The 237,794-nt window shown below is 38.2% G+C and overlaps 3 protein-coding genes across 4 annotated transcripts; 1 reads left to right on the plus strand and 2 right to left on the minus strand.

Annotated features, from left to right (window-relative positions):
• Positions 1-19,523: 19,523 nt before the first annotated feature.
• On the plus strand, positions 19,524-44,896 carry LOC145988325 (uncharacterized). Of its 2 annotated transcripts, XM_083123188.1 has the most exons (7): positions 19,524-19,901; positions 30,452-30,605; positions 34,909-35,052; positions 36,024-36,215; positions 38,663-38,847; positions 40,640-40,798; positions 44,545-44,896. In XM_083123188.1, exons 1-7 carry the CDS (start codon positions 19,588-19,590, stop codon positions 44,723-44,725), a joined length of 1,329 nt encoding a protein of 442 aa, XP_082979314.1. In that variant the 5' UTR covers positions 19,524-19,587; the 3' UTR covers positions 44,726-44,896. The 2 variants fall into 2 exon arrangements, with proteins under 2 accessions (XP_082979314.1, XP_082979315.1); XM_083123189.1 differs by lacking the exons at positions 19,524-19,901; positions 30,452-30,605 and adding an exon at positions 31,477-31,640.
• Positions 44,897-57,611: 12,715 nt separating this feature from the next.
• Positions 57,612-162,199, minus strand: Plc21C (Phospholipase C at 21C). The gene is made up of 25 exons (XM_083122433.1): positions 161,887-162,199; positions 154,314-154,391; positions 152,980-153,048; positions 149,726-149,857; positions 148,733-148,869; positions 145,738-145,822; positions 143,947-144,047; positions 142,697-142,866; positions 142,196-142,342; positions 139,406-139,557; positions 127,293-127,457; positions 124,529-124,724; positions 117,840-118,010; positions 114,470-114,679; positions 112,973-113,127; positions 108,090-108,254; positions 95,814-96,119; positions 92,793-92,988; positions 84,021-84,142; positions 83,503-83,621; positions 82,915-83,044; positions 76,597-76,769; positions 73,489-73,633; positions 67,119-67,350; positions 57,612-66,369 (listed from the first exon to the last, which is right to left on the minus strand). The coding sequence occupies exons 1-24, from the start codon at positions 161,983-161,985 to the stop codon at positions 67,150-67,152; spliced, it is 3,624 nt and encodes a 1,207-aa protein (XP_082978559.1). The 5' UTR covers positions 161,986-162,199; the 3' UTR covers positions 57,612-66,369; positions 67,119-67,149.
• A 16,295-nt stretch (positions 162,200-178,494) lies between these two features.
• LOC145987985 (lipase member H-A-like) lies at positions 178,495-194,069 on the minus strand. Its single transcript, XM_083122825.1, has 7 exons — positions 194,012-194,069; positions 192,952-193,096; positions 190,928-191,079; positions 189,335-189,586; positions 185,691-185,882; positions 179,658-179,817; positions 178,495-178,588 (listed from the first exon to the last, which is right to left on the minus strand). Exons 1-7 carry the CDS (start codon positions 194,067-194,069, stop codon positions 178,495-178,497), a joined length of 1,053 nt encoding a protein of 350 aa, XP_082978951.1.
• Positions 194,070-237,794: the final 43,725 nt, after the last annotated feature.

Raw genomic sequence — 237,794 nt, forward strand, 5'->3', positions numbered from 1 at the left:
TGATACAACGTTGTGTCAACATTTAAGGGGCATTTATTTCAACGTTGTGGCAACATATACTGAACTTTATGTAGCAACGTTAGGTATGTAAGGGGTTAACGTTGCCACAACAATTTTGCAACATTACCTTGCTGCCTGTGTAATTTACAAATATAACAACAATGCATATTTAAAATATGGTTATATCTTGCCAAGGCATTTTTGTATATAATACATATGCATAACAGGAAAAACTCATTGTTTTTAACGTCACAGTTTCTCTTTACATATTATAAAAACTTTTCCTGCTCCCCCAAAATAGGCAATTGTTAGTCTGGAGAGTTTGATGAATTAACCAATCTCTAACTACACCTAGTAATTTTTTTTTTTTTCAGTTTTTTTTTTTTTTTTTTTTTTTTTTTTTTTTTTTTTTTGTCCTCGTTTTCCATTTAGAAGGCTACACCTTCTCTTTGGTAAGTGAATTGTTTTCATAAATGTTTTCCCTTGCAAGGTGATGGTCTAAGTGTGTTTTCAGTATTGAAGTGGTACAGATTTACTTATTCTGGGGGTAGTTCACTTAGATGGTATTTATTCAGTAGTGGGAAAATTACTTGTTAGGAAAGTAATAATTTGCTATGGTGCGGCATGTGTTGGATATATCACGTGCCGTAGTTCCGGAGGATGATGGATTATATACAGATGATAATCAGGATGCTGTGGATCTATCAGGAAGGTATGCATGGTTATTTTTTGCAGGTTTTTTTTTTTTTTTTTTGCTAGTGTTAACCCGTTGAGAGGGTTATGCCCTCACTTCGGTAAGTGATTTCATTGTAAGTTATGTGTCTTTCATCATTTTGGATGGTCTAAGTGCTTTTGTATATTGCGGAATCTTTTTCTTATCAAGATTGGTGATTCGTATGTGTTAACTTACTTTTGGGCGTGGTTGAGAAGATTGTAAATATGGATTTCGATATTTGGAGTCGGAGTATTGTTGGTACTGTTTAGGCTGTAGTGGTGGGATAAATATGGCGTGATAACTGCGATGGATGATATATATCGTATTCGTGTTTCTGTGGGTCTAGATCATCTAGATAACATGAATACATGGTGAGCAGGTGTTGTAATGGCGTATAAATATGTGTAGGTGCTGCATCATGCCGGATATCAAGATGAATGGTATTCCAGAATACTGGGTTTTCGGATATCATGGCTTTGGTTATGTATCGTTGGCGAAGGCTCTCGACGTGATACAAAATGGTCGGGAAGGAAATTCTGTCATACAGTAGTGCTGTGGGATAAGGTAATTTAATCCGGAAAGCCAATCTAAATGCGTGCCGTTCAAAGATTTCCAGTTGGTCGTAGAAGGAGGCAGAAGCGTCAATCCAAGCAATATGCCCGTGAGTGATGGCTGGGCGCAAGAACATTTTGTAGGTGGTTAGGACTGTTGTCGGGTGTAATCCCCAAGATGTACCCACCAGTTTCCATAATAGGTTTAGGCGGTTCTTTACCTTCTTCTTTATCCTTTCTAAGTGTGGACGCCAGGTCAGTTTTTCATCTATGGTAACCCCAAGGTATGTTACGTGATTTGAAGGTAAGATGCGTCTCCCCTCTATTTTAATCTCCAAGAGTTTGGGGTTTCGGTGTACTTTGGAGCGACAGTGGGGAGGTAGGAAAACTACTGCCTGAGTTTTTGAAGAGTTTATTGATAGTTTCCATTGGTTGCACCAGCGAATAAAGGAGTCTACGGCCTTTTGGAGTGTTTTATTAATGGATTGAACTGTTTTCCCAAGAGTTAGGAAAGCAGTGTCGTCTGCAAATTGGAATACGTGTGTGCTGGTATCCATGGTCGGCATATCTGTTACATACATTAAATATAACAGCGGTGACAAAACAGACCCCTGCGGGACTCCTGTGTGCAAGAAGATGGGATAGGATGTTGCCGAGTTCAGAGAGATGTATGCCATGCGGCCTGCCAGGAACGAATGGATAAGGCGAATGTAGCATTGAGGAAGTTGGAATTTGTGGAGTTTATATATTAATCCCGAATGCCATACTTTGTCAAACGCCTTTTCGAGATCGAATAAAAGAAGACACGATGGCAAGGACTTGTTATAGTGGTTTGTTATAGTTGTTATCAATCTCAGAAGTTGGTCGTTGAGGCTGATGGATGGTCGGAAGCCTGCTTGATGTGCAGGTAGGAGCTTCTTGGATGAAAGGTGTTGGTGCAATCTGCGTACAAGTACTTTTTCAAAGATTTTGCTGAGGGTCGATGTGAGCTGTATTGGTCTGTAAGAGGATACTTCGCGAACAGGTTTCCCGGGTTTGGCGAACAGCAGCATTTTGGAAACTTTCCATTCTGTCGGGAAGTAGCCTGTTCGTAGTATATAGGTATATATGGTGGCTAGGATTAGCAGAAAGGTTCGTGGAGCCTCTTTGACGAGTCGGTAGGTTACCGAGTCGAAGCCTGGAGCAGTGTTTCTTTTCCGAGATATGGCGCATGCGATGTCTTCTGGTGTTATAGGTGAGGTTAGAGGTTCGTTTTCATCCATACTATGGTCATTGTTAGGTTTGAGAGCTCGGTTATGTGGGTTTGAGACACGTTGTACTGTACGTGATTGGGTTGTTTTGTGTAATGGTTCAGTTTGTGGTGTGAAGATACCTTGGAAGTGGTGCGCAAAGGCGTTTGCTTTCTCTTGGTCGTCGTCTACGGATTTCCCATCGACTATAATGGGATATGTAGTTCTTGGCCTTTTTCCTGTGAGTTTGTTAAATTGCTGCCAGTATTTTGATGGGTGGGATGTATCAGCCAGTGTATTGCACGTTTTTATCCAATTCCTTCTTTTATATGCAATGATATAGTTTTGTACCGTGCGGAGGAGTTGTCTATGATGCCGTAACGCTTCAGGATTTCTTGTTACAACATACTCTCGGAAGGCACGCCTGGAGGCTGAAATCAGTTTTAGATAGTTCGGCGATAATTTTGGTTTATATAGATTGATGGTTTAAAGTGGGATGGTACTTTTAGCAGCTTCAGTTAAGGCAGAAGTGAGTAATGGGACTACATCATCCAGATCCCTATCGTTTGTTGGCATATCTGCGTTTTGCACGGAGTTTTCGATTGCATTACGATATTTTTCCCAGTCTGCTTGATCGTAGGAGTACCTTGTTATGAGAAAGGGTTTATGATGAGTTGGTGCAGGTGCATCAACTGTAAAGATTATAGGTGCGTGATCGCTACCAATGGGTTCAAGTATATCCACGTTGCTATTTGTAAGGAGGGAAGTCGATGATGTAAGTACAACATCTGGAGAAGTACTGCTGATTGGTCTAGATGGTTTCGGAAGTTGGTGGAAATGACAATTTTGGCAGTTGACTATAGTTTGGTGAAATTGTCGCTTTTCGGCTTGTGGTCGACTATGGAGATTTATGTCGGCCATGATTATGTAATGCTTGTAGCTGTTTTCAATGTAATTGATAAAGTTGTATGGTATAGGATGTCCAGGCCGAACATAGATGGTTGCTAGGGTAATGCTTCTGTGTCTCAGATATATTGTTGCTATGCTGTATTCCGGCAGGTTGAAATGCGGTGGTAATGTGTGTTCTCTGTGCGGATATGATTTTCGAAACCCAATTGCAGTTCCTCCATTTGCACGTTGAGCTTCCGTTGGCCCATCATGTCGAATCATATTATATCCGCTGATCTTGGGTTTGAATTTTGGCGTTAGGAATGTTTCGTTGAGGGCAAAAGCTGATATATTCTTTTCCTGCAAGGCAGTCTCAAATAAGCTTTTGTGTTTTGTTAAAGAGCGAATATTTAAGAAGAGAAAAGAATAACCCATGATTGTTATGAAGAGTCTGAAAACTGTTTTAGGATGTACTTGTGTTTTCAAGAGGGTTGATATTGAAATGGACATGTGGACCCGTATACGTAGCGTGTAACTGCAGTTTGAAAAGTGTTTTTGCAGCGAGTATGACTTGGTCCAGAATATGTGTGCGTAGGAATGGCTGGATGTTTTGAGTTGTAATAGTAAAGAATCGTAGCAGATCTTCCACAGTGATTGGGTCCATTAGTGAATTTGCCGGTTTGGTTGAGCTATCTATAGTTCGGATGGGAACAACAAGCTCAGGGTGATTTGGTTCTGGGTTAGGTCTGGCTTGGCATTTATAGCTGTAAGTAGGATGTCCTTCAGAGCATGTGTTGCATTTAGGCGGGTTCTGGATGTTTGTACAAGTGTTGGTAGAATGTGGCCCAGAACAGTATCCACAGATGGCTGAATTTGGACAGTTGGTTGTAGTGTGCTGATTGTATGTTTGACAACGTTCACAACGCACTGGCAGTGGTGTTGACGTCCTGGAAGGTTCGACTCTGTGCTTTCGACAATATATATAGGCTCCATTGTGCAATAGTTCGTCCACGGTATCTTTATCTACTGTCAGTATTCGAACCATATAGGTTGGTCCGTTGTCATTTCGGATTCTCATGCACTTGTGGATGGTGTGACCTTCTGCCTGAATTTCTTCAGCGATTTCTGTGTCGGTGTATTCAGGGGGAACACCCCGAATCACCACTGATAGCATTGGTGCTCGTTTAGGCGGAGGAGGTTGCTTTGGACGTGTAGAGGTTAGTGGCTTCATATTGACATTTGTACCAAAAATTTGGTAGGAGGCCTTGTCTCTGATAATGGTGGAGAAATGTGGGTCAGTAGATTTTATAAGTATTCCGTTCCTGGTGAAGACTATTTCATTAACTGAAGCTCTTGGCACATATTTTAGGATTTGATTTAGGATATGTTTTGGCGTCTTGTATTTGGTGTCGTAGTTCGAAAGAAGGAAATTGTACAGCTCTGGTGTCTGTGTGTTTACTCCGGTCTTGTTCTGTCTGGAGTCTGTTCTCTCTGGAAGTTTCTGCTTTTTGTTGGCAAGTGGTGACCTAGATCGATCTCGGGAATCCATGGAAGAGCTTCGGGAATTTGGGTTTTCTAGCTTGTTCCGGCCTCTGGCTCTGACATCTCTAGGGACAGTACCCCCAACTTGTTGGGGGAGCCCTTTATGCATCGCTTCCCTTGCACTACTTTGCAATCGGCGAGTGAGTGTGGAAGCTGCACTTTGCACGTGATGGAGAGAGTCAGAGTCAAAGTCTCGGAACAGACACTTACCAAACAAGATTTTAGAACCAAACAGCCAATGAGAAACGAGGACAGAAACCAGAGCCAACGAAAGAAAGAAAGAAAGGACTGGTACTGTGACCAGAGCTCCAACGGTGAATGTTTGGGGCTACAACCTAGTTGCGGCCACCTGAAAAGTGTCGTTCGAGCTAGATATCCCTTCGCAGCAAGGCGTTCAACAAAGTACCTCGGGAACACCAAACCACTGTGTAGACTGCAATTACCTCCAGTCGTCCGTTCCAAACGTACTGAAATTACAGTCACAGCGAATGTTCCAAGGGGGTTTTCTCTCGACGCACTGACGTGTTTTTTTTGCAGTACTTAGCTCCTGATTATATAGTCTGGGATAAAAATATTTATCATGGGAGTTTCACTTGTATTCACCACATTTCATTTTCTGATCTTCCTTACAACTTGAATATTCATACATCTTTTGAAGGATAATAAAACACATTTTTTCACTAATTACAATCGAAGTTATCCTTATTTGTGTGAGTCGCACTGCCATCTAGTGTACGCTGTAGGAAATATAAGGTTTGGTTACAGCGCCTTGAATAACGTAGTGTGGAAAACGACCCAAGAAACTGGTTCCCCGAGACGATGACAAGTAGATGGCAGTGCGATTGACCCAGGTGCTAATTTTGTTATGAAAGTAATGAGGCTTAGTTAGTTTTTGGAATATATTGTGTAGATTTGTTTCTCTAGAAAGGCGGTAAGTGAATTGATGGAAAAAGTTATATTTGTGGAGTGATTTGTAGTCACGAAATGGCATTAATTTGGAAAGAAAAGTAAAATAAAATGAATAAATAAATAGCATGCGTAACACAAGAAGAAACATCGCAATGTGATTCCGGACGTCAGGTCTTGGACTGTGTATTAGAGTTTATTTTTCTATGTTATTAGAATATAAATAGTATCCTGAGAGATATTTCATACCGAGGCGACAAACCACAAATGTCGCTTGAAAGCGAGCTGTCGGAAATCAATGCAGCCTTTCGAACCGTAGGGACAAAAGCTCTGACTGCACCGTTTCCTCAAGGAGATTTTACACCAAAGCGACACGCGACAAACGATACGATTATTTCATACCAAAGCGACACGGGTCATTCGGTCCAAGGTAACTTTCATACCGAAGTGACACATGTTGCTTGGAAAGGAGCCAATCAAGAGCAACATTTCACATCATAGCGGCATGACGGGAAGCACAGGCCAGCGTTTGGTTGGTGAAATCCTCAAGCGATAAGTGTCGCGTGCCGCTTGTCGCTTTGGTGCGCAATCTCACTAAAGCAAGACACTCATTGCATCGCGTATGCGCGAACAACAAACCACGGCAACATGTTGCAAGCTATTGAGGAAATGGCCCAGTTTGAGCGACGCAGAAGCGACAAAGCGACACGTGTGGCTTATCGTGTCGCCTAGATCTGTTGTTGTAATGTGCGGTTTATCGTGTCGCCTATCTGTTCTTCGCAAGCAACGCTTGCTAATAGACTGAAGGCACCATGTCGCTTGTCACTTAGTTGGGAACTCCCCCTGTATCGCGTCGCTTCGGTCTCAGCACTCTTCCTTTAAGGAGCTTTCCGACCGAAGTAACAAGTAGCACGCGAATACGCCATATGAACGTGTTGTTTGCTGTTTGGACCCTCATGTGCAATGAATGCTATTTTACAGTCTGGAAGTGTGTGTCACTCGTGTGACAGTGTGAACATCCCGTGTCGCTTGTCCCAGTGATTTATCCACACCCCCCTAACACCCCCCAACACCCTCCCAAATTTTGACCAACACCCCCCCAAGCAGAAAAGTGGACACCCCCTGTAGGGGGGTGTAAGTATGGATTTTTATATCAACAATAGAATAACAATACTTCAACATAAAGGAACCATTTGTAGCTCTACAAGAAGCGTAGTCCAATGGACCTTTCGATCAACTACAACCAAAGTGTCAAAGATGGAGGGTGGAATTTTCAGCATGGTTATTTCCTGGAAACACCAGCTTCCTTGACAAGGCTTTGGAAGGAACGCTGCCATCTGGAAAATGTCAAACTGACCTCTCGCTCTCCTTCCAGGGAGCACAGTGTTGACAGTTCAGCGTTTGAATACCTAAATAAATATTTCTTAAATACGTTACAGATTTGTAAATTGAACCCCTGAGTCAATGAAATTTATATTGCGTTGCATTTTCCTTTCGATTCTTTCATGTGAAAAATGTACGATAAAAGTACGGGAAGATATTCAAAGATACAGGTTTGACTTCTTAGAGTGAATTGTGTTACTATGGTTAGCAACAATATTTTCTGTAACTAGGACGAGATAGATGATTTTGGAGTGGTAGAGAAGAGAATGGTCAAATGCCTTAGGCCTTAGGTCAGAATCTTAGTGTAGCATCTCAGTTCGTGTGTTGTCGTTCTGCTTAGTGTAACAATGTCTGAAACTTTACTGCAAAAGCAGTGGCGGTCCCTCCATGGAACAGAGGGAACAGGCTGTTCCCTTCTACTTATCGCCCTTTTTAGCTATTTAAATTATCTATAATAACATACAGTGACGTGCACTGAGGAGTAGCTAGTCTAGCAGAGATAGATCAATCAATCTCACATCTCGAATTATATTCAAATCACAATATTTATTGTCTTGTTAAAGCCACCACAGCTCATACGCAACACTGTCTTTTCCACGCGCTTCTCGTCCATCGGTGTTCTCCGCGGGCAAAGCTGGCTGGATACCCTAGCTCGCTCTTCTTCAGCCAGGTCAGTTTCCAGGTAGAAACGGCCGGCCCAAGGAAAAGGAATATTTCTACCTCTACCTCCCTTGCCTCATCGCTCCCCGCTGCAATGGTTGAAAGCCCGGGCTTTCAGGTCCCCCAGTCTATCTCCTATAGGACCGATAGGGGATTGGTTTCTCATTTTTTTTTTGTAAATCCTCTAAAGAACACAGGGTAAAATTTTCTGCAGTACTTATGTTCTCTGTATTTACACAATCTTTTACACGTTGTACAATATGTGCGTATGTATAATATGGGGTGTAGTTTTATTATTTATGAAATGGGAACGTGTTATGTGCAGACAATAATGTTATGCTTTCTTTCTTTTTTCTTTTTCAAATATGGAATATATAATGATTAAATTACAAATATGTGCTCAGGCTCTCTCTGACTCTCGTTTTAGTAGTGTTTTATTTAAATATACTACTCTTGGTCTCTAACAGTCATAAATACGGATGTATTTATTTGGGCAAGAGAACGGGCGTTCATATTGTTGTTGGTTTGGTTTATTTTACTTCGCTTTTCTGCCACATTTGGTTATCGCGAAAATGAGGATTGAGTCATGATATGATGAAATTGGTGAAGGGACCTCATATGAACAATCCAGGCCAGGATTCGAACCCGTGATGAGTGCGCATTCTTGTCCTATGTGTTGCAGTGAATAATGAAATAATTTGGAATGAAAAATGTATCTCAGAACTCAAAAAGTCAAATGAATATCATTGAAGAAACTACAAAAAAGTGTGCTGTGGTTTGTTACTTGTCACCAAATCAACCAAGCGTGGGGGAGTGGTTATCACAGCGCGCTACGACACCAGGAGTTCCGGGTTCGAACCCCGACCCGGGCATGGGCGTACCCTTTCCTCGTCCCTTCATCAATTTCAGCGTATCATCTTCGCAATTAACCAAATGTGACAAAAAAGCGACGCTAAGTAACAAAAATGAAATCAAATCATTGATTAATTGCTCAATTTGGTTTATTTTACTTCGCTTTTCCGCCACCTTTGGTACGACAAAACTGATGAAGGGACACACACAAAGAACACAAATGGCCAATCCGAGATTCGAACCCAGGATCTCTGGCTTAGAGTCAAATCAAATAGTTTTTTTTATTTTCGAATGTGGGTGGGGTTACGTGTACTTTTCTCTAGTACTCATTCATAATTTTGCAATCTTTTCCTATTATTGACATTCTTCTTTTTTTGTAGGAATACTGGCCCTAAAGGGAGGAGGGGTGTGACCCACACTAACCCCCCCCCCCCCCTTGAGCACGCCACTGACTGCTACCCCAAGTGTCGACGTCACCGCACGTCACTGATAACATAATAAGAACAATTCTTTCTTCCGTAATCAACACGCCGAAGAAAAACTTTCACCCTGACTGGAAGTTTGTTTACTTCACTACATTCTAGGCGCTGTAACTTCACCTACCCTCGTCGTCCCACCTTGTCTGACGCCGAGTATTTCCGACTACGCGCGAAGTTAAACGATCCTCATGGAGCCACTTCCCACCGCGGAAGCTGAACTCTCAAGCTGTTCCCTACGAGAGACATAGCGAATTCGTTTTCCTTCGAGTTTTTGCTATGTGCTAAAGCTTAATGGCGTCGTAGTGATAGTTTGGAGTGTAATAAGTCTATAGTTTCCTAATCTCATTGCAAAATTGCGTCTGCCAGTCATAACGAACTGGAAAAATCTTCTAGAGTCTAAGCGTCTGCTAAATGCCTTGGCTAAACGCTGCGAAATAGCTTCCGAGGGAACAGCTCGCATCCACCTGTTCCACCAGCAAGACAAGCGCAGCGCAGGACAAGCAAGCGAATGTTGTATGATCGACCGGCTGAAGACGAAAGCTTTTAGTACATTTAGGGTGACCAGACACATACATTCAAAAAAGAGGACAGAGCATGGCTAAAAAGGAGGACAAAACCCAAAAAAAGAGGACACCTACCCTTAACCTTAGCTTATCAAAAAGGGGGGGGGGGCTGTCTACTTAGATTTTTCAACTGAATATTTTTAGAAAAAAAAAATAAAAATAAATTACAATGTTCCCTAGAGTGTTCAAAATATTTCGGTATTACATTTGTTCATAAAGACATAAAATGCAACGTAAAGGGAAAATTCACTTGGTTGGGCTATCAGGCAACTCCCCTTTTATTGGATGCATGTTATTCGTGCCATTGATAATGGCAGTGCACAAATGATTAGTAACAATGGTATTTTATAGTAATAATTATTTATAAATAACAGCAACTACATAAACACGAAAAAGAACTTTGATGGATAAATAATATTGTTTTTGTGAGGTTCAGTGTATAAAATGTGTGTGTGACAATCAAATAGTGGTTATTTTTCTCATTTATGATGTTAATTTTTGTAATTATTAAAATTATTAAATAACTGTACTTATCTTGATTGATTTTGGTTGATTTTCTTTATTTACTTCGCTTTTTGTGCCACTTTTGGCTAATTTGCGAAGATGGAGATGAGTGACGAATGGATGCGCGTAGCGTGATTTGTTAACCACTCCGCCGGCATCTGTATTTATATAAACAACAAGACAAGCAGTGATGGTTTCTTGAATTTTAGTGATAAATCAAAGTATGGGCTTTTGAGCCCCCTCAGGTAAGTAAGTTTTTCGTTCCGCAGGGGTACGAGATCTGACTTTCTCCAACAATTTGTTGATATTTGTGAGAAAATTCTCTCAACATTTGTATTAAGTTGTCGCGGCACAGAAAATAAATATTTTGCTATATTTTGAGTAGTTCTGAATAACATTCGGCAGACTTACTTGAATGGAAATATTTAGTCTATTTCTCATTTACATTTTCTAATTCAGAATTACCACCAACAAACTGCTTTAAGATGAAAAATTGGTAAAAACTTTAACATCATCAATATAAATTCCTTGAATTTAAACCATAGATTTCCATACATTTTTAACATCACTGTATTTCCGATTTGTTTTATTCCTTCACTTAAATCATTCAAATTCATAAACAAGACTCACAAGCAACATATATTGTTCTACCTCTTTAACAAATCCATCTTTTTCAGCACTTTCAATAATTTCCTCTTACCTTTAAACACAGAAAGCAATCTTCTAATAAATGCTCTAACAATCATAACTAAGAGTATCTATAATTTTAAGCACACAAATGTGTTCCTTTTCAAATCCTTTGGATTTTGGAATGAAATATCCCCATATGTGAATGCAAATGAAACAAGTAAGTTTCGCTTAACCTATTTCCGAAAGAAACTGAATTAAAATTTTAGGTAGTTTAGTTTTGAACAAGAAACATTTTAATGATGCGAACATTTCTGGCACTCTTTCATCAACAGGGAAATGTGACAGCTGCTGACACAGATGGGGAGGGGCTGATGGAGCTGCAGCCCCTCCACAAATATTGAGAAGATCAAAGTTTTCAAATGAAAACAGCAATGGACTTGTGAAAAACCAAAGACGTAAATGCAAACACCTTTGAAAATGAGCCCCGATTACAAATTTTGCATTTGCACAACTTTTAAAACGAAAGTTAAAAACTGCAATTATGATATATATTGTATACTGTATACCGTTCCGTCCCACCAGAACATAATTGCAGCCCTGCGTACGCCTACTTGACACTCTGCCTCATGTTTGATTCTTCCATCCTTAAAACGTTAATATTTTCATGCTTTTATTGTTGAATTTACACTTTAGTAAAAGTAACTATTACTCAATAATCAAAATTCTCACTATGCATTTCTGTATTGCGTATGTGTGACTCGAAACAGAACTGCAGAGACTGTATGCGTTCCCGCAGGCAATCTGGGGCTCCCTCAGAAGTAGAAGCAACAAGTTAGAAATATAATGATGATGACACGTTCAGAAAAACTTGATCATGCGCCCCATGTAAAATAGCAAATTATGATCGTCGGTATTGATACATTGCCTGTGCAGCACATTCGATATAGTCGATGCTGCACTCTTTCCGAAAAAGGGGCCTCTCCGATGAGGCAGTGGTAGCGTCGTCGCATTGTAATCAAGGGGCCCTGGGTTCTATACCTGGTGGAGACGGATAGTGGTTCGGATCCAACTTTAAACTGTAGGTCCAGTCCCAATTAGCCTTACTGTGCATAAGTGGACTTAAAACACCAACGAAAAAGGAGGACATTTACCGATTTCTAAAAAATCTGCCCGGACGCCGGACAGACACCTAAAAAGGAGGACATGCCCGGATAAAAGAGGACGTCTGGTCACCCTAAGTACATTGAACTTTACAGAAAAGACAGCAGACATACACCTATCCTAACCTAATTAGAAACTAAAACGAAATCGTACACAAGGCATTTTTCAAACAAGTTACTACAACTCTGTAAAATGATTAACTGGATACTCTTCCAGTGGCAAATTTTTGTTGTCCTTGTTTGTTCCCGAGAGGGAGTTTGGAACAGTTCGGATTTTGTCACAATTTCTACAAATCTAGCGGACGTCATGAAAAAACTCGGCCATCTGATTGCCATTATTGCATTACGGACGTTTGAATTACAATGCTCAACTCTAGGGGAAAAAATGTCAACTTAATCTACAAATGGAGAGATGAAACCGGTTTCGACAAAACATTTTTTTTTCTGATCAATCATAAATTGCTTTTATTAATTTTTCCTTTGTTGCGCATCAACAATTTTGTTTTTAATGTTTTCTTTACATTATATCATATTTGCTTTAACATTAGTATTTTCATAATTTTAACGTGCTTCATGTATGTCACTTCTGAAAATTTTTAACATATGTTTCGTATGTTTATTTGGTTCATTTCAACAAGGTTGAATTTTACTTGGTTTACTGTATTATATTATGACAGGTATGGGAGGGGAGGGGCAAGTGCAGGTCACCTGTTCCCCTGCCTGATTTAGCACCGCACGCCACTGTGCAAAAGTGGTTAAAGAAGATACGGGATTTTGAAAAAGAGAATGGAATCAGACAGAAAGAAACTGAAAGGGGTGAGTAGAGAAGCAGTGACACTATATGTAGGTATAATTTTTCCCAACGGATTCATAAAGTACCAATATAAAATTTACTGACAGAGTATTCGCTATAAAACTGCAAGTAATTCATGAAGAACCGAAGTGATTCATTTACGTCTATACTTGATGTATGTGACCATTTTTGTGGCTCTAAGATTTTTTACCTTTGTAAATGAAATTATATATTAGAAAGAGAGTTGTAAAAAAAGGGGGGTTCGCACGAGGTGGTTGCCTTGGAGCTAAGGACAAATGGGGTGTCGAATAAGCAAGAAGGATAAAAATAGAAAAGCGTTAATGTCGTGGTGTCCTGTGAAATTACTGGCATCCTATTAAATTAAAGTTATGTCAGTTTGCAAAGATATAGATTTAGTAAAAATTGTCTTCCTCTTTTTATGTAGTCGGTTCCCTGACATAATGACATATTTAATATTTTGCAAATTTTAAGAATAAGCAAAGAAAGAATGAGGAATTAAACATAAAAATAAATTTAATTTACATTAAGTCCCAAATTTATATCTGACCATAGGCGCACCAGTGGGGGCACGACGGCGCTTGCCACTCACTGCCTGCTGGAAAACGTGGAGATAAAAATTTTGTTTGGTTCATTGTGTTCCTTGTGCTGGAAAGTGAAATAAATGCTATTCAATTTTTAAATAATTGAAAATAAAACATTACCTCAATTTAGAAGTGAAAATTCCTTGCCTTCCCTTTGCAGCTAACATGCCATATGTTTATTTGCACATGTTTTTTTCATTATCTTTTAAGGCAAAGATACACATGACTCCTAATTCCATAGTGTCTCTCGTCCAGTATTTGAAAGATAAACTCGGAACAGCGTGAATAGTATTTTCCAAAGTTTTGTAAGGGTATAGGACTTCAATATGAAATTGCTTGACCGATTTCGTTCAGAAGCAATACCAGGCAGGCATCTATCAACTTGCATCCCAACTTCCCACTAATTTTAAAGTCTTCATAACCATGTTCTAAATATATAGTTTCATTACTTTATTTTAGTTTGTGAATCATTGTTTAAATAGAGATTTGAAAACAACAGCAGTATTTGTAACTCACTCGCAACATAGAACTATTAAAATTATGCATATTTTCCAACTGAAGCTAGAACAGGAGGGAGCAGGGTGCATGTGCTTAGGTAAAGAGGACACCGAACGAGCAAAGCAAGATTGTAAAGAGTAAACATCATGGGATACTGTGAAATAAAAGTATTGTCGCTATGTTTAATTAATAATATGCATTATCAGTTTGCAAAGAAATGGTTGTAAAAATTTTCTTGCTCGCTTCGCTCGCAGTGTCTTTATTTATTTAGGTCATATTATATCTGTATTCAAACATGCAAGCGCGCGCACACCCATGCAATGCATTCTCACTGATATTTCATCAATGAATTGGCTACCCTCTAAGATGAACTCCGACTTACACATATGACAAGAACCATACAAATACAGTTTGAGAATATTGCGCAGTTAATCTCTGGAAACATCTATGAACAATTTGAATTAGAAACGGTCCAAAATATTCACTTAACATCTCCAAACTTACACCCCCCAAAAGTTTCCAACACCCCCCCCCCCCAAGAGAAAAATCCTGGATAAACCCCTGGCTTGTCCCATTGGTTTGAAAGTTGCCTTACACTCATGTCGATGGCACTAAGAAAGTTTTGTGGGGTTCCCCTTGTCGTTTCATGCAATCATCATTATCATCATCGCCGCGATTAGTTTAATGCGGAAGAAAAGAGACAGTAAATATCAAAAATACAAATGCTTCAGTGTGTATATCTTTAAAAGAAATGATGATGATGATAATAATAATGAACCTAATTCATACACAAAAATTTAGTTGCCAAGAACATTCCACGCGTATTTTTTCTCCCGTATTATTAACGAAAGTATGACGATAACAGGACGTGGAGAATGAAACAAAGAGAAAGACGATAGAGACACGGACACAAAGATAGAGTGAAAGAAAAAGGCAAATAAAAAGAGAAGAGAGTGTCCACACTACGTTATTCTAGGCGCTGTAGTTTGGTGGTCAGTGCAACAAAACACTCCGATCTAATGCTTGTCGCGCTCATGGTGGTGACCATCGAAACTAAAGCATATTCAGTGGAATGTTTGATTTAATTAAACGGGTTATGGGTGGATACAAAGAAACACTCCACAGACCAGGGCCCGAGCCCAGATCCTTCAGTAACGAGATCGTGAGATGAAGAAATTAGGGAAATCAAGCAATGCAAAATTTTTGAAAAATCGTTAATCATATACAAAGATTGTGTTTCAGAAATTAAAAATTACCACTGAAGATAAATGCAGTTTGCTTTATCGATACCCACGCACCCGAATAGTTAGAGCTTTCCACTCATCTTTGTTGTCGGCCGACCTCCGTGGGGGAGTGCAAGTGGTACCGCGTCGGTACCCGGTGGAGGCACATAGTGGTTCGGATCCCACTTTAAACTGTAGGCCCAGTCCCGATTAGCTTTTCTGTGCATAAAGTGGACTTAAAACACCAAATCAACCAGCCGTAGAGGAGTGGTTATCACTGCGCGCTACGACACCAGGAGTTCCGGGTTCCAATCCCGACCTGGACATGGTGTTCTTTTTGTTTGCCCCTTCATTAATTTTATCGTATCATCTTCGCGATTAACCAAATGTGACAAAAAGCCGACGCTAAGTAACAAAACTCTAATCAAATCATTGATTGATTGTTTGATTTGGTTTATTTTACTTTGCTTTTCGGCCACTTTTGGTTAATCGCAAAGATGATACAATAAAATTGATGAAGGGACACACCCAAAGAACAACTATTCGAACCCGGGATCTTTGGCCTAGTAGTAAAATCAAATCGTTCTTGATTTTGGAAAAGGGGTGGGAGTTACATGTACTTTTCTAGTAGTCATTTCTCATTTTGCAATATTTTCCTGTCTTTGACTTTTTTTTTAGGAATACTGGGCCCTAAAGGGGGAGGGGGGAGGGGTTATGACCATTACCTTCTCAATATGAAAGCCTGATGGGTTGCTCCGGTCACGTGACTAAACGTCATCAACTGGAGGCGAGATAGCTGCCATGTTTGATTTGCTTCTTCGGAATCAATGTTGGACCTTTTTAGTGAATATGGAATTGTAATGCAAATTTAAGAACTGTAATCGAGTTTACATGACGTGTAAATATGCTTAAATGTGGAAGAGGTATGGTGTATAAGTCTTGTGTACTCAATTGCAGAGGCAATTACAATGAAAAAGGTAAGAGTAATATTCACATTTCTTCAAGATGTTGTTAAAAATGAGAAATTTTTAGGGCAATTCCATGCGATTCAGTCACTACGAAAATATACAAGTAACAAATGTATTATACTAAAAAATAAATAATAGTAATAGTTCATGATGTAAACATTTCATGTGTCCGAAATAGGCATCAAATATGCTCGTAAATGTGGACAACATGTCGACATTTTTTTTAGAATTATCAAATAATTTACCCTGAATTACAAACGTTGGTTAATATTACGTCTACCAAAGCAATTTGTTAGTGTAAATTTTATGCAAGCATTCGATAAATTATTCATATTATTTACACAAATTTTCAGTTTCAAAATGTGCTTAATGAAAGAAAGCTATACAACGGGGCAAAGTTGATGCATGTGTACATTTATTCTTATTTTATCCCGCTTTATGCTTCTTTATGCTAATCGGAGGCTAATGGAAGATATGTTGTACATTTAAATACAAAGGTGCGATGTGTAACAAGAACGTCGATGAAATATTCGTGTGTAAAACTATCCAAGAATATATATATTACTTATCTTTCAAATACAAATGTTTTCACACAGAAAGCATTTTGTTACCTAGCTATGTTAATATGAACTACTAATGTATTAATTTTTTAAAACTGTTTCATATGAACTGCTTTTTATTTTTTGTCTCTGTGAAGCTTCAATGTTCGTAACTTTGATTATTAAATCAGTGATAATGTTTATTGTTTCATAATTTATTAACATTTTTCACGATTTTTCTAACGGAATGTAAAAAACAGTGTAAGGAAATATTCCAAATGTTTATTTCCCAAGTGAACGTTAAAATGGAAATATTAATCTGCTTTTTTTCTCAATGAAACTCTTAAGTTATTGTCACAAATCTTACTAACGACAATGAAAAGATTCATTTTGTTTATTATCTTTCGTTTAATAAATAAAGTCAATAGGATCGAAATTACAATGTGACAAATTATTTACGTTTAGTCTTTATACACAGAAATGTAACATTGCTCTTGTACCAATTTCTTTCGCTTTTGCTGCAAGAATATAGAAATTAAGGTTTTGTATTGAGATTGTATAGCTACACAGAATATCTGCATTATCTGGTTGATTAATTTTGGGTAAACTTAAAGACAATTTAATTGATTAGGTAACTTGGAAAGTTTACGATCAACCTAACATGTTTTTTATTTAATCAATTGATTTTACATACAAAAGTTCATACAAAAGCTGTTACGAGTTTTACTGTAGCTGACCAATATTCCCGATAATATTTTTCAAAGATATACAATGTTTAAATATTTCCGACAGGACGTTTCTAACGGTTTTCAACTCTTTCTTTGTGCTATCTTAGGAATTTTTGTGGTGGCCATAGTGACTTCCTGAAAGAAAATATTGGTGTAAATATTCAATATTATACATTTCTCTTCTAACTATATTCGTCGGGAGAGTAAATGTCAAAATTTAACTTCATAAGAGAAATAAATATACCTTAATTATCAACGGTAAAATTACGTCAAGGAGTTTACAGCATTAAGACGATCGCCTCCAGATGATGACGTCTTGACTGAGCGCTGTGGCCTGAACCTCTAGATGGTCTTGTTATGACCCACACCAACTGATTACTACCCCAAGTGTTGACGTCACGGCACGTCACTGCCAGAATTTATTTCAAGGAGCATCTTCATAGAAAATATGAGAATATTCTACAAGTGGACCATCACACTAACATGGTAGCAGAATTCATTATATAGAATCAAAATTGTTTAACTAGGCTGAAAAATTGATTTCTTTTGTAACAAATTCCATGAACACAGGTTGGAGTTTGTGTACATATCATATTTTTTTGTTTAAAACTAAAAATAAAATACTTGAAATTTATTACTGTTGTTTCTGTAGTATTAGGAAAGGAAACAATGACTATTTTAAAGAATGCGTACAGTCATGGACACTTCTGGGTTATAACGATTCTATTGAAAGTCAATGGGATTATTACAACCCAGATGTTGATTAATTGATGGATTAAGTTGGTGTTTTAAGTCCATTTTATGCACAGTAAGGCTAATCGGGACTGGACCTACAGTTTAAAGTGGGATCCGAACCACTATGTGACTCCACCGGGTATCGAACCCGGGACCGCTTGATTACAAGGCGACGACGGAAACCCAGATGTGTCCGTGACTGTACAATGCACATCATCGCCAATATTTGAATTGAGAAAATAAAAAGTTTGTCATCAACTTATTTAATTTTCACTCAGGAATATCGGAAAATTTGATATATTGGATTGGATGCTTGAGTAGATTACCGATAAAATCAGGCCTACTCTCTGTTGCAAAAATTACCGGCATAGTCAATTTCGAATATCAGATATTACAGATTATTAGGAGTGAAGTTGGTTCATTAATTCTTTATTTGGATCTTAATGCATAGACGGATCTAGATTTTTCCTGGGAAGGACACAAAATATACTCTAAGCATGCAAGACATAACATTGAAATATAACGTGTAGATTATTACAGATATTAAAAACAGCCTCGAAAATATAATATGTTCAGTGCATCCCCGATTGAAACCCTTCGCCATGTATACAAGTGTCTCGGATTCGATACGTAGGTAGTGAAAACACAGTGATTCGGATCCCACTTTAAACTACAGGTCCAATCCCGATGGCCCTGTCTGTGCATAACGTGTATTTAAAAACTCTACAATATTCACATCAAACAATTAAAAGGGTTCGTTTCTGGTCTAGTTTGTGGTCACATCGGAACTGGACCTTCAAAGTTGAATCCGATTCATTGCGCAATAATAGATCTATACCACCACCAGGTAACGAACCCAAGGATCCTTTGATCATTAAATGATAGCATTATAGTACATTTTTTGTGAAATAGAAGTAGTTAACAATGATTACAAGAAGAAAGGGATAAGCTTGATAATTTATTTCCTTAGGAGAAACAGTCACAAACATCGCAAATATTTGACCTAGAATACTCTTGCTATGTGTCATCAATTAATCAGTTAACGTTATTGCCTTGTAACCAACAAGTCTCGGATTCGATTTATTTAAGTGTCTAGTCCCTATTTATGTATTGGTGTTAAACTGTTTTAGGTATTATTTTAATGAAAAACAGGATTGCTTACATTTATTGTCCGTTGTTATATGCCATCTATACTTTTTACACATAGTCATCCCTTTTGTGAAGGGTATGTGCCCCGTGGACCCTCCCGCTAAATCCGCCAATGCTCAAAGCTTATGGGCTACTGCATTCCGGCATCCATTAAAAAAAAAATAAGACTGCGAATGAATCTGGTGTGATCAATCAAAACAATTATTGTTACCTAGACAACAATTTCGTCACGGATAAACTGAGTGCCCACAGTGATTTTTTTATTATGATTATAATTTTCGAGCGACACCATGTCCATTATTTGCACAGATAAAGAACCGGTTCCATCATTAATTCCTTTTGGGTGTGGAGATAATGCATTCAGGAAATCTTCACCCATTAAACATCCTAAAATCTTAAGTGTTGTAAAACCGCAAAGTCCGTTACTGCATCGCCGGATTCTGTTTACTTCGCCAAATGTGTATCTAAAAAGGACAAGGAGCGATACAGTGAAGTCTTCATTTTTGTGTGAAAGGTTTTCAGGGATTGGAAATAGTCCACGAACTATTCATGGGTCTCTGGAAAATCTATGCATGAAGTATGAAGAGGAAGGAGACAAAGTTCAGTAAGTTTGTTACAGTACATTTGATCCCTTATGAGCCCCTGATAAGATAATAAAATGTGACATGTCAGAACGTTTCATCCACGATTGTAATATTTGTAAATAATTTCAATTTACGAACTTACATATCACTTACAAAGTTAATCTGAATTTTCCCCTTATGTCTGTGAATGTATACTAACAATAGTTAGATGTACGTAGTACAGTCACGATTGGAATGCTACCTAACCTATAGGAGTTTAAATTTTGCACAAAAAAGTAAGAAAATTATCAAATATGTAAGTCATGAAATTTGAGCAAATATCCAGTGGTGAAGTGAAACATACTTTCTTCTCTGACAACAGCTAATCCGAACTGGACTCCGAACAATGATTTGAGTTATCGCGTGAACAATTGCCTACATCTACGTATAGACAAATGTGAACAAGATGGCAAGCGTAGGCTTATCATCGGGCGATGTAGAAGTAAAATATAATTATCCTGTGTTTCAATTGTTGTAGTGTGAGAAGAACCTTGCACTCTTCTCTACAAGTAGCTTACGAGAAACTCAGTGGAGTAGCGCAGTTTTCTGTGACCCCTCCTCGCGAATACAATATTGGGGACCTTAAGTTTTATAATATATATATATATATATATATATATATATATATATATATATATATATCAAAAATATTATAACGTATTGATGATGCCAGAGGGGTGGAAGGACGTACAATAATTAGTCAGTTCCCACTTCCCCATAGTTGTACAAGAAATTAACTTTTATCCAAAATACCCTACCTCTTCACTTTTTGGTATCGGCAGGGTAGCTTCTGGAAACTAAGCGCGGATGATACGAATCTCTGATTTAAAAAAACTGGAAGAAAAAATAAGAAATATTTTCTTTTACTTCAACGTAATGGTGCAGCCAAGATTCTTTCTTGGAGGAAGGGGAGGCGTCATATGGCCCAAATAGTTAGTGCATGATTTTTTGTAATTTTTGTATGATACAGTTTAAAGATACAAGGGTTGGATAAAAAGTAATGGCAACACTGGTATAATTGGTACTTGACTGTATTGGCAGAGGAGCACGTAATACATTCCTTCAAAGTAATCGCCCCTCATCTCTACGACCTTCTGTCACACGTATGGAAGGCGTCGTACACCGTCAGCGCGTCCATCTCTATCGATGTCCCGCAGTGACCGCCCTATAGCACGGATGGCTTCGCGCGTGTCGTAGTGCTTCCCGCCCAGTGGTTCCTTCATTTTGACAAAACGGTCGTAATCACACGGTCTCATACCGGTGAATACGGCGGATGTTCCAGTACCTCCCACTACCAGTTATGCAGGAGCGGCGTCATATTGTTCGCAGTGTGACACCTTGCATTGTCAAACAGGATGATGGGACATCGTGCCGTCGCTTCCTTCTTAATGCGAGACGAAGGTGGTGTTGCAAGAAGGTGCAGAAGTAGGCTGCGTTGACCGTCTGCCTGAGAGACGTTGTTCTTCTTGCCTAAACATATTGTTAGGGCGCTTGCACTCTCGTCCTCTGCTTCAGAGCACTGCTGTTTTTGACAGAATAACATATAATCGCTCCCACTCACTATACTTCCTCGTCTGACATTCCCTTATCAGCCACGAAACGCTTGTGGCGGTGTGACTCACCCCTTTCACGGGACAGCAGTGTTGCCATTACTTTTTATCCAACCCTTGTAGAATTAGGTTAGGCTTACGTATATACAGACATTCAATAAATACGGTTTGCGTTTTTTTAAAAATAAGTTCACTTTATGCACAAATAGGAAAATTGGGACTGGACTTACATTTTAAGCTGCAATCCAAAACTATATGTGCCTCCATCGGGTATCGAACAAAGGACAATGAAAAGCCGATTGGAAGGACTTGACACCAGGGCCAGATTAGGGTGGGTGCTATTGATGCTGCAGCATTAGGCCCATTCCTGAAATAGGCCCAGATGAAAACAGACGAGAATTTTCCGAAAGCTGAACAGTTTTCTTTTGCTATATTAACCTGAAAATAAATCTTAGAATGAAATTTGCAGCCCCAATTTTGGACGCCTAGAAACAGGTAGTAAAATCTTCACCTTGAAAGTTAGTTGTACAGAAAAATTCGACGGTACGCAGCATCAGGCCGAATTTCGTCTTAATCCGGCTCTGACCCTCAAAACGTTTTCACACCGGCACAGCATTTACTTTTAATGTTAGTGGACCTCGATATTATATTAATCATAATTTTAACGATGCCAGTTCATTTCAATATACCACTGAGCATACACCTCCTAGGCTTGTTTGTGAAACAACACGTGTTTTTTGTTTACATGGATGATAATGAAACCACTTTTAACCACACATATCCAGTGGCGCAACAACCCGCGAGGGTCAGGTCCTACCTACCTACTGCTGGCCTCATTCCCACCTGCCGAGGTGGGAGACGATCCAACCAGTTATGGGGTGACATGTGGTCAGAACGACCAACACCCAATCGTTGTTGTAGGTTTCCATGACCGGATTACACAACTCATTCGTAGCTCCCCAATATCCTCACGCTGGTGGGTGGCCACCCCTCCCATAGACAGGCCGAAATCTCAGGAGATAAGTTGTTACACTTTCCCTAGGAGACTCGAACCTGAGCGCGTCCCGTAGCCGGAGCCCCAAGCATATCACCTGAGAAATGTCTATAATTCAATATGGAAAAAAAATGAACTTTACAAAATCCCCCCAAATCCCAAATAATAGTAACATTTAACTCAATTTCAATTTTATTACTCCATGTAAACCATATACATTGGTATTTGGAGGGTTCAGTACAGTTCATATAAAAAATATATATAATTACAAAATTTCTATAATTTACAATCTAGATATTCACTAACGCTATAATATTCCTTATTAACTAATAGTTTCTTTAATTTATTTTTGAAACTTGTCATATACGGTACCCTGTGCGATAAAAGAGTGATTTATTGATTTGTTGTTTTGCTTCGCCTTTGTGCCACTTTTGGCTAATCGCGAAGATGGGGATTAGTGATGATATGACTGATGAATGGACAATAACAAACACCCATGCCCAGGATGGGATTCGAACCCAGGACCCCTGGCGTAGTAGCGCGAAGTGCTAACCACTCTGTCGGCAGAAGAGTAATTTCGAATACACCACTGTTATTATCAGTGATACTGGCCCTTATAGTGAGGGGACACTTGCCTTCTGTGCCCCACGACCTACTTATTTTTTGGGTTCCTTTGAAGTGTTTAACAGGTAGAAGAAAAATCAACTACAGCTTGATCAAAATAAGAATGCCGCTGTGGCGCTGTAGTCGAAAGGCTCACAGGCACCGGAGAAGGGGAAGCAAGAAGAGAAAAGAAATGACCGTGCGCTTTAGTTCGAGAGTTTGCCGGGGCATTATTACCGAATTTCCTCGAATTAAAGACACCATCGAATGTAACAGGCGCACTTTTATTATTGCTTCAACTTTCGAGAAAATAATTTACTTCCAATTTAAGGCGCAAGGATGTACGTAATACCGACAGATTATTGTTATATTTACCGTCCATGCCAGTAGCATTTACACTTACCATTTGAACAAACAGAACATTACAGTATAAATTACATTAATATGGTATATTTATACATACGATATACTCGAATCCAAGACGACATCGAATCGAATCCAAGGTGCACCTAAATTTTCAACATCCAAAACCCGAATAAAGATTCGAAGATGCGGGATCTTGGTTAAGCTGTACGTTGTCTGTCATAGTATAGCGAAAAGCGCGAATAAGACAGTGTGCTATATGTTGTTCGCCTCCTAGCTCAAGGTCGACCTAAGGCCACACACTGTATCACCCCCTCAACTCCTTCTTGGTTTCGGCCTCTCTGAGTTTCAATCTCCGAGCTCAAGGTCGACTCCGGCCTTAGAGTATCAGCCTCAAAACTCCATTCTGGCCTCTGCCTCTGAGTTTATGGTCGTCCTCTGGCCTCACACAGTATGAGCCGCCGAACTCCATCTTGGCCTCAGCCCACACGGACTCAGCCGCCTGAACACTGGCCACACAGAGTATTAGCCGCTGAACTCCATCTTAGCCTCATCTTCAGCCTCCAAACTCAAGGTCGACCTCCGGCCTCACGCAGTATCAGCCTCTGAACTCCAACTTGGCTTCGGCCTCACTGGTCTCAGTCTCCGAGGTCAAGGTCGACCTCCGGCAACACATATTATGAGTCTACGAATTTCATCTGGCCTTGGCCTCCAAGCTCAAGGTTGATCTCCTGCCTCACACAGTATCAGCCTCTGAACTCCATCTTGGCCTCGACCTCATTGGGTCTCAAGTCTCCGAGCTCAAGGTCGACCTCCGGCCTCACGCAGTATCAGCCTCTGAACTCCATTTTGTCCCCGGCCTCACTGGGTCTCAGTCTCCGAGCTCAAGGTCGACCTCTGGTCTCACACAGCATCAGCCTCTGAACTCCTTGGCCTCAACCTCCAAGCTCAAGGTCGACCTCGGGCTTCACACAGTATCAGCCTCTGAACTCCATCTTGGCCTCGACCTCACTGGGTCTCAAGTCCCCGAGCTCAAGGTAGACCTCTGGCCTCACACAGTATCAGCCTCTGAACTCCATTTTGTCCCCGGCCTCACTGGGTCTCAGTCTCCGAGCTCAAGGTCGACCTCTGGTCTCACACAGCATCAGCCTCTAAACTCCATCTTTGCCTCGGCCTCACTGGGTCTCAATCTCCGAGCTCAAGGTCGACCTCCGGCCTCACAGAGTATCAGGCTCAAAACTCCATCCTTGCCTCTGCCTCTGATTTTATGGGCGTCCTCTGGTCTCACACAGTATGACCCGCCGAACTCCATCTTGGCCTCAGCCTCACACAGTCTCAACCTCCTAGCACAAGGTTGAACTCTGGCCCCACACAGTATTAGCCTCTGAACTCCATCTCGACCTCAGCTTCAGCCTCCAAGCCCATGGTTGACTTCCCGCCTCACACTGTTCCAGCCTCTGAACTCCATCTGGCCTTGGCCTCAGAGTTTAGGGTCGACCTCCAGCCACACACAGTATCAGCTTCTGATCTCCATCTTGGCCTCAGCCTCACTAAGTTTCAGTCTCCGAGCTCAAGGTTGACCTCCAGCCTCACACAGTATCAGCCTCTGAACTCCATCTTGGCTTCGGCCTCAATGGGTCTCAATCTCCGAGCTCAAGGTCGACCTCTGGCATCACAGAGTATCAGCCTCAAAACTCCATCCTGGCCTCTGAGTTTATGGTCGTTCTCTAGCCTCACACAATATGAGCTGCTGAACTCCATCTTGGCCTCAGCCTCACACAGTATCAGCCTCCTTGCTCAAGGTTGAACTCTGGCCATACACAGTATTAGCCTCTGAACTCCATCTCAGCCTCAGCTTCAGCCTCCAAGCTAAAAGTCGACCTCTGGGCACACACAGTATCAGTCTCTGAACTCAAACTTGGCCTCGGCCTCACTGAGTCTTAGTCTCTAAGCTCAAGGTCGACCTCCGGCAACACATATTATGAGTCTACAAACTCCATCTGGCTTCAGCCTCCTAGCTCAAGTTTGAACTCCAGCCACAGACAATATCAGCCTCTGAACTCCATCTTAGCCTCAGCCTCACTGGGTCTCAGATTCCGAGCTCAAGGTTGACCTCTAGCCTCACACAGTATCATCCTCTGAAATCCATCTTGGCCTTGGCCTCACTGGTTCTCAGTCTCCGTGCTCAAGATCAACCTCTGGCCTCACACATTATCAGCCTCTGAACTCCTTCTTGGCTTTGACCTCACTGGGTCTCAGTCTCCGAGCTCAAGGTCGACCTCCAGCCTCAAAACTCCATCCTTGCCTCTGTCTCTGATTTTATGGTCGTCCTCTGGCCTCACACAGTATGTGCAGCCAAACTCCTTCTTGGCATCAGCCTCACACGGTCTCGGTCTCCTAGCTCAAGGTTGAACTCTGGCCACACATAGTATCAGCCAGTGAATTCCATCTTGGTTTCGGCCGCACTAGGTCTCAGTCACCGAGCTCAAGGTTGACTTCCGACGTCACACTTTATCAGCCTCTGAACTCCATCTTCGCTTCAGCTACACATGATCTCAGCTCAAGGTTGAACTCTAGTCACACACAGTATCAGCATCCGAACTCCATCTCGGCCTTAGTCTCACCTCCGAGCTCAAGGTGCACCTCCAGCTTCACACAGCATCTGCTTCTGAACTTCATCTCGGTCTTGGCCTCACACAGTATCAGCTTCCAAACTCCAGTTCTATCTCTGCTTCATATGGTCTCAGCCTCCGACCTCATACAGCATCAGCATCTGACTAATGCAGTCTCAGCCTCCAAGCTGAAGGTCGCCCTCTGGTTTCACACAGTATCAGACTCTGAACTCCATTTTCACCTCAATCTCACGTGAGCATCTGATAACTTTAAGGTGGTGTGGTGGGAGGCTGAGTGAGACACTTTGGTTTGTCTATCCAACTACCAGAAGCTGAAAACTTTGCATGCATAAGCAAATGGTGTTGGACTTGAGTTAAAGGAAAAATACATGTAAGAGTCATAGTGATCTAGTCGGTATGGCATCTGACTGCCACATTGGAGGCCTGGGTTTGATTACTGGCATCAGACATCTCAGGCTAAATTACCATTCATACCCAGCCTCTAAGCAATGGGTACTTTAGGGAAAATGGTGCAAAGGTGGTTGGAGTGCTGGTCACATTATTTCCAGTATGGTCTATATTTGTGGGCCTCTTCTTTCATACTCGCCTGTGAAGCTTCATGGCATGGTACAATACAGAGCGTTACCTTGAGAAGTTATCATTCTTAACAAACATAAAAGCTATGAAAGAACAATACTTTCGGAGAGCAGCACAGACAAACCGTGCATGATTTTTCTGTATTTCATCAGCTTTACATTTATTTTACAACTGTCAACCATAATCAGAGCTAGGAATTTTAGGTGCTGCACCTTAAATTTTTTTGTGTGAAAATGGGTAAAAAAGTTACTCATCCCCAAAATAAGCACGTATTGAACTCTACTCATGGTGTTTCGGTTGCACCTTTTACACAATCTCAGAACCTTTTCCACCTTTTTCACAATCTCAGAACATTTTGCACCTTTTTGCCCTTTTTGAATCTTTATCATATTTTTTTTAATACAAATCGCACACTGTTTAACCCCACCCACATTCGAGGCACGGCTTCTTGGCATGCGATTCTTGTATACCACACAACAATGAATCGGCTTTCTTCAGTTCTTGGACGTTAATGTAGTAAGCACGCCAAGTGCCAACAATGATGCATTACAATTCCTAGAAGTTGTGCTGTTTTTGTCCTATGCTATATTGTTTACGAATTGTTGTAGGAAAGCTGTTTTGTTTCTGTTTCCTTCTCCCGTCTCAGCAAGCAAGGTAACTGCACTCTGTGATTGACTGATCGATGCATCGGATTTGCTTATTCACCATGCCAAAACATAAAGTAAATGTTGGGAAACTGCAGGACATTGTTAAACAGTTTAGCGGTGACGGCATTCAGAGTGATGGATCTGTTCTGAGGTGTGATGTCTGTGATATTTCTATTGCTGTTGATGACAAACACCAACGCACTCGGGTTGTGCAGCATCTACAAAGTGGGAAGCACGTCAGGAATAAAGAACTACGAGATGGTAAAGCTGGGAAGCGACAGCAATTCATTGGTGAGGCGCTTGCATCTTCGAGTTTCAGACAGCAAGGACATTTATAGCGTGTGGAATACCTCTTTCGAAACTTAACAATCCTGCCATGAAATCATATTTGCAAAAATATACTGAGAAGTCAGTTCCAGATGAGAGCACCTTAAGAAAATCTTACCTTCAACCTCTTTATGAAGCTAAAATCTCGCAGATCAGGCAAGTAGTAGCTGACCATCCAGTCTATTTCATACAAGATGAAACCACAGATAGGCAAAACAGGTACGTTTTGAACATTTTAGTAGCACCTCTCAATGGACATCAAGTGACACCCATGCTTTTAAAAACTTATTTTCTTGGCAAAACAGATAATGCAAGTGTAATGCAAAGTTTCAATGATGCATGTTTTGTATTGTGGCCGGAGGGCGTAAAATATGATAGAGTGTGGTTAATTCTTACATGTTAGCTGCATTTTCTAATCTGAAGAATATGTATCCTAACTTAAAACATGTGACCTGCATTGTTCATTCTTTGCATCGAGTTTGTGAAGCTCTTAAAGATGAATATACATATGTGAACGAATTTGTTTCTAGCATTAAGAAAATACTGAAAAAGGCTCCTTCTAGAATACAGAAGTACGTAGAAATTACGAAACTTCCACTACCACCCTCTCCCATCCTCATTAGATGGACAATATTGAATTTTTTTAGATGCTTTGCCTAGTGATTCCTCAGCTGTAGAAAAAGCCAAAAAAACTTGCACTTAAACAGGAATTGCAAGATGATCTCTATATTGTACATGGCTTATCTTTCCTTACTACTGCAATCACAAAACTGGAGGAGCAGTGTCCTGAAAAGGAAGCAGCACAGTGGGCTGTTTTGATGGATGTGCAACGAGAGCTGCAAGGGGTCGGGAAAGAGAAGTTAGAACAAAGTTTAGCCAAAAACTCAGATATTCAAGAAGTCTGAACCAACAAGGATGTGGATTACCAGTTGAAAACAAAATACGCACCACTTGTGTCTCTTGACATTGAATGTTATTTTTCAACTTACAAGTATCTGCTCAGTGACCTCACTCAGAAGAACATAGACAATTTGAATGTAATCTATTTTAACAGTTTTCTAGATGACTAATTTGAAGCAAGTAAGAAGAAGCATGTTTCCCTTTATGTCGCTTTCTAATGTATCAGAGAATTTTCTTTGCTTAGTTATATTAAAATTTAAAACCAGAGAATACTCTATGTGTTTATCCAGACATGTTGAATCATATATGTATGCACTGCTCACAATAAATTTTTAGCACCTATTTTAGCACCTTTTTTGTACAAAAATTGGCACCTTTTTTGCACCTTTATTGGCAAATTTTTGCACCTAAAATTCCTAGCTCTAACCATAATATACGTTCTATTATTGGACTTTAACTGGAAAGTAATTAAGATGTTTCTAATTTGAAATCAAATGTATGTACAAACAGGCTATCAGGATGGATATACAATTTAGACTGGCATATAAACTACAGAAATGAATGTCATTAAGAATCGAACAGAATCTTTGAAAATACCACAAGCCAGCAGCATTAAAACACCTAGGAAGTCAGCGGTACATCAAAACAGTAAGCAAACATGCTATTATCTTTCATTCTAAAATGGTTTAAGAATATACAGGGTCCGGCAGAGGAGTTAGATGGTTTTGAAATGTGAATAACACACTTAATTTTCAAAGGTACAGAAATGTATTACTACAGAAATACAGGTTATTGTATGCCATTTTTATTTACCACGACAGTTCGTGTAAAAAAAATGATGCCTTCAATTTATTTCTATACACATTCGAAGGCCTTTTTCCTTTCCTTTTAAATGACCTACGTAAGATCTTGAGTCAGCGCTGTCCGTTTGAACAATTGAAATACATTCAAATCAATAATCGGCGATCCGGTGAGAAGTTAGTGGCCTGTTGTCAGCCCAGTAAGCATGGAGACCTGGAATGTGCAACATCGAGCGTTTGGTGTCATCGGCCCCGTATTTCTTCGAAGATGAAGATGGGGATTGTGTGACGGTGAACTCCGAACCGGTTTGGTGACATACCCTGGCCTCCTTGGTCACCAGACCTTACAATCTGTGATTTCTTTTCTGTGGGGATTCCTCAAATCCAAAGTGTATGTGAATAAACCTCGCACATTAGACGACCTGAATTAGAGATGAAATTGCAAACATTGATGGTGAAATATTGCAACGTGCCATCCGCAACTTCTGGGAGAGGCTTCGAATGTGTGTACACGTAAATGGAAGTCACTTGGACATCATTTTTAAGTCATAAAGAATTGCCATGGCAATTGGCATACAATAACTTAAAATGGCATACCATAATTTGTATTTCTGTAGTAATACATTTCTGTACCTTTGAAAATTAGGTGTTATTCACATTTCAAAACCGTCTAACTCCTCGGCCGGGCCCTGTACATCCTCTTGTAATACCTTTTAAAAACATTATGAATATATTTTTATGACCTAAATAAAATTACTGAAATCAAAATCAAAATTATGGAAATAATTCTATGGAGTGACTCCAATACTCCAACATGAAAATAATTTAGTGTGGAGATGAATGGTTGAACACGTTGAACAACAGGGAGGAGTGAACAAAAAGTTTGCAGTCATGGGTAAATATGCAAGAGATAAATTAACTATCATTATATTGTTCATTGCAAGGACACTGACAAGGGTTAGGTGGCACTGTAGAATCAGACTGAATCTTACCCACTAAGACTTTAATCCATACCAAAATTTTTTTTTTTACAAATGCATATTAAATGTCATAGACTCCACACCAAAGCTAGAGCCTGACGACATTCAAAATTGTTATTTGCAGTAAATACACCTTCATTCTTTCATTTTTCTTTTAGGAAGAAGAAGGGGACTGATATAATGAAAAAACTGCTGCTCCCAGAGGAGGTCGCTGGGCGAAAAATATGCCATGCATTGTTACTTAATGCATTTCGGAAGCGACGAGAAGAAAATTTACTTCTTCATAATAATATTGAATTTCTTGGTTCGCAGGTTAGTTTCTTTCAATCCTAATGCATTGAGTAAAGTAGCACAATCAGTACACATTTTTGAGATATTAACTGTGTTGCCTTCAGCCAAGAGAAGCCAACATGACTTCTCATTATTGGTGATCACCAGTTAATAGTACAGTGTGGGGTTTATGGAAACAGTGTTGCCATATGATGCACAGAAGAAGAACGTTTCACCTCTACTACTACCAGCAGAAACAAAAGTTAGTAAGCAAGTGCTACTGTTTAATACAAGAGTGAAAATTCCACGACAAATCAACAGTGCTAAGAAAAATTAATTCTAAAAGCAATTAAGAGGAACTAGTAAAGTAATGATAAAGACTTCATACTTAGAATATTACTACATCCTCGTTCCAAAGAATACAAAACCATCCATTGCGTCGTTTCAGCTTCAGGAACTACTTAAAAAACAAGAAAGCATTCACAGACATAATAAACAACCCACGGAAGCCTATTGACGAATCTTTGCTTGGACATTCCCTGTCTCCCATTCCCTCTTCCCAAGATGTGGAAACGCCAGCAGGCTGTTATTTTGAGCTACTTTTGCTACTTGTGAAAGCACTCATGTGACAACTGGCAAGGTCTCCAAACAGATGACGGACCACTCAGTGCCGAGATTTGCACTGAGATAAACCTACAATTGCAGAACAGGCATGTGAATCTGTTGTTACTATAATATATTTTTCTTACTTATGGCCAGTAAAAATAACCTCAATGTCCAACAATATTAAAATCATGCTATCTTGTTACCTAGCAGCTGCAAGATTCTATCATTCTTAACAATGGAACTTTATTGTTAATTCCCTTAAATTTAGTAGCTATGTAAAAGGTATCAAAATGAAAATTAAAGAAAAAAACATCCTATTAATATTATTAAGTTACATATTGCAACTTTTACTATACACAATATAAATGGCAATAGTCAACAAGATTATAACTCGTATATCTACACTTACTAGCAGATGTATCTTGCGACAGATCATTTGGATCCACCATGGTGTATCAGCCTGAAGATTCTGTTAGTTAAAAACTTGAATAAGTTATCCATGTAATGTAGTTAATTTCTTTGTTCCTTGTTGCAGTATTAGTATTCTACACTCTTGGATAAATCACGATGATGGTGACAAATGATGAAATGGATAAGGGGACAATACACCCATACCTTATCCAGAGGTTCAAACCTGCCTTTTGTAGTGCATTACGCTCACCAATCCATGATGTACGAAAACTACAAAAAGACACTCCTTTCTATGTATGTACCGGTAATTAACCAAGCAGCCATATCCTTCTTGGAGACATCTAAATGTAACAAATAAAAAATGCACTTAAGAGTAAGAAAGATACATTCACTTTTATCACACAAAATTATATGAATATGAATACCCTCCTCCCTATTTGCAATATATAAAACTATCAATAAATCATAAGTGAACTTAGTGAACAACAACTAGTAAATAGTGCAACTATATTGTCCCACAGAATAGTAGTAAAAGAAGCATGCTTAACGAGGACTTCAAACTTAGGCCATGAACATATTGTTTCCTTGTTTGAGATATCAAGTGAGCCCTGGCTTAACTTGTATTTTCAAGATCAGGATCTGGCCATCCTTACTCTGTGCCTTAACCCAAGAACACTACCTTATGTAAAATTTACATATGTTTCGTGCTCAATTCTCTTCCCTACCTCCCACATCACACCCACCTATCCCTCCGCCTATGGTATTCCTCAGGCATTCTGTCAGGCACGTGGCAGCACTGTGGTAAGGAGGACGGAAGCAGTGAATGTCTTTAGTTTGTGCGTTATGTGGGACTCTGTACGTCAATAATACGTAGCGATAGTAACAGAAGAAAAATCTTGCATGTAACTTTGATGTGCATACAGTAATAATGCCATTTGCATTCACGTAAGATTTGCATGCCGGTAGTAATATGCGTAGTGAAAATGTCTGAAAAACGTCTGACAACTGATAAAATTTGCGAACTTTTGGTAAGTTGTGAAGAAGAAGAGGTGCTGGAAGAGAATGAAGAAGATATTTTGGAAGTTGAGGACTATGATATCAGTGATTATGATTGCGACAACGACCCAGAATATGTTCCGGAACTAAATACATGATCAATGCAATACCATATGTAGGGCAGGGTTCCGTGCCTAAGGGCATCCCAGCTGGAGATCATTACGTGGAAAAATTGGTTGAAACTGTTGCTGGAAGAAACAGGAACATAACTTGTGACAATTGGTTTACAAGTGTTCCACTTGCTGAAAAACTTTTCAAAGAAAAAAAACTAACAATGGTCGGAACAATAAAGAAAAATAAACTAGAACTGCCACCAGAGTTCAAAGATTTAGATTTTCAAGAGAGAAAGACTGGATCAAGTCTCTTCCTGTTTCACAACGATGTAACTGCCAAACAAAACAAAATTGTGGCTTTCATTTCAATGATGTACAAAGATGCAACAATCAAACAGTGAAAGTAAGAAACTCGAAATCATTTTGACCTACAATTCTACAAAGGGTGGAGCAGACGCTTTTGATCAAATGTGCCAAGGAATGAATGCTGGAAGAAAAATTAAGCAATGGCCCCTCTCATTTTTCTATAATATGATGAACATCGCAGCGATCAATGGATACATTATTCACACTCACAACTGCTACAACAATCAGGGCAACTCAGAAAAGATACCATTCTCATGAATTCAGTTCATGCTTCACCTCCATGAGAACTTGACCAAAATCTGGCAGGAGCAAAGGCTAATAAATCCAGGACTGTCACAGGAGTTAAGAAAGTCAATTTTGAAGGTACTGGGGAAGGAAGAGACAAGTACAGTAACAGCCATGTGACAAGGGAACAGAAAGTATTGCAGTTTCTGAAACTACAAGAAAAGGAGAATGACAACTATTTACTGCTCCTGTGGGAAGCCAATTTGTGGTGAGCATCAAAAGAAAAAGTGCCCCGACTGTGGATAATTCCAGAAATGCACTATTTTTTTTTCTAAGGTGTCTTTTTATTCCTTTTTAACAATGTTATAATTATTTGCAAAATGTGTTTTCATTGTGTATTTTTTTAATTAATTCTTAATGTACATACAAGTTTGTCAACTAATACATAATTTTCATATATTCCATATTTAATAAAGCCATGCTCATATATTTTATAAAGAATAGAAACTACAAAATGTAGAAAACAAACAAAATAATATTAAAAAATATTTGTCACTTTGATTTTATAAACTAAGGTTTAATTCAATGCATGTACGTAGTGGTAGTTATACAGTAATATGTATGGGCATCTGGAAGGGGGGCAAGGAAGGGGGCCGTGCCCCCTCCCTGGAAAATGAAAGTCAACCAAAAATTATATAGTGGCCATGGTGGCTCAGTCGGTAACGTGTCTGACTACCATGCTAAAGGTCCCGGGTTCGATCCCCGGCTGGTTCAAATCCGGGAACTTTTCTAACGTTGGAAGCAGCCCCGGCACCCACCCAGCATCGAATGACATGGGTACCTGGGGGAAACCCTGGGGGGGGGGGGTAAAGGCAGTCAGGGGTGTGATGCTGATCACATCACCCTCACTCACGACCAGATCAAGAAAGTGTGGCGTTACCCCCACACCACCTATATGCCTTCAAGGCATGGTGCTATGCACAGGGGTGCACTTTTACCAAAAAGTTTATATTTCATACATATAATTTCATTTCAGCCACAATAATATGTGTTAATTATTGCATGAGTATGATAAGTTCAAATTTAAGCAATGTTTTTTGAGGGAACAACACTATTATTGGAAAAAATATGCCATGTTTGCCCCCCCTTGGAAAAATATTCCTTCCTTGCCCCTCCCTGGAAAAAATCCTGCAGACGTCCATGGATGGGAACACGGTAGTGTTCTAGGGTTAAAGTGTAATGCATCAGACTTTAGATTTTGATTTTTGTCATTTAGTATTGCTTTTCTGCAACTTTTGACTAATCCCAAGAGGATGATTGATATGATGAAATTGATGAAGGGACACACACAAAAAACACCAATGCCCACACCAGGCATTGTAGCATGCTGTACGAACCACTGTGCCACAGAGGTCAGCACACCACACTTTAGCCTGTGAAAGTCCCTACATTACAACCACCATATCTTCAAAAAAACCACAAGAATAAGGAATTTTCCGAGATTTTCTGAAGGTATGAAACATTGCCCAGTTGAATCAATGACATGGCACCATTGGTCAACATCTTATTGGTTGAATCTCACTTATAAAATTGCATAATGAAAATACTGATGCAAATTTGTCTGATAGATTGAACAGCTGCAACTTCAAATAATGGTGCTGCGAAGATTGCTGGATACAGAGAAAGGTCGTGTTACAGATGCTATGATGAACTTCCATAAGATGAAAACTAAGATTGAGGAAATATTGCAAGAAAAGGAAGAAATGAAGAAGGTAAATAATATATCTTTTGTGCATAAAGTGGAATGCAATTTTCCACCATATTTTCTGAATCAAGGGGTTGGGGCTAAAGACTAAAGAAACTGAATTGCAACTAAATTCCATAGTTAAATAGCTAGTCCTTTGAGGTCTTATGTCTGGTTTTGTTTAGGTGATGTATGGTCAGCACATCACTGACAGTATAGATCCACCACAGCATTTGAAACCCTGGCATGTTAACAGTGGAGTTAGTATCGCTGGGCTAAGTTATGGAAAAGCCTGTAGTTCGCATATTTTCTGAGACTTCAGAAAGCTTAGCGCTACTATATAGTGAAAAAATCAATGTAATTTTCCCTTTCAGGCACATATGTCCATAAAACCACACTGTGTCTAGTCGAGTCAAGATTAGAAATTCAGAAATGATCTCTTTCTACAGGGTTGTCTGCCTCATCTTGTTAGACATTCTGAAACTATTATTTCTTCTATTTTTGGCCATTCCACTCCTCTCGCCACGTCCACCCCTCCCACCATATCTGCGCATTTTCTTGTTTTTGAAGCACATTAATTTAGTAGAAAGTTTCTTTTCAGACCAAGTGAGATGAGGCAGGCTGTTTTTTTGTGCCCAACCCTGCATAACTTTCCATGTGGTATGATGGTCATCCATTCAAAATAAGACATTAACCTACTCAATTAGGCAATCGTGTACTTATATTTGTTACCTCTGTATTCTATATTATTTTCTGTTGCTTTTATTATATTGATTCACTGTAAAATTTCCATTGTATTCTGTACTTGGAACTGTCTCAATAAATAAATGAAAAATAAGAACATTAACTATTTGGCTCAATGGATATAAACACAACCAGTTAGGTTTCTACTTACATGTACTATAGACATATTCAAATTGTGTGTGAAATCCATCGTTTTTGATTACAGAAATTCATTATTAACTAACTCTCTCTATGTCTGTTAAACAACGTTTTCAGGTGAAAATGCATGTGGATAAAGAACTGCAGAAAAGCAAAGACAAACTTTCTGAGGCCCGGATAAATTGTGAAAACTTGAAGAATGAAATAGGACTGATAAAAGGAGATCGAGATGCACTTGAAAAGCAGTTAGGTAAAGAACGACAGAAGCTGACCAAAGTCCGGGAAGACAAGAAGTTTCTTCTTGACAAGGTAATGCATTCTCCTTCATGTCTCAGCTATTTGGAAAAGTAAAATGCAGACAATAAAGAAACATTTGGCAATTACGAGCCAAAAGCATTTTATCAGTCATGTTTAGTACTTAATGTACTTCTCACACTTTAATGCATTCATAATTCTGGATAATTCTATTTTACTTTCAGGATGCCCATTGTTAAGCTCACACTCACTGCAGACTATTACGAAAAACAACATGGTTACCCGTGTCCGGCCAAGCAGTGTCTGTTGGACACTGCATTGTTTTAAATGGATCTTGCCCTTCTAATGCGAGATTTTTATGTTTCATCACTGTGGAAACAATCGAGTAATATTATATTTTACCTAATCATCATTGTTATGTCCATAATTCTTCTTCTTCATCATCATCATCATCGTAATTGCATGTTGTTGTAATTTTTGCAGAATAGTATATGCAACATATTAGGCCGGAAGGTAGTGTGAGGAAATTGTTTTATTTTCTCATATATTTTTCATTTTTTTCTATTTTAGCGTTAACTATATTTTTATATAAGACGTAAACGAGTTACTAAATGTTCTATTAATTTCGGTGGCTTCTGCCACCATCCACTTGGGAACTCGATGCTTCACTGCTAGGTTGACTTCCATCAAGTTCCCAAGAGGATGGTGGCAGAGGCAACCGAAATAAATAGAACATTTACAAGTAAGTTTCGTGGATATATCTTTAGTAACTCGTTTACGTCTTATATTATCAACCGCGTTGTTTATTCCCCTCAACATGAATATTTTTATGTGATGTCTTATTAAATACTTTATTTTTTATAAACATTTGTTAATACATATTCAAGTAGACTTCTTTACATATCAATTGCACACTGTGTCCGACAGACATTGCTTGCCCGTTTACGTAAATGAAATGGAAAATATTTTTTACACAACTTTCTTTATCAAACTCAAATATTGTAAAATGTGAAAAAAGAGAGAAACAAACAAAATTAAAAAATATCATGTTCGCAGGAAGTATCGTTTGTAGTATGTGACAAAAAAATATAAGCAACAGTGTCTGATAGACACTGGTTGCCCGGTTAAGGGTTCTGATTGGATGTTACCAATATTCAGTGTACAGGTTAACAGCAAAACAGTACAAATTGTAGCTAACCAAAGTAGTTGGGAAGTGCACATTTCTTCTACTTTGAAGGGCATTAGGGGGTGAGATTTAAGAAGGTGTTCAAGAGTACATAGTACAATCGGAGGCAAAGGTAATGGTGGGCAAATTGCACATCCATAATTTTGCCCTCTACATCCTACATTTTTCAACGAATAAAATTGCACTGGTACTAGAGTAGATGCTGCTAGTTGGCTCTTTTGTTTCTATATTCAGCCTCACATTGCAGGAAACAGGGTGACTGAACATGACAATGGACACTTAGCCCACTATTAGCTTAGCCACTGTACACATTGAAGATGTCAATCTTTCAAGCAAAGAAGGCTCTGGCACCTGAACTCGCAGCCAGGATTTGTTTTGTCCTTGTGTGTTCTTTCTGCATTATGCAGCACTTGTCATTAGTATGAAGTTATTATTCCTGAAATATATTTTACTTTCCTATTCGTAAGAGTTCATCCCTTTTATTTTACTGAAGACTTTCACTTTGCAAGACCTATTATATTTCACTGTACAAATAGCTTATATGCAGATGCACAAAGAATTTTCACTTCATAAAATCAGTTTCTACTCTACCACCAACTTCAGCAAATAGTAAGGGTATTCTACCAGAAAATCTAATTCTCTGTGCAACAGGCTTCAGTTAGCTAACATTGGTTTTTCTAACATACATTCAAGTTACAGTACTTGATTCGATACTGGACTACCTGAAACCATGAACTTTGAACACTTGCAGTGGTGAGCAGGAGGGTAAAAAAAGGTAAAGTGTTCCCCTGTGCTTAGCACCACGCCATGAAGGCGTATAGGGGGTGTGGGGGTAATGCCCCACACTTTCTTGATCCGGTCGTGAGTGGGGGTGATGTGATCAGCATCACGCCCCTGACCGCTTTTACCCCCCAGGGTTTCCCCCAGGTACCCATGTTATTCGACGCTGGGTAGGCACCGGGGCCGCTTCCACCGTTAGAAAAGTTCCCGGATTTGAACCGGCCGGGGATCGAACCCGGGAGGGAGGGGAACTATAAGCAGAAAAAGAAAACTTCTGCATGCCTTTCCTTCAGAAGTCACGCTACTTACCCAACTGGTCAGTGTAAAAAGCATATGGAGGAGTTCCTCTTAGGTTGTCTGGTCACACTGAAGGATGTTAATAGCATGTGGGAAAAAGAGTGTCACACATTAACTGTGACTTTGACAGGACAATAAATATTGTAGTTTAAACCTTATAAAAGCTGCAAGACTGATTTACCACTTCTAGACTCACTTTCCTTCAGTGCACCAAACTGACTACCATCATATTTTTCAGGTTGAAGTGATGGAAGAAACTGTCACAATGAAAACAGCAGCACTGGAGGAGCTGGAAACATTGTCTAAGGAACTGGAGAAGAAAATAGAAGGCCTGGAGGTAGAGAAGAGTGAAAATGCCCAGGCACTCATGAAACTGCAAGATGAACATGGGATCGTACTCACTGAGCAAGAAAAGATTGAGAAGTAAGAATGCTATTGCATTTATTTTAAAACAGAAGTATTTTGACACTATATGTAACCTTGTGGTGCACATCAATTACTAGGTTTTAATTGAATTCATTCTGCAGAAAAAAAAAATTGTGTTTGTGAAGTATATAAATGATGTGATTTAATCCATTCTCCAATATGCACACAGAGTTTCTTTATATACGTATATTTTAAAAATTAAATAACGTTTCATTCTATATAATATATTATACCGATTGCACTGCAGTGAAGATACTTATGTTCATCCAATAACGAATGTCTAATGGTTTTACCTATATTTTTTCTAACACCATGCTTTGAGAGAGCATCTCTTTTCTCTTCAGCAGGTGAACAAATTTATTTACAAATTTATGCACACCAGTGAATATATCCAACATAAATTGCCCACTCTGAAAAAAATAGTTGCCCATCCTCCTCTAGAATGCTGACTATGGCACTGGCCTGCATGCTCTAACTGGATGAGTTCATTGACAAATTAGGGTGACAGTTACAAGTTGAATGTGGATGGAGAGAGAGATTTCACTTTGTTCGACACCAAATGGGTTTATTAAAAATTGTAACAGTTATTCCAAACATACAAAACGGTAGCAATAATATGCATACCAGTGAATTACAGATCTTAAATCTACAGCATTGTTTCATGCATATTTCTATTTGCATGCATTCTGATTTGTCCACTGGACAGTCTTCCAGAGTCGAACAGTATGATCAAAGACAACAACAGGAACAAAGATGCTAACATTAGTACCAAGTGTTGTAATAGGGTTTACACTAGAACAGCAGGAGGAGTCAAAATGGTCCCTACCTTCACGGTTTCTTTAACAACTAACTGTTTTTTCTTATTTTTCCCTCGAAATTTTGTGACTTTTCATAATTATATGCCCTTTGTAAGATGGTATATTGAAATCTACAAAATATATTTTTTTCTGTGAATTTCATGTTATACCCCTAGAACAGCAGGAGGGGTAAATTTGGCCCATGTAAATTTTCATTTATGCATGCAGCAATATCAGTGTTACATTGCGGTTCCTGTGTCATCCTGTCTTTAGCATGTTCCAACTTGTCACAATTTACACGTCGTCTTGTAGGTAGTCTTCTTGGACTGGGATGGAACATGTGGCATGAAGTAGCAGTTTCTCATGGTGAAATGTTGCATATTCTGGAGTGTACAGTTGCTGACTATTATATATGTATATTTTTGTAATCAAAATGTATCACAAATCACCTAAATACTTTGATTATAATACACAAAGCACAGAAAATAATATAAATTAAAAATATGTTCCCATTCTAAAATAATTAGAATTTTTAAATGCATTTCTTACAAGGGGTCAAAATTACCCCTTTCCGCTGTTCTAGGGGGTATCAAATCCTTCGCTGTTCTAGTGTTAAGGGCAGGAGGAACAGTTTGTGTCGAGCCAGATGCAAGGACCCTAAACTGCTCCTCCCAATCGACTTTTCCCCATGGCGAGATGGGGAAAGAGAGATCTGTGTGCTGGATGGTTGTAGGAGGGTGAGAAAACTTAGCATTACGCTTATGGGAGTATTATTTTACTTCTTCTCTTGGGAATAACCAACTTCCAATGGCATAGAAAAAGATATGACCAGAAAGAGGACATGTTGAAGATTTGATCTATCGTAGGAAAAAGTCGAAAACTCCCATGTACACCTGGTGTAAAACTGCCACTCTTCGCCTTACAGAGACTTATTTTATCAGTAACTTATAACTGTAACACACACATATTTTACATTCTTCTTCTTCTACTAGGAAAGTGAAAATCATGCTGGAAGAGAAGAATAAACTAATGAAGGAAGTGGCATGCGAAGAGGAAAATTGCCTTGAGGATAAAATTCAGAAAATGCATGTGGAACTCAAGAACAGCAGAGTTCAGAATAAACAGCTAGAGAAGAGCCTTCAAGACAGCCTGTAAGTAGTATTAAGTGAAACATCTTTCATCAGAAGCACCTTAAAACTGACTTCATCAGTTGATATTATGTTGATGGGAGGTTCCATTAACGCATCCAAGCTCTTAAATCTAGAATCACTCTCCTCTAAAAGCTCTAAAAGCGCATGGTGGACCACACAGTTTGATTTCTAAAAACAATTATCTTTGTTCTTCCCCAGTTCCGTTGAGAATTAAAATTAAGTAGTCACCTTCTGCAATGTCTAAAACTAACAAGAAGTTGTCAATTAACTCTTGCCTTTCACATCTACGAGGTTCCTTTTTTTAAAAGATGTTATTTCTCACCAATATTTCCACTGCTTGTCACTGGTAGCAAAAAATAATAGTGGATTCAGAAAATGACTTTCTTTCCACCTCTACATGTAACATGTCTAGTTCCACAGATTGATATGTGGTGGCAGCACTGCACTGACAGTAGCCATGTTGAGTGGTGCGTTCTAAACAATATTCTCAAGAAAAGAACAAATTGCGTTCGTCATAATTCAAGTTGCACATGAAAGAAATGTGTTAGGTGCCACAGAGAACTTGTGCAAGCTTGTGATGATGATACACTTCAATATCCAACAGTAGTTCAGTGCTTTGCCATACTGATTTGCCAGGACCGACCTAGCACCCAGCAACATTAAAGTTTCCTTTTTGTAACAAAAGGAGTTACCTTGACAGTAACTTCCTGGAGAATTACCTTCAGCCAGCTATTCGGTGGAAAAAACACTTCTGGCCAGACATCGAATTGTGCTGCATCACAACTCGCCATTTTGCAAATTCAGTGGAGCAACTGCTTGAACAGTGGAATTGGAAAGTGCTAAAGAAACCCCCCCCCCTCCCTCCAATAGACTAGACATGAATTCTTGCGATTATGACTTGTTTCGGAAGCTAGAAGATACTCTACAAGGATGTCGCTTCCAGACCATCAATGACATAGTGCAGTTCTTTGAGGGTCCTTCAGTGATATACAGAAAAACAATTCTCTTGACAGGGTGAGAAATTGTCAGAAATTTGGCAACATGTGCTACACTTGATCAGAGACTATTGTAAAGGAATACAGCAACCTCGTCCTCCACAATTATATAAGTAGACAGTTACGTGCACGTAATCACTTTTTTTTTTAAATGATCGTCGTTTGTAAATGGTTAATCTTCCCTCGAGAGCCCAAATTATAGACAACCCTCCTCCAACAAGATATACAAAAATAACAATAAATAGTAAATTAGTGAGTAAAAGCCAATTTAAATCAAATGCTTACTCCAGTTTGATACAATCTAGAAAGTAACCACAGCATAAGCACTCTGTGGCCTTTCAGTCACCTGAACACTGCTGCCAATGCATTTGGGTTGCGTGCATCACTGCAGAAACAAGCAAGAAAGTTCTGGAATACAAACAGGGGTAAAAAAGCGCACCATAACATGCAGAAACCATTGACCCTCTCAACAGCAATGCACAGCCTTTTGTAAAGGTGATATTGATTTACCGATGTGGTTATTTTCCTAAGACACATCCCCATACTGTCACCTGTGGTGGGAAGGAAATAGTTACATCCCTACCCACAATGAGTCGGAGGTAACCTGCTTCCATGAGAGAAGGTTGTTACCCTGTCTCTACTTGGAACCCACCTAATTGATAACCCAAGATAATCTTATTTATACTGGTCACTTGTTGATTTTTTACACTGATAAAAAATAACTTTTTCTCAATGGAATAAGTAGTGATGGTGGGAACTAGTTGGTACCAACAGTGATGAATTTCCAAGGAAGACAACGCACAAATGATTTTCACAATATAAATTGAAAGCCCAACAGAGCTGAAGTGTCTACATGCTAAATTTCAATACATGAAAGAGGAAAAAAAAAACATTGACCAAGCAATGGCTTTCCCTCCAAAGCACCATGCCCTGGTGATTACTTGATTTTTTGACACATGTGGACATTTTATTAAAGATTTATATTAGTATTTAACTTTTACACTGAAACTACATCATGTCAATCTATTACAGCATTACTTAAATTATCCATAGATTCACTTTACGCAAATATGTATATCAAAATAACCTGCCTGTCGTTTATTGCTAAATTTCAGTCTTGTAACAAATTTTTCTTGCAGAATAAAAATTCTGAGGATTCTAGTATAATTTCAGATTGATTTTAAGTCCACTTTATGCACAGAAAGACTAATTATGACTGGACCTACAGATCAAAATGGGATCCAAATCACCATGTGCCTCCACCAGGTACTGAACCTGGGACCCGTTGATTACAAGGCAACAGTGCTACTGTTACACCATTCGGATTGCCATAGGTTAATTTCTAGGTTACCTGGAGTTCGCGAAAGTATTGCCAGTACTAGTGATTGAACTGTAACCCATCCTGTTGAATATTGTTACCATGATATTCTCAACACCTAAAGCTCTGGTTCATGTCTCAGCTTAGACATGGGTGTTTATTCCTACCTCTCATGCCTAGGCTGAGATATGAAACCTGTGAATATCCCTTCATCAATTTCATCTATTGATCATTCATCTTTGTTGTGATTAGACAAAAGTAACAGGAAACCAATATAAAATAAGAAAACAAAGTTTGTTTCAATTCCATTTTATCTTCAGATCTTCTAGGCTAATCAGAATTGGATCTATAGTTCAACGTGGAACTTGAACCCACTGTGCAATATGCCTCCACCAAGGATGTATTTAGGGGGAGGGGGTCCAGACCCCCACCCCCCGAAAGACTTATCAAGTACTAAAATTAAATAATGAAAATATATTCATTTAGGCTTTGTTGTATAACTTCCTCTGAACTTATTGGAAGACAAGGAATATATTAGGATCACATGCCTTTGAAGGATAGGAAGGACGTATTTAGGGGAGGGGTCCAGCCTCATCAAAGACTTACCAAGTACTAAAATTAAGTAATGAAAATATTAGCATTTGTTGCATAATCAATGGTTATTAATTTTCTCTGAACTTTTTAGAAGGCAAGGATTATATTGGGATTATACGGCTTCTTTGAATGACATTACAAAGAAGTTTTATGTGCACTACTACTGAAAATAATATGCATAAAATATTAATCAGAAACTTACTTTTCTCCAACTACATGTAACATCATTTTTGTTATTCGATAAATATTAAATTATTCATCTATTTGACATTAATTTAATTGCCAGGGCACTTGCTTTTATGTAAATTATTCCGATCTTAACTACAGGTAAGTTACGTAATGAATATGCGCTGTTATATCTCTATTCTTATAGTCTTTTTACTTATTTGTGTAATAATAATATAACATTAATTTATGGATTTTAATTAGTATTAATTTAATATAATTATTTTAATTTAAACATTATTATTATTATTATTCCTGAGACACTTGGTTTGGACTCCCCCTGAACATATTTCTAGATACGTGCCTGGCCTCCACCATTCTGACACCATCAAGGTGACAGTGTTAGCCACTACACTATCGAGGAGGTTCAAAATAAGAAAATACAATTGAATGATATCAGTCACTACTGATACATTGGTATTGGCTGAACCCAAAGTATTTCTGTTTACTTCACATTGCTTTCTTTTTACTTTTCTGATGCTATGGTGATCAAAGTGAATGGTGGTTCGGTGAAAACACAGACCCCCTCAGGCCATGCCAAACATTCAATGCTTGGCCATCAATGTATATTGTTGATATGAACCAGTTATCTGTGCAAATCATTCTTGTTCTAGGGTGGAGAACTTGAATCTTCAAAGCCGACTGAACTACTTGGAGATGGTAAACAGAAATGGCGAAGCCTCGTTCATAAGCCAACTCATTCACTTGATTCTGGGCTTTATTCGCATTCCTATTGCTATTTTGCAGAGCATGTTGTTTTTGCTGCTACCTTCCAACCCTCGCACATCTCAGTGAACAGATTTCCAAGCCATCAGTACCTGCAAACTCTGAACAGAATTTAGACACTCCTTTTTATTTGATTAGAAGAATAAAAAAATATTTTTTTGAAATCAAGATTTTCTACATAGAATACTTTACTGAAATTTTGAGTGTACCTTTATGTACAGAATAAATAAAGATATAGTTGCTTTACATCTGTGGCCTAATATTTGCAATTTAAGAAGTTACCAAAGTGTAATCACTAACACAAGAAATGTTTTCAAAAATTGATAAAGAGGACTGAATACCAATTCTAATATTCTTGTAAATTACCAGTGGCATTCACACTTGAACACTAACTATTTAAATTCATGATGCAGTTTAAGAATAACTTACATGAAATATGGTATTTCCGTGTTGCACAATTTAATGGTTATTTCTGATTAATTTTGAAGAGAGACTGTCTTCATTCACTAAGGGTACGGCATCTGGAGCGGAGATGATACCACGTCACTGCTTTGTTATTTCCCAGGTGGCGGTAGTTGTATTTTCTCCCATTTGGCAGCGCTGGCGTGTGTTTCCTGGCTTGCGTCATCTGCTGTGCTTCTGCTTTCTGTTGTCAGGTGGCGTTGGCGGGGCTGGGCTGTCTGCTGCTCGGAGTGGTGCAGTTCCTGTATCTCGCATGGCTGGAGGGGGGTCGAGTAGGTGCACTGCATCTTTTCTTTTTGTGGTCTGGGATCTTTTGGAGGACAGGGTGCCAGGTCAAGTGTACCTGTCCATTTTCCAGGTTCAACACTGGTTTCTGTTGGATGATAGCATAGGTTTCTTTGACGGTGTTACCATTAAATCACAAAATCCATTTTTACAATTCTTGTCAAATTAATGAAAATTACAAATTTTGATTTCCAGATAATTTAGACTCCATGAAAAACTGAAGTAGTGTGGGCAATTAAATTCAAAACTGACCCTTTACAAATCCTAGTTATATTTTTTATGGTGTAAGCCAGTGGTTTCCAAAGTGTGCACCGTGGTGCCCTGGCCAGCATACAGGGGCACCGTGAAATGTTCCAATATTTTCACTGAAATTACACTTACCTGTTAGTCTACACATGGTTTAATATACGATTGTTCCAAATATGCGCTTATTTTGTACTTTTTACATGGAAAATGTTTATGAATTTGAAATATGTGTTTATTTTTTAACTTAATGCAGGCAACCTAACCACATTAACTGAGTGTGTGTTAGATAGGCCTACATTCTAATGGGCGCAGTGGAAAAATCTTGAAACTCTAAGGGCACTGTGAAACGAAAAAGTTTGGGAACCACTGCTGTAAGCTATTTAAGTTTGAATTATTTTTTGACTTTTATTTAAAGTTTAAAGTGGGATCCTCCACCAGGTATTGAATCTGGGACCCCTTGATTACAAGGCAATGATATTACCACTACACCATGGGGGAGGCCCTCAGTTGAATTTGTGCCTTCAATTGCATAGAGATAGCACTAATGTTCACATGTTCAAAGGTAGCCAACAGCAACATGAAGATGCAGTGTAGTTGGAACGGCCATACAACTTTGGGAAGTAAAACATACAACTACAATGGTGAAGCATTGGATACTAATGCCAAGAAAAGAGGTTAACTTTCTGGTTGTGTCATAATTTTCATTACACAGGTTCAGAATGGAAGCTTTACTACCATGTACACTCACAAGGAATTGAACTCTGCAACCCTTGATCACAGAAATTCATAAAAATTCAAGAAAAAGAAACAACTCTTTTGGTTGATAATATCATATATTTTCACAGAGGAATTTTTCAGTACAATTCAATATCTTCCTACCTGTTTCCAATGGACATTAAGTATGCTAATCAGATCCCAAAAAAACTGAAAATCTCTATCATAAACAGCTCAATGAATGTGCACTTAAGGTAAAACATTGGTAGCACAATTTTTGTTTCAAAGTACACGAACATCAGACGATTTTGAAACAATGAACTATCTGTACCTAACTTACTTCTCAAAGTTTCACATATTTATTGTACAACATAGCACACATACTGATATGACATTATTTCCGTATAAGCTACTCAAAGTATTTTTCTTTGCATGGAAAGACAGGAGTATCCTACTATTTACAACAATGACAACCATACTTTTACTGCTACAGCATTTTTTTAAAGAACAGCAAACTTATGCTACAATGCAGCGACATGTTTTCTTAATAAAAAAACAAACTGCAAAAATGACAGCTGCAACTGGGTTATAAAAATTCTGTAAGAAAATACACAGGAGTTATTAACTTCTTCATAACATTTTTTTTAATAACCTTCAAGGTAACACAAATCTCTTTGTGTGAACATTGAAGCTGCTTTATGAAAGATATACAGCTTTCTGAAAAATATTACTTTTAGAAGACAGACATAGAGAAGAAGAAGGATTTTTTGCTTCTGCTTATAGCTTTCAAAATACTCTTAGTTCATTGGCAGTTTTTCCAGTCTACGATTGAGCCCAGCTCTCGCGACGTATTTACAAGATTGTCCTCAGTAGGAAGGTTGCTCAGTACCTCTTGAAAAATTGACACAAAGCAAACATATTGACTAAAAACATCAGCTACTGAAAGCACTACTGAATACATCAAAACATAGGAGATGGAAGCCACAAAAATATCATGTCTTATCTTTCGAAATACAATTTTGGATATATCTTGAGTGTTCTTTTTTTGTATGTTAAAGAGAACTCATAGCAGAAAAAGACAGAATTTACACATACACACAGTCCAGATTATGAGACTCAATACATTTTGGGCAATGCAGTATACGGAAATTCAAATTAAGGTATTTTAATATACTTTTGACTTTAATCTTTTTATGACCAAATAGAATTGTATAACTGCACGTAAGACATTAGAGGACAATGAAAGAAAATACTATTTTTGTGGCTTTCACATAATGGATACAATGATATATAGAACACAATTAGGCCTTGTCCAACCAGCATCAGTTCAACATTGAGAAAAATGTCTGCTGGTCATACTGTTACATGATTGCTTCTCCGGCATTAAGATTCCTTCAAATACAATAACACACTTTACATTCTCAATTAAAATATATTTTTAAAAATCAGGCAAAAGTTTGAACAGATCACAAATTCCACAAAACAGAAAAAAAGTTTCACTTGATTAACACAATGCTGTCAGGCAAAATACATGAATTTCAGGCATTATTTTTGCACAAATAGCAAAGTGTACGTCAGGTTCCTTAATACATTAAATAGATATAATGTTCTCTATTTAGTTGATTCCATTGATAAACAAAATGCCCTTGCATCTATTATGACTGACCACTCGAAAATATAGAGAAAATCCAATATTCGATCAGTCATTCATATATTATTTTAAAATGATTTTTTCAAAGTAAAAAAGAAGTTGTGATTTGAAGTATTTGTGCTGTTACAATTTTTACTACGATAAATACAACAAATTGCTAATGGTATACTCCATTTCAAAATCAACTCAGATCTACAAGCATAAGTGACAAGATGTTAAAAACACTCAGGTTAAAGAAACATAACCACTGAAATGATTGTTCATAAAATAATTTCCATTTACAAACAGGGAATCTAGAAATAACATGCATGTTTGCTTCTTCGCTAGAAATTGTGTTCATAAAATGAGTGCGTGTGAAAGCTGAACTGCCATGTTGGGACAATGGAATATAATCCAGTGAAAACAAGATTACCCACAGTATAATTTGATCTTTAACCACACTGTCTGAACATTAACTTGAACTAACACTAAATAAAGGAAGACTGTAGCATGAAGTCTATTAAATAAGTGGAAGATGGTGGCATTAAAATCAGAACAGACTTGAATTTGCTGTGGGTTTGCACACATAAAAAAGCTTTCTATCTTCATCTTTTGTGCCTTAAGGAAGGCCATTTTGACTGCAGCTGAAGAAACAAACATGAATCTTATAATTCAGGCTCCTGCTTGTAAACATGAAGTGAATTTGCAATTGTAACACAGCATTTATGGAAAATAAGAATAATGATAATGCATTAAATGTCACGCAAAACTTCCAAACTGTCGACAAAACTCCATGTGAGATATTTCTGAAGGACTAAAAAAAATAGTATCACACCGTTATGCTTTAGCAAGCATATTGAGCATAAACAACACCTGTCTGAGAGAAGGCTATTATTTTTTTAAAAAACTTTTACTACTATAGATTATACATGGGAGATTAGTGTGGGCTCAAACCCTGGACTGTTCATCCTGCATGTTCCTTCAGACAAATGCTTGGGTGTCTTCTAACGAAGAATTCTTTTTCTCGTTCTCTATCCACTTCGCCAGAAATACAGTCGTGATACCTTTCAATGAATTAACTGTGGACACCGACATTGCCATTTATTATTTGAACCCTCACAACAAGAAGCCAAAATCTTCCTGGAAAGGTTGAGAAACTTGAGAAAGCAGTAGAGGAACAGTAGACTAGGAAGGATAATGTGCTGTGTTCTTACAATGACTATCAAAGTTACATTCTGATTGAAATAATGTAACACCAAGCTTACAACAGTAGGATTTCAATGCTTGAAACACTACTCCAAGGCTCTAAACTCATTTCAGTATAAAATATCAAGATATATATATATATAAATGGATCAATTGGAGACTGCGATAAGATGTAATATGGATTTAGAGGAAGTCATTCAAGGAAAGAAAAAACTTTACATGCATAAATGCACAATGATTGCAATAGTTTAGGTATGTAGATAGCATGGAAGAGTACATGACCCCTGAAAGAATATTACGAGAGCTATATCAAAGCAGAGAAGGAAGACTAAGATGGAGGCTGAGGATTTATTAATAGGAAACTGGAGGCTGATACACTATTGGTTATTAGCCAAATAAATTCCAACAGCATGCATTTCAATACCTTCCAAAGAAAGATAAAATATTAGCAATTTTGAAGCATGGATATGAAGATTAATCAGTTCTCGACTGATATAGTCATATCAGTAAAACTGATGATAAATTTACCCATCCAAATATTTCTATAAAGAGCTTGCAATTTAGTGTAAAATTCTTCCATTAGGTTGATGAATGCAAAGGTATAATTCACATACCCTGATTTTATAAGCAAACATGTAAATAAGTAGAAAACCCATTCCACTCCCTTGCTTATGTACATTAGTTATAGAAGTGAATGGATCATTTGCAATATTATATAGGATCAGTAGATTTTCAGTTAGCAGTATCAATAAATTTTATATTGGTACTTCATATCCATCCCTATTATAAGGATGAGGGCTAGTTAATTTTTTTTTTGCCTAAAACACCTTCATAAATTGAGAAAAAAAAATATATAACACTGTAACTGTAACTTAAAAATACACATACGCCTTCTAATTTTAGAATATTCGAAAGAACTTTATTATCTGAATTTTCAGGAATGTGTCCATCATGATTGTGATTTAAGTGGAAATAAACTTCTAGGAATTTTGTACACAAAACACAAGGTCATTAGTTGTTGGTGGAATACAGCTAGTACCAACGTCCCAAATATACAGTTATACAGGAATTGAGCTGGTTTAGAGACAGATTAGAAAAAAATCAACTTAGAGGTATGAACAGCATCAAAATTTGCTGGAACTGGCATGCACAGGATATTTTCAACAGGTAGCCAGGTAAATTAATGAAATTCAAGCCATTATCTACAAAGCAGTCAATGCTCAAGCATAGTCTGGACAAACTTGAAGAAAGCCAGACTTCATTTTCCTCAAAACCATAATGAGGCACCTCTTGTCAAGATTGTGATAAAGTCAAAGTTTCTCAAGTTTTTCTGGAACTATACTTCACTGAGAAACAGGAAATATAAAGTTTCCATTAATAAAAAGATCAAGTTCTGCACACTGATGCAAACAACACTGCCAATGACATGATATTTTACTGAAGAGACAAATAATTGTTCACTTCTACCAGAAAATAATGTAAGTCAGAACACCAATGATATTAAAATTTAGGGGTGGGACCGATTAATCGGTACTCTATCGGTATCGGCCGATATAGGCATATCGGTGTATCGGTAAAATTACCGATTATTTTACCGATCCGATACATTGATAAATATCTGATAATTTAGTGCAAAATTCTGCCATTTTGTTGTAATTTTTATGGATAATCGCTATGCCCTACTTTCTAAAAAATTAAATGTCTAAATATGCAACTTCTATTGCACTGCAGTCGCCTTGAAACACACATTTATTAAGGAGGGCAATGAACCTTTGAGGTTCTTCAAGGACCATTTCTAATTTTATATCGGATCGGTAGGATATCGGTTATCGGTATCGGTAAATTTTATATCGGTACTTTATCGGTATCGGCCAAAATTTCATATCGGCCCATCCCTATTAAAATTATATTGAAAAAGCTTTAGAAAGATATGAACTTACAATACTGAAAAAATGGAAGACTTAACCAAACTTGTAATATTGCGTAGACAGCACCTTCATTTTTAATTGCATAAGAAATTTACGTACATTATTACAGTAATGTGATTGTTTTCTTACATAAGCGTTCCTTCTCGTCTCTCGCACACGTCTCTCTGCTAAGAATGTACCGGTATTAAAATTTGCACACATGATTCAAATCACAAATCATACTAATTCACAATGTGAATGTGATTTTGCATATTTTCTCATTGTTATTGGGAAATTTGCTCTGGGGTTAAATCATGGAGTTGTTAGTAAATTGGGGCGACCATCCCCTTGTTTAACAATGGTGCAAGGGAGAAATATCACAGTGAGAGTGTGGGTATCATGTTTATGTCATTGACCTTATGGGAGTAGCGATTTCAGTAATAAACTAGTAAAGATGAAGACTCCATATAACATATGTGCAAACATAATGGAAGTCCTTGCATTCAAGAGACAAAAATCTGACTTCAAGAATACTGACTTTTTGTTGAAGCTGTATGTTTAGCAATGGGACAGTTCAATCAGTGCTTTATCAATAAATCTGTTAATGATATTTCTATAAATAGCCTGTACATTACTGCCAAATTCTGCCATCTTTTTCTCTCTTATAGGTATAAAGATAACTTGGTATTGTAAAGTACATTCCAGATAAATTCTCACTGCAGTCACGCAACTATATGCACATTAATGTAATGTAAATGAAACATCAATTATCTTCAAAGCTCACTTAACACTACACATTTGATGCAGTGGTATTCTCTGGATTTTCGGAAAAGGTGGGGGGGGGGGTATTACCGTGAGGGTCAGTTACATCTTCTTTAGTAGAGCCATATATTTTGCACCTTTACCTGTATTTGAAATTATTATCTATAGAAATGAAGAGACCAAAGAGGAGATGAGGTTACGACTCAGCCCCACCCCTTAAAAAAAATTGTACTGGTTAATCCTAGCATATTTTTTTAAGTGACATGGAGAGGAAAGCAAAGGACAAGACAATATGGCTTACGTCTCTCTCATGCATATGCATGCCAACCTACATCAAAGAGTGAGTGAATGACTGACTCAGAGAGCGAGTGAGTGTGTGTGTGTGTGTGCGAGTGTGTGTGTATGTGGGGGGGGGCAGGAGCCAGAAGACTTCAAAAAGATGTAAGAAACATAATTACATCCCTTCTATTAAGAAATTTCCAGGCACAGATCTGGACAGAAAAAAAAGACACTTTGCCTTATCTATCTCGCAACCTTGTTGTAGTGAACTGACACGTCCCCCACTTGAGTCACTTGTCGATCCTTATAAGATGGACTCCCATGAAGTTTCCTTTTGTTCTACTGTTTTCTGCAATAATTTATGGCACTGTGGCATAAACATGTGTCAAAAACAACCCCAAGATGATAACAAAAAACTATTCACGTAGCATGAAGGAACAACGTAAATAGAGATACATAATTAGAATTAGCAGCTTAGAAATCGCTAGATGATTTTCTTGAAAAAATGTGGCAATTGGATATTATTAATGTATAGTACCTCTTGAATGTAGTTCTTTCACATATTAATCTTTCACAAGTAGAGATGGAAGATCAACACATACAGGTTGAATCTTAGGTCATACTTAGTATTAATTTTTTTGGAAAATATTTCTCATTTAAAAATACTATACTGATATTCAAAATTCCAAAAAATTGGATGGCATGGAATCACTCAGAGCACTGAGGAAACTCCAGTGCTATGCACTAAAGGGTAGCAAGTAGCAGTTACAGATCACTCAATTCTTCAGTTTTAAAAGAAAAATTATACACGTTGTCTCAAAAGAAGTTGCAGTTCATATGATGCACTTTTTTCATGCCGTCTTTCACCCCTCAGTGTAACCATACAGAAACATTACTGAAAAAAATTCCACTTAAAATAATCTACCCTGGGAATTGAACCCAGGTTTTCTGCATTGCAGTCACACACCCTACCAACTGGACCACCACAGCTCTCTCCAATTTCAATTCCTTCAAGAAAGGATTTTTTTTTTTTTAAAAAATATATATATATTTTGTTCAAGTCCACTTATGCACAGATGGGCAAATTGGGACTGTACCTACAGTTTAAAGTGGGATCCAAACCACTATGTGCCTCAATCGGGATTTGAACCTGCAACCAAGGATGTGATCGTTATTGCGAGAAAGAAATTAAAATTGTGCAACAAGGATATTAAGAGCAGACTTCATTCAGGTAATGCATATCACTGTTTTATTCATAAACTGTTATCTATTTGTCTATCATATTATCAAAAGGGTAAAATGTACAAAAAAAGTAATCTTGAATATATGGATCATGGTCAGCTGACACAAAAAAAAAACATAATTAAGGGGTTTGAAAATAAAATCCTTATAAAAAAAAGTTTGATGTGTTGGGGTCTGTGCTGCTTCTTGCAATCTGGGATCGTCTGGACTAGAGGGTGCTGGGTGGGCTACACACCGAGCTCTATGAAACAGTCCAGAACTCTACATCCCCTAATGTCCCCTGATGGTGGAAACTAGAACTCCTGTCATTTCCATCCCAAATGCCTTAATTTACATTATTGAAGCACGTTGACCTTGAAATTAATCAGTTGCAGGAACTAAAGAGGAACTTTCTCCATACTAGTTAGGAAATGTAGCAGAAGCAAGAGAAGAAAAGTTTACAGGATGTTACAGGTAGGTATGAGACCTGCACAAACAAGACACAGATGGATCTGATGGGTGATTGGATTGAATTTTCTCAGGATGGGGACAAATGGAGGATTTGTGCTGTTGTTGCAATAAACCTAAGGTTTGGGAACGCCAGAGTTAGTTGAGAAAGGTCGATGGCCTAGTGGTGCTTTAATACCATTCAGTACAACATCCCTTTCCGTTAAAAAAAGGAAGAAAAGTCGCACACCGGCTCAAGTTATTCAGTCTCGGATCATACATAAACAGAAGTCAACTTCCAATTTACCCAGTGTTCCCTTTGAAGGCAGCAGAATATGAAATACAGCAACAGTCTCAAAAAGTGTCAGGTGCAAGATGAGCCAATCAATGCCATCAAACCATGTAACTACGCAGCACAAGAACAACACTGAGATAAAGTAACCGTTTCTTCCACCCCAACGTGAAAAGAAAATATTCACCACATATGCGACAACACATTGGATCTGAAGGACAAAAACCTGGATCAGGGAAAACAGAGGAACGTGACTTTCCAAACAATTATCTCACTTAGGGACACAAGACAATGCAACAAATCGCCTGACATATCATAATGCTACATTTCATTTCAATTGAAAATCACAGTGACAAATAGGTCAAGACTTCAAAAGTCAATGAATTTGCTACAAAAAACTGCTTTCTAGGTATGTCCATGGGAAAATGCTGGACAGCAAATGTTCATAACAACAATCTCCTTCTCCACAAAGAGAAAAAAGTATTTTGAAACCAGTGTGAGCAAAAAACAACTTGCATTTATCTCCTTAAGCTACTCAGGGCAAAAAAAAAGGCCACATTCAGTCACACACAACTAGAACATTCTTCTCGAAACATTTACATATATATATATTTATATATATAGATGTGATTTCATGTTTAAACACGAATAATATTTACACAAACATACAATAACCACTCACGTATGAGTCAATATGAATTAAACATTTGCAATTACGAAGGGTCAAAGCACAAGCTATCAGCTCTCAGTCCATGCTTGCAACTGCAAAACTTTCGAGTGAACAAAAAAAGACAAAATCAGCACAAAACTTGAAGACCCTGAAATAGCCACTCAATGAACAATCTTCAGAGGAGATTTCCCTTCTTTTGGCATTTTCGTATTTGTGCATAAGTAAAAGAAGTTTAAACATTTGATTGTCGTTAATATAAAAATGCCACAAAGAGAGAGTATTCTGTAAGAATGCCCACCATGAAATTGTATAGGGTGCTTCAAGTAAATGCCAACATTTTCAAAATTCACTCAGTTTTGCACTTTTTTTTTTGTTTTTACAATGCAACTTTGATTCTTGTGCTTGTATTGTCTTTTGCAAGATAATTACAATTTGCTCTATACAAAAAATGTACCTAAATATGTTTTCACATCCCTTATTTTGTTGTAGGCTATCAATTATAGGAAGGAAACATGTGTGGACTTAAATTTAGGTTTCTCCATTTGCAATAACTACTACAATATTTGCATTCTTAGACCCACAGTTCAAGACATACATACGTAACTCTTTCTCTGCACATACATATAGTGTAACTGTCCGTTTTTTACCTACTAACTTTATAACATGGGAGACAAAAGAATTTCTGCAATCTGTAATCTGATTAGTTTTAACTTTACACACTGCATTTTTATCATTTACAAAAGTCAATGAATTGGCAATGACTCAATTTTCTCTAACATTTTGAAGATACATATTTGAAAATTTCACCATATGCAATATCAACCTTGAAATTCACACACATACATGTTAACATCAAACATCTCGATTCCAAAAGAAAGGGGTGGGAAAGACAAAACAACCATGAAATGAAATGGAAGCTACACTACTACTTAAAAATTGTGCACAAAACAGCCTTGTACTTCCATAATATTTGTTTGTTTAATACATTCTTAGAAATTTTGCATCCTGCATATATGCACATTTTAACAAGAACCTTTCTTTTTCAAGTCACAACATTTTCAATTACATTCTTTTCCATACCTACATATTAACAAGGAACATATTCCGTGGAATGAGACAGCATAAAACAAACATAAATGTATTAATAATTAGCATATTGTTAATGCATCCCTTTACATATATCCTGATACACGGCCCTCACTTAATCACCAAGCAATACATTGAACTCTGTTACATGCACTTCAAGATGTTCCTATTGTAGAAATTGAGCAAAAACTATAGCCTTGCCCAGGACTCGAACCTGGATTCCTGTTCTATCACTGATACCCTGACCTTTTTTTCTCTACCGCACCATGTTTTTGCGTGTGATATTGTACCATAATTTTAATATACACCCCTGTTCAGACAATAGGGTTAAAAAGTACCAATTTATCTGAACAGGGTGTACAATGCATACGTAATAAAACAATAACTTCCAACTTTAATGCTTGGGATAAGAACAAGATCAGCAAAACTTTACGACAGGCTCAGCCATTACATCATATGAAGATGAAAAAAGCAACTTCTGATTTGCTTACTTTTTCATGCACCAGATTTATCAGACCGTGATTCAACCAAGTAACAAATAGCGCAAGTAAATATGTTGTGTGTATTTGGATAATTTCAGCCGTACTCACAAATCACCTACACAGGTCAACAATGTTTCTTACTACCAATTCATACTGGAAAGGATTACCTGACTGCATAATGAATAAAACTGCAATGGTTAATGAAAATAACAGAGAAATGGCAGGCGGAAGATGACATAAAATTTATTTATGTTGCATATACATATACGGAAAACCTTAGTCAAGAAGGAACTTGAAGAGATTCGCTTCAGCCATTTTAACGAGGAACAACCAGCACACAGCAGTTAACACAATGTCCAGTTTAAGCCATGATGTAATGAACTTGGAGAATATAAATGGATTTACATCTCAAGTAAATTGCTATTGTTGGGAATTTATCTAAAAACACCCTGAAATTCCCACAACTTTCACCCATACTGAAAAAAAAATCTTGTGTATTGCTTCTGTCAAACGGGAATTTTAGGGCATGCTTTAATGATTCCATAATAACAACTTTATCCGGACTGCCCCTATTTTGTTAAACGACCTTAACATTTTAATAGCATGTACCATCAGTATTGAAAGAGATGAAATTAAAGAATTTCAAATAGGAGTAAGGTAATATAATTAAGCCTTGTTTCAATATTAAAAACACTAAGTTGCTGACCAAGGTAGATTTATTAAGAAATAAAAACACTTAACAAGTAACATTTCAACCCTGTATCACGGTCTACCTCAGACGAAGAACTAAACTAAAATGAGAAAATACAGTATCAGAAGACCCTGATACAGGGTTGAAACTTTACTTGTTAAGTGTTTTTATTTCTTAATAAATCTGCCTTGGTCAGCAACTTAGTGTTTTTAGGAGTAAGGTGATTAAAGAGTTTTGAAAAGTTGAAAAAATGGGAAAGAAAGACATTGTTACATTTAAGAGATGGCACCCATGTCAAGTGTTACGAACTTCACGGATTTCAAATTCTGTAGTGCAAAAAATCACTCTGAATAAAAAAGGCTGAAATGCTTTTCACATGTTTCAATGAGTAGCCTCTGAAATTTTCCCTTGTATTAGTAGTAGAGTGTTTGTTACATGGTAATTATCCAATGAACATAAGGTCATCTTACTAGATCTTTTTTTTAAAAAAATGTGCAAACTAATGGAAATATGGAAAGAGACTTGGTAGGTTCCAAAAAATATAAAAAATTTCACTTATAAAAATTGATTTAAAAAAAACAACAAAAAACTAAGGTCATATTATTTTAAAACCAACCATATAGAATATGAAATTAGTCAAAATTGGTGATGTTCTCTAAGACGTGCATTTGATATAACAACTGTTAAATATACTTATCAAGGGAGAAATATATTTTCCAAAATATATTCCTACGAAGGGATCAGTGGTAGATGATGGGCTAACTGAACAAAGCAGATTAGTAGCACTTAGTGATAGAACCAAGCAATGCACACAATTATGAGGAAAAGCTGATTAGATTTGTAGATAAGTAAGTATGTACTTATTTTGGATATAATAATAAATAAATGTAAAGGGAACAGTGACTGAGTCAATACTCTTAACGATTCAAACTGATAGCTGAAAATTGTAGCGATTCAAAGTACGTATAAATTTGAATACATAAGTCTTCCACTGGAACTATACATATCAATCTAACCACATTTTATTTAAAAATATTCATAATTCCCTAGATTTTCATTTAATAAAAAAATCTATTTCTCCCTACAAAGTCGTTGCAAAAATAATGAAAATTCTGCATTTTGCATAATTTCAGGATATTTAGACTCCACAAAAGGGTTGTGTGGCAATGTTGCCAGATTCCGCAGGTTAAATTCTGACACTTTCTAATGCCAATCCCCCTGGTATCAGCCGATATTGATTCTTTGGCATTAATACTGGCTTGGGCACAATTATGATTCACGCTATGCAAAAACTACCTGTTATTTATAGTTTTGGAGCAGGAATCTGACTTTTCATGTGGCTAATCCTCCATATAAATGGTTCAAAACAACTTAACCTACCCAATCATAAAAGAATCACATGTAACGGAGCAATTGCCATGCAATAAAAATGATAACTCAGAAACTGCAGCTCAACGATATACAGAGGATGAAAATTGTGATTGTACTTATACAAGTCTCGGTTGTCAACAAGTGCTCACCACCTGCTCACAGCCATGTTGCATAATAATTTTCCTTTATTTGCCTTGAAGAGAGAACACACATCTCATACTAGGAAACAAAAAAGGCACTATGGTTGCTAAAAGCATTGAGCCAAGGTTAGCTGAAAGCAAAGACTGTTACATGTTTTAATTATAAAGCATGCAATACTTAAAAAAAAAAAATTCATTTATTACGAAATAATCTTTCATTTTTGACGAAGCATTGATAAGAAAATTGCATGAAAAAATTGAGTAAGAGATAAAAAAAACCTTTTCTACATATTCTACAGCGAAATTTAAGTTTGATGCTGCATAAATATTTTATGTTTTTCTGACATTTTAATCACTTTTGTTATTATCTTGTGCAAAACAAATGTATTCCTGCTAAAAGATATATATCAAGAACATATCTACAGTGGTCCAGTTGGTACTGCATCTGGTGGTAATTTTACCAACAAAGTTTGTGTGTAAAGCAGCTCTGAGGCTCCCCCAGCTTCTAATGAGTGGGAAACTGGAGGCAACTTGGTGGAGTGAAGGCAATCAAAGTTTGGTGCTGAGCTGATCACATCGCCCCTATTATGCTGAGATCAAGAATGTGTAGGGTCCTACAAAGCCAGATAACAATGGCAATGGGGCTCATTGTGCTCCCGTGTCCTCAAACGAACAAAAAATGCCTGCCCTCAGATAATTTTTTTAAGTTCAGCAAAGAACACAATCTCAGGAACACATGTTTAAAACTAGTTCTTCAATAGAATTGAAGTGTTGGAGATGGTAGAACAAGCTATGCTGGTGCTCCAGAAGTTTGACCAATGGACAAAATCAACCCTGTTTTAGTACACTTTGGTGCATAAATGCACACAGCAATTTTCTTCTATACTTCATCTCATGCTCATAATAAAGTGTAGCACTACCATTACTAGTAATATGCAGCATGCTGATATGGAAGAAGCAGAGATATACTAACAGCAATAATTACCACTTTGATATTCCAGGTCCACGATAGAATTCTATCTTAAGCTTGTAACTTTGAATATGAACTAAATATTGTACTTCAAATATATCACATGCAAAATTCAGATAACTGTATACAAATATAACATAAAACTTTCTTTTGCACTATAAACGGACTATAGAGGGTTGCAAACAAACATCATAAACCAGTAACAATTGTCAGCTGATGCTAAACTCTCGCATTACAAAGTAGCACTGACAAAAAATACATTTATCGGTTTGATATGCAGCCTGAAAACCTCTGTAATTTGTACATTATTATGCCTATTTCCAATAAGTTTGCATGTTAAACTAATTCAATATTTTTTCCACATAATTATTCCCCGTACAATGCACAAACCAAGTTGGAATTTTATTTTTGGCTCTTGCACAGAAGAGCGAGGAGAAACATATGAACAAGTCAGGTTGGTTGTGGTGACAAGAAACACTTGTGGTTTACTGCATTGACAAACTTATGCCTCGGAGCAACAGTTCAGGGTCCACTGCACAGCTAAACCTAACAGTCATCACTGGTTAGCAAATGAATGGGTCTTCCATTCTGTGCCTCTCCAGAGGCAAGCCAAGGGTGCATGTTGACATATGAGTGGGCAAAAATCAGGCATGTGGCACCACTGTTTTTTGCACTTGAAAAAGTATAGTTTGGTTCTCTCACCATGCGGGGTGTACTGTATTTTTTATTTTATTGTATTTTAATCTCTTGTACTATTGCATTGTATTTACTTTGCAGGCAGTTTACAGCGTAAAGAATAAACAAATTACTATAAAACAAGTGAAGCATGTTCAAACCAGTTTTCCTAATTATCCTCAAGTTTAAGAACAATAAGAACTAGAGCATTCAAGATAATTTTCATGTATTTGTTGTTGTTGTTTAGTTACTTTTGTAATAGTTTATCAAATCAGTTTCTATTTTAGCACAAAATAATCTAGGTATTATCACCAGCAATCAACACAAGTATTTTATTGAATACCCTATGAGTAGAGACATGCATATTTACTATTTGACGAAAACACAAAATATGTTTTTCTACCATGTTTTGTCACAAAATAGTACAAAATGAACAGCAAAATACGAAATTAACTTAAACATGAAATTTAGTTTATTTACCAACACGATACTTTCTGAAGTCTCAAATATCCTGTGAATTAGACAAAACTATGCAAAATTGGTTAATTCTGTTGTAAGAATGTGAGAAGAAAAATACTGGGCTCCTTCCTTATGAATAAATTAATGCTCTGATATTGTTAGAAAGGAAATGTTTATTTTATGCCACAAGTATAGTCTTTAAATGAAACCGAGAACATATTCACCATCTTAACACCGAAATGTACTTTTATATACTGTTTTTGATCCTGAAATGTGCCCAAGTTTTGTACAGAATCTTGATCTTTCATTCACCATAAATATATGGCCCTATATATGAGGAATTATTCAAAATTTAGAATGTCAATGCGGATATGCAAAATGGAACATATTTCTTGCGGAAAAAAGAAAAAAACAGGTGCTTGAGTCAAAATGTGTGGAAGCACCTTAATATATGAACTTGACAATGATGAAAAAAAAAATTGAAAGTGTTTCAAGTACAGTCTGCTCCTTACAGTGTGCACTGCCTGGAAAGCAAGGTCATGTATATTATGGCACATACATTACACTCTCTTTCAGCATGTATTACAAATTCTGCTTATCTGCTTTACCATCAGGTACAATATCAAATGCTTTACATAAATCTCCAAAGCAAAATAGTACAGTTAAACTTAAGAATAGCTTTTTTACTTACACTGAACATGTGCTGACAGATTTGCAAAGGCTAACAGTGCTGTATGCTTGTTTTTAACTGCTTCTGATGTACGTACAGAAATGTGACATAGTAAATAAAAGTTTTCACTCGCATGAAATTTGCAAGTATGAAAGCAGTATAAAACATTACAGTAACAAACTAAAGCATGGGAAAAGATTGAAATTTTTAAACTGAAATTATATTTTTGAAATATCTGCAACAATTAATTTACTTGCATTTTACTTTCAATTAAATTAACATTCTTTGTTTTACGATCATAAAACTGAACTATGCAACCTTAAAATAGGACTTACTAAATAAAAATTGCAGTTGTAGCTAAATTTAAAATTTCCATGCTCTTATTTTTTCTTCTGGAAAACAAATTACCTTTACATCAGTTTTTTTTATGCAAAATTTACAAGATAATGCTGTTATTCTTTCTATTGTATAACTTTGTTTCAAGATTTTCCTACTGAATATTTTCTATGATACTTTCTTTTCAAAAATAATGTATTTGATTGTAAGGAATTTGTAATTATCTGGTAATTACAAATTTTGCACATCCTACTCTGTTTTTACCCACCCACGCACTCACACACAGGTCCAATTATTATTGCAAAATTATCCAACTGCTACTTTCCATCAATACATAACAACAGTAACAAAGAGCATTGTTACATTAAATTGCAAATGCACTATTATAATAAAAGCCAATAAAACAACACTTAATAATATCTAATTCTATAGGCAAAAAAACGTTTTGTCATTTCCATGGTAAACAAATACGGGAGATAAAATTAATATCCAAATAATGTATTCATTTCACATAGAATTTATAAAAGTGGTAAACAGGTATACATAAACTCAGATCATATGGGCATCACCGATTCTAACATGAGACGTACCCTTGCTAAAACACTTGGATTGCTGTCAAATATAGGTTCATCATAACTGGAATGTTTGCCTATAGAACCACTCCCTCCGATATAAGCATTAGCATGCAGCGTTGGGTTATGAAATAAAGCATGGCAACTGCATAAAGAGGCTTGGGTATCTCACTTGCACTTGTGAATGTGAATTGTTGTTTTAAGTCCACTTTATGCACAGAAAGGCTAATCGGGACTGGACCTACAGTTTAAAGTGGGATCCGAACCACTGTATGTGCCTCCACTGGGTCTCAAACCCAGGACCCCTTGATTACATGGCGACGACGTTGCCACTATGCCATTGGGGAGGTCCTCACTTGCACTTGTAAAGGCCAGCAAGCATTCCATGTAGTGTACGTTTCTTGCCTACAAAGCCAGGAAACAGCAAACAAGGCGTCGTGGAGCTGATTGTATTGGGAGGTGAAAAATATTGCAGTGGAATGCACCATCCTTTCCAGAGAACAATCTCCTGTTTCTTCATCCATGATTACAACACCACACTGCCTTGCTCACTCCCTCCTATCTGTTACTCTTATAATTCTACGGCACCGCTGTTCATTCTAGTCCATACGTGCATATAGAGCTCTTCCACAAGTATGGTGAGTTGACCATGCCTGCCCTACACGAGTACTCTTCGGTATGGCAACAGGTAAAAATGTGATACATATAGGGAGTAAGCTGATGGTTGAATACTGTACCAAAAAGTCATTAAGAACATTTGATTCAATGTTTTCCATTGCAATTTATTGAAGCTTTGCATTAAAATATTCAAAGAATTACACCAGAACATAGAATGGCACCATTAATTGAAAATCCAATGCGAATTGCATGATGTCTGGGACATTTACTCTTTCAAAAGTGTCACGTTGCATTTTTTGCAGAGCCTGTGAGACACCAAACCTTAACAAAAAATATTGGTCACTATTGGCGAATATATTCCAACTGACACATTCTGAAACCAATAAATTGACATTATATCAGCTAAGCCCCCGAAAAGAAAAAAAAACTACGAGTATTTGCTGTACATCTGAATCAGCTTTAAAGTGAGGGTAGGGCTCCAGGATAGGAGATCAATGGATTTTGTGATTAAATTATTATCCCACGCGAAATTCTATTTTACTGTATTTCTTCAAATCAAAGATGCCATCGAATGTATAGTGCACCTTAATTAATGGTTCAACTTTTGAGAAGAAAAATAAATACTTCCAATTAAAGATGCACAGCAATACCAGTACTTTAAAAGAACAATACTGTAGTAAATAACTGCTGCTGTTGATGTCGCCAATGACGAATGGACACTTCACTCAGTAAATCGTTGACGTTTAAATTCTGCATCATATGAGTGAAGCTTTTGTCTCTCTATGTTTAATGTCCATTTAATGTGCACTTTACAAAAGCTGATTCACTGACCACCTCTTTACTGCCAAGAGTATAAGAACAAACCTTCCTTTGTTTCCCCTTCATACTTCGCTGTTGTGAAATGTTTGAATTGAACTGAGATTGAATTTTTGATTTTCAAGTCCTCTCTCTGCACAGTTAGGCTAATCGAGAGCGGGCCTACTGCTTAAACCACTATGTTCCTCCACCAGGTATTGAACCAGGGATCCCTTAATTACAAGGCGACATTACAATTATGCCACTAGTGAGGCCCAAAATATTGGGAAGAAAATTTTAATAAGAGCAGATTTTATCAATACCGGTATTTTTGCAACATCCAAAACCCACAAAAATGTGCAGCTTGATTTCAAACAAATACAATTAAAGGAAAACTCTGGTAGACTAATATGCTATAGTTCCAATGGAAAACTTATAGATTACAACTTATAAACACAATGAACTACTTTGAACTGTTACAATTTTCGAGTATCAGTGTCAGAGGAAATCAGTATGGGTAATGGCACTGGTATTGGTATCAATTTAGCCCTAATATATATATATATATATATATATCAGAGGATTTTGTCTATAAGCACACATATTCTTATGGTGCATATTTATTGTGTTTCCACAATGGAAAATCAAAACCTATAAATTGACTATCCATTGCCCAATCATATAAAGATGGCAATAAATACGTACAATCAATATATAATGAAAAATGCAATCAAATATGATCAAGAGGTGAAGAACATTCTCAAATTACATTATGCAATCCAAATGCTAAAGCCAGGGAACAGTCTATTCAGAGTCTTGACTCGCAACAAACATTTCATACAGTGTAAGCGTAAATCAGAACACATTTTGGTGTTTAAAATAATCCACTACAATAACATAGTACATAAAAAGAAACTGGTGCAAATTTGCATTCCCTTCTAAACCACATTCTGTTCCTTCAGTTCATATCTTATCAATAATTACCTTAATATTAATTTCCTCTCTTTTCAAGGGAAGTAAGAGAGGTCTTAAACAGTAACACCATAATGTTTATATCACACAAAGAACTACCATCCACTCATTTCATATATACCTAAAAAAAACATATTCTGCTCTAAAAAAAAAGAACAAATATAAATTTGGGAAAAATACACTGATGCAACACTGAAATTCTACCATAATATAAAAGTAAGGACATACACAGCATGCAACACCTAAAGTGAAAATTTACAGGATACAACAATTAAATACATTTATTTAGAATTATTTTCCGTAGTCCTATTTGACACATCAGAAACAACAAAGAACAACACATACCATTTTGTGTTTATAAACAACATTATTTGCAGATAACAACTAGAAACTTCATTTATGGAGACAACGAGAGAGGATAGACTTATGTACTTACCTTACTCATCGCGAACATTTAAAAATGAAATTACATGTTGAGGAAAAAAGTACCTATACAATAATCGAGTTTATTAAAAAATATACTTTGAATGTGCTTTCTCTGGGCAAACTAGGCCAACATAGTTAACTCAGAAAAAATAGGTCAATTCAGACCAAACCACTAAAATCTGTCATTCCTTAAACCAGACATACAGCATGTACCACATGGTGTCAAATAAATCTGTTCTGATTTTTTTGTTTCATTTTTTATACATGCGTGAAAACATATCACAGCTGTGTCACAAACCCCAGCTTTTCTTGAGCAGACTACATAAGCTAACCTCGGCAGCTGATTGCACATGCTGCATTTTCCACAAAAACAAAAGTTGTCTTTTTCTTTCTTATTTGTTTCCAAATATAATGTTATTAAAGAACTGAAAACAACATCGGAAGTCATATACATTTAAATAAAAACATTCACCCACATAACAGACAAGAATAACTCGTGGGAAATTTCACACTCAACATTCAAAAGGAAAATATTGATCAAAGGGAGAAACATTGGAAGAAAATATTTTTCATCACAGCCTATCATTCCATCTTCTCATTTGCAGTGCAGAGAAATAAATTTCACTTAAACAGTGCACTTGTGTGCACCAAGCATAACATAATTTATACATACTGATATGTACTAACTGTGCAATAAAAAGAAACTAACATTGGTGCTAGAATAAATAATAGTCAGTCTCAAAAAAAAATCCACTATTTATATGACTTATTACCTTATTCAAGTAACAAAAACATGTCCAGTAAAATAGAGGAGTTCATGGCACGTTTCTACATGTCGGACAGAAGAGTTGTCAATGCAAATTTTTTTAAAAATATAATTAAAAATAACATAAATATGTGTGCAAATTGGCAATGCAAGTCAAATCGCTCATTATAGCTAATTTCTGTACCTGTATTTTGCACAAATTAACCCTATCCATTTCTCCCTCCTCCCTCTCTCTTGCTTCAAAGAGAAACAAATTCCTTTCTCAAAAAATAAGCAAAGCAATACAGCTACACTGCATGGAAGACTTGCCAAACTGAGAAACACGCAGGGCAACGTAAATTCCTAGATGCTTACAAACAAAAACATTTGTTATCACATCCAGAGTATAAAATCAGTGCCGATAAGAAACTGCTACGTTTCAAAGATGTTGCTTTCATCTTCTGACATGACTCTGTAGAATTAATACTGATCACATGACAGACTTGTTCAACAACACATTTTCCACCAAATGCTAGAATCTTCCTTTTCCTCCTCTTCCTCAATCTCGTCAACAGCACCATCATCTGCAAGAGATATAAACAAGAAGCAAGGCTCATTCTCAGAAATACGGTGGAATCTGTAAGATATATGATCATTACTGGATCCTCTCTTTTTGGTTATGGTTCCACTTTTATGTTTATTAATTACATAAGTTTATTAATTCTTTTGGCCACCTCAGTGGGTGAATGTATTAAGTGGTGGACTTTTTCACGTTCAAGTCCCAACCTGGACGTGTATGTTCTTTGTGACCTAAATCAACGAACTCTTATAATTGTCTTGATGTGAATAACATATGTATGTGTGCTATTTATAATATGTCGTAAAATCTGCGCATTATATTTCCAGCATTACTGGTGTTTTTCTGCAGTCTAATAATGCCATTCCATACGTACAGTTTAAAACATTGAATTTTTATGTACAACTCTTACGTCATTACGAATTCTTGTAGGGAAGTTAGAATGCATTTTGAGACCGTGTTTGGTAGGGTCCCACACATTCTCGATCTCAGCCTGTGTAAGTAAATAAAATACAGCCAATACTTTCTGATACTGTGCCAATCACAGGCATTGGTGTATATATGGCACTATCATATTATTGTTATTTCCGTACTCATTAACTTGTAATTTCTAATATGTGCATTATTATGGATATAAATCCTTCGTTTGGTTACAACATTACGTTTTTGCATGAAAATATGGAGTGAATAAAGAAGTTCTAACCATAAATGGTATAGGCAAACTACAAGGATAGCTAAAGAAAAGAAAAAAAATACCTCGATCGTCTCGCTGATCGTCCTGCAGATGTCACTGAACAGCACTGTCACCTGCTGCATTTGGTGATGATGGTGATTGAGGATCGTCTGTCGCTGGACTTGACACAGATGGCACCTGACTGTCCTCAGCTGTGCCACTTGAAGTAGACGGCATCTGGGAATCATCTACTGCAGTGTTTGACGAAGGTAACTGCTTCCCTTGCTCGTATTCTTTGGTAATAAGCTCATAAGACTAAAAATAATAACAACACAAATTAAATTTGTTAGTTTTTCAAAGTGTACAATTATCACACACACACACAAAATATATATACACAGTGGAACCTCAATTTTGAGTTCCCAGATTTTCTTTACACCTTGATCACCTGAAAATCATAAAATCAACATTCAACTGTAGTGAGGATAAAGTACACTTAATATGCTTGCTAACTAGGTGCAAAGGTTCTTATGAAAGTGATTCGACATAGAAGTGAATGATAATCAACACACATGTTTGTGGCAAAAAAAATTGATAAAATTTATGACCGACTTACAATTACCAGCTCGGTCTTCCCAGAGATTTTTTCTTGCTCTCTGAAAACAACACAACTGTCTCTATCCGGCAAACTACTTTCCCACGAAACCAGGCTTACATTTAACCAATGAACCCACTCTCTGATATGGGGAACAGTATGGTCCCGCAATAAACTGTGATCGCCCTTCATATTCATTTGAACCAGTCACCATAAAATTTCGTGCTCTGCAGAGGGTGGAAGGTTAAGAATTTAGAGGAGGACCATTAATCCACCGAGCTCCAGAAGCGTAATTTATATATATCCAACCAAATCCTGCTGGAACACGACTCTCAACTTTATCGTAAACTTTGAGGACAAGGAGTGCTCTGTTCCCTTAAAGCTGAATGTCTCCGAGGCGTTGAGAGTCCTACTTACAGACTCGTAAAGACAATGACTACCTCTGTTCCAGTGATAAGAACCAACCCTCCCGGAGCAAGCAGACCTAAACAGAACTGGCATCTCAGCACATATCACGAGCTGAGAAGAAGACATAATTTCCACAAGCCCGCTAGCCAGTCTGGCCCCTTGACAGTAAGGTGACAACAGAAAAAGTGCTGGATGATGAACCCCGACCTCGCTCGAGAAAATTTCTTTCCGCAACTGGAATTAAGACTGCCACAAGGCACATAAGTTAATCGTGTGTCAAAGTGAAGTGCTCGCAGTGAACTTGTGAATGACTTAATTTAATTAGAGCCAGATACTTCTTTATTCTCCAGATCAGCCCTCGAACAAGGCTCCGTTGTGTATCCATGCAAGGCTATCATCCCTTCTCTCATCAATCCCCAGTGCCAACAAGTGGGCGGGGCTTAATCACACTGACCAATAAGATGGAAAGATTCCCCCCCCCCCCATCGAGTGTGACGAGATGGAGAAAGCTCAGGAGAAAAACCGTGTAAAAAGGACAGTTTGAGGTACATCGCAGGGAGACACTTCAAAAACAGTTTCCGTGCATAGCTTAGAGCCACAAGATGCTTCAAGAGAACACTCTCTCATCAGCATTTTTACATATTGGAGGGAAAAAGACTTTCTCCTCACTTGAACAAGTTTGGATACTGTACTTAAAGTTTCATTTTATGTGCTGTGCTTGATAGTTTAGTTCATTGTTTTGTGCACAACGCTCACCATCAGCAGCCTGCGTTAGTCTGCTGTCTTTACCCAGTGCACTATGGGTAAGTGATTCACTTATCAACAGCACAAGTGGTGAAGGTGAGCGGTGATGTGCTGTGAGGCATTGTAAATATGAAAGACCTCTATTAAATATTTCCTTCCAACATTTCACGTATCCTGATTTTCTTATGTACAACAACAAATATAATTAACAGCTGGCTTGAAACTCAAGACCGAACACCACAGAACTTAATCGTCTATGATTTTCGGCCAGATCTGAATCGTATGGGTATGACCTCCTCATATTTGATCTGGTACACATGTAAGGTGTCTTTCAGGGTTCTTTTTAGATGTTGTCATATTAATTACTGAACACCCATGCCTGGTAAACAATTTATTGATTCGAAACACCCCTTCTCGTTTATAAATTTTTGGTGCAAAATAGAATGAATTTTGGGTTCAAATGTGGTATATACAAGGAGTGTCACAATTATTGATCATAATTCTCGATTAAATTACCATCTGAGTGCTAGTATCCCTTCCAATATGGCTGCTGTATGTAGAATAGATCCGTTGCTTGAATAGATCCGTTGCTTATGTTCACTCGTTCAGTTAGTAGTAGATAGTACTAACATGTGGTCATGGCTATTATGGAAGAAACTAGGGATGTGACGAAGCTGAAAATTTACCGATGCTGATGTACTCACCGATAATTTTTGGAACCGATGCCGATATTTAACAGATTCCGATACATAAGATTATTAAACAGAAATGGGATATTATTTTTTGCATGACAAAAATAAATTTGGTATGTACATTTCTATTGCATATCATATGTATATACATATATATTCTCAAGAGATGCGAATGTACATTTGCATCTACAAAAGGTTATGTGAATCTAGATATTTAACATTAGCACACAAGCAGTTCTTTGATATGCAAAATGAATTCCTGTTCGGCAAGATTCAACTTCAGAAATATGAGATTTGGAAGCACTTCAGGAAGTAACCTACTTTTTCTCTTATCGCAAATCTGTTCAGCAACACTGAACACTCAATCACTGAATACTGATGCAGCAGGTATGCCCAAGTATTTTCTCAGGACTTGGTTCAGGTTTGAATATTCATTTTTGAATTTCCAATACAACAGCAGATCCTGGTTCAGCAATGTACTGTTTTATTTCCGATTTATTGTTAGGTTGATCCTCTGAATGAGAGTTTGCAATAATTTTATTACAAAAACTCTACAATAATGACGAATCATAACCAAATTTTCAATAAATCTTACAAGACTAGAATATAAAACTTATTAGAAGATAAAACTCTAGTATAATCTGTACCGGTTTAAATATCAGATTTTTGCCGATTGCGATACTGATGCCGATGTGTCAATTTCGGCCGATTTTCATACATCTGTAATCGGCTTCGGCACATCCCTAGAAGAAACGTTGAAGTTACGTGATATTTTTAAATATTGAGAATACGATGTGAATACCAGGAACTATAACAAAGGTGGAACTGTGCTGATAATGAAGCATTTATGATAGGCAAAAATAACACAGAAAATGCAGACGAAAGTAATATTATATATATTTATATATATATGCAGTGGTCCTTCAAAGCAGTGCTGTATCATCTGCACCTCATGTGGCAACTGAAGCTCTCGGAAATGATTTGAAAATAAAGCAATTGACCTGTACTCAAAAAGCACAGGGGAAGGGGGGGGGGTGTCCTGGGTTCAAATCCCAGCCTGGGCATGGGTGTTCTTTGTAACTGTCCTTTCATTCATTTCATCATATCATCACTCATCTTCATCTTCGCAATTAGCCAAAAGTGGCAGAAAAGCAAAATAAAATATGCCAAATCAATCAATCACTCATTGAAAAGTTGGGCAGGAGAAAATTGTGAACATATTGTTGCAGTTCTTCTTCCAAATAGGCAGGCTGGTTTAATAATAATAGAATTCACAATTTCATGACCAGGCTATCTTCACTGAAAAAGGACATAGTACTAAATAAAATAGCAATATTAGGATGTCAATTTTCTTATTCTGGTTGCATTTCAAACATTAATTCAATGTCAAACTATTCATTTTCGCACTTAGACTTGCGCCTGATCCAAATTTCATACATAATACATTGTTTATCTGGATGCATTTGGCAAGACACTTCATGACTTTTCGAAAAAAAAAAGTTTTATTTATGAAGTACAAATTGAAATTTTACTTTCATGGTAATATATTATCATCTTTCAAAAAATAAAGTGAGCAGACTCATGCATTCTTTGTTGCTACATTTCAACGTTATCCCCTATCTAGTCTCCTGTTAATCAATTCTGTTTTCTCTGATTAATTTACAAATTTCATTTTGTTGATTCCACGAGATGGAAACACATGAAAACTTTTCACTTGATCTGACCCATAAAATGATTTAGAGCCAAAAAAACTCAACAGTAGTCCTTTCTTGCATCTTCCCCATGCTTTGAACAACTTCAATACAACATAGTGTCCTACATACAGTATTTCCTCAAATCTCACCAGATTCTTAATGAAACCTACCTTACTGTCATTCGAAGTAGTCCCCTCCCATTGCTATGCACTGTTGAGAACAGCTGTTCATGTCCTGGAAACTTTTAGAAAAGTCTTCTTTCGGGATGATGTTCAAGACCCTGTGGCTGTGTGAGGGCGAGCATTGTCATGTACGAGAAACCATGAACCTTGTTGTGAGTACTGAGGTCGTACCCGTTTCATGAAATGCCCCAGAATTTCAACATACCTAGTAGCATTCATTGTTGTTCCCTCCGGTAGGAATTCCTTGTGGATCATGCAATCACTGTCAAAGAAAGTGATGAGCATTGTCTTGATGCGTGATTTTTCCGCTTTGACAACCACTATCGTCCGACAGTTTCTGGCTAAGAAGGGGGTGGTGCAAATTGACCATCCACCATACTTGCCACATATGAATCCTCCAGATTTCTTTCTCTTCCCATGCCTCAAAATCGCTTTGAAAGGTCAGAGATTTGAGGATATTCCGGACATCCAACGGAACATGACGAAAGAAGACTTTCCTAAAAGTTTTCAGGACATGTACAGCCATTCTCAACGGTGCATAGCCATGGGAGGGGACTACTTCGAAGGACAGTAAGGTAGGTTTTATTAATAATTTGTCTACTTTTGATATTCAGGATCATTCACAGAACTTTATTGTCAGAGGTTGTAGAACTTCTTTTGTAATTCCATTTGTACCAGCTCTATCCACCAAACTCTGATGCATCCTAGAAATGGGGTTGGGAGATAAATGCATATCTGCCATATTCATCTGCAATTTTTGTGTTTCAGAAGCTTTTGAACGGTAAAAGATTACGAAGCATGGAATGCACTTAATTTTATTATCAAAAATAATTCAAGGTTACAAGATGTTGTTTTCTCTATTTCAACCTTACGTATTACCGGCCTTCACCATCTACACCCCCCCCCCCCCCAACACACACACAGAATATTAACAATGTAAAGGTTTGTGCAATTCAATGTATCCAAAAATTCAAATTCAATTCAATTGAACAGTATATATATTTAATTTAAGGTGCTTAGCTTACATTTGCCATTTTGCATACTGAAGACTAGAAATGTATCTACAAACACAAGTCACAAATGTTACGTGATTTAGTAATCTACAATAAATTGTTAATTGTATAAGAATTTCAAATTTACCTAATCAACTTCAAGATATCTTATCTTGCAATAATCTTCCGCTTGACAGATATATTGTTCAGCAAAGGTCAATAACAAAGTAAACATTTTGAGAAAATTCAGTTTTATTTTTCACACAGCTATCTTTTCCTCCTTGATAAAAGTAAAAGCTAAACTGTAAAAAACTTGTTTCAGGGCATTAATAAATATGTATAAATTGAATGGGATTTGGATTAATAAAAGTTGCACTTTTTCACGTCTACGGAGAAAAATTCAAGCAGAATCCACACATAATTCCTGGAGCTAATAATTCATGCATAATTCCTGGAATTTCAGGAATTCCTGGTGAGTAGCCACCTTGTATTTACACAAACGGAATTTAACTGAAATAATCTGTAATTTTTCATGTTGAATTTCTGAAAAAAATAAAAATAAAGAAAGAACATGTATGTATTAAAAAAAGAAATAAAAATAACAAATATTGCAGCAAATTAATAAAAAAAATGGGTTCCAGCTACTGGTATACAATAAAAACCACAGCAAAGCAGGTAACTGCCATATACACATTTAGCAGTAAGCATTCAATTGAAGGTGCATAATTTATTCAGCCTAACTCATAACTAAGAAATGCTGAAGGCTCTTACAGTGAGAAACAGTATGTTGTACGACTATAATCGATATACTCAGTGCTTTTATTCCTGTTGGCATTGCAACAATATATCACACTGGCACTTTTGTTCATAGGTGAGAAATAAGGAATGCAGATAAATATTGTATGTACAATCGTACCTACATGGTCCCGGGTTCGAATCCCGACCCAGGCATATGGGTGTTCTTTATGAGTGTCCCTTCATCAATTTAATCGCATCATCACTCATCCTCATCATCGCAATTAGCCAAAACATCCCTTGTGTCAACTTAGCAAAATGAATTCTGAAGGGTATCAGAACCTCTTACCCCAGAAGAAAATAACTGGTTACACCAATATAAAAACATATGAAGCTACAAAAACACTTTACCTTCATCTTTTCTTCCTCCAACTGCAACCTTATCTCATCATACTGACCCACCAACTCTTCTTTTTTCTTCTCGTACAGCTTACGCAGTTGCAGTCTTTCTTTCACTCCTTTTTCAATCATGCTGGTGTTCACTTCACGTTTAATTCTAAAGAGAACGGAGATTACGTGTATAATAATACTTTAGCCCCATAGGAACATGTTGCTTAATTTGAACAGTGAACATACTATCTGTATGAATTAGGACTGAGCCAATACTGATACCAATGAATTAGTATCACCCTATACTTTTTTGGAGTCTAGAAATCTCAGTGGGGTTCACAAAAATGACTCGCAACACTTTTATGCAGTCTAAATATCTCAGGAATTAAACAATGCAAAATTTTCTTTATTATTCTGCAACAACATTGTGGTGAGAAATGGATTTTGTGATTACTTTTTTTTTTAAATCATTACTTTATGTGAAATTATGAATATATAGCATATTGGTTACGTGCGTATTACTATTTATAAACAAAAATACATTAGAGTATTAAATTTCGTCTACTTACGTCAGTGAGTATATATTCGTTGCAAACTATGTTTCGGAAGCTTTACTGCTTCCTTCTTCAGGTGGTTGTATTTTAGGCTCGGAACATCAAGACACGTCGGAGAAGTGTCATGCGACGATACTAGGTAAAAGGTTGGGGTTAAAAACACTTCATGGTGTTCGACACATACAGATTTAAAACTACCTTTGTTAAAAACCCTTAAAACTCATGAAAAACAAATTAAAAGTGACCGTTGGAAGCCCTAGCTCCTTGCCAAGGTGAAGCGAGCGGGTAGCTGGCACCGCGCTATGGGGTTGTGAGGTACTTCCTCTCCCACGAGTGGTCCCTCCCCTTTTTTCTTCCATCACCAATCCAAGGAGAATTCACGTTCCACTTTGGTTGCTTTCTTTACCTCAGAGGTGACATGGAATCCTATCAGGGCATTTTCGTTATTCATATTGTCCCATTTTTTAAAAAAGCTAATTCATACATCATCCAAATTGCAGTCGTCTCGGTGCAGTTTATTTGTTTCCTGCACAAATAAGTGCCGTTTTGTATACGTTCCTATCCAATTTACTGTTACTTCTTTTGATAACCTCCCTTTTCATGATTCTATGAAACATGCGTGTTAGATGGGGAGAACATGATAAGAATATCAAGGAAAGGGATCCGAAAATGGGGCTTGCAGAGCACGTAATAAATAGTGGGCATAGGGCATAATTTTATTTCAGCCACATAAATCTGTATGTATCAAACACCATGAAGTGTTTTAACCCCAACCTTTTACCTAGTATCCTCGCATGACACTTCTTCGACGTGGCTTGATGTTCCGAGCCTAAAATACGACCACCTGAAGAAGGAAGCAGTAAAGCTTCCGAAACGTAGTTTGCAACGAATATATACTCACTCACGTAAGTAGACGAAATTTAATACTCTTAACGTATTTTTGTTTAGAAATTATGAATATTTTAAAGCAAAACTCATAAGTTTCTATGGTATATTTTCAATAAAAAACTTATACATTAAAATTTATATATTCTGGACATCTTTGAATTGTTACAAATTTCAAGTATTGGCATCAATAAGAGTATCAGCATTGGTATCAGTATTGATTCAAAGTGGAATCAACTCAGCCCTAGTATGAATACATTTAAAGTTTAATCCTTAAGGAAGTTTTTTTTATATATTTTACTTCACATAAAGCTTGGATGAGATCGGAGATGAAAAGTGGCCTAAATTTTATTTCTGTTGCAAAAATTCTACATCAGACAAGGCAAAATAAAAGGGGGGGAGAGGGGGATAAAGTTGTCCCCATTCTACTATCCCATGAAGGTAGTGGAAGTAGGACTCCACATATTTTTGATCTTGACTACAGTGAAGTGGTATGAATGTGGTTACTTTTACCTTCAGATAACCACTAAAATGTGGCTAACCATACGTACGTAATTATAGGAAAAAAATCTGATATTAGTAATGGTATGAGAAATATTCAACATTTCACATGCAATTATATTTTCACATACAGCTACCATTCTACTTCTTTTTTTTTTTGGCTTGCTCAATGATTTTCAGTCACTCTTGTCTTCTGCAACCATGGGCATCTGGAAAAGGGGGGAGGGGAAGGGCAGGCCATGGCCTGCCCCTGGAAAATGAAAGTCAACAAAAATTTATATATTTCACACATATAATTTCATTTCAGCCACAATAATATGTGTTAATTATTGCACGAACATCGTAAATTCAAATTTAAGCAATGTTTTTTTGAGGGAACAACACTATTATTGGGGAAAATGTGCATTGTTTGCCCCCCTGGAAAAAAATACCTTCCTTGCTCCCTCCTGGAAAAAATCCTGCGGACGTCCATGTCTGCAACCCCTTTTCCAATTCTGTATCTTCATTGTTCTCAGATCTTTAAAAACATAATCTCCCAATTTAATTTTTGGCTTTCCTTTTGGTCTTGTTTAGATTGGGTTTCATAAGGTTATTTTCTTTGTTATGTTCATTGCTGCTACCATTAAAGAAGTGATACAGTGGGACCCCAATTTTACATTCCCATATTTTACATTTTCCTGCAAAAACATAAAATCGAGGTTTTACTGTATTTCATGCTACAAAAATTCACAACTAGAGTTCAGCCAATACCGATGTATCAGTTTTGGACGATTCTTTTTGGGTGTGAAACATAGTGCTAGAATAGTTTAAAGCACTACACAATGGATAATGTTCAATTGGGGAATTTATGCAAAATTCGAAGTTTACATTTATTGTGCACCAGTATTGTGTGAAAAACTGGATTTTGTGATTACAATATACTGATGTAATTCTTGAAGCAAAACTTTAGTAAATTGATGTATATAATAAGAGTGGATACAAATTAATCAATATTTTGAACAATTTTCAAGTATTGGTACAAGTATTGGGGAATTAGTCAGAGTATCATCGTCAGTATGCATACCAGTTGAGCCCTAGTCACAACAAACATGTAAGGGCACCAGGAAAGTGCACTTTTCGGTAAAACATGTTGAAATTTTCTTTCTTATTTGTTGGTGATGAGAAAAATAGCAATGATCTCCTGACTTACCTGACCATTTCATCCTTATCCTTATGAATCTTTGACAGTGCTTTTATCTCATTGTGGCGTATCACTTGCAACTTGTCCATTACTTCAGACGTCTTGTGTTCAAATTCATCCTTCAACACTTTCAAGTTTGTATCCTGTGCACTATTGATGCTTTTTGAAGCTGCGTTGAACACCTGAAACATTTGTAGATGTATTGATTATCAGAATGTACTAAATTCAAGGGAAAAATATTAAAAATACTAGAAAGACAAATGGATCATTTATTCAGAGTTTTGTAATTTTATGCCATTACTCTACTTGTAATTTTTTAATTCACAACCATAACTTACAAAATAATACAATAAATGTTACTTTTAAAGTAGAGCTGAGCTGATACTTGTGTATTGATATTGGCCATTACAAGTGGTATCGATATCAGAAAGTATTTGTTGGAATTTAATTGCTGATATCAACTGATACTTTCAGGAGTCTAAATACCCTGCAAATTATGCACAATTCAAAATTTTCTTTATTTTTGCAACAATATTATGAAAAATATTTATATTCTGAAAATGCAATAAAAATATCAAATAAAAGGTCACTACTTACGATAATGTGTCTCCTCCTTTGAAACTGCTATGTTTCAGAGGTACAACCGACTTTTATACTCAGAGAAGTGTTTCTCGATGTTCCACAGGAGGAGGCAGTTGTACCTCCAAAACGTAGCAGTTTCAAAGAAGGAGACTCACAATATTATAGGTAGTAACCTTTTATTTGATATCTTTACTGTGTTTTCATAATAGAAATATTTTTTTAATATTTGTCAACTGTGAGTAATTCGCACAAAACCAATTATGAATATGCAACAATATTACAGGGAAAAATGAATCTGATGATTAAATTGTTATCTAATGTAAAATTATGAATATTTTAAAGCAAAACTTTGGCAGATTGCTGTGGTGTAATTCTAACAGAAAGCATCAGTATTAAAGTTATGTACATTCTGGATTGTTTTCAGTTATTACAATTTTCAAGTATCCGTATCAGCGATAATTAGTACAAATATCAGCCTTGGTAGTATTGGTATTAGTGTCAGTTTCAAGTGGCATCAGATCTGTCCTATTTTAAAGTGTGTTTTCATGTACAGCCAACGGCAAAGATAATAGTAGGCAAATTGTCCATCCCTATTTTAATTCTTTTTTGCTCTACAACCTGTGCTCCTTGAAGGAACGGAATTCCTCTGATTCAAAGCAGAAATCATCCTCAACTTATTGTCACTTATATTTAAACTCGTTATTATCACAATGTTGAAAACAGACTGAAAATGGTCATGGACAATTCACCTACCATTTACTCTATGTGATCAAAAGTATCCGGACACACCGCAAAACATGTGTTTATCATAGAGGGCGACACAGTACTGCCATCTACTGCGTGGAACACATAGTCAGCGAACTCAGTAGTCTGCAGACAGTGTGAGACAGCAGTATGGGATGGTCTGAGGAACTCACAGACTTTCAACGTGGTCAGTTGGTTGGGTGCCACTTGTGTAGGAAGTCTGTGTGTGAGATTTCCACCCTCTTAAACATTACTCTGTCCACTGTTTCCGATGTTATAGAGAAGGGATGTGTACAACCCAAAAGCGTGCAGGCCAACCTCCCATGTTGACCTCCAGAGACCATCGAGTGTTGAAAAGGGTCATACAGCATTATCGTCAATCATCCATCACCACCAACACACAGGAATTCCGAACTGCATCAGGATCTACTCCAAGCACCATTACTGTTTGATGCAAGGTGCGGCAACTTGGTTTCCATGGCCGAGCAGCTACCCATAAGTCAAACATCACACAGACAAATGCCAAACGCCGCCTCGTGTGGTGCAAGGAGCGTCAAGACTGGACCACAGAACAGTGGAAAACCGTTGTGTGGAGTGATGAATCACAATACACAATGTGGTGATCCAATGGTAGGGTGTGGGTGTGGCGAATGCCTGGTGAACGACATCTGCCAGCCTGTATAGTGCCGACAGTGAAATTCGGAGGTGGTGGGGTAACAGTGTGATCATGTTTCTCCTGGAGGGGGTTTGGCCCCCTTGTTGCTTTACATGGCAATGTCACGGCACAAGCTTACGTTGACATTTTAACAGCTTTCATGCTGCCTACCGTCCAAGACCAGTTCGGGGATGACCATTGTGTCTTTCAATACGACCGATCACCCGTCCATACTGCAGGGCTTGTGGGGGAGTGGTTTGACGACAACAACGTCCAACTAATGGACTGCCCTGCGCAGAGTCCTGATTTGAATCCCATAGAACATCTCTGGGATGTTTTGGAATGCCGACTTCGTTCTAGACCACACCGATTCACATCAATACCTCTTCTCAGTTTGGCGCTCTGCGAGGAATGGGTGCCATTCCTCAGGAAACCTTCCGGCACGTGATTGAAAGTATGCCTGTGAGAGTGAACGCTGTCATCAAGGCTAAGGGTGGGCCAACACCGTATTTACTGCCAGTGTTCCCGATGGAGGGTTGCCCAAACTTGTACTTTATTTTCAGGTGGGTGTCCGGATACTTCTGATCACATAGAGTATTTTGCCGTTGGGTGTACAGTGTGTGTGTGTCTTGGTGGTATAAGCTTGAAAAAACTCTGGGTAACCACAACAAAAAAATCATACAAGAGAAAAAAAACAACTTTAAAAGTAACACTGATTGTAATATATAACAGTGGTTGTGCAAACTTTAAACCTTAGGTGTTGGGGCCAATTTCCCAGCCTAAACACCAGGAGCATTTTCAAACAGGAAAGTTGAAATCCCCAAGATTTGAATAATATTTTTTATCTTGGAAACTATGATGCTAGAGTTACAAATGATACCTCGTTTTGTTCAATGAAGATTAGGCTATAACCCTATAGTCAAAAAACTATTTTTTTTTTTTTTACAAAATTTGATTTTTGTCAGGGCTCCACGTAAGCTATGCCAGGACAAGAGGGTTCAAAACCATACCTACGTATTGCTCGATATGTGTTCTATTCTCGTGACAAGAATTGCGCACTTGCTGCTGATACTTTCGGAAAAAAAAATCTATTATAAAAGCTGTACTTTTCTTCTTTGGCAGGAAATTTAAAATTCCATATTTATTTTAATATCTTGGATACTATGAATGCTAGGGTTAAAAATTATATCTTGTTTTCTTTAGTACAAACTAGGCTACAAGCCTTTGCTCGAAGAAACCTATTTTTCATTTATCAAGTAGATGTAAGTATTTCTTTTTTAATGTTTTTTATGCAATTTGAACCAAACCAAGTCAGACGTGATTGTTCAAAATGGTACCTGCATATTATCTGATATATGTTTCACTCTCGTGGCAAAAATTGTGCACTTGCTGCTGATACTTTTGCAGAAAAAAAATCTAATATACAGGTCTTGATTTTCTTTTCGGTCAGAAATTACCTACACCTCCCCCAAATAGAGTCAAAATGAAATTAAACTTTAGTAACTGCTAATGACTAGAGCCACATATTTATGGTGAATACTAGATGAATATTTCAGTATAAAAACTATTTCGGGATCAAAATAATATATAAAATGGCATTTCGGTGTTACAATCGTGAATAAAAACCTAAATTTGATTTAAAAACTACATGTATTACACAAAATTAGCATTTCACTTCTAATAGCACATTTATATAGTTATCAGAGTATAAAGATTATTCCTGTGTAAAGGAGTCCATTTTTGCTTCTCAAATATTTACAGCAGAATTAACCTTTTGGATCCCAAGCGTCTCGATCGAGATACCCAAATGTAAGCCTCACAGTCCCAAGCATCTCGATCAAGATGCTGTGTCAAGGTCGTAGTTTTTACGTTATAACTTTTCTATTTTTGGCTAGAATTTCGATTTTTTTTATATTGTTCCTAACACATGTATTTAACAGAAATGGTTTTTTGCATTTTTTTTGTCTTCATGAAAATGGGGGAAAAGGTACTTCTCTTTTGCATCTCTTTTCAAGGTCAAATTTTTGCAGACAAAGGAAGACCGGCTTTGTTGTTCTAAACCCGTGCGTGCGTTTTCTTTCTTTCATAACAATCCCTAAGATTGTATGTTTATTTTATTAAGTCTCTCTGAATGCTTCATGTTGACCAGGGCATTCACTTGTTTTTCTCAGCTGTCTCAAGCCTCTTAGGCATGTTTACAATGCATTGTGTTGTGCCATGCAAACCTCCTGAGCATTCAGGAACAGGTAATACTTCTGGTTATGGTGTCAGCGGTTTGCATGGTAGCAATTATGATAATCACATGATTCGGCGATTCGGCATCGAGGAAGAGCTCGATGGCCAGGGAATATAGAGGTGAGACAAGCTGGGAGGTGACTGACTTTGGAGATTGAGTGGAGAGAGAGAAGGTGGTCAGCAAGTCAGTAGGTGAGGAGCTTGCTTGCTTGCTTGCTTTCTTTCTTTCTTTCTTTCTTTCTTTCTTTTTTTTTTTTTCCACTCCCGCCTATGAACTAACTGCATTCGAAGGTAGCTTGTTTATCAGTATCCGATGTCAAAATGAAAGTTTTCCGTGAGGGTGCAAGCAGGGGGAGGGGGAAGACTGGTTGTTGAATCTGCCTTGTGAGAATGGAATTTCGAAGCGCGCTGAAGGAAACCTTTGTTTTTTTAGCACAAGTGTTCACAAGTTGCGACAGGGGTTACCCTGAATTGTCTAAAAATAGAATTTCAAGCAGCTGCAAGAATCGGTGCTCATTTTTCACTGCATTCTAGCTTTTCGTCCGTGAATGTTGTGCGTAGGTGTCGTTTTGTGCCCAAGTGCGAGGACATTTTTTGGGTGAAGTGACATTTTTTTAAAATAATTTTTGGGGGTTTTCTCCCTTCCCCCTCCATATATACGCCAAATTTGCATAAATTTTGCATTTTGACATTTTTTTTCGGGGGGAACACCATTTTTTTAAAGAAAAGTATTTTTGAGGGGATTTCCCCCCTTTCCCCCTCCATATGTACGCCGAATGTGCATAAATTATATATCTTCTGAATCTGTGATTCATTCTGCGTACAACGGTATATCTTTCATATCTCTAGGGCATTTAGTTTCTGAGCTATAGTCATTTCAAGGTACCGCTGCATTTTGAAGCTTGAATCAGTGGCGTGCCGACCATTCCTTTTGGGGATACAACTCAAGTTACATTGGTCATACGACAATGATGCAAATATTTTTCTGTTTCTTACATGCCAGCGATAATTTCTATGTGCATTTTGAACTTTTCATATACTTTTTTTCGGGAAGGCGGGGGGGGGGGGGGGCAAAACCCCATTTTAAAAAAAAGTATTTTCAGGGGATTTCCCCCTTTCCCCCTCCATATATATACGCCGAATGTGCATAAATTATATATAGTCTGAATCTGTGATTCATTCTGCGTACAACGGTATATCTTTCATATCTCTAGAGCATTTAGTTTCCGAGCTATAGTCATTTCAAGGTACCGCTGCATTTTGAAGCTTGATTCAGTGGCGTGCCGACCATTCCTTTTGGGGGTACAACTCAAGTTGATAATAATGCAAATATTTTTGTGTTCCTTACATGTCAGCGATCATTTCCATGTGCATGTGCACACTGTCATGTACTTTTTTCTTGGAGGGAGGGTGGGGAACCTAATTTTTTTTTTAGAAATTTTGGAATTTTGAGAGTTAGCCCCTTCCCCCCTGCCACATATACGCCGAATTTGCATAAATTTCATATAGTCTGAATCTCTGGTTCATTCCACGTACAACGGTATATCACTCATCTCCCTAGGGCAATTAGTCTCCGATCTAAACTCATTTAATTGAAACTCTGCATTTTGCTCAAAATCGGCTCGGGACCGAGAGGCTTACTTGTGAAAATGGCCTTGGGACTCAAAAGGTTAATCAATTTTCTGGGTTTTACATAACTCATGGGATAATTCAGACCTCGGAAGGTGTCGTTCCAGTAAATAAACTCTAAATTTCGTGTTCAAGAGTTTATTTCGCATTTTGCAGTTCATTTCGCATCATTTTGTGACAAAACATGGTAGCAAAATGCACCTCACATCTTCCAAAAACATGAAAAATTAACACTACAATGTGTTATTTCATATTTCGTGTTTTTCTCAAGAACAAAATATGCATGCACCTACTAAGGACATGTGTCACTTCTCATATAACATTCGAAAAATGTGTGTCACAGTTGGCATTAGCGACCATACCTGTGAGGGATATGGGTGTCCCAGTCAGCATTTAAGGATTAAAGAGCCATGATAACTGTTTTATTAATGTTATAAGTTAAACACCTATTGTGTTTAAAATTTCTCACTAATTTTACTTACAACTTCATGGTACTTCAATCTCAGATCTTTCTCTTCCTGGGCTTGCTGCCCCATCATATCATCAGAAGGGCTACGAGTAACACATGAAAGACGCCTGCCAACATTCCCAGAACTCCCTGGTAATTCATGCCTGAAACACAAAAACAAACTAATGTCACAACTGGAAAAGGAGCAGAATGGGAGAACATGTTATTACTGGGACAATACAATTTCAAACTGATTGTAATAACCATAAAATAAAGGTTTTCAAGTTTTGGCCTCACTACAAGAGGCCATCATAAGGAGCTAGGTAAAAAATGGTACACTTACATTAAAACAGGTAAAAAAGAATTAAAGCCAGTAGAATTAAGGTTGAGATTACATTGCAGGTGCTAGCTCCTGATCAAGACTGCTTTAAGGTCAAAATGAAGAAATATTCAATATTATGATGCATAAACAATTTTAAAATCAACGACACTAGTATTACATAATAACTTGATGCATCAATTGATCAGGATATTACAACATGGAAAAATCACATGCTACTTCAACAAATATCAAGTATAAACTTTCAAAAATCTTAAAAGAGGGCAAAAAAAAGATACTTACATATTTTTACTTGATGACATTTTGACTAGCTTATGCCCCACACTAAATTTTAAAGACTTAATTTTATCTGCTTCCTGAGATGATTTGGGAACCTTGACTTTGCAAAAATTATTCTTTTCCTGAAAGGAAGAAAAGAGATGCTGTAACTCTAATTGTGACAGAAGTTCATGTTGGATGGGAAAGATCAATCTGGCATTAAGGTACAAACTTGGTATTAACAAATCCAATTCTGATATCAGATTCAGAATTTGGGTTTTCAATGTCAGATTCAGACTTAGAGATCCAATATTGATCCAGAATTAGAGATTCTGTCATCAGATCCAGGATGGAGAAAATAAGTGATTCTGTAATTTTAGATTTAGATTTGTATTTCAATGCCCATCCATAATAAAAAAAAACTGAGTGAGCTGAAATTCTCGCTAACTTTTCAATGAAATCTGCAATTTTTTTTATGCACTACTGAACCTCCAATTTGTTGTCAACCACATGCAGATACTACAATACTTCACGAGGCCTACCTTTTCATGCTTTTTCCTCAAGTTTTCCAGCTTCTTCTGCAAATCCATCTTCTTGTCTTTTACCTCCTTGCACTCCAGAAATGTGTCCAGGGGCTCTGCTTGTATATCCTGATATGCTGTTTCTGGAAAATAATGGGTTATGCATAAAAAGAAAATACAAATTAAATGCTACAAACTTTGCTGAGGTCCATTTTATGCTCACATAGGCTAATCGGAATTTGGTTTTCAATCTAAAGTGGGTTCTAAACTACTATGCAATGTGCTTCCCCTAGAGATCGAATCTAGCATTACCACTAAACATTTGCATGGAACAATATGTTTTTAAATACGGAAAAACTAGTACTTACTTTATCCGTGAAACTGTTCTTTCGTCTTTGTTCTATTAATTTCAGTGGCCACTGCCACCATGCTCGTTGGAACTTGTTGTACTGTTGAGTACTAGTTTCTCCATATTTATCTACTACCGCATCTCTCTTCTCTTAATTATGAATATGTTTTTTTTTGGTAGGTAAACAGCCTAAATAGCTAAGCTGAGGATTCCATATTAAGTAAGGCAATTACTTTAAATTGGAGACAAATACTACCAAAATTAAATAAGATTAAAGATAATGTTGAAATATTTTATATTATTTAAAAAATGGATTCTACTTATTAAACAAAATAACAAAAATATAATAAACAATTTTGATTAGCTCACTGTTATAACTAATATATAAGTGGGATACGTGAAGTAGGTACAGTGGCACTTCACTACATTTTAATGTGCAAAATATTTTTATTAAATTATTCATATCACATATACTATTAGGGTCATTCCACATCAATTCATCCAGGCCATGTCACCCACCATTCCCGATTTTGATGAAATTCGGTATGCTTATAGAACTTTTGATGCTAATTACAAAAATGACAACTTTTTTTAAATTGGTAAAGGGGTTCAGAAGTTACTCGCTTTTTAAGATCTCCGTGTACGCTGCATGCGGCTCCACTTTGAATGACATGCATTAGGTTATAAACGATCGTATCTTCCCTCGGGTTTGCCGTAGAAACTTCAAGTTTGTTTTCTTTTGTTCAGAATAGTATAAGCTTTCATTTAAATAACGTTTCAGATGAATGATCAGTAAACATGTATTTTTATATATAGTTTTATGTATTTTTTTTAGAAAAATAAATGACTAATTTCAAGAGCGAATTTCATGCAATGCCCCCCCTTCAATTTTCCCCCAATTTTATATGTAGGTAGCTCAGAGTGTGTACTAATGCCTGATGAAAAAATTGGGATGGGCGGTTCAGAGACAGGGTGATAAAAAAATCATTTGCATAAAATGATATTAACAGTGAATCTTATTAAAAATGCTTATGTATTTAGCACAAAGTCTGAAGTACAATATGTTTCAAGTTACAATATTCAAAATTTATGTTCACTATGTGTGAATGTAAGCATAGGCATAACCTGGCGTGGGCAAAGGGAAGCTCTTGCCCTCTCCCAAATTTATAGATTAATTTAAAATTTGCAAGTAATAATTACAGTGGAACCCCAATTTAAGTTCCTCGATTTTATATTTTCCTTCATTTTGCTTTCAATCTTGATGGTCTGGTTAGAAATTTTCCAAGATTTTATATTTTCCCGCGTATTAAGATTTTTTAGCTTATTCGCCTGGATAACGTAAAATTGAGGTTCCACTGTATCTGAGTTAGTTTCAACAGTCTTCCTTTTTTAAAATTTTATATTATATAATTATATATATAATTATTATTAACATTCCCAAGTTTAGCAAATTTATCTTCGAGAACATTCTTTTTGTGCATTTTATCTCAATACGGAAATTCTTTTTTGGCTACTCTTCATGGGGATACGTAATATGAAGTAAGAATTAATACTACACATTTGAGCTGATTGAAGTTTTTTCAAATGGAACTTTTTCGACACATACCACAGAAAATATCCTTCTGACTGGATGGTTGGAGCAGTAAAAATACTTGTAAAGACTTCTATAGTATAAAGCAACAAGTACGGCAATTATGTAGAAATAGTATTCAAGGCATAAATTTCTTAGCAATCATCTAGGGTGAAATGACAACAACCCACAGTACAATGTGTCAGAGATTGCAAAGTACTACAACAGTACCAGGAAGTATGCACTATTTTGAACTTACAGGTTCCGTAAGTTACTTTTTACAAGTAACTGAGTTACAGTCAATCATTAAAAAAGTTACTCAGTTATTGTTACTGGTACTTTGAAAGTAACTGAGTTTCTTTTACAGTTACTGTAACAGTAACGTACTGTTAATGATCATTGATTTGTGTAAAGTTACACAAAATCAAAGATCATGAAGACTTCCGTGTTTTACTTATGTTTCTAGTACATAATATGTATTCATATATTTACATTATTACTGCTAATAAATGATGGAAAACACAGTCAGCTTTGCTTGAACGATTATAATTAAAAATCATTTGTATGCTGACCACGGTATATTGAATATGGTGTCATTGATTCCACTTGCACCTATTTCATTCTCCTCCATTCCAAGTTCAACAATATCCAAAGATCCACTCCCTCGACAATGACTTTTTCCTAGCTGGACAACAACATTCGAAATGAACGCAGCAGTCTACCAAAAATAATGGAGTTTTTACAAACAATTAGAAATGAATTACAGTAAAGTGTGGATGTTCTAAATTTAGCATGCAACAAAGTATAGCTTCCTTGCCAGCAATTCCAAGAAAATCCTTTCACGTAGCATCCGGAGAAGGTACATATTCTATTTTTATAGTCTGGAACAGAATTGTCCAGTTTAGCTATTTCCCTACTGCAAAAAGTAGCTCTGTTACCGTTGTTAACGTTACAGGTACTTACTTTTAAAAGTAGCTAGTTACAGTTAGAATTCCTAAATAAAAAGTAACTGTACTTGTAACTTTGTAACTATTTACTTCGAAACACTAGTTGTTTAACAGTCAGAGCAAAAATAATAAGTGCTCATGAAATATGTTTTGTATAACTGTATGGTTTGACTTTTGTGAATAAGTGGCTTTCCGAATTCCAACAGTAAACAGTTATGTAGTAGCATGTGTGTGCATCACTCAAACTTTTTTGTAGGATTGCTTCAAAAGTCCACGTGAAAATGGAGATGCAGCTATTAAATTCTTGCATCCACTTGGTCCAACTTCCCAACTGGCCAAAACGTATGGTGTGTCCAGTGGACATTAACAACACAAATGGATGGACATATGTACTTAGTGATAAGTCAAATACTTTAGTGTGTTTGAAATGGTCAAAATATCCATCTAAAATGTGAACGGCACAATTTATAGTACATGAAATTTTGGCAATGCATAGAGTACAATTTTTAGGTACTATCTTAATGGGTCACTTGGAAACTACACTATGTGGAAGAAAGTCATTGGACACCCCGGTTTCAACTCTGAAATGAACTCCTCATGGAAAAGAGAGTACAGACGGGTATATATACGGCAGCAGGAGGCTTCTCAGATCATTCGCTGATAAAATGACGGACAGGAAAGAGCTGAGCATGTTTGAAAGAGGGATCATAGTAGGCTGCTCCATAGGAGGCATGAGTATACGAAGCATAGCTGATACCCGACAGGTCCCTAAATCAACTGTAGCCTTTGTCATCAAGAAGTGGAAGGAAAAGGAACACTGCAGCAATGTGCCACGAAGTGGAAGACCCACGAAATTGGACGAACGGGACAGCAGAGTGCTGAAGAGGGAGATTCGGAGAAACAGGACCCGTCCAATGCATTCGATTGCAGAAGAGTTGCAAAGTGCGACCAATTTGACTGTTTCGACCAAGAAACTTCGCAAGGAGGCCCATGCGCTCGGTTATCATGGTCGAGCCGCTGCCCACAAACTCCAGATAACAAAAAAACAATAAACGGCAGAGACTACGCTGCTGTAAAGAGCGGAGAAACTGGACGGTGGAGCAATGGCGGAAGGTCCTACGGAGCGACGAATCACGCTTTACACTGTTTCGATCAGATGGGAGAGTGTGAGTATGACGATTACCCGGAGAACATCTGTTACCCGAGTGTGTAGTGCCCACAGTGAAATATGGTGGTGGGGGCATCATGTTCTGGGGTTGTTTCAGTTGGCATGGCGTGAGTCCACTGGTACCGGTGTATGGCCACATGGCGTCTGCGTCCTACCGATATATTCTCGACAACTCCATGCTCCCCACGTTGTGGCGTTTCCATGGAAATGAAGAATGTGTGTTCCAGGACGATAATTCGACTTGTCATGTTTCCAGGGCTACAACGGAGTGGTATGCAGAAAGTAATGCCACCCGACTGGATTGGCCTGCTTATAGCCCTGACCTCAACCCTATCGAACATCTATGGGACGAACTGGAGCTCCAGTTGAGGTCGCGATCGCCTCGCCCTTCTACACTTCCAGGATTGGTGACTGTACTTCAGGAGGAATGGCGGAATATCCCACTCGGTGTACTACACAAACCTTGTAGCCAGTTTACCACGACGTGTAGCTGCTGTTATCGCTGCCAAAGGCGGACCGACCTCCTATTGATTGCAAGAAAACTGATGGTATCCGCTGACATGTGGTGTCCAATGACTTTCTTCCACATAGTGTATCTTCGGGTTGAGATAATCACAAAGTTTTCCATCGCATAAAAATAGTGTCCAGGATTATTTGATAAATACATTTGAAAAATCACAATTATTACTCTTTATTCGTTTGTTCCTCAAGTGCCAGGAGGATCACAAAATATATTTAAATTATAAATTTTGGAGGGGGCAAGTGCTTCCCTTTGCCCCCGCCAGGTTATGCCTATGCTTACATTCACACATAGTGAACATAAATTTTGAATATTGTAACTTGAAACATATTGTACTTCAGACTTTGTGCTAAATACATAAGCATTTTTAATAAGATTCACTTTTAATGTCATTTTATGCAAATGATTTCTTTATCACCCTGTCTGAACTGCCCATCCCAATTTTTTCATCAGGCATTAGTACACACTCTGCGCTACCTACATATAAAATTGGGGGAAAATTGAAGGGGGGGCATTGCATGAAATTCGCTCTTGAAATTAGTCATTTATTTTTCTAAAAAAAATACATAAAACTATATATAAAAATACATGTTTACTGATGCATTCATCTGAAACGTTATTTAAATGAAAGCTTATACTATTCTGAACAAAAGAAAACAAACGTGAAGTTTCTACGGCAAACCCGAGGGAAGATACGATTGTTTATAACCTAATGCGTGTCATTCAAAGTGGAGCCGCATGCAGCGTACACGGAGATCTTAAAAAGCGCGTAACTTCTGAACCCCTTTACCAATTTAAAAAAAGTTGTCATTTTTGTAATTAGCATCAAAAGTTCTATAAGCATACCGAATTTCATCAAAATCGGGAATGGTGGGTGACATTTTCACAAAATTCTGGATGATTTGACATGGAATGACCCATTATCAAAAGAAACATATTTGTGCATTGTAGTCTGTTCTGTGGTGCTCGCCCTTGGCAACAGCTTTTGCTGCACCGATCCATCGCCAATTGCAGAACTAAGCGACATCTATGCACACAGAGTTGCCATGACAACCATGACATCACTGCTTGGGCTGCAAGTTTTGCCATTACGAGACTGAAGAGCTGTGGCCAGAGAAAGCAAGCTCTGCACTTGGCTTTGACGAGTTGAACTGAGTGCATATTGTTACCTGCACTGATAACTCCATAATTAAAAATACAAATTTGTGATAAATGTAACATTTCATAAATACGGAGAAACTAGTAATCACTTTACTTTATCCGTGAAACTGTTTTTTCTTCTTCGTTCTATTAATTTCAGTGGCTGCTGCCACCATCCTCGTTGGGACTTGCTGTACTATTGCTTGGCGTGGTAGTTCTCCAGCTGCCGCTGTTAACCGTGCGTCTGGGTCTGTGTCGTCTGCTATTTCTGGGCGATAACTTTGTAGTAGGGAAATCCAAGTGTGGTGCGATTGTCTGCTATCCATGTTTAGATCGTGTGGGAAGCAAATTATGGCATCAGTTTCCTTGATTTTGTGTCTACGAGCATGTGGGCAGTGTGTTTGACTTGAACCTTTTGAATTTTATGGCTATTGTATTTGATATGTTTAGCAAGACCAGTAATTCGTTGGGCTTTTTTCGCATCTGTTAGGTGTTGTTGGATTCTTTCATTGACAGATCTGATGGACCTGCCGATGTAATGTGCCTTGCATTCACACTCGGTATCCTATACACCTTTGTTATCGAGGGGGGAGAGGAAGTAGAGTACAACACACATATTGTTGCCGTTGCGTAGATACCAATTTTCGTTTCTTCTCACTCTCTCTTAGCATCACGTGTTCTACCATGCTCGCCAACCTTCGCTATTGTTTGCCATATTGTCATTCCATTCCAGGACACACTCGCGCAAACATCATTGAAAACAACTGAATAGCGCTCCAGCTCACAGTTCACACCGTTCGACAGAGACAGTAATGTGGCAATATAGCACAGCGTAGTGGTTGCTTCTTTTATGCAGTGCATGTTCATTGGCTAGCTAGCAACTAGTGTTGCCAACTGTAATAATGAAGCACTATTTCTGTCACGGAAGGGGAAAGGCAGGTAAAGTGACGGTGAGTTTTGTTGGATTGGAAGCACCATATATTTTTATTTTATACTAAGTATTTGACCGGTTTGACGTTGTGTGCGAGTGCTTCTGAACTGTAGACAATTTACCGAACCCATAGCTGTGTTCAATGTTATCTACTGGTTATAATCAGGGCTAGGATTTATAGGTAAATACATACTTTTAGTTTGACGAAATATCACTGAAATTTTGTGATATCTTTGCGAATAGTAATGTTTGTAGTGATTTAAGGTACATTTTATTGTCAATTTCCATATTTCTAACTTTAATAAATACTTAGTTTTACATATTTAAGGAAAATATACTTAATTCTACATATTTCAACAGGTTTAATTCACAAATTGTTCATATTTCATAATATTGGAATTGTTCAAAATAAATAAATTATGTGGCTAAAACAGCATTTCAACTCTTGGCTCCGGCACGTGTTCTTGTAGAAATGGCATAGAGGAGGCTGTCATTTTTGCTGCTTAATGCGATGCATATTGTTTTCTATGTTAAAATTGCCATGCTTTGATGGGTGACCAAGTTCATAGCAGGGCAGGCGGAAGGGGAGGGCGAACCGTGCCACCCCCCCTCCAGAGCGACAAATTTTCAGGGCGGCAAAATTTGAAGAGAAGAAAAAAATAAGTCTATTCAAAACTGTGGTCGAGCGAGATATTCTTTTGCGCTTAATAGTATTGAAATAGCATAAGAAATCTCATTATTTATTTTATATTTTGACGTTTTACTTAGGAACATATTGATTTTCAATTTCCCGTTCCTGCGTAATGACAGGGGGGGTAGGGGTTCGAAATGGAGCGGCATCTGCCGCCACCACCCAGGGAGGCAAAATGACTAGCGTCGGCCCTGGTTCATAGCAAAAGAAAAAGCCGTTATCGTCTAGTGGCAGTATATGTTGTTATTGTTTTGGAAGCCAGCATCGTTTGTAAATGTACAACAAAGGCAACAGACTGTTGCCGATCACAGAGAGGAAATAATAATACTGCTTGAGGCAGAGTGTTGTGGTCCAATTGTCGCGGTTTAACACATTGGCATGTTATTATCTGCCGTTGCAGTTCCGTACCAGTGTATACGGGTTTTAGGAGTGAACAGTTAGAACGCCACCAGTGCAATAATGCAATGGAAAATAATAATATTTTTATTTTGTTTGAAGTCACTCAAATAAGGAATCGTATGAAGAAGTCTTCTTTGCAGCATTTTTGGTATTTTTACGTATGTGTTAGTTCATATTTTGCGAATTTTTAGTCCATATGTATGTAGCTACATACAAAGCCACTTGTTAGTACATATTAATCCTAGTCCTGGTATAATGCATGACGTTTAAAACTCAATGTTAGATAGACCTGAATTCTCTAATTTTCTTGTTGTACGTAACAGCTGTGCATCGGCGCACTACAGCGATTTTTCTATCTGCTCCATTAGCAACACTGCTTTTTGAGTTGTGTCACACATCGCACGGCAGAAATATCTGTGCTGGACTCTACCGTTTGTGTTTGTTCAGTTTATCAGCTGTTTTGGAATTGGGTTTGTGCACTACTTTGATGCCATACGGGAGAAGGAATTTGGATATGCGCTTGGAAGTGGTGGGATGGTAGGGGAAGGCAAACCATCTATATTGGCCGCTGGAGGTTGATTGTGGCTGGGTTGCTTGCAGATGGGTTGATTGTGGTTGGTTAGGGTGTCTGACCTGAATTTCCGCTTTACTGCACCGAGTGGAAAGTTGTGCTTCTGAGTAGCCATGTTTCAGGGCTATTTCAGTGATGGTGGCTATCTCCTCTCGTAGTTTAGCGGATAAAGTGAGTACTAGTTTCTCCATATTTATATACTACCGCATCTCTCTATTCCCAATTATGAATAACATTTCAGTTTTAAGATTTGAATATGAGCCCTGCTGTTTACGATTTAGTGTGTTTTGTTAGAAATCCCATTTTTTCATTGGAAAGCCGAAAGTAAAGAAGGATATTTTACAGCATGTTTTACATTACCCCATTTTTTTCGTACTAGCCCTTCACGTAACTCCAGAGCCAGCAGCCACTGCTGCACGAGATAATAACCTCCCTTGAAACAAAGTGTATTTTTTTAAAGGTGTATTAACAAAATTAAAGTACAAAAACACTTTCTAATATACTAACCTATGAGGCTTGATCGAGCAGGTACAGATGATGATCTTGAAGTCAATGATGGTTCTTGTGTGGCATTGCTTGGTTCCACTGTGACAGGAGCAGCTTCTTTTTTGTCATCCACCACAGAAGGCCCAACGGGTTCAGGGCTCGTCGGCTTCTTCATAAATTGCTCCTCAACAGCACTGTCCTTCTCCCTGGGATCATCCTGAAAGTAACAAGGATAATTGGTAAAAAATTGCAAACCCTGCATTTAAATTCACAGCAGAAATACCGTTAAAATTCACTTCTTGTAAATAAATACCAAGTCAATGAAATGAAAAAAATATAACTTTTCGTCAAATATTGATTTTGGTGACTCGATGCCACCACTCACAAATCTATGTTTCTTGCCGCTGGAATGCCACTTGACTTTACTTAACTCTTTCGCTGCGGTCGTCGCTTTTATGCACAGCACGCCAGGTGCCTTGCTCCGCGGAAGTCGCATTATTGTGAGTTCATACTTTCACTCGCTGCGGGTGTCGCATTTCCGAAGTAAGTCGCTTTTAGTAGCCTTCTGACATCTGTTGATAGTATTTTGAACTATTTGAACTTGTAGTTTTGTTTTTATCCGTAATTACGCCTCCCTTTAGAATTCTTTGATATACGAGCGTTGAGTGCTCTGACATGTCAGTTTCAAATGCATGTTCGAATGTAAACAACATGGCTTCGTCAAGTCGTCAACACTTGTCTGATAATGATGTTACTCAACTGTTATTTGCCGACTCAGAATCAGAAGGTGAATTAAGTTTGTGACAATAATAGCGACAGTTTTTATGAGACTTCAAGTGGTGACAGTGATTGTGTAGTGTCTGATGAAGAATTTGTACCACCGTCCATAACATCATGGAGCAGAGTGCAAAACAACATTGATCTAGGTGAAGGAATTTCAAAATTTTTCAAAATATCATACCACCAGGGACTACAGAATGGTTTGCCAGTGCAAGGAATGACTTTTGCAAGTTCTTTATAACATATTTTGCAATATAATTTTGTAAAATTATTCTTTCTAAAAAAAAAAAAATTTTTTTTTTTTTCAAAATTTCAAAGTTTTTTAAAATCATACCACCAGGGACTACAGAATGGTTTTCCAGTACAAGGAATGACTTTTGTAAGTTCTCTATAACATATTTTGCAATTTAATTGTGTAAAATTATTGTTTCTAAAAAAATGTGTTTTTTTCTTCAAAATTTCAAAATTTTTCAAAATATCATACCACCAGGGACTACAGAATGGTTTTCCAGTGCAAGGAATGACTTTTGTAAGTTCTCTATCATATATAATGCAATGTAATTGTGAAAACTATTTTTTTATAAAAAAAATATTTTTTCAAATTTAATTACACAGCCAAGGGATATTGTGTGCCAGAGAATTCCGCAGCGAAAGAGTTAATCACACTAGGAATTGGACAAATTTATTATATTCTGTCAATATCAGCTAACATATGCACAATATTGTATTGGTAAAATTACCAATGTATCAATGTAGTGCATAATCCTAGCATCATCTTATTAGTTCTATGAATGTAAACATGTAACTCATATGTTCTAGATTTGTAAAATAAAACTGTCTAAATGCAGTTTATTTTTTTATTTTTACAAAAAAACATTGCAGTCACCTGGTTCCTTTCTCTTACCGTATTTTAATCTACACACTCAGAAAGAAGAATCTACATATCCAAGAAGTTAAAGGTTCAAATTTCCTTTTTTTTTAAAAAAAATATACTTTTAATGTTAGCTTAACCACAGTGTCCACTAAAAGAGCATATAAAGTTGTGCTGTTAACTGTCAAAGTGACACTTTTCCTATTTTACCCTTTGGTATATATTTTACCTTCTTAACCTAATTGATTCAAGTATGTTTAATGTTTTTCACTACCTGGAATAAACTCCGGAGATGAAAACGGACCTTAAGAAGGTTTAGAACAAAAACAATAGGTACATTACGCTTGAACTTTATATTTTTTCTAGATGTTTTATACTGATGCAACTATGTTGTGTGAATTCTATGATTACTGTTCTTATGGAAATAAAAGTAAAATTCATATACTCATGCTTTACAAAGAAGCTTCTTATTTGGAATCAAAACATATTGCAGTCTTGAAACTTGAAATGTTGTTTTAAGTATAATTTATGCACAGATAGGCTAATTGAGTCTGGACCTACAGTTTAAAGTGGGATCCAAACCACTGTGCAATGTGCTTCCACTAGGTATGGAACCTGGGATCCCTTGATTACAAGGCAACAACAATACCACTACACCAGGGAGGCCTATATTGCAGCCAGCTGGTTACATACATTAATAATGAAGGTCACTGAACTATTCAAGTCCTTTGTCATTGAAAATTTTGTTATTTTATACTGGATCGTTAGAGTATCCTTTATTGATGTAAGTCACTTTTATATTAATACTTTAGGAATATTGCTTAAATTTTTAAATTGGACCATCTCTACTTTATATTTCCTTATTTTCCACAGAATGAATACAAATTAACATTTCATTGATTTTAAATTGAAATATAAACATTATTGATTGATTTGTCTTTGCTTTTCTGCCACATTTGACTAATGTGAAGATGAGGATGAAAGCTGATAAGATGAAATTGATGAAACACACATGGGCAGGAGAAAACCCAGGACTATACTGGCTGTGGATCCAGATGCCAGAGCCATGCTAGTCTACAAAATACAGTCCAGGGTGTACTATGTGGAAGAGAGTTGACATTTTGGTGTCTTCAGAAATGGTCACCCCTTAGTCTCTGTAAGGATTACATAGAAATAACCCATACATGAAAATTGTAAGTGAAAACAGTAGAACCCCAATTTTTCATTTTCCCCTTGGTCCCCACACATAAAATCGAGATTCCACTGTATGTGTAATTCTCTAAACACCATCATAACACTTAACTTGCAAAGATATTGATATGCCATCAGTATTGAAATGTTACAATAATTGAACTTTAATTCTACAACAAATACAGCCATATCTTACTTACATTTGTATCACAAACTTCATCAGTCAGCATCTTCAACTGTGCATGCCTTTTATCAAGTTCATTCTGGAATTTTATTGGATTTACTAACGCTTCTGCAATTTCACTAAAATCCTTTGGAACATAATCTTTGACTTCAATGCTTAGAAACAATGTAGCCATTGCCAACGGCTGGCCTATTTCATTCCTCAAAGTGATGTGGCGATATCCAGGACACAAGCCGACAACAGGCAACACACGATGACCTATGAACCTCCCGCTTTCTTCGTATGCAGTGAAGCGAAGACATGCAAGTTCTGGCAAAACCACCTGGAAAGAGCAAAGATGTCAACTGCATCAGTTAATGAGATAGTATTATTACACAATTGAATAAGTGTGTGCTAAATTTTTATCTCAGTTATGCTACATGCTAAAGTTCGCATTAAAAAAAATGTTGAAAATCTACAAAAAAAAAAGTATGCTGCATTTTGATTTGATTTCAGCATTCACTCCCATAGTTTGTCATATTTTTCTGCATGGGATGTTATTCTTGAGGAAAGTTGGGCTGTAAGGAGAAGGGCCAGGGATATGAGTCACCCTCAGACACAAGTCACGGATCCTAGTTGTGGGGTTACACATGAAAAGATACTTTTATATGACTGAGAAACATAGGTTGCTATGCAGGTCATATCAGATTGCAATGAACAACGTTTCAGGGTCCTACTGCCCCCTTCATCAGGTTCGTAAATATTTTCCTAAGCACTGAACATAAGTGCTGCGTTAAAAAGTGTTAAAAGAGGATTAGGTTGAGGGTAGGGTTGAAAACACTTAACACAATCCCTGACACATTCCTAATTAAAAAACTCCACATATTAAAAATCCCGTAAAGACAAACCACATATTTCGATTAAAATCACTTAAAAACGGGAACTTTTGAATCGATAAAAACCCACATTAGTTGCAAGGCCAGCACTGGTGAACAACACCAATCTGATAGAAGGTGAAAGCTACTTCCCCTCCTATTACGTCACCATTCCAACATAAATTCTCATTCCTCACTGGCTGCTCGGATGACCTCCGGAGTAACATGAAAGCCAAATTTAGTTTCTGTTTTCATTGTCTTATCCCTTTTTTTGAAAAGTATAACCCACCCTCTTCCAAATTGCCATCATCCCTATTAAATTTAGTACTCCTCCCTATGCAAATATTCGCAGCTTCATAAACATTTCTACCTAATTTATTTTCCTATTTCCTGATGATCTCTCTCTTTATGATTTTGTGCCCACTTTTTATAATATGTTCCGGTAGCCCTCTTATGGGGACTCCCTCTCTGATGTCATCATCGTGCTCCCCCATCTCACGTGCATGCTTCTTCTCGTCTGCCCGATATACTCCCTGCCATATTCGCATTCTATCCTGTAAACTCCTATTTTGTCCATCTGGGTTTTCTTTCCCCCTTTTTATATTCTGTGAAGTGTTTTTCTATATTCCGGGATAGCTTCATCCCACATCTAACCCCGTATTCCAATACAGTCTTTTCTATTTTTTCAGATACCCCTTTATAATATGTAATTCCAACACAACTAACTTTCTCTGTTTCTTTTCCCTCTTCCTCTTCTTTTCTTGTTTTTCCATTAATGTCATTGCTATTGTCCCTTTCCACGATCTTCTGCGCTTTCCTGGCTATTTTATTCATTTCTTGGTTTGTGTACCAATTTTTCTCCCCCCACCTCCATTATCCATTCTACTTCCTTTTCTTTTTCTTTCCCTTCATTGCATAATTGTTATCAGATTTCAGCATGGTCAGGAAGATCATGTAAGAGGGGTCAATCTGCCTAGAATGCCATGCTGCCAAATGTTGTATGAATGGGTTTCTGGACAAAATCATCTTGTTGCATGGCAACATAGTCATATTTCCATGCTGAAAGCTGTTACATATAATACAGTGATTATAGCAAATATCAATGGTTTAGTTGGACCCAGCCCAGTTTTCTCCATATGGGTTTTGTCGAAAAAAAAAACCATCAGCAACCCAAGTCAAAAAGTAGGTTTTTTAGAAAATTTGGTTAATTATTGCTCTAAATGCTTGTGAATGTCAAGTTAATGGCCTATGATGGCTTATAACTAGGGGCATGCATATTTCGTTTTTGACGAAAAAACGAAATTTGAAAAAACACATTGTAGCGTTAATTTCTCATGTTTTTGAAAGGTGTGAGATGCATTTTGTGACCATGTTTTGTCACGAAATAATGCGAAATGAACTGCAAAAAGCGAAATTAACTCTTAAACACGAAATTTAGGGTTTATTCACTGATGCGGCACCTTCTGAGGTCTGAATTATCCTGAGTTATGCAATTCCCGGAAAATTGATTAATTCTGCTGTTAATGTTGGAGAAACAAAAATTGACTCCTTTACACAGAAATAAACTTAATACTCGGATAACTACATAAATGGGCTATTAGAAGTGAAATGTTAATTCTGTGGAATAAGTGTAGTTTTTAAATCAAATTTAGGATTATATTCACAATTTTAAAACCAAAATGTATTTTTATATACCACTTTTGATCCAATTTTTCACCGCTATAACACCGATATTTTATTTTATTTACCGCTTTTGAACCCGAAATTGATTCAGTTTTTATACCGAAATTTTGCTTTTTTATTTACCAAAAATATGTGCCTCTACTTATAACAAAATTCAATAAATGAGAAAAAATTGTTTTTGTAGCTGTAGTAGAATTAGTTTCAACATGGGCTCAACACTGCATTCTCAGAATTATATGATGTATAATTTAAAATACACAATAAAACAAGTGAATTTTTACTAAAAATGTGCTACATCTTGGAAAAACAATAGACTTTCTCTTAACACAAGTATACTTCTAAAAATGTCAGGTTTCCTGGTGAAGTGGAGAAAAATGATCAAAACCAAGTTGTACCTGTTTTTTTCTGGGAAAATAATAATAATAATATATAAATAAATAAAAACCACACAGAAAAACCTAGGCAAAATGGACAGCCTCAAATCTAATGGGCACAACAGTTGTGCAACTGCTACAGCTTTGTGCTTTGTGCTACTCAACTCTTTCAACTGCCTACTTTACTTCACCCACTTACTTTTCTGTAATTCTTGTTGACAAACTGAGCAATTGATTTCACTTCCCTTACGTATGACACATATCAAAAAATGGCTTCTAAATTGATTGCCACACTACATGCACAATGACTGGCAAAAATGTGATCTTCTAAAATGTTCAATGCCATTTCCACCAATTTTGCTGATAGCAATTCACGTTAATCATATTAATTATTAAATATTCACCACCATTCCCTAACTTATTCTGCATGATATTGGCAGTATTTATCCCATTACAATGCAGTTGAAAACTATCAGGTTGATAAAAAAATAATGGCCGAATTGTTTCGCTTTGTGCTTGGCAAATAATTTTTCCTAATACATCTCACTGATTATATTGCATGTTATATATCATTTTAAATCTTATTTATTGCTTAATCTATCTGCCTTAAAATAATTTCCCTATTGCTTGATTTACCTAGATTCCAGGCTAGTTGCCATGAAACTGTGAAAGCAAGAAATTTGCATCGTTTTGCTTCACGAGTTCAAACTTGGTGGCATACATGCGGAAGCAACTCAAAATGTCAACAAAGCGTGAAGTGGGGGAAGTGTACAGGTGGTTCAAAAAATTCCCTACCCGCCATATGGGTCATTCCATGCCAAACCATCCCAGTTCCGAACCCGACCATCTCATATTTTGTAGGATGGTAGACAACATGAAGTAACTTAACTAACTAACTAACTCTCTAGCCTTCTTAAACCCAAAGGTTCATGGCTGCATCCATCTGTCCCTATCTTGAGCAAGATCTATATACTCTTTTCCATCCCTACCGATTTCCTTTAGGTCCATCTCAACGTTGTCCCTCCACCTTCGTCTTGGTCTTCCTACAGGTCTCTTACCATCAGGTTTCCAAACAAGAATCCTGTAAACTCCTCTTTCTTCTCCCATTCGTGCCACATGGCCTGCCCACCTAAGTCTTATTGATTTAATCATTCTAATAATATCTGGACATGAATACAAATTATGTACTTCTAAATTATGAAACCTTCTCCACTCACCTGTCTCCTCATCCCTTTTAAGTCCAAATATTTTCCTAAGGATCTTATTTTCAAATACTCTCAATTTATGTTCTTCTTTCAGTGTAAGGGACCAAGTTTCACACCCATATAATACTACAGGCAATATTACTGTTTTGTATATTTTAACTTTTAGTTTCTTAGATATTAAACGAGAGGACAAAAGTTTATGAACAGAGAAGTAACATGCATTTCCTGAATTAAGCCTACTTTTTATTTCCTCTTTAATATAATTTTCACATGTTAATATTACTCCTAAGTATTTGAAATTGGAAACTGGTTCAAACGAGTTATTATCAATAATTAGATTTTGATTATTACCTAACACTTGGTTTCGGCCTGTAAGCATATATTTAGTTTTCTCTTTGTTAACTTCCAAACCTATCTCTTTAGCAGTTTTGAAAAATGTTTTAGCATTATTCTTGATTGTATTTAAATCATCCCCTAATAAGTCTACATCATCTGCATATGCTAACAACTGAGTCACACTGTTTAATTCTAGTCCTTCGTTAGTTCTTTTACCTTCCTAACAGCATATTCTACGGCCAAATTAAAGAGCAATGGAGATAATGCATCTCCTTGTTTTCACCCATCATGAATTGTAAATTAATACCCACACGAATTTTACTTTCAGTTTCACTGGTGCATACATTTATCATATTAACAAGCTTCTTAGGTATTCCAAACTCTACTAATATATTATATAATTTCTCTCTTTTGATCGAATCATATGCTTTTTTGAAATCAATGAATAGCTGATGGACATTTTGATTATATTCCCACTTTCTTTCAAGTGTCTGTCTAATGTGAAAAATTTGATCTGTAGTTGATCTGTTACGTTTAAATTCACATTGATAATCACCTATAATTTCATTAGCATATGGGGTTAGTCTTGTTAAAGAATGTTAGTTAATATTTTATATGTTGTTGAGAGTAGAGAAATTCCACGGTAATTATTGCAGTTCATTTTATCACCTCTTTTTAAACACAGGAACAATTATGGATTCTTTCCACTGTTGAGGGATTTCTTCTTTATTCCATATTAAACAAATTAATTTATGAATTTCACATATTAACGAATTTCCACCATATTTAATTAACTCAGCTGGTATTAAATCAATGCCAGGTCCTTTGTTATTCTTTAGCCTTTTAATAGCATCTTTAACTTCAGTCAAGTTAGGTTCTGAAACTAAAGGTTCTGCTGTGTGGACTTCATTTACTTCTGCTTTATCTCCTACATGGACATTTAAAAGGTCATTAAAGTAGTTCTTCCATCTATTTAGAATATCGCTTGGGTCAGCTAGAAAATCACCGTCTTTATCTTTTATCAAGTTTACTTTATGTTGCCACCCCTTTCTAAATTCATTTACACCTTTATATAACTCTCTGATATTTTTATTTTTGCTGTTTGTTTCAATTTCGTTAATTTTGCTTTTCAAGTAATCTCTTTTTTTACTTCTAAACTTCTAGCTTTATTCTATTATAATTGCTTAGATTTGTATCATCAGAGTTATTTAACCACCTAAGTCTAGCCTGATTTCTTATTTCTATTAGATTATGACATTCGTTATCAAACCATGACTTACTTTTTCTTGATTTATGGTATCCTATACTTTCTTTAGCTGCTGATTCTATTGTGTTACGTATGTGCTCCTAATTCTTATTTACATCTGTTTCATTTATATTTTCATCATCATTTAAATCCTGCAAAACATCAAATCTATTGGACAGTTTAATTTGGTAATCTTTCTTTATTCTTTCATCGACAAATTTTCCTGTATTAAATTTTACAACTTTTAGATTTTGTTGCTTATGATTTATCACTGCGAGTCTTTCTCTTAATTTAGCAATTACTAAATAATGGTCACTGGCACAGTCAGCACCTCTATGTGTAAGAACGTCAATTATACTAGTATGCTTCCTCTTATTAATGAGAATATGATCTATCTGATTATGAGTTTTACCATCTGGAGAAGACCAGGTATATTTATGAATATCTTTATGTTTAAAAGTGGTACTTTTCACAATTAAATTCTTTGAGGTTGGAAAAGTAATCAATCTTATACCATTATCATTACTTAATTCATGAAGACTTCCTTACCCAATCGTGGGTTTAAATGTCTCTTCTTTGCCAATCTGTGCATTACAGTCAACTAACAGAATTTTCATATCATACTGAGGAAATTTATCAAAGACCTGTTTTAACTCTGCATAAAAATCATCTTTAGTATTATCATTATTACATGAAGCAACTTACATGTGTAAAATTCTAGCCTGTAATGATACAAGGTGTTTGTACAGTAGGATTGCCAACTTCATAAAAAATTTCAAATTCATGCTTATAAGGTTAACAAAAAAAATCATATATTTTCTTCTAATTATGGTATAACTTTCATTTTGAAGCTAGAGAGCATAGTTTTAAAAAAAAATGGTTTCATATAAAAATATTGAAATTTTCATTTCAAGGTCACATGATGTGACCTTTGACCTTGAATACCTAAAAAAACATATCTTAAATTTTGTGGAAATAAGGTATGTTATAGAGTTAAATATAATCTTTGTTTGGTGTAAGTTTCATTTTGAGATGGCTTTGTGAACAGGAAAAAACCGAAATGTTAGAGCAGAAAATTTGCTAAATTATGTTTTTTGTTTGATGGAGCTATCTTGAATCCTAATTAAATTAGAATGCTCAAATCATTTACTTAATTTTTAGAATTTGCGTAAAAGTTGGTTTCTAGGGAAGGCCGATATTGGAAATTAGGTATCGCGATATATCGTCACAGACAATACGATACGATATTTTTTCCATATCGTGACATTGGCGATATATCGTCTCCACAATATATATCGTCCCCATGATATATATTGTGTCTGTGATATATACCGTCCCCATGATACGTATTGTGTTGGCGATATATATCATCCCCATGATACGTATTGTGCCAGTGATATGTATCGTCCCCTTTTCTGTGCTGCCTTTCCTGTCACAAACAGAAGAGTATTTCATGTAATGACAACCAAGTTCGGTTAGTCACATTTGGATGGAAAAAATGACATTGTAAAATGTCAGCAGGGCAAGAAAATAATAGAAAGTTTGACGCAATAATTAACATGTAAATATATTGTACAACAATTTATGGTAATTACCTATGTTGCAAAATCAAAGTAGTCTTGTGACCATTTTTCATTACATCCAAAATAATTTTTCAAATATGTTCTTTCGATTGTCACAATATTATTTCATACAAAGTTTGCAAAATTTGTTGATTAGTGGCCTGGAATTTGTTGTTATGGCTATACCTCTTGTCTACTCTTACGGCGGGTGGCTTAAAAACCTTTCCTCAAGCAGGCCTCATCTCCAGGAAACTATCAACTTAGTGCAAGACCCGAAACCTAACGACCTGCTGGGTGAGATGAGTCACGGCACGGACTTTAAACCTTTTCAGTCCCAAGCATCTCGATCGAGATGCTGTGTGAAGGTCGTAGTTTTTACGTTATAACGTTTCTATTTTTGGCTAGAATTTCAATTTCTTTTTATATTGTTCCTAACACATGTATTTAACAGAAATGTTTTTTTTTTTGCATTTTTTTTTGTCTTCATGAAAATGGAGGGGAAAAGGCGGGAAAAGGGACTTCCCTTTTGCATCTCTTTTCAAAGTTAAATTTTTGCCGACAAAGGACGACCGACTTTGTTGTTCTAAAGCAATGCTTTTCACTCCTGCCTGTGAACTGCATTCGAAGGAAGCTTCTTTATCAGTATCCGATGTCAAAATGAAAGTTTTCCATGAGGGCGCAAGCAGGGGGTGGGGGTGGGGGGAGGGGGAAGACTGGTTGTTGAATCTGCGTTGTGAGAATGGAATTTCGAAGCACGCTGAAGGAAACTTTTGTTTTTTTAGCACAAGTGTCCACAAGTTGCGACAGGGGTTAGCCTGCATTGTCTAAAAATAGAATTTCAAGCAGCTGCAAGAATCGTCGCTCATTTTTCACTGCGTTCTAGCTTTTCGTCCGTGAATGTTGTGCATAGGTGTCGTTTTGTGCCCAAGTGCGAGGACATTTTTTGGATGAAGTGACAATTTTTTAAAATAATTTTTGGGGGTTTTCTCCCTTCCCCTCCATATATATGCCAAATTTGCATAAATTTTGCATTTTGACATTTTTTTCGGGGGGCGGGGGGAAACACTATTTTTTTAAAGAAAAGTATTTTTGAGGGGATTTCCCCCCTTTCCCCCTCCATATGTACGCCGAATGTGCATAAATTATATATCGTCTGAATCTGTGATTCATTCTGCGTACAACGGTATATCTTTCATATCTCTAGGGCATTTAGTTTCTGAGCTATAGTAATTTCAAAGTACCGCTGCATTTTGAAGCTTGAATCAGTGGCATGCCGACCATTCCTTTTTGAGCTACAACTCAAGTTACATTGGTCATACGACAATGATGCAAATATTTTTCTGTTTCTTACATGCCAGCGATAATTTCTATGTGCATTTTGAACTTTTCATATCTTTTTTTTCGGGGGGAGGGGGGGCAACCACATTTTTTTAAAAAAGTATTTTCAGGGGATTTCCCCCCTTTCCCCCTCCATATATACGCCGAATGTGCATAAATTATATATCGTCTGAATCTGTCATTCATTCTGCGTACAACGGTATATCGTTCATATCTCCAGGGCAAATAGTCTCTGAGCTAAAGTCATTTCAAGGTACCGCTGCATTTTGAAGCTTGAATCAGTGGCGTGCCGACCATTCCTTTTGGGGGTACAACTTAAGTTACATTGGTCATATGATAATAATGCAAACATTTTTGCGTTCCTTACATGTCAGCGATCATTTCCATGTGCATGTCGACACTGTCATGTACTTTTTTCTTGGGGGGAGGATGGGGGAACCAAATTTTTTTTCACGAAATTTTGGAATTTTGAGAGTTAGCCACCTCCCCCCCCACCACATATGCGCCGAATTTGCATAAATTTCATATAGTCTGAATCTCTGGTTCATTCCGCGTACAACGGTATATCACTCATCTCTCTAAGGCAATTAGTCTCCGATCTACACTCATTTAATTGAAACTCTGCATTTTGCTCAAAATCGGCTCGGGACAGAGAGGCTTACTTGTGAAAATGGCCTTGGGACTGAAAAGGTAAAGAACCTTTTCCTGCTCACACAAAAATAGGCAATAGTTAGGCTGGAAAGTTTAATGATCTAACCTGTCTTCATGCTGGCAAGGGGAGTGGGGAATACGCAGCAGACCAACCAGACAAAACGGTGGCGCCAAGAGTTACGATGTTGAGAGGAAGAAGGACCAGGCGCACCTCGTTCTATGGGCTGCTGCGTTTCTTATCATGCTGGATTTGTTACTTGCCCACTTCAGTTGCCAGCATGAAGGGTGCCCACTGTAAGTCTGGACAAGACCTATAACTATGAACGATAGACATGCGAAGTAAACTAAAACTTATCTGAGAATGCAAAAAAGTTGAGTTGTAGTGACCTACACAGAAAATCAGATATTCGTTGTTCTAGCTGACTATGTACGAAGGAACAAAATAAATTAAAACTTTCCACGTCATGAACCACGGTCTTGCTTGGCACTCAAATCATGGTAACAAAATAATGATATACATATATCGACAACACAATTTGTATTATCACCTCGATAAATATCGTGGAGACATATACTTTTTGCCACTTTTGTCTCTGCATTATGCTCAACCTCATCTATGAGGGAAAGTAAGATGTCTTTGCAACCCCCCTTTGTTTTGTTATTTCAAAATATATGCACAATATTTAACTAATATGATATTGTGAAATACGGTTCTATAACCAGATCAGTTTCCAGGCCAGTCCAAAACTAGCCACTTCGCCTAACATGTAGTCCATTGCAGATATTTCATAGATGACTGGTAATTGATTACACGATTGGTTTCCTGTACATACATGCACTTAAAAAGGGGAGTATATCCGAACCGATTAGAGATACGAACTCTTACTTACAAATACACTTCTTTTCAAATAATATTGAGCACCCTGATGTTTTGCAACTAATGAGCAGCAGTATCGTGTTATCTTTCAGATTTGAAGCAAATTTAGATATTCAGAATTTCATTAAAGTCCCTGACTTTACCAGCACGAAACAATAACCATTCTCTACAGGAAATCATGAGCTATGAATTTGGTCCAGTTTGTTACATATTTGCTGTTATTTGTGTCAGAAACCAATTTTTATGCAAATTCTAAAAATTAAGTAAATAATTGGAGCTTTCTAATTCAATAAGGATTCAAGGTAGCTCCATCAAACAAAAAAAACACAATTTAGCAAATTTTCTGCTCTAACATTTCAGTTATGTTCAATTTTTGTGTACAATTCACAGTTTTCGAGATATTATTCCTTTAAAATTTTCAAGGTGAATTTTGGCACAATTTTTTCAGCTCAGAAAGTGGTAAACTTTTCAAAATCGGATTCTTTACATTTTGTTTCTATAGAGGCAGTTTGTTTCATTCCTGTTGCAATTAGTTCCCAACATGACATTACTTTACTAGACTGTAAGGTGTTCACTGAATGTAGCATGTACTACTGTTGGATTCTTTTTTTCTCCTGTTTCTTAAGCCATCCCAAAATGAAACTTACACCAAACAAAGATTACATTTAACTGTATAACATACCTTATTTGTACAAAAATTGAAGATATGTTTTTTTTAGGTATTTAAGGTCAAAGGTTACATTGTGTGATGTTGAAATGAAAATTTTAATATTTTCATATGAGACTATTCTTTATGAAAACTACGTTCCCTTAGCTTCAAAATAAGTGCAATATGATAGTTAACCATAATTAGAAGAAAATTTATGATTTTTTTTTGTTGACCTTGTAAGCATAAATTTGGAATTTTTTATGAAGTTGCCAACCCTGCTGTATGAACACAGTGTATCACTGAGGGCTAAAATTTTACACGTGTAAGTTACTTCATGTCCTCTACAATTCTACCAACTTTCATGAAAATCTGATATGGTCAGGTTGAAAACTTCATTTTTTGTGATGATTTGGCATGGAATGACCCATATGCATCTTGAAGATGATGAGGGCTATGGGCATCTATCAGAAGTTGACAACAAACAAATGAAGGCGATAACTGAAGCTGACCCGCTTAAAACAACAGGAGAGGTTGCAGAAGAACTAGATGTTAACCAATCGACCACTGTTCGCCATTTGAAGAAAATTAGGAGGGTGAAAAATCTCGAATAGTGGCATGAGATCGTGAGGCAAGAATTGAATGAGAATAAAAAAAAATGTAATTTTGAAGTGTGCTCTGTGCTCCTTTTGCTCAATAATAACGCCCAATTTCTTGAACGCATTGTGACGTGCAACGAAAAGTGTATCCCATAAGACAATCGACAATGTTCAGCACAATGGGACCACGACCGAACTCCTAAACACTCCCCAAAGCCGAAATTGCATCAAAAGAAGGTCATGGGTACTGTGTGGTGGTCTGCTGCCGATGCCATCCACTACAACTGTCTGAATCCAGGAGAAACCATCACAGCAGAGAAGTATAGTCAAGAAATCGATTAAATGCACTGGAAAATTCAATGTCTGCGTCTGTCATTGGTCAACAGAAAAGGCCCAATCCCTCAGATGACAACACTCGACCGCACATTGCACAACCAACCTTGCAAAATCAGAACAAATTGGGCTATGAAACTCTGCCTCACCCAGCATACTCACTGGACCTCTCGCTAACCAATTACCACTTCTTCAACCATTTCTACGAGAGAAACACTTCAACGACCAGGATGGTGCCGAAAACGCTTTACGAAAGTTCATCGACTGCAGAAGCCCAGAATTTTATGCTACCGGAATAAACAGACTTAATTCTCATGTGCAGAAGTTTGTTGATTATAATGGTCTTTATTTTGATTAATTACAGTAACTTTGAAACAAGCTATAGCATTTCAAAGTTGTCATTCAAAATCGGCCATTATTTTTGCATGAACCCTAATATTTGCCATGATGTCTGTTGGCTGTTAAATCCAGGTAAATGTTACTCATCAACTCCTTCATCCAAGTTGAAATGTTGGGTTACCTTGCACCCAGTTGTGAGAGTTGTCAGTTTATATACATATAATATTACAAGCAACAATAAAAACTCACCTTCTTAAAAAGAAATGCTTCTCCTTCATAGACTGGGTTCATGCCATTACCTGGAACTACTTTTGTTCTAAATTTTTTCCTTACAGTATCAGCCGGTAGTCCGTACATGTCCACTTCTACATAAGTTCCCACTCGCTTGTCTGTGAGGCACTGTCCTGATATCACCTGAAACAAACAAGATATCTGTGAGTAAATTAAGTTGTTTAAGACATGAATATGACAACAAGCAAAAAGTGCCATGCATAGCAGTACTATATAATAATAGAATGCTCAACAGAGAACAATGAGACTTATTCAAGCACAAAGACTCCTCTCAGGTATAATGCGTAGACACAAACTACTATATTAAAAATACATTGAAATGACACTCAATATTGCTATGAATAAGACAACATAATTTATTACCGGAATATTCAACAGCAATGCTGGTAATCCATACATGCTACTATTGTTCAGAATACTTGTGAATTAATTTCAGTTGGTCCATTCCTACATCTGTACTGCGCACAAAAGGCACTGTATGATAATGTAGTTAAGAGGCATGCATATTTCATTTTTGACAGAAACACAAAATGTGAAATAACACACTGTAATATTCATTTTTCATGTTTTTGAAAGTGTGAGGTGCATTGTCCTATCATGCTTTGATGCAAAATGAACTGCAGAATGCAAAAAAGGAAACACTTTTAAACGTGAAATTTAGTTTATTTACTGATGTGACACTTTCTGAAGTCTGAATTATCCTGTGGGTTATGGAAATCATGGAAAAAAAAAATTCCGTTATAAACATTTTAGAAGCAAAACTGGACTCCTTTCAACAGGAACAAACTTAATGCTCTGTGGTAATAGAAGGGAAAAGTTTATTTTATGTAATAAGTGCAGTGTTTAAATCAAATTTAGGGTTATATTCAACATTCTAACATTGAAATGCCATTTTATATACCACTTTTGATCCTGAAACATGGCCAGTTTTTGTACTGAAATCTTTGTCTTTAATTTACTAGAAATATGTGGCTCTAATAATAGTCTGTTTTTATGCTGTTGCACACTCCCAACTGTCCATGGGGTACTCATCTCCACAGGCTACTCATTGTCTCTCCATCCGTCATGCAAATACACAACTAACGAAACAAATTCCAAATGTTTCCCATGAACTATTTTACCACCCACCCCCTGTTTCTAATTTGTTTATTTGGGTGTCTACCTCTTGGATTAATTGCAACAATGATCATGAATAATGAACAGGTGAAACACAATGGGATTGCATGGTTTGAACCTGTTGCCTCTGGCCCCGCAGCACTGGTCACTTACCACTTTGTGACAGATGCAGGCTATACTGTACATGTACAGCAACACGTGTAAAGATGTGAAATGATAAATTACCTCTGGATCAAATACTACAAATACAAATTTCTAAATTACGTACATATTTACGTATTGTGCGGGTTTCTCACTGTATAATATTCTGAACTAGTTCTGAACTAGCAGAACAACGGAATGTGTTTAGCCAATTTAATAGGATCCCGGGAAAAGAGGTCTTACGGAGAATGGGGAACACCTTAAAGCAGGATTCTTAACTGGGGTTTTAAAGGAATGGTGACCTGTTTTTTAACAAGTGTTTTTTAACCAAACCTTTTAACCTAATCCTTTTAACACTCTTGACACAGCATAAAATGATTTGTGCCTATAGGAAAAAGAACCTGAGGAAGGGGGCAGTCGAACCCCGAAACGTAGTTTCGAAATCTAGTTTCTATACTCACTCACGTAAGACTATTTTATACAAATTTTGTAGATTATATTCTAAATTAATACAGTAAACTTTTATCTTATATTTTTCAAGGAATAAAGACAAAAAACTTAAAGTGCAGGAATTTTTTTTAATATTATACCCTGCCCAGTTTTCTCTGGAGCAGGTGAACAAAAACAAGTCTCTGCGCAAGTAGTGATGCAAGACTGCTCCACCATGAACTGTAGCGATTTATTCAGATAGCAAAATCGTACAACTTCCAACTCTGCATGTTGGAAAGTGCTCCGCTCAAAATAAGTGATAAAAAATCACATTTCCTTTTAATTCCCTGAACTTCCGACAGTTGGCACCACTAACTATTCGTGAGATATCTCGTCGTAATCATGCCATCTGGAACACGGACGTAACCAGGAAGTGAAAGAGTAGGGGTATGTGCGTGTGCACAGCAAGCTTGATATCGCCAACAGTCATTATTCACACGCTCCACTGCAAATGTTTCTCGGGGATGTAGTTTGAACTTTATCGTCTGGACTTGTTCTTCAGGAACTCGTGATGAATTGCCTTAAGTTTGTTGAATGTAAATCACGGGACTTCGATGTAAAATAGACGTCGTAACATTTCAAATATGGTACCAGTCGCCGAATTGACGCATGGAATGGAACGGGCCATTTAACAGTTTGCAGCAGGAGTGATATTGGAAATGGGCAAATGAGCTACTTCAGATTCTAACTACGAGGTACACGCACCCATGTGGATTTGTCTACCCAAAAGTGAAGGAAGTCGTCCCCTTTCAGAACTTGGAACTTTACCACACATAAAACCAAGGTAGGCAATGGATATTGTTGTTTTTGGAGAATTGTGGTGAGAGTGAAAAATGCAGATTTTTACTTGACAAAAAAAAAAAAACTCTCAAATTTCGGAAGATTTGCATCAAGTGGTAAAATCACTATTTTGTCAGCGAGGAAGTTCCATCTTACGTCATACATAAATATACATATGTGTTGGCTAGATAATCGATAGTATTGGAACTTGTAAAATATCACGAAGTCGTAATTTGATTGCAGCACGTCGTAAAATTACTGGTATGTCACATGCTTGCGTTGAACCTCGTCAGTTTGAACATATATACGAAAGTAAAAATGGTGATCTTAGTACGCGTGTGCAAAACTATTTGATATTGGCAGTTCTTTAGCATGTTCGTTTTTATTTTTGTGGAGAGACTTGTAGGATTTTGGTAAACCCGTCACAAATATGTACTTGAAGTAATCGTGACGAAGTCTTTCAACACCACAATTCCCTCCTTCCCCCATTTTTGCATTCCGTCAATTTACTGGCAAATTGTGCGAAGTAATTCAATTACATTAGTTCCGAATGAGCATCTAAGGCATCTTCGACGAAAAAAAAAAGGGGGAATAAAAGGGTTTGTGTAAATTTGTCTCATATTTCTTAGTATGTGTCGTTTTACAGTTTATGAATCTATAATAATAATGGCGACTGTTTTGAAAGAGTAATATTACTTTTGATTTAGTCTATATCACTGAAAATGGTTGAAGCGTAGATAGGAAAGCAAGTTGACAAAAATTGTAGATTCTTCAATTTTGCTGATTTTCCAAATTTTTGAACCCTTTTATTGAATAGTTGCTTAAGATTATTTGAACTAGAAACATAAGCATAGTGATAAATGAGATAAATTGTTTAAACAAATTGTACATAGTCAACGTCAAAAAGGATGTAATTTCTTGTTCGATTTGGATTTGCCAATATTATCCTAAATGTTAATGAAGAACGTTGTTAATGGTTTTCTTGACGTAATCTTGTTATGGTAATTAAGAAAGGATTATATTCGTTTTGTTGTTAACCTTTAATGTTGAATAAACGTCGTCATAGAATTATTAAAAATTGGACCTCTGTTTTTGACTTCATTTGCGCTGAAATTTTCCCTAATCACTGCGTACTTCGATAACAGAAAACGAAGAGTAAAAAAAGGTGCATTTGTAGTTAGAAAAAATTGTACTTTGGTGAAGGTAAATATTTCTAGGTTATCATAAGCTTTACTGTAGCATATAACACATTTTGGAAACTTGTGGCTGCACTGCATTCTTAATTTTCAGGATCGACTTGTAAACGGCAATATTATTGTGTTTATCCCCAAATTAAATTTAAGAAAAAAAGTTAAGTTCATAGCAACTTTGAGGTGTCGCAAACAACGCGACAAGTAACCTCCACCCAATTAATTTTGTAACTTATACCAAGGTGCTTAAACCAGACCACGGCTTTTGAGGTAGTAGAATAACGATCAAGCCCAGTCACGACTTGAAAATAAAAGCACCTTGCGAACATGAACGTTACAGAACACGTGAGGGAAAACAGTACTGCTTGAAGGGGGGAGCGACTAGAGTTATAAGGCTTTGCAGCAGCATGTACTGCTTTGCTCTGCCCACTTCAATTTTTATTTCCTCCCCTTCTCAGATGCTATGCGTGGCCTTGCTCCAGAAATAGCTGGGACAGAGTATATACTCTACTAGGACCATGAGGACTGAATCTACGAAGGTAAGTAAAAAAAAATATATATATATCTGCACTTTCACCATAACTTTCATTAGGTTGGCCACACTGCCTTCCCCAATAGCGCACTACAAGGTGGTACTCTTGTGGTTATGTGGCCGAGGTTTTACCTTAATAGTTCCATTCTTCTTTCTTTTGTTACTAAGTAACCATGACTGCTCCACATGCATGAAGGATAAACAGAGATCAGTGATCTGAAGGTTGTCATGGATGATTTTGCATGCAGAACCATGACTAACAGTGGTGTGCCCAGAATTTTTGGAAAAAAAAAAGGGGGTATGTATACTTTTTTTGTAGTTCGTCCACATAACCACCTTTCAGCATGTGAGCGCTGAAGGCAGTGTGGTCAACCTAAAGAAAGTTATGGTAGAAGTGGGGATAATTTTTTACTTCCCCTCACATAATGCAGGAAAATGTAACATTGAGATATATGTAATCCACTCCACTGTATACACATGTAATTCTTTAAATAAAAGCATTATATTTCTCTTTCTATATAATCCAATTAAGCAACAATGATATATTATAAACAGCTGCCTAATTAAAACTGAACTGGGAAGAAACACATTACCTTGACTAACACTGTGCCAGCAATAATACCATCCACTATAGACTCTGCAAAAGGATCAAAGCTCTTGTCCTCTCTCCTCATAAACTCAGGTTTCAAGAGGTAACCACATCTACCATTGTATTCAAATATACCCAGGTTCAACTGCATGCCTAGATCTGGAAGATATAATACATTGAAGGTTAGTCAAAGTATTATCACAAAAAATACATATTTTTCTACAATAAGTTTGAGTTTGGGTTGGTATTTTAAGTCTGCTTTGTGCACAGTAAGGCTAATCGGGACTGGACCTACAGTTTAAAGTGGGATCTGAACCACTATGTGCCGCCACCAGGTATCGAACCCAGGACCCCTTAATTACAAGGTGACAATGCTACCACTGCACCATTTGCTTGTGCAAATATGTAAAAAGCTAACGAGAAGAATCAACCCTGTTTCCAGAACTTTTCTCACGGTATATTCTACATAGGTAAAACATTAAAAATACTAATGTTGAACTAATATCACCTTACAGATTCCCTCTGACAATGATAATTGACAATTGAAGTAGTTCTGGAAATTTATCAATATTAATGAATAAGACAGTAGAAAACTTCTTACGTCATGTGCCGGCAACATATTTGTTAAAAAACACTAAAAAACACACAAACAGCACGATAAAAAACACTTTAGGAGTTCATCCGAGCTTTCGATTCCATCTCAGAATCATCATCAGGGCTGGCCAAGGGGCGATGGAAGGGACGTGATTGACACAGCGAGTAGCACCAGCGGAACTTCCGTCACCCCTTGACCAGCCCTGATGATGATTCTGAGATGGAATCGAAAGCTCGGAAGAACTTCTAAAGTGCTTTTTATCGTGCTGTTTGTGTTTTGTTTTTTTTGTGTTTTGAACAAATACTAATGTATAACTTATCCATTAAAATTATACTGTAGATCTAGCAGAATTTTGCTTCAATATATTCATCATTTCACATGGGATAAAATCATTTTATCACAAAATCACTACAGAATTTTGCTTCATTATATTCATCATTTCACATGGGATAAAATCATTTTGTCACAAAATCAATTTCTCCAGACAATGCTGTTGCAATAATAATGAAAATTAAGCATTTTGCATCATTTCTTGGATATTTGGACTATGCAAGAGTGTTGTGCAGCACTTTTGTAGACTTTGTGAGATAGCCAGGCCCCATTGAAGTCTTGGTTTGTATCAGTTATTAATTTTTCAAACGATACTGATCACATAAACTAACTTAAAGGATGAGTAAGAGAGGTAAAATGATTAACAAAGTTAAAAATAGAAAGATGACACCATAGAATTTCCCTTGCAAAGCTAAAAAGTACCTTGGAACAGATCCTGATTTTTGGGAGTTGAGTTAGAGCACAAAAGAACCAGAACAGTGGAAACAAGATTGATACTATGCCAAAAACAGATGAACAAATTTAAGCAATGATCAATAAAACCATCATAAGCATATACAATGTTAAACCACTTACCCATTGTTTGGTAGTTGAGAGCTACCAGCTGGCATCCTGCATTCCAAAATATCTGCGGCATGAAATTTGAAGAATCGAATCTTGTTCCTGATGGATACACACGACTCAACTGATGTTTGTTGTAGTTTACAAAGTCAATTGGCCTCTCCTTCAACAGCATGGTTGCTTCCTTCTCATCAAAGGATGACATTTCAAAATGCATACGTTTTGCTGGAAAGATAAATGAAGATATTCCATTAATTGGTAGGTACCTTTAGAAATCCAGTAGTCAAGCCAGTATGGTGTCTGATTGTCAGATGGGAGACTCAAGTTCCATTCCCAGGGTGGGCAATTTCAGCCACCTCCACTAGTGCTGGGATCAAGTGTGTGGAGCCCTACCTTAGCACCCTCATGGGCCTTTAAGGCTAGTTTCCAGCCAGAAATGAAAGAGTAAACATTGTGACAATGTAACTGCTCTCTAACAAACTTATCGAACTTCACCTTTTTAACGCCCTTTTTATCTTTTATCCTGTTTTAAGACCAAATCTTCTGAGGCATCCTGATGTGGTGAAAGATAGAGCTAAAAAAACTTACCCTTACTTGTGTGTCTACACTGATGTGGGACAACATAATCTTGTTGATAATTTATGATGTCAAGCTCAGCATAGCTCAATTGCCTCATCACACTGCCAGGTGTGCTTTTGTGTTGAAGGCAATGCTCTGTTATTGAAATTGAAAGTGCAAAGGCAGCAAAACTTTCCTTAATCAGGTGACTCAAAGGGGCAATAAATATAAGGGATGGATCCAAAAAGAATATTCATTTGAAGAGGGCCACCCAAGTACATACAGGGTGCTCGGAAATTCCCCTTACAAACTCCTAGGGCTAGTAGAGGGGACTGAGTAGACAATATTGCGAATAGCAACCCATGTCCGGAAACATAACAAATATACTGTCTTTGATTAATTAATATATAATATTACTTTAAAGTGAAAAGTGTACCGTTTCCGTGATACAACCTTGACAATGTGTTGGATGTGCCTATGTTGGTATGCAACCAGGTAGGTAGTACATGACGTCAGAAGATCATCTGATGGCACGTGACGTCTACCCTGTCGCGGTATCCTGCCTGGAGCCCCATTCACGAGCCTGTGCATCTCCGATGAACAAGGTTGAGTACACGTTTGCAGAATACACGGACATGATCCTTGTGCATGGCTCAGCGGAATGGAATAAAAGAGCAGCTCGTCGGCTGTATCAAGAGCGTTATCCACAACGTGCGACTTCAATTGCATACTCTTTTTGCCAGCATTACACGACGACTCCAAGAATGAGATACCTTCACCGCTGACAGGAAGTACTGTGGTGCTCCAAAGAGATGCCGCATGCCCGAATTGGAAGAGGCTGTACTGCACCACGTTGAACAGGACCCGTCAACAAGTACGTGAACAATTGCACGTGCAATGGGTGTTTCTCGCAGCATCGTGTGGGAGGTTCTGCATGAGCAACAACTACATCCTTACCACCACCAAAGGGTACAGGCTTTGATGCCAGCTGATTTTGTACCACATGTTAACTTCTGCACGTGGTTTCTGCACCGTTGCATCGACGAGCCCCAGACATTTACAGATGAATGTAAATTCACTAGGGAGTGTGTTCTCAATTCTCGAAACAGCCATGTCTGAGCAGACGAAAACCTTCATGTGATGCATGTCCAGGGATTCCAGCACAGATTTGCTATCAATGTGTGGGCAGGTATTCTGGAAGGTCATGTGATCGGACCGTACCTTCTTCCAGCCAGGCTAAAGGGTGCCGCGTACTTGATCTTCCTACAGGAAGAATTGGCCCTGTTCTTGGATGCTGTGCCATTGAACGTCCGTCAGGAACTGTGGTTTCAGCACGATGGCGCACCACGTCACTTTAGACGTGATGTTCGGAGACATCTTAACCGAAGATTCGGGCTAAGACGGAAAGGCCGAGGTGGTCCAATTGCATGGCCCCCACCAAACTCAGGATTTAACGCCATTGGACTTTTTTTTGTTGGGTCGTATGAAGAGTATGGTGTACGAGACTCCTGTAGAGACAGCCCAACCCTGTGGCCGAGTGGTTAGCACATCGCGCTGCGACGCCAAGGGTCCCGGGTTCGAATCCTGGTCGGGCCTGGTTGTTTGTGACTGTCCATTCATCAATTTCATCATTTCATCACTCATCCCCATCTTCGCAAATTAGCCAAGAGGCACAAAACGCGAAGTAAAATAAACTAAATCAATCAATCAATCAATCAATCCTGTAGAGACAGAGGAAGAACTGCTGGCACGAGTTATGGTAGCTGCACAAGAGATTGACAGGACACCAGGTGTGATGGAGCGAGTGTACCGGAACATGATTCGTCGATACAATGTGTGCAACGACGTTGGTGGTCGTCAGATCGAGCCACTGTTGTAGTTGAGCAGTGCCGTATGCGACACATCCAGTGAAGAAGACAGAAACAAATTGTTGCGTTCTACTGTCGACAAAAGTGTTATTGTTATCAATGAATAGTATGTTTCTTTTTTTGTTTGCTTGGCATTGTTACCAAATAAATTTGTTTGTATTATGTACTGAGTCACACGTCATTCAATTCTGTACCTTATGTAACACCTCATTTGGCATGGTTGTAATAAATGTTTACACTTTAGGTCATCAGGTGATCTTCTGACATCATGTACTGTCTACCGGTTCCATACCAACGCACGCACATCCGACACATTGTCATGGCTGTAACATGGAAATGGTAAGTTTTCGGACATGGGTTCCTATTCCAAATATTGTCTACTCAGTAACCTCTACTACCCCTAGGAGTTTGTAAGGGGAATTGCAGAACACCCTGTATATAGCCAAGATCAAGAGCTGGAGTGTGAAGCATGATTTGGAGTGTTTGCTCAAGTTCAATAATTTTTCTCTTTGCTCACCGCCTGGATGAGACGATGATATCATGATAGGCAACTTAACAACATTAATTCCTAAATTCATCACTTGAATTGTTCCTAGCACCAAATCCCAGTGTTAGTGGCACTTCTCAACAACATAAAAATATCAGATTGATAAAGTTATTGGCAATTTTACAGAGATATCGGTATGTCTTCATTTACCAGTGCGAATAGAGTACAGATTAATCTATCAGTGCTAATAGAGTATGGATTAATATCTCAGCCCAAATAAATATATGACTGGTCATATTGTTAAGAACACAGGCACCTCTTCTATAACCAACAAGAGGAAGAAGGAAATTTGCCCATCACATTTCTGCAACTCTCAAAAATGGTCATCACAGCGAAACAAAAGGTGAAAATTACATTCTTTCGCAAGTAACATGGGGAGATGTAATGCTTCTAAAGCTTAAAAACTGCTTACCTTCTGACTCTTCAAATGAAGCAAAGTGCACAGGCTGAATGTAGTTAACAAGAGCTGAAATTTCTGCCCCAGCCTCTGACTCATCTTTACTAGGAACGACAACCACCTTGTCTTCCAGTTTCAATACATCAATGTATTCTTCTGGGTCTATGGTGTTCTCCTCAATCAGTTCTACGAGATGACATTTACACATTAATATTTAGTAGAGTTATACCAATACATAAAATTTTACTGATCAAGCATTTTATAAAACTTACATACCTATATTGATAACTCAAAACTATAAATATTAATTGGTGGTAAAAAGAAAAATTTTAGTACAAACACCGACTCAAATTCAGTACATAAATTGACATTTCAGTGAAAATATATAGTGTATAAAATCTCATTTTTTTTAAACTACAGATACCAATTTAATATAAAATTGCAAATATTCCATGAAGAACCACAATGTTTCATCTCAATTCCATAAAAATGATAAAAATGGTTGTTCCAGTGTACAACAGAAAGACTGATTCCTTCACCAAATTACACTGGTCAACATGAAATTTGTTACAAGGAATGTGAATGGTGTTCTAAGGTAAGTCGATGGTGCTGAATTCAAAAATGAAATCAGTTTTTTCCTGTCGGGCTCAGTTTTCTTGTTACACACTAACCTGTACCTAATGAAATTCATGAAAATTCTGCCTATTGGGCTGTGGTTTAACCTATATTTACTCTACAGATACTGTTGAATTACAGTCATTATATGACAATAGAATGACCAACACATTCCTAAGGCCTGGGACCTTCCTCCAATTGCAACAAACCAAATTGTGAAAAAGAGAGAGGCATGGCAACACTGTCGATGAGTCATGTCCGAACACGTAGAATCGCAGTGTTGTTTGTTGTCATGTGCGTCTCGCATTGTGAGTTCTGACTTAGTGGGAAGTGACTGCCTTTGATTAGGTTGTGATTTGAAGTTTCAGAAGTCGTGTGTAGTGTTGGTGCATAAGAAAATGCCTCGTACCTGCGTAAATAGCCCCAATTCATTTTGTTATATATGTGGAGAGTTGACATTTAAGTCACAAAAGCGACGAATTACCCCTCTTATAAAGAAGTGTTACGAACTTTATTTTGGGTGTAAAGTTGGGGACCAAGACAAAACATGGGCCTCCCACATATGCTGTTTGACCTGTGTTACACTTCTGACAAGCTGGTTAAAAGGATCACGTCACATGTCGTTTGCTGTTCCCATGGTTTGGAGGGAACCATCAGATCACACAACAGACTGTTCTTTCTGCCTGACCAAAATAGCTGGAATCACGTCGAAAACAAGGAACATTGTGCAATATACTTGCCTCGTTCTTTGGATCCCCAGGCGGCATCAAAGCGCGCTGGTTTCCTTTGGAAATCTGATCCTCCCACCCTCGAGAATATTGCAATACTGGGACGCGTGCAGGGTGAGCATGCTGTCAACAGGCTGGACGTTGCCAAGTCACTTCCTCCCCCAAAGGCCTCTTCGTCGCTTTTCACAAACTCCGCAACAAGAGAGCAGTGTGAGATGCGTATGCGAGTTCGTATTCTCGGGGATTGACAAAGTGTATTTTTTTAATCTAGGTTATTGTTATATCTTAGAAATATTACGGGAAAACAGAGTTTGTATCGACATGTGGCGACCGTGGGACTCAACCGAAGTTCCAGATCATCCAACAAACCAAGATAATCCTCAACCAAGCACTTCCAGAGCACCGAACAGAAAAGTATCCAAAACCAAAACGTTGAACAAAGTCAGTTATTTGTGTGTAATGTGCACGAATATGTCGAAAAGAAAAAGCTAGGAAAAGGAGCCATTGCAGAGACAGCCAAAATAATAAAGTTAGACAGAAAAACCGTGCGAAATGTGATTCGGAGAGGTCCAGTCACACCAAAGAAGCCTGGAAATAAAAAGAGAAAATTTAGCAAAGTGGACAAGTTTGCTTGTGATTTCATTAGACGCGAGATTTACAAGTTCTATAGTAAAGGACAGTCACCGACAGTGAGTGAACTATTGAAACTTTTATAAAGTGTGTCGGACTTCCCTTATGAAGAAACAACGCTTCGAGAACTAATAAAAAAAATCTTGGTTTTCGGTTTGGTCGCTTAAGGAAGAAGAATGTAATAATGGAATCGGCGAGAATTGTTGCTTGGAGATACCGGTTATCTACGGAGACTACAGGAGCCGCGTTCAGATGGTTGCAAACTCATTTACTTGGACGAGACTTGGTCCACATTAAATTCTATTAGCCTAAACGTTATAAAATGCTTTGCAAGATTGGACGAATCGCATGATTATTATGATGTATTTTCGGGTCACAGAAATAATGAAACACCATAATTAATTATATGTGTCGATTTATTTATTTATGTCACATGCTTTGAGTGCAGCGCGTCGACTTCCTTCCGTCGCCCTCTTAAAGCATGGCAACAACGCGTTGCCTGGAGCTTTGTTGGGGTGGTCTTGCTAAGGAGGCGGTGGCTCATTAGAAGAGGGGCGGGCAGGGTACGATTCCAAAGGCAGCCGCCTGGGGAACCAATGAACGCGGCAACTATACCCAAATTTACTATCAGCCATGAGACCTGTATGTCACAGTGAAGAATTGCCGGTACCAAAGCTTCCTGAGAATGTGACTGTGAGTGAAGATGAATGTCGTGACCAACACGGGGAAGAAAGTGCAAGAGGTGAAGAAACTGCTGACCCAACATTTAAAGTGTCCGGTTCATCAATGGAGCCACACTTATTGTCCCAAGGTGATCTGAACGATCTTGCGCGGGATTTACATTTGTCTAAGCAACAGTCTGAACTTTTAGCATCGCAACTGAAAGGTTGGAATCTCCTCGCTTGCGATACGAAAGTCTGTTTTTTTCGTGACTGCCATACAATTTTCTCAGAATATTTCTCCCATGAAGGAGACATTTTTTTTTGTAATGACATCTCATCCGTTATGGATTGTCTTAGCCATGAATACAGTTCACACGATTGGCGTCTTTTCATCGATTCCAGCAAAGTTAGTATGAAAGCTGTACTTCTCTATAATGGAAACAAATTTCCATCAGTACCAATTGCTCATGCTGTTAACATGAAGGAGACGTATGAAAACTTGAAACAGCTTCTGACAAATATCCAATATGAGAAATACAATAGTGACATATGCGGTTATCTGAAGGTAATTGCAATTCTGCTTGGTATGCAGCTTGGGTACACAAAGCATCACTATTGTGGGAAAAAATGGCCTCTTCGCAGTGAATTAGTGCCTGGACAGAAGAATGTGGAGAACACTTCTCTTGTTGACCCCAAAAATGTGTATCTCCCTCCTCTGCACATAAGATTGGGACTAATTAAAAAGTTTGTGAAAGCCATGGACAGAACTTCACAACGATTCATGTACTTGCAACGGAAATTCCCAAGAATCAGCGATGCCAAAATTAAAGAAGGAATATTTGTAGGGCCTCAAATAAAGGAATTGATGAATGATGAGAATTTCATTCAACATTTAACAGATGTTGAAAAAATGGCATGGTTGTCTTTTACAAGTGTATGTAAAAAGATAAAGCAGAGAAGTATCGCGATATTGTACATACCAACGTATGGGATGCAACATGTCTCTCAAATTATATTTCTTGAATAATCATCTGGACTTCTTCACAACTAATCTTGGTGCCGTTAGTGACGAACACGGTGAACGGTTTCACCAAGGCATTGCTCTAATGGAAAAGCGGTATTAAGGGAAACGGAGTGCCGCAATGCTGTCCGACTACTGCTGGACCTTACGAAGAGATGTTCTCGAGGTAAAGTTTCGTAGGAAATCGGGAAGGAAACATTTTTAGATATGTTTATACACTTCCATGTTACTCATTTGCTTCATTCCTTTGTATACTGACACAGATTTATTACCTTTTACATTTGTAGCACTTTTGTGAAAGCGAGTCCTTTCGACCAATACACATAGAACATAGGCTGAGGTAGGAAAATACAAAAAACATTTTTACTGGAAATCTGAGCCCGATGGAGAAATTCTGAAATTAGATCTGCATTCAGGGGCTCAGCAACTTCTAGAAACACCTTCTTTTGTTCTTGTAACATTCACAAATATTTTTTTTGTAGACCAGTGTTATCATCAATTTATATATATCAGATCGTTAAAATTATTGGTAGTTTTACATGAATATGTAGAGGAAACACAACATGTGAAATAACATGCTATAATGTTCATGTTTATTAATTGTGCTGTAAATACTTGAGAAGCAAAAATGGACTCCTTTACACTGGAATAAACTTAATACTAAAAAACCTACATAAATATACTATTAGAAGGGATATCTTTAGTTTGTGTAATAAGTGGAGTTTTTAGGATCAAATTTAGGGTCATGTTCACCATTTTAACACTGAAATACCAATTTATATACCACTTTTGATCCTGAAATGTGCCCAGTTTTTGAACCGAAATCTTCATCTTTTATTCAGCATAAATACGTGGCTCTTATCGATAAGCCATATTTGCCAATACTGAAAAAAGTATTTGTAAAGGATGCATTACCATGAATATTCAATACAATAAGTTAGAAAAAAAATCATGATACTATGTATGCCTTTCTTCAAATCTTCTTCAGGCATTTCGGTCCCTACCAACCCACCCTCAGCAGGCTAAACAAGGGTAATTCTCATGTCTGACAGTCATTAATATTTCACATGCTTTGCAGAGTGAGTGGTCAAGAGAAGATTTGAAGAAAAGATATTGTACATAAGTACCACAACAGTTTTCCTTTCCTCTTCAACTTGTTGAATTAGACACTACTATCGGATTAAAAATTATAGATACTAGAGTTTGGACTCCAATTAAAAATTAACCAGTAGACCTACATAAAAACGAGTTACGTCAAAACTTAGCTTATTCAATTCTGCGTTAATCTATGCTAGAAAATTTTTTCTCTAGTATACCATGTATTTTCTATCGTTGTGAGAACAAAAAAGGGTCGTTTTTTTGTAGTTTTGCAAACAATCACTATCTTTGAAATTCTGTAAATCAAAAACAGGTTGTCCGATCGTTATGAAATTTTAGTAGGGTGCAGGCAGAAAGGTTTTAAACATAATTATTAATTTTCAGGTTTTCAAAACTTCTCAAAAAACCGTTATTTCCAATTTTGCCACATAACTTTTTCTTGGTATTGGGTAGTCCTATAAATACAATATTAGTCTTGTCTTGGAATTCTTTGCATCTGTTTTTAAAATGCATTATCATTGTCAATTCACATGGCAAAACAGATTTTATACAATTTTTATTAATCAGAGTAAAGATGTTCGCGGAACATGGGAACATGGCACACAGCAATGTCCGTTGAATAGCGGAAACTGCCGGTGGGTGCTGCAATTCAATGCTTGTGGTGTTGCCAGTTCCACGTACAGCTTTACTCCGCTGAATAAAAATCTGTATAAAGTCGGTTTTGCAATGTGAATTGAGAATTATAATGCAATTTAAAAACAGATGTAGGACTACAAAATACCAAGAAAAAGTTGTTTGACAAAATTGAAAATAACGTGTTTTTTTAGAAATTTTGAAAACCTGAAAATTAATAATTGTGTTTAAAACCTTTTTGCCTGCACCCTACTAAATTTTCATAACGATCAGAAAACCAGTTTTTCATTTACATAATTTCAAAGATAGCGATCATTTGCAACACTAAAAAAAATGGCCCTTTTTTGTTCTCGCGATAAAAAATAGATGGCATACTCGAGAAAAAAATGGCTAGCATAGATTAATGCAGAATTGAATAAGCTAAATTTTGATGTAACTCATCATATGCAATTGGAAGCGTGGAATTGAAGCATGCATTCAAGCAGATGGTGCGCATATTGAACACGTACTGTAACTATATCAACTACATATGCATGTATGTATGGACGTATTTGTTTTCCTATGAAACCTGACTTTTGCATCACTGTACAATGAAATATTGTAATGAATGGTTGAGTGGAAGAGAATGCATTACACCCTTACCTTTGCCATGTCAACAGTCGTAAAGAAATTAATAAAAATGAAATGCCATAGGGAAAATCAGAAGAGGTGAAAGAAAAACAATGTAAGAAAAAACTAGTATGGAAAAATGGATTAAGCAGAATTGTTACGAATATTGTACTTACATTGCTGAGTACAGTACTATTAGCAATGATGATAGGAAACAAATAGTTAATCAATATTGAACTTACATTTTAAAGAAATGGTCAAGTGTTTTCTGCTTCAGGACATTACATTGTACTTATCAGAAAAAAAAACTCGTTTTTTTTTGGGGGGGGGGGTGGATTATGTGGAACAATGGATTCAGGACTATACCGGAAATGTTGCTATTACAGTGGTTTTAATTCTTAGTACAAAAATCACTATACATACAAAGTCATGACATTTTTGAATATCAAAAAAACTCATTTAGTGCTAGTATTCTTGGTAGGCAGTTTTATAAAAAGTTGACATTTTCAGTGAAAAAGTGCACTGAGAAGTATTATTCCTGAAATGTATGTAAAATTGATGTCACAGCAGTTTTATTTCTAATAAGTAGAGTACCAGGCAGCAAAATGAAAGGAAATTTCATTGAAAATTTGGGGATGAATGGGTTTATAACAAAAATTGCACTTACTACTGAATGAAGTATATACAAGAGAAAGCCAAGACACTCACCCTCTCCTTCCGTGTTCTCTTTATCTTTCTCTCCCAGAAAAGGACGTGCAATGTCCCCATTACCCTGCACTTCGCCTGAGTATTCAAAACTACCATTTGACTCTAGTGACATTTTGCGGTTCACTTTCTTCTTGTTTTTTATTATTATTTTTCTCTTCAACAAACTAGGGGAAGGCAATAAAACACCTGGTTCCAACTGAAAGTACAGAGAAACTATTGTACAAAATAAATTAGTACAATGAAAAGAAGTTGATATTGGCCTTGGTCCTTTTACTATTGTAAATTAGCAGAGATGGACTTGAATTTATAAAAAAAGAGTGATACAAGTTAAAGAAGAGGTGGTTTCACTTTCATACTTAGATTAACACAAACACTTTTAAAAATCTGCATAAAATATCATATTGAAATGGCAATCAAACCAAGACTATCAACATATATTATTACATGAACTGCTAACAGGATTCCCACTCATTTTGGTAAATCAAATTCCCAAACCTTTCCAGGTTTTATAGACATTTTAAAAATAAATATCCAGACCCATTGTGTGGTGCTAAAACCAAATTTTAAGCGTTAAACTGGACTTGCCATTTAATATTGTACAAAATTAATCTAGGTACAAAATATTTTTATATAACAGTTGGGCTGAAAAGTTCGTAGGCTGACTCATAGATGGCGTTACTAGAATTAAATCCATGTGATTTTTACTTAGTACTAACCTTCAAAAGATACGTGTATAAATTTCACAGCTGCCGGATAATTAGTTCCTGAGATATAGCATTGTGAGTGAAGCAGCTTTTGTTATTGTGAAAAAATGGATAAAAAAGAATTTCGTGTGTTAATAAAGCATTGCTTTTTGGCGAAAAAAAATACTGTTGAAGCCAAGGCTTGGCTTGATAAACATTATTCGGACTCTGCACCAGGAAAATCAACCGTTGAGAAGTGGTTTGCTAAATTTAAACGAGGCGAAATGAGCATCGAAGACGATGCACGCAGTGGACGCCCCAAAGAGGCTGTTACCGACGAAAACATCAAAAAAGTCCACAAAATAATTTTAAATGATCGTAAAGTGAAGTTGATCGAGATAGCTGAGACTTTAAAAATATCAAAGGAACGTGTTGGACATATTGTGCATGAATATTTGAACATGCGAAAGCTGTGTGCAAAATGAGTGCCGCGCGTGCTCACAATCGATCAAAAGCAACAACGTTTTGATGATTCGGAGCAATGTTTAGCGATATTCATCCGTAATAAACATGAATTTTTCCGTCGATATATTACAATGGATGAAACATGGCTCCATAACTACACTCCAGAGTCCAATCGACAGTCACTGCACGTGATGAACCGAATCCAAAGCGTGGAATGACACAACAGTCGGCTGGCAAGGTTATGGCATCAGTATTCTGGGATGCGCATGGTATTATATTCATCGATTACCTCAAAAAGGGTCAGACCATCAACAGCGATTATTACATAGCGTTGTTGGAGCATTTAAAGGATGAAATCACGAAAAAACGGCCCCATTTGAAGAAGAAACAAGTGCTGTTTCATCAAGACAATGCACCGTGTCACAAATCAATGAAAACGATGGCAAAATTATATGAATTAGACTACGAATTGCTTCCCCATCCACCATATTCTCCAGATCTGGCCCCCAGTGACATTTTCCTGTTTGCAGACCTTAAAAGAATGCTCACTGGAAAGAAATTTAGCACTGATGAAGAGGTAATCGCCGAAACTGAGGCCTATTTTGAGGCTAAAGAGAAATCGTACTATAAAAATGGCATCGAAAAATTGTATGACCGCTATAATCGTTGTATCGCCCTCGAAGGCAACTATATTGAATAATAAAATCGAATTTTGTCAAAAAAATATTTTTTACTATGTTAGCCTACGAACTTTTCAGCCCAACTGTTAGAATACAGTGGCGGCCGACGGCAAGTATGATAGGTAGTGCCCACGTGATCAAGTCTGGATGGCCCTCTAGGTGCATCTATTATCTATTATCAAAATGTTCATTTGACTTTGGAAAAATACTAGGTTCGTTTCTCCAAAAGTTTGCAGAAAAGTATATAGTACCCTTTTCACGAATTACTTCCCCAACGGGTCTTACAAATCAGTCGTATTTACAGACTTATCTCTGAAGATGGCAACACTGCGAAAGTTCCCTCGCTGTGCCAAGCGAAAACGGGCACGGCTGGTGTCTTATGGGCTAACCCCATTGGCTAACACCACTCCCTGCCACCTTCTTCCCGGCTCATGGTGGAAATGTTACTCGCTGAGACTTCTCTAACCCTCTGCACGTGTTTCAACTTGGTCCCCCTTGAGCCGCCGCTGATAGAATACCTCACAACAAAATGTTGGTTCAAAAAATAATGAAATGCACTTTCATTCCCAATTCATGGAAAGGGGGGACTGACTTCTCCAGGATTTTGGATGTATTTTCAAAGTTTCATGACTTTTTCAGGCCAGTGGGAATCCTGTATAAAACTATGTTTCTGTACATAAATCAGAAGGTATAGAAATCTATAAAATTAAATGTAGCAGTGCAAATCAATTCCCAGTCAGTATTGGAAAATACCAAAGTGATATTTTCCAATACTGATCAGGTCAGTCCTAGAATCTTCATCACTCATGTTACAGATCTTGCAACCTCAAATAGCAACTTCTAATGACTCCATCAAGCTGTCAGTTTCTTGCCATCTGAAGACAATGGTGATAAAATGCTTATGTGGACCTAACCTAAGGTAGAGACAATACATACTGGATGTGACTCCAGAGGGATGTCCAGAAGCGTATCTCCAAAGATCTCCCTGCAATACTGAGCCAGCTTGGCTTGCTGTCTAGGATTGCAGTGGTTTTCAAAAGAAAGAATCACAGGATACTCTGAAGTCTTAAATGCTGACTCTCCTATGGCTTCTATTACTTCCTGCAATGAAGGATTAGAAACATAATAGTCAAGGCATAATAAATTTCAAACTGTACAAAATACTGAAAAGAAAAAAAAAATCAGGCTTGTTCTGTACCATCTATGTCAGGAGTACAAACTTTTTTTTTCTATGCTCTGCCCCTTAAGGTAAAGAGGGTCAATTACGCACCAGTTGTGCATTTATTTCAATATAGTCGGATTGGGCACTGCTATTTAAAAAAGGGTTTAGTATGCAAGAGAGTATGAATTTTTCTTCATGTTGCAAGTAGAAACTGTTTTTCAAGTTGATTAGTAAGCTAGACAGGATGTCCGAAAAATATGATTAATAAGTATTTTTGGAATCCCATGTATTCCTTATGGGGAATCAACTTCAAGGTATGGCTAATCAAATGGGTGGGAGTTTAGACTTTTCCTTCTACTATGAAATAGATCAATGTGCCCTTTTTCCGCCCATGTACTTTTCTACATCATTGGATGTTTGATATTCCCGAGAAAACAAATAAAATAATGGTCCCATAAACCTAATGCATTTCTCCTGGCCTCTTACGGCCATCCTGGCAGTGTTGCCAAACCTGATGTGTACAAAAGAGCTAAATTTCCCCATTAATAGAGCTAAGATGACTTTCAAGTCCTACCAGCAGTTCCTATCAGGCTTTCTTGGCAACAATGGGCATTGGAAATGCCATCAAAGTATCCTAATGGCCTGCTCAAAACGGTGCTTAGGTGCGAAAGCATTTTCTGAGTCGCTATCGGTCACCTTATCTACCTGGCCATTTTTATCTTCGGCCTAATGGCTTTTGTGACATGCACACATGTGCTAGAATTCTGTGTCATGGTGGAAATACTTGCCAGTGTTTCTGCATTAAAAACACCGAAATGAAATGTGACGTGAAATGGCAATATGCACAGTGATTAAGGTAGGGTCATTCCATGCCAAACCATCCAATGGTGGTTGCATGACCATTTTAGAAAAATTTCATTTTTAGTACATAGGTTTGTACATGTTTCTAGATATCAAAACCAATGTTCAAAAAAAATTATTGTCTTTAGTTCTCCTAGGGCAGCCATTTTTCCAACATGGCGCATGGATTTTTTTGCTCATGTAGCAGTATACAGAGACCTTAATATCTCAAAAACCATTAAAGCTAGAGACCTCAAACAAAATTCATTTTGTAGCTAATGAAGTATACTTCTTGTGATATTCAGGTATGTTTTGCTTGAAATTGCATTGTAAGTACGAAAATTATGGTGGAAAATGGGGTAACAATAGTTAAAAATTTGCATTTTTAAGCCCAATTTTTTAACGAAGGGGTTTAGTCTAAGGCTTGATTTTTTTTTCGTGTGTAGACCTACCTGCAGGGTGTCTGTAAATAAAATATCAGTGCTTAGAAACGCACCCCTTTTTTACAGCATGGGTTCAAACATGGCCATTCATTGAATTTTGACAGTTTTCGAAGTTAAATATCTCAGATGGGTCCCCTTTAAAAATTCTGAAATTTGGCACATAGGAAGCCATTCATGAACCTAACTCATTATGACCAATCAGCATTGGGCATACATGCCCACACACAAATAACCACAGGCCAACCTAAGTACAAGGGCCATTAGGTTGGCATCAGGGAAAGCTTGTGAGAGCTATTTTCCCAGAAACTTATACCCCCCACCCCCAATTAGAATCATGGGTCATGTTTACCAACCAGTTGTCACTCATGGGAGGGGTAGAAATGCTTTATTTATAAAGAACCAACCATTGTTAGGCTAACAGTAGCCATTTTGGAGAACAAAAACCATGTGCTCCAAATCACATGTTTACTAAATCTTTTATTCTTTACTGAAAATCAGAGATAACACTCACCCATAGGTAAAATAATGCCTAATTTATTAAAAGTAAACTCATTTGCAATTATCTGGCATAATTAAGCCAGAAAAGCTGAAAAAACACTTTTGTTTATACTTTTTAAGCAATTGATAACTCTGCCATCTCGTGGGAGAAAGTGGCAATTCTCCCAAAGACAAGGAAAGATCTCAAAGGACTCCAGCTGGCCAATGAGAAGCCGTCAAGGCTGTGACGTCACAGAGGAGACTTTCAGATGGCCTATTGTGTTCTGAGCTTGCTATTCAAGCTCACTTGTATTACAGACCCACCTGAGAGCAGGTCACCTGGAAGTTGCTGGTAAAATCCAGTGTGTGAATGGCCACCTGTGCCAGCAACAAAGGATACATAAAGGGAAAAGGGATCTAAGGTCCTGTTACAGTAAACACAGGCCTAAGTGTGTGTGACCAAGTGGGATATTGTGTCCACAAGTGCATTTAAGGATCCCAGTGAAAATTCAGCAAAATAGCGAGTTTTGTGTCCCTCATCCCATGTGGAAATCCAGACCACATGGTCGGCAGAACTGACGCCATAGAAGCATCCATAGAAGCATCCATAGGATATCAGAGAATATCCAAGTTGTTCTTAGCCATCCATCCAAGAAAAGCCAGGAAAACTCATTTATCACTCCCCCAAAGCCTTTGCTACACCAAGGAAGCACATAATATTAAATTTTTAGTGTGGTGTACCCCAAAATTGTCCATGTGTCGGGATGTGGCGATAAAGAGTGAAATAGTGTGTGTACGGCCCCAGGTATGATTGATATAGTGTGAAAATGGCTGATATGTAAGTACAAAATCTTTTGTATATCTTTTTTGTGTCATGTACAGTGAAATGCTCATGTTTGGTGGCAGCTATGCCACAAGCAGTGTTCTTTTCAATGAATAAATATGTCGTTTAAAGGTGTCTGACCTTCTATTATTTTAGTGAATCATAAGCCTATTAACCCTTAGTACGCCGCGCGGTCTGACGAAAGTAAGCCCAGTGTCGCCAAGGCTTTGAGCGGGAAATTTGAATTCGTATACATAATGGAGAAAAATCGTAATAACTCTGGCACTATGGGACCAATCTACTTCGGATAACTTTTGTTTTGCAGGCAATACATCGGTGCATGCAACCATGTAAAATTTGGATGCCCCAACCGTAGGGGGGTTACGGGCGGGGGCTGCATCCCCCGAATTTCAATGAAAAAACATAAAAATGTGGAGTTTGCCCCCTCTTCTCCAGCTACTTTGGGGAGAAAACCGGAACTTTTGCTTTTTTTTTTCAAAGAATAGACCTTCCGCAACAGAATGAAACTTGATTCATGTTCGTGGGTGCAATACAATTTGAATAATAAAGGCAAAACTTAAAACTCGATCGAATTTTAGCCAATTTGCATATTATTCATAAAATTGTTATAACTGACACCATGGGACCAATCTACTTCGGATAACTTTTGTTTTGCAGGCAGAAGATCAGTGCATGCAACCATGTAAAATTTGGATGCCCCAACCATGGGGGGGGGGGGGGTTACGGGCAGGGGCTGCATCCCCTGAATTTCAATGAAAAAATCATAAAAATGTGGACTTTGCCCCCTCTTCTCCAGCTACTTTGGGGAGAAAACCCGAACTTTTGCTTTTTTTCCGTTCGTACTTGCATCTTGTGTAGCTACTGTGAATCTTTCTTCCCTGTTGACTCGGCTCTTTGTGGAAATATGTCCGAAAGGAAAGGATTGTGCGTTAGGGAAATCGATGAGCTGTTATATGATACAAACTGTTTTATGGTGAGGCCTTTCCTAACAGAGGAGGGAAGGGAGCCTTTGCAATCGTTTGTTTTGTCTATACTTCTGGATAGACGCACACTTTAGACTCATGCTTCTGGCCTCTGGCTATCGTCAAGCTTCATTGCATTTCTAACAGAGAGGCGACAGAAAGCTGACACCTGCCAAACCTCATCCAATCCCCTCTCTCCTTGACCCCCCCCCCCCCACCACTACTTCAGCTGGATCACCAGAAAGAAGAATGTGTGCCTTATCAGTACTAAATCACAGCGTTGGAAGCTTGGAGGAAAACAGCATCGTAAATACCAAGCATTTATTGTGTCTGTCAACTGAAGAGCGAACACGTGTTTGGGCTCACATATTCCGAGAAAGGAGGGGGGGGGGGGAAATTTGAAATTTTGCTTTCCTTTTCTTCAGTTTTAATACGTAGTGAAAAGCAACTTTCCAGTTTCCTTTGCACTCCTTGTAGGATGTGAATAGTTTTTCGAGCAAAACCACTTTATTGTTTTTCTGCAATCAGTCTCCTCAGTTTTGAAACAGGAGATTCATAAAAACAGAACAGACTTCATGCATTTCCTTTAGTTTTCCTTGGCTTGGCACAAAGACATGATTTCAATTCTGGCATTTAAGTGAGTCACTTTCTCCACATATGAAAATTTTACTCCAACATATCAGCCATATTGATTTAACTGGTATAAGGCTTTCTTGACACTTTTTTTACCTCACCTTACTTAACCTTTTCTTTAAGTGGTACTTCTGAAGATCACAACATACTTTACCATATAAAAAGCTATATTTAATGGTATTTGCACATTGTCTCTAAGCCATACAGCTGTAGTCTTCACCTAAGAAGTGTTATCATTTTCACTGACTTTAAGATTAGTTAGGTCTTTGGGAACCTTACCAAAAGGGTATTTATGACAGTCCTCTCCAGTTAAAAATATTACAGAACACTCCATTTCCAATCACAGATAACAAACATTCACAAGTCACTACTCTCGGCACATTAGGCAAAGGAAGAATGACAGCAGAGATTGTACATGCACAGATCAATTCCAGGCTTGCCTCACATGCTATCAACACATGTTTCTGAATCTTCTGCTGTGCATGACTCACATCTATTTCAACAAATGTCTTTTCTTGGAAGAAAAAGGTGGAAAATAAAGGAAACAAAAGATAATATATTCTACCAGCTTTGACACTTCAAAATAAATAGCCTACTTTCAGTGGAGTGTCCAACAAGGGGTTTGTGGGGGTCATAACCCAATACCTTTGGCCTAGAATTCCATAAACAATTACGTCAAAGGCAGGATAATGTGGCAAAAATAGGGCTGTATACTAAAAAAGTATATGTAATCCCCCTTCCCTCCCTTTCGAAATTCCTGGGCATGCCACTGCCTACCTTAAGCTGCATGTACTCCTACATTGATAAAAATATGGGGGAAGTTCAGTTTTGGAGCAGACAATACCAACTGGTCGTGGGTACCTAATAAATCAACCTTTTGCAATGAAATTTCGCAGATTTTCAATTGCCATACCTTGTAATTTCAATTTGTGGTAAGTCAAGTATTAAAACCTTATGTTACTATATTTTCTGAGCCTTTATTTAACCAAAATTGAAAAAAGAAATAGAAAAGACTTCATTATTCTAAGTATGGAATGTAGTTTAACCTTACTTTGGAACGTCAGAAATTAGGTGACATATGTTACCTCATATTGACCAAAAAGAGTTGAATCTAAAAGTTGAGATTTTTGCTGTAAGTTAGGTTCATGAATGACTTCCTATGTGCCAAATTTCAGAATTTTTAAAGGAGACCCATCTGAGATATTTAACCCCGAAAACTGTCAAAATTCAATGAACGGCCATGTTTGAACCCATGCTGTAAAAAAGGGGTGTATTTCTAAGCACTGATATTTTATTTACAGACACCCTGCAGGTAGGTCTACACATGAAAAAAAATCAAGCCTTAGACTAAACCCCTTCATTAAAAAAATCGGGCTTAAAAATGCAAATTTTTAACTATTGTTACCCCATTTTCCACCATAATTTTCGTACTTACGATGCAATTTCAAGCAAAACATACCTGAATATCATAGGAAGTATACTTCGTTAGCTACAAAATGAATTTTGTTTCAGGTCTCTAGCTTTAATGGTTTTTGAGATATTAAGGTTTCTGTATACTGCTACATGAGCAAAAAAATCCATGCGCCATGTTGGAAAAATGGCTGCCCCAGGAGAACTAAAGACAATATTTTTTTTTTTTGAACATTGGTTTTGATATCTAGAAACATGTACAAACCTATGTACTAAATATGAAATTTTTCTAAAATGGTCATGCAACCATTTTTTAAAAAATTGGTTGATTTGACATGGAATGACCCAGGAGCTAGATTATAGAAAGGCTGCATAAGTGTCGCCTAGGGTAATTGTAGGTGTCAGAGGGCACTGCTATTACCATTAGCTTTAAGTGATGGCAATTTATTCTTAGTTTTCACCACCTAGATTTGGAGGCATCACCCATCTCAATAATCCAATGATGCTCATATGAAATAGAAAATAAAGGATTCCCGGATAACAATATTCTCATTTTCACCTTAGCCACCACAGTGCTATATAAAAGTAGCTGGGGAGGTAAGAGGGAGTGGGCGACACAGCCTATATATGAATATCACGTCACGTGCAAAATGTACACTCATGACAAAAGTTGGTCTTTATGGGCTGGAGCATCACCTCCCTGAAACTCAAGGCCATTTCGGTCAACAACCTCCTCCTTGTCGTATTGCAGTGACAGGTAGACCCTTCTGGGTCGAGGAAGAGGAGGGTGGAAATTCTCCACACCTTGCAAAAATGCTACTTAGTTGAGCTTCTAGCTGTACTGTGAACATGTCTTTTTCAGATGGATGTGCTTCCGCCTTACATTTAGTGGGTTTTTTCTGTTTTTTTTTGTACAAGAAGTAAACTTTTGATGGCATCATGCCATCTCATTGTTGTGTGCCATATTGTAAAGGCAATTACGACAATGAGCCAACAGTGACAGTGTTTTCATTTCCAAATGATCCAGAAAGCCGAGAAAAATGGATTAGATCTATCCACAGGAAATATTTTACACCAACAAAAGCTTCCAAGGTAATTTCAAGTAGCTAGTATAAGATGCATGTTTTTGTTTGAAATGGCATTTTCAAGTTGCCTTTGTATACTTCTAAATAGCTGGCAATTCCTTTCTTTCGTTTAAAATAATTATTATATGAGTTATTAAATAGACAAGAATCTATGTTCTATTCATTCTTATAGACAATACTACTTTTCTCTAGATGTAATTTTCTTTATGATATTCCTCCACTTGCACATGCTTTACGCTTCATTATGCTTAACTGAAATACACAGAAATTCACCCTTGACACTTTTCTCTTCCCTCTAATATTTAGTTGGGTAAGCCTATGATAATAAAGACAATCTAGTATAATTTTGTACTTTACAAAAATGATAAGTTGCTTTTCAGACTCTCTAGGTTAATCATGATGATGAGTATAAACAATGAATTGATGAAATATATCAAGAAACAAGCACAATGAAGTGCTTATGAAGCCAAAAACAAGTCAAACTTTTCCAATTTGAGATTAACCGAGAATGAGACATTTATTTGAAACTCGGGAGGAAACCGAGAACGGCTCAACACTTTTGCAGTTCGAAAAGAAACAGAAAGAGACAAACAATTGCAAATCGAGACTAAACCGTGAGTGAGACATTCATTTCAAACTATGAAAAAACTGAGAATGAGACAAACATTTTCAACTCGATGCGAAAAACCCAGAAAGTAATTTCAAAGTATAAAAAAGACAAGAACAAGACAAACATTTTCATCTCTATGTGAAACCAAGAAAGACATTCATTTCAAACTATGAAAAAACCGAGAATGAGACAAACATTTTCATCTTTTTGGGAAACAGAGAAAGTCATTCATTTCAAACTATGAAAAAACTGAGAAAGAGAGAAACATTTTCAAATCAATACAAAACCAAGAAAGACATTCAATTCAATCTATGAGAAAACCGAGAACGAGACAAACAGTTCGAGCTCAATACATAACAGAGAAAAACATTCCTATCAAACTATGAAAAACTGAGAATTTAATATGCTTTTGATGTAATTGTATCTTTCTTACATTGTGTAATTGTGCTTTATTTTTGTGAGGGGACTGCTTAATTTAGGAGGGAGGAATCTTTGCCTTTAATTGCGTGAGATTATTCTGAGAGGTGATTTATTTTTTATTTAATCTGCTTAGTTTTGATGTAATTGTAACTTACATTGTGCATTTTTGCCAGTAAATTTGAGAATGAGCTCATGAAATTTATGTTCTTGGTGTTTTAATATCCATCAGACATTTTGAGGTAATGATATTTCAGAATGATTTTACTTTTTATTGTGATTTAAAATATTTAAGGTGGTAGATGTAGATCTAAAATGACCTATGGAACATAAAGTCAGCCTGGGCAGGTGAATTCAAGCAATACATGAATGACTTGGTCAGTCAATAAGTTAGTGCCATGCATTGCAGCTAGGTTAAGAAGAGTGTAACCTGTAGTAATTACACTGTGCACAATTTTCTTACCAGGTTAAATGTGTCAACGACAATGAAAGAATAAATATACATGCCTTAACTTGTTCAAAATAATCTCTGTCTGAAAATCTGTATATCTTCCTAAATTTTATTTATTAATATTTTTCTTTCGAATGCGTTTCAATGCAAAGAATTGTGCATACATGAATGTAAATCATTACATCTGGAAGAAAAAAATTAGATGTTCGAACTAATCTAGTACAATGTATATTTTACTTTATATTTTGGTATATTAAAATAATTGACCATGGCGGAGTGGTTAGCACATCATGCTACGATGCCAGGGTCCCGGGTTCGAATCCTGGCATGGGTATGGATGTTTGTGATTGTCCATTCATCAATTTCATCATATAATCCCTCATCCTCATCTTCGCAAATTATCCAAAAGTGGCACAAAAGCGAAGTAAAATAAAGCAAATCAATAAACAATAAAATAATGGACTTTTAGCAGATTTGTATCTCCTTATTTACTATTCTTGTTTAACAACATTCTGCTCAACATTACGTAGTAATTCTTTCCCGCTGTAGAAGCAAAATTGTGAACTGGACTACGAACGAACAGCACTGGCTGCTGTTGGAAGGGTCGGATCGGCGGCAAGGGAGTGGCCTTCTAGCTGTAGGAGGTGATGGCTGGAACCAGTGGTGCCATCGTAGTGGGCCAGATGGCAGGTGCCACAGTTCACAGCCAAATGAGTGCACGAAAGAGCCAGATCTGGCTCCAAAAGAGTGAAGTTGGCAACAGTGATCGGCAGCTGCCCCAGCGAGAAAGACCTAGGGGAAATTGTCCCTCTCCCCCTTAACTACCATATTTATGCATGTATAATGTGCGTGCGTATATAACGTGCACCCTGGTTTTTGATGAGGAAAAGCAACAATCATATCTTGTATATAATGAGCAGTGCAATTCAGGTTCAAGAAATGACTTTCTTAGTTGTAGGTCGTAAAGCTGTTGCTATGTGGATCAAGAGGAGAATATCATCCTGTGTATATAATGAGTCACCAACCCACACCACCTCCCCCTCCACTGTGTTTAGCATCCCAAAGTTTTTACTTCTGTAACCAACTTGTTCATTCTGGAGTAGAAGGGAGATCAAAATTATGTTATGGATTTGCAACACTCGGGAAGTTATTTTCTATTATTTCTCACCTGACAAATATCGCTGATACACATCCCGTGTGATGGGAGGTGCATACTCTAATTCTGCCAGAATGGCATTATTTTTCTCAGTGTCACAAAACGTTCCGTTACAAAGTGAAAAATAATGGGCAATGGCCATTTCACTTTTATTGTTTTTTTAAAAAAATATTATTACTAAATAAATCCAACCTGGTAATTTGTATTTTACCTGTAGATATATACATGTTATATGCAGTGACATAGTGAAAACATGTGTGGTTTTACAGTGGCTGTCTGAATTATTCCGTGCATAATGCGCACCACAGTTTACGGGGGGAAAAGTTTGTAAAAAAGTGTGCATTATACAGGAGTAAATAAGGTACTTGAAAAATTGGTTGTCAACCATATTACACTATATTCACACTAATATAATTCCTCAAAAGAATATTCAATGTTTTACAAGTATTAATGTGAGATGTAAGTGAACCATGGACCAAAGAAAGTTTGGGTAGCAATGCTCTATGTCAAGGATTGATTATCCCTTGCTTCTGCTGCAGTAGGCAAGAAGAGTCTAAAAAAGTGAAACTTTTTTTTTAGGCAAGAGGACTCTAAAAAAGTTAAAACTTGTTTTTATGTTCACTTTGGTAATTCCATGTAAACAGGGAGAAAACATCATATTTTTATAAAAATTGATTCGGGTTTTGTAACATAATCCGCACATCCAAAATTGTGTTGCAAATACAGTTTTTCCCTTGTTCTTTACCAAAATCGCGGCTTACAAAAAAGTTTTGTGAAGAATCTACAGTGACTAACATTATGTAATATAAGTGACTGGCATATTTCAATTTTAGGGAAACTATTGAGCTTGCATCGGAAAAGTAGTATAAAAACATCTAAAATATGACCGTGATTGTTATATGTTTGTTATTTTGTGAAGGCATCAGTAAGCTAATCATAGCTGGGACTGGCATGCCTGCCTCGCGCACGGGACGCTGGGAAACAGTTACACATGATGGCGGCACCCTTACAGGAGTGCTCCAAGCTGGAGCAGCCAAGTGTTGTGAGATTTTTGTTGAGTGAAGGTGTGAAACCGATAGAAATTCATCACCGCATGACAGTTCAGTGCAGTGACAACTGTATGAGTTGATCACAAGTGTATGAGTGGACTGAGGAGTTCAAACAGGGCATAACCACTGTTGAAGATTCTCTAGGTCCAGGTTGCTCTGTCCCTGCAGTCACGGAAAGCAACATTGCTCACGTGGAGGACTTGATACGGGAGAACCAGCGTATACTGTCAGTGAATTGCTTCCCAAATGGAAATAAATGTAGGATCAGAACACCATATCAGTCATGACATACTGAGGTGTGTGCGAGGTGGGTTCCGAAACGTTTGACACCGGAAATGAAGGAGAGATGTGTTGATGTGTGCAGGAGTTTTTGCGCGGTTATGAACCTGACGGTGAGGCATTTCTTCATCGTATTGTCACTGGAGATGAAAATTGGGTTTATTTCTATGAACCAGAACGTAAGAAGACAACAATGGAATGGCAACATCCTTCATCTCCCAGACCGAAGAAGGTGCATGCTCAACGGAGTGCCGGAAAGGTCATGTTAACTTTGTTGTGGGACCACAAGGGGCCAATTCTTAAACATTACATGCCCAGAGGTCATAATGTAAACAGTACCACCTTTTGCGTGAAAAACTGAAACCAGCCATTCTGCAGGCTCAACGTGGTCTGGTGTCCACTGGTGTGTTTTTGCTCCATGACAATGCAAGACCACACACTTCCAATGTCACAATGTCTACCGTCGAGGACAATGCTTGAGTGCTTACCCCACCCTCCATATTTGCCCGATCTCGCACCTTCCAATTTCCACACCTTTGCTCCACTGAAAGATGGACTAAGTGGATCGAGGTTCCAGAATGACGACGAAGTCCAGTCAGTGGTGCATGAGTGATTACACATGCGTCCAATTTTTTTTTTTTCCCCTGTGGAATCAGTGCCCTTATCAAGTGCTGGCATAGGTGCATTGAACTAGGGGGGAACTATGTTGAAACATAGTACTGTAGTTCTTTTGGTGCTTGTAATAAATATTTGTTACAAAATATTTCCGGTTATATATTGAATGAGCCTTGTAATATAACTGACCATGGCCACTTATGCTAATATATAATCAGTACTGGACATAGACTTTAAAAAAGCATCTGAACCATTGTGCAGTATGCCTCCACCATGGATAGAACCAGGGACCTCTCGATTACAAGGCAACTGAATTACAACTACACCATTGGGGAGGCACTGCATACAAAGATGGACACTCTTTGCAGACAATAAAAGAGGATTAACTACACCATAAAATATTAAATTTTGTTTTACAAATCTGATACCAAACATCTTTTTGAAAAAAAGCTGAGAATGTTAAATACAAGAAACGAACAAGGAAACAGGTGATAAAATTACCCTTGATATAATAGTATTGCTTTACTACAATAATAGAGCATAAGCACCTAATTATGCATGGGCATATAAAATTAAACACATGCCACAGTTTTAGATACAGAATTAAAAATGTTACCTTTGCAGGAATTTCAGGTACTAATGTGTATCCATGCACAATAACTGGATCACCATTCCTCCCATTCCAAAGATCCAATTCTACACAACGGCATCCTGCAAGAAGGCACTGGCGATAGATTTCTACAGAAGATTTGCCAGTAAGTTGATGGCCTGTGGATAGAATATGAAACCATTTAATGCCATGCATAAAGCATACTAAACATTGGTGGTGCAGTAGATTAGTATACCAATGTGTTGGCAAGCCAACCCTGGCCTCCTAACAAATAATCAACATATTCTGTGTGTGCTATACATAGAGGCATGCACATTTAGTTTTTGACGAAAACACGAAATGTGAAATAACACATTGTAATGTTAATTTTTCAGGTTTCATGACATGTGTTTTGTCACGAAATGAACTGCAAAATGCGAAATACTCTTAAACACAAAATTTACTGTTTATATACCAAACGTGACACTTTCTGAAGCATCCTGTGAGTTATGGAATTCACGGAAAATTGATTAATTCTGCTGTAAATATTTGAGAAGCAAAAATGGACCCCTTTATACAAGAATAAACTTAATATTCTGGTAATGATTTAATGTGCTATTAGAAGGGGTATTTTTATTTTGTGTAATAGTGCAGTTTTTAAATCAAATTTGGGATTATATTCACATTTTTTAAAAGCAAAATGTCACTTCATATGGTACTTTTTCACCGCTATAACAGCGAAATTTCATTTTATTTACTGCTTTTGAACCAGAAACTGACTCTTGTACCGAAATTTTGCTCTTTTATTTACCAAAAATATGTGCCTCTAGCTATACACTATTCCATGAAGCTAATTCAGTTGAGTTGATTCCATCAATTGCAGGGAGATGGCAACAGTGGTCATTTTCAAATGTCCACCAAAAATGAGAATGGATGCTACATTAAAACTTACACAAAGCTTGAGTAAATTTTGAGGAAGCACAGAGGTTGTCTTGGTGGCTAGCACTAGCACAGAATATAAAACACCCAGATTCCACTCCAGTTTGAATTACAGTTTTCACACAACTTTTCAGCTATACCTTAGGTTTAGATACACACAGATGTATTGATTGATCGATGTATACTTGATTTTACTTCGCTTTTTGTGCCACTTTTGGCTAATTTGCGAAGATGGGGATGAGTGATGGTATACACACAGATGTACTATGTGGAAATAAGGTAAAGTTCATAGTGTTATTTTCATCAGTCATGTGGAACAAATCAAAAAGGTCATCAACCTTATATTTTTTTATTCATTTGAAATATGGCATACTCATGGTGTGATTAAAAAAATCTGGTCCCAGAGGTAACTCCGTTATTAGTGCACAAAGCAAAAAATTTAAAGTTGTTGGAAATAGGTGAGTTTCAACCTAACTGCTTGAATTTTCAACATAGCATACACTGTTCAGGCTGTACAATTTTACTAGCCTCACTGGGAGCTGAGAATGCCACATTCTTGCCCCAGAATAATGTATGCAATTGCAATATCATACAGTACTGAGTAAATTAAGAATTGATGACGATAATTACAGGCAAAGTAGACAAGTAAAATACGTAATCACGTGATATACATGTCTTCCCTCCCAGACTGCTTGAAAAGGCTAAAAAGGCACAAATGATAATGTCCAATGCCAATGTCCGTGTTACAGATTTGCCTGTAATTATAGTCATCAATTCTTAATTTACCTAGTCCTGTATCGTATTGCAATAGCCAAGAATGTGTCGTTTTCGTCTATCAATGAGGCTCGTACCAGTGTTGAAAATTCAAGCACTTTAGATTGAAACTCATCTATTTCAAACAACTTCCCCCCTCTTTCCATTTCTTGCTATGTGCACTAATAACAGAGTTGCCTATGGGACCAGAGTTTTGAATCACCCTGTATTTCTAAGGGAATGTAAGCATGAGATTCATGCAAGTTAATTTTAAAAAATATATTGTGTTTGTATTTATTTCACTTCTGTTAGAATTTCACTTTTGAATTACAGGAATTTGTCAAAATTGCACACTTTGCACCCCTGTAATTTTGAAATGCAAAAGATATAGTTCTGCAACTTTGTATATTTTTCTACCTCAGGTGGACCTTCCAGTACGCCAAACTTCAAATGAATCAAAATATGTGAGGATGAAAAGTGCCTCTTGATTGGTTATTTCACATGGATTTTCTGTTTTTGAAGTATGTGATCAGCACCATGCTCCAGCCACCTACGGTCCTATAGTTGCCTCCATGTACCCAGAGCTGCTTTATGCAGGGACAAGGTTGAAAAGAATCTGACCTTAAATTACTCATTATGGGAATCGAACCTGGGTCTCCTACATGGAAGTCAGATGCCCTACAAACCAGACCACTGCATCTTATAAGCAAAAACAAATACTAATAACAAAAATTGAAGCTTGACCAGGGTATTACTAAAGGATTGATTGACTGAATTGTTGTTTTAAGTCCACTTTATGCACAGAAAGGCTAATCGGGACTGGACGTACAGTTTAAAGTGGGATCTGAACAACTATGTGCCTCCACTAGGTATTGAACCTGGGACCCTTTGATTACAAGGTGACAACGTTACCACTATGCCATCGGGAGGCCCATTATAAAAAGAAATACACATGTTTCAACCGACACCATATCAGCACATCTTAGATTTAATTTTAACTGAGTTTGCTTGAAATTACTGTTATAACACAGACAACAATTCATGGTGAAGACAGTACTGTGATCCCTAATATTCATGCATTAACCAGAGTGTATGATAAATTAAAAAGTAGACACAGAAACTCACCTGTGAGGTAGGTATTATGGGATGAGTTAATGAAGTAGTGTGACAAAGGTTGGTCCATGTTTTCACTTAAGTCCAATTTAGCTGGAGAAACTAGAGGATTATCTTCACTCATCAGGTAACATAAGAAGCCATCAAAACTCAACTGACCTGAAACAAAAGAACATCAAGTTGCTTTCTTGTGAGCTACTACAGAATCATTCCACACCATGAATAACTGAAGTTCTTACTTTAAAAATGGAAGAAATTAATCCATAAATGTAGTAAGTAAAACTAACCATAATTTTAAAAATTGAATTTTTCTGCCTTTAATTCTGCTCCTATTAACATATTATGAATTGGGTGAACTGTGTTAGACCATTTAATTTTAGTACTTCATAATTAATTTCTCCTTGCTAACATCATACTCAAAAGTAAAATGTTAAATCAAATGAAATAACCTATCATCAATTGTAAATTTACACAATGTATATGTAAAAAAAAAAAAATGTAAAATATACTCACCCTTCTGAGCATTATATTTATTTGGCTCATACTGCTTAATGAGATCTTTAGCTCTTTCCGTATTTGCATATGGGTACAATATCTCATTCAATCTGGGATCTCTTTGGGTTTTGTTTAGGAAATCAACAAGTTGATCAGCAGTCATCAGTTTCTTCTTCGGATTATCAATCCTGTAAAAAAGAAAAAAAAATCACGATTAAATTACAGCCTGGTCAATACCACACTGAACCAATAGAGGAAAAGGTCTAAATAAGGGCCCCTCTTTTTATTTTGTCATTTTCGGAGGGAAAAAATTAATATATCAAGCACCTGCCTTTAAAATGCATATCTATGAAATATATACTTAAACGAAATAGCATGCAAAAGTATAGAAGGTCTCCATTTTTTTTAAAAAAAAAGCAATTTCCAAAAAATGGTAAAATGATGTATTTCAAAATTGTGGTCTAAATATGGGCTACTAGTGGCAATATCACAAAAAGCAAATAAAAATTTAAAAAAACAGTCATTTATCGCTAAAACATTATAAAATTCATATATATGAATAATCTGTTGTTTTGAAAATCACGCGGAATGGGAAAAATCGAAATTAAGAAAATCATCCAAATATTTGACCTCATGCCATAGACCATATTTAGATCATCACACTATTTTTTCTCTTCAATTTATTTTCACTCTCTGTGATTTCACAAACAAATCATGGCACTATAAAAGCCCACATTTGTTTCATGTACCACTAATATCATAACCTATACAAAGCAGATGAGAATTCAGAAAACTCTGAGTTAAAACATACCTGTAAAAAGTTTTAGGTCACAATTCTTTAATAGCGTCCAAAGGCAAAACTAACTCCCACTTTCTCTTGCGAATTGGCACCGCAACCTTTGTCCTTGACAGATAACCAGTTCCCTTAGCATCTGTCAGGCTGCAGCACCTGGCAGCGTTGATAACTCCAAAACCCATACTTAAACCTTCGCCCATATTTAGTCCTTTTCCTCTACCAATAGAGACACTCTTACGGTTCCCACCAATGCTGATGTCAATACTAGAAAACTGAAACAGTATCGGTGATTAATTTGAACCGATACCACTGGTATCTGCTGATATTGATACATCAACATTAGCATCAACTCAACCCTAGATTACATTTCACAAAGTATCTATTAACTCTTCTTTCCCATGAAAACTTAAAACATATTTGTATAAACAAACACAAATAATCCACAACTAATGGACATAAAAAGATTACTTACTCTTTTTCGAAAATCTTCTCTACTTCACTCCTACATGTTAAATTTTTGTAGAAATTAAAAAAATTATCAAAATGAAACTTCTGGGGATTTATTGCATCATTCTGAAAGAAATGAGAGAAAACAAGAAATTACATAACTGAAGTAATGTGAGAAAGTGTACAGCCTGCAAGCTGTGCTAGATTGGTGCTATCATGATTTGCTTATATGCCTAAGTGCGGATACACTAAAAAGTGCTTTATCCAAAAATCTGGTGTATCTGAAACAAGTTTCAGTAAATTTAAAAAATACACAAAAACATTTTTTCATCACTATAATGACTATTTAAAAGCATACACAAGTGACATCATGTAATATAACAATGTACACAAAATATACATGCTGTAACTCTATTAATAACATTACTCAGTCTGGTGTATCAATATTGAAAAGGGTTCAACAATTCTTATAGCCTTGCAACAGTAACTACACTTGGTAACACTAGTTTTAGTACAAGACCACATGTTTTCTGAGTGAATCGCACAGGTGTCTGTACTAATGATTTATTCTGTCATGACATACAGGGGATCAAGAGTAAAAATGTAAATGAAGACTCTGGAAAAATTTTACATCTGCTCCATTGAGACTGAAAATCAGGGAACATAAAATTGGGGTTCCATTGAACATGTTTAACATATTGAGATTTTAAGAAAAAAATAGGCTATATACGTGGGCATTATGAAAAGTTTTGCCTCCTATGCAATAACTCTGGCAACACTGCCCAGACACACGCAAAATTGGTGACAGAATAATCACTGATTCAGTGACTGTTGCGACATCTAGCAACATTCGCCTGCAAAATCATGCATGCTCAATAATGAGTAAAATGGCGACTTACATGGACGTGCGGTTGTAAATTCCTCACACCAGAGGGTTGTGCCCCCGTTGACATTCATAGACGAATGAGTGCTATCTATGGCGACGCCAGTGTGGATGTGAGTACTGTCAGGAGATGGGCAAGGAATCTGAAAGGCAACAATCCGGCCACGACGAGCCTGCATGATCAGGTCCGCAGTGGATGACCCATAACAGTCACTGATGCACAGCATCAAACGCATATGGATGAACTGATTCTTGCCAATCGCTGTGTCAAAATGAAAGACATTGTCGCAATAGTTGGGATTTCGTTTGAAACCTAAATATTGAAATTAATAACTTGAAAACTTTCCTTAAAAAGCTTACCAAAACTTGAGTCTCAATTTTCATTAAAAGACAAGTGTGTGCACGATGGGTCTCACACATGCGACTTCTGAAATGAAAGGGAACCTAAACTGAGTTTGTCGGGAACTTCTCACTCGACATGTAGAGGAAGGCGATGCCTTTCTCCATCGGATTGTCACTGGTGATGAGTCCTGGCCACATCATTCATTACAACCCGTAAAGCAAGAGGCTGTCAATAGAGTACAGACATAAGGACTCACCCCCCCCCCCCTCCAAAAATTAAAAATCGTTGCTTCGGCAGGGAAAATGTTTATGACCATCTTTTGGGACTGCGACAGCATAGTTCGCACAGAATTTCTGGAGCACGGAACCACTGTGTGTGGACAATGATGGTGACTACGTGGAAAAGTAGTGACACATTGGTAGAGGACATTACAAGCTTTAAGAAGACATATAATTCATGGAAGTATTTTGTATATTATTGACATTATTGCATAGGAGGAAAAACTTTTGAATTGTAGTCACATATATTATTTATAAACTGATTATGCCACAAAACTTTACCCATTAACTCTCTACCCATAGAAAACTAACCTTTCCATGGGGAAACCCTGCTAGATCAAGAGCTTTTGCTACTCGTTTCCTATCATCCTTGTGCTGTGTAAACATTCTTACAATACTGGAAAGTAATATTAAAAATAAAATTTAGTAAATTGTCAACAACGGTAACAAAGGTCAAAACAATCTTTACCAGAAACGTAATAATTGACACAACACATTACAGCATACCTATTATTCACAATAACAGTAAGTCACACATGTGTAGAAAGGTATTTTTACATGTCCATGAAAGTGCTTGCAAACACAGTGTATCTAAAGCAAACTTGCTAGATTTTAAAACAATCTGAATTCACTTGAAAACAATAATCTCGATAAAATGTGAAATATTAACATTTTTTAGCTAGTGAAATGTGTCAGCTTAACAGATCTTCTAAAAAAACCTTGTTAAATTAATTGTTAACAACTTACACATTCTTAACCTGTGTAGAAAAACATATAATTGTAAATTATGTAGCTCGGCAAATTCTTCGTAAGTACAGCTGAAAGAATGCAATAAATGTTATGCCCGTTTTATATGTACTGAAATAAAAGGGGTAGTAATAGTAACAGCCAGTGATCAGAACGCTACATTTTAAAAGTAGCTTCGCTACAACTACAGCTACTCTTCCAAAATGTAGCTTCGCTACAGCTACAGCTACATTTACCAAAAAGTAGCTCGCTACACTACTCCTGTTCGCTACTCGCTACTTCGCTACTTTTCGTGCTACTTCTGCTTTAAAAAACTTAAAAACAACGATATGGGTATTAAAAAAATCTCCTACTACTGGTAAATAGATTCTGTTACTCATTATAATGATTCCAGTCATTTGATAATTTTGATAGCAATGTTACTTCAGTTGCTTATTTTTACTATAGTTTTTGAGAATACCATACCTATGCAAGTGGCATATCAATTCAAATTTGATATATGAATATTGCAATTAGGGTGTTACCCAAATTACATAATTATTACAATTATACACAAATAAAATTTGGTAGAATTAAGTATTTATGTTCACATCAACATATTTTTCTTGAGAATAAATATTTCATTATCATTCTTCCTCGTTCTCACAATTAGCCGAAAGTGGCAGAAAGCAACTATAGATAAGAGAATAATTAAATAAACCATTTATCCTCATTGTCATGATTGAGAGAAGTGGAAGAATAGATGAGGAGGTAAACAAAGGAGGACAAATGAATGGTGGTGGACTATATCAAAGCGTTCGAAGATTAATATGGAATAGGGATGTACCTATGAAATGCAAGAAGGTAATATGTAACACATACTATGTGCCAATAATTACGTATGGAGCAGAGACTTGGACAATGACATAGAGAGACAAAGAAAAGATGCAGGCAGTGGATATTATTTTTTTAAGGAGTCTTGAGGAATACTAGAAGGGATAGAATGAGAAATGAGGAGATTTGACAGACAGTGGGTGTAATGAAGCTTCAGGACAGAATAGATCAGGCACAGATGAGATGGTTCGGACACATGAAGAGGATGGATGCAGAAAGACTACCAGTAAGAGCTTACAATGCACAAGGAGTGGGAATAAGGCCAAGGGGGAGACCAAGATGTCGGTGGAAAGAGCAGATAGTGGAGTGTGTTAGGAGACAAGATTGGAACACCTTGGAAAGAGAGGAGTTGTGAAAGACCAGGAAAAAAATGGAGAGGCTTGATTTCTATGCCGACCCAGCCAGAGGCAGGAAACAGCGAAGAATGATGATGATGATGTCATGATTAGCAAAAGTTACAGAAAAGTGACGCAAAAGTAGGAGAAATACATAAATTTGAAAACTATGTATATTAACTAAAGAAAATTGTCGTTTCTGCAGGAAAGTCAATAACTTGTACATACTTTTTGCAATATGATAAAATTATTGAGGAAACTGTCGTGTAAACCTGAGTGTTCTAAACGTATTGTAATTTTAAAATTTGTGAACAAATACTATCTCGAAAATAACTGTAATTCCAGAAACTCTATCATTCTTGCAACAATAATTTCTTGCTGGTGAGATCTTATATACTGACGATGATCAATGCTGTTAACGTACTGAGCCATTTAGTGCTGGCACTATTCGCTTGTCAGTGCAGTGGAAATTCCATCGCTCGTTTTTGCACTGCAAGTTGTGTCTTACACAGTAATTAATGACATTTTGGTGTCTCTTACACCATGAATATCCACAGGATTTGTTCCGGGGTTGACGCAAACGAGGCACTTTTTTCCAGTGGTGCAGCAAACGAGGCATGTTTCTCCCCAAAATAGCGATGCAGCTAAAAAAACGTAGCTGTTAGCAGGAATATATTCATATATGTCACTTAGTTATCTGGATATCTGAATTCTTCAGATACTAATTAAATAAATTACGCAGATATCTATAATCTACAATCTAGATAATCTGTATCTCCATGTAATAGACTGTCTTTATGAACCTCCTGCAACATTAAGGGTTATTGTCGATTTTTTCTGACACTGTTGCCACATTCAAAATTCACCTCAAAATGCCAAGAAAGAATGTAGCTGTAGCGAAATTTTCGCTACAACTACAGGAATTTTGTAGCTTCGCTACCGCTACAACTACAATTTTCAAAATGTAGTGTCGCTACAGCTACAGCTACAAATTTTGTAGCTAGCTACAGTAGCGACGCTACAAGTAGCTCGCTACTTCTGACCACTGGTAACAGCAATGCACCCATCAACAAACTGAATTTACTTTGTACTGAAATGGGTCAAAATGTTGAACAATTATAACTTTAATAGCTACAATTGCAGGTTTACTATCATTAGTTCACCTAAATGAAGCGTTATTGGAAAATTAATAATAATAATTCAAAATACGTTCAAAAATGCAATTCTCTTCTTCTTTCACAACCATTCTCTTCTTACAACTTGCAAAATACAACTTATCGACCAATGACAATACAACTAGCAAAAAATCTGAATGTCTGCATAGCACTCTCAAACCGGAAAGCTGTACTTACTTTTTAACTGGTATCTTCCCTGATTTCTTGTCTTTAGTTAGCTGGAGCTTTGCATAAGCTTTTTTTAGACACATCACTGCAGCGCAATTAGGTTGTAGAAGATTGTAGGCCATTTTTATAAGTTCTTCACTCCAATACTAGAAATAATAATAAGATATTGTAAAACATGCATACACACTAGTAAATGACAAGGGATTAGAAAGATTGAGTTATTATTGAATAGTAAGCTCAACAGGAGGACATTTTAATAGTTCTCCGATTGGGGGGAGGTCCTCTGCCTCCCGGCCTGTGCTCTTCCTCTAGTTCAGGAAACAAGCGAGAAGAATTGCTAGTTCCCTGATATGTCGCTAGGTGTCTCTGTATCGTGCCCGGGGCAGGAAAACTCTTTTCATGCCAACCTCCAGGCCACTCTTAAACTATACTTGTTCTAACACTACATTTTGACAGTGCACATCTACTCTCGTCTTAAGTTGAAAATCTCTTTTATCGGTGGTGGGGACCTATGACAGACCTGTGATTTTATTACAAATCTGGTGCTTTAACAAATTACTCCCCAACGTGGTTAAAGATCCAGATTTGTAGTAAAATCACAGGTGTCATAGGTTTGATTCCCATCAGCGGCAACAGAAATTTCACCTGAAGACAAGAGAAGAGGGGTGTTAGAATAAGTACAGTTTAAAGCACTAGACAATGGATAATGTCCAATTAACATTGCACGCTGAGGAGGAAATTTATCGAAAAGAAAGATGAAGGGAGTTTGTGTTCTCCTGAAACATTATGTTTACTTGCTTGTAACAACTGTAAATTAAAAAATTATATGTATTCTACAATGCAAGCATAGATCATTATATGCTATTTTTAAGGCAGCATTTTAACATTTTACCCTATACTTATAAATAACAAACAATGTGAGAATCACACATATCTCTTCCTCCGCTGCAAATGAATGACAAATATTGAAACTCTATATGAATTGTGAACTGTAAATCTTACCTTAGCTATCTCAGTATCCGTACTGAAAAAGCTAATGAAAGACAGATTAACGAAATCTGATCCATAGTAGACTGTGAGTGTTTTATCCTCCAAACAGTCTTGTGCTGCTACTAAATGCCTTAATTTAGGATCCTGAAAGAGAAAACAGAAAAATTATTCGTAACCTTTGGAAACTAAAATCAAAATTGAGATTTCACATTATACTTTGGCACACAAAGATGATTGTAGAAACTTTGTAAAAATGCAGGCTTGATCAGGACTCAAATCTGGGTCTTTGGCTGCTGTTCTCCCAAGTAAGCTCCCAAGCCATAGCGGCTTCACCTGTTTATTTTCCACTGTTTTATTTGTGTGGATATTGTCAACATCGTGGCACCGCAATAGGATCTCTTGACTTTGAATTACTCCTGATGGACATGGTACTAAATATCTCCTAGCAATCAGCTCTGCATTGACAAAAGTGTTGTTTTTTTTTACAATAACATCATCTTAATCCAAGTTCAACTCTTTGATACATTAGAAAAGTGTAGCCCTAGAAGGGCCTTGGCTTATCTCCCGACTGTCAGTTTCCCTCCCACAATCCTACCTAGAGGTGTGGAGATCTGCAACCGATAATGGGATGACGTGGGGTCAGTTAAGTAAAACCCTCAGCCATTATAGGAAGATTTCCCAGACTGTATTACGCTACTCACTTGTAGCTCCCCAATTGCCTCATGATGGTGGGTCGACACCGGTCCAATATACACAGGCTGAAAACCCAGAGACTGAACTCATGCTGTCCCATAGTCGGAATCCAAAGCATAGCACCTTAGACCACATGGCCATGCAAGAGGGTGTAGGGGCAAAAAATCATTCATAGCACCCCAACCGGACAAACTTGACAATGTTTCTAATTACATACGATTTACTTGCTTCGATAATGTTTAAGTTTGTACAAAGTCACACCAAAAATATCAATATTGTTATGTTCAATCGTGCTAACAGAGCTGCACACCCTCCACACTGGAGAGGTTGCAAGAGAGGACAATTTCACTCTCAGGCAGCAAAATATTTTGAATTTGGGGCATGTTGAAAGAATGGGAACGTTACATGTTATGGCTGATAATATGTTGAAATCATATATTGTAACATTAATTACTTTATAAAGAAAGAAGAAATCACATACTTGTCATTGGAGTGCTAGTTTTACTGAGACTGTGCTGTAAAAGAATTCATGTATGGATTGAATGCATTCAAGTCTTTGAATTAAGTTGTTTTCAGTCTGATTCTAGATTACTGACATATTTTCTAGTTTGATGAAGGAATAGTAAAGAACTTTTATTGATCCTAATTTCATGAAGTTGTGGCTTGACATGATTATAAAATAGTACTAACAAAACAACTTGTAATGTGCCTTTCACTATTGTGACTCCTGTATTTATGAAGTACTATTTGAACTACCCATTGAATATAATCAGATATATTTTCAAGTGTAATTTTTGGTTGTTTAAATTATGCTCCTTACAATGATATGCATCTCGGCTTTCTTACAAACACACTTAATACTTCCTCTAATGTGATCTGTGAAGAAATTCTCAACATTAGCCATTAAGGCAGCTTTAATCAACGAAAGGTGGAGAATGATCTCTCGGACTTGTGAAAGAAAAAGCTGCCACACTCAGTAAACATTTAGTTAAATATTATTTTTTACATTGAACAAGTTCTTGCATAACATTAGTTGGTCACTCCCAATGTGATCTTCTTCCATTGTGACTGCTGACAAACTGAAGTTTCAGCCTAAATAATAGGATTATTTCCAAGTCGGGACTGTATGCGTTGCAAATTCTTTTGCAAATATCCTCAATGATCAATGTTTGTATATAATTTGGCAAAATTTCAGCAGAGGCTTTGGTACCTGGTTCTGCCAGAGCATGTGACAAAACAACTAGAATAAACATTCAGTAGCTACTAAATACTGAGATGAGAATATCACACTTCAAGTTCATAATATATCATTAAATATTACATTCAAGAGGCACTACATTTTTTTCCTTTTCATGACGTTTTAGCACATTTGCGGTTAAAAGTTTTGTAACTTATACCGGGTGTTTCAAAAGGTCGGAGTACATGTAGAAATTGGCTTATAACAATAGGAGCCCGCGGTCTAGGAAGTGATCCTGGGTCAGCTACAGCACAGGCCTTTGAAGGTTAGGAACCACACAATGATAACCATACAAATGACATAATAATCATTTGGGTACAAATGTAAAGGCAAACATTGTAAGCTCTTGACAATTCATATTGTATTACAACAAATGTTGTTCAAACTTACTACCACCACAATTATTGCATCATCAAAGGAAACGTTGGTACATTCTTAGACTAAATATACATCAGGCATCTATCGAACCAGATATGCTGCTGCAAGTGTCCAACTAAAAATGGTCCAGAGTTCTCCAGTGGTGATTCACGTTTCTTGGTATGTCCCCAAAAGAGGCTGGCCTTGCTATCAGACCACCCACCACGTTCAATCTAATGCCCATGATACATGAGAATTAGAGTCTCATACAGTATAGCTCCATATCTGCTGACTCACAATAAGTAGCATGTGTCCTAAAGTTCTACAACAATCTGTTGCAAAAAGTTGTAAATCTGCTCATTTATACATGACAGGAGTTAAGGTCTGACCACTTTCTCGCTGATAATACCTGCTCATATGTACACAGAAACCTCTGTTGGTCGTTGGTGCTTGTGTCAATTACTATTATGTCATTGGTATGTTATCCAATTTGTGGCTCCTGGCCTTCGAAGGCGTGTGTTGGCTCAGGAGCACTTCCGAAGTCACTGCTATAACATTTTATAAAAGCACTTCATGAACATAATTTGATTCCTAATAGGCCTAAAAACACCACGTCATTGAAATAAAAGATTGTCAAGAGAAGAAATTTCAAACATAATTTGTGTATTATATTAATTTGAAGTGTAGCAAGCTACATTCGCAAGTAACAAGAAACGTGAGAAATATTCTTACTAAAAATGTTTTACAGGCTAAAATTGACTTGACAGTATGAAGTTTCTGCACAAGAGACTATAAAAATGTATGCTTTGCATAATTATACCTTGGAAGTTAAACATACACCCAGAAATTGAGCTGATTATGTAGTTCTAAATTCATTTACACATGAAACACAGTACCGGCACAATCACACGATGCTCTCATTGTGTACTCAAAGACTTGAGATTTTGCATTTAGAAGAGAACGACTCATTAGTACTTACTTTAGGAATCTTTGCAGATTTTCCCGTACGTGTATCACGGACACTTGAAATGTCCAGCAAGGTCACCTCCTGAAAACAAAGTAACATAAGGTAAGTTCGCAATAAAGTTCCACAGTAATACCATACAGATGAGCATTATCCAAAAAATCATGCAACACTAAGATATTCTTATGTGTGAACACTTACTCAGTGCTCCTGCTCATTCTGACAAATCAAATTCCTAGACTTTTCCAGTCATTTTCAACTACCCTTCCAGACTACTTTGGAATACTATTATAACTCTTGTTTATGGTACATTTTTATAGTGAAAGTAACAAAGCACTGGTTTTCACATGCAATATTTATTTTAAAATAAAAAGCATTTGTTGTAGTGCTTATAAATAGGTGAAGAATACATATTCATTAAATGTACAACAATGATAATTTATATCCCCTGAATTTTTCAAATACTTGGAATTTTTTTTTATGGAATTCCATTACTTTTTCAATCAACAACTGAATTTCCAGACTTCTTCAGATTTCCAGTTCATGCATATCTAATGCATAAATTTTAATTTATATATGAAGCACACAGCTACGCTTCTGCTAACAATTGTGGCTACTGGTGAGTGTTCAATTATATCTCTGCTACTTCTAAATTGTCTCTTTTCCCTTGTCCATCTTTCTTGTATTACCGCAAGCAACTTTCAATACAGAAAACAAAGTTAATGTCACTCTTATCTCCAGAACCTGAAGCTTTTGAGAAGATATGTCAATGCCACCTTCAGGAATGAATCAGCTAATCTGCTGGGTGTCCATTTGAGATGTTTCATGCCTGTGTAGTCATGTGGCAGTACTAGTGCATGAGAGCCAAACATGGCGGACACACTTCAACAGCAGACACGATGCACCATGACAACTTCTCAGAACTTCGACGCCACCAACCTCCAGGCATTTTCGAGTGGAGGTACATCAATTCACTTGTGTATGGGAAAAGACAACAACACAGAATGAAGCTGTCCGCTGACATGCCATGTAGTGCAACTTGTCCCTGCCATGACAATAGTACATACCAATAATTAGTAACAAAGTAGATTCCTTTATGCACTGCTTTCATTTCCTTTTGTCACATCTGAAAATGGATCACCAAAGTATTGAACCTTGGGAACAGAAATAATGTCTCAAAATATAAACCAACTTTCAAAAAAAGCTGCTGAGTTAAAGAATGACTGACTTCAATAGTGCTGTTCAATTTGAGAAATTCAAGATGTACACTTTTTTGTTGTAGTGCAAGAATAAAACTAGAGCAGGTAAATAATAAAAAATTTAAAAAATAGGAAAAAATATAAACTCACATCATATGGATCTGTCCAGTAGAGAAAGAATCCATGTTCATCGACTCGCAAAGTGACCGGAGTCACAGTTCCTATGTCCTGGAAGAAAATAAAATATTGTGTTAAATTTCTGCTCAAATCATACTTTCATTATATTAGAACTAAAAAGGATCAGAACCACAGAAATATGTGCATCCTGTGGTTATGATGAATGTAACTTGGAGTCTTCTCATAAATATATCTGGTACTTGCTACATGTTTTAATATTCAAACTATGACTGAGCTCACACCAATGCTGATGTATTGGCATTAGTCAATGCCAGTGGTATCAATAGTGGGAAGTACTGGTGGGAATATTGGTCGATACTTTTCCACAGCTTGCAGAAATTCCACACGGCACTTACATGGAGTCTAAAATTCCTGGAAATTATCATAATTATCATTATTTTCACAACACTGTGGGAGGAATTGGACCTTGTGATTAAAAGATCATCTTACATGAAATTATGAATATTTTAAAGTAAAACTGTTACATTGGTATGCTGTAGTTCCAATGGAAAATATATAAACCATCTGAATTATTACAATTTTCAAACCTGAGTATCACTGAGAATCTGTAAGATATCTGTTATCCGTCCAGTCCTTATTCAACTCAATACTTATAGATTCAGAGCAAAAGACTGACTACTCAACAACATTTCAAAAACCTGTGTTCTTTTTAGAACTATGTAAAATGAAGGTCACTTTATTCTGAATTGGAGGTAGGTCTCAGATATCTCCAGAGACAGTAAACTGCAAGGATACATGTGCTTTATAAATGCGATGAACTAAGGCTTAAAGTGAACTTAAAAAAAACTTTGCTTTGATAAACTTTTTTCATAAAACAAAGTTATTAAAAGCCTCTCACAATATTTGTTATGGTGTTTTGTGATTTTCATTTTTTTTTATCTTCAGCTTTTCTAATTAATTTATCTAAGGTATATATTAAAATATAAAATATATACTAAAATACAGGCTATTCAAACCATATGTTCAGCAAGCCATCTCAGAGGCAGAAAAGTTACATAAAATATAACGTAAAGTAATGATTTGTAAATAAGTGTAAAATCAGAATTTAGTTTTGTACAGTAACTATACAAGGTGGTGTCCAAACTTTTTGTGACTGGTGCTACCATACATAAAAAGACAAGACCACAGAATGAAGATGGCCTCCAACACACGTCATGACACACTTTGCACAGATCACTGCAAGCTGCATGGTGCAACTTGCACCTGCCATGATGTTTATGCTGAGTGTTAATTAACCCACCTATTGGCCGCCATTACTCTCTAAGTAATTCCCTTCTGTACATATATGTTGGTCCCAGCAATTCTGACATTTTTTGAATGTATCCTGCATCTTGTTCTATGTTCTTGTGGCCGCGGTGGCTCAGTCGGTAACGCGTCTGACTACCATGCTCAAGGTCCCGGCTGGTTCAAATCTGGGAACTTTTCTAACATTGGAAGTCGTCCCGGTGCCCACCCAGCATCAAATGACATGGGTACCTGGGGAAAACCTTGGGGGGCAAAGGCAGTCAGGGGCGTGATGCTGATCACATCACCCCCACTCACGACCGGATCAAGAAAGTGTGGGGCGTTACCCCCACACCCCCTATACGCCTTCATGGCATGGTGCTAAGCACAGGGGAGCACTTTACCTTTTTTATCTTGTTCTATGAGTGTGTGCAGCATTACTAGCATTTCTGGCAAGTATTTACAATACTGGACCCTTCTGTAATTTCTATGCTACTGCTTACTCACGAAATAATTAGTCGCGATGATTTATCTGAGGTTAACATGTTGGGGTGAGGTGTAGAAATTGTTCATTAACGTGTAGAAGTTGTAAAATAAGCTTTTCTATTATCGCAATGATTCTCCATATACAAGTATGGAAACCATATTTGTTGATATGAAGAATTGACGTTCGCAATTAGTTACGCTGTCTACAGCATTGCCGCACTGTTGATTTCATACTTGGAGAGCATGGCTCGTGTAAGAATGACGGAAGAGAACAGTAAAAAAGTTGTTGATTACAGGTAAGTTTGGCAACAATGCATCGATCGTAAAACTGCAGGATACGAAAATGGCATCTTCGATGAAGAACGTTTGCTGTTAAAGTGTTACGAAAATAAGATTTTTTATCGGTTCGTTATCACAATTAGCGCAAAACCATTCATGGATAGCCCCACTGACCATTCTCAGTAAGGTTAGGCAAACATAGTTAAAATTTGGGGTAGTAAAATCATGCACGCATAGCCCCACAAACCATTCACATTAAGGATAGGTTAGGCAAGGCAAGCAAAGTTTAAAATTTGGGGTCGTAGTAATGTCAGGAATGTATATTTCATTTTTTAAGCATTGGAAACACAAAATCTTCTGGTAAATAATGGAATCATGCATGTCTGTTCTGATCACGGACCACTCAATTTAGCTTATTTTGCAATTTCTACATGTGACCCCCAAAATTTTAACTTCAAATTCGTTATTAGGAGGCCTCAATTAGTGAGTATGTGAAATATAAAAAAAATGGGGAGGGGTCCGGTATTGTAAATTCGCTTGGGTCATCTCAATCGTGTCACACAGGTGGCCTTTCAACTTGATCTTCATTTGGAGGAAACAGTCATTGGGGCCAATTCAGGCAAGCATGGTGGGTGGTGTACGACAGTCTCGTTGTTAGTTTTGTTCAAAAAGACATTGGTAACAAAGAAGTGTGAGATAGTGCAGTGTCATGATGTAAAAGCCAGTTCTTTTGTCAACTAGGTTCACTACTTCTCGCACAACCACTGCAAAGTCACAGTAAGAGGTGGATTTTCTGTTTATCCTGCTAGGGCGAATTCTTTGGGCACAATCCCCTTTATGTGACAAAATGATGAGTACATTCTTGAATTTGGTCTTCACCTGTCTTGCTTTTTTGATCTCTATGAGTTTGGACTTTTTATTTTGGAGGATTGTTGCTTTGTTTCAGGGTCACAACAAATGACACAGTTCCGAACACCAGTGACAACCCTGCACAAGGTTGCATCTTTCAGAGGCACAAAATTTGATGCACTCATTGTTCCTTTCTCAGATACATCTAGAAATTGCCACACACCTCCTGCATGCTTCCAAATAAAAGGACACAGTCACCATGTTCACCCACCTGCGTGACATTTTGTACACTTACTTCCAAGATATGCTATTACTACGATCTACCGTTGCATCACACTACTACAACTGCCATAAAAGAGCATAAACAATCTCAGTCATTATGTTGATTTTGACTCACGATTAGATTATCAAAAAAGCTCCGAGTTCAAATCCTGGCCTGGACATAGGTGGTCCTTCATTGGTTTTATCTAAACATTATTCATCCCCATTGTTACAGTCAATTAACATAAAATTTGAAAAAAACAAATACAGAGAGCAAAAGTTTGTTTTGATTGTTGTTATTTAGTGTTGCATTTCTGCCACATATAACCGCAATGATATTGATGAAGGGACACTCACAAGGAACGCTCATGTAAAGACCGAGATTCAAACCTGGGACCCTCGGCATTGTCATGCACTGTTATAACTCCACCACGGAAGTCAGATGAGCCACCTGTTCAATGTAGGATCCGAACGTATGTGCAATGTTCCTCCATAAGGTATTAAACATGTTACCTTTTCATTATAAGTAGACGGCATGTCAACTGTGCCACTGGTGAGGTCACAAGTACAGAGAGCACAAAGTCAAAAAGGAAAGATGAAGATGGAATCAATACATGTGTGTGTGTGTGTGAGTGAGAGAAAGAGAAGATTGGTTGGTTGATTTGGTGTTTGAAGTCCACTGTATGCACAGTAAGGCTAATCAGGGTTTAAAGTGGGTTCCAAACCACTATGTGCCTCCACCAGGTACCAAACCCGGTACCCCTTGATTACAAGGCGACGATGGAGAGAGAGAGAAGAGTGCAAAGACTTTGGCATTGCTCTGTGCATTGATCAGTCGGGCCCAAGTACAGATTGCTTAATCTTTTCATGATTTTATAGGAAAATTTCATATCCATATCACGTCGGGTCTGCAGTAACTGAATGTTCAAAGTAGTCAGGATTTCAAATTAAGAAACATTTTACATGTAAAAAGTACTAAATAAGCACATATTTGGAATAAGTGGTGAAAATATTGGAACATTTCGAGGTGCCCCTGTAAGCCAGCCACGGCACCCCAGGGTACAGTGGTGCACACTTTGGAAACCACTGGTCTAACCTATTTACGAAGAACTTCTTACTGAATTATTGGTACAGAGAGAAGCAGCATTGCATCTAACAACACCCCCCTTCCCTCTCCAAAGTGATTAAAGTATTTTCTGCCTTTTCTCTAGACAATGACAAGCGATCAACAGCAGTTGATGGTTGCCATAGAACAAAACTTAATTGAAAATATATTTCCAATACTAGTGTCAAACAGATACTTCTCAAAACCTCTAAGATGAATGAATGTATGCTTACGACAGCTAATATTTATAGCATAGTACGGGGGATATTATTCAGAATAGAGTGGACGTTGCTATGTAAGTACTTAAGCATTATGACATACGACATGTATTTTGATAGTTCCATGGTCCTTTTCCCCTAAAAATTAAACTCTGCAGCACAATAGCCTTTAGACTGGAATCTGTCGTTAAATATTTCAAGTAGCGCTCACTGCAAGCCCAGGTTCACTTGCTCCAAAATTGAGGGTACTAACTACTCAGCAAGCATTTATAACTCTTATGTTAGTCACGACAATGTGAATGAATCATGATTATGTGAAAGATAAATGGATGATGGAATTCACTATATGAAGCATAATTAAGGATCAGCCTATTTTTAACTAGCACATTCATACTTTTGTCCAAACTCAATAATATCTATAGATGTAATTTTTGGGTACGAGTAGACAAAACTGTAACGGTTCCGATTGTTTTATGATTTCTCCTAGCACAAAGACTAATTATCGTAGAACTTTGGAAATCATTGTCACACGAAATTTGAACCTTCCTTAATGTAATGAGCACTTTTTGAACTCGAAAAAAGTTATTTATGTTGAAAAAAAAACAACTTGAAAATTACCTTATGCACTTCTCATGGACAAGATATTCTCCGTCGACAAGCGACAGTAAATATCGTAGAAGTGTGGGAATGAATGTAAAAGTAAATCGGAACCTTAGTAGAATGCATTTAGGGACTTTTATTTTAATGCTAAGGGAACCTAACCAAGGGAACCTAACCTGCCTAACCTAACCACGAAAGCATATATTGAACAAAACCTTAAGTAATCGCTAAATCTGCAGTATGTGCTAACAGACGTACACCGAAATGGAACCATGTAAAAATTGCATTCGTAGCATGATGAAATAGCAATTAAACAAAAGGAACTTGGGCAGACAAAAATAATAAGGGTAACAGTAGTATAAGCCGGAGACGGATTTCTTAAAATTTACAGGAGAAAAGACGAGAAAGTATTTACGGAATTGCGTTCTTGAGGACTTTCTGAAGCCGGGGAAATTGTTTTTTAGAATCGTGCAACGTATTTTGCCTGTAAATAAGGTATTTTTCGTCAATCATGCATCTCCGTTGTACGATAGCTCGTGCCACCATTACCGTCGACTACGTGAATCAAATGTTCCGTGCGTTCGGTTATGTAACCCCCTCACAGTGTAGCAACCACGCGGAAGTTTGACAAGATGACGTGTGAGCGGTTTTTTTTTTCCAATGTAAGGTAAGACTCTAGTTTATGTCCTTTTCCTAAGGAATACTTGTCATATATCGTTGGAAAGCTTATTTTATAAGGAATTCAACAACGTAAATCCCAAAGCGAGCAAAAATTTCCTGAAGGAGTAAATCGAGAAAACCCGATGTTGTCCGGATATGCGCAATTGAACGTAATGGGGAATTTTTTAGATGATGAAGCACATATTTAGGGGTGAAATGAGTGCTAATGGAACCTAACCTAACAGGCCTAACCTAACCTCGTAGGCGTACCTCGACCCCGTGAATGGATAGTGGGGCTATCGTGAACAAATCGAGAAAAACCGATGTTGTCCGGATATGCGCAATTGAACGTACTGAGGATTTTTTTAGATGATGAAGCACATATTTAGGGATGAAATGAGTGCTAATGGAACCTAACCTAACAGGCCTAACCTAACCTCATAGGCATACCTCGACCCCGTGAATGGATAGTGGGGCTATCGTGAACAGAAAGTGTAAAAAGAAAAAGGTACTTACCCGAAGAGATGCCGGGTGCCGCACCACGATCGCGGACCGCGAACACAAAGAAGCAATCACCATGCAGATAAGGACGTAAAGTAGAGTCTAGCCTCAATTTTCGTTTAAAAACCTTTTGTGAATAGTTTATGCGGCATTTATCGGTTCATAAGTTTGGAAACACTGCACATCAGCTGACGATACTGCATATCAGCTGACGATAGACAACGTGAGTCAAAATTTGCCTGCCGAATTAGCAACGACCAATAAATGATTATAATGTTAAAAATAACACTTTTTTCATGGAAAAAAAGTGATCCCCAGCTTGAAAAATCTTCCGCTATGCATATGAGGTAAGTAGCAATGAGTTTTATTTGAAAACAAACGAGTTTAATGTGTCTCCGGCTTATACTACTGTTACCATAATAAGTTTTACAAAAATTCAAAATTTGTGTTAATCCCGGATGACAGCATTTCTTAAGTTTCTCGTCACTATAGATAGCCTATACGACTGCCAATGAGAAAAGCCCTGCAAAATGTTTCATTAACTAATGAAAATTATTTCACATTATCTTTAGCTTTGAATTTGTTGTTAAAAGTGCATGAAATGTTTGAGTTTGGTTGGTGTTTTTTAAGTTCACTTTATGCACAGTAAGGCTAATCGGGGCTGGACCTACAGTTTAAAGTGGGATCCGAACCACTTGTGCCTCCACCAGGCATCGAACCCGGGACCCCTTGATTACAAGGCACATGAAATGTTTGAAAGCTGTGTCCAAAACTCTACTTTAGGAAAGGCAAATCACTAGTTAATCTTATAAAAATGAAAACACAACATGTAAATTAATCCATGCAGTATTTAAAACACGCATATATAGTGTCGGAGGTTCATACAAGGCTGATTTTGTGATGTTGTTCTTTAATTTTCTTACCATTCACGTGTTAGTTCCATTCATGTCCACATTAAAAACAGTAAAAAGTGAAAACAATTTCGAACATTCAGTAGAAGCGTACAAATTGTGCATTGATCACGAGTGACTGTACAAAACTGTACGGTTAATACCCATCGTTTGTTTATGTTTACGTCTCTTGTATGCGAGAATATATAACATAACGAAAACACTAGACGTATAACATTAACCATCTCTTTTCGCTTCGAATAACTAAACGTGAAACCCATGTACAAATCGTATTTGTTTAAAGCATCAGTCAGATTTGTCCAAAAATATAACACAAAACATCGCTGTAGCAGAAGAGAATCTAGCAGGTGGGTTAAGAACACCGGTCAGAGATAATCACCATTTCTGCGATAAGCTACTAATTATAAGATAAAAAACAAATGACAACATACCTCGTCCCATCTGATAAATTTTTCTCCATTTAGCATGCACTTCGGAACTTCCACAGGCCTCAATTGCAAAGAATGAGAGCCAGGTTTCGCTGCTGCCATACCTCACGCCATGAACAGAAGCAACAAACTGCACTTACGTTCAATAAAACTAATCCATTGATACTCTCAGTTATTCTAGCTGCAGCAGCAATAACTTCATCTTTGCTGCTATATATATTAAGGTTTCATTCGAGAACACATTAATGTGCAGGCTCACGTACAAACACTGTCTTCAGAATCACCCATTCACGCCACAGTTTACTTCTTCTTTCGCCCCCACTCCCACTTCCTGCACCGGAGTGCCTAGGAGCTGCTTACATGGAGCAGCAGGTGCATGGGTCATTCATTTTTGCAGGGTGCTGTACTTCCCTTGCGTTTTGTAAGGCGGAAAACATTTGAATAGCAGGTCAAGCGTCCACAAAAGAACTAACCCACAAGGTTTTGTAACATTTTTTTTCCGGTGATGATTGAGAAACAGGGAAAATATTTGAATAAAATATTATTTTCCTGCTTCTGACGTGCATATTCGTACTCGATTACGGACGCAAACAATAAATGGACAAAAGTAATTGATGAAATAGAAAGCACTGGAATAGAGCGACAATTGTACATATAACTATGATGTTTTTACATTTAAAATTGCTTTCCGTTGTGTTAAAATTGTGTTGCATCAATAGAGAGATATCTGACGTCATGATGTTGACATGAGATAGATATGAATAAATAGCCTATGGAAACAGCTGGAAAAGAATGGCTATGAGAAGCAGGATAGACTGGACATAAACAGAAAAAGTAAGAAAACGGGCAGGGTAGAATTGGAAGAGAAAGAAAAAGAGGAGAGAAGGTTTGGAATAAGGAGTATGGGGAAGACTACAGAAAAGATATGCAAAGTGCTTAGGAAAGCGGGAATTAAAACTTACAGGAAGGGAGGGAGAAGCATCTTAGGAATAGCGAGGAATGCTAACAAGAAAAAGGAAAACAGAGAAGAAGAAGAGGAAGGGATTATCTACGAAGTAAAATGTAAAGAATGTCAGAGTGTGTACATAGGAGAAACGAAAAAAAGGCTGAAAGACAGGTTGAAACAACATAGGGATGATGTACGACTTAAGAGAGAGAGAAATGCAATATTTAAACACACGAGAGAAACAGGACATGACATAGAGTGGGATGAGGCTAAGCAGATAGGAAGGGAGAAGAGAATGCTAGTTAGAAAATGGAAGGAAGCTAAGGAAATAGAGAAGAAAGGTGAAGAAGACACTATGAACTGGAATGGGGGACTGAAGTTAAACAAAGAATGGAAGAAGATGTTGGAAAGAGTGGAAAGGACAAGAGAAAAAGAGGAGAGGAGAAGGAAGAAAAATGAAGGTAAAAGAGCGTGAGATTAAAAAGTCCAACCACATTCTATGGAAGTAATTGTGTTTAGCCTTTTAGGTGAAAGTAAAGTTGGGAAGTGAAAGTCATCTGCTAGAAAGTTCCAAACAACTTTCTAAATAGTCTGGAGGGAGTAATGTTTGTGTATATATATTGCCCTTTTGTTGTATCTGGTTACTTTTGTACTTGATACAGAGTCTGAAGAAGACCTTGCTAGAAGGTTGAAACGTTACGTTAGTTTATGTTTTTAATAAAATAAATTACTGCCTTGGTCAGCATATTTAGTTTTTCATAATCATGGAAACAAGGCTTAATGGTGTTATAATGAATAGAAGATACCTGCACTGCCATTCATCATCTGTGACTTTGACCTAGAAAATATAGCGCTTACTGTTTATTGCAGTAAATAACAGACACTGAGAAATGACAACGAGAGGGAGAAAGAATAAGAATGAAAAAGAAAGGGAGAATGAGAGATGCAGAATACAATGGATAAAGAGACAGAAATGAAAACATGAAAATAGAGCTGAGAAAAATGATAATTAGAAACAAAACAACAAGGAGAGAGAATAAAAATAACAGCGACAGGGGTGTGCTCACCCAATCAAATTCAATAAATATATACAATTAGGAAATGTAAATGGTTCTGTAAGTATAGGCTGGTCCTCACTCCATGCATATTTTACTTGTGAATATTGCCGATAATAGAAAGTTCACAAGCTTCATCCCATAACTAGCTTTGATGTCATTTGGCGAAACTTTTGTCTAGTAAGTAAGTTTACGAAGATTTGAGCGAATACCCTGTTGAAGGAAATCAATTTAAGCTTTTCTTTCTTAATTTTGTCATTGGAAAGCTAAAGGTACTATCAGAACTCTCTTTTAAAATGTGATCTAATGAACGCTGCTATGATTAGAAGCAATCAACAGGCTTAGTAAGTCTTATGGGATACTCACAATTATAAGGTTTATGATCAAGAGTTAATCAGAATTTAGGAGGATTTGGAAGGTTGAAGCTCCCAGCATTCAATGGGGAAAAATTGATTCGAAAGCAGACATATATTGAAGAAAAAATAAATATTTGGAATGTGGAAAAATGTTAAAAAATATTTATAACTAACCATCTGACATGACTTGGGCTAAAGGTTATACACTAACTGAAACTGTGCATAAATGATGAAGTCAGCACCGGCCCTCCACATAAATCTCGGCCTGGGTATGATCAAAGTAAAAAATAATAATAAAAAAAAATAAAACATCATCTTCGCCTTGCTTCCCCCAGATACGCAGGAAATTATATCGACCTTTTTAAGTGGGTCCAAACTGCAATACCAGGAAAGAAGACATGCGGAATTTTATGTTTGATAGATGCATTTTCTTTAAAAAAAATTCACTTTTCTTCACTTCGCAATGGTGATATGATGAAAGTGATGAAGGCACTCACAAAAACACCCATGCTCAGACCGGGATTCGAACCCGGGACCCCTGCATCATTCATAGCGCAGTGCTATAACCACTCCGTGGGTAATTTGGTGTGCCACTTTCTTTATTATATCACATTTTTGCATAGTTGTCATCTTCAAATAATGCAATGTATCTAAAATAACAATTTTTAATTTGTTCTAATTAATATCGAGTATTCACAATCACTACCATACCGAGGTGACCAAATTTTAATCAGTTTTGTAGGTTTGAAAAAATTCTATCGAATTACTGAATCGATATTATTAGTGACTATCACTATTTACAAGTTCTCTTCAGTGACGTGCATTGAGTAGTAGCTAGTCTAGCAGAGATAGATCAATCAATCTCACGTCTCTAATTATTTTCAAATCACAATATTTATTGTCTTGAAGCCTCAGTTCATATGCAACACTTCTTTAGACGCGCTTCTCGTCCCTCGATGTGATCAGCTGGCAAGGCTGGATACCCTAGCTGGCAATTCCTCCGCCTTACCAGATCCAGGTATAGACAACCGCCCGAAGGGAAAGGGAAGATTTCTGCCTGTACTTCCCTTGCCCCCTCGCCCTCCGCTCCAATGGTTGAAAGCCCGTGGTTTCAGGTCCTCCAGTCTATCTCCAATAGGACAGATAGGGGATTGGTTTTCCTTCGATTCGTTTGTAAATCCTCTAAAGAACTCAGGGGAAAATTTTCTGCAGTACTTATTTTCTCTGTATATACACAACCTTCTAAACGTTGTACAATATGTATGTATAACATGGGATGTAGTTTTACTTGTATTATGCGCAGACAAAAATGTTACGGTTTCTTTTCTCTTTTATTCAAATATGCAAATATATAATGATTAAATAACAAATACTTGCTCACGCTCTCTCTCGCTCTCGTTTTAGTAGTGTTTTATTTAAATATACTAATAATTTGGCCTCCAATAAAAAATGGGTAAGCTAAAGAGTAATAAATATGGATGTATTAATTTGGCAAGAAAACGCGCGTTCTAATTGTTGTTGTTGGTTTGGTTTATTTTACTTCACATTTCTGCCACATTTGGTTATCGCGAAAATGAGGATGAGTGATGATATAATGAAATTGATGAAGGGACCTCACAAAGAACAATTCAGGTCGGAATTCGAGCCCGTGACGAGCGCCCATTCTTGTTTCTATGTGTTGTACTCTGCAGTGAATAATGAAATAATTTGGAATAAAAAATGTATCCCAGAACTCAAAAAGCCAAATGAATATCATTGAAGAAAGTAGAAAAAAATTGTGTTTTGTTACCTGTTTATCTCCTTTAATATATTGAATTTTTTCCACCTCCCATCGCTTTTTCTAGCTGTATAGATTTAATCGCGATAAGTAGCTAATGAGCTTATGGAAGTCACGACTCACTAGGGACAATCATAAACAGAAAACTCTGAACTCCTGATTTCACAGTGCCCTGCAGATGCACTGGAAGGAAATTATTTGTATTTTCCCCCCTTTCTTTAGCGTTGCTTTTCCACCACTTTACCTAAATTCTGCGATGACGATGAACGTTGATTAAATTAAACGGATGAAGAGTGGTTACAAAGGAAAGCTCATGCACAGGCCAGGGCTTGACCCGGATCCTTCAGTAACGAGATCGTGAGATGGAGAAATTAGGGAAATCAAGCAATGCAATTTTTTTTAAAAAAAAAAAAAAAAAACGTTAATCATATACAAATATGGTGTTTCAAAAATCCAATTGAAATTTACGTACCACTGAGTAAATACGCAGTTTGCTTTGTCGATACCCACGTATCCGAATAGTTGGAGTTTCCACTCATGTTTGTTGTCTGCCGACCTCCGTGGGGGAGTGCAAGTGGTCCCGGATCGGTACCCGGTGGAGGCACATAGTGGTTCGGATCCCACTTTAAACTGTAGGTCCAGTCCCGATTAACTTTTATGTACATAAAGTGGACTTAAACACAAAACAACAAACCGAGGGGGAGTAGCTATCACTGCACGCTACGACACCAGTCTCTTTATTAATTGTATTGTATCATTTTCGCGATTAACCAAATGTGTCAGCGACGCTAAGTAGCATAAATCAAATCATTGATTGATTGTTTGATTTGGTTTGTTTTACTTCGCTTTTCCTACACTTTTGGCTAATCGGCAAGATGATACGATAAAATTGATGAACACAAATAACACCCATGCCCAGGTCGGGGTTCGAATCCGGGATCTCTGCCTTAATAGTCAAATCAACATGTTTTGGATTTTCGAAAGTGGGTGGGAAAACATGTGCTTCTTTTCAGTAGTCCTTCCTCATTTTGCAATCCTTTCCTTTCTTTGACGTTCTATTTTTAGGAATACTGGACCCTAAATGGGGGAGGGGGAATATGACCCACACCAACCTCCCTTGGGCACGCTACTGATTGCTACCCCAAGTGTAGACATCACCACACGTCACTGGTTCTCTTCCAACATATAAATTTTCACTATCAGTTATGCAGTTCTTATGATTAACTTGCATGAATTTCAAAGAAGAGGAAGAAAGGGGTGGAAAGAAATCTTGACTCAAGGGTGTCAGAGACCTATAATGAGTGGTGATTTATTCATTCTAGTCTTTGGACTTTTTACAACAGTGGTTAAAAGTCCAATAACTAGAACCTATAATGAGGTAGCCAAATTAAAGAAAAAAATTGCAAATAATCCAGTAGTGATTTTTTTAAAATCCACATGCTCAAATAGACTAATTGTCACTAGATTTCCATTTTAAACTGTAGTTCATTGGTCTTCCACTGGAAATCGAACCCAGGAATACTTAATTATAAGGCGAGAGCGTTATGCGATCGGAGAGACGATATACAGAAATAACTCCGTCAACCGCATCATTTTATCATAACATAAGATGCGTCCATTTAAGAGGTGGATTACTATTATTATAATGATTGGCCAATGGACGTCGGCAGAATTTTTTCCAAGGAGGGGCAAGCATGGTAAATTTTCCAGGGGGATAAACTAGACTTATTTCCCCCTTAATAGTGCTGCCCCCTCAAAGAAACACTGATTAAAATTCAAGCTCTAATGTTCCTACAACACCCACCCTTCCAATAATTAACATAAATTACTGTGAATGAAATGTGTGTAATGTATAAATTTAAAGTACGTAATATCAATTTTCCATGGGGGGAAATGTCACTTTCTCCCCCTTCCGGACGCCCATGGATTGGCCTGAGATTTAAACTATTTCTTTCACGTACGGGCAAAAATATTTGAGACTTGTATAAAGCATCGTCGTTGTTCGCGAAGTTTTCTGTTTTGATAAAAAATGAAGCCTTGTGGAGTTGAAATTACTACCTCAACTTTCAAAGTGCTATGAACTGTTGATACTCTATTTGTGGAAAGTAATCAAGACTGATTTGACTCATTGTTATATTTCAAGTCGATTATCTGCTAGTATTGTGACCAATGGTGACGGTGAGGTTGAATGGTAATTAGACGAACCTCTTGAAGTGACGAACACAAAGATGCACGGGGTCCCGGGTTCGTTACCGGGTGGAGGCACATAGTAGCTCGGATCCAACTTTAAACTGTAGGTCCTGTCCCGATTAGCCTTAACTGTGCATAAAGTGGACTTAAAACACCAAATCAATCAATCAATCAAACAAGCACGGAGACACAAACCACCAAAAGGAATATTTTGACTGCGGTTACAGGCACCAGAGACTCATTTGCCTACAAGAATACAGTTTCCAGGGTGTATTATTTAGGAGGGAGTTTGACATTTGAGTGTGTTCGAATAGGTCACACTTACAGCACAAATAATCTGTGAAAAAGATACGAATTACTGAATACGATGTTTGATGAATTTCTTGCTTTCAAATCGCTTTCTACACAAGGTAAAAGGGAGATCTCGAGTGAAAGACAGAGAGGAGGGGAGGATATATGTTAGTCAAACTTACATAATGCCTTACGTTTGTACTGCCCACCCTAATTTATCAATATACAGCTTCTGCCCACCCGATCGAAAAATTCTGGCGCCGCCCCTGAAATCTACAACAGATAATGAGAGAAAATTAAAATATAGATTTGGTTTTTGTTTTAGCGTCGCCTTTATGCCACTTTTGCCTAATCGCGACGATAAGGGATGATATGATGGAATTGATGAAGGGACACTCACAAAGAATACTCATGCCAAGGAATGGATTCAAACCTAGGACCTCTTGCGTCATAGCGCGCTGTTCTAACCACTCCGCCACGGCGGACGGTCAATACAGAAAGACATAGAAATAGGAGAGAGGATAATTTGAAAGGACAGAGAAACAGTATAAAATAGAAAGAGAGAGAAGTGGCTGAACGGAAGAAATAACAAAGAGAGAAATGAACAGAATAATAAGAAAGTGTGACTAAGATATATAAAAGTAACAAGAAGGGATATAAGAAGAGAAACGGAATGAGAATGATCTGTCCATCCAATAAATTTTGCACGGATGGTGAAAAGTATCCGGCCTAAAGTCGGCCTTGGCTAGGACGCCAGGGGTCCAAGGTTCGAATCCCAGACTGGGCATTTGTGATCCTTCATCCTCTCTCTTTGTTAATTTCAACATATAATCACGCATCCTTATCGCCGCGGTAAGCCAAAAGATGCAGAAAAGCGACGCTAAATAACAAAAAGAGTTTCTGAGTCGCCTGTAGTTTGCGATATGTGTTTTACGGGCGTATTATATCATATTAGATGCAACATTTACGAACGGTTTCTTTCAGTGTCTAAAAGGGGAGGAGGCAATATGGGCAGCAGTAACCTTGGGGTTGAACCGGTCCGTCAACCCCTCCCCACCTAAATTGACATCCTTCAACAAAAAATCAGAAACATGTTATGTTTATTGTTAATAACTGAAATAACGTTTAGTTAGAGAGGATTGAACAGAAGAACGAAGTAAAAAATTGGTTAAATCGAGAAAAGTGAGTGAGAAATATAGAAACCACGTTATGTTTTCAAATTCTACCATTTAACAAAATAATTAATGGTTTCACAGTTTCGAAATTCCCAAAATAAGAGTTTTATGTATGTGTAAGAGGGCACGCACTATGAATACCATGAATAAAATTTCACCCTGCTTTTAAATATTTTTCTTGAACGAGGTGTCTAAGGTTGATAACAAAATAAAATAACTATGCACTTAATGCACTAACTGTATTAAATATAAAAAATAATAAAAATCAGTTGTGCTGGATATTCACTAATTTGGTTGATTGACTAGAAAAGTGTCCCCAAGCATATAATAATAATAATGATAATAATAATAATTTATGAATAAAATTTGTCTATTTTTATTATTTATAGTTTATTTTACGTTACAATAATAATTATAAGGACATTGATAATTATTATTATTGTTATTATTTCTACCATTCAACTCTTATAAATGGACTGACACCGCATACAAAAAATTTTGGAGACGGCCATGACAGTAAGTAAATACTTCAATATTAATAAATATAGTGTACACGTACAATTGATTACGTGTTCATTATTATTATTATTATTAATATGAAAATACAAGCTCATATGCAACAAGTGTAAATTCACTTCAATGTCTTGTGTGGAAAGAACCGTCATGAAAATGTAGAGTTCCACGTTAGATTATAAGATTTAAGGTAGCCTATAAATTAATTGCTCATTAATAATATATTGTTCTGTTATAACCATAGAACACTGATATATTGAGAAAATAAGATGTTTAGCTCAATTTTTCACACTTCTGCAACAGTGACTTAGAAACTTTAATCATATCATAAAATCGTGTGAAATGTTGTACAGTGGGATCCATGAGTATTACCGTGCAAATTGTCCATCAAATGTTCGTGCATTTTATTTACTAACCCAATAAGAGCTTCAAGAATTAAAAGAAAACTCAAAACAAACTGTTGACAACTTCTGCACCAGCATACATAAAAATGCATTGCTTAAAAACACATAGGATGTAAGAGAAAAAATAATGAAAATAGTCATGGACAAATTACCGAACAATACTAGTGAATCCCACGGTACGTGGTGCTAAATATTTTCAGACTTGAAAAAGGTTCGGTTGGATGATTAAGCTATTATTTACTTACCTTGCATTGTTCCTAACGGTGCTACTCGACGACGACGTAAAGTTTGGTGATCAAGCTCTTTAAGTGGTCGACCTTCGATGTCGCCAACGAAATTCCAGGATTCAGATCTCGGTCCTGCCATGGGTGTTCTTTGCGAATGTCCCTTCGTCAATTTCATCATATCATCACTCATCTTCATCGTCGCGATTAGCCAAAAGTGACAAAAAGCAACGATAATAACAATAATACAAATCGGTAAAGGTAAGGTTTCCTTATGAAATATTTCTGCCTCATTTCATCGAATTTATTACATACAACTTATTTACAATTTATTCCATACCCCGACCAGACCTGCAGCGTCTACTTCTTGAATAATAAATTAATAACAACTTCATCTATACTGCTACATTTGCACTATAGGTGAGATTAAAGTAAAACCTCAGAAGGAGTCTCCACTTTCTACAATACCAGTATAGTAAATAAATACACAATAAATAAATATAGTATTACTTTTGTTATTCAAGTTATGTCTAGCAAACATGTAAGTGCTTCTATGTTGCGAGTAAGAAGCGTTCTGGCGCTGTCTGGCATGTCAAAATCTTTCCATTCGCAGAGAAGATTTTCATAAGACAAATAACATGTACAAATACATACAAAACCCTAAACTATATATTCAAATACAGGATATAATTACAGAGAGATTGAAATGTCTCGAAACGGATTAATACAGGGTGATTCTTTATGTAGTTTACAACTTCAATAATTTATAATTATTTATTGGAACCACATACAGACTTGGTTTATATGTCATTATGCCGCAAAACACTTCAAGTTTTTTATTAGAAATCTGTTACGGTTCAATGTGTGCACCGTTGGTCATCCTGGACACATCCCAACGAAAGTCAATTTCCTGCCAAACATTAACCAGCATTTCAGGGGTAACATTAGCGATGGCTGTTGTTATGCGATCTTGAAGTTCATGATGATTATGAGGTAGGGGAGGGGTGTACACCCTATCTTTCACAAACGCCCACAAAAAAAGTCGAGTGGAGTGTTTCTTCGAACCAGAACACGCACTTAGCTCTTTCCGCACCAGTGAAAGCCATTTTCAACGATAGACCGGTGGCGCCGCATGTGATCAACTCCACAACTACACACTACGTGAGTCAAAACTTGAAGTGTTTTGCTGCATATGACATATAAACCAAGTCTGAATGTGGTTCCAATAAATAATTATAATTTATTGAAGTTGTAAACTACATAAAGAATCACCCTGTATAGGTACACAACTGTTTAGGCAACTTGACTGATCCCTACTTGTTCACCTGTTTGATTCTGGTAGCACTAACCAGAAGCAACTTACAATCACACACTAAACAAGACATTAAAAAATAAAATTACATTTTAAAAAAACAATTTAAACACAAAAAAATATCTCAAATCAAAATGATTCTTTTACTACCACTCCAGATACAATAAATTGCAACAAAGCCTATCATCTGAGTTCAATGTTTGAGTTTCAGTAGGTTTAGGTTTCAGTTTGTTACAAACATTTTTTTCACGTTTAGTGAAGGTCAATGAACAGTGGACTTAAAGGTTCGTGAAGGTCGGTCTATTAGACTAAATATAAGGAGAAATTCAATATTATAATAAATCGCTAAATGTATTTAAGCTCCAAAAGTAAGAAAATGACTAAGGCTGTGTCCGAAAGCTGCAAGACCATACTTGAAGCGAGCATACTTCGAGAGCATACTCGCAGTGCGGTCTTGAAGCCTGGAAGCGGAAAGCTTTCGAACTGCACTTCGACTGCAGCGCCAACACAAGTGAGGAATGCAACAAAAGTTGCTTCGAAACTAAAATTATCAAACATCGACTGTATGTGCCACTCTTGTTTTCCGTGAACAACACACACATGACTCGGCGTGCAGTTTATATAACACAGCACGTTATTAATTATAGAAATATGAAAGAAATTTGCTCTTTCAAATTAATTTTCACACATTCCGCAACATGGTTTACGATCGCGGGAAAATAAATTCTTTTCTCACTTTTAAACACCTTCTCACTATAGAAGAAAGAAACCACGCATATATGAATAAAACCAATAAATAAAATTACATAGTATTTTAAAAACTTGTTTACTTACATTTCCACACAATGGAAGAACTACAACTACCAGCTGATTGACTTCAGACGTCCATTTTTTAACAAATGAAAAGCAAGCACAGATCGCAAGTGTGCACCGCTCGTGTGCTGTGTCCTCTGGTCTTGTACACTCGTTTGCTTGGCGCTTTCGAACTGCACTAGGTGACGTCACTTCCGTCAAGACTGTACTTCAAGTATGTACTTTGTACCTTTTGGACACAGCCTAAATAAAGACCTAAAATGCCACGAACATGCCTTATTGGACCGTAAATGCTAAGGAATGCACAAAAATGCCCCAACAAATCCATCATACAGCTTAACCAAAATAAGAATGAACTCGGCAAACTCACGAACTAAAGTGAATAGTCATTTGTTTTCTCCTGAGCCCTGCGAATACAGCACCACAAGGGCATTCTTATCTCGGTCAAGCTGGAAGTACCTTAATTCGTCACAAAACATGTACAGTCACCAGCAATAAAATGAGAACCTAGATCCTGAAATACTCGCTTCCCTGCTAGGCATTATGTGTTGCCTAACTTTACGGCGATAAGTGGGTTATAATAGCAAATTTTGAATGACGACTTCTACAACGGGCTACACACACAACGCCTTGCAGGAAAGCGAGTATTCAGGATCTAGGTGTTCCACTTCAACTGCTGGTGACTGTACATACTAGAGCAAGTACGTTGGTGGATTACCAGAAAGAATATGCATATTCATAAAAATCATAGCCCTAATTATTATTTCCTTTTGTGGCAGCTAATGGGAATATTTCAGTGTATTAACTATGCTAGGAGACACGAAGCAGGCGTCTATACAGAAGTGCGTTGTTGCCACATATGTGAAAGGCAAAGTGAAGAAGGGCCAAGAATCATTGTTTCCCGAACACTGTGTGGTAACCAGTGTTTGTGTGCATACGTGTAAACGATTGTCTACATTATATGTGTACTACGTAATACACGTGGCGTAGATAATGTAGCCTGTGCAAACAACATGATGACGAGAGTTACTTAAACAACTGGCGTTAATGAAACGAAATATGATTACTCTGAATTTCAATTGTTGAAGAAGTGTGAGAAGTAGCCAGCACTATGCTTTACAATTAAACATAATTTTCCACTGTATCAAACGGGATATAATAACAATTCTCATCAGTGGCGGCGATTGGGTTCCAAAATTAGGGGGTAAGGTGCATAAAGTTATGGTGGGGGGCAAGGTCAGTTTACTTTCCCTTGGTGCATAAGGTTTAGCATAGTGCAGGTGCAAAAGTGGCAAAAAGTGGGGGCGGGGGCCAATTGTTCCCCTCTCCCCCCATAATCTCCGCCACTGATACTCAAGACTGCTTGAAAAATGCAATAAGCTACTCTCACAATCGCCACGTGCTTATTGTCTGCATTTTACCTTTTTCCCCAACAGATGTTGCTTGAAAAAGAGTAGGATCGCTTTTATCTGGATATGAACCAACATGGTTGCAAAATTAAAGTTTTCTTTCCAACAAGTGTAAAAATTAATATTTAGTGTGGTGTACATTGCCTAAGTAGATATTAGCTGCGTTCTAGGAGAAGAGGGATACGCAGTAAAATATTTCATAATTACCATTTATAACTTTCGTCTTGAAATTTGTTGATGGAGAAAAATAAGGAGTTCATTGGCAGTACTACAGCGCCTTGAATAACGTAGTGTGGAAAACGACCCAAGAAACTGGTTCCCCAGACGAATGAGAAATTTAGATGGCAGTGTGATCAATGTCGGTGCTAATTTTCTTATGAAAGTAATGCGGCTTTGTTAGTTTTTGGAATATATTATGTAGATTTGTTTGTCTTGAAAGGTGATACGTGAATTGATGGAAACAGTTATATTTGTGGAGTGATTTGCAGTCACGAAATGGCATTAATTTGGAAAGAAAAGTAAAATAAAATAAATAAATAAATAGCATGTGTGCGTAACACAAGAAGAAACATCGCAATGTGATTCCGGACGTCAGGTCTTGGACAGTGTATTAGAGTTTATTTTTCTATGTTATTAGAATATAAATCGTATCCTGAGAGATATTTCATACCGAGGCGACAAACCACAAATGTCGCTTGAAAGCGAGCAGTCGGAAATCAATGCAGCCTTTCGAACCGTAGGGACAAAAGCTCTGATTGCACCGTTTCCTCAAGGAGATTTTACACCAAAGCGACACGCGACAAACGATACGAGGATTTCACACCAAAGCGACACGGGTCATTCGGTCCAAGGCAACTTTCATACCGAAGTGACACATGTTGCTTGGAAAGGAGCCAATCAAGAGCAACATTTCACATCGTAGCGGCATGACGGGAAGCACAGGCCAGCGTTCGGTTGGTGAAATCCTCAAGCGATAAGTGTCGCGTGCCACTTGTCGCTTTGGTGCGCAATCTCACTAAAGCAAGACACTCATTGCATCGCGTATGCGCGAACTACAAACCACGGCAACATGTTGCAAGCTATTGAGGAAATGGCCCAGTTTGAGCGACGCAGAAGCGACAAAGCGACACGTGTGGCTTATCGTGTCGCCTAGATCTGTTGTTGTAATGTGCGGTTTATCGTGTCGCCTATCTGTTCTTCGCAAGCAACGCTTGCTAATAGACTGAAGGCACCATGTCGCTTGTTGCTTAGTTGGGAACTCCCCCTGTAGCGCGTCGCTTCGGTCTCAGCACCCTTCCTTTAAGGAGCTTTCCGACCGAAGTAACAAGTAGCACGCGAATACACTATATGAACGTGTCGTTTGCTGTTTGGACCCTCATGTGCAATGAATGCTATTTTACAGTCTGGAAGTGTGTGTCACTAGTGTGACAGTGTGAACATCCCGTGTCGCTTGTCCCATTGGTTTGAAAGTTGCCTTACACTCATGTCGATGGCACTAAGAAAGTTTTGTGGGGTTCCCCTTGTCGTTTCATGCAATCATCATTATCATCATCGCCGTGATTAGTTTAAGAAAAGAGACAGTAAATATCCAAAATACAAATGCTTCAGTGCGTATATATTTAAAAGAAATGATGATGATGATAATAATAATGAACCTAATTCATACACAAAAATTTAGTTGCCAAGAACATTCCACGCGTATTTTTTCTCCCGTATTATTAACGAAAGTATGACGATAACAGGACGAGGTCGACTGTCTAGAATGTTCGTTAATATCTTCGCGACCTCTGTACCAAATATCATAGCAATTATCACATTCATAGAAATGCTTCATGTAAAAGAATCAGACGTTGCAGCGAAAACTCCATTTACTTCCATTATAAGCAGTCGAACACCAAGCACCGGGGTCAACACCAGCGCCTCTAGCGGATCATTTTCGAGTGGAACCATCCAGAGAGCGCAGATCCATGCCGTTTTCCACACTACGTTATTCTAGGCGCTGTAGTAGTACTGTCTTTCCTTCTTTTCCCGAGTTTTTTACTGTTCTCATTTGAAAATCTTGGAGGGTGCTGTAGCCTCATCAACTCCGTCCTGAGTATGCCAGTGTGTGCAAATTACATAAGCTATGAGCGAATATAATCTACGCGTAGACAACAGATGCAGACATAGACTTATAAATCGACTTTGGTCTGTTGCTGTTCACGCTCTTGGCGATCGTTGGCCATTGTGGCAGAAACCACGCTAACTACTGTTAACACCAGGTTATGTGCATGTGTTTGGAAATGGGGGGGGGGGGGGCTACGCTACGCTACACGGTGGGAATGCTCAAATGTACATACAGTTCGCTAACCTCTACCGCGGAAACTGAACAAAACGAGTTACATAAAGAAAGTGAGAATGAAACTACGAAGCGGCAACAGCTTGTGAATGATCGCTGCTTTTCTGGATTCCATTCACCCTTTACTGTCCAGCAAACGAAATTTCTCTCCTTTCCGATTGACACAGAAACTAGTGCGGGAAGTTAAGAGGGTGGAAATAAAAGCGGTTTGGTGCCAACGTTCACTATTCAGCATTGCCTAGTCTAATCGTCAATTCTTTTCCCCGACTTCTTCTGAATATCATGCAGTAAGGTATGGATGGCAGTGTGCGTAATTGATAATACATGCAAGTTCAGAAATTGTGTCTCTCAGAAGGATAAATGAGAATAGTCCACAGAATTCACTCCAAGAAGAAGATGGCTCGATATTTTCAACCTTTCGGCCATGGTGAGATAGATACGGGGAAATATCATGACCTCCTTTCCAGATCGAAACCAGGAACTGAATAACAGTGACCATTTTCGGAGACACAGTAAGTGACACTTTTCAGAGTTCAGAGGACCAACCCCTCTTCAATCGGAAATCTAGAAATCCGTGGACAGTCTGACAAAGAACGGCACAAATTACTCTAAATATTTTTGCTGCTGTAGTGCTACGAAAAAAAATATTGCTACTATAATAGAGTAGAAAAATGATAATACATTTTGGTGGGGCTAGGTCAATGGTGGCTTCACTCACAATAGTAAAAATTACGAAACGTATGTACAGTCACTGACAATAAAAATTCTAGATTCTGAAATACTCGCTTCCCTGCAAGGCGTTATGTGTGTTGCCTAACTCTACGGCGACGATAGAATTTACCATTGGAAATTTACTATTAAAATCCACTTATCGCCGTATAGTTAGGCAACACAACATTGCAGGGAAGCGAGCAATTCAGGATCTTGGTGTCCCATATTTATTGCCGGTGACTGTACATATTCAGTGCTCAACCAGTGCTGCTAAACCCACAAAAAATGACATTTCCTGCTGCTGTTAATATGAGTAAGTTAATCGAGATTTGAGTATGGAAGGTGGTGATAGTTATTTGTTGATAATGGCCCGGTTTTGACAAAGTACATTGTTTAATGCCATGATTCCGGTATGGCCATGGGTGTTCTTTTTAAGTGTCCCTTCATCAATTCATTCTCATCGTCACCATTAGCCAAAAGTGGCAGAAAGCAACACTAAATAACAAAAAATAAATCAACACAGTGAACTTCATGAAATTCGAGACTTAGCGGTGCCTCTTTCGTTAAAGTTGCTGGTTGGCGAGAATCTGCCTGCTTCTTACAGTACTGGAAATATCTACTTTTTTAAAAGTAAATATCGCATCACCTATGTTACACAGACGGACTAAAGAACGCGAGCATACAATGCCGTAAGCATCCGAGCATATAACTTGTCAGTATGGTATTGGTACCGATGTGACAACAGCGCATAGATTGCCAGCAGCCTAGTTTCGTGTCACCAACTATAGCGGTCAGGACAATAGTGTACAACTCTGGTAGCTAGTCCAGGGATTTTTAATATGCAATACACATAATACACTCTACCATCGAAATACGAAACTTGTGGACCTTCTATTATCAGTGAAGATGTACAGTATATGCAATCGACGACCTGTTGTGTAATTCTCGGATTTCCAGCTTGTCTCCTATTGTGTTGCGAGCAGAACAGGGAATCTCTGTGTAGTACATGAGGAGTAATGTTGTAGATGTCTTGAGCTGAATACTTATTGGCTAATACTGTCATGGCAGCGAAATGCTTTGAAATCCTATCACTGCAGTCAGGTTCCACCATCAGCCGAGTTTCTGTCCTCCGCGTCTATTCCATAAGGAGAGTCCGAATTTGTGATCAGGTAGTAATTTCCTTTTTGTCTCCTGAAAGAATATAATAAATAAAAGTAAGCAACAGTTACCTACCCATACAGTGGACAGTACGTCAGTTACGTTACATATATATAGGGTGTGTCAGAATTTCTTTTCTGGTAGGGACCGGTCTGTCAATAAAGTAATGCGATTGTTTCAACACACCTCTGTGTATATTTTCAAACTACAAATCAACTTTATCTCCTTCAAAATTGTTCACTTGGGAAGCCGCTCGCGATGTTGTTTTTACTCTTCATAGCAGCCCTGGAAGTCGGTAACTGGAAGTGCGGCCAAGATAACAACCGGCGCGGGAAACGTCCTTATGGCAGGAACAGCACTGGTATATTGTAGAAGAAAACCACGTCAATGCTGAAACTTCATTGATAGTGCCTTTGTAAAGACACTGGCATAACCTTCTGATGTTTTCCACAAACTGAATGTTCTGAATATTCAGATAAGGTGTAAGCCTTCAAGAGGAAGTTGCTGCTTTGGATGATTGCTTTCGTGCATTTAACAATTTGTTAAAAAAAAGAAAAGAAGAAATCTAAAACATTGCTGTATGCCTGTTTTTAATATATATTATCCAGATGTTGATTGATTTGCTTTATCTTACTTCGCTTTTTGCGCCAGCTATTTGCGAAGATGGGGATGAGTGATGATATGATGAAAGTGATGAATGAACACTCACAAATATCCATGCCCAGGCCAGGATTCGAACCCGGGACCCCTGATATCCAGATTTTCTTACTCTCTGTATTTATCCAATTTGTCTGATGTATATCGCATCGCTGAATGAACTGACACCAGCTAATAGACATTAAAAAATTGCACAACACCTGCATTAATCACACACACAGTAAATAAGCACATGACGAGATCTTGTGTTGATCTTTCATGGTCACACCACATATATTTATCTATTAATATTATTGAGGGGAGGCGCGTGCAGATTTTGGCAGCTGAGGGGGAGTCACGACAGCAAAAAGTTTGAAAAGCTGCCTATTAGAGTGGTCATGAGAGTGAACTAAGACTATCTCACTTGGCGACCTGTGAGGCATTTGACCTTTGACCTTGAACTTACTCAGTAATGTAGGCAAACTCGAAAGCCATTGGTAGGGTGTACTTGCGACACCTCTGAGCCTTGTAGTCCGTCCAGGAGGGACACTGCGTGCCGTCAAATCCTCTGCTCATTTCTATCGCCTCGGAGTAGATGAAGTACGCTCTTTGATGGCTGCATACACCTGCAAGTAATACTCGCAAGTAATCCACACGTAGAAGTTAATAGAACCCGGATTTACAGATATTTACTCAAACAGGCAGGCAAAAAGATATAATACTAGACACTAAACCCTAAAAGGTACTATGATGTGCAATAGCACCGAAGTTTTAGGGCTCACACTGGGATCTAGGGTTGTTAAAGGTCCAAAAACCCATGAATTCTAATGGGTTCTATCGCGTTCCGTAACGGGACCGGAACCTATTTTTTTTCGAACAATTTAATTCGGTCCAAGTTGTGTTTCATATCAATACCGAACTTGGACCGTGTTTAAATTGATCCGAAAAGAAGATTCCGGAACTAAATTGAAATACTTTAAAGATGAAAAAGGTCCTTTACGGTCCAGAATCGATTTACGTCTTCTGATTTTCTCTTCCGGGTCGGAATTGAGTTATTTGCAATTCATGGACCTTTGTCAACTTTGGATTGAACTCAGGACTTATGCCACAAGGGGCGAGAGCGTTAGTAATTTTACTTGGTGAAACTCTTTTCGTTTCCAAATGGAGTATTCAATCCCTGTCTTACATTTGTATTTATGTTATTTTGCGTCGCTTTCATGTCACTTGTAACTAATCGCGACGATGAAGATGAGTTTGATGAAGGGACACTCACAAAGGACACCCATATGTCCAGAAGAGGGCTCAAACCTGGATACTTCGGTAGAGAGATCGACGGCCTCAGAGCCGGCAATTTCTGTCTTGCTGCGCAGAGTTAGGTGGCAGAGCAGCCACAGGATGAACCTCGCCCTTTAATAAAAAAAAATATTGATTTATTGAATTAGGTTATTTTTAGGTATGAGCCGATACCACTTTGAAACGATACCGATGTCGATACTCTCACCGATACCAATACCAATACTTGAAAATTGTAATAATTAAAAGTTGTTAAAAATATTGATTAATATTTGAGTGTAAGTATTCCATTGTAATTATATGCATCAATTTGCCAAGATTTGTACTTTAAAATATTCAAGAATCACATAAGAATATTAAGTTCCATGCTATCTAACTAACTAACTCTCTAGCCTTCTTAAACCCGAAGGTTCATGACTGCAGCAACACAGGCCTTCCATCTATCCCTATCCTGAGCAAGATCTATATACTCTTTTCCATCCCTACCGATTTCCTTTAGGTCCATCTCAACGTTGTCCCTCCATCTTCGTCTTGGCCTTCCTACAGGTCTCTTACCATCAGGTTTCCCAACAAGAATCCTGTAAACTCTTCTTTCCTCTCCCATTCGTGCCACATGGCCTGCCCAACTAAGTCTTCTTGATTTAATCATTCTAATAATATCTGGACATGAATACAAATTATGTAGTTCTAAATTATTTAACCTTCTGCACTCACCTGTCTGCTCATCCCTTTTAGGTCCAAATATTTTCCTAAGGATCTTATTTTCAAATACTCTCAATTTATGTTCCTCTTTTAATGTAAGGGACCAAGTTTCGCATCCATATTTATTCAGGCAATATTACTGTTTTGTATATTTTAACTATAATTTCTTAGATATTAAACGAGAAGACAAAAGTTTGGGAAGAGAAAAGTAACATGCATTTCCTGAATTAAGCCTGCTTTTTATTTCCTCTTTCATATCATTTTCATTTGTCAGTATTACCACAGTACTAAGTACTTGAATTTGGAAACTGGTTCAAACGAGTTGTTACATGCTATCACAAAATTTAGTTTCTTTTCACACAAAACTAGTGCAAAATAAAATGAAACATCGAACTGCATAATTTCGAAGATGAGACTCGACGAAAGTGAAACTCGGCATTTTTTCTGACCCCTCCTGAAAAAATGAAAAATTGGACATGCAACCCATGGAGAGCCTGCACCTTCCTTTCCGCGACATGTGGGCTAGCATTGTCGTGCACAATTGCTGGATGCTTGCGGAGAAGTTTGCTGTGCATTTCATGGAGTTCAGCACTGTAACGATCTTGATTTTGCAATGATAATGATTGGCCCGGGACTTTATGTTCTATAAAAGTGTAAAATATGTATGTAAATATGTCAGAAAAAAATAAAAATATGTCTTAAAAATTGAAAAATGTCGGAAAAATGAAAAAAAAAAACCCAGTGAATCCCAAATATATGCAAAGCAGAACTTCCTTTTTTCATTTACAATTCAATTCTGGGTTCAACAAAGTTCGGATGATGTATTAAATGAAATTAGAATCTCTTTCATGTACAGAGTGATCACAAAGTCCCATTACCCCCTATCGCGTGTCCACATCGTCATAGATGGTCGCATTGTATTAATGTGAGATCATTGCAGAGGACAACTCGGATGTAGTGTGACTATTCGTTATGATTTACTCCAGAGTGTCTGTGTGTACACCATCGTTTTCATAACAGAGTATGATTCTCCGTCATGTACGATGGGACATTCTCCTCAACATTGCTGGCGTGATTGCAGTAAATGCAACAATAAGAAACAACAATTCATTAACATCTATGTAATACATAGGGGGTAATGCGACTTTGTGCTCACTAACATCTATGTATTACATAGGGGGTAATGGAACTTTGTGATCACCCTGTAGAATGCGTGGAGAAACATTGGAAAAATCGTGGCGCTTATTGCGCAATTATCCTCAGTTCCGTTTACAGGAGGCATCATTCTGATCAGGGGCGCCGACTTGTCAAAATTATTGAGGGGGCTCTGAACACTGAAATAAATGAATGAATGACTCACTCCCTCCCTTTTTTACAAATAAAAATTACGTCTTCGTATAGCAGTTTTTAAGCAGCTATTATATTCCTCATGCAAATGAAATGTAACATGAAAAACGTTTAGAAAATGTTTCAAAGTCTCTTTATGTCTTTTGTGTCTGCTCATTTGTTTCTTAGATAACAATTAACATTTTTATTGAAAAGTATGTATTTACATTAAGAGGTCAACCTAACAGTTTTATGCCCGCCTCGGTAGCCGAGCGTGTTGGGTGTCAACTCAACTAGCTTTGATCCAGAGGTCTCGGGTTCGAGTCCCGGCGAGGGCATGAGTGTGTTTTAATGTGATGGGTTGCAAATAACCCATAAAATAACTAATATTTAACAGTTTTATTTAATTATTTACATAAATGCTAACACAAATCGCAGGAAAATAGTTTTACTTTTTTGTTCTTGCTACAATATTTTACTTTTTAAATTTATTTTGCAATAATAAAAAAAATAGCATGTACACTAAGATATAAAGTGACATACACAACAAAAACATATGAATATGATTTAAAAATAAAGCAAAAGTTGCTCTACGTACTGGGTTATTTTCTTATGAACTCATTAACGACCGGTCTCAGGTCCAAATTATCAAGCACAGTTTGATGTATATGGAGTACCGCTAAACTACTTAGTCTCTTCTGCCTCATTGTAGATCTCAAATATGTCTTTAGTCGGCGAATAGCACTGAATGACCTTTCGGCTGTGGCTGTCGTCACTGGCACAGTGCGGAGGACCATCATGAATTTGACGCCTGGAGGGTGCTGTCTTCCAAAAGAAACTTCCTTATGTCACGCATGGTAGTTAGAACCACTTTCTTCTGTTTGGCGATATCACCAAGCATGGACGGACATGTGTAAGGAGAGCCTATCGGTATCCAAATCTTGGCGATAGAATTCTCGCGTTTGCTGAAAGTTTGTTGTGCAACTGTTCACAGCCGAGATGCATTCTTTCTCTACGGCTGTTACTTTTTGTAGTCCTGTAGATGCATGTCCTTGTTTAACACATGATTTTGCTGTGTCACACATTTCAGTGCATATTGATTTGTAATACTATTTTGGAGTGTAGAACTTGTGATGTTTGGCAGCATTAGGATTTTCAAGTCTCTTCTGGCTCATCAACGAGGCTCGGTTTGCCCTCTGTGCATTTTAGCCAGAACTGCTCAAAACACATTCGCTTTTCTTGAAAGATGTCAATCAAGTATTTTAGTTTTGATTCCACTTCTGTAGCACCAAAGTGTGGAGACTGAATATTTCAGTTTACCTCTTCTATTGGACTCATCACATGGCAGTAGAGGGAGAGAAAGAAAAATGTCTTGAAGTGAAGCATTGTCTCCAGGTATCCAGCACATTTTGATGCTGCGTCAGTAGAATCTTCTTCAAAAAATTTCTCAAAAAAATTGAGATGGTTTTCATAGTTCCTTAAGATCTGTTGCATACTGGAGGCTCTCAACGTCCACCGACGAGGGCAAAGTGGTCGCAGTCCAGTATGGCAAACCTTCTCATTCACATCAATAATATTCCTAAATATTTGCATTCTTTTAGGAGTTCCCAAACAGTCTTTAACAAGTCGTTGGCTAAATTCATTATGTCTCTGATTAATATATGTTTAATAGTAAATAATCATTATATACTTAGTATATAATAATAAGTCGTGTGTTTTGCTGTCTCCGGTCAGAGCCCCCCCCCCCCAAAGTTGATGGTTTAGCGGTCTCAGCCCCCAAAGTTGATGGTCTAGAACATTTTAAATGTGTATTTAAAGTTAAGTTCATGTGGCACAGTTCAGAGTAAACTTTACAAGAGAAGAAAAATAATACATTAGATCCTTTTAAGCAAAATTATTTGGGGGGCTCTGCCCCCACATCATTAACATTGGGGGGGCTCGAGTCCCCCTAAGCCCCATGGAGTCGGCGCCTATGATTCTGATACTATTGCGCCTCTCAATCGACCACTGATTCGAGATTGCCTCGTCAAACCACATTCACTTGCCATGAAAGAGAAGCCGCTGCATTAACAAACACTCTTTCGAAGCATTGTTCTTACTTCTTATCGACAAACACAAACTTCCAGGTTCTATTCTAGACTTTGGCCTCTTTTTCGCATTATTGGTAAAATCAAAGTCTGCCGACTTAAGCGCGTAACTGTCAGTGTTTTTAATTGTTGTAAAATGGAAAATAGAAGGTCATACAACAGTTCAAATTCGTTTCGTTTCTCGCTGGCGGTTCTCGTGAATGCGTACAACAATGAAGGGTAAAGTTCGTTCACATCATGCAAGCTCAGACAATAACGCAGATGCATGGATGCCCGGAGGGGGGCAAGGGGTCGCTTTCCCTCCTCCAGGAAAAAAAAAATCCTGCGGGCGTGCCTGCACAGAGGTGTCATGGATGTTTTCAGTTTCGAGTCTCAAAATAAGTGGATAATAAAGATCCGGATATATGTTAAATAATTGTTATTTGTATGTAGGAAAATTAGGAAATTATAGATAGCTAAATATGTCATCTTGCCTGAAAAGGGAATAAATATGTTGTTAAAACAAAAAAAGGATAAAATATGTCAAATTATGTCCTATAAATAATTTCAGTTTATCATCACCAGATACGTCGAGAACTCACTCCGGAATTCGATCCCATGATAGCTATATAAAAAAAAAAATGAAAAATATGTTATATCATAAAGTTCCGGGCCATGAGTGATTTCACGTCACATGAGACAAGTGTTGAACCTTGACCTCTGGAATTGCACCTCTTTGGTGAGCGTTGAGACAAGAGCTTTCTTTAAAAATACAATTTTTCCGAATTTTTAGGACAGTTGCTTCATTTTAATTTTATCTCTTACGTTTTCTGACATTTTTCAGTTAAAAAAACATAAAATTGGAATGGTAGTTATAAGCAGATATAAGCATAAACACAACAAACCACGACTTCCTCCAGTTTCTATGTGATCCACTGTGAAAGACCAAAATACCGGAAAAGTAAGAGCAGGTATCGGTAAATAAATTTATCCGATACCGATACCACTTGCATCGACCGATACCTATATATTAGTTATAGCACTAGTTATTTTACGTCTCTTTTCTGCTGGTGAAAAGCTGATTCTCAGTTGCACACAAAACATAAACTTACTGAGAACATCGTAAGGGCATCCAGGCTGAGGCCAGTCCCCTCCGTTAGGATAGAAGTCGACGTCCCCCAGGGCATCCTGGAAGGCCAGGTACCCTCCAGAGGTGTGGACGACCTCCACGGCCTTGGCGTCCGATATGTGGAGGCGGCCTTCGCTGCCGGCATCCTGGAACAAGGGGTACGCGGGATCCAACCCTGGAAGAGGAATCAACTCACTACCTAGACCCGGATTCCTACATAGCTGAAACTTGTGAAATATGTGCATAAATATGTAGCAAAATTACTGAAATATGTACAAAATATGAATATACAGTGCACTATATTTAATTCGAACTTGGATAATTCGAAGTAAGTCGCGTGCCCAAGGGGGGTTAGTGGGGGTTATAACCGTCGTTTGACCCAGTATTCCTAAAAAAAAGAACGTCAATGGTAGGGAAAGTTGGCAAAATGAGGGCTGACTACAAGAAAAGTTGTACGTAACCCCTTCCTTTCGAAAACCCTGTGCACGCCACTGTTCGAAGTACTAGGTGATTCGAACAGATGTTTATTCCCCTTGAAACCATCTGCAACAGTGTAATGTTTCTGTTAATTTGAATTTTGGATAATTCTAAATTTTTCTCGTGTTCCTTGGAGTGCGAATTAAAAGAGTCCACTGTATTAATATATGGAATAAGTCTCACAATCGCTAGCCAGGAAACTGTGGGTTAAAATTACAAGGAAATACAAAACACTTTTACAATTTTTCGTTATTTAATAATTATATGCACAAATAACAAAAATCACCAAATTCTCATTAACCTGTACTCTATCCCCGGAGTCTGAGGAGCAAGGCCGCGCATGATGGCAGGGAAGGGAGTGTGTGTGTGTGGGGGGGGGGATGTAGTGGGCAGAGCGAAGCAGTACAAGCTGCTCGAAGGCTGGTAATTGCATTCGATTCCCCCCTCCACGCAATCCCGTTCCGTCTCGGGTTACTACTTGCTCAGAGACTTCTTTTTTTCCCGCTTGCTCCAGATAGGCGGGACAAAGTATACCTCTTTCACTCCCTCCAATAATATTCTCAATAAAAGGTTTCCTAGGCAATGTTCACTGCCAAACTTTTCCGGTGGTGGATCCAGCATAGTTGTGTTCTCAGAGAATTTCGTTTTTCATTTGATTGTCATAAGTAGGGTTAGGATTTTTATGACCTAGAAATCACCAAAATATGCAAAATAAAATATGCTTTTATAACCTTAAATTTTACAAAATATGCACTATAATTTGAAAAATATGCCATTATAACTGGACTGTTTCAAACATCAGTATCTAAATGCTGAGATATTTTCACATAGCTACGTACAATTTTTAGTTCACTTTATGGGCCCTGAGTTGCAATACACAATGAATACTTTCTCAAAATTTTCAATAAAAATGAAAAGATTTTTCTACAGTAAAAGAAACAAACTTTCAAGTAAACATGGGATTAAGAACGAATCCACTTCGAAAGTGACTGTATATTTCTTGAAAATACAAAAATATGCTGAATATGACCGAAAACCCATCAATATATGCTATATCACGCAAAAATGGCCAAATATGCCAAAATATGCCCTTAAATAGTGGTTTAACGTAATTTGTTTTTCATAATTTGAATTTCTATATGTTTGGGGAACACATCACCCTTACCAAAAAAAATATGAAAAGTCATAAAAATCCTAGACCTAGTCATAAGCTTTGCATTGGAGCGCGATACAGTGAGCTATTATAGCAAGTTATTTTCAACTAAGCAGAGAGTTTCTTGTATAAAACGAAACTAAAAATGTGTTTCGTAACCCTTTTAGATAATGTAGCAAATCATAAGTTTCGAAAATGACATTCGTGTGATGCTAAGAATTAATATATTAAAGTGCAACGGCAGGGTTACTAGAAAGGGCTAAATAGCGTCAGTTTATGCACAAAGAGCACTAAATTTGATGTATTTTCGGTCGTCCTATACTCTGTCCAAGGAATGTGTGGAGAAAGCGATTACAGCAAGTCCTCTACGCAAGTAAGTGACTCGAGACGGCTCGATCGATGAACACTTGAGAGGGAAAGAAGGCAACGCGACTACAGCGGGGACTGCTTTCTCAGCATAGTCGCTTTCTCTCCTCTGCCGTATTGCTTCAGAGGCTCTTGGGACAGACTGTAGCTGCAGTATAATGACAATACATAAATCTGATTCTACGTTACCTTATGCTCTTTTCTGGATTGCAAAATATGTGTATATCAACGGTCGTAATCGAAGAAACTCCCCTAAGTGTTGTATACGCATGATGTTTATTATTATACACTATGCACTCTCTGATAATTTAATGTTAACTTATGTTCCTTGTATTAAGCAGTTATTTCTTCCCTGTACGTTCCTCTCTTTATGTTTACAACGCTTTCAAAATTATAATTCTTGTAAATCAGAACGCCCAGAAGTTACGAGTCGTGAAACAGAAAATAAGATTATTAAATATAACTATCATTCTCGATACATTTATACATAAAACATTTTATTAAGTATGTCGAAAAATCTGATGTGTAAAAAACGTCAATTATTTGTTAACCCATTGCGGAATGTTATTTATTCATTAACACACTAATTTACAACAGTAAAGAGTTTAAATTGTAAAAATTGCAAGTTACATAAGCAAGTACTATGCAAATTTTAACGTTCTTGAGTTCCGATATCCTTCATGTTTTTCCAAATCTTATCTTTTTTTTAACTCGTAGTTTTAAAGCACTGATTATATTCATCTACCATGTTCCAACATAATTTATAAATTTAAAATCAAATTAAATGTGAAATTTAATATAGTAGCAGCACCATCTAGCATCGAATTTCTCATGTATTTAAGCACGAGAACAGTTGCCTCTTTCTGAAGCGTAAGCACACAACTATCGTGCTGCCACCTACAATTAGCTTTGCCTGACCAGTGTCATTTCGATACATTCTTCACATCAGACTCTACGAGCATACTGCATGATGCAATGTGACCAGTTGCGTGCCCAAGGAGTGGTTGGTGGGGGCATAACCCCCATTGGTCCAGTATTTATTTTAAAAAAGAACGCCAAAAGAAGGAAAATATGGCAAAAAGAGTACTGATTACAAAAAAAGTATACGTACCCCCTCCCCCTTTTCGAAAATCCTGAGCAGGCCACTGGATGTAACCACCACATCGCCAGAACGTTCGTTAATCGATTGATTGATTGATTTTGGTTTTAAGTCCACTTTATGCACAGTAAGGCTAATCGGGACTGGGCCTACAGTTTAAAGTGGGATCCGAACTCCACGGGTTATCGAACCCGGGACCTCTTGATTACAAGGAACGACGCTACCACTGCGCCATCGGGGAGGCCCGTTCGTTAATCGAACTAAGCAGAACACGTCAGAGTAAAAGTTCGGCCAAAACCGGATGAAGTATTTCCTTGGGATGAAGTAAAGTTGAAGTTCTGATTCGAACGTCACTTTACTTCAGAGTTCCGAGAAATCAGTTTCCCTCTGACAACAACAGGTGCCGACTCGAAACCAGATACACGTCCGGTAGGCTTTCCCTCGAGTTATGTCAATGATACCGAACTGGCGTTTGAAACAGGACTTCAACTATACCAGGAAAAAAAGGAAAAAATACCAAAACGTAGATTACCTGTAATCCTCTCCATTCTTCCAGTGGACACATACTTTCCGGTGAAACCAGCGGCATGGGCTCCTAAACTGAAGCCAACCACATGAAAGTCCGCCAACCTGGCGTCTGTGCTCCACACAAGATGGTCGATCAGTTTCGCCGTGTGACTGCCCACAACTCTTGTGTTCGCTGCTGCTTCCCAGTACCAAGGTGCCCTCGCCATTTTACCCCATCCGACCTCGATGATGTTCATGTCGTCACGGGCCAAAAAAGCTTGAAGAAAGAGTGTGAAAGTTGCGAGTGTTAATATACACATCTTTAAGATTTCTTCACTAAATGAGTACAAGCGAAATTGCTCTCATCATCAGGGAATATAGAATACCATCCACAGGATCCAGAGCGAGCCAATAAAAAGACAGAATCCAAATTCCGCACCATAATTGTCATATATTTAACCAACCCTACACTGGTCTCCACTTCTATATTCCCTGATGATGAGAGCAATTTATGCCCTCGAAACGTTGGAAGCCAACATAGGCTTAACCTGGCTGATAACCCAAGAACACTTGTTCGAAACATAAATTGTCTGTGCCTTTCACAGGATTCGAACCTAACAGCCCTAACTTCGCAGCGTGCACACTAATTATTCGGATACGATGACTGGAACAACTTACATGGATATAGCAAAATGGAATTTGTTTCAAGTACACTTTATGCACAGATCGGCTGATTGGGATGGGATCTTCAGTTTAAAGTGGGATCCGAACAACTACGTGCCTCCACCGGGTATCGAACCAGGAACTACTTCTTAATTACAAGGCGACGATGTTGCTACAACGCCATCAAGGAGGCCGCTTTGCCAAGGGCAGATGAACATATATTTGTTAACCTTTAATAACAAATCTGCATTGGAAAACCAAGAGGTACGAAGAAATTATAAAATTAAAGGAGATGAGACAATACATGAGACATACGATAGGAAGTGAGTTAAAGTGAGAAATGCAGTGTCTATATTTGGTTGTAGTGCCGCACGCACGCGTCTCCGAATGGCGGCTGGAGTCACGCCGCTTGCCGTCGAAATCGGATGTGGGATGGTTGTGCGTAAAAACTAAAAGAGTATTTACGTACGTAGCATACAATTTAAAAACTAAGTTTTTAAGAAGGTATAGGATTCGTGCACTGGTATTCAAATACATGTTCATTAATATTGTGAAACTTGCTACTTTCTGATCCCTAAAGGTACTAGGCAGTACACTGTGGTGTGTACCAGGTATATACCAATATACCATCTGTACTTGTGTAATAAGTCTAATGAGCAAAATTACTCTAAGGAAAATGAGTAAATGCTACAATGTATTTGTAAAAAATATAAGATTCAAAAGGAGAAAGAAGAAAAAAAACAACTTCATTCAATATGTTGTGCCAATTTCCAAGAGGGGAAAGGGGGGGGGGGGCGCAAGCAAATTGTGTCACCTCCCGGTTTCGGTAGTAGTGTCTTGGTGATAGATAAAATAAATCACGTGGCACCTCCCATGGAAATAAGATCGTTACTCCGCAACTGAGTCGCTTTAGGAGGTAATTGGCGCCATATTGCTTTCTATTCCTACTACTTACCCTTACGCAGGGCAGGATACATGAAGGATTGCCTGTCATCATCCCCGAAGCCATGGATTAATATTTTTGTCCTCCTTCTTGGGTCGAAACTTGGAAAAACCGGTCGGCAGGTTTCGTTGTATTTTCTTCGTTCCCCTTTATTCGGATTTTGTCTGAAACAAGGAAAAAAAAAAATTTCTTGCCAACTAACTCCACCTCTATATAGGACATAAATATGGGATAATATGAAAATGGAAATAATATTCTTGTAGATTTGTGTATTTATAGGAAGTACTACGTACGCGTATTTGAACTTTTATGCTTTACAATTTCTTTCTTCTGTTCCTGAATTCTGCAATGAAATTTAGATGCAGAGGGTATGACATGACTACTTCCTGATACACAAATTTGAGTGTTGTTGAGCAAGGAACAAAAAATTTAGTTTTCTACTTCATCTCACATATTTATCTCTATTAACAACGAACCAAAATGTTCACTTAATTATGATACCTAGAAAATCTGGGTAGCGAATGGGCTCCATGTTGGAAAATATAGCCCCTTCAAGGTAACATTTCAAATATCTTGTAATTATCTCATAATCAATCCGTACTATCGATAAACCATAGAGGAATAATTGTGCACAGCATAAATTGTGCACACATTATATTTAGCGTATTTTTTATAAAGCCAAATGTTTATGAGATATTTGAGATGGAAACAAAAAAGTAGTTTTATTTTATGTTGTAATATCTAATATTGACATTTGAAATATGTTGATAAGGCAATATAGTGTGTCTTGAAATCACAATAGTCAATGTTAATCAGTCAACTAAGGTGTTTCAAATTCCATCCACGTTTTGACTGCTAATAACATCATCAGTAATTTTCATTATTGTGAAAGACAATGACTTCTTGACAGATGGCACAGTTCCGTATTTTATTAACTAAATTAAACTCCATAGAGCAACAGCCTTCAGAGGGCCAGGGCTTGCCAAGTGCCTTTCAATTGGGTGACACGAGGTCAGAACATGGAGTTTCATCGCCGCTGCTTTATGGTTTTCCAAAAGCAGAGCCCGCTATTTCTTCTTTTTCAAGTAGCTCCCCCCAATTGTCCTCACGTTGCTGGATCGACACGGTAATTGTGGGGGCTCCCACATGGAATCGAACCCGAGACTGACAGCACCATATGCGAGGGGGCTAACCAACTGACTACGCAGAAGCCCCAAATTCAAGATTTATCCATCCTCGAACTTATTCAGTTCGTAAAGAAATACGCATATTAGGAAGTAAATAAGACCTTCTCGATTATACGGATGGTACAGAAGTGCTTCAGTGACTTCGTTAAACTTCTGATTTTTCCAATGTGTACATTTGAATCGTTGCCAGTTTTGATTTCATTGCAAAGAAAAAATGTTCATTTCTGATGAGTTTAATTTGTTGTTGTTTTCCTCCAATATTTTTTCCCAAACTTCGATATGAATGAATGGCCCATATTTAGCATAAACTTCCATTTCTCTCAGAGGAAAACCACAAAAATATAGTGTCAAAGACTTTTCTTGTTACATGCAGAGGAATTTGGTAAGAATACAATGAAAACAAGAGGAGATGTCACCGCAGGTATGGGGTCATGCATTGACATCCTTTCATAGTGACAGCATATTCACTTGACAGCCTTGTGCAGTCGCCTTGTAATCAATGGGTTCCAGGTTCGACCCTTGGTGGAGGCACACAGTGCTTCGGATCCTACTTTATATACACACTGTATTAAAACCAATGGAATAGAGAGATTCGTAAATGACAGAGGAGATTTTGTAAATAGAAAAATAAAATAATTTGACATTCTTTTGATGCCGTGGAGTACTTGGTTAGAGCAGCAGATTTGTAGCAAAATCACAGGTCTGTCGTAGGCTCGATTCCCACCACCGGCAAAACAAATTTGTTCACTTGAAGACGAGACAAGATGTGATCTATCCAAGCGCAGTGTTAGAATTGTATGCATAGCTTAAAAGCACAAGACAATGGATTAACATTGCATGCTAACCTACCGTGTGTAGAGGATAAAATCTATGTCTTCGTTCGGGTCGTGCTCTATGGGCAACGTCCGAGAGAGAATGGCCAGGTGGATCTTCCCATTGGCGTCTGGCATGAGCATCCATCGTAACTCCTCCTCGGGATTCTCACAGAAGACACCTGCGAAGGGAAAACAAGTCATGTTTGACTGAGGGTGCAGTGGTGACTACTTTATATAATTTGAGAGGATAAGATTGGCAAACTATCTATATCATACATACATACATACATACATTTGTATATATTAGGGCACGATAATATACTTATATACTTCTACATATTCCGCTGCAAGAGCATGGAATGGCCTTTCTCCTTTGCATAACGTCCTCACCAATCGTAAAAATTTAAAAACTAACTGGAAAATCTATTGTTAAATGAGCAATATCTGTGATCAAGTTCTCACGAGTAGCAGCTGTCATCATAATCTCACCTCTGAACTAACTCTATAATGACAACTATTTTAATATTGCCTTTATCCTCTCCCCCCCCCTTCAACATCTCGTCAATATTTGATTCTATATTCTGTATCCTTATTTATGTATTAATACAAATTTTTATGTTTTTATACGTATTGTCACCTGAAAATGACAACATGCATAATCGCGATTGAATATTATTAAAGAACAATCCCTTATAAATGTATATGCCCCTGCCCACCACTTGTCTGTTCATGTGTGCATTGGTTTTGATTTGATTTTTGTTACTTAGCGTAGCTTCTCTGCCACTTTTGGCTAATCGTGACGATAATGATGAGCGATGTTATGATGAAATTGAATTCTCAGAAAGAACACTTATTCCCAGGTCGGGTTTCGAGCTTGAGACCTCTGGCGTCGTACGGGTTGTAGTGCGTCACGGAGGTCGGAGTGTGTATTTTTATGCAAGTTCGTTCTGCTAGTCTTGGTTCTTGTGTTTACTATGTACTGTATGCATCCATTGGAGTTAGGTGGCCCAGCAATTGCAGGCTGAACATCGCCCTTTAATAAATATAATTGCCTATATATGTGTGTATACACACACACACAAACACACACATACCTACGTACACACCTGTATATGGGAGCTGTGTGTGGATGCTGTATTTATCTCTGTCCATTTTTGTAAGAATTGTTAACTGAGAATATTGGAACGTATTTAGGCGAGCGCCCTAATGATGGAACCAGAGCGCGCTACGACGCCAGAGGTCCCTGGTTCGAATACCGAACTGAACATTGGTGTTCTTTGTGAGTGTATCTTCATCAGTTTCATGTTATCACTTATCCTTATCCTCGAGATTAGTCAAAAGTGGCAGAAATGCGAAGTAATATTATCAACCAAATCAATCAATGGAGTCTACCGCCCCCTCGTCTCACAAGCAAGCAAATCTCGTCCAATGAATGCATAGCTTAAATATGCACCTTTTTATGGTATATTTACCGGTATGTTAAATATGATTGCCCCCAGAAAATATTTCCATCCCCCTTCTGCCTCCACATCTATATCTTTTTTCTCTGCACCCGTCACTGCAGCACCTTTGGCTAACTTTTGATGGCACTAACCAGTCTGCATGTGTAAGAAGGGGAGGATGGAGGATACCATCCTTTGCTAATCTCTTTACACTGGAGGAACAAAGTCAATGTAAACACACACACATCTTCCGAGAAACCTTACTGGTTATTTCGATGCAGCTGTATAGGAACCTTGAGCGTAGGAGTATAGTGCGTGTGATAATGCCACCAATCGACGAATGCAAATCCACACGTCTTTATACTTCAGTTCTCTTTTCATACGAAATATTTATTTTTCATTATTTCTTTTAGTTGCTACTCTGTAACATTCTATATATTCATGTAGTTTATTTGTACTAATCTAATTGTCCTTTGAAATAGTTTTCGTATAGTTTTCGTATAGTTTTCCTTTTACTATAAGGCGATCAAGCTATTATTTGCATTAATATTGTTTAAAGGAAATTCTGTATGACTTAATTGTAACCCTATTAAGATAATAAATAATAATAGTGTACTACCTGTGCTTATTAACAACACGATCACTAGCAAGGAGCACATCACGAAAGAACGAAAGGAAAAACCAACAACAATCGCCAAAGGCGGCCTTGTTACTGTCACCTTTACCTCCACGGATTGTTTATATTTTTCCCATGTTATCTTCGCAACATGGCAGTTGCGAACCACCTGGTTTTGGTCTTATCTGGAGATAACTCCTCCAATGTTGAAATTGGTTTTCACTTATGCTACAAACCTAGATCGAAAGGGGAAAGAACTTTTCGAATCACACTTACTCCTTTGAACTGCTTCCATGGGGATTTTGCTTCTGTGGGTGCTTCGATCTTTTCTATTAAGTATAAGTTTTGGTGGGAGTAAGCATGAATGAAAATGTGCTAAGGGTTGAGGATGATTCAAGGGGAAGAGAATGGAGGCAATAGTACCTCCTAAACACCCACAAGAAGCAAATATATTTATATTTTTCTTGTTATATGTCAATCATCTGTCTCCCCAGGCTGATCGCGGCGATGAGGATGAATGATGAACGGCCACTCCTCCCGCCTACTTTTCATCATCGTTCTCTGTTGTTGAGGTTTCTTAGTTCACTTCAAGCACAGAAAGGCTAATCAGGACTGTCTTTAAAGTGGGATCCGAACTACTATATGCGTTCACCGGGTATCGAACCCGGAATCCCTTGATCGCAAGGCGACTTCATCGTTCTTTTTCCACATTCCCTTTAGTTTATATTTCCAATTCTCTTCAATTTCCTCTAGTTTAGTTCTCTCTTTCTGATGCATCTTCTATTACCCTTTCTCTCTCTCTCTTCCTCTGCGTGTCCCACGCTTTTATTGCTTTCTCCTTCTCACTCGATAGTTTCTGGTTCTTTTATTTCTCTCTCTCTCTCTCTCTGCTTCCCTCAAAACACTTCTGTATAGGGTGTAACGAAAATGCGGATCAGAACTTCAGGAATTGATTCATTATACAGTGTAGAGAATTTTAAAAAAATATACCAGGTGTTCACGTAAAATCTGCCCGCGCGCGTTTCCATACAGAACAAGGGGCCGGTTTTACGTGGGACACACAGTATAATGGGCCCTTAAATGTGTAATTTCTTAGTAATTGCAGCTAATGAATATATTGGAGTACCATACGTTAATACTATCAAGTTCTAGCACTAGAATTCGCATTTCTGGATCCATGCTGATATAACCCCTTTTCTCCTCTACAGGACTCCACTGCATGGAAAACTTGTACACCTGTTTGGAATCGTATTGAGAGTCCACCACATAGATTAATTTTGGATATTGATAAGAAAATTGAGGATCGTGCATGATTCTCAAAGTTTTATATATTTATAATATATTTTTAAAATATATTATAAACTGAAAATGTCAAGAAGTCACATAAAATTGCTACATAAATGTATAAAGGTAAATATATCCCCTGAACATTGTAACATGCCATGAAGGCATGGAGAAAATGTGAAGGCAACAAACATTCACACATCACCTCCACATTTGTAAAGGTGATGTGATCAGCAGCACGCTCCGGTTGCCTTTCCTCTCCAGGATTGTTGGGTGAACCCCAGAGCCACACCATGCATGGACTTAGTTGGAAAAATGTTCACCTGAAATGAAATAGCCCAGAATCGAATCACATCGGTATTATATTTGAACACAAATTTCAGAATCCTCAGTATAATCTTACGTATTTGAATTTTTGATAAGGCATCCCCCTTCTTCCCCTGCTTCTGACACCCGTGGCAATTACAACACTCGTTCAACGGCACTCGCCCTTTCCAAACAAACACATGAAGACAGTTATTATGCATACGTTGAAGTGAGAACGTGCGTCCTTCGGAATATGCGAGATAAACGCACGAGGTGCATGAACTCGGGCATTGACGCTGGAACGTTTTGGAGTTACGTCACGACAGGAAAACAAAAGTACACCGCTCTCTGAAAAACAAACATTGTCTGCTTGTGGGGAAAATATTTACAAATCAGTGATGAATGCACCGGTTATTTGGCCCATAAATTTCCATCACGCACCCAAACGTTCGTTTCAATGAATTTAAGAAATGAAAAACAAAGCTTAAAATTTTTTTTTTTAAAAAAAATGTGTGTACAGTCATGGAGACTTCTGGGTTGTAACAACCCTATTTACTTTCAATTGGATCGTTGCAAGCCAGAAGTGTCCAAGACTGTATTTTGTTTACATCCGAAAATGGATGAAATACAACGTAATATGTAAAATGATTCTGAACTTTAAAAACATTTAGAGATTGTAGTTTTCTGCAGTGAATAGAGATGAGAGTAAGATAATGCAGGAGTAGAGGGAGAGGCGGGGAAATGTATCTGAAAAGAAAGAAGGATAAGGTTCGGGTAAGAGGTGGGGAATAGATAAAGAAACGGAAATACTAGAAGAATATCAGAAAGAGGGAAAAGAGGAAGAGAAATACATATGGACGCACCGATAGAGAAACAGGCAAAAAAAATCAAGAAATAAAGTAAGAGAGAAATATGCTGAGTAAAAGAGAGAGAGAGAGCACGAGATAGAGAGAAAGAAAAGGAGATAGAAATAAAGAAAAATGAAGAAAAAGGAAAAGATTCAGATGAGGAAAGAGAAAAGATTCAGAGAAAGAAAGAACGAGAGAGACAAAAAGAAAGAGATAGAAGGACAAAAATAGAAAAAGAAAGAAATGAAGATAAAGGGAAAGAAGTGAATAGAATATTGACTGATTTGCTTCATTTTACTTCACTTTTTGTGTCAGCTTTTGGCTAATTTGCGAAGATGGGGATGAGTGATGATATGATGAAATTGATGAATGGACACTCATAAACATCCATGCCCGGGCCAGGATTCGAACCCAGGATCTCTGGCCTCGTAGTGCGATGTGCTATCCACTCCGCTATGGCCGGCGTGAATAGAATCTATATAAACGGAGAGGAGAGTAAGGAAGATAAAGAGACAGAGGGGAGAGAGAGAGACAGGGGAGAGAGAGAGAAAGAGCGAAGAGAGAGAGAAAAGAAGTGGATGACAAATCGATTGCTTTCCCTGATGACATTTTTTTCTCCACAATGTATGCGCGCACGTACATTCAACGAAGTTAGTAACAAGGTGTATTTTATACAGTTGTAGGTTGGATTGTATCTTCTGCAAATAAGCTGTGTAAAGAGGTGAGATGAGTGTACAGGTGTACTTGAAATTCACGTAAATGCACATTTAACGACCCGATGAAAACATTACGTCATCGCCTCACCTCATTGGAATAAAGATTTCTAGGAACATGAAGTGCATTTTCTTAGCGTTTCGTGGAACCATTGTTCCTTATCTCTCTCTTCGGCTGCAAACTTCAACCAGCCCCGGCTTCTTATCGCATTGTTTCTCTAAGCAAGGAGCGAGTCACGTGGGTTCCGGAACCGTCGTTCGGTTCTTATAAACATGGGACCAGAATGCGTCAGCAGTTGGAACAATTCTCCTCCCGGGTTGAATCGGCGAGATGCTAAACAAATTCTCTACAAATTGAAATATCAAGTGTCTTGCAAATAAAAGTGTATTTAAATAGCAACGTGGATCATTGCTCTTTGACAATTTTATTGCCAGATTATGTAATTATAATTGTATACACTTCATTTGGGGGCAGAATGATGAGATGGTCTAAGGGGTCCAGGGTGCGCCATCGAAATTTTTTTGGGGAATTTTTTCCTTATTGTAATATAAAATTCAACATTTATATATTCTTCCAAAATAAATGTAAACACCTTAGGTACACCATATTTAATCCATTAGATGAAGAAAATGAAGTATTTTGAGGTAGCGATGGCAACAGGTGGGTTTGTGGACTCGCGTTATGTCCAAGAAACTTATTTTTTTTTTTTGGGGGGGACGATTTTTTGTGATGGAAATTTGATGTGAAATAGTACACCATTTGGCACAAGTTGAATTACGTTATTAACTATCCATTCCTGTTATATAAATAGCAAATTCTAGACTGCCAAGGAAACTGTAACGGGTACAACTCTTACACACTTTGTCTTAAATCGACACGTGGATTCTGGTAGGGGATTGAGGATTAAACGTTGGGGGAGCGGGGCAATATTCGACTATTGAATATCAGTGTTAAATCTTAGATTATCCTGAGAATTCTAGTTAGGTTTGATATATTGATTGATATGTTGTTTTTAAGTCCACTTTATGCACAGTAAGGCTAATCGGGACTGGACCTACAGTTTAAAGTGGGATCCGAACCACTTGTGCCTCTACCGGGTATCGAACCCGGGACCCCTTGAATTCTAGTTAGGGGCTGAGCATTAAATTTGGGGGGGGGATATCCAAATCTTGTGTATTAATATTGCGTCTGATATTTTAGCGGAAAATGTGGTTTGTGGAAGGAGATTTTTTCTTTTGGAGCGGGTAATATCTAAGTATTCTTCAACATAAACAGTAAGTCCAAAATTTTGGTTGGAGGATTGAATATTAAATTTGAGGGAAGGAGATATGGAGCTCTTAATAAAGTGTAAAATCTTAGATTGTCAATGGATTTCTTTAGGGTTCGAACATTATATTTGGGAACTATATTTAGCGATATGGTATGCGCACGTTTCGGCGCAGAACATGGAAAAAGAGTAGCTGGAAAAGAGTAAATATCGAGGGATCCTATGAAAATATTGACGTCCCATTAAATTAATATTCTTGCAAGACTGCAAAGAAATGGATATAAAAATTTTCTTGCTCGCTTCGCTTGCAATATTGCATTGCAAAAATGCGTGTCTGGCATTTTCATGAGACGATTGTGAAGAATTATACTGTACCTGCATTACAAGACAAATAATATTCTCGATATTTATTAATAATATAATTTCTTAAAATATAATGTTTAGTGTCGGTATACTGATTAATTTAGAGCAGGTGAGTCATTTTGATGATATGGTTTTATTAGCAATATTATTGTATTATTGTTTCCCTGTAGGCTATGCTGCAATATTTGTACTAACTGTGTACTTCATAGTAACGCCTTGTACATTACTCGATAAAACAGGAAAATAAATAGTGTCAAATTCGCATTTCTAACTTATTGTTGCAGGGTAATTTTGCTTTACCAAGTGAAATTTGCACTCAAGATGAAATCAATGTAATTATTGCTATGGATTACTAATAAAAATATGAATTACCCCAAGCAGAGGGTGTGACTTCTTTGAAGGGAGCACCTTATTATATTCTCGTCCCGGCTTAGGAATTTCTAGCTAGGGTTCTGTAATTTTCGATCTTAAGTTGTGTAAGACTTTGTGTTAAATACCCAAATTGTGGGTTATTAAAATCTTGTTCTCCAACCACAAACACTGTATAAATACATATTTATATAATTATGACACTTGAGATTGCTAGCTTTCCGTTATTTCGAAAATTCGAACCATTAAAAAATATGGAGAGTTTAACAGGCTATTGTATTCAATTAAAAAGAATTATTACGTATTCACGCAAAATATTTTGAGGGGTAATGCATTAACGGTCTAGCTGGGGGATGGAAACCTCTGTTTAAGGAGGACGGGCAGATTAAGTATACTGTTCAATAAAGCTTAAAGAAACGTTACTTTCAGTAGACACACTATCGTAATTAAATACTTCATGTGGATTACCGCATGATTTAAGGGAGGCGCATGACGAGATTTGGGGGGGATGGGCACCCCTGAAGGGGTCACATAACCCCCTCGAATATAGAAAACTGCTTGCTTCTTCATCTTTTCACTCTTCTATTTGAATTCTCTTTTATGCTTTCTTATAACTTTCTGTCTTCTTTTCTAAGTCTTAGTACCTCTGTCTTCATTTATTCTTCAAGGTCTAGCCCTACCGTGTCTTGTCTATTACTGGCTCCCTGTCATTCTTTCTCGCTACTTCATTTCCGTCTCTCTCACTCTCGCTCACTACTTTAAACCCGTTTCTCCTTCTCTCTCTCTCTCTGTCTCTCTCTGTCACTTTCGCTACTTTATGTCATGATCCCTTTCTTTCTTCTTTATTTCCCTTTTTCTGCCTCTGTGCTTCATGTTACTTTCTCTCTCTCTTCTTTTATCTATCTCCCTCTCTCCTGTTTCTGCATTTCCAATTCTCTGTCTCTGTACGATATTTTCCTTTATGTCTCGCTACTTAATGTTCATTTCTCTCTCTCTAGCTTCTTTATTTTCTTCCTCTCTCTACATTACATCCCTTTCTCTCTCTTTCTCTCCACATTATTTTCCATTCTCTTCCTTCCCTCTCTCGCTATTGTATTTTCACTTCACACACATGCTTCTTCATTTTCCTTCCTTTCCTTCATTCCTTCTCTCTCTTTATCTCTCGTTTCTTCATTCTCCTTTATTTCTCTGTCCCTCCCTTTCTCACTTTGAGTGTCTTGTTTCTCTATTTCTCTTATTTCACACCTCATCTTCTCCCTCTCTCTCTTAAAAAGTCTCTTTCTTCCATGAAAATACAAACATGACATTAATATTTCCCTCTTAGAGTCATATTTCAATTTTGACTGCCACTACAGAAACTACTACGATTGTACACACCAACCCACCCACAGGACGTCTTCGTCTCTAACTTTACCTTACATTTTACCTACACACACACACACACATACACTTACTTCAGCTCTGTGACTGGGCGCCTTAAAGCCTCGCCTTAAAGCCTCGCCTCATAGCTCGCGATTAGACAAAAGTGGCAGAAAAGCGACGTAATACATAAAACAATACAGACACAAAAATACGAGGCGAAAGAAATAAAGGGGAAAGATACAGGAATCGTAAAATTAATTGGAGGGGGCGGGGGAGTCGCAAAAGGGAAATTTGATTATTGGAATTCCAGTCCGTGCTGATCGGTCCACTCGCAGGCACCGCCGCTCAATACGTTCTCTTTCCGAATGACATTTAAGCCGGGAATCGATCTTGTCGCCTTCCTCGCTCGCGATCGCAGCTCGAGACAAGCCCTCACTTATCTACCGTCTTTTGTCAAACACAGGACCAAGTTTAAACAATGGCGACCTTTCGAATGTCACTCAGTATCTCTCTCTCTCGAAGTTTCCAGAAAGTTGCCGCTCGTCGCATCGAGCCCCGTCAACAGGTAGAAAGTCACGTTTCCGATTTCAACGTTTTCGTCGCCGTGCGGGAAGCGGCTCCAGAAATCTTATAATTTCAGCGACCGATCCCAGCTTCATTCAAAAAACCTTGCCATGTGGAATTGGGAAGTTAGTTCGACCCTGAAAAGTAGGTCAGTTAAGGTTGAGAATTTGCTGACCTCCGTGGCGGAGTGGTTAATACAGCGCGTTACGACGGCAGGCGTCCCGGGTTTGAATCCCGGTCTGGGCATGGATGTTCTTTATGATTGATTCATTGATTTGCTTTATTTTTCTTCGCTTTTTGTGCCACTTTTGGCTAATTTGCGAAGATGGAGATGAGTGATGATATGATGAAATTGATGAATGGACACTCACAAGCATCCATACCCAGGCCCGGATTCGAACCCGAGACCCCCTGGCATCGTAGGTTCTTTGTGAGTGTTCCTTCATCAGTTTCAACATATCATCACTCATCCTCATCGTCACGATTAGCCAAAAGTGGCAGAAGAGCGATACTAAATAACACAAACTCAAATGAAATCAAAAGGTTGCGATTTTGATAAAGTTATCCAGCTATGGTCATCGTACTTTTTGTATATGTCTTTTGTGATTGTGACGTCGCTTTTCTTCCGCCTTAGCTAATCGTGACGATGAGGATTAGTGATGATTAGCTGGAATTGATGAAGGAACACTTACTTGCTCTCGTCCTCCTCGTCGTTTCGTTATATAATATGTTCGTACGCGTATATGTTCGTTGGTTTAATGTCACATCTTGCTCAGATTTTGTATTTATGTATTTGAATTTTGCTATCTAGCGTAGATTTCCTGTCTTTTTTGAGTAATCGTAACGATGAGGATGAATAATGATTATGTGAAATTATGAAAGAACACTCACAGATGACATCCTAGCCCAAACCTGGTCTCGAACCCAATACGTAGTCATTCCAGAGTGACTGGCGAGTCGAAAAGTCAAACTAAAGCAAAGTTTTCGTCAGGTTAAATTCAGGCACTTACTCATATGTCTCAAACTTATCGATAAAATCTGGCCTTCGTGATGCGGAATTCGCCTTTTAGTCAAGGTGTCCCGAGTTCGACCCCTGGTGGAGGCTCATTTCACAGAGGTTTTAATACACTTTCAAACTGTAGGTTCAGTCCCTATTAGCCTATCTGAGCATAAGGCAGGTCGTCCTGTGGAAGCAGGTTCGTGCGAAAGGCGAAGTCGCGAGAATAATGGGAATTCGTGCGAAGACTTCTTTTGTGGCAGAATACCCCTGCTGCACACTTTTTCTGATGCCAAGCGGTTTCAATTTCGTGTCCTCTCTTCCTTTTCATCAATATATCTAGGTAGCTAATCTTGTCTTCTTCTTCTATTTCGAGTTCCAATAATATCACTTTTCCTTCATCTTGTATTTCTTTGACATATTTGCCAAAGTATGCAGCAGAGGTATTCTGCAACAAAAGAAGTGATGTAAGTGAGGTGACAAAAAGAAATTTTATAAAGAATATGGAGGACAGAATCAAGAAAATATGTGAAAAGAAGGTGAAAAAGAATTCAAAATAAATAGCCTATTGAAACAGCTGGAAAAGAATGGCTATGAGAAGGAGGATAGACTGGACATAAACAGAAGAAGGAAGAAAAGTGGCAGGGGAGAATTGGAAGAGAAAGAAAAAGAGGAAGAGAAAGAAAAAATAGAAAGGAGGTTTGGAATAAGAAGTATGGGGAAGACCACAGAAATGATATGCAAACTGCTTAGAAAAACGGGCATTAAAACTTACAGGAAGGGAGGGAGAAGCATCTTAAGAATAGCGAAGAATGCAAACAAGAAAAAGGAAAACAGAGAAGAGGAAGAGGAATGGATTATCTACGAAGTGAAATGTAAAGAATGTCAGAATGTGTACTTAGGAGAAACGAAAAATAGGCTGAAAGACAGGTTGAAACAACATAGGGATGATGTACGACTTAAGAGAGAGAGAAATGCGATATTTAAACACATTAGAGAAACAGGACATGACATAGAGTGGGATGAGGCTAAGCAGATAGGAAGGGAGAAGAGAATACTAGTGAGAAAATGGAAGGAGTCCAAGGAAATAGAGAAGAAAGGTGAAGAAGACACAATGAACTGGAATTGGGTACTGAAGTTAAACAAAGAATGGAAGAAGGTGTTAGAAAGTCTGGAAAGGACAAGAGAGAAAGAGGAGAGGAGAAGGAAGAAGAATGAAGGCAATGGAGCGTGAGATAAAGAGTCCAGCGACATTCTCTTTCAGGTGAAAGTACAGTTGACAAGGGAAAGCCACCTGCTACATTGTTCAAGAACTACTTTCTAATAGTCTAAAGGGGAGTATTTTTGTGTATATATATCGTCCTGTTGTGTACCTGGTTACATTTGTACTTGGTACAGAGTCTGAAGAAGACCTTGCTAGAAGGTTGAAACGTTACGTTTAATTTATGTTTTATAATGAAATAAATTTCTGCCTTGGTCAGCATATTTAGTTTATATGACCTCCCTGTCTAAATGAACTTACGTCTGTACACAGCAAAGGATAAACTTTTAGGAAATAAAGAAAAATGTCAAAAATCATTTTAAACTTTTAACTATTAATACGCATGAAATTATACGTACATATGGCACAGGTGGGAACTGTAGAGTAAGGTGAGTGATGCTCAACCAAGATGAGAGAAACCCCGGCAAACTTACGAACTAAAATGGATAGTCATTTGTTTTCTTCTCTAGTTAAATATTACGTCTCTACTTTCGCTGAGTAAAAGTTTCTCCTTCATGATGATACAAACACATGGCACTGAATAAAATTGACGACCGTCTCACATTTCGGCAACGCAGGAGCAGGATTACATCACAAACAGCTGATTGAAACTCCAACGCTTCCTCCACTTGCTTACGATTACAAATTCTAGGGTTTTTCTCACCTTGGTCAAGCTGGACTCAAATGTTGCGACAGGCACAACGCAAGGTTCAAAACGGCGAACAATGGAAAAGGTAGGCGGAGTATTTGCTTAAATTTAGCTAATCCCCACGGTATAAATTAAGAGGCAGAAAACTGTATTTCTTATACAATTTATTAGTTCCTTCTTTCTGAGGCTATCCTTACGATTCCAATCCTTAGAACAACCATAATCATCTCGCAGCACGGCGTACGAAAGACATGAGCTCGAACGTTGACACCACATTCTATATCCACTTGTAACTTCACATGACCCCATATGGTGGGTGATCAGTCGTGCTGAAGAAATAGTCCCCGAGTGCACTGGAACACAGAGATGCGTGTAAGTTTGACTTAAGTTCATGGGTTAGTCTTACAATAATTGATAATGGCATTCTATCTATTACACTATTTTAATAGTGAATAACAACAATGGTAATGTTATGAGGCGCAGAAAGTCACACAGAGAGAGAGAGGGAGACAGAAAGGTCGACGTGGAGAGAATCAGGAATACATGGACGAAGATTAGGAGAAATAAAGGGTTACCCATAAGTCAGATGGCACTAGCAGTTTTTACCTTAGTTTACCATTAACTAAGTTACAGTTAGAGTTATAGAATTTAAAAATTAACTCAGTTACAGTTACTAGTACGGCTACTTTCTGCTTGAATTTTTCTTGCACACAAATCAAACTCAATCAATGATCAGTAATTGTACTAAAGGAAGTGTGAAACTTACATATGTTTTATTTATGTTTCTGGTACATAAATCGTCATATATTTATATTATTACAACAAATAAATGATGATACAGGGAATCAGTTTTGCATGAATGATTTTAATTCGAAAAATGATTCGTATGCCAGCCACGGTATTTTGTATGTGGTGCATGATTTCTACTTGCACCTATTTCTTTCCCTACCATTCCAAGTTCAACAGGATCTATTCCTTCGACAGTAACTTCTTTCTAGCTCCAGGCCGTTCCAAAACACTGAAATGTTAGTGAGGAAATAAACTTGATAAAGCGTGAATGTTCTAAATTTTGTATGCAACAATGAAACCCAGTTTCCTTGGCTGACGGGATTCCACGAAAATCCTTTCAATTTAGCATCCAGAGAAGACACAAAATTGAAAAGAATTGCCAAATTGGGATATTTCCCGATACAAATTTTCAAGTTGTCGTAAAGTAACTGTAATAATAACTGTCGACAACGTTACTCCTATTGCAAGAGAAAAGAAACTATGTTACAGTAACAGCTCCTTTTAAAAGTAACTAGTTACAGTCAGAATTCCACAAGAAAAGTAACAGTAATTTGCAACTGCGTTACTTCCAAACACCGATTCACCTCTTCATTGACTAGCATAGTATAGCCACTTGACTAGAGCAGTAGCTGATTGAGGTTATATTTTGCTTAGTGAATTGTAGCTATTGGAAAGCACTTGTAGAGAGCATTTTTAACATGATTTAAACTGGATTAGTGAACAAATGTACATTAAATAGAAAGTTATTACGGAAGAGCGTATTTTTGTACATCAGAATTACTGGAAACATGACCACAATTACGTTGATGTTGACTTATTTGTGTAATGTTTTCCAAACACCGTACACCCATTCTCGACAAGGTATTCTGTGTTGTATAAATGGTTCTTCCTCGTTCATGATGAAGTTACTACAGAAGAAAATGCTCTAAGAAGAAAATATTGAAGTTATAGCTCAATGTTTACTTCACTCAACAAAATCACCCGAAAAATATCCCGTATATAACACCATAACAAACATACAGAGGGTCTAATGAAAGTTTAAGATCGATAATTTTTAAGGAAATAGTGCCATAATTTGTTAACGCGAATGTAAACTCTAAAACCTAAAGGTTGATTTTGAAGAAAATAGTATCACATCCATAATATTTCAATTGTACGAGTCCTTAATATATTCAGATATATTTAGATTTTGGATGCTCCTACTATTCCACCTTATCCGTAACTTATATTGATTTAATTCAGGAACACTATTTCCATCTATGGTTTCCATAATTCACAAAATCTGCCAGAATGTTACAGACAGTGACGTTTAGGCCTGTCACTATCTGGTTGCGAAATCACTTGCTCTACAAGCTACATAAGTTCCTTGTTTGTAGTTTTGATCTTTACATGGTCTGCTATTGTTGTGTTTCGTGTTGACAATAAGTTTAGCTGTCTTTCCTACTTGCCTTCCCCTTCTTTTATCTCAGCAGCTGAAGGCAGGGAAATATGTGGAAACCGGGAATTATCTAAGTAGGGCAGCTACGCTAAAACATGAATATATAGTGTACGCGCGGAGATAAAGAATAAGGTCAACGGGACTACTTTTTAAAAAAAGCATTTTAGCTACAAAATCATAGGCAATTGCTGAGCTTCCCGCTAAGTACACTTTTGAAGTTAACGTACAATTTAACAGCTTGCTTTTCTGTTAATTTACAAAAAACTGGACAGTTTTTTCGTTGCCGCAGCGCATTCATGTCGTCATCTCTCCGTGCTGTGACCAGTGGCGTACCAAGGGAAGAGCTGTTGGGGCTACAGCTCCTGACGAAATTTTTAGAAAATCAAAGTTATCAAATGAAAGCAGTAAAGAAGTCTTGGAAAACCAAAGTGGTAATGCAGAATCCACTTAAAATGATCTCCTATTACCATTTTTGTCTTTGAACTACTTTTAAAACGAAGGTTAAAAACAATAATTGAAAAATTGTTTATAATTTATCCCGTAACCTATCTACCTAAAACGCAGCTATAAACTGTATATAATGTATATAAATATATATGTGTGTGTGTATATATATACACAGGGTGTTTCCGTGACCATGTTACAAACTTGCAGGGTGGATGGGGACTGGCCCAAGTACCAATATTAGATAAGGAACCTCGGTCCGGAAATGCACATTAAAAAGTTATGAGATAAAACTATTTAGGGGCTTCCTATGTCATTGGAATAAGACAAGTGAAAGATGCGGCTTGTAGATTTAATAGCACTCTACGACGAAAACGTTACAGTAGGTGTTCAAAATGACGGCCCCGAGCTTCGATGCAGGCACGATAGCATCGCAAGAAGCTCTGTCGCATCTGCTGTAACATCCCCGGAGTCACTCTGACGATATTACAGGAAGCAAGGATGGCATGCAAAAGGTGTCCCTCGATTCAGCACCCAATCATCAATCATTTGAGGAGGGCCTGTTGGCAAGAATCCAGGCCAGTCAGAACGACTCCAGAGCGGATACGACGGAGCTTCTTTCTACGCTGGGTGCCGCCATTTTGAACACCTACTGTAACGTTTTCGACGTAAGGTGATATTAAATCTACAAGCCGCATCTTATTCCACTGATATAGGAAGTCCCTAAATAGTTTTGTCTCATAACATTTTAATGGTGCATTTCCGGACAAAGGTTCCTTATCCCATATTGGTACTGGGGTCAGTCCCCATTGTTACTAGCCTGGCCCCCCACACTTTACCTCCGCACTCGAGGTTCGGTGCACTTCGTACTCGGCTCAGATTTGTCTAGGGGTATCTTTCTTTGTACGACAATGCACGTGGGTTGTTACAAGTCAACATAATTATATAATTAACTACAAGAGACAACGGATAACCTTTGCGAAACCTTTATGATCAGGGGGATAAATTACCTTGTCCAGCATCTGTGAAATTAAAAACGGAAATTTTGGATATTTTCTATAGTTTAATTAACGTAAAATTTGAAGTATATACAAGTCGTATCCGAACGTTCATTTCTCTAATTATTTATCGGACCAAAACTCTAATTTTTGATGTTGGAATCTCTATTGTTTGTACCTGGATGCTTTACATTTCATGAATTACATCTGAAGTACGCTTGTCACAAGGTAGACTCGCGTTACTCCAAGAAACGTCTTAACAGGCGCGAGGTCGCCCGACGTGTACATTTCTCAACACTCCACGGTGACAAGGCACTAGGCTGCCGGCGCACCGTAATTACTTCAAAATAACATCCAGTACAAACTACCCTTTTACCTGTAAACTGGATACCAAGGCACTAGCTTGCCCGGCAATCCAATCTCTTACAGCATCCGTTTCGGGAGACCTGTCCTTCGGTCCTAGCTGACCGAAGCAAAAACAGCCTCTCCCTTCCAAGTCTCAATTCCAACAGCCGACCTCCCCCACTCTCGTCTGAGAGTTTATATACGTTTTGTTGGCGTCTGTTGCCAACCGCCCTTCTTTCAAAATTTTTAATCTTTAAGAGCTAAACTGCCCGCCTTTCTTTTGAACGTTCGAAAAACGAAGAAAGAACAGAGAGCTACATGGTTTTTATACATGGAATATATACGAGCTTAAAATGCATAATAAATTGAGATACACTTATCACATATACATATTTTTATACACGTAATTACCTAATTAATTACCATATTAATAAATATTTCAATAAGGAAAATAAACACTGTTGCCCTGACACGGGGGCAGGGTAACACCATCCACCCTGCAAGTTTGTAACAAGGTCACGGAAACACCCTGTGTGTATATATACACATGCATACCACACACACACACACACATATACAAGGTGATACAAAAAGGCCGCCCCTTTTCAATTGGTGAGTATAACTTTATTTAGGCGAATAATAGCAAGCTACAAGGACAGAAGTGTTGCACAGGCATGGGAGTTTGATACAAGATATGTCAATCAGGTTGTGAATGTCACATCACATCACGTCTCACTTAAGTTTTGAATATAACATCACTCAGGTGAGCACCACCGTTGTTGGAGCACTCATGAAGCCGAGCCACGAAGCTACGCCGCAATGTATTCTCCAGCATAGCAACCGGAATAGCAGCGATTTCACGGCGGATGTTCGCCTCCAGTTCCTGGATCGTTCCTGGGCGGGTTTCGTAGACCCGGGACTTCAGGTATCCCCACAAGAAAAAATCAGCTGCCGTCAGATCCGGCGAACGTGCCGGCCAAGCCACGTCGCCATATCGGGAGATGAGGTGGCCGGGAAAAAGGTCGCACAATTTGGCAATGGACACACAGGCTGTGTGTGCCGTTGCACCGTCCTGTTGGAACCATGTGATCAGAGGAAGGCGTTGGAGTGCCGGCACGAGAAAGTCTTGGAGCATGGTCACATAACGCTCTGAATTGACAGTACACGTGGCACCAGTGGCATCGCGAAAGAAGTAGGGTCCGATGATTCCTGATGTACTGATCCCACACCACACAGTTAACTTGGGACTGTGCAACTCACGCTAATGCAATCGCCGCGGGTTTTCTGTACCCCAGAAACAGCAATTCTGTTTGTTGACCGACCCCGATAGCGAAAAATGTGCCTCGTCAGACATCAGAAGGTTGTCGACAATGCATGCATCTTGTGCCCACATGTCGAGAAACGTGTCACAAAACTGAACACGTGCCACTTTGTCGGCTGCGGTCATTGCTTGCACTACTTGCACCTTATACGCTCGTGTATGTAAATCCAAGTGTAAAATGCGATGTAAACTGCCATACGTCATATGCAATGCTTGCGATCTGCGGCGCACTGATCTTCGTGGACTTCTTTGGATGTCATCCTGCACACGGTTGATGTGTTCCTGTGTCCTTACAGCTCGAGGTCGTCCAGGAGACGACCTGTGTCGTACTGAACCCTCCTCGTGCCATTTCGCCATATGGTGTGTTTGTCCGGTGCGTCTCTACGCTGGCCTAGTCGGCGGAAAGCTCGTTGGGTTGCAACAATGGACTTGCTTTTTATAAATAGCTCTACCGCGCGAACACGGTCTTGCACATTCCACTTCTCCATCGCAACTGATTCTCCCACTATTCGTGAATACTTCACTGCCGCCAGCGCGCGCCGGCCAGTGTTGGCTTTGCAGTAGCCAATTTAAAAGGGGCGGCCTTTTTGGATCACCTTGTATATATATCTTTATATATATTTTATCCGCTTTTACAATTCCAGTGCATCCCCGATGGTGCAGTGGTAGCGTCATCGCCTTGTAATCTAGGGGTCCTGGGTTCGATACCCGGTGGAGGCGCATAGTGGTTTGGATCCCACTTTAAACTGTAGGTCAAGTCCCGATTAGCCTTACTGTGCATAAAGTGGACTTAAAACACCAACTCAATCAATCAATCAATTAATTACAATTCCATCTCTCTCCGGATAAAATCTGTGTACGCTAGTAGCTATGTCTGGAATGAGAAGTGAACATCTCGGCAAACGTTTGGAATTACAAACTCAGACACACTCATACATGTTATATATGTCGATAGCTTAGGATAGAGACATATAAGGAAAAAAATAATAATCCGAATGTTTTATTTGGGATCAATAAAGATAATAATTCTATACTATAATTATGTTTGAGTTTTTTGAGTGTTTTAATCCACTTTATACACCCAGGCTAATCGATACTGGACCTACAGTTTATAGTGGAATCTGAATCACTATCTGCCTCAAACCCGGGACGCCTTATTTACAAAGCGGCGACGGTACCACTTCGACGCCCCATTGCAATTCTGTGAACTATAATTATACGTATATTGAATCCATCCAACTACGACAATTAAATTAATGGTGTTGTAGCCATTAATTCTTTGACACCTGTCACTTTTTACGGTAGGTGGATGGTACCGGAAACCGATAGACCGTGTTTCTGTACTCATCGGTCTGGGGAGCTCCAAATATCTAATTTGATAACAAAAATAAGAATAACATAACGGGTTAAAAATTAAATTGCGCATTTTTATTATTACCATGATCTGCGGTGCACGTAGCCTAGGCGGTATAGTGGTTACCGTAGGACTACGACACCAAGTATTCCAGGTTTGAGACCTGGAAACGATTTGGGTCTCACTCAATGAAAAGTGAAAAGGTCCTAAAGTCGACATAGCCGTTACTGTCGACCACTATTGTGGTCTAGTTTCTTCTCTACACTACGATGTGAGATTCAGGAAGCGAAATAAACCCGCCAACAAGTCAGAGGCTACAGTCTCCGACATCCTCTGTTTAAAACATCCCATGTTAGTGCAAAGGATGTAAAATTAAGTGACTGAAAATTGTGATGGACAATTTGTTAAAAATCAACGTTTGTCTCATGACCGCTTTTATGCTCCGGTTGTCTAATCGGAAATTACCCTGTGGTGTAATATTATAGACCTTAGAGGAGTAGAAATTACTTATGGTAAAGAAAACTTCATTAATAGCGAGATCCGAGCCGGGGACCCCTTACAAGGCGACAGCGTTAATACGAGACCCTGGACAGTTTCTAGCCACATATCTTTGAACTTGAGTGTACAGTCGGAAGAAAGTTGTTGATATGAATACGATTCCTATTCTTACTATCTCTTCGCAGACATGCCAGTTAATGATAAAAATGACGAGGCAATACACGGTGCAAAAATTTAGAATAAGTTACAGTAATTTCAGCATGTTCTTCAGTAATTTCTTAACTTCGACAACTTACTCCAAGCATGTACATAACAGCCATTACGCATGCGATACAGGACTCGCTTCTGATTGGCCACGTTGCAGGAAATGCTTAGAAATTTAGGGCAGTCTCTTTATCTACGTAAAAATATAATGGAATATTCCACTACAGTTTTCCTCACGTGGAATATTTATGAAATTTCGAATGAGGTATTGGTCTCAGTGTTTGTTTTAACTCTGTAATAATGGTATTCTAATTATGGTTTTAGATTTAACTCTGTATCTTCAATATATTAATTTTTAACACTATAAGTATAAATGTTTTATTTTAATTTTCTCTACTGGAACAGTGATTTTCAGAAAATGTAATGTGTCAATTGTAATATGCATTTGACAAGGGTTTGTTGTAAGAGCGGCCCGCGAAGCCGAAACAAGCCCGCTCAATAAAGGCGATTCTATTCTTTTCTATTCTATTCTATTCTATGTGTGATCTTTATGGTTAAATGCCTATTTTTCACAAGTCGAAACGCCGACCTTCGTGGTGAAGTGGTTAGCACAGCGCGCTACGCCGCCGACGGGAATCTAGGGTTCGAATCCCGGTATGGACATTGGTGTTGTTTATTAGTTTCCCCTTCATCATGATGTCATAACTCATCCTCATCTTCCTGATTAGCCAAAAAGTGGAAGAAAAGCGAAGTAAAAAAACAAAAAACAATCTAACAGAGAACGAAACATGGTCAGCATATCGCGTCCTATCGCCGCTGTTTTTCAAGGGTATAGCAGGCCCCCTGCTCAGATCAAACCCGGAACCTAAAGCAAGTATGATAACCACTACATTCCACCGACCTTTCGCCATTTTGTTCATTTTCAACAACGTAGTGACGGACACTGTTCCTTCACAACAAGGTTAGAACTTTCTTTTGTTATCAGTGTTGCCAATATCTTACGTTCAATGTCACCGTATCTGATGAACACTGTTGCTACACACTTGGAGCTCGGCATAATGAACCCCACGACCTTCGGAGTTGTTTCTCTGATGCATTGGCTTCGAAGGCAGGTGCAGACATGTATAAAATTATGACCTGATGTTTGTACTAAGATATTTATATTCGAATACACCTCAGCTGGAACTTTAAAATAGCTAGTGAAAGTCGTGTTTTGTAACATGACATTGAAAATCATCACATAAATTTATTATTAATTTAATCTTACAAAATGTCAGCAATTTGACAGGCTTGTAGGGGTTTGGTGAGGATCATAACAAGAGAGCAGATTAGAGGCACAATGTTAGTAAAAGAGAAATAAAAATACGCAATCATCCACTCCTGTATTCGAACCCAGGTTTACCATGTCTCAATCAGTCTCCACAGACCCACCGCTATTGTACAGGGTAATTCAAAATGAATGGTGCAACTTTACACAGTTATTATGACGTTACTATTTATGATAGAAAATCAGACAAGGCCTCAATATAAAGAAAACCTCGGGGTGTTTTATTCCCACTTAGCGGGCTTATTCTGCTTAGCCGATGCTCCACCAGGATCGCCAGTGTCGCAAAATGGCTAATGACCAGTAGAAGGCGTATTGAGTGTTGGAGCTATCGAGGACTAATTCAATCACAATGGTGCAAAGACATTTCCGCAGCGATTCGGTAGTAATGAATATGTTTCACCCTTCCGAAAGATTTGCCAAAGTTACAACTGCGAATTGTTAGTGCCTTCGAAACTGTTGACAACGACTTGCTCTCTCGTGCATAGCAAGTAATTGATTATCGTTTGGACCTTTTCCGCGTTATACGTGGTCCTCATGTTGAATCTTTATAATGTGAGTCATGGGAGTACAACTTCCAGAGTTTTTTTCTTTATATTGAGGCCTTGTCTGATTTTCTATCATAAATAGTAACGTCATAATAACTGTGTAAAGTTGCACCATTCATTTTGAATTACCCTGTATATATCACATCTCCTAGTTCTGGTTACATTACAGTAGTTAAGCTATAAATCTATTGTTTATTACTCATCATACTGTTTATTGGGCACTGTCCGGACACAGGAAAAATTGATAATGACAATAACTACTGAAGAGATAAGTCTTTCACAGAGACATACCTTTTCGGAAGCAGCTCCCCGACGTAGACACCGTCGTTCCGGGAACACTCATGGTTCAGGAATAAGTCCCAGGTGGAGCAGCGGACAGCCTGGAGATCCTTCGGGTTTTTGATTGTATCGGAGTACAGTTTGACTGCACGGGAGTGACTGCACATCCCTGAAAGAATCCCAAAAATTACACGTAACTTCTGACAGCTTTTAGATGCTTGTCCTTTTAAATTGTTTAGCAAGCAAATCGTCACCAAAAGACAACCCAAGATAAAAGTATGACATCATAAAAATCCGAAATCTACTCATGAAGATACACGTTTATAGGTAATTCAAGGCCCGCAGAAAGGAATGTTTGTTTTGGGGGGTTCAAACAAACCCCTTCCGAAATATGTATGAACTAGAACTACTAAAAATAAGCAAGTAAAGTTAGTTTTCTTTGTCCTCTTACGATTTTCAAATGAAATGAAAGACTTCTAATTTTCCTACCTACAGATGATGCAAAATGTCAAAGGTACGTACAGGGTGGTATTTGTAGGGGGGATGGGGGGATTTCCCCCTCTGGGTACTTGTGTCCCCCCTCTGCTTGATCAATTTTATCCATGGGGGGGAATGTTATATGGCATAAAGTCATTATCTCATGCTGTCCCTATATAATTTCCACCCCCACTGGAAATATCTTAAGGGTACGTATATGATAGTAAAGTGTTATGATGAAAAACTTTCTAAAGCGTTAAACCTACTCACGTAACAGGATTATAGTTATAAAAATCAACCAGTTATCTTGCAAAGTAAGTGAAAAATTAAGTTAAAAATTTAAGTTGAATGCAATATAGCAGATCCAAGCTAGACGAGATGTGTAACTTAATTCAGGAATGCATTATTTGCTTTCCTGGATGTAGAAATTATATGGGTGGTTCCACACTTTTATGCTGTGTATTATTATAACTCTAACCAAGTTAGCAAAATTGTAGTTGGCTATATTTGGGTGACAGAAAGATGAACTCCTCCCACTCTCTCTATACAAATACCTCCATGCAAACTGCGGAGATAATGTGTACCTGTAGTACATAAAGTAGGCCGATTACAACCTATTCCAATCCGAGTTCAAATAAAGCGTAGATCCTTACCTCAGAGCAAATATCAGATTATAGAACTTCAAAATATCCTTGCCTATTAAGTCGGCGCCGCATCCTGGCTGGGGCCACATCCCTGCGTTGGGATAGAAGTCGGCCTTCCCTATGGAGTCCTTGAACCCCAGAAATCCAGCGGTGGTGTGTATCACGTCTACGACCTCGGCATCGCCTTCCGCCAAACGTCGACTAGAGTTGGTTCCGCTGAAGTACGGATAGGCCGGATCCAAGCCTAGGAGACACAGAAAACACAGGATGATTCACAATTCCCTCCGGAATTTCCAACGTTTATAGAACAAGAACTGTAACACATACAGCAAAAAGGTGCATATCAGTACGTAAAGAATCTCTCCAAGTTTGTACTCATAATTGTAGATTTAGCCGCTAGGTGGTAGTATAACACAGTTAAGGCAAACGTGGCGTGCAATTGTGAACACAAAGTGTTCTCCGTCTTAGAATTCGCTAAATGTGAGTCGGTTGTGACGGTACAACGGAGATTTCGCACAGAAAGGAAGAATGTGTGTAGATTTAGATCTTCTTCACCTTCCTAAACCTGAAGAGATGTGGTGGTACATTTTCCAAAATACCAGGTGTTTCATAAATAATTGAAGGGTTACAAGAATTTATTGCAAGCAAACTATTGAACTTTTGTTAATGAAACCAGTCCAGAACGAACGAGGAACTCAGTTTTTTTTAACACCTACAAATGTTCAATGTATGCACCACGGGTGACACGGCACGCATCAACACGATAGGAACGCAAACAGTTTGTGCGTGTATGTTTCGTTAAGCTGAGAGTTCATATCCCTGCCGCTATGCGACACTCAAATCAGCCACATCACTCACAGTGTCTTGTGCAATGTTTTGGTCATCAAAATCACGGAACCTTACACCGTGTAACTTTTTTTTTTGTGAGGTTTCATCAAAGACAGGGTATTCGTCTCACCGATGCCGCGTGATATGGCAGCCTAAGGGAACGATAGACACTATTGACAGCCCCATGTTAATGAGAGTGTTGCAAGAAGTAGACTATCGTGTTGATGCGTGCCGTGTCACCTGTGGTCCACACATTGAACATTTGTAGGTGTTAAATAAAACTGTTTGAGTTCCTCGTTCGTTCTGTACTGGTCTCATTAATGCAACTTCAATGCTTTACTTGTAACCCCTCAAGTATTTATGACACACTCTGTAGTTCATATTACCAAAAATAGTCTCCTTTCGCATTAACCTTGTGAAAATGTTAGTGTGAGTAACGCTTCTTCCAATAAATTTTTTGTTCGTTTTATTTTCAATGTTCTTCTTTACCTTTTGGCTCCGGTACCCTTTTCTACACCCTCGATTTTTCGCACATTTCAAATATTCTCGTTACAAAAATTAGTTCTTCATAATAAACGATGTTTCTAAAAAGCGCGGAAAGTATTTTTTTAGATCTACGTGCTACGAAACTTACGTTTTTTATGAAATTAAAATTCCTTGCGTAACGTCAAAAAGGTTTTTCAGAACTTTATGATGGCGAATGATGCATTAATGTCACAGGCGCAAGTCTGAAGATTTCGGATGATCAATTGATGTCACAGGCGCACGTCTGATTTTCTTCTTTTTCTTCTTTTTCTTCTTATGATTGACTTGTGCAATAGGAACATTTGCGATTGCGATATGATATTTGTGTGATATATTGGCGGATTGGACATTTCAGACATTGGATTTCATTTATGCGACTTCAGAAATTGGAAATAATTTTTTTTTGCAACTGCATGCCGTAAAGGGGAGGGTTGTTTTTTCTAAATGACTTGTGGGATGGGATAATTTGCGACTTCTAATTTTTATGATGGGAAGGGAGTGGAGGTTGGTATTCTGTGGAAAAGGACAACAAGGAATTTCAACGTAGGAGTTACTTCAATTTTGGAATTACAAACTGAACTTCGACCCACAATTCAATACCTGGCCTTGGTAAAAAGAGGTAAGTTACTTTCTTTGGTTTAATTTTAGCCTTCATTTTTTGTATCTTCATGTGTCAATGCGGAAAACAGTGAGAAATAGTGTTGGGGGCAGGTGACTTCGGCCAATTTCTAACATGCCTTTAAAAGGGACTCTATAGATAAAGGCGGGGCCGCGGTAGCGGTAGGGGGCGGTAAGTCAATTACCCCAGGGGCGGAGCCCGGAACCGGTGGGAAATTTGGACTCAACAATTTAAAACGACAAAATCGCAACTTTAAACGGTTGTACAGTCGTAAATACTTCTTTCCGCGCTCCAATTTTTTAAAATTCACAAATAGGATCACATAATCTTCATAATGAAAAACAAAATTCAAAATTCGAGGGTGTAGAATAGGGTACCCGACCCTTCCTTTTTTATTCCTTATCATCGCCATAAGTTCGATAGTGCCATTTAATACACATGCCAATGTGTACATATAAACACACAAAGATTTGTCAAAGTTTATTTTAAATCTTCTATGTGCACAAATAAGGCAACAAAGAAGGGTTCTGCAGATAGAAGTTACATCCGATCCCAACCTACACCATCGTCAGAGATCAGTGACATTTTAGAACATTGCCTGTGCAGGAACTTCATCTTTACACGCAACGTCATCGTAAGTAGGTGATGGATCGGAAGACAATATCAGCATCACATTCACCAATACTGAAAATTGATTGAAGGTAGCATTCCGGGTGGATTTAGTGTGAAAATTGCAACGTACTCCAGTTAGACACCAGTCGTCAAAAAGTTAGTCCACTACTCCTTTAGTCGGGAACATGAGAATCTTTGCAAATCATCAGGGCTTGCTATAGAAAAGAAACACAACACAGTATTTAAAGTTAAACGCAGTTTTATAATCAGTTATATTTCCTATCGTATGTGGACTTACAAGCAAGGTACAGATTTGCTCACGTTTCTGCCAGAAGAGGAACAATTCTATAGCATATTAAATCACATCACAATCACTAAACACACTTGCATATAGAATTAACGTTGGACAAGACAAACGTAAATACACGAAAGTTTCTGTACCTAATTATTATTTCCGAGTACAACCAGAATGAAACGAAAAATAGTTACCAATTACACTATTCGGGCATTGCATTAACCGTTACCACGTTTATGTTGATTTCTCACCTTCACCTGTTTTCTAACTGAGTCTGTCGTCAGGTGAAAAACATTCAGGTGGGTTCACTTCCTCTGCTGAGATGAGAAAATGACGTCAACACGAACAGATTATGACGTATTTATAAACATATATACAAGTTCCAAACAAATCTGTATCAATCCAACTATAGTTGGCTGTGACAGCTTGCACATTATTTGAAGTAACAAACATTTTAAAAATCTTAACTTCTTACAAATATAAAACCTTAAACGCTCAGGTTCGTTACAAAATAGAACTAACTCTCTCTCAAGCCTTCTTGAACCCTAAGGTTTATGGCTGCTGCAACACAGGCCTTTCATCTGTCCCTATCCTGAGCAGGATCTATCCACTCTTTTCGAGCCCTACCGTTTTCCTTTAGGTCCATCTTAACGTTATCTCTCCATCTTCGCCTTGGCCTTCCTGCTGGTCTCTTACCATCAGGCTTCCCAACAAGAATCCCGTAAACTCCTCTTTCCTCTCCCATAATCGAAATATGGTAATATTGTGCGTCTATGATCCTGATACCGTGTTTCTATTCATAACCTAACTATGATAACGTAGCAGTTTAACACGGATCTTCTTAATGTGAGAAGGCAATGTAACACGCATACTCAACCTTACCTGTTATCCTACCCACCGTCCCGGTTTTCATCTGACTGGCAGCTATTCCTGACACGTGTGCGCCTAGGCTGTGGCCCAGTATGTGAAGGTCCCGAGGGTCGAGATCCAGGGTCGTCACTAGGAAGTCCAGGAACTGGGATACAACTGGCCCAACCTTGTACACATTGTCTACGGCTGTGGCGTACCAAGGGAAGGCGGCGAGCTGCCCCCAGTCCACGGAAATTACGTTGTAATCACTTCCATTGAGGTATGCTGCAAGAGAAATCACGATTATTTACAACAGGAAGCAGCAGAAATACTTTATGTACAGTCACCAGCAATAAAAATGGGACACCTAGATCCTGAAATGCTCGTTTCCCTTCAAGGCGTTACGTGTGTTGCCTAACTCTAAGGCCGTGGTACAAGCTGCCATTGAGAATTTGCTATTAAAATCCACTTATTGCCGTAGAATCAGGCAACACACACAACACCTTGCAGGGAAGAGAGCATTTCAGGATCGAGATGTCCCATTTTTATTGCCGGTGGCTGTACAATGCCTGCAAAGGCTCGGAGCTTTTTGTATCAAGAATGGTAAGCGGTGGACCAGTATTACACTTACCACAGCGAGTTCAATAGATGGAAAAATGATTTACCTTGAACGTAGTATTTTAGGGTGGGTGGAGAAAGTTCAAATCACTCGTACAAAGAAAACGAAGAGTTTCTGGTCAGGCATTGCATACAAGAAGGCGTAGTTTCGCTACAACTTCAAGTACTGTATTACAAGTGTAGCTGCATTACAGTTACTATGTTACGACTATTTTTGGGGGGAGAGTAGCTCGTTGCAGCCTGTCAATAACATTACTTCTCTACATTCCCTACATTTTGTTCCCTTGAACAAGAACACTGGTCTACATATGAAATATTTTTTTCTGCTGACTTAGATATTTTAACTGATTCTACATAATTTGAGGTCGCTGATTTCAAATATGTAGTCAGAAAAAGTGTATCACGTCACAATTTTTCACAAATCACATTTGAAAATTTTCACAATATTATAATACTGGGCTAAACTCCCAACAATTTTCCATATAGATATCTGTACATAATGAAATATTTTTTTCTGCTGACTTAGATATTTTAACTGATTCTATATGATTTGAGGTCGCTGATTCCAAATATGTAGTCAGAAAAAGTGTATCACATCACAATTTTTCACAAATCAAATTTGAAAATTTTTACAATAATACTGGGCTAAACGCCAACAATTTTCCATAATTATAAGACTGCAAACATAGGTGGCGTAGCTGATAACAGGTATTAAGTTGCATTGTTTCACAAGTCACATTTCCAAATTTTCAGAAAATTATATCCGGCTACATTCCAACAGCACTGGCAAAGAGATTGCGTCGTAGTCAGATGTCCATGCAGAGTATCACATCACGTTGTTTACAAACATACGTTTCTATTTTCTCAATAGGGAGTTCTTAATGGACAAAAAGTTTTAGGCAATTCCGGCAAATTGATCAATTTGTTTCACGAGCACATACAGTCAACACCTGATGCCTGTACCTATGCTAAACTTAACATACACCACAGAATAGCACAACATGCATACCTAATTAGGCAAAAAAAAAAATGTTTCTTTGATTTTCTGGAGTAGTTGGACTCAGGAACGTCACTCTGCAAGCACCAGAAATAGTCGGCAGTAGGTCAAATTTGTGACTCCCACTGCAACTTTGATTTCTTGACCAAACGACCACAAAAAGTTGAAAAACTTATTTTCTCTCCCCGTTCCGCGCCTCATTTATTGCGCTGACGATGTTTCACGGGCGCAAAAAGGCAGTGATGAGTGAAAGATGAGCTCTCATCCTCTCATCCCTCTCATCCCTCTCATCCTCCTCTCATCCCTCTCATCCTCCTCTCATCCTCCTCTCATCCTCTCATCTTCCTCTTATCCTCTCATCCTCTTATTTTCTCATCCTCTTATTTTTTGAAAGATGAGTGCACCTTATTGTAATTTTCCAAGTCTGGGACCAAATGTTTATATATCGTGATCTTCGTAAACCTCTCCTCTCATCCTCTCATCCTCTTATCCTCTCATCCTCTTATTTTTTGAAGGATGAGTTCACCTTATCGTAATTTTCCAAGTCCGGGACCAAATGTTTATATATCGTGATCTTCGTAAACCTCTCTCTTGGGGGAATGATGTGGCATATACACACGCGCGCGCTCTCATCCTCTTATTCTCTTATTCTCTCATTCTCTTTTTTTTTTGAAAGATGAGTGCACCTTATCGTAATTTTCCAAGTCCGGGACCAAATGTTTATATATCGTGACCTACGTAAACCTCTCCTCTCATCCTCTCATCCTCTCATTTTTGAAGGATGAGTGCACCTTATCGTAATTTTCCAAGTCCGGGACCAAATGTTTATATATCGTGACCTTCGTAAACCTCTCCTCTCATCCTCTCATCCTCTCATCCTCTCATCCTCTCATTTTTGAAAGATGAGTGCATCTTATCGTAATTTTCCAAGTCCGGGACCAAATGTTTATATATCGTGACCTTCGTAAACCTCTCTCTCGGGGAGGGAACGATGTGCCACACGCGCGCGCGCGCGTATGTATTGTGACGCAAACAAACAAACAAAATAATAATTGTTGTTTTTTAGGATACCTGGCCCCTATAACCTCGCCAGGGTGCGTGGTGCCCAGCCAAAAAAGTAAAGGTTTTCTAACGGCTGCGGTTATAGATTACCGCACCTCTGTAGAGTTTCACGTGTTTTTTGTTTTTTTTTCTCTCAAACTTCCATGAAACTCTACAGAGGACCTCCGTAATGCATGCAACGTGTACTAACGACTCTAGTGTTATTTGATGTTGTGATATTTTTTGGATATAGAGTTTTATTGTGAGATATAGATAAAAATAATTATGTTTATTATAATATTTTCTTGATGAAGATGGAGAATATGTGAGTGTTACAAATAAAGTTGCATGCTTTCTTTTTCTAGTGTGTGTATGTGTTTTTGATGTTTCGACAGCATCTGAAACGATAAAAAGAAAGAATTTTATTGTTAATTTTCACGTGTAAAAACAACAACAAATTTTTTTTGTGCAAATTTTCTGATTGTCTCTCGTGCTATAGTGCAAAAAAAGATATTGTAACTGATAACTGATGAAATTGACATTGTAACTGATCTGAACTAGTGAAATTCGTATTGTGCCATTGTAACTGATTGTGCTAGTACTAAAAATTTCTTATTGTGCAAGAAAATAGATGTTAAAAACTTGTTAAAACTGCTCTGTGACCCTCTCATTCTTCACGTCGTAGGCGAAGGACTTCTCTGCAATCAGGATGACGCTACACAGGGTGTCCTCGGGCAAGGCATCGTGGAACTCGCAGACGATCTTGATGTTGGTTCGATCGTTGACCACCACCTGCTTTCTTTTTGTGGTATTGATGACGGTCATGGGTCTCCGGGCTTTGAATTCGCTGGGCGTGTAATACATGTCCACGCTTCCCTCGGTCAAGCGCTTGTAAGCCGAAAACGCTTCGTAAAGTTTGAGATAATCGTTTTTGGTCATGTCGAGGTTGTAATTCTCGCGCGGGAACACTTCGTTCCTACCGTTCTTCAGATAAACGTTCTTGATCTTGCAGTCGTCGAACTTGCTGGAATCTTTCTCCTGGTTGTTATCGCGCCCGGTCTGAAAAAACACTACGACGAAATCTGGCATGTCGAACTGTATGTTGTTGAACTGCGTCGTCACGTCGAATTCCATGTGACTTCCCGACGCCATCTTCTGCACGCACTGGTAACCGTGAAAGTGAATCGGCACCTGCGGATTTTTCAAGATCTCCGCTTTGTACTTGAGGGCGTAATTTGTTTCGTATTCCACCACTGGCATTCTCAATTCCATGCTCCGGATGACGCATTTCGCTGCTTCGGGTAAAGTGTTGGCTATCGGCGTGGTGCCGTCCGGACCCAAAGTAGCGTATCGCATCAGTGCGTCGTTGTCGTTGGCCGCTCTTCGAAACGTGACTCTCAGTCCTCCCTTCCACATGATCTCCTTGTAATCGGAGAAGAATCCCGGAAACAGACGCATGGGAAAGAGCACCGTGTGACTCCTCGTCGATATTTTGGTCCCCGCTTCGAATCCTCCCGCCTGATAGTATGCTGCGTCCGTTTTGGATAATTTCAAAGTTCCCACTGCCGTCGACGTGATGCCTGGATAATCTATTCTGTCGATGACGCTGTTATGTTTCCTCACCTCCACCTGCGAGAACAGGTGAGGCACGAAGTTGTCCACGAGTATCAAATTTGCTGCTGCGGGAAACGCGTCTCCGCTTTCTTTCTTCACCACGTCGAATTGAAGATAGAGGTCCGCTCTGTGAGGATGAATGAACCCGTCGCCTACGTCCAGGTCGTATTCGATCTCCCTGTTCGCTTCGTTCAGATTGGCGAACGTGCGACGGTTGGGAGGGAAAGATTGCAATTCGTAACTTTCGATTTGCTCCATTTCACTATATATGTTATTTATTATACGTTGATCTCCACGATGGCCGTCGTAGTGGCACCTGCGAAATCCACCACGTCTCCTTTCTCGTTCGTCACCACCAACTCTATGTCGTCTATGCGGTTGCGACATACTGGAAAATAGATCGGCGAAGAGGGCGTGTAGATGATCGGTTCGATGAACTCGGAACTTGGTTTGAAAGTGGCTATGATTCCCGTCTGCTTGTGACTTCCTAATAATCCGTCCGAAGATTTTGTGATCATGCCTTCCGCCACGTTGCAGTGTACGTTCAGAGTCTCTATGGCCAAGAATTTAGGAATGTTGGTTGCCGTGTGCTTGATGCCAGCTTCGAGTTTGGTGTCGTTCTCGAAACCTAAAAGTTCTCCCATGGTGCCCAGGTCCACGGTCTCCGTCGCGGATAGGATTTCCACTCTGTGCGTGACCGAATTTTGAGAAAGGTATGTGCCTTTGGGTAACTGAGCTTGCAAAGTGGAAAGATTGTATTGTCCTGGCGTGACGACGATGTGTTCGCTTCCGACGCTAATTTTGTTGTTGTGCTGCGTGACGTTAGGTATGAGGTACATGCTGTAGAATGCACGCAGAGCCACGGATTTAGGATAGACGATGTCGTCGTGCAGCGTGAGTTTCAAGATTGAAGATTCGCTCGTGAGATGGAACACGCCCATCCTAGTGATGCTGTTTCAGGTTCCACAGTGCTTTCTGGAAATCCTCGATCGTAGGGTTATTTATTTTAGAGAGAAACGCGAGCACGGAGAGGCAGAGATGACCGCAGTTCACGTCTCCGAAATCTTGAATGCGTTCGTCGTTGTAGTATATAGAGGTTTTGTTCGTTTTCAGATAATGAATTAAATTTGTAGGTGGAACACCTCCGAAAGAATCGAAAACGAATGCTTTATCATCATTTTTGTGGTAACATATCCAATGCGTGCCTGGATTTTCTTGACCGTCCAAGTTGACTACTCCGCATTCTCTTCTTTTCACGCTTGAAGGTAACGAGTCGGACATAAAAACTCCTCTGAAGTGTTTGATTTGTAACGGTCCGATCAGAGATTCAATGTCTCGGTTGGTGAGTGCTGTTGTTTCTTTTTTTTAAACTTTCTCATCACGCCCTTCCCCCCTTTCTTCTCCATGGCCAGGTTGTGACGTTTCTGTTCTTCCAATTCCGCTTTGTTCTTCTTCGAGTCGATGACGGTTTTCGCGATGGCGGCACTTCCGCCAGCCAAACTTCCAACGGCCCCCAATGCTGCTAGGATGGCCGGGATGCTGAATATGAAACCTCCGATCTTTTGCTGTTTCCGCGAACGCTGCAACCGTCTCAATTGAGGTGTGCTGAGAAGCAATTTCATTCCATGTCCTTTCGACAAGCAAAAACGTTTCTTCTCGCGTTGTTTCTTGGTGAGTAACCCATCGAGGGCACCTAGATTTTTCAGATTGGAGTATGGTATCTGGTACACGACACCCTTGGGCTTCATCTTGATGCTCTATGTGTTATTTTCGCGGTATGTTATTTATATATATATTCTGATATTTTTTCTTGTGTAGTTTTTTTACGGTATGTTATTTATATATAAATATTCTGAGATTTTTTTTCACGGCCCCGCAGTCGCTACACAAATTCTATTACGTGCTTCGTTTTCTTGCCAAGAAGTTCCTTTGTCCCCTTGTACACGATTCGAGTTTTGTTCTCGATTAAAATAGATAGCTTCTCGTCGGATAACATGTTAGCGTATCGATCTGGTAAAAATAGACTGTATTGTGCGTTGAGCAACAGGCGTACCTTGGGACCATACTGGGTAGAAACGATTGAACCGGAAGTTATCGTGTAAGGATTGTCGACTTCCAATTCCCGAATTTTTACATACTCGACTGACAAATTTAGCATTTGTTTTAATGCTTGGAGGTCACTCATTTTTTCAGTTGTCATATCGAAGAAGAGAAATTTTCAGTGTGTGTGTTAGAGAAATTTAATTTTTTTTCACGATGTGTGTTATTTATATATACCGAAGATTATTTTTTTCACGATGTGTGTTATTTATATATATATTTTTTTTCACGATTTGTATCGAAGATTTTTTTAACAGAGGAAGAAAGTTCGTGCTTCGGAGAATGCGATGATGTGCGTGATGATTTCTTCAGTTTCCTGTTTCGACTTACGCCAATCATCAGTATACCGTCTTCTTCCCTGCCTCGCCTCGTGCAGTTCATCCAACCTCTCGTTCAATTTCTCCCCCGCGGCCGACAGAAGAGTGTCGAGATCACCGCACCTCATTCCACTGATCTCCCGAAGATGGTCCTTGAGAACTATTTCGCATCCCATGCGAAATGCCGGCGTCGTTCTAGCTATGATCACAAGTTTATTAACATCTCCGTTAACTACCTTTTTGAATATTTTAGATAGTAGTTCGTGCGGCAAATCAGTTATGCAAGCCATGTTGTTTTTTTTACTCTATGTTATTTATATACCCCACCCCAATTTTTGTTTTGTGTTCATGGCGATGGTGGTACCCAGTGCGGCGACCCGTTCACCCAACGATGCGTCTCTGCTCACGAATCTTTCGAAAGCTGCGTACTCTAACTTTCTGTCTGCTTCGTGACGTGCATCCAGATCCGTCTGTGTGGTGTTGTAAGCGATGTCGTGATCTTTGCATGCCGCGTCCAACAGATTCACACCCTTGTCTCCTCTCTCCAATCTTTTCTCGAGTTTGGTACCCGGTCCGCAGTACTGGTAGCCAGGTAGATGCATCTCGAAAGGTAACTTGTTGATGATGTCGTTCACAAGCCCCTTTCCTTCGGCCACGTTCCAAAATTTCGGAGGCAGCGTGTTGATGATTTTGATGAGGTAACCTATGCCCTTGTCGTCGTTCACGATGAAGTTGGAAAGTTTCGTGCTGATCATGTCCACGATGCCAACCTTCTCGTTGTAGAAATTACGGTTGCCTGCATTCTCTTCGCCGGCTATCACCAACAATCGGTCCACGAGCTTCCTCACGTCGTCCACCCAAACGAATTCTTTGGGTAACGTGTTGTAGCGTTTGACGCCGCTGCCTGTTTTGACCTGGTTCCAAATCGGTTTGATGAGATTCCTGTACTTCTCGCCGCTGCTCGATTTCACCCTATTCTGCGAGGCGTCGTTGTTCTGGTACAAGGCATCCGTCATGATCAGAATTTCCTTGTAACTCTGGTAATCTTCGTCGGTGTAATCTTTCGGCTGCTTTTTGGCGACGAGTTCCCACAGCCCCACCGTACCCGGATACCTGGTCCAACTATCCTTGTCGCCTAAATTGACTTTAATGTCGTTGCCTTCGAAGGTCACCTTCGATTTCCCAATCTTCCACACCACACCACCGCCTTCGTTGGTTTCCATGCTGGGATACAATCCGAACACTTCATCCTTGTCGAATTTCCCCGTACTCAGGTAGTCTCGTGCCAAAGGCCCCAACTCGATTTTATCCGAAGATGTGCTACCTATAGCTCGACGTCGTGCCGGTGCATCCTTCAGTTCGAACGGTGTCGAAGGAATGCTCGAAATGGGCGTGGGTACGGCGTAACTTTTAGCTGCGAGCGGCACGAGTTCGTTGATCAAATTTTTATTTTGTTCCGTGACACTTTTAATTTCTTTACCTAGACCGCTGATGGCATCGATCACAGGTTGATCCTGACGTTTCTTCTCTTCGTAGAATCCGCGATTCTCGGATTTCCAACCTTTGAAGCGTTTCGCGAGGTAATCGCGAAGCTTGAGATTTTCGTCTTCGATTTTTCGTTTCGTCATGACGTTATTTATACACGTCGTTTCTCACAACGTTGCAACGTTTAGAAAGTCGTTGATTTTGTTTCTGTATTTTCCGTTGTTGGGTTTCCTCGTCATGTCGATCGTAGCGAATCCGAAATCGTCACCGTTCCAGCAAGTAGAGCAGCAGCGTTCCGAAAATTGATTGTAGTTCATGTCTCCGCCTACGTAGTCATCGTACGCGTGCTTGAGGTTGGTGTGATCTTGACGAAACAAACATATGAAATTAGCGTTGTCGCGTACTAACTGTTTTGGAATTTTGGAAAACGTTTGAGCTAGGTAAAAACAATCCATTCCTTTGTGACGACCTTGCGTGAAAAAGTTGCGAATTTCATTTTGATTTTCCAGGATGGCGTCGTCGAACACATCGACTGAATTTTCACGACAATCGTCGAGTGGTTTTATTTCCGAGGCGAACGTTGCAATGTCCAGACCATCGTACAGTTTCATCAGTTGCTGGTATTTGGATTGCTCTAAACTTTTCGAGAACACGTACAGGTGCCTATTCTTCCAATCTAACCAATTCGGTGCGAGGAGAAAATTGTCCACGAGCAGTGTCGTTTTTCCACACCCCGAAGGTCCTACGATCAGACAGCGGATGCTGTCGGGGAGCAATTCACCGTTTTTTTTCTTCGTTCCACTTTCCGAATTAGGTAAACGTTTCACAACATTCCACGTACTCATATAATCACTTCGTTTGAATCGATCCAACTTGTTTCCGGAAGTCCCAGCCATTTCACCAAAAGTTTGTTGCCTCTCTTGCGCAAAACTTTTTCGATAAGGTACGTGTCGGGGTATTTAGTTTTAGAGAGTTCCTCCTCGTAGAAGCGCCCCAATAAAATTTCACCGCCACTGTCTTTTATTATATACGTGTGACGGTTCCCGGGTAGAACTCGAACCACGGTAAAAAGTTCAGTGCTCCAGTTTCGTGTGAAACCCCTGTCGAACGTTCGCTTCAATTTACTGACCCTCACCTGTTCTCCAATTTTGTATTTAGCTTTTTTTTGTCGTGGGCGTGTACTTTGGACAGTAAACGCTAGAAATTAAACGTTGCTCGTCAGACTTGGTAACGTCAGCTGGCTTCATGCCTATCGTTCCGTGCCGTGTGTGATTATAGTTGTTAACAAGTTCCGGAAGAATGGTGACCCACTTGTAGCTTCCCTGAAGCGTGAAGCGTGACCACATGCGCGATTTCAGAGTGCGATTGAATCTTTCCACGATGCTGGCCTTGACGTCACTGAAGGTCGAGTAATGTTGAACGTTGTGTTTCCGAATAAACTTTTGAAATACGGCATTGTAAAATTCCTTCCCTTTGTCCGTGTGCAGAAACCGAGGTCGTCTGCCGCCGCTTTCGCGAAAAATTGTCTTGAATGCTTCCGTGACGCACGTTCCCGTTTTCGCCTTCAAAGGTAGAGCCCATGCGAATTTCGAAAATGTGTCTATGACGGTGAGGAGGTACTTGTTGCCTTTGTTCAATTTATGTACGTTTTTTAACTTGCCGCTACTCATTTCGACGAGGTCGCTTTCCCAGAGGTCGTCGATTCCCTTGGTTACCACAGCCAAACGTTTGTAGTTGCGGCGTGCAGGTTTATGCAATTCTTGGACAATGGCTTGCCTTGACATTCTTTTTAGAGATTACGTTTGAAGAGAAGCACCAGCGTGATGGGATTCAAAGAGGGTGGCACCTCGCTCGTGTTTTGAACGATCAGCTTATCGCCGGCACTCACGTCGAAAACGGTAAGGTCTTCGTCTTCCTGTATTTCATATATGTTGCGCGTTTCGTTCCAACGCGCCAGAGGAATGTTTCCTGCTTTCTGGACACCACGATTCGATATCAAAGTCATGGTGGGAACACTAGCTTTTCTGCCGTGAGACCAGTACGAAAATTCGTTTACCTGAATCGTGCCATCGAGGAGAAACTTGTAGTACGGATGATAAGGATGTAGCATGTACAGTTTGTTACCTTCGACGAACGTGGAGATTCTCTGTTGATTGGGTACGCTGTTAATTTCGTTGGCTTGCAGAGAATGGAGTTTAGCGAATTTAGTATCGATGCTAACGAGGTTGCTGTGAAGCTGACCCAGTGTGTTTTGCACGGGCACCAAATGCTCGACTATGGTATCCGTTACGGTAGAAAATGACGGTTTGATTTTCACTTCCACGTTCAACTGCTTGTAGCTTTCGTTGAGTTCTTGCAACTTGGCACCGAAAGAGGCCAGCGTCGATTCCTGCGTTGATTCCAGCACTCCAACTTGATCTCTGATGTTGACCACAATGTTCTGAAGGTTCTCGATTTGATTCAATTTCAAGCTCTTCTCGGTAAGATCATTCACGATGATTCGCATCTCTGTAAACTGCGTGTGAAGGTCGGCGACGCTCTGCGAAGTGGGCAGCGTCGACACCAGCGAAGCAAGTTCGTCTCGAATCTGTTCCACGTTCGCCGTTTCCGTTTCCAGTCGTTTCAGCATACGTGATATGTTCCTTTTCAAAGCGTGTAATTCTTTGGAGGTGGGGAGATTGCCCACCCTACTCTCGAGATCGCTCAACGAATTTTTGATGTCACTCGAATCTGATAGTGCCGTCACCGCCGTTTTCAATTTTTCCAAATCTTCGCTCGAAGGCACGCTCGTTCGTAACGATTCCAAGTCACCCTGTATGTTGTCCAGTACGTGATGAAAATGAGTAAGATTGGATTAGACGTTCAAGTTTTCCAAATATTGGATCTTCTGCTGAACCGTGCTTAACGTGTCCTGAATACTCGTCAACACACTTGCTTCAGCGTGAATATTTTTAATTTCTTCGTTGATCAACTCCAGAGACGCCTGAAGCGTAGCGATGGTGGTTTGAATGTGTTCAAAATCTTGATAAGCCTCCAGTTGAATTTTTATGTTCGCGACGCTTTTACCAATAACCTGCAGTTCGTCCGACGATGGTAGGTTCGTCATTGTATCTTCCAAAGTCTGCAACTTGGATTTGATTTCTTCCAACGTGCCGGTGAATTCTTCTTGTAATTTGGAAACAACGACCTGCAAGCGTTCTACATCAATATCATTCACGACGGTTTGAAGTTCAGAGAAATTCTTTTCTATTGCGGAAGTTCGCTCTTCGATTTCGAGTTTCAATTTTTCCAAATCTTCATTTTTCGATTGAAATTGCTGTAATTTGGCCAAATCATTTTGAAGCGAATCCATGCTCAACTGTATATTTTGAATGTTGTCGTAAGAAGGTACGTCAACATAATTTTTTATCAGTGTTTTCAGTTCGGAATCGATTTTCAGAATGGGATCGAGACATTGTGTTTGGAGCGTAGCGATCTCAGACTCTAAACTTTTGTTTAAGGTCTCCTGCAAAGCGATCAAATCGGTCCTCAACTTCTTAACTCGAACGTCCAGCATGAGAATCTCTTCTGCATGGTCTACACGCTTGGTGTTGCCGAAAATGTCGTTAGGCATTTTTGGTTAATGGTTATTTATAATAGAATAGACGATTCGTAATTCTACGAAGAGAGGAACGAGTTTGTCGTAATCTCCTAGGAGTTCCACGTAAAGATAATCTCCTGCAGACACATCGTACGACATGTTAGAAAGTACCTTGTCGTGCTTCATTCGAAAAATGTTTTTGCCGGTAGAAATTTTGATTTCGCCTGTGTTCTCCGGATTCACGGTGATTTGAAGTTTCCCATCGATCGGAATTTCATAAAAATGTAAATTGTTATTAAAAACATAAAACATCTTGCCCACATCGTCATTTATTTTTGTCCATATACTATTAAGATGTACAATTAGTAGACCATTGAGTTTAGATAACATGGAAGGTAAGAGGTTATTGGAATTTAATAATGGAGTGTCCATGTTGCTTTGTTTGCGGAAACCAAAAAGATTCATTGTCCTTGTTAGTTATTTAACACATTGTGCTTTTTTTGCTATTCTTCAAAACATACGGAGGAAAAGAGGAGCCCTCGGGCGATGAAAAGTTGCAAGCTGTTATTATGTTGTTAAGCCCGCTCCAAACCGAGGCTCATTAAATTCAACTCTTATTTTTCATCGCCCGAGGGCTCTTCTTTTCCTCCGTATGTTTTTGAAGAAGAATGGCAAAAGACACAACGGACTTCATGGCTATGGGGTTACGGTTAACACACGTCACATTTATCGCTTTTATTGTAGTGGCCCCACTCCCTCGTGTGGATTTGACAATCGAGAACACGTAACTTGTTGTCTCTGCCATCCAATGCGACCTTGGTTACGCGCGTCGTGTACAAATCATGCAATTTACTTGCAATGCGATGATCGGTGCTGAGTTGTCTTTTACCTTGAAACAGGCATTCTTTGTAGTCTTGCATGCTAAATTTGCTGGTACTTATTTTTCCCACCCCCTTCGCTTTCTTGATCTCTTTTTCTTCTGCAATCTTTACACAGTACATTTTGGCACGAAGCCCCGCAAATTCCCTGCTGTACTCCCCGCCAACTTCATCTTTGAACTTTCCTATGATCATTTTATTTTCTGTCGAATGCAAGTGATGGTCTGATGGTAAGTTGCTAAAATCAAACAGATGCTTCATCTTAGTCAGATCATGTTCGAGGCTTCGTGTTTGGATTAGAAAAATGAAGCTATCCGTATCAATGTAACATATTTGGATGTTATCTCCATAAAAGGGTTGAAACTGATCGTAGTACGATTGGTACATGTGCAATTTTGATAGTTCAAGGACGGTGGCACCTATGGCAATCGGCTTGTTGAGCATCACTTGCTTCTTGTTCCTCTCGACGAATACTAGATTCTCGTCGAAATTGGTGAAGTTTTTGAAGTAGGGGGACGCGACGATCTTTTCAAATTTCTTTTCGTCCGTGACCAACATTGCATCGATGTAATTACGCACGTTCTCCATCGTCTTGCCGTAGATGGCGTTATTGAACAGTTTGTACAGATCCTTGTCTGCAGGCGATGTCGATTGCGCTCTGCGTCGCGTGTTCTCGGTTATGTAGGGTTCCAGCCACCTGCTCTGTCGGAACTTCAATCCTCTATGAACTTTCTTCAACTGCAAGCCGTGACTTATGTAAAATTGGAGGAGTCGGTAGTGCAGAATGTAATTCCGCTTGTTCTCCATGCTTAGTATGAGTTTTGGCTCCGATGATCCTCCAGGTGGCTTCTTTTTGGTGGGGGCCAGGGCCAATCTGTGATGTTTCTCGTGAAGCGTTTCGGGATAATCGAGATCCACTTCCAAGAAACAGCCCCATTCATTATCTTCGCTCCAGTTGAGAAAATCTTCGCAGGAGAGTTCCTCTTCGGTCATCCACGCGTAGTCGCTGATGGGAAGACACTGGGACATGGAGTGGCCGTACAGGTTGTTGACATCCCAGTAGACAATGTAGGTGTTGGGCTTCGATGCATCGTAACCAGGCGTATGAGGATTGTTTGCCTGAGCATGGCGTCGGGGACATTGGACGATGCCACCGCGTATCGCACTCTCCATGAAAGCATACTGTTCCTTCTCTGCGATGAGTCCTAGTTCCACGTTGGTGTATTTCATCATCGATTCCCAAGTCAACCCCGGCGTCGTGAAGAAATACGCAGGATCCAACTTGTATATCGCGATGCATCTCTTACGAAACGATTCGAAAATGTCCATGAGGAGAGTCACGTCCAATTTCAGATAGAGATCGTGATAATCGCGGAAAGTTTGGCAATTGAATGCCGTCCATACACTACGAGCGTGTTCGTAGTCCTCTTCGGAACAGACGTCCTCCGTGAGATAAGAATAAAATGCCTCCCGGGGTGGAAGTTCCGTCTCGTCAAATTTCTCGAAATCGTTGACGTACTCGTAGGGGTAGACCCCCTTACGACGCAACAGATTCAAATTCTCATCTCTCCCCGAAAAACATTTTTGCTTGGTGGCCACAAGATCTTCGTCGCCAAGTTGAGATGCAAGGCTTGCGAGGCTGGAGGACAGGAAATTGTAAGAGTCCAGGATTCGCACTTCCACACTTCCTTCTTGGAGAGGGATCCAAATTCTCACCGCAATATACTTCTCACTTGTTCTCGGAATGATCCTGATTCGAGAAGTTATGTTGTAGAGCTCTTTGACAAAGAGATGCGTGTCGTACTTCTCCGTGTAGTGCAGAAACACGGCAACGAAATGCGACTCCTTAATTTTAAGATTGCACGAATTACAGATGGTGCTCAGGAATAATCCATTCTGATGGTCATGGTGGACGACCTTGTAATTTTCGGCGGTGAAAACCTGGTTACACTCCTCGCATCTTGTCGCCGCGTCATGTCTCCGTTGTTGTTCCGTCGTGAGAGCAGGTGGAGAAACGTAAGAGCCTTTCAGGCTGGGTGCAAGTTCTCTCGCGCATTCCGCTATCTTCTTAACAAAATGTTTTGCCGCATCAGGTCCGCAATACAAGATGACATCATTCAATTTTTCTCCGTAGATGGAGAAACTGCAAGGCTCGTGGTGAAAAATTTGGATCGTGCTTGAGGTAGAGGGATCAGGGTTGCAAGACGTCATAGGAACTTGGAAGCTTTCAAAGTCGGCATAAAGAACGACGGGATGGTGGAGAAGAGCCTGGTGTTTCTGAAATTTCATCTTGGTTCCGGGTTCCGGCATGACATCTTCGGGTTCTGCATTCACGGAGCCAAAACACTTGTGCTGTTCTTTCATCTTCTTACCCCCGCGAAAAATTCTCAAGCATCGATCGCAAATTTCGATCTTATCACGATTCTTGCTCATCTGTCTTCCTACTAATCGTGAGAAATTCCGTATCAAACTGTAACGGCCATCTACAAGCAAGAGTCGAATTACATTATTCTGGCTTCTAGCAGGTCTTAATACACGAATATTGGTGGAATCGTCAACCCCAAACACAGAAATATCGATATCTTCTCCTTTTTCCTCTCTATAGTTTTTTAAAATTTGATTGATCTTATTCAGGGGCACAGGATAGGAAATTCCTCTCATTATATTCTCGTATCTTCCCTCGTATTCTCTGTAATTGGACAGGCGTTCGGGGTTAACATTATTAGCTGGGTGTAATGCGGCGATGACAGACCATAGGAAACTCTTCTGATCATTATTTTGTATGTTCAACACTGCATTTTGCTTTTTTTTTGTTTTTTGTTTTTTTTGAGCGCTGCGTAATGGTTTGAAATTGCAGACTCTAAGTTCTAACATGTGGCTGCAACCGCAAAGACTCCATCCACTTCCTCTACCTTCAAACTCTTCTTGTTTTTGTGTCAGGTGATCAAATAGCCGTGTCACTATCTCGTCAAGATCCTCTTTATTGTCATCGTGTAAGGCTTCACACCCTACGTAAAAGCTAAAAGTGCTTGACTCGGACGAGACAACTTTCTCATACAGCAGGGTCAAGACGAGATGAATTTTAATTGCAACATTGACGAGGCAATCACGTAATTTATCGACTACCAGAGATTTCACATTGTTGAGGAAGATGCTCGAGTCACACTTTTCATCGCTTCCAGATTTATACGTCATAATGCGTGCACTTTTATTCAAAGCACCCCCTTCATGCGCATCAATGCGAGATTTCTTTGCCGGCGGGACTACGACATCATGATCCGGTAGACGACATTTTTTCAAATGCCTAGCAATGTTAGGTTTAGAAATCAAATTCCCTCAGTTGCGACATGCCACTTTCCCGCAAAAACCGGAGGGACCTGGTTGCGGTTCCATTTTTTTCTCTCTCTCTGTTATTTATATATACAGAGAAATTTTTTTGGGGGGGTTGTGGTGGTGGTAGTGGAAAGCGCACTGAAACAGAAGGAAAAAAAAATGAAAAAATGCTAGACATTTTTTCCTTCCACATATATATATTAGACGCGAACAGTATGTATGTATGTATGTGTGTGCACTGTTGTAGGAGGTAAAAAATATGCGACATGTAAGTGTGTGTCAATTTTTTATGACTCCTCTGAATATGTGTGTGTCAGACGCAAAACAAAAAATATTAATATATCATGAAAAAATAAAAACTTACCTTTCAAGAGAGATAGAGAGAGACTTCAAAATAAAAACTTGTAGCTCACTAAAACTTCCACGGTGATATATATGTATACTGCCAGACAAACAATTAAGAATACTGAACTCTCACGATTAACGTTCACCTTTCAAGAGAGATAGAAAAACTTCAAAATAAAAACTTGTAGCTCACTAAAACTTCCACGATGATATATATGTATACTGCCAGATAAACAAATTAAAAAATACTGAACTGCCACGATTGACGTTCACTATGATAATAATGTACAAAAGAAGAAACTGGTACGTTATATAGGAACTCCTCTCCTTTTTTCTCCTTCTCTCCTTCCTACTCCACGCGACTCTCTTTGGTGAAAACACAATGAGAGCTATAGTCAATGTCCTAGCAAATAAAACCCTTGTTGACTGATTCATTCATTCATGCTATATTTTTTTTTCAACAAAAAACTTTTGTGATACGCACAATATCCTGTGGGGGACAAATAACAATGAACGGGACGTTGACAGTTCTACCCATGCATGTATTGTCGATCATTTCCCCTCGGCCTCTATTCCACGCCCCGTCAGGGTGTGGTGTGTGAAACGGACGATCCCCAGCACAAAACTCAAAAAGCGGAAGATGCTGCTGTGTTTGCTTCCGCCGCATCCGCTTCTGATTCTATTGTTATCGGGGATGTGATGGGTTTTTTATTCAGGACCGTGGGAAAGCTAAAAAAAAAAATAGAATCTCTTCGGGCGGAAGAGGATGCAAGGTGAATGGGTTCGGGGAGGGGTTGCTGTGGATAGTTTGGTCCGTGATGAAAATGTTACATTGAGCGACGAAACACAATTTCTCCACAGGGACAGGAAAAATTCTACCGAGCGTCGCTATCCACGCGAACATTAGAAATTGCCTGAATGCCTTGGGGGCTTGGCATAGGATTATCGATTTTCGTTTTTAGAGAATAATCTATGTAAGATTCTAGCATCGAGAATAAACAACATTGATTAAATTTTTGACAACATTCGCAGTACAAATCTAAACTCGTGATGATTTCGCCGCCACCACGCACCCCTGGCGAGGTTATATAGGGGCCAGGGATCCTAAAAAAAAAACAACAACAATTATTATTTGTTTGCTTGCGTCACAATACGGAAAATAATGAGAGGCATACGCGCGCGCGCGTGTGTGGCACATCGTTCCCTCCCCGAGAGAGAGGTTTACGAAGGTCACGATATATAAACATTTGGTCCCGGACTTGGAAAATTACGATAAGATGCACTCATCTTTCAAAAATGAGAGGATGAGAGGATGAGAGGATGAGAGGAGAGGTTTACGAAGGTCACGATATATAAACATTTGGTCCCGGACTTGGAAAATTACGATAAGGTGCACTCATCTTTCAAAAATGAGAGGATGAGAGGATGAGAGGAGAGGTTTACGTAGGTCACGATATATAAACATTTGGTCCCGGACTTGGAAAATTACAATAAGGTGCACTCATCTTTCAAAAAATAAGAGGATGAGAGAATAAGAGGATGAGAGGATGAGAGCGCGCGCGTGTGTATATGCCACATCGTTCCCCCAAGAGAGAGGTTTACGAAGATCACGATATATAAACATTTGGCCCCGTTGATTCCAGCACTCCAACTTCATCTCTAATGTTGACGACAATATTCTAAAGGTAGAGAGGATGAGAAAATGAGAGGATGAGAAAATGAGAGAATAAGAGAATAAGAGGATGAGAAAATGAGAGAATGAGAAAATGAGAGAATAAGAGGATGAGAGGAGAGGTTTACGAAGGTCACGATATATAAACATTTGGTCCCGGACTTGGAAAATTACGATAAGGTGCACTCATCCTTCAAAAAATAAGAGGATGAGAGGATAAGAGGATGAGAGGATGAGAGGAGAGGTTTACGAAGATCACGATATATAAACATTTGGTCCCAGACTTGGAAAATTACGATAAGGTGCACTCATCTTTCAAAAAATAAGAGGATGAGAAAATAAGAGGATGAGAGGATAAGAGGAAGATGAGAGGATGAGAGGAGGATAAAAGGAGGATGAGAGGAGGATGAGAGGGATGAGAGGGATGAGAGGATGAGAGCTCATCTTTCACTCATCACTGCCTT

This window comes from Lepisma saccharinum, chromosome 5 (genome assembly GCF_977018435.1).
Source record: "Lepisma saccharinum chromosome 5, izLepSacc3.1, whole genome shotgun sequence".
NCBI lineage: Eukaryota > Metazoa > Arthropoda > Insecta > Zygentoma > Lepismatidae > Lepisma > Lepisma saccharinum.

Coding starts and splice junctions, on each gene's coding strand:
- LOC145988325 (XM_083123188.1), top strand. CDS start 19,588: ATGTCCATTATTTGCACAGATAAAGAACCGGTTCCATCATTAATTCCT. Junction 36,216..38,662: donor AGAAGTTTCTTCTTGACAAG/GTAATGCATTCT, acceptor CATATTTTTCAG/GTTGAAGTGATGGAAGAAAC. Junction 38,848..40,639: donor GAGCAAGAAAAGATTGAGAA/GTAAGAATGCTA, acceptor TTCTTCTACTAG/GAAAGTGAAAATCATGCTGG.
- LOC145987985 (XM_083122825.1), bottom strand. CDS start 194,069: ATGGACAGAGATAAATACAGCATCCACACACAGCTCCCATATACAGGT. Junction 189,587..190,927: donor GTATCCTGCCCTGCGTAAGG/GTAAGTAGTAGG, acceptor TCTTTCTTCAAG/CTTTTTTGGCCCGTGACGAC. Junction 178,589..179,657: donor GAGTTTGCCTACATTACTGA/GTAAGTTCAAGG, acceptor ATATTCTTTCAG/GAGACAAAAAGGAAATTACT.
- Plc21C (XM_083122433.1), bottom strand. CDS start 161,985: ATGGCAGCAGCGAAACCTGGCTCTCATTCTTTGCAATTGAGGCCTGTG. Junction 144,048..145,737: donor CAGGGTTTCCCCATGGAAAG/GTTAGTTTTCTA, acceptor CATTTCTTTCAG/AATGATGCAATAAATCCCCA. Junction 108,255..112,972: donor CTGGCACAGTGTTAGTCAAG/GTAATGTGTTTC, acceptor TGTTTGTTTCAG/GTGATATCAGGACAGTGCCT.